Source organism: Bos taurus, chromosome 2, assembly GCF_002263795.3.
Source record: "Bos taurus isolate L1 Dominette 01449 registration number 42190680 breed Hereford chromosome 2, ARS-UCD2.0, whole genome shotgun sequence".
NCBI classification, from domain to species: Eukaryota; Metazoa; Chordata; class Mammalia; order Artiodactyla; family Bovidae; genus Bos; species Bos taurus.
Genome location: NC_037329.1, coordinates 30,162,918 through 30,451,275, shown reverse-complemented (window position 1 = coordinate 30,451,275; position 288,358 = coordinate 30,162,918). Strand labels below are relative to the sequence as shown.

The window sequence follows — 288,358 nt, the reverse complement described above, 5'->3', positions numbered from 1 at the left end:
GAAAAATCCCATGGGCAGAGGAGCCTGGCAGGCTACAGTCCATAGGGGTCACAAAGAGTCGGACAAAACTGAGTGACTAACACTTTCACTTTCTTTCAGATGAAAAGAGGACAAAATACTTTGGCTAGAAGCCAAAACAAGAGAATTTGGGGCGTCAGGAAAGTATCTTGAACAGAAACAGAAAAGAGCAGGGCTTCATTCCAGGCAAGGGAAGGGGTTCTAGAATGGGGACAGACAAGAAGAGAGAGGAAAGCACCGTGTATATATGAGTAGGGGTTGTTTTTCTTGTTGAGTTGCTCAGTCCTGACTGACGCTTTGCAACTCCATGGACTGCCGCATGCCACGCTTCCCTGTCCTTCACTATCTCCCAGAGTTTGCTCAAACCCATATCCATTGAGTCGATGATGCCATCCAACCATGTCCTCCTCTATTGCCCCCTTCTCCTCCTGCCCTCAATCTTTCCCAGCATCAGGGTCTTTTCCAGTGAGTTAGCTCTTCACATTACGGAGAAGGCAATGGCACCCCACTCCAGTACTCTTGCCTGGAAAATCCCATGGACGCAGGAGCCTTGAAGGCTGCAGTCCATGGGGTCCCAAAGAGTTGGACACGACTGAGCGACCTCACTTTCACTTTTCACTTTCATGCATTGGAGAAGGAAATGGCAACCCACTCCAGTGTTCTTGCCTGGAGAATCCCAGGGACGGGGGAGCCTGGTGGGCTGCCATCTATGGGGTCGCACAGAGTCAGACACGACTGAAGTGACTTAGCAGCAGCAGCAGCAGCTCTTTACATCAGGTGGCCAAAGTACTGGAGCTTCAGCATCAGTCCTTCCAGTGAATATTCAGGGTTGATATCCTTTAGGATTGACTGGTTTGTTCTCCTTACAGTCCATGGGACTCTCAAAAGTCTTCTCCAGCACCACAGTTCAAAAGTATCAATTCTTCGGCGCTCAGCTTTCTTTATAGTCCAACTCTCGCATCTATACATGACTACTGGAAAACTGTAGCTTTCTCTATAGAGACCTTTGTTGGCAGAGTGGTATTTCTGCTTTTTAATACACTGTCTAGGTTTGTTATAGCTTTTCTTCCAAGGAGCAAGCATCTTTAAATTTCATGGCTTCAGTAACCATCCACAGTGATTTTGGAGCCCAAGAAAATAAAATTTCTCACTGTTTACATTGTTTCCCCATCTATTTGCCATTAAGTGATGGGATTGGATGCTGTGATCTTCTTTTTTTGAATGTTGAGTTTTAAGCCAGTTTTTTCACAGTTTTTAAGTTTTCACTCTCTTTCACTTTCATCAAGAGGCTCTTTAGTTCTTCTTTGCTTTCTGCCATTAGAGTGGTATTATCTGCATATCTGAGGTTATTGATACTTCTCCCGGCAGTCTTGAATCCAGCTTCTGCTTCATTCAGCCTGGCATTTCACATGATATACTCTGCATAGAATTTAAATAAGCAGGGTGACAATATACAGCCTTGATGCACTCCTTCCCCAGTTTTGAACCAGTCTGTTGTTCCATGTCTGGTTCTAACTGTTGCTTCTTGACCTGCATACAGGTTTCTCAGGAGGCAAGTAAGATGGTCTGGTATTTCGATCTCTTTAAGGGTTTTCCAGTTTGTTGTGATCCACACAACGGCATAGTCAATGAAGCATAAGTAGATGTTTTGGAACTCCCTTGCTTTTTCTATAATCCAACGGATGTTGGCAATTTGACCTTCGGTTCCTCTGTCTTTTCTAAATCCAGCTTATACATCAGGAATTTCTTTGTTCACGTACTGCTGAAGCCTTGCTTGAAGGATTTTGAACATAACTTTCCTAGCATGTGAATGAGTGTAAGTGTATGGTAGTTTAAACATTCTTTGGCATTGTTCTTTTTGGGGATTGGAATGAAAGCTGATCTTTTCTAGTTCTGTGGCTACTGCTGAGTTTCGTAAATGTGCTGATCTATTGAATGCAACACTTTAACAGCATCATCTTTTAGGATTTGAAATAGCTCAGCTGGAATTCCATCACCTCCACTAGCTTTGTTTGTAGTAATGTATCCTAAGGACCACTTGACTTCACACTCCAGGATATCTGGCTCTAGGTGACTGATCACATCATCATGGTTATCTTAATGACCTTAATTTGGTCATTAAGGTGTTTTTGCAGAGAAGGCGATGGCACCCCACTCCAGTACTCTCGCCTGGAAAATCCCATGGATGGAGGAGCCTGGTAGGCTGCAGTCCACGGGGTCTCGAAGAGTCGGACATAACTGAGCGACTTCACTTTCCCTTTTCACTTTCATGCATTGGAGAAGGAAATGGTAACCCACTCCAGTGTTCTTGCCTGGAGAATCCCAGGGATGGGGGAGCCTGGTGGGCTGCCGTCTATGGGGTCACACAGAGTCGGACACAACTGAAGCGACTTAGCAGCAGCAGCAAGGCGTTTTTGTACAGTTCTTCTGTGTATTCTTGCAACTTCTTCTTAACCTCTTTTTCTTCTGTTAGGTCCTTTCTGTTTCTGTCCTTTACTGAGCCCATCTTTGCATGAAATGTTCCCTTTGTATCTCTAATTTTCTTGAAGAGATCTTTAGTCTTTCCCATTCTATTGCTTTCCTCTATTTCTTCATTCACTTAAGAAGGCTTTATCTTTCCTTGCTTTCAGATGGGTGTATCTTTGCTTTTCTCCTTGGCCTTTGCTTCTCCTCTTTTCTCAGCTATTTGTAAGGCCTTTTGAAACAACCATTTTGCTTTTTGCATTTCTTTTTCTTGGGGATGGTTTTGATCACTGCCTCCTGTTCAGTGTTATGATCTTCCATCCATAGTTCTTCAGGCACTCTATCAGATCTAATCTCTTGAATCTATTTGTCACTTCCATTGTATAATCATAAGGGATTTGATTTAGGTCATACCTGAATGGTCTAGTGGTTTTTCCTACTTTCTTCAATTTAAGTCTGAATTTTGCAATAAGCAGTTCATGGTCTGAGCCATAGTCAGCTCCCAGTTTTGTTTTTGCTAACTATATAGAGCTTCCCCATCTTTGGCGGCAAAGAATATAATCAATGCGATTTCAGTATTGACCATCTGGTGATGTCCACGTGTAGAGTTATGTCTTGTGCTGTTGGAAGAGGGTATTTGCTATGATCAGTGTATTCTCTTGGCAAAACTCTGTTATCCTTTGCCCTGATTCATTTTGTACTCCAAGGCCAAATTTGCTTGTTACTCCAGATATCTCTTGACTTCCTACCTTTGTATTCCCAGTACCCTATGATGAAAAGGACATCTTTTTTTGGTATTAGTTCTAGAAGGTCCTGTAGGTCTTCAGAGAACTGTTCAATTTCATCTTCTTCAGCATTAGTGGTTGATGTATAGACTTGGATTACTGTGATGCTGCATGGTTTGCTTGGAAACAAACTGAGATCATTCTCTCATTTTTGAGACTGCACCAAGTACTGCATTTGGGACTGTTTTATTGACTATGAGGGCTATTCCAATTTTTCTAATGGATTCTTGCCCACAGTAGTATAATGGTCATCTGAATTAAATTCACCCATTCTGGTCCATGTTAGTGCATTGATTCCTAAGATGTTCATGTTAACTCTTACCAATTCCTGTTTGACCAATTCCACTTTACCTTGATTAGTGGACCTGACATCCCAGTTTCCCATGCAGTATCATTCTTTACAGCATTGGTCTTTACTTTCGCCACCAGATACAACCACAGCTGGCTATTGTTTCCACTTTGGCTCAGCCTCTTCATTCCTTGTGTTGCTATTTCTCTGCTCTTCTCCAGAAGCATATTGGACCCCTACCGACCTAAAGGGCTCATCTTTCAGTGTCATATCATTTTGCCTTTTCACACTGTTCATGGGGTTCTCAAGGCAAGAATGCTGAAGTGGTTTGCCATTCCCTTTTCCAGTGGACTATGAGGAGGGGGAGTGAGGGAAAGGAGGCAAGGGGAGGTGGTTATAGCTATGCAGGTGGGACCTTGAGCAACCTTGCAATATTCTTGCCCAGGTGTATGCTCACAAGATATAGTTCTACTCATGGGAGCAGAGACATCCTGGGAAAACTTAGCTTTTATCCAAATGTGCATCTCCTGTCCCTGAGGGCTCAGTTAGCTGTACTTGTTTTCTGCTTCTCCTGAAGTTTTCACTCCATCAGCTAACATCTTGTTTGGGTTCTCCTTGAGAAAAGGATTCCTATCCATTTCATTACATTTTGCTGTGTCTCTAACTTCTTCTCACCTCACAATGCCCCAGGACATATACAAGCTCAAGAGAAAGAAGGTGGTGGGGCAGGGGTGAGGGAGTCCTGGACTTAATGGGGTAGTGTAACAAGCAATCCTTCAGGCCTAAATGGAGCCAGCCTGGTTGATTCCCCTTCCAGCATCTCCCTCTTTCCCATGAGCTGGGATAGTAGTTAATGACTTCCTTTTATCTGATAATAGTATAATGTGTAAGTGTAAGAGCCACCTTGCACAGAGGAAGGAATATAAAGGTCAGAAGTCTTGGTATACATCAACATATTTGTAATTGTGTACTAATCAATTTGGAGAAGTAGGGGTCTTTATGGTGGCTTTCTCCCTGACTTGGAAATGTACTGGCCTGGGCAGTTATCATGTTACTGAGACTCTCAGCAGTACCTTCTCCACTAATTTCCTGGTTAAACTGAAATAGTACAGCCCGGTACAGTGTAAGTCTGGTAGAAAGAAAACAGGTGGAAGAATTATGATTTTGAACAAGTAATTCATCACATTGAAAATTATTTTATGTGTTATTTTCTCTACTTTTTAAAACTAAAATTTGTGCTATTTTGTATAGTTGGTCATCTATGCTAGTGCCTGGGTGCCTTTTTTTTTTTTTGAATATTGGCTTAAGTCCTGTGGAGGGAGAGGTGCAAAAGGATCAGATGACGTGCTTGTTGAGGAGCCCGTGGGGTTGTCTGCTCAGCAGTGTTCTGATCCATTGGGCACGGAGGGTGACCTGTTGCACTGGGTGGCCTCCCTGCTCACCGGAGTGGGGTGGGGGCTGGGTTAAGGGACTTATACTTGAGTCTCTGCATGTGGCTAAATCTGTAACATGGACAGGAGCAGTGAAACGTCTGTGAGAGCTGACTGTCTGTGTAGTGAGGGTTCAATTTGCCCGGTGCAGAATCGGTCTTCAGTGAGTATTGAAGGATGTGGATACAGACACGGCCAAAGCAGCAGAGGTTGACAGTCCTGCCCGGATTTCAGTCCTGGTTCCAGGTGCTTCCTGCTTCTTAGCTTCAGTGTTGACCTTAGTAAGCCTCATGATCCTTGGAAGTTTACCCTTAACTCAGGACATCTTATGTTGGTTTCTATTTCTAGCAAACTGTGATCACTGTGAATAATGAAGAGCTTAGAATTAACTTTGAGGCAAATGTGAAAAAAGTCTATAGAATTTATTCTCTTTATATATGTGTGTGTATTTACAAGTGTGTGTGCATGTCTGCGTAGTGTCATGTGTGCATGTACAGGTATATCTGCATATGATTCAGATAAATTCTTTAGTGTCCCTGAACTCTGTGCCTTATGTCTAGAATAAAGGAGTAAGACTAAGTGATTTGAATTGTTCACAAGTTATGTTTTCTAAGAATGATGTCAATAATTTGTTAATAAATCACCAGGAGATATTCTGTTGCCAGATAAGAGAGCCCAAGAATAGGCACTTTGATAGATCTTCTGGAAGTTTTTCTTTGGTGGTCACATGTTGTTTCAACTTTGCCCATGAAAGGCAATCTCCAGTCTGAGGAATATGGTGACTGAAGGTGCTGGAAACACCTGTTTGGTTAGAATAGCAAAATTTAACTGTAAAGTAGCAGCAAGACTTTTTACCCTATAAAACTGGCCCTGGGGCAAACTATGAGGAGTGCCATATTAGTATGGACAGAATATTGGCGGGAATGCTGCACCAAATTGGAATGCCCGCAGGGTGGATAACCAGGCAGCTGCTGCTAAGTCACTTCAGGCGTGTCTGACTCTGTGCGACCCCACAGACGGCAGCCCACCAGGCTCCCCCGTCCCTGGGATTCTCCAGGCAAGAACACTGGAGTGGGTTGCCAGTAGGCATCCCCAATTTGCCTGCCTTCTTCTTGACTGGACCTTATTATCCATCGCACATCAAACAGACTTCTGGGTGTGGCCCAGGTGTTCAGTAATGATTGAATGCTGTGTTTGATAAGCTAAGCTCATAACACCTGCTATCAGTGTTTAACCCCCCTTATCAATGCCAGGTACTTTACATATGTTTTCTTATTTCATTCTGTCAACAATTGTCTTTTCATTCCCCTTTTAAGTGTTAGGAAATTGGACTTAAGCAATGAAAGAAACTTTCCCCAAATCACACTGATAAGTGGCAAAACATGCAAAGTCAGGTTGTCTGACCTCAAAGCCTCAAATGCTCTACTGCCTTCCTTTTCTCAGCCATAATTGGAGGCAAGTGAGAATGGGACATTTGCTTTATACCTGATTTAACTCTCAGTTATAAAGACTTCACAAAACAATATGGATCTGAATCATAATGTTCTGCTGAATAGCATCAGTAGCCTAGAAAATAAGGTTATGCATGTCCTCAGTTGCTAAGTCATGTCCAACTCTTTGCAAACCCATGGACTGTAGCCCACCTGGCTCCTCTGGCCATGGAATTTCCCAGGCAAGAATACTGCAGTGGGTTGCCATTTCCTTCTTCACGGGATCGTCCCAATCCAGGGATCGAACCCTCATTTCCTGCATTGGCAGGAGGATTCTTTACCACTGAGCCACCTGGGAAGTCCACAAAATATTAGGGAATCACAAATGGTTCAAAAATTGTATGTCAGTGTTGTTACAATGTGGAAATGCATGGATTTCTAGCTGTTATTTTTGCTGTGTATTTTCAGAGTGTCTGAAAAGTCAGCATATCTTATATAGCACTCGTCTCAACGTGGCTCAGCTGTTCACGTTGGCTTTCCTGGCATGTGTCATTGTTCTCCCTTCTATATGCCCTAAGGTAGGACACTTCTGCCACCCACTGAAGTTTACTTCTAAAAAGCTAATAGCTTAGGGAATAGCAGAGGGGTTAGTTATTTTTTCAAGTTAGTGTGGAGAAAAGGGAATAGAGGAGGCTCTTCCCAGATGTCTGATTTCTAGTCAACATGCTGCTTGAGTCCCTGGTTGAACACACTTCAGCCATCCTGTGCCTAAAGGCGGAAAACACTCCCGCCTCACGTCGCTATGGTAACTGATGCTCAGCAGGCAGTTGCAGTTTCATTTAACATAACTGGCTTTTAGAACTTGAGGGGTAAGTATGCTTTCATGTAAGAGAAAGGGGACGACGAGCGATTTAATTAATGTGCTTCAATTTAACATAGGGATACAGGTCACTTTCTCTGTTTGACTGTAGCATGTATAGCTCTGTTTTATATGTGTCAGATCTAAAACATCAAAAGGTGGAATATCTCTCTCATCATGTGTGAAGTGCACAAAGTGAGCCGAAAAGGAGACAGGGGTTGTGTTGGAGCCTTTGCAAAAGGTTTTTCACTTTATAAAAACCATCTCGGCTTGAGAGTGTATAGGAGAATTGCTTCCTCTTCTCACATCCACAAAGGAGGCCTGAGAGATGGGTTGCTAGGCAACCCCACATGGAAGACTGGGGCGCTTTGAAATTAACATAGCTGACCTCCCCATCATCTCTGCAGCTCTGCTATTCGAAACTATTTTGTGAGGCTGTAGGACTCAAGAAAATAGATATAAAATGTAAATACAAAAATAAAGAATAGGGGAAATAAATCTGACTTTTTGAAGAAATGACCACAATTCACTCAATGAAAAAAAGAAAAAAGGCAGCAGTTTGAAAAAGCAGGTTGAGGGGGAAATGGTGTTAGTTGCTATAAACCAGAAACTAGTATTTTGTTTAACAGTCTCAGAAGAAAATTTTCCTGTTTTTAGAGATGTCTATAGCTGTCATGTAAACCATCACAGCAAAGGGTCTGAAAATACCTAAGGGCAAACAAAAAATAAATCTATTTATAGTCATATATATCTACTACATATTTTATTGAGAAACAAAAACACTTCACCTCTCAATCCTCAGCACATGATGTTTTGCTTAAGCTCCAGTCTCATACTCTTTTTCCTGCCAAGGCTTCATTAATATGACACTGGTTGGTGTGGGAAGGTACAGTATTTATTTTGCAAGTAGATGAATATTTGGAAGGAATCTGCAAAGCTGGTCTATGGAGCAGAACACACTCTCCTGTCATCAATAAATTATTCAGTTTGATTTTTAAAATACTTCATACCACTGGGAAATGCTTATGGTAACATTTTAAAATATGTTGTCAAATTCTGAATTCTTTTCAGTATATTTGTTTTTTGTGAGTCTTAGGGTGAAGCAATTCTGAAATTATTTCCTCGATTGAAGAAATGAACAAATATGATGAAGTTGTTGGGACTCAGGGTCTCACTGTGGAAGAAAGGACATGCAAATGAAAATTTGGGGAACACAGAAAGAATCCTATGGTGATAAATTGGATTTGGAAGAGTTGGTATAATTTTGTGACTTCTAAAATGTTTCAGTATGTGTGTGTTACACCTGTATATGCATGTATATATGTATGCACATATATACGTGCATATGTGCATACATATGCACATATATGTGCACGTGTGCATACATATGCACATATATGTATGCACATGTATACATGCATATGTTTTCTATTTGCTGAAAGGGTTTAGAAGCACTTCATCCAAAGTGGCAGTGAACACACTTTGCACTAAGATCTTGATTTCTAATACATTGCCCCACTCAAGGGAACCAGGGCTGCTTAGAGAAATGGCTGATTGCAGGCTGGGACAGGGTAATTAGAAGTTGAAGCTGGGATAGTTTATTGTTAGAAAGTAGGAAAGTTCTTTAAAAAAAAAAAAAAGACAAATGATGTGGCTTCTGCTGGCCAAATCTGAAACCATTTGAGCACCAAAATAATTAAAGGCATTAATGAATTATGAACCATTGAAAAAATGGGAACTCATGAACACATATGATAGTAAATACTAGATGAATTAAATAAGTAAAACATAATAAGGAACGGGCTCTTGCTTATAGTAAATTCTAAGGGCTGACTGGAATATTTAGAGAAGGTAGTGATATTAGAATGTCTTTATTTGTAATCATCGTGGTGAATATCAGATCAAGCAGGAATCATACTAATCTAGCGGAAATTTTTGAAGGAGCAGAATATTTGTATGATCTGAAAATGTCTCCTCAAAAATTGGTTATTAGTTGCAAGGGAAAAAACAACTATATAGTAGAAAAATGTGACTTGTGGAATCAAAATTAATGTCCCCAGTGAGGGCAGATGGACATGTATGTTTCCAGATGTGACACCTTGAGGACATCACTTCACTTATACAATATTATGGCCAGAAATGCTCAATTCAGATTCAATCTCAGGGAAATATCAGACACACCCAAAACACAGGAACACTCATACTTAAAAGGGGGGCGGTCAGAGAACTGTATTTTCAAAACTGGCTGTTTTATAAAAGGCAGAAAGTGGCTGTGGAAATGCTCTAGATTAAACAAGACTAAAGACATGACATGTAATACCCAATCCCAGAATGTAACTTGAGGGAAAAGATGCTGTAAGGGATTATTACTGGATCAGCTGGCAGTAAAGAGTGGCAGATTAAAAGTTTTGTATTTATCTCGAACTAACTGATGTTCATAACTGTACTGTGATTATATTGGAGAATATTCCTATTCTCAGGAAATATGCAGTGATGTACCTAGGAGTACAGAGGCATGTATGATGTAGGCAACTTACTCTCAAAATGTTCAGAAAAAAAAATCAATGCATAGACATGTATATGTGCGTGTGCAAACATATGTATAAAATTTGTATACACACAGATGACACAAATGATGAAGCAAATGAGGTAAAATATTAACAATATTTTAGTATCTGGATAAATGGCATGTGGGTGCTCTTTGTACTTTTCTTATTCATGGAACTTCTTTAAGTTTGAAATGATTTCCAAATGAAAAGTCTTAAAAAAAATCAAATTTTCTTTCTTTGGAAAAAATCTGATTTTTACTGGAACTAAAATAATGAATATTTACATTTTAAGAAATCTATGGCAACAGCAGTAACAAGGCAAAAAGATATTACACGTCTTAAGTGACAGTAGAGTCCCTTGTTTAGCACAGAGAAGTGACATCAGGACCTAGACACATCTCATTGGTCCCATTTCTTCCCCTAGCATCTATGTGGTCAGTGTTCCATCACTTTAACTTTGCTCTTGGGTACTCTCAATATTCTGGACTTTTCCCAATCCCTGTATCCCCCTCCAACTATCCTTTACAGCATGTGACTTAAGTTAATGTGAAAAATTTGCCAACAGTTTTTCAAGGAAGTATATGTCAGGGAGTTTTCATTCATTGACTAGAGTAACTTCAAGTATTTAAACTGCTTAAAAAGAACATTTATGTAACTGCTTAGCATTTTAGCACATTTTTTTTCCTCCAGTGTTATGCTTAATGTATTTTTCAAAAAGGTTTAATCTCTCTCTGTGAAACAGGACCTATTACCCATTATGAGTGAGGATACTACTGCGTACTTCACAGCCCTGTTCTTAGTGTTTCAAGTGTCTCTGTTTTTTGGAGCGGGGTGGGAAGCTTCTTACATCATTTACCAATTAAAAATAAAACTAGCCTGGCTTTGGAGCAAACAAATAGTAATTACTTTCTCAAAATATACTTGTTTCTTTAAAAACAGGGTTTCTTTTACATTGCCAAAAGAATTTTGTTTGAAGATAAAAATAACATACACACTATTTGAAAACAGCCTGGTTTAAAGATTGCCATAGACTCTAAGGTTATACCACTCGGAAGGAAGACATTTAGAACCTGCTCATTACTCAGCTTTCCTCATTTATGGCATCAAATTGCTTTTATGGGCAGCATGCCAGATTCATTTATGTGCACTGCAAGGCAGATTGTAGAGTCAAGCATTTCTCTGGAAAACATCTGGTTCTTAAGAGTATTAAAAGGTGGGTAACACTTTTTTTGCTCATAACTATGATTTACGATGTTACAGTAACCCCCCCTTTAATCTGGCAGGCAAACTCCCAGCAACCACAAACAGGAACCTGGAAGTAAGTGAAAAATACTTCAGAGCCCAAGGGAAACAGAGGCCCCCAAATTCCATGCATAGGAAGGAATGGTTCTGCCTCTAGGTCGAAGTCCATTTTAATTATTATAAAACTGATGGAGCCAATTAGCATAAGGGCTCCTGGACCACCTTTATATATAATAACTCTTTCTACAGTGATTTTGTTCCTTTACTCTGTTTACAAAAATCACACATCCCTCTAAACTCTAATTCTTCTAAACTACCCCCTGGACCCCTTTTCCTACTCAGGCTTCCTCCTCTTTTCTTATACTTTCAGTATCTACTTTCTCCCATAAATATTCCAAGATACTCTAGTATAATAGATCCTGTCTTAAAAAACAGAAAATAAAAATCTTTCATAAACTTCTGTAGCCATCACTCTATTGCTCCCTTACCCTCAGCCCTACAGCCGAACATTTTGCTCTCCTGTCTCTAGTTTCTCCCCTTCCACTCATACTTTGTTCAAATTAGGAAGGGGTCCTCTTCCTGCAAGGGGTGCGGTTGGAGGTGTGTGACCCAGAGTGTTAGCTTCTGCTCTGCTCCCAGGTCAGTTGGGTCACCCTACCCAGGTCTTATACCACACAACCATTGTGGCCATGTGATTTCGCTTATTTCCTCTGGCTTCATACTAACTACGTTTGGTAGGATCATCATTAAAACTGTTACTAGAATCACGGGAAGTGCAGAAAGTGGGTTTTCCTGTCTTTTTTTTTTTTTTTTTACTATTTCGTTTTGGCTGTGCTGGGTCTTCGTTGCTGCCTGTTTTCTCTAGTTGTGGCGAGTGGGGACTACTCTGTAGTTGCGGTGTGCAGGCTTCTCATTGCAGTGGGTTCTCTTGTTGCAGAGTGTGGGTTCTAGGCACACAGACTTCAGTAATTGCGGCACGTGGTCTCAGTTGCAGTTCCTGGGCTCTAGAGCACAGACTCAATAGCCGTAGGGCACAGGCTTTGTTGCTCCAAGGCATGTGGAATCTTCCTGGATCAGGAATCGAACCTGTGTTTCCTGCATTGGCAGGCAGATTCTTTACCACTGAGCCACCAGGGAAGCCCTCTCATTTATTTTACCCTGTGGTTGCAAGAGTAGCTCTTCACTCATTTCTATGGGGTACTCTCATCTCCCTTAGTAACTCCTGGGCTCTCCTGTTATCAGTGCTGCTATCAGCACTCTCCTATTTCCATTTTCTGGCAGAGTATTTCTCTAACTGCTACTTCTTGAATCTTCTTTGACAACTGAAATAAACCAGATTAGGTTTTGTTCAAACCATTAGTAGTAAAGTGTGGGTGTTAAGAGTTGAAACAATGTCAGTGTCAGCTTTTGTTTAGTTTTTTTCTATTCATCTTTGAGAAAGCGATCCTTTTTTTAAAAGGAAAAAACATCCTTTTTTGGGGGGGGATGGGGGGTGGGGGCAGGGTATGTGTTCATTGCAGTTAACTTCAAAAATGGCACATTTCTCAACACTATTCCATCACACAGACATAACTACCATTAAAAACTGCATTAGTTGCAGTAGTTGTGTGTTGTCTATGTGTATATATATCTATGTGTACATCTGTTTGAGCTTCCCTGGTAGCTCAGCTGGTAAAGAATCTGCCTGCAAGGCAGGAGACCCTGGTTTGATTCCTGGGTCGGGAAGATCCCCTGGAGAAGGGAACGGCCACCCACTCCGGTATTCTGCAGAGTACTGGAGAATTCCAGTCCATGGAGTTGCAAAGACTTGGACATGACTGAGTGACCTTCACTTCACTATACATCTACTTATTACTATTATGCAAATTAATTTTATATGAAGTTATGTTTCCTGAATTTTCACTTATTATTTGTAAGACACCCAGCAGTTAAAAATCTTTGAAAAAAATTTAAAAACATGAATAGTAAAAAAAAAAAATCTTTGAAAACGGCTTTTGATGACCACATTATCAGGTAAACTAGTATATTCAACCACTTCGATTATGGTGAATGTTTTGACAATAATCATAAAACCTAAACTTTTTGCTTTCATCAGTTTTTAAACCAAAAAACCTTGAGAAAATTTCTGTCTCTTATGATGTATTTCTCTAAGTGAGATTTCCTGGTCAAAGGATGAAGCCTTAATTCATGGTACCAAATTGCCCTTCAGAAAGGGCGCATGACACTTCTACCAACAGAGGATCGATGTGCTGTTCTCCTTGCACTGTTGCCAATCTTTCACTAAAAACAAACAAACAAAAATAGCATTTTCTACTTTATCAGCACTAGCACAGGTTACATGATCCTGTTAAAAGGCTCTTCACTTATCACCAGACCCAAACTAGGAGGTTTCCTCGAAGTTTTAACTGGTCTTTTGGTTTCCATAGTGATTCTATTATCTACCCTGGTGCAAAGTTTAACCTAGCTTCCTCAGCTGTCCATGGATAAAACCCTTCTTTCCAGAATTGCTCTAGGTTCTTGACTTCTGGAAAAGAAAGCTATTTCCTTTTGGGATCCAGTTCTTCATACTAGCTGACCTGAGGTCAAAGGACATTGAACTTAAAACCGCTTCCTTATCCTTATCCTGAGGGTGGTGGCATTCAAATCCCAGATTCACAGAAAATTCTTTCATTCGTGTTGTGTCCCTCCTTCTCCATCTTACGTGTGGACCCTAAACTCGCATTGAACATGCTATGGGAACTGATTCCTTCAAGTAGCAATTCAGTTCGAGTTCCAGCTTTCCTGGATGTGTGATGTCGGGCATGTGCACAAGAAAAACATCAGAGATTAGCAAGTACTAAATAGAGGGTTTAAATACGGTGACAGAGTACAGACTGACATGATGGCTACCTTATAGAGTGTCAGTGGACACGGACAGGGCCTCTGAGCAGGTGATTAATAAACTGATAACTGAGTGAGAGAGTAAGCCTAGAGAGGGAGGCTTGGAGACAGTGAGTTGGGGATTAGGGAGAGGAGAGCAGGGAGAGAATTCCAGTAGAGGAGGGAAGGGTAAGTCTGTTCAAAAATTAGATGAAGAGAGATTTATGCATGTAGAGTGCAACACAATTTCCAGTTGGGGTTGGAAGAGTGAGAGACAAAGAGGCAAGAAGGGAAGGGAGACCATGCATAAGAATCCTGACTCCTGTGTGCCTGTGCTTCTGAGGGGCCTGACTGGCCCTGTCAGTCTCTCCGCTGTCCTTGCTGTCTCTTTCCTCCTGTGAAGGTTCTTCTCAGTTGTAACTACTACTTGACCCTGTTTAGTTTACAATAATAGAGCTGCTATTTATTAAGAGCCTAAGTGAGTAAGATTCATTATAGGTTTTATGTAAGTTCTCTCATTTAATTCTTAACAACAACCCGAGGAAGGTTATTATCCTGATATGCTTTTTTTATGGATGAGAAAACCGAGGCTCAGAGAGCCTATGTGACTGGAGAAAGGTAGTAAGTAGCAGAGTCAAACTTTAAACCTAGGACGGTCTGGCTTCAGGTCCACATTCCTCGCCACTGCACTACACTGCTCCTCACTCAGGCTTCTCTTTAGTAGTGTCCACAGCTGTAAGAACGTTCATTCCATTCAGGTCTTGTTCCTCATTACCTTGCCATCTCTGTGATAGAACACTCAGTTTCATCTGCTAGCCAGATGCAGATAAGAGAATGTTTCTTACAGACACAGTCTGTCTTAGTTATGGAAAGCATCTCAATTTAGGAAAGGCTGGTGTGAAATCCAGGTTCTGACAATTTTTCTGTGAGCTTGGGCAAATTTTAGATTGAGCTTCATCTCATTATCTGAAAAATATTATTTCTCTAGAGAGTTTATTGAGAAATAAAAGACATACTTTAAAGAAAGTTCCTAGGATAGTATCTAACAAATGGCAGAATAAGTGGCTGCTTAAGAAACAAACACAAACTCCTCATTTTATAGATAGGAAAACAGATTTGGAAACGTCTTGCTGGGAGAAGAGATGTTCTACTTTCTCCATCCAATTTCCATGTTTCTAGCATTCTACAATGCAGGCTCATTGGAACCGCTACGGGTATTCTGTTGTATTATGTCCTTAACAATGTCCATTCAGTTTGAAAGTTTTTCCCCCTAAATTACAGAGAAAGATAATGTGTCACAGGGCCAGATTTGTAAAAGAGAGATAATATCTATATCATAGGACTGTGAGGACAAAATGTAACAAGACACGGAAGTGTTTTAACAGATATGAAATATTTCATAAATGCTCTAATTATGAAACATTTCCATGAAACAGCATAACTAAAAATGATTAGAAATCTTATAACACGTAATTGGAATTAAAAGGACTCTGGAAATTGGAGAAGTGATTTGAAATAAGAATGTAACTCAAAAGAAATAAACATGAAGTACTTTAGGAAAAGGAAGTGACTTTTAAAAACTATTTATTGAAAATGCAGTTAAAATGGAAGACTGTGTTTATTTTATTTTTAAAACCAAGATGTAGATGTAGATGAAAAAAGATGTAGATACACTAAGAATGATGCTAAGAATTGAGTTTATGAAGATCAGGTTTATGGTGTGCTGCTGTGCTCAGCGGAGAAGGCAATGGCACCCCACTCCAGTACTCTTGCCTGGAAAATCCCGTGGACAGAGGAGTCTGGTGGGCTGCAGTCCATGGGGTCGCGACTGAGCGACTTCACTTTCACTTTTCACTTTCATGCATTGGAGAAGGAAATGGCAACCCACTCCAGTGTTCTTGCCTGGAGAACCCCAGGGACAGCAGAGCCTGGTGGGCTGCCGTCTATGGGGTCGCAGAGTCAGACACGACTGAAGCAACTTAGCAGCAGCAGCAGTAGCAGCAGCAGCAGCTGTGCTCAGATGCTCAGTTGTGTGACCCTATTGGACTGTAGCCCACCAGGCTCCTCTGTCCATGGGCTTCTCTAGGCTAGAATACTGGAGTGGGTTGCCATTCCCTTGTCCAGGGTATCTTCCCGACCCAGAGATCGAACCCGCATCTCTTGAGTCTCCTGCACTGGCAGGCAGGTTCTTTACCACTAGTGCCATCTGGGAAGGCTAAGTTCAATTCAGTGTAAAGAGTAAGTAACTCTCTCAGGTTGGGGGCAGGAATGCTAGGGATAGCGGGGTATGTGGTTGCTTTTTACATGGTGTGCTTTGTGAGTCCCTGCTGACCGAAAATATTCTCTATCAGGTGTCACAGTGTCTAAAGTTACACCAAAAGACCTTGTCTTTGGGCTAAGGTTAAATATTGTTATAAAGGTCTACCTATTTAATTTCAGGTACTGGTTATTTCTTAAAAGAATCTCATTGACATTAAAAGCAGGAAGAATCAATTCAACAAAGAAGGGAAACTCACAAACGCTCTTTATACTTTTCCAAAATATTCTTCTAAGAAAGTCAGTTTCTGTAATACTATGTGTTAACATGGGTAGTTTACCCTGAATTTGCAAAACTCACCATGTGTTTTGAGTTCATAAATTTCATAAAATGTTTATTAAAAATGTTTTCTTTTTTATAAATATTTACATGGAAACTTACTCAAACCTTTGAAATAACAGAATTTCACAAAAATGTTTAACAGAGACCAATAGTATTTTAAACATATTTCCTGAAACAATATCCCTTATAAAAGATACAGGGTACTTACCTATCTAGATTTTAACAAAATATTCTTTATAGAAATGGGTTATAATCTTTATCACAGAAACACCAAATCTGCACCTAATCAAGAGAGTCAATTAAATAAACCAGCTCATTCACTTTCTCCATCAGAAGACATCCATTTAACACAGTGTTTCTCTTTATATGCAACAGCAGCCTCTGCTGGAGAAAGTATGCTTTCTAATACAAAGTATTAGCTTAACCTATTTTGTACTGGAAGAACTCAGATTCTTTCCATTTCTTGCTTTGAAAAGTTAAAATAATTTTCAAGGTCTTAAAGATGTGCGAGCTTTATCAAGTATATCCTTTCTGATTTTGGGGTAAGTTGGATGTGCTTCAAGAACCTGCCAAAACAAACAAAATAAAACAAAAACTTAACTTATAATTCATTATCAAGAACTGGGGAGCCACAAAACTTACTAGCAATGGCATTACAGTTGAGATTACATTATAATAATATTGCAAATACAACAACACTTTTTAAAGGTGATATCTGAGATATGACATGGTGACATTTCTATTAACAGTAATTAGATGAAAATGGTAAAAATGTACCACTACATGTGGAAAATAAAACAAATATAATTATTTCCTTATTAGATCAGTTATATAAAACAATTATGATCAATGATTTAAGATACTTTTTAAAATTTAGCTATTTATGCATGATATTTAACAAATCCTTAGAGATATTTTTACCCAGGAGTACACATTTGTGTACTGGAATGATTTTGAAACATACAAATTTCCAGGTCTACTGAGTTGAAGAGTAGGGTGGTAGTCATAAAGAAAGAAAAATCAAAACTCCACAAATTAATATATAACCTTAACCTTAATGTGAAATGTTGCCTTACATAGAGACTCAGTAATCAACAGCAATCACTGGAGCCAAGTATTCACTATAATGATGCTGACACAGTTATCTGGGATAAGGTACACTACATAATTCTCTGCTAAGGTGCTTTTCTTGGAGCTCCCAACGATATTTAGTACAATGCCTTGTATGAATATCAATGGGACAATGTATTTATAAAGAAATTGCAAATTCTAAAACTGCAACTCAAAAGTGTGTCATTTAGCAAGGGATCATTTAGTCCGAAACCAGTCGCTCAATCATGTTTGCTGCTTTGCAACCCCATAGACTATAGCCTGCTAGGTTCCTCTGTCCATAGAGTTGTCCAAGCAATAAAATTGGAGTCGGTAATCATTCCCTTCTCCAGCGGTCTTCCCAACTCAGGGATGGAACTCTGTTCTCCTGCATTGCAGGCATAGTCTTTACTGTCTGAGCCATCAGGGAAGTCGAGAAACCAATTACAGAAGTGTAACTGAATGGCTTCTAAATGACAAAAATACCTCTTTAATGTATAAATCTGAATCCTCTAATAACCAGACTTGGACACAAACATAAGAACTTCTATTCAAAACAATGACCTGGAGAATCTATAAAAATCTTCAGATATTTTCTGACTTAAGGATTAAGTTTGTTTAACATGCTTCTTGTCTAGCCTCCTCCTTTAAATTGGCAAACCTTATTTGAGGCCTAATTAAAAACACGTTTTTGATTTAAGTAAACTTTATTTTCTAAACTTTGAAAACCGGTAATTTCTTCCAGATGTATCCGACGAGGCATTGAACCAAAACAGTACATCCTCTATCTCTATTCATGTACAACTTGATATTAAACAAAAGTAGGAAATAGCACATCTGAAAAATTTTAAGAAATATAAATTTAAGTGTTACCTGGTGACATATGTCAATTGCATCCACATATCTTTTTGCTTTTAAGTAATTAAATGCCAGTTTGTATCCTGTAAAGACAAAACCCCCAGCAATGATATAGTATTATTTATTTATAGAGCACACTGTTAGTATTACCTTTCTTGGCTTCCTCCTTTGTTTATGCTAATATTAGAGAACTCTTAGTGCAGGGTGATGACTACTGTACCATGATAGAAACGATAAGATAACAGAAGGTGGACTGATACAAAGGAGAACAGGTACCAAAGAAAATGGAGTTGGAACAAGGGGCCACAGCTGGGCTAGAAGATGGCCGGCCATCCCACAAATATGGTTTTGCAACTTACAGAAAAGTCCCATTTGTTTCAGATTACAGTAAAAACTGATCACAGAGCAGTAAGTGATAACACGGCTATTCCTTTACACAGTACTGATGTACTTAACACATCAGGCAAACTGGTTTCTGAGGTTTACATTCTGTTAGGAAAGAGCGTATGTTATTTAAGTAATTACGGAAGTACATGGATGATTTCAAAACTGAGATAAATGCTATGAAATAATGGCACAGGCCAACAGCACTATAATAAGAGATCTGGGGTGGGTGTCAGGCAATGTGTGAAACCTGAAGGAAGAGGCATAATGTAGGCCAAGGGGGTGGTAAGAAAGAATTCCGTTCGGCAAAGAGAACTGCACATGCAGAGGCCAGTGGTAGAGGGAGACACAGCAGCCAAATGGGCCTGGAGTGCAGGGGGAGCAGATGGCAGCGCAGCAGCAGGGTGACTCAGAAAGCAGAGGGTTAGTCATTAGACGGCCACGTCAGCCACATGTGATAGTGAAATGGCACACTGCAAGGAGTATTTATTTAAAATCTTTATTTATTTTTGGCTGTACTGGGTCTTACTGTGCACGCGCTTTCTCCAGTAACTGCAGTGGGTGGGCTTTCTCTAGGTGTGATAAGCAGGGGCTGCTCTTTAGTTGTGGTGTGTGGGCTTCTCACTGCGGTGGTTTCTCTTGCTGTGGAGTAAGGTTCTAGGTGCGCGGGCTCAGAAGTTGTGGCGCACGGGCTTAGCTGCCCCACAGCATGTGGAATGTTCCCAGACCAGGGGTTGAACCTGTGTCCTCTGCATTGGCAGGCAGATTCTTAAACAGTTGGACCACCAGGGAAGTCCAAATACTGACATTTTGGAAGAAAGTTTTAATACATTCTTAAATAACTGTTGTTCTATAATAAGAATGCCAATTTCATCTTAGTTTCTTTAGTAGTAAGCAAATAAGGAGATGAAAAAGTAGATTCAATAAATAAGATATAACAGAATGTAAATAATATGTAACTAATAATATATTTTGCTTTACCACTTAAAAATATGAAAAGGACATTTGAATGCTGCTCTTGGACTTTAATCAAAGGACCCCTGAAGAAAATTTTTAGAATTTCAAAACAATGTTTTAGAAGAATTATTGGCTTAATGCAATCATGGTAGCAAGAAGGAAGGAACAGAAATTATCTAAAATTCATAGTATTCAATTCACACACACACACACACACACAATGAGAAATGTCCAAGATGAAAACAGTATCAGAGAGGTAAACTTGATATCATTAGAAAGGAATTATAAAACAGAATAATAAATAGTTTGTGACATTTAAAAAGGAAAACAACTTAAAGATGTCATGCCAAATATGGAAACTAGAGCCAAAAAAACCTGGACATAACTTTCGGTTTCCGGCTTCCTGACTAGCTTTGAGCCCTTAGGCAAGTCACCGGTAGCTGTCAATTTCAAGTTTCTGCATCCAAAAATGGGGAAGATAACCCTGCTAACTCTTAATGTAAATTTAAAGATCAAATTAAATACTTGTGAAATGCTTTAAAAAATTTCAGAGTACCACACAAATACTAATGTTTTGTTTTTTTAACTGTGTAAACACTAAATTAGAAGCACAAAGTTGTCATATTGAAACAAACTTGATCATTTCCTTCAAAAAAAACTTTAGAGAGGAAATGAAGAGCTACACGTGGCAAAGAACATGTGTACCAGTTTCATTACACCTGTCAGGCTTCTAAGAATTCAACTCTTTGTGTAATCAGGAAAAAAAAAAAAAAATGGGGGGAGAGAGCCTGAGCTCGTGAAAGCAAGAAAACAAAAACACAGTGTAAACAGCCTAGTGACTGTCACATAACCTGGGAACGACTGTGAAGAGAGAAACACGACTGTGTTCTCCTCGCAGTGGATCTCGGCTCCTTGGTGTCTTTTACAGTGACAGTGCTCAGGCTTGAATTCTATGCAAAGAACACAACTATGATTTTTAGGATTTCCTGACAAATGAAAAAAAATGCATCACGAACTTGGCCAGAAAGGCTGGGAGTATTGGATGCAATGATAATCTTAAAAAAGAAACTGTAAGAATTAATTGAGAGCCTCAGAGAAATGTCTTTACAGAGAAATGATTTTAAAGAGAGGTCAGAGGAGCTGATAAAATCACCTATAAAGTTCAAAGAGAACACAATGAAAGAACGAGTGACCTGGACTCTATTTGCTGGTCTTTGAAGGAACAGAATATTTAAATAACTAGACTTCTAATTGCATTCCTTCTGGGGAATAAAGCATCGGAATTACATATATTTTAAAGATTTTAAGGAATTTTCATATTACAAGCTGACTTTATTTGTAACATGAACAAAACCTGAGAAGGAAAAATACTGTCTACAAATTAGTTTCTGTGCTCTGAACAAGTCTGGTAAAGTAACAGACCCGAGAAAAAGTAGGGGAAGTCCTGAACTGACAGCAGTAAGTTTAAAGATGACCCATCTGACTGTAGATTAAATCTGAGTCATTACCGTGACACAGATGCTAAAAAGACAGATGTCATCTTGAGTTGAATTATCAACTACTCAATGCCTCATTAAAAAAAAGCTTCATTATACATACAATTCGTTCGTAAATCACACTTAACAATTTTTTCATTTCTAGTAAAACAGATCAGGAGGGACATAGCCAAATATGGCCTTTTCCAAACTTATTTGGCCATGAAATCTAATCTCTTCACAGTCAACTCTCTCTTTTTTTTTCCAACTCTCTTTTTTAAAGAAGTAACTATCAGTATCTCACCCAGTATTCCAAAGCAAGTTTGGGAAATGCTATTTGAGAGTTTCCAGGAGACAGCAAGGAGGGCGAAAGACTTGAAAGCAAGTCTTAGAAGAATGAAAAAGCGCCTGAGAACAGTCTGGAGAGAAACTGAGGAGAGACATGACAGAGTTTGCAATTGAGGGCCCTTATGTATAAGCGGGGAAGAGCTCTGCGGGTTGCTCCAGAGGACAGACAGGGCAGTGTCAATGAAGCTGATCTCAGCTCCACACAAAGAGAAGCCTGGGGGTGAGCTCCCTCACAACGTGGCTGTCAGTGGTCACTAAGTATATTCCAGGTGCCGCCCATCTGTTAGGGACCTTGGCGACTAGCCTTCCTCAAACCAAGTCTACCACTGGGACAGGATGATGTTTCCAGATGCTCAGGGGAAAAAAAAAGTTCTGTCGTCAACTTATCGTGGGAAACACGTTCTCTACGTGATATCCACCACAATGCATATTAGGGCTTAGAATCTTTGAGAAATTCTGCAGTAAAGCAACCAGCAGAACTTGATTTAATGCAATGTTTTTCTCACTTCTTTCACAATGAACACTTTCTCCCACAGTATTACATTTTTCAATTACAGGGTGAAGGGAGACAAAGGGGCAGAATTAGATTAGATGTCCTCTAAAGCCACTGAGGTCGAGTTTGAATCTCAGCAAACTATACCTAATAAGTTAGTAGCTAATAATCTATTAGGAATGTAAAATTTATTTCTCAGGAATGACAAAGGATGTTGGCTGTTAATGTATATCTTGTCCTTAACAAGAAAATCAAATTTATTTAAATGAAGGTTTACACATAAAATCCACGTTTCCGGTGAAAACCTAGTGTTCAAATGTTAAACTCACCTACTGCTGGGTTTGTCTGGTTGCCATGTTTCCATGCTATCTCATAGTTTAAGGCAGCATCCATGTATGCTTGCTCTTTTTCCATAATGTAGCCCATATATTCATAAGCTTTGCAGCATGACTAAAAATAAATACAAGACGTATCAATAGATTAAGCTTGACATCACTAAGATTTTATGGAGTGCTTATGACTATAGAGGTCAATCATATTAACTTATTTAAATGGCCCATAAAACAATGGTTTTCAATCTTGGCTATGCAATCACATCATTTATGGGACTTAAAAAGATTCTGATGCCAAGCCCCTATCCCAAACCTACAGAATCAGGATTTTTGGGTGAGAGGCAAGGACATGTTTTATACATATACTTAACACTTTTTATTACAAATAATTTTAACAGATATAGAAATAACAGTATCGTGGACCCCATGAATCTGTTTCTTTAACAATTAACGCCTAATACTGTCTCACTTCTATCCCATATTTGTCCCTCTGTATTGTCAGATAAAAAGTCCTCAGATACTATAACATTGCATTCAGAAATATTTTAGTATACTCTTTAAAATAAGGACTTTCTTTAATCATAATCACAAATTATCATGCCTAAAATATAACAACTCTTTGACATTACCAAATATATAGTCACTATTCAAATTTCAAATAGCCTTAACATAATTTTTTTGTTTGCTTGTCAGGATGAGGAACTAAATAAGGCCCACACACTGTGATTTGAAATGTCCCTAAGCTTCCTTTTGATCTAGAGGTTTCCTCTCTCTCTCTTTCCTTGCAATTAAATGTAGGAAAAATATGAATGTTTATCCTAGAGTTTCTCACAGCCCAGATTTAGCTGAGTGCATCCTTGTGGTAGTTATATAATACATTCCTATGTCATTGATATTTCCTGGAAATTGTATTAGATCTAGAGGTTTGGATCTGATTTTGATTTGAGGGAAAGAGATGAAGCTACTTACTTCATAGATCGCTGCTCTGCCAAGCCACACTGCTCCTCAGGAAAAAGCAAAAATGCACAATGCTGTGTACATGTTTTTAGGTACATGTATAATTGCTATTTTTTCCCAGAATGTTAATTTAAAAAAATTTGAAAAACAGAAAAGTAGGTGTATTAAAACTCATATGTTGTTTGTTATTTTTATATGTTATTTTTCTATTTAGTGGAATTTTACTTTCCTTTAATTCAAGAAGATACACCACTAATATTTTCATGAAAACTATTAACCATTAAAAAATATAAACATGTGATCAGGGTACATACACATTTACCCTTTTGCTTAAGGCTTCAATACAGCTCAGCACAGCACTGTAAGATCCTGTTTCACATTTTGATACTTTTTTTTTTAATTAAAAAAAATTGAATTAAATATCATTCATCTTGATTACTGTGATGTACAGAGTGTTTATGTCCCCCTAAATTTATATGCTGAAATCCTAACATCCAATGTGATGGTATTAGGAAGTGAGGCTTTGAGAAGGGTCATTTGGGTGGAGCCCTCCTGAATGGAATTAGTGCCCTTATAAAAGGGAGCCCAGAGAGCTCTCCTACTCTCTTTTCTGCCCTGTGAGGACACAATGAGAACTCAGCAGTCTGCAACAGGCAAGTGGGCCATCACCAGAACCCAATCATACTGGCACCCTGGTTGTAGACTCCAGCATCTATTAACAAAACTGTGAGAAGAAACTTGTGTTGTTTATAAGCCACCCAGTCTCTGATACTTTGTTAGAGCAGGATCACTTAAGATAATTACATTAAGTGTCCCTTTAAAGTTTGGACCCAGAGTTGAGTGTTTCACTTGTCTCACCCCCAGTCTGACTGTCAGATAGTGTGTTCTTCATTCAGGAGGCACATAATGTCTTGTGATGTTATACCCATTCATTAATTCATAATGGTTGGAAAATAGTGACATTCTATCATTCTTTCCTCATTTCTTCATTATCTGGACAACATCTATAATGAGAAACATCTCCTTTTCCATCATTTCATTTCCCAGCAGTATTATTCACACAGAAAAGGCAGGAGAGATACTTAATTCTTTCCCTTTACTTGCCAGCTTTAGAAATAACATTTTATTAGCATATTTCAATGGTGACCAATTAGGTTTTTTTCCTTTTCTTTTTTATATCTTTGTAAACTCATGGATTTAAACATATTTGGTGTGTTATTCAATGCAGTCATTATTGATGCCTGAAGTGTGTCAACTTTGGCTTGTGGGAGTGTCCTCAAGTTGGCTCTTGAGTCCCTGACATGACTCCAATAATCTCTGATAGTTTCCTTGCCATCTGGTATGACAGGATGGTCTAGTTGCATCTTGTACATTTCCTGCCCCAGATCTGGATGATCTCCATTTTTAAATTACATAATTCAAAGTTTCTAAGCTCCAGTTCCTGAATCTCATGCTTCCCATATGAACATGCCTAAATAACCATCATGTTTAACCTCTAAACCAGCCATCATGTTCAACCATGCAATGTACTGCTGTCTGAGTTCTGGCAAATTGAAATTCTATCTATCAAAATCTTAATTCCCATGAAATCTTACTTACAGAGGTCAGTTATTTGGCACTTTAGATTTTTTAAAGTCTATTAATAAGTATCGTGTTTTCTTAAGGCCAATGTAAATTAAATCACCTGTACAAACCATAAGTTGATAAATGTTTTAAATCTTTCAGTTTTCAAGTCCCTAAAAAAGTAACTTAATAATATTAGGTGATCATGACTTCTCTTTAAAAAACAAATGATCCATTTTGAATTCTAATTGGCTCAAAGAGAATAAAACATAGATTTACTGTGATTAAGATTTTGAAGTAACTGATAAGAATCCATAAAGATAAATACCCTTAAGTTTCTAAGTTGAGCACAATTATTTCTCAGTAAATAGGAACATTCTTAACTTTAAAAAGGTCATAAAAAGACATCCTTTTGGGGGCTATTAAACACCAAAATGCACTGTTAGTAAAGAGCCTTAAATTCTAAGGACGTGAAGATTTTCAATTTTATACCTCATGATAAGGACATTTTATTAAATCAAATTAAATGCTGAAAAGACTCCCCCCCATAAAATATATTATGCAGAGTGTATTCTAATAATGTGAAAACAACATGCAGCTGCAGTAAATTCATCAGGAGTATTTAATAGGAGGGACAGGCGTCTGCAATTAATGTTCTTCTGCAATTTTCATTAGTTCTGGGATGAGATGGATAATCACAGGCAAATGCTTGACATTCCAAAACACTTTTGATAAGTAGGGCAAACCACAGCTGAAACTTGAAACTGCATACATCTTTATTTTATTTTCAAGGGCAAATAGCTTTTTTTATTATTAATGTTTATATCCTGATTGTGGTAGAAATAAACATTTAATTTCCAAAAACAGAGAAATCCCTAGAAATGGACCAATACACTCTGAAGCCTATTATAGAATGTTTATACAACCAAGGCTAACAATCATTCTTTCCTCCTCAGTCTCCCACCCCATGGGCTTCCCTGGTAGCTCAACTGGTAAAAAATTTGCCTGCAATGCAGGAGACTGGTTCGATTTCTGGGTCGGGAAGATCCCCTGGAGAAGGGACAGGCTACCCACTCGAGTATTCTTGGGCTTCCCTGGTGGCTCAGACAGTAAAGAATCTGCCTACAATGCAGGAGACCTGGGTTCGATCCCTGGGTTGGGAAGATCCCCTGGAGAAGGGCATGGTAACCCACTCCAGTATTCTTGTGTGGAGATCCCCATGGACAGAGGAGCCTGGCAGGCTATAGTCCATAGGGTCACAAAGAGTTGAACACAGCTGGCGTGCTATGATTCATGGGGTCGCAGCAAAGAGTCGGACACGACTGAGCGACTGGACTGAAGTGAACTGAAGCACAGTACAGCACCTACCCTGTTATGCCGCAGGCACCGTTTTATCAGTTCCTCAGCCATGTCGTATTTTGCTGACTGAATATAAATATCAGCAAGCAGCAGCCAACTCCTCTCAAAATCCTCAGCATCAATAGGATTCCAGTTCATTTTTGCAATCCGCTTCAGCTGATTTCGGGCCCGGGGAGTTTGTTTCAAGATCATATGAGCTGTTGCCATTCCCAAAAGTGCTGGAACATGATCCTTCTGTAAGAAAAAAGACATTTAGACCCCCGGATACACAAACATAAAATGTCTCATGTTTCAAAGGGAAACACATGGAAAGTAGCAAGTGCCACATAATATACGGACTGGCCTGTGGATTCTGTCTCTGGCTTCACTTAAATCCTGTGATATGGTCAGTATTTAGCACATCAACTAACCTCAAGCTGCCAGGAAGAACCATCTGGTCAAGGGAATTCAGCAAGAAGGCAAGTGCCATAACCACACAATTCCAGGCAATAAGGACAACTTGATCTTTAATGGGATTGACTGTTTTGGTTTTGAAATAGAAAAAAAATAAAATTCTATCTGAATGTAGTCCTAATTGCACATGTATCATTCTGGTTCCTTAGTTATTTCACCTGTAAATCAGATAACCAACAGAATGACATACCTGCAAATGATATTCCTTATCTAGACTGACTTCTGTTCCTCCTTTCCCTATCCCTTTTCATTTTATTCAAAAGCCTTTTCTTCCAATAAAGTGTGACCAGTGAAATGTTATTAAGGCATGCAATGAATTAATCACTTGGAAATTATATGAAATAAACTCATGCCTTAAAAGATGCCTTTAGATTTGGACTCTGCAGATCCTTAATAGTGACTATAAGAGAGATGTTATCTTTTTAAAGACAGAGTTCAAAGTTAGAAAATGTCACTCTGTGAAATCAACAAGCTAATAAAAACTGGTATAAAATGGAGAGGGGCTTCCCTAGTGGCTCAGTTGGTAAAGAATCTGCCTGCAGTGCAGAAGACCCGGGTTCAGTCCCTGGGTTGGGAAGATCACCTGGAGAAGGAAATGGCAATCCACTCCAGTGCTCTTGCCTGGAGAATTCCAGCACTTGCCATCTATTCAGAAAATTAACATACCAAAGCAATAATGAGTATGTATCTGATAAAGCTAAAGTGCTTCTTAAATTTCAGCAGAGGGATTATGATGATTTTTTTTGTATGTGTGTGCACAAATTCGCCAGTTCTTTTTTTTTCCCTTTAACTTTAAAAAAAATTCATTATTATTATTTTTTAACACCACAAACATTTTGTATTGGGTATAGCCGACTAACAATGTTGTGATAGTTTTAGGTGAACAGTGAAGGGACTTAGCCATACATATACATATATCCATAGCTCAGCTGCTAAAGAATCCACCTGTAACGCAGGAGACACTGGTTTAATTCCTGGGTCAGGAAGATCTCCTGGAGAAGGGATAGGCTACCCACTCCAGTATTCTTGGGCTTTCCTGGTGGCTCTGATGGTAAAGAATCTGCCTCCAATGTGGGAGACCTGGGTTTGATCCCTGGGTTGGGAACATCCCCTGGAGGAAGGCATGGCAACCTACTCCAATTTTCTGGCCTGGAAAATCCCCGTGGACAGAGAAGCCTGGCAGGCTTCAGTCCATGGGGTTGCAAAGAGTCAGACACGACTGAGCAATTAAGTACATTCTTCCCCAAACCCCTTTCCCATCCAGGCTGGCACATAACATTGAGCAGAGTTTCATGAGCTATACAATAGGCTTTTGTTGGTTATCCATTTTAAATATAGCAGAGTGTACATGACCTTCCCAAAGTCCTTAACTATCATTTCCCCCTCCTGCAACCATGAGTTCATTTCTAATCTGTGAGTCTCTGTTTGGTAAGATCATGTATCATTACTTTTTAGATTCCAGATATAATGGACGTCATATGATTCTTCTTTTCTGTCTGATTCACTGTACTCAGTACAACACTCTCTAGGTCCATCCATGTTGTTGTAAATGGCCTTATTTCATTCAACTGCTGAGTAATATTCCATTGCATATATGTACCACATCTTCTTTATCCGTTCTTCTCTCAATGGATATTTAGGTTGTTTCCATGTCCTGGCTATTGTAAACAGTGCTGCAAAAAACACTGGGGTGCATGTATCTTTTTGGGCCATGTTTTTCTCTAGATATATGCTCAGGAATAGGATTGCAGGGTCATATAGTAGCTGTTTTTAGTTTTTTAAGGAACCTCCATAATGTTCTCCATAGTGGGTGTACCAATTTACATTCCCACCAACAGTGCAGGAGGGTTCCCTTCTCTCCACACGCTCTCCAGCATTTGCGAATTTTTTGATGACAGCCATTCTGACCAGTGTGAGGTGATATCTCACTGTAGTTTTGATTTGCATTTCTCTAATAACTAACAATGTTGAACATCTTTTCATGTGCCTATTGGCCAACTGTATATACTCTTTAGAGAAATGTCTATTCAAGTCTTTGGCCCATTCTTTGTGTTGTTTGCTTTGATGCTATTAAGTGTCATAAGCTGTTTATAAATTTGAGACTAATCCCTCATCAGTCACATCATTTGCAAATATTTTCTCCCAATCTGTGGGCTGTCTTCATTTTCTTTATTGTTTCCTTTGTTACGCAAAAGCTTTCAAGTAGGTCCCACTTATTTTTTCTTTTACTTCTATTATTCTGGGGGATGGACTGAAAAAGATATTGCTGTGATTTATGTCAGAGAGTATTCTGCCTATGTTTTCCTCTAATAGATTTAAAATGTCCAGTCCAACATTTAGGTCTTTAATCCATTTTGACTTATTTTTGTGTATGGAGTTAAGGAATAATCTAAGTTCATTTTTTTTTTTACATGTGGCTGTCCAGTTTTCCTAGCACCGTTTGTGGAAAAGACTATCTTTCAGACTTTGTGTAGTTTTGCCTCCTTTGTTACAGATTAATTAACTACAGGTGCACAGGCTTATTTCTGTTTTTTGGTATGCTGTTCCATTGATCTATACTTCTATTTTTGTGCCAGTACCATACTGTTTTGATGACTGTAGCTTTGTATTATAGTCTGAAGTCAGGATGCCTGATTCCTCTAGCTTTATTCTTTCTCAAGATTGCTTTGAATATTTGGTGTCTTTGTGTCTGCATACAAATTTTGCGACTTTTTTGTTCTATTTCTGTGAAAAATAGCATTGGTAATTTGATAGGGTTTGCACTGACTCTGTTGATTCCCTTGGGTAGCATAGTCATTTTGACAATATTGCTAGTGGAGGTGATAGAATTCCAGTTAAGCTATTCCAAATCCTGAAAGATGATGCTGTGAAAGTGCTGCACTCAATATGCCAGCACATTTGGAAAACTCAGCAGTGGCCACAGGACTGGAGAAGGTCAGTTTTCATTCCAATCCCAAAGAAAGGCAATGCCAAAGAATGCTCAAACTACCACACAATTGCACTCATCTCACACACTAGTAAAGTAATGCTCAAAATTCTCCAAGCCAGGCTTCAGCAATATGTGAACCGTGAACTTCCTGATATTCAAGCTGGTTTTAGAAAAGGCAGAGGAACCAGAGATCAAATTGCCAACATCCGCTGGATCATGGAAAAAGCAAAAAAGTCCCAGAAAAACATCTATTTCTGCTTATTGACTATTCCAAAGCCTTTGACTGTGTGGATCAAAATAAACTGTGGAAAATTCTGAAAGAGATGGGAATACCAGACAACCTGATCTGCCTCTTGAGAAATCTGTATGCAGGTCAAGGAGCAACAGTTAGAACTGGACATGGAACAACAGACTGGTTCCAAATAGGAAAAGGAGTACGTCAAGGCTGTATATTGTCACCCTGCTTATTTAACTTATATGCAGAGTACATCATGAGAAACACCAGGCTGGATGAAGCACAGCTGGAATCAAGATTGCCAGGAGAAATATCAATAACCTCAGATATGCAGATGACACCACCCTTATGGCAGAAAGTGAAGAAGAACTAAAAGGCCTCTTGATGAAAGTGAAAGTGGAGAGTGAAAAAGTTGGCTTATAGCTCAACATTCAGAAAATGAAGATCATGGCATCCGGTCCCATCACTTCATGGGAAATAGATGGGGAAACAGTGTCAGACTTTATGTTTCTGGGCTCCAAAATCACTGCAGATGGTGACTGCAGCCATGCAATTAAAAGACGCTTACTCCTTGGAAGGAAAGTTATGACCAACCTAAATAGCATATTCAAAACCAGAGACATTACTTTGTCAACAAAGGTTCGTCTAGTCAAGGCTATGGTTTTTCCTGTGGTCATGTATGGATGTGAGAGTCGGACTGTGAAGAAGGCTGAGCACTGAAGAATTGAAGCTTTTGAACTGTGGTGTTGGAGAAGACTCCTGAGAGTCCCTTGGACTGCAAGGAGATCCAACCAGTCCATTCTGAAGGAGATCAGCCCTGGGATTTCTTTGGAAGGAATGATGCTAAAGCTGAAACTCCAGTACTTTGGCCACCTGATGTGAAGAGCTGACTCATTGGGAAAGACTCTGATGCTGGGAGGGATTGGGTGCAAGAGGAGAAGGGGACGACAGAGGATGAGATGGCTGGATGGCATCACTGACTTGATGGACGTGAGTCTCAGTGAACTCCGGGAATCGGTGATGGACAGGAAGGCCTGGCGTGCTGCGATTCATGGGGTCGCAAAGAGTCGGACAAGACTGACCAACTGATCTGATTCTTCTAATCCATGAACATGGTATATCTTTCCATCTGTTTATGTCTTTTTTGATTTATTTCATCAGCATCTTCTAGTTTTTAGAGTACAGGTCTTTTGTCTCCTTCATCATCAGTTCAGTTGCTTAGTCATATCCAACTCTGTGACCCCATGAACCGCAGCACGGCAGGACACCCTGTCTATCACCAACTGCTGGAGTCTACCCAAACCCATGTCCATTGAGTTGGTGATGCCATCCAACCATCTCATCCTTTGTCTCCTTAGGTAGGCTTATTTCTAGATATTTTATTCTTTTTGATCTAATGGTAAATAGAATTGCTTCTTGAATTTCTCTTTCTGCTCTTTCATTGTTAGTGTATAGAAATGCAACAGATTTCTGTGTATTAATTTTGTAACCTGCAACTTTACCAAATTCATTGATGAGTTCTAGTTGTTTTCTAGTAGCATCTTTAGGGTCTTCTATGTATAGTATCATGTCATCTGCAAATAGTGACAGTTTAACTTCTTCTTTTCCAATCTGGATTACCTTTACTTCTTTTTCTTCTCTGATTGCTGTGGTTAGAACTTCCAAAACTATGTTGAATAAAAATGGTGATGCAGCTCAATACCAGAAAAATGAATCAACCCAAATCAAAAAGTGGGCCGAAGAACTAAACAGACATTTCTCCAAACAAGACATACAGATGGCTAATAAACACATGAAAAGATGCTCAACATTACTCATAATTAGAGAAATGCAAATCAAAACCACAATGAGGCATCATCTCATGCCAGTCAGAATGACTGCCATCAAAAAGTCTACAAACAATAAATAATGGAGAGGGTGTGGAGAAAAGGGAACCCTCTTACACTGTTGGTGGGAATGCAAGCTGGTATGGACTTCCCTGATAGCTCAGTTGGTAAAGAATCTGCCTGCAATGCAAGAGACTTCAGTTCGATTACTGGGTCAGGAAGATCCACTGGAGAAGGGATAGGCTACCCACTCCAGTATTCTTGGGCTTCCCTTGTGGCTCAGCTGGTAAAGAATCTGCCTGCAGTGTGGGAGACTTGGGTTTGCTCCCTGGGTTGGGAAGATCCCCTGAAGAAGGGAAAGGTTACCCCTCCATTATTCTGGCCTGGAAAATTCCATGCACTGTCCATGGGGTCACAGAGTTGGACATGACTGAGCGACTTTCACTTTCACTTCACTTTTCACAGCCACTATGGAGAACAGTGTAGAGATTCCTTAAAAAAACTGGAAATAGACCTGCCATACGACCCAGCAATCCCACTGCTGGGCATACACATGAGGAAACCAGAATTGAAAGAGACACACGTACCCCAATATTCACTGCAGCACTGTTGACAATAGCTAAGACATGGAAGCAACCTAGATGTCCATTGGCAGATGAATGGATAAGCAAGTTGTGGTACATATACACAATGGAGTATTACTCAGCTATAAAAAGAGTGCATTTGAGTCAGTTACAGTGAGGTGGATGAAACTGGACCCATTATACAGAGTGAAGTAGGTCAGAAAGAGAAACATCAATACAGTATATTAACACATACATATGGAATTTAGAAAGATGGTAATGATGATTCTATATGCAAGACAGCAAAAGAGAGATGTAAAGAACAGACTTTTGGACTATGTGGGAGAAGGCGAGGGTGGGATGATTTGAGAGAACAGCACTAAGACATATATATTACTGTACGTAAAATAGATGACCAGTGCAAGTTAGATGCATGAAGGAGGGTACTCAAAGTCAGTGCTCTGGGACAACCCAGAGGGATGGGGTGGGGAGGAGGGTGGGGTGGGGAGGAGGGTGGGATGGGGGGGGTTCAGGATCGGGGGGACACATGTGCACCCATGGCTGATTCATGTTGATGTATGGCAAAAAAACATCACAATATTGTAAATTAATTATCCTCCAATTAAAATAAGCTAATTAATTTTTTAAAAAGTGGTGAGAGGGGACATCCATGTCTTGTCCTGATCTTGGAATGCTTTCAGCTTTTCATCACTGAGTATGATGCTGGCTGTAGGTTTGTCATATATGGCCTTCTTAATGTTGATGTATGTACCCTCTATGCCCACTTTATGGAGAGTATTTTTTATCATAAATGGGTGCTGAACTTTGTCAAAAGCCTTTTCTGCATCTATTGAGATGATCATATGGTTTTTATTCTTCAATTTGATGATGTAGTGTACCACACTGATTGATTTGCAGATGTTGAAAAATCCTTGCATCCCTGGGATGAATCCTACTTATCATGGTGTATGATCTTTTAATGTATTGTTGGATATGGACTGCTAGTATTTTGTTGAGAATTTCTACATTTATGTCCATCAGTGATACTGGCTTGTAATTTTCTTTTATTGTGGTATCTTTGGTTTTGCTAACAGGGTGATGGTGGCTTCATAAAATGAGTTGGGAACTTTTCCTCTGAGACTTTTTGGAACAGTTCAGAAGCATAGGTGTCAACTCTTCTCTAAATTCACCTGTGAAGCTGTCAGGTCCTGGATTTTTGTTTGTTGGGAGGTTTTTAAGCACAGTGTCAATTTCAGGGCTGGTGATTGGTCTGTTCACATTTTCTATTTCTTCCTGGTTCAGTCTAGGGAGACTACCTTTCTAAGAATTTGTCCATTTCTTCCCGGTTATCCATTTTGTTGGCATACAGTTATTCACAGTAGTCTCTTATGATTCTTGGTATTTCTGTGGAGTCAACTGTAACTTCTCCTTTTTCATTTCTAATTTTACTGATTTGAGTCCTCTTCCTGTTTTTCTTGGTGAGTCTGGCTAAAGGTATATCAATCTTGTTTATCTTTCCAAAGAACCAGCTTTTAGTTTAATTGAATTTTGCAATTGTTGTTTTTCTATTTCATTTATTTCTGCTCTCATCTTTATGATTTCCCTCCTTTTATTAACTTTAGGTTTTGTGTTTCTTCTTTCTCTAGTTGTTTTAGGCGAAAGGTTAGGTTGTTTACTTGAGATTTTTCTTATTTGAGGTTAAGACTGTATTGGTATCAACTTCCCTCTTACAACTGCTTTGCTGCATCCCTTAAGTTTTGGACCACTGTCCTTTCATTTTCACTTGTCTCCAGTTTTTTTTTTTCCATTTCCTCTGATTTCTCCAGTGATCCATGGTTGTTTAGTAGCATATTGTTTATCCACCACCTCTTTGTGTTTCTTAAGAGTTTTTTTTTTTAATTGTAGTTTATTTCTAATCTCATAGCATTGTGATCAGAAAAGATGTTTGATATGATTTTGATTTTCTTAAATTTACCAAGGCTCGCGTTATAGCCCAATATGTGCTCAATCCTGGAGAATGTTCTGCATACACTTGAGAAAAATGTGTAGTCTGCTGCTTTTGGATAGAATGCTCTATAAATATCAGTTAAGTCCAACTTGTGAAAAGTATCATTTTAAGGCCTGTGTTTCCTTACCGATATTCTGTTTGGATGATCTGTCCATTGGTAAAAGTGGGGTATTGAAGTCCCCCACTATTATTGTGTTACTGTCAATTTCTCCCTGTATGTGTTAGTATTCGGCTTACATATTGAGGTGCTCCTATGCTGGGTGTCAATTGAGAAATTGGCTGATAACCTTATGGGTTTTTCCTTGGATTTGTCTTTTTTCGCTTGTTGCTTTTAATAATTTATCTTTGTCTTTAATTTTTGTCAGTTTGATTATCATGTGCCTTGGTGTGTTTGTTCCTTCTTGGGTATATTCTATCTTGGACTCCCTATTCTTCCTGGACATGGTTGACTCCAAAATACTGGAGTTTCAGTTTCAGCATCAGTCCTTCCAATGAATATTCAGGGTTGATTTCCTTGAGGATTGACTGGTTTGATCTCCATGCTCTTCAAGGAACTCTCAAAGACTCTTCATAAGTCGCACAGTTTGAAAGCATCAATTCTTTGGTGCTCAGCCTTCTTTATGGTCTAATTCTCACGTCTGTACATGACCACTGGAAAAACCATAGCTTTGATTACATAGACCTTTGTCAGCAAAGTGATGTCTCTGCTTTTTAATACACTGTTTAGGTTTGTCATAGCTTTTCTTCCAGAGCAAGCATCTTAATTTCATGACTGCAGTCACAGTTTACAGCGATCTTGGAGACACTGATGTATAGAACAGTCTTATGGACTCTATGGGAGAGGGAGAGGGTGGGAAGATTTGGGAGAATGGCATTGAAACATGTAAAATATCATGTATGAAACGAGATGCCAGTCCAGGTTCGATGCACGATACTGGATGCTTGGGGCTAGAGCACTGGGACGACCCAGAAGGATGGTATGGGGAGGGAGGAGGGAGGAGGGTTCAGGATGGGGAACACATGTATACCTGTGGCGGATTCATTTTGATATTTGGCAAAACTAATACAATTATGTAAAGTTTAAAAATAAAATAAAACAAAAAAAAAGAATTTCTCATCATAAAAAAAAAAAAAAAAAACCTCTGTCACCGTTTCCATTGTTTCCCCTTCTATTTGCCATAAAGTGATGGGACCAGATGTCATGATGTTAGTTTTTTGCATGTTGAGTTTTAAGCTAGGTTTTTTTTTAAGCCACTGTCCTCTTTCACCTTCATCAAGAGGCTCTTTAGTTCCTCTTCACTTTCTGCCATGAGGGTGGTGTCATCTGCATATCTGAGATTGTTTCTCCAGGCAATCTTGATTCTAGCTTGTGCTTCATCCACCCCAGTATTTCACATGATGTACTCTACATATAAGTTAAATAAACAGGGTGACAATATATAGCCTTGGTGTACTCCTTTCCCAATTTTGAACCAGTCCATTGTTCCATGTCTGATTCTATGTGCTGCTTTTGTCTTGCATACAGGATTCTCAGGAGGCAGATAAAGTAGTGTGGTATTCCTAGCTCTTTAAGAATGTTCCACAGTCTGTTGTGATCCACACAGTCAAAGGTTTTAACATAGTCAAATGAAGCAGAAGTAGATGTTTTTCTGGAATTCTCTTTTTCTATGATCCAGCAGATGCTGGCAATTTGATCTCTGGTTCCTCTGCCTTTTCTAAATCCAGCTTGTATATCTGGAAGTTCTCAGTTCATGTACTGTTGAAGCCTAGCTTGAAGGTTTTTGAGCATTACCTTGCTAGCATGTGAAATGAGTGCAACTGTGGTAGTTTGAATATTCTTTGGGATTGAAATGAAAACAGACCTTTTCCAGTACCACGGCCACTGCTGAGTTTTCCAAATAGCTGGTACATTGATGCAGCACTTTAACAGCATTGTCTTTCAGGATTTTAAACAGCTCTGCTGGAATTCCTTCACCTTCACTAATTTTGTTCACAGTAATGCTTCCTAAGGCCCACTTAGCTTCACACTCTAGGAATGTCTGGCTCTAGGTGAGTAACCACACAATTGTGGTTATCTTAATGACCTTAATTTGGTCATTAAGACCTTTTTCTGTACAGTTCTTCTGTGTATTCCTGCCAGCTCTTCTTAATGTCTTCTGCTTCTGTTAGGTCCTTACGGTTTCTGTTCTTTATTGTGCCCATCTTTGCATGAAATGTTCCCTTGGTATGACTAATCTTTTTGAAGAGGTCTCTAGTCTTTCCCATTCTATTGTTTTCCTCTATTTCTCTGCATTGTTCACTTAAGAACACTCTTTTATCTCTCCCTGCTATTCTTTGGAACTCTGCATTCAGATGGGTGCATATTTTCCTGTCTCCTTTGCCTTTCGCTCCTCTTCTTTTCTCAGCTATTTATAAGGCCTCCTCAGGCAACCATTTTGCCTTGTTGCATTTCTTTTTCTTGGGAATGGTTTTGGTTACCACCTCCTGTACAATGTTATGAACCTCCATAGTTCTTCAGACACTCTCTGTTAAAGTTCCAATGTGTAATTTGTTCTAATTAAGGAGTGACAGAAAGGGTTTTATTTGAATGCCAAATATAACCAATTTGGTAAGGATTTTGAAGACATGTGGGATGTTATTAATTATTGAACTGTACCCTTATCCCAGGTGGGCTAGGTAGGAAAGTATAATAAATAAAGGCTTAATATGTATTTGTCTGTCAAATCCTAGGACAGCTAACAAAGAGAGGGGTCCTGAAAAAATGCCCAGATCTATTCACATACTAAAAATATCCAACACTATACATTTAAAGTGAGCTCCCTGATTTAAAATTTACATACCTTGAGTTTAATTAGAATTAATCAATTCCTCACAGCTTGATCACTCCTGAGTGAACTGAAGAATGGTTTTTAATACTGCACACCTGCATTCCAACCCCTGCACTGGACCCATGATACTTTTTCTGGTGGAGACATCCTAAGATGTTCTCTCTCAGGATATCTGTACCACCTTCTCTCTCTCTGTCCCTCGAAAGTGCAACAACTTTATAGCACAAAAGGCGCTATAGCTCTGTTATAAATGATGTACCTTTATAGTTCAAGATGAGGGAAAGAAAGGAAGTGGACCGTTTCAGCTTGGGTTTAATGCATCTTCCACTCTTTCCTCTCATGTCTTCCTGTCACATCTGTTTTTCAATCAATCTGAATGCCACACAGGGCTGCGGATATACCCTATGCTTCACGGCCTCCCTGCCTTTGTTCACGTTTTCCCCTTAACTTAGAATATACTTCTTCCATCTCTGCCTGTGAAAATGCAGTTTATCCTGGTTTTTCTTATAACTTCCTCCACAGAAAAGGTCTCTCAGCTCTCCTTATACTGTCCCCTACAGCACTTTTATTTGCAACTTTAGAACAGAATGTAACAGATTTTGCTTTACATTACAGTCAGTATGCTTGTCTCTTCTTTGGTAGGTTATGAGAAACTTGAAGACAGGAACTATATGTGGCTTCTCTTTGTGAGTCTATGCTTAGCACCCACTGGATACTCAATGAATATTCATTATATTTAATATATAGAGCCTATGAGTTAAAAGGGAAAAATGCCAAGATAAAATTCACTTATGAAACTTCAATTCATACATCAGTCTTTGGACAGTGTGCTCAGCAAGCAGATCTGAGGACAGAATATTACTAATCACACATTTAGAATGACAAAACATGGGGCAGTCTCACCAAAACAAAAAAACTGGCACAGTCTTTCTAGGAAACAGCTGTGATGTCACTTAGTGCTTTCAGGGTTCTCTCTTAAGCCTCACAGTTCAAAACCACCTTACACGGCAGAACGTTACTTCACAACATTCAGTAGCTATGACACCTTACTTGAAATGGTGCTTCATCATGTTCTTACAGATTGTCTTAGATATAGGACAGTCCTATTTCTGGATCAGCTGCTGTCATCCATCTGCTCCCGCACAGTCAATTCTACTGAGCACAACCCCTGAGAACACTCTGAATGCCAGCAGAAGCTCGGCATGAGGGTGGAACTGTGTAGCTGCTGCCTTGCTGTTTTGTTCCCAGGAGGGCTGAGGGTGGTGGTCAAGTGCCACCAAGGATACCTGCACCCAAGTACCAACAGGAGCTGTAAGTGTTCCAAAGCCCTCCAGGGTCCTGAGAGGCAGGGGAAGGGGTCAGCAAAGGGTTTTGGTTTATTGTTGTCACTGTGATCTTTGAATCAGAAGAAAATACAGCAAAATTCTGTATATCCTCTGAGAGGACCCAAATTACTAGTCTTTCATGGTGGAAGAACATAACTAGTGTATACTTAGAACTAGCTATGACCAACTGTTGATGGAGCTGTTGTTTAGTCACTAAGTCATGTACGACTCTTTGTGACCCCATGGACTATAGCCCACTAGGCTCCTCTGTCCATGAGATTTCCCAGGCAAGAATACGGGAGTGGGTTGCCATTTCCTTCTCCAGGGCGTCTTCCTGAACCAGGGATCGAACCCATGTCTTCTGCATTCCAGGGAACTCCATTGATGGAATGGGTACTTAGGACTCTTTCCTTAATAACAAGTAACTGGACAGTAGAGCACTGTATGAGAGAAGGGAAAATAGATGGCCCAGAGGGTAACAAGGGTGGTGGATTTGAATGGGGTGAAAAGAGAGCCTTTGATCTAACAATAAAATTCATTATTGTTAAATATTATTATTACTGCTTCAGGGGGTGATAACAGTCTTGCTAAAGAATAGTAGTATTATTTGCATGACTGAATTACAAGTTGTCCGTACTGATCTCATTTAGTCCTTAGAGCTGGAAAAATTTCAGGTTCACATAAGTGAAAAGGAGATATCAAGGCACTCAGGTATTTATTTTCACTTAGTAGGTTAACCTAGGCTATACCTATAACATAGATGATAAAACCATTCCCTTGGGAATTAATTTTGGCCCTCCTGCAGAATTTGCCTTCTCTAGAACTCACCATTGTAATAGAAATAAATATAACAACACATTTGAATACAGAATTCCAAAGAATAGCAAGGAGAGATAAGAAAGCCTTTCTTCAGTGATCAATGCAAAGAAATAGTGGAAAACAATAAAATGGGAAAGACTAGAGATCTCTTCAAGAAAATTAGAGATTCCAAGGGAACTTTTCATACAAAGATGAGCACAATAAAGGACAGAAATGGTATGGACCTAACAGAAAAGAAGATATTAAGAAGAGATGGCAAGAATACACAGAAGAACTATACAAAAAAGATCTTCATGACCCAGATACTCACGATGGTGTGATCACTCACCTAGAGCCAGACATCCTCAATGTGAAGTCAAGTGGGCCTCAGAAAGCATCACTACGAACAGAGTGGAGGTGATGGAATTCCAGTAGAGCTATTTCAAATCCTAAAAGATGATGCTGTGAAAGTGCTGCACTCAATATGCCAGCAAATTTGGAAAACTCAGCAGTGGCCACAGGACTGGAGAAGGTCAGTTTTCATTCCAATCCCAAAGAAAGGCAATGCCAAAGAATGCTCAAACTACCACACAATTGCACGCATCTCACACACTAGTAAAGTAATGCTCAAAATTCTCCAAGCCAGGCTTCAACAGTATGTGAACCATGAATTTCCAGATGTTCAAGCTGAACTTAGAAAAGGCAGAGGAACCAGAGATCAAATTGCCAACACTGGCTGGATCATCAAAAAAGCAAGAGAGTTCCAGAAAAACATCTGCTTTATTACTATGCCAAAGCTTTTGAGTATGTGGATCACAACAAACTATGGAGAATTCTAAAAGAGATGGGAATACCAGACCACCTGACATGCCTTCTGAGAAATCTGTATGCAGGTCAAGAAGCAACAATTAGAACTGGACATGGAATAATAGACTGGTTCCATTCAGGAAAGGAGTACATCAAGGCTGTATATTGTTCACCCTGCTTATTTAACGTATATGCAGAGTACATCATGAGAAATGCTGGACTGGATGAAGCACAAGCTGGAATCAAGATTGCCAGGAGAAATATCAATAACCTCAGATATGCAGATGACACCACCCTTATGGCAGAAAGTGAAGAGCAACTAAAGAGCCTCTTGATGAAAGTGAAAGAGTGAAAAAGTTGGTTTAAAACTCAACAGTAAGAAAACTAAGATCATGGCATCCAGTCCCATCACTTCATGGCAAATAGACGGAGAAACAGTGGCTGACTTTACTTTTGGGGGCTCCAAAATCACTTCAGATGGTGACTGCAGCCATGAAATTAAAAGATTCTTGCTCCTTGGAAGAAAAGTTATGACCAACCTAGACAGCATATTACAAAGCAAAGACATTACTTTGCCAACAAAGGTCTGTCTAGTTAAAGCTATGGCTTTTCCAGTAGTCATGTATGGATGTGAGAGTTGGACTAGAAAGAAAGCTGAGCACCAAAGAATTGATGCTTTTGAACTGTGGTGTTGGAGAAGACTCTTGAGAATCCCTTGGACAGCAAGGAGATCCAACCAGTCCATCCTAAAGGAAATCAGTCCTGAATATTCACTGGAAGAACTGATGTTAAAGCTGAAACTCCAATACCTTGGCCACCTGATGTGAAGAACTGACTCATTTGAAAAGACCTGGATGCTGGGAAAGACTGAGGGTGGGAGGAAAAGGGGATGACAGAGGATGAGATGGTTGGATGGCATCACTAACTCAATGGACATGAGTTTGAGTGAACTCTGGGAGTTGGTGATGGACAGGGAGGCTTGGCGTGCTGCAGTCCATGGGGTCACAAAGAGTTGGACACGACTGAGTGACTGAACTGAACTGATAACAACACATAAGCATGTAACAATGCCTCCTCTGAAAACAAAGGTGCCTGATGGAAAATCATACCAAACTGTATACCTAATTTTTAATAATTGTAAATAATGAAGTCAACCTTCAGAAAATAAACAACTAATAAAAACATGTATTTTTACACTACCAAGGAAAGGTATTGGTGGAGTACACGGTAAAGAATCTGCCTGCAATGTGGAAGACCTGGGTTTGATCCCTGGGTTGGGAAGGTTCCCCCGGAGGAGGGCATGGCAACCCACTGCAGTATTCTTGACTGGAGAATCCCCACGGACAGAGGAGCCTGGCAGGCTACAGTTCATGGGGTTGCAAAGAGCTGGACACAACTATGCGACTGAACACAGCAAGGAAAGGTAACATGTGAAGTTGAAAAAGGAAATCTACTAACCTCAGATGCTGCTATTTCGGTGAAGGTATTCAGTGCCTGCTCCACATTAGATTTCTGTTTGGTGGCCATCAGGCAATAGTTTTCCATTATGCGAAGCTGTACTTGACCCTGAACAGTCTGAGGTTTTAGTTCTTTAAGGAGCTTTTCTGCTGTTCTCACTGCTAACTGCACAGACTCTTGCTTCTCAGTTGAATTACTGTATACAATTAAAAATAAATCTGTTAATATCTACTACTCATGAAACAAAATTCATTGAGATTAGAATGAGCTCGAGGGTACACTGGTTTCTACTTTTCTCACCAATTTAAAACTAATCCTATTGAAGAACGTCACTTATTCTTTTCTAATATAAATTAAAGCACAGTTAGTTTAAAAAAAACAAAACTAACATAGCTTCAATCAAACATCATTAGACATTTATTCACTTTAAATTGAAAACAAAAACTGGATACTATCTACCTGTGGTAAGTGTATTCATTTCACTAATACAAAACTGAATTCAGGATAAGTAGAATCATGCAATTATCAAATAGCATATTTGCTCAGAAAATGAAAAAAAAAAGACTATAAAATACTGTAAATCAACTGTACTTCAATTTTAAAAAATTAATCTTTAAAAAGGAGGGAGCAGAAAGTTACTATGTTAAAGTTCTTACTATGTGCCAAGTACTGTATTACTTCATTCAATCAATGTTGAATCCATTTTATATATGAGAAAACCAAGGCTCCAATAGAGAAAGTATTAATTTTCCAAAGGTCACATATCTATATTAAACCTAGGATTTGAATCTAAGTTTGCAGACATATAAAGTGTACTTAATTTTCCTCTCCCTGTTGCCTATTAGACTTTTAAGAAAAGAAATTCTGTATTTGTCAAAAGGTTGTACATTTTAAGTGCAATAACAATTTGTGCAATAGCAATTTTCTTATATACTGACCCACACCTGAATATAATGTATTAGTAAATCAATTAACAAAAGGAAATTAAATTCTCAAAGCCTAATAATCACTGGGCTTCCCTGGTGGCTCAGAGGTTAAAGCGTCTGCCTGCAATGCGGGAGACCAGGGTTCGATCCCTGGGTCAGGAAGATCTGGAGAAGGAAGTGGCAACCCACTCCAGTATTCTTGCCTGGAGAATCCCATGGAGGGAGGAGTCTGGTACGCTACAGTCCACAAGGTTGCAAAGAGTCAGACACGACTGAGCTACTTCACTTTCACTTTCACTAATCACTGAAGCCACTGATCTTCTCAGGCTTTTCTTTTACCTTCTCTAAAAGATTTTACACTGTTGGTAACCTTCTCCCAAGCTCCTCTTCTTTGTTTTTTGTTAAGATTACAGTTTTCCTTCTCTCCCCACCAAAGTCATTGTCCTTTCCTTACCTCTCTTCCTCCTCCAATCTCCTTGAATGTTAGCACACCCCAAATTTAGGTCTTAGACTTCCGTTACTGCATTCTACTTGAAAACAGGTCATTCATGGGGTCCCGACTACCCACTCAGCACTGGTCCCCCAAATCTGTAACTCCAGCTGTGACTTCCCTTTTGAGTTCTATATTCTGAGTTTGGTGTTTTCAACCCATGGCTGAAGATTTCCATGTGGACAGCCTTTAGTTGCATAACAACAGCAGGATACTTTAACCTTTCTAAAACAAACAAAAAATAAAAATGCCTCTCCCTTACTGTAAATCCTTCAGTGGGCCTCTATAATCCAAGCCTTCAAAGTTGTCACTGACACATCTCAGCAACTGGGTCCTGTTTTCTCCCACTCCTCTATGCAGCTTCCCCTGACTGCTATGATTTCTATGAATTCCTCCAACACTTAACATCAATTTAACCCATTTCTGTTTTGTTGGAGAGTGAATGGTTTCAGATACTGTCTTGCCTACCAGGTCAATCGCATGTTCCTGGAGGCAGAAACCATCTCTTCTATTCCCTTTACATCCTTACGCTGCCCTCCTGCCTTCCACAAACACACACTGACAGAAACACAGCTCCTGGCCAGGGCTGCACCACAAGGCTCGCAGCAGGTGGCTGAGGCCAGGTAGGACTCAACCTAAAGCTTGCCTCCACTGTATTCTAACTCCATCACACTAGACAGGTTAACTCTGAGCTTTTTCACAATGCTGTAATAGGGAATAAATATTAATAAGACAGTGTGTTAATAAAGTATAGAGCACAGGGTTTGGCAGATAGCTATCATGTTAGGAAGTTACTGTTATGTGGGCAATTTTTTCCTAAGTAATCAAACTCTACAATTCATCCCATTTTTTACAGAGTAATTGGGGGGCTGTCTTTAATAACATCTATTCTGATTTAGGAAACCTATAAGCATTTCATACTTGTTTCAGAGAAGAGTTATTCCAGCTGATTTATTCACTAAACTTTCATTAGTGCTCTCCTGGAATTTAGTTCTCCTTATAAAACACCCTTGCTTATTTGCCCCTAACAAGTGTTTTTTGTTTTTTTTTTAAAGTGTATCTTGTCAACTACTACTCACCCCAGATCTGCATCCAGATTTTCAAATACTTCGCCTCCAACAGTTTCATTATCTGGATTCAAACAGATTTCTATCATATTATAAAGGGCATTTTGGCCCCAGTCACTGTCTTTCCGAGCTTTATTAAAATGTCGAAGGGCATCATTTGGTTCTCCAGTATACCTTGTTACATGTTAAAAAAAAAAAAAAAGCATTACTTATTTCAATCACTACAAACTTTAAATCATTTATAATTTATTTAGTAAATAAAACTATCACTTTAAAATGCAGAAATTTTGTAATTGAATGAGAAAAACATTATATAGAGTTTATTTGCTAACAAATTTACCAAAGATATAATCCTTTACAGTACTGAAATCCTGGCTCCAGTTTTGCTCTGGAGTTACGTTTCTCAGCCATTAAGAAAAATCGTGGAACATCTTCAAGTTTTCCACATCTTCTTAAGAAATCAATTAAACGAGATAACGTCATATAATTATCTAGAAACAAAGAACATTTTGGTTATGGAAAACATTTTACAGCTTTTGTTTTGATGGTTGAAATCTTACTTTATTAAAGTATAGTTTGCTTCAAATGAAGTGCAATTTAAATATAAATAAAAGAAGTACCTTAGGGGTTATAAGTCCCTAAAGAGACTGTATGGACAGTGGATGATTTCTCAAACAATAAAGCTGGGGTTGGTCTGGTCACAGTGAGAGAATGTTCATTATAGGCAAATCTATAAAATGCATATTCGTTGTGACTTACTTTTCAGTCATTATTCCTGGGACCATAAACCTTCTAGAAAGAAACAGCCTCTGCACAATCTAAACTCTTAGAAGTACAATTCAGGAGGATCAATTTGATTGCACAGGACAAGTCTGTCTCTGAGATCTGCTTTCTGACTTCTGCTTCTGAGGTGGTACTAGTGGTAAAGAACCTGCCTGCCAATGCAGGAGAAGTAAGAGATGTGGGTTCGATCCTTGGGTCAGGAAGGTACCCTGTCGAAGGGCATGGCAACCTACTTCAGTATTCTTGCTTGGAGAATCCCATGGACAGTGGAGCCTGGTAGGTTATAGTCCATAGGGTTGCAAAGAGTCGGAAATGAACGAAGCGACTTAACAGGCAGGCAGCTAGGAAGCAGGTATCTTGCTGCTGCTGCTAAGTCGCTTCAGTTGTGTCCGACTCTGTGCGACCCCATAGACGGCAGCCCACCAGGCTCCCCCGTCCCTGAGATTCTCCAGGCAAGAACACCGGAGTGGGTTGCCATTTCCTTCTCCAATGCATGAAAGTGAGAAGTGAAAGTGAAGTCGCTCAGTCGTGTCCGACTCTTAGTGACCCCATGGACTGCAGCCCACCAGGCTCCTCCATCCATGGGATTTTCCAGGCAAGAGTACTGGAGAACATCTTAATGATAACGTTTAGGGTGGGCAATTAGGAATTTTACTCCAGACGTGCCTTAATGTGTATACGTACCTGAAACACTAGATACCCACTTGCCATATTATAACCTTAACATATTAATCCTAGTATTTTAATCCTATTTTATCTTCTTCTAAGGAAAAAGAGTTAGGTATTTAGTCTTGGGTATAATTTTCTGGCAGGCTCTGCCAGAAATTAAATCTATTCAGTCCTTTCTAATCACTAAAATACTAAATTTTGAGAATCATTTTAATACCTGTTTTTTAAGATTATAAAAACAATGCATGGACACTTCAGAAAATTTGGAAAACTATAGAAAAGTATAAAGGAGAAAAATAATCCCTCATATTCCCACCAACTAGAGATTACCACATTTTGGTACATTTCCTATCTTTATGAGTGGAAATCAATTTATAAATATTTAAATGCAAACAAATATGTTGCTTACATATATAAAAGTTAGAGTCATGTTTGGGATTCTGATTCTGACTCAACATTGTATAGTAAACATTTCCTGTCATAAAATGATCTTCAAAAACATTTTAGTCACTGTACTCTTGTCTATCACACTGATGGCTCACACTTTATTTCTGTATAGTTATATTTTTTAGATATTGGATCTTATAAGTATCTGTTAGCACAGGACGCATGGTAGGGATTTATAAAATTCCTTATTTATATAAGCTTTTCTGATCACTTTGCTGGGGCTTCCCTGATAGCTCAGTTGGTAAAGAATCTACCTGCAATGCAAAAGACCTGTTTTGATTCCTGGGTTGGGGAGATCCGCTGAAGAAGGGATAGGCTACCCACTCCAGTATTCTTGGGCTTCCCTTGTGGTCCAGCTGGTAAAGAATCTGCCCACAATGTGGGAGACTTGGGTTCGATCCCTGGGTTGGGAAGATACCCTGGAGAAGGGAAAGGCTACTCACTCCAGTATTCTAGCCTAGAGAATTCCATGGACTATACCAATGGAGTCACTGAATTCCTAGAATTAAAGTGCACACATACAAATAAAAACTTAAAAGCAATTTATCCTGATTCTATTTTGTAAGGAAAGAGAACATGCCATATAATCCAGCTCTTCTGCTTCTGGGTATATACCCCCAAGAACTGAAAGCAGGGACCTAATGAAATATTTGTACACCAGTGTTCACAGCAGCCAAAAGGTGGAAACCACCCAAATATCCATCAGTGGATGCATGGATAAACAAAACATGGTATATATATGTAAAGGCATATTATTTCAACTTAAAAAGGAAGGAAATTCTGATGTGCCACATACAACGTAGATAACCCTTGAAAACGTTGAAGTAAGTGAAATAAGCCAACAAAAAAAGAACAAGTACTGTATGATTCCATTTATAAAAGGTATCTAGAGGAATCAAATTCATAGAGGCAAAAAGTAGATGGTGATTGTCAGGGCCTGCAGGAAATGGGGAGTTAGGGTATAGAATTTCAGTTTGAAATGAAGAAAAAGTTCTCAAGATGGATCATGGTGATGGTTACACAAAAATGTCAATGTACTTAATGCCACTGAACCACACGCTGAAGAATGGCTAACATGGCAAATTTTATGTTATGTATGTTTTAACAAATACAAAAAAAATCATGAAAAAACAGGAACCTCTGTGGGCTTTGCATCTACTCTTTTACATGATGTCAAAACAATCCAGGTTACAATATAACCATTTGTCTTTTTAAAAGTTTTATTGACATGTAGTTGACTTACAATGGTATGTGAATTTCTGCTGTACAGAAAGTGATTCAGTTATACAAATATACACTTTTATTAATATTCTTTTCCATTATGGTTAATCACAGGATACTGAATATACAATTTTGTGCTATACAGTAGACCCTTGTTGTTTATCCATTCCATTAGCTTACATGTGTTAACCCCAACCTCCCACTACATCCTTCCCTGGACTCTCTTCCCCATGGCAACCACAGCTACGTCCATGAGTCTGTTTTGTAGATAGGTTCATTTGTCATATTTTAGATTTCACATGTAAGTGATATCATATGCTATCTGTCTTTCTCTTTCTGACTTACTTCACCTATTATGATAATCCCTAATCCATGTTGCTGCGAATGGCATGATTTCATTCTGTTTTTCATGGCTGAGTAATATTGCATTGTATATATGTACTACTACTTCTTTATCCATTCCTCTGTTGATGGATATTTAGGTTGTTTCCACGTCTTGGCTATTGTGAATAGTGCTGCTGTGAACATAACGGTGCGTGTTTCTTTTTTAGATCAGAGTTTTGTCTGGATGTATACACAGGAGCGGGACTGCTGAATCAAACAGTATTTCTATTTTTAGTTTTCTCAGGAACTTCCATTATTGTTTTCCATAGTGGCTGTACCTACTTACATTCCCACCAACAACAGTGTAGGAGGGTCGCTTTTTCTCCATATCTTCTCTGGCATTTGCTACTTGTAGAGTTTTTATTTATTTATTTTTTTGTAGAGTTTTTAATAGCTATTCTGACTGGTGTATGGTGGCATTTCATTGCAGTTTAATTTGCAATTCCCTAATTAGCTATGTTGAGTATCTTTTCATGTGCCTATATATTTCTTTGGAGAAATGTCAAATTAGGTCTTCTGCCCATTTTAAAGTGGTTTTTTTTTTTTTAGCTGTTGAGTTGTATGAGCTGTTTGTATAGTTTGGAAACTAAGCCCTTGTCGGCTGCATCATTTGTAAATATTTTCTCCCATTCTTTGAATCTTTACATTTTGTTTATGGTTTCCTTTGCTGTGCAGAAGCTTTCCTCTTTAAAGAACTAGCTATTGGTTTTATTGATATTTTCTATTGGTTTAAATCTCTATTACCTATTTGATCTTTATTATTTCCTTCCTTCTGCTGACTTTAGGTTTTATTAGTTCTTTTTCTAATTGTTTTAAGTGGCAAATTAGATTATTCAAGATTTTTCTTGTTACTTTGAGCAAAGTCTGCATTGCTATAAACTTCCCTCTAAGAACTGCTTTTGCTGCATCCCATAGATTTTTGTATGGCTGTGTTTTCATTGTCATTTGCCTCAAGGTATTTTGTAATTTCCTCTTTGTTTTACTGTTTATTCATTAGTTTTTTTAGTGGTATGTTCTTTAGTTTCCATGGAATAATTTTTTCTCATTTCTTTTTCTGTCACTGATGTCTAGTTTCACGCCACTGTGGTCAGAAAAGATGCTTAGGATTATTTCTATACTTTTAAAATTCACTGAGGCCCATTTGTGCCCTAGTATGTGGTCAATCCTAGAGAATGTTCCAGGGGCATGTAAAGAATGTGTACTCTGGTGTTTTTTTGGGGGGATGGGGGATTTAATGACCTGAAAATATCAATTAAGTCTTAACTGTATTATTGTATCACTTGGGATCTCTGTTGCCTTATTCATTTCCTGTCTAGAAGATCTGTCCATTGATTTAAATGAGGTGTAAAAGTCTCCTATTGTTGTATTCTTGTCGATTTCTCCTTTTATGTCTGTTAGTATTGTTTTAGACATTTGGGTGCTCCTATATTAAGTGTATATATGTTGCTGCTGCTGCTGTTCAGTCGCTAAGTGGTGTGTGACTCTCTGCTACCCCACGGACTGCAGAATGCCAGGCTCTTCTGTCCTCCATGATCTCCCAGTTTGCTCACTCATGTCCATTGAGTTGGTGATGCTATTTAACCATCTCATCCTCTGCCAACCCCTTCTCCTTTGCCTTCAATCTTTCCCAGCATCAGGGTCTTTTCCAATGAGTGAGCTCTTCACATCAAGTGGCCAAAGGATTGGAGCTTCAGGATCCGTCCTTCCAATGAATATTCAGAGTTGACTTCCTTTAAGATTGACTGGTTTGATCTCCTTGCTGTCCAAGGGACTCTCAAAGAGTCCTTTCCAGCACCACAGTTCAAAAGGATCAATTCTTTGGTGCTCAGCCTTCTTTATGGTCCACCCCTCACATTCGTACATGACTACCTGCAAAACGATAGCTTTGACTATACGGCCCTTTGTCGGCAAAGTGATGTCTCTTCCTTTTAATACACTGTCTGGGTTTGTCATGGCTTTTCTTCCAAGGAGGAAGTGTCTTTTAATTTCATGGCTGTAGTCCCGGTCTTCAGTGATTTTGGAGTCCAAGAAAAGAGAATCTGTCACTGCTTCCACCTTTTCTGCTTCTATTTGTCATAAAGTGATGGGACTGGATGCCATGGTCTTATTTTTTTGAATGCCGAGTTTTAAGCCATGTTTTTTTCACTCTCCTCTTTCACCTTCATCAAGAAGCTCTTTAGTTCCTCTTCACTTTCTGCCATTAGGGTAGCACCACGTGCATATCTGAGGTTGTTGATATTCTCCCCGCATTCCTGACTCCAGCTTGTGATTCATCTAGCCCACCATTTCACGTATGTACTGTGCATAGAAGTTAAATAAGCAGAGTGACAATGTACAGCCTTGAAATACTCCTTTCCACCAATTTTGAACCAGTTTGTTGTTCCATGTCCAGTTCTGTTGCTTCTTGACCCACAAAGAGGTTTCTCAGGAGGCAGGTAAGGTGCTCTGGTATTCCCCTCTCTTTAAGAATTTTCCACAGTTTGTTGTGATTCACACAGTCAAAGGCTTTAGCATAGTCAATGAGTCAGATGTTTTTCTGGAAATCTTGCTTTCTCCATGATCCTATGAATGTTGGCAATTTGATCTCTGGTTCCTCTGCCTTTTCTAAATCCAGCTTGTACATCCGGAAGTTCTCGGTTCACATACTGCTAAAGCCTAGCTTGAAGGATTTTGAGCAAAATCTTGCTAGCATGTGAAATGAGTGCAATTGCACGATAGTTTGAACATTCTTTGGCATTACCTTTCTTTGGGAATGGAATGAAAACTGACATTTTCTAGTCCTATGACCACTGCTGAATTTTCCAAATTTGCTGATCCATTGAGTGTAGCACTTTAACAGCTTCATCTTTGGGGATTTGAAATAGCTTAGCTGGAATTCCATCACCTCCACTAGCTTTGGTCATAGTAATGCTTCCTAAGGCCCACTTGGCTTCACACTCTAGGATGTCTGGCTCTAGGTGAGAGTGACCACATCATTATGGTTATTTGCTTCATTAAGACCTTCCTTGTATAGTTCTGTGTATTCTTGCCATCTCTTCTTAATTGCTTCTATTTCTGTCAGGTCCTTACTGCTTCTGTCCTTTTTCATTCTCATGCGTGAAATATTCCCTTGATATTTCCAATTTTCTTGAAGAGATCTCTAGTCTTTCCCATTCTATTGTTTTCCACTATTTCTTTGCAATGTTTACTTAAGAAAGCCTTCTTATCTCTCCCTGCTATTCTCTGAACTCTGAATTCAGTTGGATGTATCTTTCTCTTTCTTCCTTGCCTTTTGCTTCTCTTCTTTCCTCAGCGATTTGTAAAGCCTCCTCAGACAACCATTTTGCCTTGTTGCACTTCTTTTTCTTTGGGATGGTTTTGGTCACTGCCTCCTCCTCAGTGTTATGAACCTCTGTCCATAGTTCTTCAGGTATTCTGTCTACCAGATCTACTCCCTTGAATCTATTTGTAACTTTCACTGTGTAATCATAAAGAATTTGATTTAGGTCATACCTGCATGGTCTAATGGTGTTCCCTACTGTCTTCAATTTGAACCTTATTTGAACCAAATTTCACAATAAGGAGCTGATGATCTGAGCCACAGTCAACTCCAGGTCTTATTTTTGCTGACTGTATAGAACTTCTCCATCTTTGGCTACAAAGAATATAATCAATCTGATTTCAGTATTGACCATGTGGTGATGTCCACGTGTAGAGGCATATATTGGTTTGCTGGAAAATGGCATTTGCTATGACCAGTGTGTTCTCTTGACAAAACTGTTAGCCTTTGCCCTGCTCCATTTTGTATTCCAAGCCCAAACTTGCCAGTTGTCCAGTTATCTCTTGACTTTCTACTTTTGCATTCCAATCCATTATGCATATATGTAGACAAGTGTAAAATCTTGTATTGATTCTTTTGTCATTATATAGTGTCCTCCCCTAACTTTCTTTATGGCATAGGAACTCTGCTCAATATTCCCTAATAACCTAAATGGGAAAATAATTTGAAAAAAGAGTAAATACACGTACAACTGAATCAGTGAATTTCTCCTTTTAAAGTCTGTTTTGTCTGATACGAGCAAAACTACCCCCAATTTCTTCTCATTTCCAGGAAATACGTTTTCTATCCCTTCACTTTCAATCTTTGTGTGTCCTTTGACCTAAGTGGGTCTCTTGCAGGCAGCATATTTGTAGACTCTTGGGGTTTTTTTCTTCTTCCTTAATCCAATTTGCTACTCTGTCTCTTTTGATTGGAGCATTTAGTCCATTGACATTTAAGGTAATTATTGATGGATAACTAACTACTGCCATTTTAACTACTTTCCCATTGATTTTATATTTCTGCTTTATCCCTTTTTCTGTTTGTTTTCTTTTGTGGCTTGATGATTTTCTCTTGTATTATACTTATGTTCTCTTCTTCCTGGTTTCTGTGAATCTACTGTTATGTTTTTGATTTGTGGTTATCCTGTTTTTCAAGTATGTTAATCACATCCTATATCTACTTGCCTTAGACTGGTAGTCATATAGGCTCAAACACATTTGAAGATATGAAAAAAAAAAGATCTACTTTTTCTTACTCTCCTCATACATATTTTATAATTTTGATGTCCTCTTTTACATCTTTTACTGTTCATTGCGGTTATCATTAGTTTCACTGAAAAAAAAATTTTTTTTAAGCCGTGTCCTGGCTTATTAGGATGATTTGCTTTCTAATTGTGATTTTCTCTTTCCTATATATTCTTCTTTCTTATTCAGAGAAGAATTTTTGATATTTCCTCTAGGATTTAGTAATGCTGTTTCTTTTAGTTTCTGCTGTCTAAGAAATTCTTTTTTATAGATGAAAATAAAGCTATTCTTTTTTAAAAAATGTTTATTTTATACTGGAGTATAGTTAGGTATACAGTGAAGTGACTGAGTTATACATATGCATGTATTCATTCTTTTTCAAATTCTTCTCCTGGTTAGGCTATTAGAGAATATTGAGCAGAGTTCCCTGTACTACACTGTCGGTCCTTCTCAGTTATCTATTTTAAGTATAGCAGTATATGTATATATCAATCCTAAACTCCCAACTTATCCCTTCTCCTTGACCTTTCCCCTTTGGTAACCATAAGTTTGATTTCTGTGAGTCCGTTCCTTTTGTAAATAAGTTCATTTGTATTTTTTAGATTCAGCACATAAGTGACATATGATATTTGTCTTTGACTTACTTCACTTAGTATGATAGTCTCCAGGCCCATCCATGTTCCCACAAATGGCAGTACTTTTTCAAGTATTATTTCATTCTTTTTAATGGCTGTGTCATATTGCATTGTACATATGTACTACATATTCTTTATCCATTCATCTATCAATGAAGATTTAGGTTGTTTCCATGTTTTCCCTGTTGTAGACAGTGTTACAATGAACATTGGGTGACTTTGTCTGGATATATGCCCAGGAGTGGGATTATTGGCTCACATATGTGGTAGCTCTATTTTTAGCTTTTAAGAACCCTCCATACTGTTCTCCATGGTGGCTGTACCAAGGCACAGTGCCATCAGCAGGGCAGTAGGGTTTCCTTTCTTCCCCATTCTCCCCAGTGTTTACTGTTTGTAGACTTTTTGATGATGCCCATTCTGAGTGGTGTGAGGTGATATCTTACTGCAATTTTGGTTTGCATTTCTCTAATAATTAGCAGTACTGAGCATCTTTTCATGAGTCTCTTGGTCATCTGTGTGTCTTCTTTGTAGAAATGTCAACCTAGGTCTTCTGCCTATTTTTTGATTGGGTGATTTATTTTTTTGATAGTGCGCTACATGAGGTGTTAATAGATTTTGGAGATTAATCTCATCAGTCTCATCATTTGCAAATATTTTCTCCCATTCTGTGGGTTATCTTTTTGTTATGGTTTCCTTAGCTGTGCAAAAAGCTTTAGAGTTTATGTAGAGTTTACCCATTTTTATTTGTTTTTATTTCCATGACTCTAGGAGATGGATCCAAAAAGATACTGCTGCAATTTCTGTCAAAAATTTATGTTTTTCTCTAAGACTTTTATAGTATCAGGTAGTCTTACATTTAGGTCTTTAATACATTTTAAGTTTATTTTTCAGCCAGTCTATACATTCTGGTTGGAGCATTTAATATATTCACGTTTAAGGTAATTATCAATATGTATATTCTTGGTGCCATTTTGTTAACTGCTTTGAATTTGTTTTTGTAGGTGTTTTTCCTTCCCTCCCCTTTTCTCTTGTGATCTGATGACTAACTTCAGTGTTTGGATTTCTTTTTCTGTATCTATTAGAGATTTTCAATTTGCAGTTACCATGAGGCTCTGATATAACAGTCTGTATATAAACAAGATTGCTTTTAAGTTGCTGATTTTTTCATTTCAAGTGCATTTTCAATATCCTGCATTTGTACTCTCCTCACAACTACTGGTTTTGATATCATATTAGTGTGTGAATGATTTCCTACCTCTGTGCTTCTTGTAGGATCTGGGTGTCTGTTTCTTTCTTTAGGTTTTGCTAAGTTTTTAGCCATAATTTCTTTACATGTGGTGTTGAGCTCTTTCTCTCTTTCATCCCCTTCTGGAACCCCTATTATGCATAGATGGGCATGGTAAATTATCCAAAGGTCTCGTATATTGCTTTCATTTTTTTTTCATTGACCTTCTGTCCTGATTGGGTGTTTTTCATTATTCTATCTTCCAGGTTACATATTCATTCTTCTGCATTATTTATTCTGTTATTCATTGTCATTAGTTCAGTTTTTGTCTTGGTAAATGAGTTTTCTAATTTTCCTTGGTTCTTTTTCTTTCTTTTTATATTTTTCTAGTTCCTTTCTACAGTACTCTGCATTTCTGTTGACAGCCTTTCTTAATTCCTTCAGTATTTTCATTATCTTCTTTTTGAGATAGGTATCTATTAACTGAAGAGGTCTGTTTCATTACCTGTTCTTTCAGGGGAGTTCTTTTAGTCTTTTAACTGGGAGTGGTTTCTCTGCTTCATTTTACTTCTATTTCTCTTACTCTGAGTTTAGGAGAAATAGTTATGTACTGTGGTCTTGGAGGCCTATTTGTATGTGGGAGCATCCCTATGTAGCTCATGTGGGATGAACATTTTTGGTGTGAGGGCTGTTTATTGTATGGATGTTTGTTGCCTCTTTCCTTAGTGTGGGCTAGTCATTATCCCCTTGAAGAGGGTATCCAGATGCAGTTGCTGGTGCCCAGTCATGGGGTTCTCAGCAGTGGTGGCAGCTCATACATGCCCCTAGAACATGCAATGGGAAGAGAGGCAGCTTGTGACTGCACAGGGAGTCCAGAAGGACAGAATCATTGGTTGGAGACCTGTCCTGAAGCAGACGAGGGCAGTGGTGGTAGCTCACAGCCACCTCTGAAGCCCTAGGGGCAGTGGTGGCTTACAACTGCTCCTAGAGCTCATGCAGGCTGCATCTTGACATCTGAGAGCTCACAAAGGAGAAAAGGCTGTAATGGCGAGTTCCATCCCTTCCCTTGCACACCACCCACAGAGTGATGCCCAGCCTCTGAAGCAGACCAGGCTGCTTCTGCCTACATCCTCAGGTGCAGACTCTAGCATCTTGAGGTTTCTGCATAGCCCACCCCACTTTACTCCCTGGATCTGATCTCTGAAGCCTGAGCTTCTCTACCAAGCCCCCACCCACATTGGTGGACATGTGTTTCAGGGGGTGAGTGCAGAGTGGTGGCACTGACTGTGCAGGTCTCTCTCCATTCTAGCAGAGGCAAAAACAGTTGCTGCATTCTCCAAGGCTCCAAAGCTCCCCCTCTTTTCCAGCTGATCTCCCCGTGAGGGGACTTTCCAGGGTGCAAGAACCTTTCCTCTTTCACAGCTCCCTCCCAGGAAGGCAGGTTCCAATTCCTTTCTTACTTTTTTGCTTTTCTTTTTTCTTTTGTTCTACCAGGTTATGTGGAGATTTTCTTGTCCTTTCAGAGGTCTGAGGTCTTCTGCCAGCATTCAGTAGATATTCTATGACAGTCATTCCACATGTAGATATATTTTTGATGTATGTGTGGAGGAGGTAAACCTCATGTCCTAATACTCTGCCATCTTGACCACACCCTCCACCCACATTTGCCTTTCTTAACCCATAATGTTTGGTTTCAAAATTTTATTGCCTCTGCCTTTGGTATCATCAAAAAGAGGATATGATATGAATACAATTTCATAAAGAAGATTCGGATATTTGTATTGTCCTTAGACTATGAAACTCAGCTTCCCTGGTGACTTAGATGGTAAAGCATCTGCCTGCAATGCAGGAGACCCGGGTTTGATTGCTGGGTCAGGAAAATCCCCTGGAGAAGGAAATGGCAACCCACTCCAGGACTCTTGCTTGGAAAATACTATGGATGGAGGAGCCTGGTAGGCTACAGTCCATGGAGTCACAAAGAGTTGGACACGACTGAGCAATTTCACTTTCTATCTTTCTTTGACTGCAAATTCAAGCAAATTACTCAAATTCTCTGAGTCTGGGATCACTCACTTTCTTAAAATAGGATTATAATATTGACCTTGAGAGTGCCATGGAAATCAAGTAAAATAAAAGCATTAAAGAGCTTAAAACTACAAACATCAATAGTAATATATATATAATGCCAAATATTGTAATAAAAACTAGGACTACCCTATAAAAAAACCATAGAATCTAAAAGCTATATTGGATTAAACAAGAAGTAAATTTAGGTTGAAATTTCTGGCCCCCAATTTTTTGTATGACTTTGCTAATGTGTGTGATGTATGATATTGCTGATATAATCTAAAGTCAACCTTAGGAGGCCAGTTTCTTGAATAATTATCACCTTAAAATATTATTGAAGTGCATTTATTATTAGTTGAAGTTATAATTACCACTGATAGGTTAGATTGCATTAACTTGTCTTTTGGTTAACCATAAAATTTGACAGGACAAATTTGTACACTTAAGAAATCTGTCAAAAGATGGAATGTATTATATTCTGAAAAGTTAGTTCAAGTAATGATGAATAGTGAGGACTTACTAAAAAAAAAAAAAACACACACACAGTGTGATGTAATGAGGAATGAAGTGCTATGGAATTTCATTGCGTTTCTTAATATTGCCTGGGGGAGGAAGAAAAGGTTTCACATTGGACAGACCTTCCAGCAGCCTGAAGGGCAGGAGGGGGGATCTTGTTATTCAAAGGGCAGACAGCTTGTGCAAAGACAGGACTGATAATGGAATGGAGAGTGCTGTATACTGAATTAGATGAAGTGGGATATGAAATACAGATGGAAAGGTAACCCTGGCATATATTATTATCAAAATAATGATTTTAGACTTTTAGACTTTTTTAAAGCAGAAGAATAGTTTTAGAATGAATATGATAGTCCTGTAATAGCCTGGAAGAGCAAGAGCCTAGAGACTGGAAGATTAGCTGGGAAACTGCATTAGCCCATGTGAGAGGTACGTGTGAAGTCACTTCAGTCGTGTCCAACTCTTTGAGACTCCATGGACTGTAGCCCACCAGGCACCTCTGTCCATGGAATTTCTCAGGCAAGAATACTGGACTGGGTTGCCATTTATACTCCAGGGGATCTTCTCAACCCAGAGATTGAACTTGTCTCCTGCTTGGCAAGTGGATTCTTTACCACTAGCGCCAGGTTAATAAAGTCCTTAATTAGAGCAGGGGGCTAGGAGAAGACAGGATGTGATAGTTCACCGTTGAGCAGAAAGAACTAATGGGACTTGCTAACCAATTAGTGTGAGGGAGGGGGAAAGCTCAGGATGATCTGGAAGTTTTGAGAGAGAAAAGGTTTGTAATCTGTTAAGAGTGCAATAATTAGATCTGTAAGGAGAATTTTCTACTAGCTAGGTTAAATCAAATTAGTACATTTCTGAAGTAAGCTCAAACACAACATTAAAGTATAAGATATTCTGCTGAGAATAACACAGGAAGTATTGTGCAGGTTTGAGAATAATTCTGAAAAAGCTGACTAGTAGATAAGTTTATAAAGTCCTACTAGGAATAAAGCATAGAATGCAAGATTAAAAGCATAAAATATCACATGGACAATAAAAGTTTACTTAAAATTTTGTATTTTTAAACAACTTGGTATTTCGCAGTCATTCACTGATCCATTTAACCAGTAAACGTTTACTTTGCATCATCTATGTACCTAGAAATATATCCGATGCTGGTGGCTGTATATTGTTTAGTAATTCTGGAGTAACAGGTCCTTAGACTGAATTTATAATAATCCACTTTTTGTTTTTAAGTAGGCAGTCCAGAGCACCACTATTATCTATTTGAAAAAAGTTCTGGTGCCAAGTAACCTGGGAGATAGGAAATTCCTGTGACAGAGGAGGGCTCCTTCAGATCTTACATAGTGGCAATGTTGCCACCAAAGACTTACAAAAATATTCACAAGGGAAGAGATCTGTTTTTTTTTTTTTTTAAAATCAGGTTGGATAACTGGCTCAGGGAAATGTTGTAATATGGGAAAAGTTCGGGACAGAATGAAAGTATGCGTTATTACCTTAAACAGTAGTTCAGAGAAGGAAAGACAAAACAGAGTCTAGAAGCCAAGACAAAAGCCATGGCAGGAAAAAAAAAAAACAACTTAGGCCTGAAGAGAGTAAGGTTTGGGCAAATGACGTGAAAGGGTGGCCCATATGGTGGACTTAAGAGTGGGCAGAAGAGGTACGAAGTTAGAGTGATTAGGAGCACTCTTTGAAATACCATTTGAATAGAAGCTGGAGCAGACAGTGGGAGAAACGACATGGCCTGAGGAAGTCCAAAAGTGGGAGAAAACTTTCAAAGATGATAAAAATTAAAAGAAATTAAAATGCTGACATCACCATAAAAACAAGATTTTTCCCTTTCAATCTTGGCCCTAACAAGGATTATTTTATTTGTAAGCAGAAAGTGTTGTTCTATAAATCCAAACTTTTAGTAACTAAAAGCATTAGTAAGTACAACATGCAGAGTATCTGTGCCTGAGGCACAGCCACTTCTATAGCCATGAGCTCTAACCCTCCATGGCATCATCCTGAGACAAGGGGTTGGAAGAACTGAATGACAGCTCAAGGAGTTCTCTGAGTTCACACATTCTTTTAGCAAGTTCTTTTACACATAAGGAACGTACATTCTCTGATCCCACCTTCCGTTTCCCCTCCCCCTCTTCTTTCATTTATTCATTCATTTCATTTCATTCAAAGTTTATACTCAGCCAGATACTGTTCTAAATCTTCATAGCAATGAAGGCACAGTTCCTGGCCACTTGATGCTTGTAAATAACAGATCACAGTTTTGGTTTTGTTCTACAAATGCAAAACAAAACAAAAAACCAAGAACAGGGTAAGAGGATGGAGAATGATGAGGGGTCAGTGGTGTAGGATGGCTGGGGAAGGGTAGGCTCAGGAAGAGGCAGCACGGGAGCAAAGTCCTGAGTGGGAGGAAGCAGAGCATATTCTGTGAAGAGGGAACAGCAAGTGACAAGTCTCAAGGTCATAACCTGCTGGGGCTGTTGCTTACCACGTATCCTATCCTTTTCTTCACTACCAGAGTTCTGATTTTAATCTTGTGACACTGTGTTCAGCTACAAGATGACATTTCCCACTCTTTTGCAGTCACAGAGATGCTTCTAGAAATGTTTTTTCTTTTTTTAAAAAAGATGATTCACTGGGAGGTAAGTCCTTTGGCTCACCTCCACATTCCCCATCCAGAAACATCAATGCCCGGAGGTGTGGTGGTCATCTTGGATGAAAAAGTTAGAATGAAAGTTTGCCTAATGATAGCAGAAGAAAAAGGACTCAGACTTCCTCATGATACTAGGGAATGTCTGAATCACTGCTGGAACAATCTACTTTTAAATTTTTTTTATTGATACATAAGAGTAAAATAAAAGCCATAATTATTTAGGTCACTAGGAGTCTAGTGGGGGGATGGGGGTCCCTCTGCTACTTTGAGCTGAAAGCATTTCTAAACTGTTTGGAGCCAAGGAGTAGAAACAGAAATGAATTACAAGAATCCTGCAGTCTATGTGAGAGATGCTGAGCCAGGGTGGCAGTAGCAGAGGTGGTAACGTGATGGGATTCTAGATTATTCTGAAAGTAGAGTTAACAGGGACTCGCTCACACACTGGACGTGGTGTATGAGGAAAAGAAGAGACAAAGCTAACTAGAAGGCTGGGGACCAGAGCAAATGCATAATGGATAATACCCTTTACTGAAAGAAAAAGAGAAGGAGCAGGTCTGGAGGGAAGGAAAAGACCTGGTGTTCTACTTTGGACAGGTTAAGCTGAAGAGCCTCCCAGGCACCCAAGTGGGACTGCAAACAGGCAGTGGTGTAGATGAGTCAAGACTGCACACTGGACATGAAGGACACTGGGTCTGGATGAAGTCATAAGAGTGTGGTGAAGGTATTAAAGATGGGGGAAAAGTTTGAGATCAGATGTCTAAAACATTCTGAAAATTAAAAGTCATAAAGAGAAGATAGATCTAACAAAGGAGAGTGAAATAGAATGATCAGCTTGGAGAAGAAAAACCAGGTAAGCCCAGCATCCCAGAAGTGAAGAAAGTCTTTGATGAAGGAGCGGGGATAAGCTGTGCTAAATACACTGTCAGACCTGGGGAAGCAGAGAACGAGAACTAGACCTGGATCTGGAAACATGGAGGTCACTGGCCGCCCAGCTGACACGGCCTCCCTGGAGTGCAGGAGACAGTGAAGAGCGCACGGACAGAAACACCTGAGAGGAAACCGGAGAAATGGAGCAGGAAGTGGACAGGTAGAGTAAATGGAGAGGTGGGAGCTGGTTGTTATGTATTTACTGATGCCTTCAAGGTGGGGAGATGTCACAGCCTATTTACGTGCCAACTGCAAAGAAAATGATGGTGCAGGAGACACGGATGCCAGAAGGCAAACCCTTCGGAAGCAAGGGGAGCGCCCAGTGCCCACAGGGAGCCGTGCTGCAGGTGGGGTGGCAGGCCTGAAGGGGGAAAGGGCTGGGGGCAGGCTGACTTGAGGACAGGAAGCAGGAGACTTTCTCTTCCAGGTATTCATGTCCTCTCAGTGAGCCAGGAGGGAAGGTTCCTAGCTGAGGATGAGGAAAGGGGAAAGGTTATCGGAGGTTTGAAGCGAGAGGAAGAAGAGTAAAACAGAGATGCAGTGAGTGAATTCATCAGAGATGCAGTAGGGTTGCCTGGTAGCATCTGAGGGCACATCTGGGGTTGGTGGTCTTAAAATGAGACCAGTGACTTTAATGACCAGTCATTTTCCTTATAATCATCTGAGCTGCTCAACGGCAGGTGTGGAATAAACAGTGTTGGATTTGACCATGGTTGCGGTTTTTCCAAGAAGTGTAACAGCCAAAAAGAGAAAGGGCGTTAACTGCATTTGAAGATAAAATCAGCAGATATTTACCTGGTTTTCGTTCTAAAAGCTGTTGTAAATGAAACACGGCTTGTTCGTAGTCTTGTTTTCTGAACATGAGATCTGCCATCATCTATAAAGGTAAAAGTTGGTTATAAAAATACAGCCATGTGATTTTACAAAGCATGTTATTCCTATCAAGGTTGACTGCTATGAAGACACATAGGAGAAACACGAGGGCAAAGTTTTATAAAACGGAGCCATTTAAATTCAAGTACACCTTAAGCAGATTAGCACTGAGATCCGTCAAGGATGTGAAACAGATCTCTCTGTTCACAAAAACTATTTTTAGCAGAAAATATGTTTTAAGCAGTTATTTTTAAAACAGAAATTTGAAGGAAACTGCACTCTATGTGTTATCATAGAGAAGAAACCTCACTGGACTTTGTAAAAATAACAAGAAAATCTTTTAAAAACCCAAAATAATATTTCAAAGGAATATAAAATTAGCAAGACTTAGTGAGATTTTCTTATTATGTGTTTTAAAAGGGAGAGTTCTTGTATTTTTCAGTTATAGTGATTCATTTGTCAAATTATTAAATGAACCTCACAAACTGTCATCTATGAAGCTGTTTGAAAAGCTAACAAAAACCTCAACCCTCATAAAATTGAGAAAGACAAAACTATTTAAAATACAGTGTCTTAAAATGTTATACAAAGAATTTTCTCTGTAATTCAGAAAGTCTGACTGAAACTGTTAAAAACTCCAGCATGTTTAAGTAACTTGACCACAGGAACCATTCCTGACCAGGCATCCTTTTAGTCATACAGAAAAACTAAAAATGTGCTAATAATCTTAAAAATATTAATTTTCCCAAAAGCCAACAAGAGCCGGGCCTCACATCTACTATTAGTTTTATCAGGTAAAATTTGAAACTGCCACATGGAATAAATACAAGACACGACGGCCCTGCTGGCACTGAAGTGTCCCGGACTAACCATGGTGGCGGCCTCATTGTCCTGGTCGCTCTGGAGAAGCAGCGCGCAGTGCCGCAGGCAGGCGTCAGGGTCATCTTGTAGCAGGTATAATCGGGCCAGCTCCAGCATTATCTGTAGAGAAGGGCGAGGTTAATCAGAAACAGTCTAGAGCAGAAAGTCAGGAAAGTGTCTAGGGCGCAGACGTCACCTGACCAAAGTTAGTACAATAAAAATGCCAACCACGACAGGCAGGTAAAGCTATAGGTTTGCTCATCTCTAGTTTCTCTTATACAGGAAAAATTATGGAAAAACGGGCTGTAACTCACTTGAAAAGTAGAGACAAAGCATTGTGAAAAGAACAGGCCCAAAATAAGCAGCTAAGATTCTAGTCCAAGCATCTCCACGATGGGGCCACGGCCCTTTACCTCTCTAAACCTGTTTTCCTCATTCGTAAAATATCAATAAAAGGCTTACAGCAGACACGCTCCAGATTTACAACTATGATTTCAGTCACTTTAGTCATCACTGAACGAGGCACCTGTTTGGTTGTGACTTAATAAACACTTATTTTTGCCTTATGTCTGAAAGAGCTATGTTAATTCAAAATGTTCAATCTTAAACGTCAAATTCTAGAACATGGTTGTCTTGTGTTTTACATCACTTAAATATTTAGCCATTTACTAGACTGAGAATAGAAAATCCTAGAGATCAGCACTAACAGACGGTTCCTGTGGGGAACTGACTGCCATTTCCCGCTCCCTTCTGGCGGGTAAGTCAAGAGAGAGGCGTGAAGGAAGACACACGTTCGTGAAACTACACGAAACATGTGAAAGAATGAAATTAGAACATTCTCTAACACCACACACAAAAATAAACTCAGTATGGATCAAAGACCTGAATGCAAGACTGGACACTATAAAACGCTCTGAGGAAAACACAGAACACTCTTTGACATAAACTGCAGTAGTATCTTTTTGGATCCACCTCCTGGTCATGAAAAAAAAAAATTAACAAATGGGACCTAATGAAACTGAAAAGTTCTGCACAGCAAAGGAAACCATAATAACCCATAGAATGAGAGAAAATATTTACAAGCAATGTGATGAGGAAATTAATCTCCCAAATTAACAGCTCACGCAGCTCAATATTAAAAAAGCAAAAAAAAAAAACCCAACCGAAAGATGGGCAGAAAATCTAAACAGACATTTCTCCCAAGAAGACATACAGATGGCCAAAAAGCAGGTGAAAAGCTGCTCAGTGTCACTACTCATCAGAGAAATGCAAATCAAAATTACAGTGAGGTGTTACCCCACACTGGGTCAAGAATGACCATCATCAAAAAGTCTACATCAGGTCTCCTGCACTGCAGGCAGATTCTTTACCAGCTGAGCCACACACTGAGGTTTGACAAAAAACAAAATTCTGTGAAAAAAATTATCCTTCCCCCCCAAAAAAAGTCTACATCAAATGCTATAGAGGGTGTAGAGAAAGGGAACCCTCCTACACTCTTGGTGGGAATGTAAATTGGTACTGCCACTATGGAGAACAGTATGGAGGTTTCTTAAAAAAAAAAAAAAAAATAGAACTATCATATGATCCAGCAATCCCATTCCTGGGCATATATCTGGAGAACACATAACTAGAAAAGACACATTCATCCCTATGTTCATAGCAGCACTATGCACCACAGCCAAGACATGGAAGCAAGCTAAATGTCCATCAACAGAGGAATAAAGAAGATGTGGCACATATTAAAACGGAACATTACTCACAAAAAAGCTGAAATACTGCCCCTCGCAGCAACATAGATGGACCTAGAGACTATCATACTAAGTGGACTCAGAATAACTAAAATCATGATATCATTCATATGTGGAATCTAATTTTTAAAAAATGATACAAGTGAACTTATTTACAAAATAGAAACAGATTTATAGATATCAAAAACAAAAAAAACTTATGGTTACCAAAGGGGAAATGTAGTGGGGGGATAAATCAGGACCTTGGGATTAGCATATGCACACTACTGTATACAAGACAGGGTTTCCCTGGTAGCTCAGCTGATAAAGTATCCACCTGCAATGTGGGAGACCTGGGTTCGATCCCTGGGTTGGGAAGATCCCCTGGAGAAGGGAAAGGTTACCCACTCCAGTATTCTGGCCTGGAGAATTCCATGGACTGTATCGTCCATGGGGTTGCAAAGAGTCGGACATGACTGAGCGACTTTCACGAACGAGCACTGTATAGAACAGGAACTCTACTCGACAGTCTGTGATAACCTATGTGAGAAAAGAATCTGAAAAAGAATGAATCTATGTATAACTGAATCACTTCACTGTATACTTGAAACTTACATTATAAATCAATGATACAGCCAATAAAATTAAAATTTTCAAAAAATGCCATGTATATATTTTCTACACTAATATTATCTTTGCATTTATTCTAACATTGTGCCAATTGAGGTTGAGATTCAATCTAGCCATTTTTGTATATCCAGCACTAAACAGCGACTGATACACAATAGGTATTCAGTTAACTGAATTGAATCCTCTAGATTCAGGTATTTGAGATTGAGAAATCGTTTTACAGTAATTATTAAAACATAGATGAACATAAAAGCTTACAGATTTACTTTTTATCACTTGTTCCATAATAATTTTTAGACTCGAACATTATTAATTCAAGCCAGCATGTATTTTAAAGTATTTATAAAACCAATATTAATATTTTAACTTGTATTTTTAGTACATTTCTTTTCAAATCTTTATAAATAAGCTGTTAAGAAATTTACATTTGGGGAAATGAGATGACATCTGGATTACAAGGTGCTGAAAATTTTATAAAGGTACTGACCTTATTATCTGTCTCACAATGAACAAGAGCTTCTCTATAAAACTTAATTGCTTTTTCATAGTTTCGCTGAGCAACAGAATGTTTTGCAATCTCTGCACAAATTTCAGCTGCTAAATGTTTCTGTGCAGGAACTGCATCTGGCTGTTCGATCTGAACACGTTTTAGCACCCGAGCTTGTAATTCTCGAGCCTAGTAAAATGTAAGGATAAAAAGCAATTAAAAAAAGAAGTAGAAAAGAAATGAAACAATTCTCAATCATTCACATGTAGCATAATTTTACAGATTTATTTAAACATGATTGGTCTTCAATCTAACAAAGCCTGATCCAAAGATAATGTCTTAATTGAGGTCTTCAAAAGGTACTTGTTTGCAAATGAGCCATGCAATTATCTTTGAAACTATAAAAGTATAATACTATAAAAGCAGAGAGTCTTTTCTCTGAAGAGGAAATGCAACCATGGAACAAATATTTAGAAAAGATGTCTAGATACTATCATTAAAAATTGTAAATGTTTATTACATTAATAAAATAGTACCTAAAAGTTATTGAATCAAATATTGACTGGTTTCAGGGAGTAAGTACATCCACATACTGTCAGTGGCATATAGATCAGTCTAGTCTTTCTGAAGGGAGCACCCCTGTAAAACATGCTAAGCCTCTAAAATCACTGAGGCTATTGAACTTAGCTGTTCCATTCTTGGGAAGGTATTAAGGACATCACTTAGAAGGAAAAAAATTTTTAAATGATGAGTCTGAAATCTAGAGATTTTAAATCCATTAATAAAAATCTACCATCAAAGAAGCTTCAAGGTCTCAAAGATGCTAATACTGAATTGTTCCAAACATTAAGAAATAGCATGTCTTGGAGAACAGTCTTTCTCTTGAATGTATGTGCACATATATTGAACAAAATATTGGGAAATATCTTTAAATTCCAGCAATATCTTTTTAAAAAAATCACAAAGTGTCATTTATTTCAGGAACATAAGGATGGTTTAACATCTGAAAATCAATCAATTTAATATACCACAGGAAAAAAAATTGGAAAAAAGTCACAGGACCATCTTGACAGATGCAGAAAGTACATTAGATAAAATTTAAGTCATGTACTAAAAATACTGTTAACAAACTAGAAATTAAGAAATCATCAAAACACATCAGCCACTTATATTTAGGAATACATCTAAGGAAACATGTACAAAACCTCTACATTGAAAAACCACAAAATATTAAGGGAAACTAAAGAAGATATAAATAAATGCAAGAAGTAAACAGAAGAAGAAAAGTGAGTTTAACTCCTGCCTATGACACTAATTGAGTGAGTTCTTACAAGTTATTAAACCAAGCTTCTTCAGTTGTAAAACAGGATTAAAAATATCAACCTTAAAAATATCAACCTTCCCTAATTGTTATATAATAATTAGCAATGATATTTTTAGACAGTACAATCCACTGGCATTCAAATGTTATTTCTATTTGACTTATCTTCCAGAACAGCTGGACCTAAAGACTGTCTTTTTTTTTTGTATGTGGTATATTTCCTTCTGAGACCGCCACCCACCCTCATTCCTTCACAAACGAAGGTATTTTCCTTACCTGTTGCAATGAAGTGACTGCATCATCAGGTCTGTCCACTTTACTGTAAACTTTTGCTAGAAGAACTTGAAAACGTCCATCCTCCATGAGGGCCGACAGTTCATTTACTATGAAAGAAAACATACTGGGAAAATTATGACTCATTTAAAATGTTTACATTTTCCTACAAGTTCTTAAACTTGATTCTGAAAAATAGTGAATTAAGTTTAATAATGTTCAGTAAGTTAAATGAAGAATGGCCAAATTTGGCAGAGGGGGAAGGATTTATGATTAAAAAGTGGCCTAAAGAAAGGTTAAAGAACTGTAGAATAACTGGAGACTCTTCTTAGACATAGAACAATACAACAACACAGTAAGAATTTCAATTTTCATTAAGTGTGTAAGCATTTCCGTTTATCGAAGTTATTCAGAGACAAGATAGGGTATTTGGTACATGCAATTAAGATAACTGCTATTTTTTAATAGTAGAACTTAACAAAGTGTGTATACACACACACACACACACAAGCACACACACATACATAATAAACACTGACTTTGATGTCAACCTGTCTGGCTTTATCGAGGCTTTATCACTTGCTAGTTAACAAGATACAAATTGAACAGGGTATCTATCCTTTCTGTCCCTCCCTTTCATCTGTAAAGTACGGGAAATAACAGTGCCTATCTCATAGAATTATTGTAAAATTTCAGGTTCATAAATTATTAAATAATAGATGCAAAGCAATTAAAGCCTTGTACATGGCAAGTGCTCAAGAGTACTAAAAGAACTCTAGATAATTAACACAAAGTTGTTTCTTCCACCATTTATCAAGTGCGTCATACTATGTTTGAAGTGGTTTACGTACATTGTTTCTTTAAACTTTCAACCTGAGAGGCATGTTTTGTTATTGCTATTTTACAGGTGAGAAAAGGTGGTACAAGGAACCACAAGGAGGCTGTGACAATGGTGAGGGCAGGTTGGAAGCAGAGGTCAGAGGGGTGGCAGCATGCACCTGTGGAGGCCACGTAAGCCCCTGTAAGACTCCAGTTAACTCTGAGACAAATGGGAGACGAGGCGGACTGGAGCAGGCGGGACCGGGCTTCCACTGTTTGGAAGGCCCAATGCTGCTGCTGGGTTAGGAGTGACTGTGTCAGGGCGTGGGGCTGAGGGTGCAAACACGGAGACCAGGTGGAGGCTACTGCTGTAATCCACATAAGCAAGGACAGGCTGACAGTGGGAGAAATAAGGAGACGCGAGAGAATTCTGAATATATCTGCAAGAACCAAGAGGGTTTCCAATGGACAAGGAGAAGGGTGAAGGCCAGGATTTTGGCTATCTGAAACTGCAAAGAAAAGATGAAGTTACTGAGATGAAGGCCGCACACGGAACAGATGTGGGGAGGCAGATAAGGAATTCAGTTTCAGACATGTTAAATTTAAGATGTTTATCAGAACCCTGGTGCTACTCTTTATCAGCTAGGTGAACCTATAAACATCAAGAAAACTGAGTAACAGATTGTTAATTTAAAAATGGAGATAATTTTATCTGCCTCAAAAACTAATGTAAGCACTAAGGCATCTAAGTACACCACTGGATGTGCTAAGCAAGTAATTATTAAATGAAAGTATTTATACTGAATAAATGTAATATGCTTATGCCCATGGAAGTAGAACATACTCCTTTAATCTCTAAAACCTTTTTAAAAATGCACATCCACATTTAAGGCCATCTGTAGTGTTTCAAGCAAGTTTGACAAGACTCATGCAAGTATTTCTATGGAATTAAAAAATGCATTCAACTTAGTAGGCTTTAAGCATCAACTTCAAATATACAATGGACCATTACTTAGCCATTACAAATAATGAGATAGTGTTATCTGCAGCCACATGGATGGACCTGGAGATTCACATTACATGAAGTCGGTCAGAAAAAGACAAATACCATATGATTATCACTTATATGTGGAAACTAAAAAAAGATACAAATGAATTTATTTATAAAACAGATTTATAGACTTCAAAAACAAACTTATGGTTACCAAAGGGGAAAGTTGTAGCGAGGGATAAATTAAGAGTTTGAGATTAACAAATACACATCACCATAATCAACAAGGACCTACTATATAGCACAGGGAACTCTACTCAGTCATCTGTAATAATCTATATAGGAGAAGAATCTGAAAAAGAATGGCTATATTGTATGTGTGTATATATTATATACATGTATAACTGAATCACTTTGCTGTACACCTAAAATTAATACAACATTGTAAATCAAGTGTACTCTAATAGAAATAAAAATTAAGTTAAAAAAACTTCCTTTATGTCACTTTGGAAAGTAAAGTGTTTCTCTATAACACGAATATCTTATTTTAGTAGATTGACATTCTGACAAATTAAATCAACCTCACACATATTAAGGAGGTAATACATACTAATATAATATCAAAATAAAAAGGATCAGATATATCAGGTATATTAAAATTAGATTTTCATACCAGGTTCATGAGCTAGAGCATGCTGAAGAACTTTTTCTGCTTTATCATACCACTTCAATTTTAATAAGAGCTCAGCCAGGTCATAGCAGAGATAATTTTGTTGTCCACTTTTCAGAGCAGCCTCATAGTAAGTGATTGCCTAAACAGAATCCATTTCAGTTAGGAAGAGAAAAGGCAGTGAGAGTGGCATTCAAGCACAGACCCTACACACACTATGACTTAAAGCAATTGGAAGTAACCTAAAAGCAGCTTATACACGGACTTGCACTATTGGTTAAGTATGCCATTTTTCTTACAGGATCAAACTTCACAGAAGGCAACTAGAATTTCTTCTAGCAAATAACAAAAGTACTCAAAATTTTTATTCCAAAAGTTAGTGAAATTTACTGACTGAAAATTCTTTGCTAGGTGTTATATATATGTTCAACAGTTACAAGGAGTAGGGCAAGAATATAACTAGAGGAAAATCCATTATCCTGACTAGAAAACAAAAAACAGAAAAAAAAAAAAATCCTCAAAGCACATGGCTCAAAACTGGTTCAACAGAAAGGATATCTATTATGCTTTGTCACATAATGAAAGAGATGTTAACAGTAAACATATCTTAATTTACTTGATGGCAAAATTGGGTGTAAGGTGAAGCCTGATGTAAACTTTAGGGTCCCAACATCCTTTGCAAAATGAAGCAGAGAAGAATCTGAGACACTGAGAAAGTCCTTAACACAAATTCCAGTTTGTAAAAACAAATTTGGGGTTTCCAACCATTAAGATACAAATAGTGCTTGCTGAAGATTTCTCAACGAGCAGGGTTCGCAAATTTGATCCAACAGATATATCTAAAAATGTGAAGTATTTACCTTTGAGTAGTTATGAGTTTTCACAAGAGCTTTCCCAATTTTGCTTGCCAATGTTCCATCCTTTGGGTTGTGATTTAGTGCTTGCTCATACGCTACTATGGCTTCCTCAGGCTAATGTTGGCAGATACAAAAAATAAGCAATAAAATAACAGCTTAGTTGGCTCCCATTAAATGGCAACACTTCTATAACTAAGCTCTACATCTGGAAAACTTAACAAGACTAATAAAGCACATATTAATTCCAGAAACATTAACAATTTCAGGGAAATGACAGTCACCAGTGGCACCCCACTCCAGTACTCTTGCCTGGAAAATCCCATGGATGGAGGAGCCTGGTAGGTAGCAGTCCATGGGGTCGCTAGGAGTCAGACACGACTGAGCAACTTCACTTTCACTTTTCCCTTTCATGCGCTGGAGAAGGAAATGGCAAACCACTCCAGTGTTCTTGCCTGGAAAATCCCAGGGATGGGGGAGCCTGGTGGGCTGCTGTCTATGGGGTCGCACAGAGTCGGACACGACTGAAGCGACTTAGCAGCAGCAGCAGCAGCAGTACAGGTATAACTTAGTAGGACAATCCCAACCATATTAAGTAGGCCCAGGTCCTCATAAGTAGTCATATGAGAACTGAGAGATAGCTTCTTGACTTTTCATCTGGCAGTCATTAGAAAAGACAGAATCAGAGGTCAGAGGATTGCTTCCCTTTGAAGAAAACTCCGTCTCAGCCAGTAGCTCTTTTCACCCTTTTAAAGATGACTCCCACTTTACTTCTGGTATCATCTCTATTTCAAACGTCTGTGCTGAATAACTGGATCTTCGTTTGAAAAAAATAACTACAACTTTTTAAATGTCATGGTTGTCTCCTTTTTATTGTGATGACATGATCTTCAACTATTAAGTAAACATTGGTAAAATGAGAGGGGGAACTGGATAAAGGTGATTAAAAGGTACAAGCTTCCAGTTAAAAGTATTACAGATGTAATGTACAACATAATAATTAACAGTGAGGTACATTATATGTACCCGTATATGAAAACTGTGAAAGAGTAGATTTTGACAGGTCTCATCACAGAACAAATATTTTTTTCTATTTTTAAAATTTTGTACCTATATAAGATGATGGATAGTCACTGAACTTACTGTGATGATCACTGCATGATGTATGTAAGTTAAATCACCATGTTGTATCTTAAACTCACAATGCTGCATGTCAATTATATCTCATTAAAAATGGAGGAAAAAAAAACAAATTCCTTTCTGTAGAATGTTATACTAATCACAAAGAAGAATTTTGGGGTTTTTGTTTTTAAATCTAGGTACAGTAGTATCATAAACTTTACCTCCTGAATATTCATGTATGCATCACCAAGGAGAAGAAAAGACCGAGGACTGGGCATCCTTTCAGCCATTTCTCTGGAAATCAGATGAAGTCTACTTAGCATACTGAATACAAATTTCTTCTTCTAAACCAATAAAAGAAAAGCTCACTTATTTCAATAAACTAATAGCCTTTGAGTACTCTTTATATCCCACAGTGTAATACATACTATTAAAACCCTACCAATACTCACAACCAGATTGTTTACTCTAGGGCAACAATTTTTTTCATTAAATTTTCCATTTCCTGAAAAGCAGGTAGAAGTATACTGACAAGACAGTAAATATGTAAGCTCTCATTATCCAGAAATATGTTTTGTTCTCCTTAATTCTAAAATGATGTGGGAATGAAGTTCCAAAATATGACAAATACTTATTGTCATCCTATGTGTTTTGAGCTCTGATATTCATGGTGTAAGTCATATACAGGGATAAAAATACAAAATCTTCTACTTCAGTATTTGCTGCTTCTTTTTATCTACAAAATGTAAACTGCTAAAGGTGAAAATACCAAAGTTGCTCAAGTAATATGGTGCTAAGTCGTTAGTGAACATCTCCTTTAATTGGTCCAGAAACTAATGAGAAAAGAGAACTAAGACTTTACAGATAATGCTAAGAGTTTACTATATAGCTAATGTGTCAGATCTGCTTAAAAAAAATAAAAAACTATGCTTTTAACTACTCTACTATAGTGGATCCAAATACATGTACTCAATTTTAAAACACTGTCATATCATTAGAGATGATAGTGCTGATCTTTTAGAAACATCATAGAAAACATAATTTAGGAAGCTCCCGCCCATTCAACTATACAGGAGGTACTCTTCAGTTTCTTTGCATCACTCAGTAACCACAAAGAATGTGAACAGATTTCTGGGCTTTGATATTTACAAAATATAGATGAATCAACATGACTCAATTCATCAACATTCTTAAGGATAAAAACATTAATTTTCTTTCACATGGATTATGTGCTTGTATATTTATCTTTTTGGGGAGAAGTGTAAGAGCAACCTGTGTGTGCATGTGCACACTCACGTCTGTGTGTTGTGTATCCCACTAAATCCTAAGGGCATCAGCATATGATACTTTAAACCCCTGCCATTTCTGTAATCCATACTTTAGTGCAATGTATACTAAGCCATAATTTTCTTCTGCTATGAGACAGTGCTAAACATGACTATTTAGTCCCTGAATTGTTACATTACATAATGCTTTTAAGCTATTAGAATACATATAATTGTTGTTCTTTTCCTTCCCACCCAGGAAGATTCAAGGTCCAAAAATAATACCTGAGGAGGGAGACTGAGCTGAGAAGCTGGAGGGAGTCACAGGTTGAAATAAATCCTAATTACTATGATTTAGGTTTTAGGGAGAGTGTAACCTGGTTAGAGTGATTGTGGCTGGTCGCAGTAGAAGAAGCAAGAACACATTAAGGAAGGGATCTATTAAAGTATACGAAAAGCAGTTAAAAGGAAGAAAGAAGTTTGGGGATTAATTTTAGGAGATAAATGTGTCAAAATATAATGGGCTGAAAGACCCATTTACCTGTAACAAGTGATATATAACATTTTCTCTTTTCTGTGCTTCAGATATATATCTGCCATTTTTTCCTTGGCCTCTATGAAATATGGCTGCTCGGCTGTAACATTCCGAAGCATGCTTAAAGCCCTCTCCACATCTCCCTGGGCCAGAGCTAGGTCTGCGTTAGCGATAGTGACACGCAACTCTTCAGACGTCCCAGAAAATTCATGGATGGCATCTTGTAAAACTTTGGCTGCCTCGTGCTGTAAGGGTGACATCAAAATAACATTCAAAACTATAACATATCACACTGCAAATGAGGGTCTTCTTTAATACAGAATGAACAATAAGTGCTAGCAGAGTTTTGATATTTGTGATATATTGATCGATTTTTGAAAAGCACAAAAATTTAAAACTCAGAGACCAAATTAAGATGACGTATTTGTTAGCTGAAAAGTGTTCTCATAACTATGACAACAGCAGTTGCTACATAAGAGTTGCTGCTACTATAATTTAATTAACATTTACCTTGCATCCAGCATTGTATTAACCCATTACTTCTTATGACAATCCTCCAAGGTAGTTACTATAATTACCTCCCACCTTGCAATAAGGAAAATAAGACTCAGACAGCTAAGGAGTTAACAAATGGGGAAGCAGCCTGACTCCAAAGCCTAAATTCTTCGTCATGTTCATTACTGCGTCTTCAGTGGGATCCAGTCCACAGTCGCCCTCTGGACCAGATGGTTCTTCACTACACAGCCGGTTATTCCCTACACTAGGACATCATTTTTGTTATATCCCAGGTGAAAATATTTCCTAATTTCCACACCAGTACCTCAATGAACCTAAAATATAATTTAATTCATCTCAACTTAGCTGATTTAAGAAATGTTAAACCAAGAAAAAAAAATTGTGCATTGTAGAATCAATCTATAATGGAATTGGTTCTCCTTATTAAGTGCATTTTATGTTAATTTGTTAGTGAAGTAGAAATTCTTTGAAGTTTGGCAAGTACCTAGACATAGCCTTAATTTCCACTAAAATATGAAATATGAAGTAACTGATTAGCAACCGCTGTAACTTAAAAAACAGATTATAAATGATAAGTTCCTCATTTTCTACAAGATTCTAATTCTTTTCTTAGAATTGCATTCATGTTTGCTTCCATCTGGTGCCAAGTGATGAGAAACATTTTCTAAACTTAACCAATTGCTCAAGGGAATAATTTTTGCATTTTCATTTCCTATGACTATATATACTTGGATAACAAAGTTCAGATCTGAGCAATTGAATTAAGTTTGACCTACCTGTTCTCCATTTAAACGGTGAACCTCTACCAACTCAAGAAAGACTGATAAACGATGGCTTGCATCAACTTCAGTTTTTCTGTATTTTGACTTTGAGGAAGATCCAATTCTCCTCATTCCTGGTAAACTCATTGCCATGTGCAGAGTTTTAATTGCTTCTGCTATTTCTCCCATTTTCTTTTGTGACTGTGCTTTTATCAGATGATATAAAGGATATTCTCTCACCTGAAAAAATAATATTCAGAAATCCTTCCTTGGAGTGCTTACAATATCAACACATAGTTTACAATCCATAAATGTTACGATAATAGGAATGCTGAGGACAGTTCACCCTGTGAATGCATGAGGTCCTTTACCATCCTCTTACTCATGTTCTGATCATTTACTGAAACATCAGAATTCAGGTAACCTGCCACTACCTAGCATTCCCCTGGTGCTGCTACCATGACAGGAGAGAAACTGCACACAGAGTTTAGAAGGCCAGCAAGTATATTCGAAGAAATTATTTTAGTTTTCAGAAAATGAAATTTCTTTATTTGAGACTTCTTGTACTGAAATATAAGTTATCAGATTTCTACAGTTTCTTTTTATTTTCTAATTTAAAGATTAAACATTTCAGGGCATGTTAACCAAACATGGGTTTTTACCCTTTGATACTACTCTGAAATGTGTACTATTGAAGCTTCTGTCTTTAGTTTGGCTACCAAAAGCATATACAGAAAAAATAAGAGAATGACAGACGATGAGGAAGGAGTCAAGAAAAGAAGATGGTACAGAATGAGGTGATGTGGCAGCCATCTAACCTCTAGGATGGCTATAGTCCTCCTAAGGCTGGGTTTGAGCCAGAGCTAGGCATCAAGTTTACCTGTTGTCCTTGTGTAAACAATCACGTTTATGCTCTGATCTCAGAGATCTTGATTTATTGGGTGGGGTGCTGGCACTGGGGTCATGATGTCTCACTAGTCTTAAGAACTACCATCCTAAGAACCATGTGTTACTTTCTGCAAACCTTGCCTGCAACTTGAATTCTCCAGTTAACTAAAGGGTTCTCACATCAAAGAGTCAAAGAACTGCCAGACAAACAGAAAGTCTGAGGAGCTCCTAACGTGACTTCAGGAAGCCCCTGAACCTAGGATTTTACGTAATGCTCAGGGATATGGGATATTTACACTGAACGTCTTGGATAGAAATCTAGCGTGTTTATGTCCTCAAACCACATACCAACTTTCAAAATGACTAGGCATTCTGTGATGATGTATCCAAAGTTATTAAAAATCAAGGTCCAAGAAAGAGACAAACAATAAAAATCCTAAAACATAAAAATATTTGGCACAATGCTCTATGTTAAAAAGCATAGACATCTCTTTGCTGACAAAGGTCCATGTAGTCAAAGCTATGGTTTTTCCAGGAGTTATGTATGGATGTGAGAGTTGGACCATAAAGAAGGCCGTGTGCCAAAGTATTGATGCTTTCAAACTGTGGTGTTGGAGAAGACTCTCAAGAGCCCTTTGGACTGCAAGGAAATCAAACCAGTCAATCCTAAAGGATATCAATCCTGAATATTGGAAGGACTGATGCTGAAGCTCTAAAGTTTGGCCATCTGATAAGAACAACCGACTCATTAGAAAAGACCCTGATGCTGGGAAAGATTGAAGGCAGCAGGAGAAGGGGACGACAGAGGATGAGATGGGTGGATGGCATCATCGACTCAATGGTCATGAGTTTGAGCAAGCTCTGGGAGATGGTGAGGGACAGGGAAGACTGGCGTGCTGCAGTTCATGGGGTTGCAAAGAGTAGGACAGGACTAAATGACTGAACAACAACAATGCTCTATAGTTTACAACTATCTTTATATGTATTCACAGTACATTTAATGTTCATTAAAACTGTAGAGTATTATAAGTTTTATGGAAAAGAAAACTGAGGTTCAGAGAGCAAGAGGTAGGAAGATCAGACGCTAATTCCAGGTCTTTTGTTGCCAAGTCCATATAGTTTTATTAAACTAAACCACAGGTGCCTCCATTTTTTTCTCCTACTGCTAACGAGTTCAAAACATTTTCCACTAAAAAAATGCATTTATTAGCAAAATGTTACAGGCTAAAATACAAAATAGTTGAACATGTAAACATTTGCTAAAGGTTTAAGGACAGCGATATGACTTATCCATTTGAGTCTGGAACACTTACCTTAAAATCATAGCTCAGGCATAGTTCAAGAGACTGAGAACACAATTTGAATTTTTCCTGAGACAAATAAACCTGAGCCATCAGGAGATGGGCATCGGCATAGGAAGGGCTGTGCTCCAGGCAATGCTGCAGGTTATTATAAGCTGCTTCAATATCACCTGGTGAGGAAACAAAGTTAAAAAAAAAAATGATTAGGAGGAAATCTGAGCGAAGAGGGAGAAAGCAGTGTATGCAGTGTATGGACAGTTCCGGTGTTTGACCTGGAGGTCCTCAGCTTAAACTCCCCCTGCACCACCACTACTAAGTCGCTCAGTCGTGTCCGACTCTGCGACCTCGTGGACTGCAGCCCACCAGGCTCCTCTGTCCATGGGACTCTCCAGGCAAGAATACTTGATTGGGTTGCCATGCCCTTCTCCAGAGGATCTTTCCGACCAAGGGATCGAACACCCATCTCTTATGTCTCCTACACTGGCAGGCAGGTTCTTTAACACTAGCGCCACCATCCGCTTCTTTCTAGTTTGCATGAAAGAATATATCCAAAGCCAGGCCATCCCCTTGGTGATAAGGAGCAAATCAGAGTATGTGAAAAAGTCAGAATCCATCACCACTGTTACTGACCGTCCTATAAATGTACTTTTACTTTCCTTGTCTAATGTTTTTAAATTTATAACTTCTTTAAAATATGTAAAACATAGAAATTTAAATAACTAGAATGTTATAGTGCCACAATAACAAGAAAGATTTAGTTGTGCAATCATTCTTGGCCAGAAATTTTACTACTGCACAAAAGACAACACAAAAAAGCATAGGAATATAGTCTAGAAATTTAGAAATGTGAGTTACAGACTTTAAATGCCTTTTAATACTAACTGAAATATTCAAATATTCTGGAAACACATCTATTGTATATCTAGAAGTCTTTTTTTTTTTTTAATTGTAGCTGATTTACAGCTGATTTACTCTGTTAGTTTCAGGTATAAGTAGTGACTCAGTATTTTTGCAGATTATATTCCATTATAGGAGTCTTACATCTGGGAGTCTTAAAACAGAAGGAAATGATCAAAATGAAAGTGATCAAAATATTGGATTCTACCCTGGGCTGACAGCTAAGGGAGGAAGAGGCTCTTCAGAGAAACACCAGCACAGACTCTAGGTGCTAGAAGTTTCGTGACATAACTCACACTGATTCACATTTAGCCATCTCATAAACTGGTCTTAAGCAGGTACAGCTAGACCAGAGCCCTGCGTAACTCTCCTAAATTATTATCTGTTCAATAACTCTCTGTGACCTTACCTGACACCTCAACAAACAAAATAAGGCTTACAGTCAGGCCTTCGGTCCCAAAGGCTCAACCTTCTTATAACAGAATCCATTTAAACAGAAAATATTCTTCTTAACAACAGGGGCTTAATGAAAAAAATTTGGCTGAGTTAGTACAATAACTTATTAAATGAAGCATCAAAATCTGTCAATTAACCATCAAGCATAATAAATATTAGAGTTTTCATTCTGATGCAATCCAACACTCAGAACTCTACAGGCAAAAAAAGAAAGGATTATTTTAATAATAATAATAATAATTATAATAATAAATAATAAAGCATAATAAATTTGCAAGCAAATTACCACCCCCACATTCTTGTAGGAAAGAGAAGAATCATGGAGATAAGCTGAAAAAAAGTGATTATTACTGGGACTTCCCTGGTGATCCAGTGGTTAAGAATCTGTCTTGCAAGGTAGGGGACACAGGTTTGATTCTTGGTCAGGGAACTACGATCCTGCACGACATGGAGCAACTAAGCCCACACGCCACAATGAAAGATTCCGCATGATTCCGTGAAGATCGCGCATACTGCAACCAAGACCTGACGCAGCCAAATAATAAATATATTTCAAAAAATAGAAAGATTATTTCCCAAAAGAAGGGTTTGCAAACAAGAGCCTGAAAAAAAAAATGAGAACTATGTGAATAACTGAGATCTTTTTTGTTTTTTCTAAAGGTAAAGAGAAGGAATATGGCCAGTTAGCTTTAGAAGCCACTAATTACTTAAAAATGGAGAAACAGGTCATTGTTGTTGGGAAAAAAGGCCATACAAACAAATATCACATCAATATCACATTCTTATCTGAGATCAGCTCAAATTCTCTTGAGGAAAAAATGAAAGAAATTTCATTTCTGTCCTGCAGTTCTGCCTTTGTCAGGGTCTTCTGTAATAAAGAATTTGGCTGGCCTTGGTTCCCAGGAGACCATCTCTAAATCTTGGAATATCCAGAGCAATAAGAGTATCTTTGTTATTCATGGTAGGCCCTGATAACTTATGCTAATATGACTAAGGGCTGGCCAGGCCAGAGATCCCAACCATGTGGTTAGAGGGGTAGGGACTCTGAGTCACCCATACCAGCCTGACCTGGGGAAAGGGGAGCTGTCTATGTAATAAAACTCTTGGGTACTGAACCCTGGGTGAGCTTCCCTGCTGCTAATGTTCTAGTTCAGTTCAGTTTAGTTGCTCAGTCATGTCCGACTCTTTGTGACCCCATGGATCGCAGCACGCCAGGCCTCCCTGTCCATCACCAACTCCCGGAGTTCACTCAGACTCACATCCATTGAGTCAGTGATGCCATCCAGCCATCTCATCCTCTGTCGTCACCTTCTCCTCCCGCCCCCAATCCCTCCCAGCATCAGAGTCTTTTCCAATGAGTCAACTCTTCGTGTGAGGTGGCCAAAGTACTGGAGTTTCAGCTTTAGCATCATTCCTTCCAAAGAAATCCCAGGGCTGATCTCCTTCAGAATGGACTGGTTGGATATCCTTGCAGTCCAAGGGATTTTTGTCATGTTGATATGTCAGAAAGTTGATGTGTCCTGACTCCACTAAGAAACGACAATGCAAGCTTCACACGTGGGACCCTCCCAGACCTCAACCTCTGCATCTCTTCCTTTTGCTAGTTCAGATGGATATTTTTTGCTATAAAACTCTAATCCTAGCTATAGTGCTTTCCTGACTTCTGTGAGTCTTTCAAGTAAACTACTGAACCTGATGGGAGTCGTCAGAACCCTTAAATTTGTAGCCAGCAAGTCAGACATGCAAATGGCTCTGAACCCTGAGCCTGTGGCTGCTGTCTACAGCTGGGGCATCTGATGGAGACTGTGCCCTTAACCCGTAAGTCTGCTCCAACTCCAGGTAGTTTGCACCAGAAGTCACTGCAGTTGGCAGCTTAGCAAGATACTACTGTTTAGACATGTGCCAGCACTACTTCACAGTATTTCAGGCTGCTCTTTTTAACAGTGGGGTTAATGTACAAGACTTTCATTCCTAGCAAGAGTTAGTTGCTCAGTCGTATCCGACTCTTTGCCATCCCATTGACTGTCTCCTCTGTCCATGGGATTCTCCAGGCAAGAATACTGGAGTGGGTTGCCATTTCCTATTCCAGGGGATCTTCCTGAAACAGGGATTGAACCTGGGTCTCCTGCATTGCTGACAGATTCTTTACCATCTGAGCCACAAGGGAAACCATTCCTAGTTAAAGTGAAAGTTGCTCAGTCGTATCCCACTTTTTGCAACCCATGGACTGTATAGTCCATGGGATTCTCCAGGCCAGAATACTAGAATAGGTAGCCTTTCCCTTCTCCAGGGGATCTTCCCATCTCAGGGATCAAACCCAGGTCTCCTGCATTGCAGGCAGATTCTTTACCAGCTGAGCCACAAGGGAAGCACTTCATTCCTAGAGACTTTGGCAATGAAATATTACTATTAATATACTGAGACTGATTTATATAAAAATTCAAAATAAATGTGTTTAATAAATTAATAACAGAACTCAAAGTCCCATTTGAATATCTAGTAGGTGACACCCATTCTAACTGAAAATAAAGTAGAAATATCATGTGGCTCAACAGAACTCACTTAGGAGAAGGTATCAGAGACTCACTTCTTACAACTAGAGTATTTTAGAGGTGAAATAAACTCTTCTGATAATTTGGTTCTTTTTTAAAAATAGTTAAAACCAAGACCCAAAAAATTAGTAAAGACAATCTCTTAACTCTTTCTGTTATAATATAGGAAGTAACGTTCATGAGAATGAATACATTTAAGGTGGTTTCTGCCCTACAGGACTTTACAAACTTAATTTACTCTGCATAGCATGTAGCCAGCAAAGATATATATACATACATACATATATATATATATATATATATATGGCCCATGGGATGGTCTACTTACATATATATTGCCAAACATGTGTATGTCCTAAAACACTAAAGTAACAACTGAGGTTATTTTTTTAAAGCTATGAATTACCAATCACAGAAACTAGATAGGAATTAATATATTTCCTAAGTATCTGAAACCTGATAAACATCAGATTTGATTATGCCAATGAATCAATAATGATGGATTATGATCTGTTCAAAGGAGAGATTAAAGACTATAATTTTTTACTGCCTGGCTTTAGTACTATCTAATGGACTTTTTTTTAAAGTGGTAGAACTATATTTTTCCAGAAGTTCATTTGAATCACAGAAGTTTATGGTAATCTTTTTTAAAGAACTAAATAGTTAAGAGTTGTACAATTTTATTCTGTTAAAAGTTAATGAACTGTGCATATATAAAATGTGTATTTTGTGCGACTATTCTTCATATATGAGGAGTGCTTAGTTTGTTAATACTTGTTCTTATCAACATCAGAATATAAAGGTTATTTTAAGCTTTTAATGTACACCTTACCTGACAAATACTTCACTTTTGCTATTAGAAAGACAGCCTGCAGAAGACCAGGAACGGTTCTGACTATAGTCTCCAGGATTGAGGTACAACGTCTGAGAAGTGGAGAAAGAGGCTGCCCAGGACTTGCAGGCTAAACAAAACAAATCAGCAAGTCATTTTTATAAGTTTTTAACAGTATTAGGCTAAAAATAAACACATTATTAATTGTAATGTGAAGAGCAAAACCTACATGCTTTTCTAAAACTTCTCTTATTCTATTTATTGTCCAATATCTCACTATGATTAGATTAATACTAGTTTATTTCCCTGGGATCTATGAACAGACTATATAAATGATGGCTTTTGCTCATCAAAATAATTGTGAAATTACTATACAGCTACTAATTTGATAACATATGAAAGGAGCATTTATGTTCAAAAGCTTTATCAAGGAAACACACCTGTTCAAAGGAATAATGAGAGGCAGAGTTTCTTGCTGGAACTGAGAGTCAAGGGAATGTGAGTTCTAATTCTAAACCTGTCTTGGGATTTTATTCAATTCAATAACCTGCACCACCCTCGAGAATACCGCAAAGTCAGTTTTTAGAGAATTCAGATTTTGTCATCGTAGTAAAAACCCAATGGCAGAACACAGGCATGCACACTACACCGATGTCTCATATCCCCCACTTTTCTGTCTGACGTGTTTAGGCCCTCAATTTCTCTTTTTACTAATAATGAATTTAATAACTAAAGTAGTACTAGACCACTTGTTTATTCTTTTAATGGCTATCTACTCAATCTTTATCCAGCAGTTATCCACTCACAACTTAGAAATGTGATATTAGATTTTAGATATTCCACGTTTACTCTCCTGCTTTACCTTACTAATGCTCCTTCCTTTATCTGAAGGACGATCCTCCCATCCCCGTAACCTTACGCTCCACACTCACAGATTTGTAACTGAAGCACAGCCTCTTACTGACAACTGACCCTACAAGGAGCCACTGTTACTAACAAGAAAAATGTGGTATCTTCAATGTTGAGGCACCAAAAAATCTGTGCTCAAAAGAATTTTCAGAACACAACTATTGGTGCCTAGAATACTTCAACTTCTTGAAATTTCTAAAGCACTTATCTAGGTAATAAATTTTTTTTTAGCATTCTTTGTCTTATTAGTCCTACAGTAGTTTCATATTTAGTTTTGCGTCTTTTATAGGGCTAAGGGTCCTTATGTGTCTTAAAGATGAGACTTTTAAAACTTTACACGGTAATGGATATAGTGTATATTCTTAAAATATATTTACTTTTTCAGTGCAATTGAAAATAATGAAAGCACAGGTAACAGGGTGAGGTTCTGATGTCATCTGCCCCTTGCTAAAAATTACTAATTGAAAACAACCATCATTTTTCCTCTAATTTCAGAACGAATCATAGTAAAAAATCCAGGGCTTATAAAGACAATCTCTAAGATATCTGCTTGATTTTTTTTAAAAAAAAGTATGTACATGTATATGTAAAAGGGCCAAAGTAACAGAAACAGAGCTGGAGAGACAAGTCTGCCTTTCTGATATTTCCCCAGGAAAACAGCATTGTAATGCTAATTAGATTCTATCATGCTGATGAAGGTTACATTATGGAAGAACAGAATGACTGTGCACTCGGAGAAGGCAATGGCACCCTACTCCAGTACTCTTGCCTGGAAAATCCCATGGACAGAGGAGCCTGGTGGGCCCAGTCCATGGGGTCGCTAAGAGTCGGACACGACTGAGCGACTTCCCTTTCACTTTTCACTTTCACGTATTGGAGAAATGGGGTTGCACAGAGTCGGACACGACTGAAGCGACTTAGCAGCAGCAGCAGCAGTGCACTAGGGACCCAACTACAATTTAACAGATTATTTTTTGCTCCTTTTATAGTTTACCCTCAGTCCAGCTGCCAGAAGAAGCCTTTTAAAATGCTGAACTGGATCATGTGGGAAACGCTCTGGTGGCTCCCCACTGTTCTCAGAACTGAAGTCAGAGAAATCACCACCAATTCAGTTTCCTATGCTGAGACCTACGGTGGCCACTCCCTGCCTCCTCGCTCGGTCCCAGCCGCCCTCCTCTCCTTTGTCCCTTTGGGCCACTGCACAATGGCTCCTTTTGCCTGAAACACTCTATACTATATTCCCACGTGACCTTGAAGTTTTTTTCCAAATTTTACCATCATAATGAGGCCTACCTAGACCACCTTATCTAAAATTACTACCCCCTTTCACCCTGTTTTGTTATTTTCTCCTGTAATCTCCTAATATACTGCATAATAGATTGATTGTATTAAGTTTCCTCCTGCTAGTATTCATGTATTAAGAAGGCAAGGAATATTGTTTGCTTTTACACAACTATTTCCCCAACTCTGAACAGTCCACTGGGAACCCAACAAGCATTTGTTGGATGAATTCTAAATACTGCATGGGTACTGAAAAATGCTTTCCAACTCACGAGCAACTGAAAGCAGATCATGACTGGAGAAACTGAGATCAATCCCAAGTGCAATTCCAGAGTGGTTAGTTGAAAAAAATTGGTCATGAAAGTCTGGAAAAGGATATGATGACCAATAAAAGGCAGTATGAGCTCCCTAAGGAAAGGTCATTATTCTCATTTCCTTGTTAACACAGTTACTGAAGCTGTAACTTCAGGGAAAAATCAGGGAGAATACTAAAAACTATGCTTTCAGGAATGAAGTATTTGATAGTGCATGCCATGATATCTCTATGTTGAATTGTGAGTTGAGTATAACAAAGTTAAGTCATCTGCTTATTGCTTGTAATAAAAGAGCGCTAATGGATATATGTCAACTTGGAATGAACTCTGTGGTAATACAAGAGGGTTCCATTCTCAGTTCTACTTGGAGCCACATAGGCAGATGATGTTTGACAACAAGTTCAGTTCAGTTCAGTCTCTCAGTCGTGTCTGACTCCTTGCAATCCCATGAATCGTGGCACGCCAGGCCTCCCTGTCCATCACCAACTCCCGGAGTTCACTCAGACTCACATCCATCGAGTCAGTGATGCCATCCAGCCATCTCATCCTCTGTCGTCCCCTTCTCCTCCTGCCCCCAATCCCTCCCAGCATCAGAGTCTTTTCCAATGAGTCAACTCTTCACATGAGGTGGCCAAAGTACTGGAGTTTCAGCTTTAGCATCATTCCTTCCAAAGAAATCCCAGGGCTGATCTCCTTCAGAATGGACTGGTTGGATCTCCTTGCAGTCCAAGGGACTCTCAAGAGTCTTCTCCAACACCACAGTTCAAAAGCATCAATTCTTTGGCGCTCAGCTTTCTTCACAGTCCAACTCTCACATCCATACATGACCACAGGAAAAACATAGCCTTGACTAGACGGACCTTTGTTGGCAAAGTAATGTCTCTGCTTTTGAATATGCTATCTAGGTTGGTCATAACTTTCCTTCCAAGGAGTAAGCGTCTTTTAATTTCATGGCTGCAGTCACCATCTGCAGTGATTTTGGAGCCCAGAAACATAAAGTCTGACACTGTTTTCACTGTTTCCCCATCTATTTCCCATGACGTGATGGGACCGGATGCCATGATCTTCGTTTTCTGAATGTTGAGCTTTAAGCCAGCTTTTTAACTCTCCTCTTTCACTTTCATCAAGAGGCTCTTTAGTTGCTCTTCACTTTCTGCCATAAGGGTGGTGTCATCTGAATATCTGAGGTTATTGATATTTCTCCTGGAAATCTTGATTCCAGCTTGTGCTTCTTCCAGCCCAGCGTTTCTCATGATGTACTCTGCATAGAAGTTAAATAAGCAGGGTGACAATATACAGCCTTGATGTACTCCTTTTCTTATTTGGAACCAGTCTATTGTTCCATGTCCAGTTCTAACTGTTGTTTCCTGACCTGCATATAGGTTTCTCAAGAGGCAACAAAGATCCATATAAAACAGATGACAGTTAGGACCCCAAAAGATACAATAATCTGAAATTATGGGATAAGTATGAAGAGATAAAATTTCATAGGGACAAATGTAGCAAACTGAAATGGACTGGAATGGGTGAATTTAACTCAGATGACCATTGTATCTACTACTGAGGGCAGGAATCCCTCAGAAGAAATGGAGTAGCCATCATGGTCAACAAGAGAGTCCAAAATACAGAACTTGGATGCAATCTCAAAAACGACAGAATGATCTCTGTTCGTTTCCAAGGCAAACCATTCAATATCACAGTAATCCAAGTCTATGCCCCAACCAGTAACACTGAAGAAGCTGAAGTTGAACGGTTCTATGAAGACCTACAAGACCTTTTAGAACTAACACCCAAAAAAAGATGTCCTTTTCATTATAGGGGACTGGAATGCAAAAGTAGGAAATCAAGAAACACCTGGAGTAACAGGCAAATTTGGCCTTGGAATACGGAATGAAGCAGGGCAAAGACTAATAGAGTTTTGCCAAGAAAATGCACTGGTCATAACAAACACCCTCTTCCAACAACACAAGAGAAGACTCTATACATGGACATGACCAGATGGTCAACACCGAAATCAGATTGATTATATTCTTTGCAGCCAAAGATGGAGAAGCTCTATACAGTCAGCAAAAACAAGACCAGGAGCTGACTGTGGCTCAGACCATGAACTCCTTATTGCCAAATTCAGACTGAAATTGAAGAAAGTAGGGAAAACCACTAGACCATTCAGGTATGACCTAAATCAAATCCCTTATGATTATACAGTGGAAGTGAGAAATACATTTAAGGGCCTAGATCTGATAGAGTGCCTGATGAACTATGGATGGAGGTTCGTGACATTGTACAGGAGACAGGGATCAAGAACATCCCCATGGAAAAGAAATGCAAAAAAAGCAAAATGGCTATCTGGGGAGGCCTTACAAATAGCTGCGAAAAGAAGAGAAGCAAAAAGCTAAGGAAAAAAGGAAAGATATAAACATCTGAATGCAGAGTTCCAAAGAATAGCAAGAAGAGATAAGAAAGCCTACTTCAGCGATCAATGCAAAGAAATAGAGAAAAACAACAGAATGGGAAAGACTAGAGATCTCTTCAAGAAAATCAGAGATACCAAAGGAACATTTCATGCAAAGATGGGCTCGATAAAGGACAGAAATCGTATGGACCTAACAGAAGCAGAAGATATTAAGAAGAGATGGCAAGAATATACAGAAGAACTGTACAAAAAAGATCTTCATGATCCAGATAATCACGATGGTGTGATCACTGACCTAGAGCCAGACATCCTCAATGTGAAGTCAAGTGGGCCTTAGAAAGCATCACTATGAACAAAGCTAGTGGAGGTGATAGAATTCCAGTTAAGCTATTCCAAATCCTGAAAAATGATGCTGTGAAAGTGCTGCACTCAATATGCCAGCAAAGTTGGAAAACTCAGCAGTGGCCACAGGACTGGAAAAGGTCAGTTTTCATTCCAATCCCAAAGAAAGGCAATGACAAAGAATGCTCAAACTACCGCACAATTGCACTCATCTCACACACTAGTAAAGTAATGCTCAAAATTCTCCAAGCCAGGCTTCAGCAATATGTGAACCATGAACTTCCTGATGTTCAAGGTGGTTTTAGAAAAGGCAGAGGAACCAGAGATCAAATGGCCAACATCTGCTGGATCATGGAAAAAGCAAGAGAGTTCCAGAAAAACATCCATTTCTGCTTTATTGACTATGCCAAAGCCTTTGACTGTGTGGATCACAATAAACTATGGAACATTCTGAAAGAGATGGGAATACCAGACCACCTGACCTGCCTCTTGAGAAATTTGTATGCAGGTCAGGAAGCAACAGTTAGAACTGGACATGGAACAACAGACTGGTTCCAAAAAGAAAAAGGAGTACCTCAAGGCTGTATATTGTCACCCTGTTTATTTAACTTATATGCAGAGTACATCATGAGAAACGCTGGACTGGAAGAAACACTAGCTGGAATCAAGATTGCCGGGAGAAATATCAATAACCTCAGATATGCATATGACACCACCCTTATGGCAGAAAGTGAAGAGGAACTAAAAAGCCTCTTTATGAAAGTGAAAGTGGAGAGTGAAAAAGTTGACTTAAAGCTCAACATTCAGAAAACGAAGATCATGGCATCCAGTCCCATCACGTCATGGGAAATAGATGGGGAAACAGTGGAAACAGTGTCAGACTTTATTTTTTGGGGCTCCAAAATCACTGCAGATGGTGACTGCAGCCATGAAATTAAAAGATGATTACTCCTTGGAAGGAAAGTTATGACCAACCTAGATAGCATATTCAAAAGCAGAGACATTACTTTGCCAACAAAGGTCCGTCTAGTCAAGGCTATGTTTTTCCTGTGGTCATGTATGGATGTGAGAGTTGGACTGTGAAGAAGGCTGAGCGCCGAAGAATTGATGCTTTTGAACTGTGGTGTTGGAGAAGACTCTTGGGAGTCCCTTGGACTGCAAGGAGATCCAACCAGTCCATTCTGAAGGAGATCAGCCCTGGGATTTCTTTGGAAGGAATGATGCTAAAGCTGAAACTCCAGTACTTTGGCCACCTCATGTGAAGAGTTGACTCATTGGAAAAGACTCTGATGCTGGGAGGGATTGGGGGCAGGAGGAGAAGGGGACGACAGAGGATGAGATGGCTGGATGGCATCACTGACTCAATGGATGTGAGTCTGAGTGAACTCCGGGAGTTGGTATTGGACAGGGAGGCCTGGCGTGCTGCGATTCATGGGGTCGCAAAGAGTCGTACACAACTGAGTGACTGATCTGATCTGACACTTATGTCCAAAGTTACAGTGATTAACAGGTCTAAGGACTCTGGTTAACTGTTAAATCTACAGGGGTCGATAATGTAATGTGATTCACAAAAAAGAAACTGATGGATATCCAGAATTAGGAAGCAAAGAATCTGATCTAAATTTTTCAGGCCAAATCCATATTTGGAACAGTGAGCTTAATCAGGCACTGATAAAATGAAGAATATCCTCAGGCTCACAACCAGGGATCTCAAACTATGTCATAAAAAAAGAAATGGTTGGAAACCTGGAATTGTTCAAAACAGGAAAATTAATTTCCAACATCTGCAGGTCTGTTCTATGAATGAGGAATACACTAAGTAACTGGACTTGCTCCATGTCACTGCAGAGAACAAAAGGAGGACCAGTAAATAGCTGAGTTTTTTTAACACAAAGCAAAATCTGACTTAACACAGGAAATACAGTCTAATAATCATAGTTACAAATAAGAACTTTATCTTTGAGTGAATCCAAAGATGGGATGGACACTTAATGAGGATATTATGGAGTAGAATAAGGTGGGTGCCTAAATTAAATGACTTTTAATAGTTTAAATTCAAGATTTTAAGATTTTATGAATTACAAATGAACATTTGTAAACCAAAACATTAGTTGATAGTTATTATTACTGTAAATATTTTCATTAAAAACTATTTCAACTAATATAGATAGAAATACTTTCATTTTATAGTCTAATCTGTAGAACATAATTAGTACCTTTTATAAAACATCATGTAAATGCATCTTTGAAAATAAGTCCCAGAAATACACACCTGCATTGGACAGAAATTCAGATATTCTGTAATAATTTCTAGCAAGAAATCAGGATTTAACTTCTCAAAATACTGTATGCCAAGAGGTAAGTCCTCCAACTGTGAAAAATGAGTGTCCAGGACATCATTTAACAAATTAATAACCTCTTCTTGTCGTTTATTTTTCCTCATAGCGAGAACTGCATGTAAATAGGTTAATTCCTGGAAAATAAGTAGTTTTCATAAATTACTCCATACAGTTATAAAGCCATTTATTTCTACTTAGATTTCAAATGTATACAAAGAGATATTTATAGGCATTATTTGTTCAAACTTAAATATTAGTTTACTTGGATTTTTAACATCATGTGGAAAATTAATAAATGTAACTACATATTAAAATTAGTACATTACTCCTCTAATCCCATTGTTAAATTTTTAAACATTTAAAATTTCATATTTTATAAGTAGTTACAATCTTCCCTGATAAAATAAAATACTATACCGCCGATTTTCCAAAAGACTGCTGAACTTCACTAAGGAATTCTAGATGCTGATCTGCATCCTGTAGTTGCCCTTCTATTAATTGACACTGGATAAATCCTAAAAAGGAAACAGACGAAAATGGGAAAAATCCACATCATTTCAGGCAAGTACATCTCAAGTTAACACAAACGATATTAAACAAGGTTTTTTTTTTTTTCGGCCATAATACAAAGTTTTAGATTAAAAAAAGAAAAAGAGTAAAAGGAAATGGGTAGCTTTGTACCCACATAAAATCAGTTACTAAGGAATTCTTAATTTATGGGAATTATCTCATAAAAATCTATTACCTGCAGATAGTTTCTAAGAAACAAAAATTCTATTTTTAATGGTACATGATTTTTTTCTGCTGTAGATAGTAGAGAACTGTTTAATTTTAGAAAACTACAAGATATGTCTTTTCTTCTTTAAAGGCAGGTGTTAAAACCAATCGTTGTTTGCCTCTGTATGAGGAACGCTCATAGATGCAGCTGCCATACCAACGAGAGCAGGGACACTGGTCTCGTCTAGTGTCATGGCGGTCTTGTACCACTTCAAGGCCTCTTTCACTTTCCCGTGTAAAATCATTTGGTATCCAAGCTCTGTAGCAAATTCTGACAGCTGAGGATTTAAATTAAAAGCTCTTTCTAGTAATGTTTGGGTTTTCTGAAGAATGAGTTGACTACGTCCACACTAAAAAGAAAAAAAAATTAAGTTAAACTAAAACAAGTCTACGAAGATGGAAGAATTTGTTTTTTCTAAATGTACATATGAATAATTTGCATTTCACAGATGAAAAATATAGGGAAAAAATTAGAAGAATAATAAATCTACTGTATTTACTATCTAGATAGTGCATCAACAGTTTATATCCTATCAGAACTTAAACATCCTAATGAGTAGTGCTTTTAAAAAACAGCTCTCTTGAAAAATGTATTACTTCTATGCTACTCCACAAGCATATTTTTTATAACTCGCTTTTTAAACTGTCTCATGACTGTCTTATAATTAGAGAAGAAAATCATTATTTAAGGTTTTATATATATTTACATATGTGTGTGTGTAGATATAGCATAATATAGAGAGATGTATACATTTTATTGAACTTTTATTGCATTGAAAACTAGGATAAGAATCTGATTTACCCCTAAAGACAAGTGTGCCACTAGTGAGAACCACGCCTTATAATCTTCTTGAAAAAACGCCTTCAAAAATATTTCAGGAAATGGCAATGTTGTCAGAATAAAGTATATACTTTTTGAACATCATTACTTTGAAGAGTTGTTACTTACTAAATTGTTTGATTTGCTGTAAACTAGTAACAATTATATGTCTGCAGTAGGTAAATAAAAAAATGTTAATACTCCCCACTAACTCAAATTTCTGTAATGGGGAGCAGTTCCCCTAAATTTCACATGATCTGACAACCTTTGTTTTTAATTAAGAGAATTCAGTTTATTCATGTCATTTAACAATAATAAACTTAATTATTTTCTTTCAACTTTATTTTAATAATTATTTTACTCAGTCTGCCCTTTTCCTTATTTTTTTCTAGCATAGTTTCAATCCTCTCGTTTCTTGTATTGGTTTTAAGATTCTGCTATATTTATCTATTCCATTTCCAATTACCTCTTTATGGGTGTTTGTCATAAAAATAATTTCTTTACTATTACAAAAAGTAAGACAGAAACCATTTCCTCAACCCTAATATTCCATTACTTATTTTAAAATATTTAAAAAACAGTTTTAAAAACATAAAGGAAAGAACAACCTTAGTCATAAATCCTATGCTCTGGTTAAAATAAATCACTTTCCATTTCCTTCGTCTGGAAGGCACTTCCCTATTCTTAAAGGATTCACAAGTGCCACTTCCTCCATGAACCCTCCATGATGGCCTTTTATAGCTGGAAACTGTATCTCCTCTGAACTACCTCCCTTAAGAATGTATCACATATTCATAGGCACATCTATGAATTTTCAAGTATTTTCACTCTAGGCCATATGCTTTTTGGTGCTTCAACATTTGTGACTAATTTTATATTGCCAGCTACGAATAACAGAGCTTTGCTGTACTCTTACAGTTCTGCTGAAGGCTATTGTGATCGTATAAAAAAGTTGAGCATTCTGTGGTTCCACGGCATCCAACGCATTTCCTAAGTTTTCCAGCTGGGTGGCAGCCTAAAACAAAAGTATTCAGTATAATTTTAAAATACATTAAGAATAAAAATAGCATAATACATGACATGTACATTAGTAAATCAGTATTTATATGTTAAAAAAATCTTTGCTTTTATCAATTCCCCTTCTTCCAATGAAATCATATGGTACAAAAAGGTAAAGGATCCTTCCATAAAAAGTGCAATGATTATAAGTAAAAATTGCATTATAAAATGTGCTTCTTTAATAGTTGTTACTGAATAGAAACCTTTGGGTGATATCCAAATATTCAAAGACACCTATAATATCCAGTTAACTATACGTGCCAAGCTCCCTCTCCAATAATTTATGACACATATGAGATATGAATGATAACTTATTTACAAACATTAATATTATATGAGGTCAGTCCTTGGATTACCTACATAGCCTGGATTATATTTAAAATATTTTTGAGACCAAAAAAATCAGATTATTGAAAAATAATTTCAATGCCTGGAAAATTTACTCCAGATATGCTCCTACTAAGATTCTTCTAGTATTTACTGAAGTACTTACTAAGTACTATCACATTAACCCATTTAACCCTAGGTAAGAGTCTAAATCTATTATCTGTTATAATATTATTGATTTCAGAGTGGATTTTGGCATCCCATAAACCAAAATATATAGTCAATGTGTTCATTACCAGAGAAACGTGTGCCTTATAAGGTTCAATGGGATTTCATCCTAACCCATTTAACTTACGCAAACTCAATAAAATTGTAAAAGTACTATGAATTATATTTTGTATGTTCTCTTCTATAACCAGTACCACTTGTTACATTAATCATATATCATATGACACATGATTTTTACATAAAAACAGCATCTGCTGTAATTAATAATTTTTAAAGCTTTCAAGGGTAATTTTAACTATATGATACTTTTGCTTTACTAGGTGATTTAAGATACCCACCTTTGTTAAGGTATATTTCTAGGACTCAACTAAAAATTGCCATGATATACACTCTAAAAGCACTTCAAGGCTCTTTAGTATGTGCATGTGTGTGTAACTAAACATATATTTAATACAGGAAAGTTATATAGTACAATACAACTTACCTTCTCTATATCCCCCTCCCTACACAAATAGTAAAGGGCCAGCATTCTCAGTGCTTCCAAATTCTGATTATCTTGCAGCATCAACCTGCAAAAAAAATTTCAGTTAATGTTGAAATAAATTATGTATTATTATTTGACAACTTGCAAGGTTGGTTTGCTGGTCTGATTACTCCACGGTTTAAGTAAGTAATTTTCATTAGCAAAATGACATCTCCTTTATAAAAATTATCAATCTCATTATTTAAAACCAAAAGAATCTCTGGATCTTTATCTTAATGTGTTTATGAAAGCAAAATGGTTGTCTGAAGAGGCCTTATAAATAGCTGAGGAAAGAAAAGTAAAAGGCAAAAGAGAAAAAGGAAAGATATACCCATTTGAATGCAGAGTTCCAAAGAATAGCAAGGAGAGATAAGAAATAAGTGAACAATGCAAAGAAATAGAGGATAACAATAGAATGGGAAAGACTAGAGACCTCGTCAAGAAAATTAGAGATACCAAAGGAACATTTCATGCAAAGATGGGCACAATAAAGGACAGAAACAGTATGGACCTAACAGAAGCAAAAGATATTAGAAGAGGTGGCAAGAATACACAGTAGAGCTATGCAAAAAAACATCTTAATGACACAGATAACCACAATGGTGTGATCACTCACCTAGAGCCAGACATCTTGGAGTGTGAAGTCAAGTGGGCCTTAGGAAGCATTGCTATGAACAAAGCTAGTGGAGGTAATGGAATTCCAGACGAGCTATTTCAAATCCTAAAAAATTATGCTGTGAAAGTGCTGTACTCAACATGCCAGCAAATCTGGAAAACTCAGCAGTGCCCACAGCACTGGAAAAGGTCACTCCAATCCAATTCCAAGTTTTCATTCCAGTCCCAAAGAAGGGCAATGCCAAAGAATGTCCAAACTACCACACAATTTCACATGCTAGCAAGGTAATGCTCAAAATTATACAAGCTAGGCTTCAACAATATGTGAACCAAGAACTTCCAGATTTTCAAGCTGGATTTAGAAAAGGCAGAGGTACCAGAGATCAAATTGCTAACATCCGTTGGATCATAGAAAAAGCAAGAGAATTCCAAAAGAACATCTACTTCTGCTTCACTGACTATGCTAAAGCCTTTAACTGTGTAGATCACAACAAACTGTGGAAAACTCTTCAAATAGATGGGAATACCAGATCACCTTACATGCTCCTGAGAATCCTGTATGCAGGTCAAGAAGCAACAGTTAGAACCAGACATGGAACAACAAACTGGTTCTAAATTAGGAAAGGAATATGTCAAGGCTGTATATTGTCACCCTGCTTATTTAACTTATATGCAGAGTACATCATGCAAAATGCCAGACTGGATGAAGCACAAGCTGGAATCAATATTGCCAGGAGAAATATCAATAACCTCAGATATGCAGATGATACCACCCTTACAGCAGAAAGCAAAGAACTCAAGAGCTCTTGATGAAGGTGAAAGAGAAGAGTGAAAAGCTGGCTTAAAACTCAACATTCACATAACTAAGATCATGGCATCTCGTCCCATCACTTCATGGCAAAGAGATGGGGAAACAATGGAAACAGTGAGACTTTCTTTTCTTGGGCTCCAAAATCACTGCAGATGGTGACTGCAGCCATGAAATTAAAAGACGCTTACTCCTTGGAAGAAAAGCTATGACAAACCTAGATAACATATTAAAAAGGAGAGACATTACTTTGCTGACAAAAGTCCATATAGTCAAAGCTATGGTTTTTCCAGTAGTCATATATGAATGTGAGAGTTGGACCATAAAGAAGGCTGAGCATTGAAGAACTGATGGAACTGAACAAACGGGGTAACACATTAGGTTTCTTATCATGCATGGCATGCTATGTTATTAGCTGCAGCTTTTCACTCTCCCTGATACATGCTTTCTGCCATGTAACTGAGCAGTTCCTCCTACAAATCCTGGCTTGTACTTCACTGCCCCCAACTACAACTTGGAGCTGTTTCTTGGCCAATAGGATCAGGACAGGAATGGCAGTGCGCCATCCCTGTTTCAGAGGCATTGCATATTTCTGCTTGTCCTCTGCATCTCTGCCATCACAAGGAGAAGGGCTTCCTCTAAAAAGCTGGTGCTATTTGGCTGGAGCCCAGAGAAGACCCTTAGTGCTGACCTGAGTCCAAACTGCAGTGAGGTTTCATGCCCTCTCAGCTGGACATGAAACTTGAAGTGGAGCCCCAGCCACATCTGGACTGGGTCAGTGACCCTAGATGATCCACACCAAAGTAAGAAATGAGCACATATTATCACATGCCCTGAGAAGTGTGGTTGTTTGCTGCATATAAGTAGCTGCCTAAAGATACTACTAATTTGGGATTAAAGAAATTCTCCCCAATAATCTATAGGTTTCATGCAATTCAACCCAACATCTTATAAGGTTTTTGCATTTTTTTTTAAACAAGCTATTCTGATAGTCAATTGCAAAAGGCCAAGAAAATCATCAGAAAAGAAACATGATGGAGAACTTCTTAAAAGATGTCAAAGTCCATTAGAAGTATAGGAACGGATAGATTTCATTAATAAGAAAAAAAGTGAATATACAGTGAATATACAGGGGGAAAAAACAGCTTTTAGCATTAAAAAAAAATGCTCAATTGCAACACAAACAAGGAAGTAAAAATAAAAGTAAGGTACCATTCTTATCCTACCAGATTGTTTTTTTAAAAAACAAAACAAAAAACCTCACATTGACAATAGCCAAAATTCCTGAGGATAGGGGAGGGGACATTCAATAGACTAATGATGAGAGTATAAATTAGTATAGTTTCTCACAACTCGGTAGTATTTATCCAATGTCAAATGTGTACATTTGAGGCAGGGATTGCACTCTCTCCTCAAAATCACTCTCGCCTTATCTGCTTGGGCTCTGGGCTACCCAATCTCCCAGCCATCTCTGCAGGTAGCCGTGGCCAGTGTGACAGCAAGCAGTATGTGCCATGTCTGGGCCTGGATTTTTAAGAAAAGCAGAATGACTCTTCCACACTCTTTCCTCTCTTACCAGGTGGACACCAACATCATGAGGTTTTAGGTAAAGGCAGAGTTGCAAGACAGAGAGAACTTAGGTTCCTTAAAGACAAGGTGGAGAAAGGCTGACTGATCAAGTCTTACACCCACTCAAAACAGTTACAGATGACAAAAATAAACATATATTTGTATCTACTTTTCACTGGAGCTTAGCTTACCCTAAAAAATAAAATTCCCTTTAAATCAGTAATTTGTCATTTGGGAAACCATCCTCCAGAAATACTTCTCCATGTGTATAAAGACGTGTGTGTGTGTGGCTGAGTGGGTGGGTGTGTTCACTACAATAATTAGAATAGCAAAAAATTCAAAATAGCCTAAATGCCTATCAATGGGGAAAGACAAAATAAACTATATTTATGTTCACCTTAAGACACCATTCATGGCTAATGAAATATTTAAGTTCAAGAAAAATCAAGTTTAAAAACCATATAACAAGTCTGTTTATCATTTTTTAAATGCCCCAAGATACATATATATATATTGCACATTATTATATAGATACTTCCAACACCCAGCCCACAAACAGTGCCTAGGAAAAAAATCTGAAAAGTATAAACATCAGAAACTTATTTATGTACAAACTGTGGCCTCCAAATACCACTTCTCAGTAAAAGGAGTTAGATTGCCTTGTACAATGGCCGATACCTATAATGGGTCAGTAAATATATAAAATAACCCTGGTTTATCTTGCCATATGCAACAGTACGGACACTACGAAAGACTTTTGGATCATGTCATAAGGACTTGAAGAAGCTACTAATGACCAAAGACAAGTCAACCTGAGCAACTATAATAACCAAAATGGTTAGAAACACTCAAAGTTTAATCCATATCACATAAACAAACAAACCCAAATCCTTAATCACCACTGGAGAATGCTAGGTATGCAAGGGGCCTTTTTTACTTGTTTCTGAAACCTGGGAATAAGGTCAAAGACTCAAGCATTTATCCAATTTTTCCTATATGAACTGTAACATTAGATAACGAACCAGCAGAAGTTTTTCTTTACAGGAGTATTCTAACTAAGAAACGCAGAAGGAAAGATATAATCTTGCTGCTACTTCTACTGCTAAGTCACTTCAGTTGTGTCCGACTCTGTGCGACCCCATAGACGGGAGCCCACCAGGTTCCCCCATCCCTGGGATTCTCCAGGCAAGAACACTGGAGTGGGTTGCCATTTCCTTCTGCAATGCATGAAAGGGAAGTTGCTCAGTCGTGTCCGACCCTCAGCAACCCCATGGACTGCAGCCTTCTAGGCTCCTCCATCCATGGGATTTTCCAGGCAAGAGTACTGGAGTGGGGTGCCATTGCCTTCAATAATATAATCCTAAACCAAATACCCAAGTATTAAGCATGAATTGCTACTAGTATCACACAAAAAAGAGGCATGCAGAGATTATGTCTGTTCGATGGAAGAACACATCAATACTTATTCATTAACTGTCAGACAAAAACAAGTATTGAATGTGAATCTAACCAAGCCTCTGGATCCGTCAACAATTTATTGGAAAAACTGAGTATAAGCAACAAGTTATATGCTAATATGGCACACAACCAATACAATTCCTATCATGGAATACCTGCTGGATAAAAATCCTGGTTTCATTAACTTAACAGTAAGAAGAAAAAGAAGAGACTGTGGGAGAGAAAGAAGGAAAAGCAGAGAGGGAAGAAGAGAGAGGGAACCATCCAAGGCCCTCAGACTTCAGAAGAAAAACTAAACTCTTTACAATGATGAACAAGGCCCTTCCCAGCCTGGCACACCTTCCCCCTCCCACCCTCTGTTCTGAGGTTACCGCCTAGTCACCTTGCTCCTTCCCACCCTTAACCATATGACACGGACTCTTGCCTCAAGGACTTTGCACCTGCGTTCCCCTCTGTCTGCAACCTTCTCTGGAATGTCTGCATGCTTGCTCCCTCTGTCAATGGCATCTTCTCAGAGGCCTTCACTGATCAGCTGATAAAATAGAAGCCCTTCCCCCAACTCCCTATTTCACTTTCCAGCTTTACTTTTTCTCCACTGAGCTTATAACTTTGTTAGCACCCTACAGAATTTCTTATTTGTTTACTTATTACATGGTTTCTCATTTGAATATAAGCTTCATGAGGTCAGCAATTATTGTCCTTCTGAACCTTAAGAGTGTCTTAGAATAGCTACTCAGGTGTTAATATATATTTATGTAAATCAATAAATTCAGTCCTTAAAAAACAATGGAATGTCAAGATTTTCTTCAATTCTACATTATTTGTAAAAAATCAAGTTGAAAATATCTTACAAGAAAAAAATACACATAGATTTTCTTTTTTCTTGAAATTAAAACCAGACCCAAAGATATTTGTGAAATCTTGTTTTACTTAACCTCTGTGCTGTCTCAACCGTCTGGTCCCAGTCCTGCAAAGCTAGCTGTAGTTTCATTTTCTTTACAAAAGCAGGAAGGAAACTTGGAAAATTCATGATTATCTCGTTCACAGTCTCCAGAGCACCTGAATAATTCTGGCGCATCTCAAGGCATTGTGCCTAATGGGAGAAAAAAGTAAAGAGTGATATCAAAACTGTGATCATATACACTTAGGTTGTCACAGCAGGTGAGGTAGAATTCTATTACTTAAAATTTTCTATATTTTTGCTTTCTGACCTTTCTGTAAGGAATAGTTTTCACTTTTATAATCAGAAAAGTAAGTTCTATTCAAACGAAATTTTGAAACATCACACAGAATCAAAATATTTTATACAATAAGTGATTTTGTTTTAAAATTCACTTGAAATAACAGAAATATAATTATAGGATAAAAATTTTAAAGAACATATCAAAAAGAATGTTTTTATAACAGAAAAAATTACCTTTTAGAATAAAATATTTCCAGGATATCTGTAAGTAGCATCTAAAACTAAGAAATTTTTATCTTTTTAAAAAAATTACTTTCCGCCTCAAGAAAATTTTAGAGATAAACAATATAAATTGCAAAACTATCTCAATATTTTCACTTCTAAGAATTATCTTAAAGACATAACTGGATATTTATGGCAGAATTATTTACAGTAGAAAAAGTTAAAGTAACCCAAAATGCCAAAGCCTTTGACTGTGTGGATCACAATAAACTGGAAAATTCTGAAAGAGATGGGAACACCAGACCACCTGACCTGCCTCTTGAGAAACATATATGCAGGTCAGGAAGCAACAGTTAGAACTGGACATGGAACAACAGACTGGTTCCAAATACAAAAAGGAGTACGTCATGGCTGTATATTGTCACCCTGCTTATTTAACTTATATGCAGAGTACGTCATGAGAAACGCTGGGCTGGATGAAGCACAAGCTGGAATCAAGATTGCCAGGAGAAATATCAATAACCTCAGATATGCAGATGACACCACCCTTATGGCAGAAAGTGAAGAGGAACTCAAAAGCCTCTTGATGAAAGTGAAAGAGGAGAGTGAAAAAGTTGGCTTAAAGCTCAACATTCAGAAAACCAAGATCATGGCATCCAGTCCCATCACTTCATGGCAAATAGATGGAGAAACAGTGGCTGACTTTACTTTTGGGGGCTCCAAAATCACTTCAGATGGTGACTGCAGCCATGAAATTAAAAGATTCTTGCTCCTTGGAAGAAAAGTTACGACCAACCTAGACAGCATATTACAAAGCAAAGACATTTTGTCAACTTTCCAATTATGTATTTATTTTTCAGTTCATTCAGGCAGAGGCTTCCATTAGTTGAAGTCCAACCAGGAATGATATGAACCAATTATATAGCAAATTTAGTTTCATTTAATATGATATGTTTTCTGAATGTTGAGCTTTAAGGAAACGAAGATCATGGTATCTGGTCCCATCACTTCATGGGAAATAGATGGGGAAACAGTGGAAACAGTATAAGACTTTATTTTTCTGGGCTCCAAAATCACTGCAGATGGTGACTGCAGCCATGAAATTAAAAGATGCTTACTCCTTGGAAGGAAAGTTATGACCAATCTAGACAGCATATTCAAAAGCAGAGACATTACTTTGTCAACAAAGGTCTGTCTAGTCAAGGCTATGGTTTTTCAAATGGTCATGTATAGATGCGAAAGTTGGACTATAAAGAAAGCTGAGCACCGAAGAATTGATGCTTTTGAACGGTGGTATTGGAGAAGACTCTTGAGAGTCCACTGGACTTCAAGGAGATCCAACCAGTCCACCCTAAAGGAGATCAGTCCTGGGTGTTCACTGGAAGGACTGATGTTGAAGCTGAAACTCCAATACTTTGGCCACCTGATGCAAAGAGCTGACTCACTTGAAAAGACCCTGATGCTGGGAAAGATTGAGGACAGGAGGAGAAGGGGACGACAGAGGATAAGATGGTTGGATGGGATCACCGACTCAATGGACATGGGTTTGGGTGGACTCCAGGAGTTGGTGATGGACAGGGAGGCCTGACGTGCTGCAGTTCATGGGGTCACAAAGAGTCGGACACGACTGAGCGACTGAACTGAACTGAACCCAAAACGGCCACGTAGCATTAAATGACAGCATATTCATTTAATAAGATTTCAGGTGCCATTAAAGGTCATTATGTTAATTTGTAGATCTATACTTATGAAACAGAGATGTAATTTACAATATAATAAATATACCTGGTTATCTCCAATGCTGATATTTATTTTTAATTCAGATATTACTGTATGCTAAAATTTTTCTACAATGTACATGTAATTACTTTCATGGTCAGAAAATATAAATCTACAAATTAGTATGTGCTTTAAGAACAGATGATGGGGCCTAACACGTTTTTTAAAACGTGTTACTGAATCCCCTTCAGGAGTAAATTTAGTCCTAGAATATCTCAGTTCAAAATGAGCATCTGCCTCAACAGATGCACAGTGTAACTGCAATACATTCCTGAAATCAGTTTGAGATTATATTCCCACAGAATTAAAGGAAAAGTGTGAGAACCATCCAGTGATGCCACTGACTGCGTCAAAATAAATTATTTAAACTTCTCAACGGCATACAGTAATAGCAAAAAGGAATAAAGATAATTTTAAAAAATATATAGACACCCTTGGAATCTGTCTGAATAGCTGGTAACTTAAAATAACAAAATCATGCCAACAGAGCACATCTAGTACTTCCTTAGACCATTGCCTCCCACGTGAATGCAACATATCATATTCAGATCAGATCAGATCAGATCAGTCGCTCAGTCGTGTCCGACTCTTTGCGACCCCATGAATCACAGCACGCCAGGCCTCCCTGTCCATCACCATCTCCTAGAGTTCACTCAGACTCACGTCCATCGAGTCAGTGATGCCATCCAGCCATCTCACCCTCTGTCGTCCCCTTCTCCTCCTGCCCCCAATCCCTCCCAGCATCAGAGTCTTTTCCAATGAGTCAACTCTTTGCATGAGGTGGCCAAAGTACTGGAGTTTCAGCTTTAGCATCATTCCTTCCAAAGAAATCCCAGGGCTGATCTCCTTCAGAATGGACTGGTTGGATCTCCTTGCAGTCCAAGGGACTCTCAGGAGTCTTCTCCAACACCACAGTTCAAAAGCATCAATTCTTCGGCGCTCAGCCTTCTTCACAGTCCAACTCTCACATCCATACATGACCACAAGAAAAACCATAGCCTTGACTAGACGAACCTTTGTTGGCAAAGTAATGTCTCTGCTTTTGAATATGCTATCTAGGTTGGTCATAACTTTCCTTCCAAGGAGTAAGCGTCTTTTAATTTCATGGCTGCAGTCACCATCTGCAGTGATTTTGGAGCCCAGAAAAATAAAGTCTTATACTGTTTCCACTGTTTCCCCATCTATTTCCCATGAAGTGATGGGACCAGATGCCATGATCTTCGTTTCCTTAAAGCTCAACATTCAGAAAACATATCATATTAAATGAAACTAAATTTGCTATATAATTGGTTCATATCATTCCTGGTTGGACTTCAACTAATGGAAGCCTCTGCCTGAATGAACTGAAAAATACATACAAAATTGGAATGGGTTATATCAGAAAAAGAATTTAAACCAGTCTAAAAAGTATTAGAGGAAAAGGGAAAATCCTCCTAAGCTGCTTATATTAACACTTGAAATAGCCCTACCAGAGAAGATTATCTACTAGCTTTGCTTTAAGGACTACAGAGGATGAGAAATGAGACAGAAAAACTTAAAAAAAAAAAAAACTTGCTATATGTCCATAAGCTCTAGCAGTGCCATTAGGCAAAACCTGAGTCCAATCAGCACGAATTCTAGTTGTCCTGATGACAAGCATCTGAAGAAGCTCACTAGCCCTGGAAATTGACAAGAGCAGTAGCCAAGACACTAATAATCCTCTTTTTCTTTTTTATCCCCTCCCCCAAATCGCTAATTTAATAGACTGTTTTCCTAATATAAATTTAGTTTCTTTTTGCTGAAATTAAAAAAAAAATTTAAGGCATTCAAAGTCATCAGTGGGATTGAAGAAAGAGTCCAAATTAAACATTTCCACCCACCAATGATTTCTAATGACTTTGCCACTTGGTTATCCCTCCCAACGTATGGCTAAGTGAGTTCATGTTATTTCTCTTTTCATCAGCTGCCAGTCTACCTGGTTCAAAGCAAGAGCCAAGGGCTTTACAGAAGGAGCCAGCCTCTCATCCCCATCCCATCCATACCCACCTGCCCTGACACTCACCTTCCTTCCCTCAATCCTTCACTTCTCTGCCCTTCACTCATTGTGCTTTAGTCTCCAGACTAAAGGCATATGCCTTAAGGTATATGAACTCTCTACCCATCTATTTGTAATGCTCTCCCTAGGGGCCCACATGGCTTTAAACCTCACCTCCTATACATCTTTGCTCAAATGTCACTTTCTCTGACTACAACATTTAAAACTGCTTTCATACCCCAGTTGTACTTCTCGCTCTGTATTCTTCCACTGTACTTATCACCTTCTAATATACTACATAACTCGCTTCGTTTACTGTCTCTCTCCACTGGTAGAACGTAAGCTTCATGAAAGAAAGACGTTTTATTTTGCTCAGGGTATCCCTAGTATCTAGAGTGATGCCTCACACATATTAAGACGCATCATAGATGTTTGGTGAGTAAATAATGTAGGAACCATCACAACCAACAACAGCAACAGCAAAAACAAATAAAATTGATCCAGGATTTAAGAATTTGGCAGGGAGTACTTTTCCTTAGTTTACTGTTCATCATCCTATACAAATGCAGTTGAGAGTTGAAAGCAACATTTAAAACCATCATTTTGAGCTACTTAGTTTTGTTGGGTTTCAGATATACTACAAATAAATTTAAAACATCATTTTATTAATCTAACTCCAACTCACCTTACCCAGTAGAGCAAAAATATCATTCCCATCTTGCAATCCCTCTTCAAAGTATCTTAATGCTTTTTTAGTATAAGGTTCTTTTCTTCTTGTAATATCAAGCCATGCTCTCAAAACCTGTCCCTGTAAAACAAATAATTCTTTTATTTTTTCTTGGAAATGAAAGAAACAAACATGGATGAATTAAACGCTACATCATTCTTATTTGTAATCAGTCACAAAAATCACTCTATTGAATAATCTTATAAAAAATAAGACTACAATAAAATCACTTTCAAGCCCTTGCCAGCCTAGAGTCTTGAGAACTATTATGAGTTTCAGTCTTTAAGATTACTACTATAGCCAGTATTAATATGAATAAGTTTGTAAAACCATTAATGCTAAATAACCAATATTCTTACGTGGGGCTTTTTAAATAAACTATTATTAATAATTGTTAAACATGTAATTCAGTACATAAATAAGAATTTGTTACTTTTTTGGGGGAAGCAGACCAAATGAAATAAGATGAGGAAGAAGTTCCTTGTTTCACATTTATTAAATATTAAGGTAATTTGGCAACTATCTCATTCTCTTTGACTAGTTCAGTGAGATTCAAATATAAGGATAAAATGCCCTCAGAAATTTAAAAATGAAGCAGTCATGAACATTTACCTTCAGAAATGTTAGTAAGCCAATGGGCTGTAAGGTTTATAGGATTAGAAATAAAACGGATACTCATATATTATTTTTCTTTTTAATGCCAAATAAAAAATTATGAAATCTGCTCCTTTGTAAAAAAAAAAATTCTAGGTGAATTACTAAATCTTCTAAATCTTTAACTAAGATCATATTTACTTCCCTGTATTACACCTGAAAAGACAGGTAAGAATTCTTAAACAATGCTACTTCTACTCACTAGATAACTGTCCTTATTTGAATTGTTTCAAACTTGTGCATGATTCCCAACTTTTATTTCTAGTCCAACACCTCTTCTAATTTTTTCTCTTCTTTCCAAAAGTTCATCTACTGTCTCCATCTCACTGTTCTGCCAGGGCCTGAAATATAGCACGTCTAAGGGTAAACACATCATCTCTCTCCAAGATTACTTTCTCATCCCAATGTATTTTCTATCCACATTAACTGGTCTCTGAATTGTCCAGGCTTAAAACTTCAGAGAGACATCCTTGATATCCGACACCTCAGTATCTTTCCTACACTATTTATAATAAGTTGTTAATTCCTGCAGGTATTTGATAATTCTCAAGTTCCTATCCACTGTATAATTTTAGTGTAGATCCTTAAAACCTTTGGCAGAAAGTACTACCTTTGCAAAGGGGCCTGCATTCTGGTTTCTTCCCAGGCCAGTTCATCCTGTAAACCTTTGCTAAATTCACATTCTGAATTTTCACTTTAAAGTAACACTGACACGATTAAAAATCTTCAATGACCCTTAATGCATATCTAATTAGATACAAATGTCTGTACCTACCCATCAAGATCCTTCAATTTGTCCCAATCTACTTTTCCAACCTTTTCTTCCATTCTCTTCTGTTTACCCTAAACTCTGGTCAGATGTGAGGTTCTCACTGTACCCAGAACCTACATGTCTCCTTGTTTTCCTTATTTCCGTATTATCTCCCATTTGGGTATATCTAATTCCCTTTTCCATAATCTTTGCTGGTGGAAACTGTATCCCTCTTTCAAATTTTAGCTCAAATACTACCTCCTTCAAGAAATTCTTCTTCATTCTCCTAATGTTTATGTAATGGGTGAATAGTGCCAGGCACAAAGTAAATGAGCAATAAATGCTAACTAATATTTCCCTGCACATTTTAATCACACTTCTCATTCCATTTGCCAATTTTCTCATAATATTAACTGGGTATGTGCTCTACAACACTGCTAGGTGATTCGTTCATGAAAGTCAAGTTTATGCATTCCTTATCTTTCTATTAACAGTGCACATAATAGGTGTCCTGTGCCTAGAGCAGTTCAATACGGACAGTGGGAAGGAAGGAAAGAGAAAGGACAGGAAGGAAGGGAGGGAAGGAAGCAGGAAGCATCTCGTCAAGAGCTAATAGACTGCATTAAAAAAAGCAACCTAAGAAAACCAGAATTTTATAAAATATTAAAATAAAGCTGTTACTTATAAAGTGAGCACAGAGTGGGCAATAACAAAGACCACCACTGAATATATAAACATTAAGCTTTCTTTAATGATACTATTTCAAAATAAGAAAATCAGCTACCTCTTTACTCCCATTTGATATCTTGATCATTCGGTCAATATATTCTCTCGCTTTATCATGCCGGCCAATGTGCCACAAAAACAAGCCTGCTTGGTACAAAACTTTTGGTCCAGCTCCTTTACGCTGCTCTTTCACTCTGGCATCTGACTCGAGAATAGCTTCTCTATCTGGGAGAGGGAAAAAACTCATTAAGTGAAAATTAAATTCTAGGTCACGAGTTTACGATAGATCAGATGATTAACAGAGAATATAGTTCTTCTCTTTATAGCAACCCTAGTAGAAATAAATGCAAGAAATATGCAAGCCCCAAAATCACTGTAGGCGGTGACTGCAGCCATGAAATTAAAAGATGCTTGCTCCTTGGGAGAAAAATTATGACCAACCTAGACAGCATATTAAAAAGCAGAGACATTACTTTGCCAACAAAGGTCCGTCTAGTCAAAGCTATGGTTTATCCAGTAGTCATGTATGGATGTGAGAGGTGGACTATAAAGAAAGCTGAGTGCCAAAGAATTAATGCTTTTGAACTGTGGTGTTGGAAAAGATTCTTGAGAATCCCTTGGACAGCAAGGAGATTCAACCAGTCAATGCTAAAGGAAATCAGTCCTGAATATTCATTGGAAAGACTGATGCTGAAGCTGAAACTCTAATACTTTGACCACTGGATGTGAAGAACTCATAGGAAAAGACCCTGATGCTGGGAAAGACTGAAGGCGGGAGGAGAAGGGGACGACAGAGGATGAGATGGTTGGATGGCATCACCGACACAATGGACATGAGTTTGAGTAAACTCCAGGAGTTGGTGATGAACAGGGAGGCCTGGCATGCTGCAGTCCATGGGGTCGCAAAGAGTCGGACACTATTGAGCAACTGAACTGAACTAAGTAATTTAAAATTTCCTAGTAGCTACAAAGAAGTAAAAAGAAAGAAGTAAAACTGACTTTAATGATATATTTTATTTAACCCAATATATCCAAATGATCATTTCATATGGATTTGAAAATTAAGAAGATAATTTCCTTTTTTTCCCTTCTTTCTAAATTCTGATATGCACTTTACACAAAGCACATCTCAATTAAGATGCTACATTTTCTTCAGAAAATCTTAATATATGCTTAGATTTCATAAAATTTATTTTGGAAAAAACACAATCATATATTCATCCTAAACATATTTCTAACAACTGAATCAACTACCAGTAAAAGTAAATTAATTAAATTTAAAATTCATATCCTCAAGTAAGACACATTTCAAATGCTCTACGGCCATGTGTAGCTAACAACTACTGTGACCACACTGCCATTCTATACTTTACGTCATTCTCAAGACATAAAAAAAAAAGTTAGTAATGACTCTAATATAGGACAATTATTAAGGGAAAACCCAGAACTAGTAGTCAAATTACCCTAATTCTTAATCCAATTCTAAAACATATGTCAGGCTGCTGTCATTGGCCAATGAAAAGTGGTATAATTACTGCTACTTATATAGTTTAATGGGCTCCCCAGGTGGTGCTAATGGTAAGGAATCTGCCTGCCAATGCAGGAGAAACAAGACACGTGGGTTCAATCCCTGGGGCGGGAAGATGCCCTGGAGAAGAGAATGGCTACCCACTCCAGTACTCTTGCTTGGAGAATCTCATGGACAGAGGAGCCTGAAGGGCCACAGTCCATGGGGTCACAAAGGAGTCCAACATGACTGAGTGACTTCTAGAACTCTAATCACTTCTATTCAATCTGTTACGTATGTGCTTAGGACACAAATGTCAATTAGATCCAAATCCTGGGTCAAATCAGAATGTGGATCAGTCAGGTAATAGGAAAAAGAAATGTGAAAGTTGAGGGTTGAGATTCTAACAGACTACCTTTTGGGAAATGGCTACCAAGGAAAGGTACATGACTCTTCCTCTTAACTCTAGTGATACAAACTTAAGTGAAGGATTACCAAGGTACAACTTTTTGAATTTAGGAAACAAAATCGCATTCCGGAGGCCAGACTGCTTGGCAAGATATCCTTTCTGCCCAACACGCCCATGGAACACCTTCAGAAATTTTCATCAAATAGTCATGATACAGAAACAGAACTTATCAGGGAGGAAGCAGGCATTGCACCTTCCTGCCTATATTTCCATCAAGCAGAGAATCGGTTAGCTCACAAAGCTGGCTCTTGCTGGATATCAGCTCCAGTTCTTAATGCATCACAGCCTTTTCATAACCAGGGCTTTCATCAATATTCAGGAAGAATGTACAAGAACAATCTAGGCCCTTTCTCAGGGAGACTGACAGGCTTCTGGGCCTCTCCTGAGTTCAAGCCCACTCAGCATCATCTATGCAAAGTCGAGTGAGGACTCAGGTGTCTGTAAACAATACTTCTGCCTCCATCTTTTTAGTGTCCTGGAAATCACATTTTCCAACAGAACCAGTACTCTTGGGAATAACCAATTAAATGACAACTTGCTTCCAGGAAGCATATTTTGTTACTTTTTTTTTTAGGCTTACTGACTACATTAGCTTTCCTATGTAAACTCTCTGCTCCAGCTATACACACTCCTGCTGGAGCACAGAGAAAGGGAATCCAGAGAGGAGCCTAATCCTGAACCATTTTGACATATTTGCCCACCAAGTTCTCCTGTCTGACAAATATGCTTTATACTCAAACCCTAGCTATCCTTTAAAGACAAGATCAATCTCCATTTCCACAAAGCCCTCCCAGCCTACTGCTATGGATAAACAGTACACGCCATTTTCAATTAATTATGGATTCATCTGTTTTATTTTGTATCATTTTACTTAATAATAACATTAGTATTTAATCTTTGTAGGTTTAACATTTTCTTTCCCAACTAAATTATAAACTGATATTGCAGATCACTTCTTACAATTCTTGTGGCTCCTCTTCAGCAGTCCCCAATGTTTTCAATACCAGGGACCCGTTCCAGGAAGACAGTGTTACCACAAACTTGGAGGGGGCTGGTCTGGGAATGATTCAAGTGCATTACATCTATTGTGCATTTTATTCCTCATCTAATACCGCCACTGATCTGACAGGAGGTACTGGTCTACCACCCTAAGGTTGGGAACCCCTTGCTTTATCTGTCCCTTGCAGAAAGTATCTAGTTGTTAGATCTGTTTACAAGCTAAACATATTAAATAACATTTTATTGATTTGTACACGAATATGTGTGGGAAGGATGTAAGTGATACTCTGATTAAGAAAAAACTGTTTTCTATTATTTTAAACAATTCTATGACATTTGGTAAGTGTCCAATTACTTGAAACAAGATCTTTTTATGATGCTATTAGCTGTTACTAGATATGTATGGATGAATACAATATTATTTCTTTGTTATTACCTAAAATTTTAATACTGTTCTGCCTCAGCCATTACGATACACTAAATATTAAGACAGTTAACCTAATTTTAATTGCTGGTTTATGTATAAAGTTCCTTATATAATCTAATCATATATCCCAACCTACTACTGGATAAAAATTTACTGAATATCTTAAAAAGAGCTAGCCCCCTTGGGGGGTATAAGAGCTTTTAAGAAGCTTAAGATATAGTAGAAGAGAGGAAGTGCATTTAACTATATATGCACACAAGTTAAAGTTGGCTGCTACAGAGTAATTTAGGTATACGCCTGTTTTGAGCTGTCCTTTTTTGGTTTAACCATTGATAACACATAGTCACCTTTGTATTAATTCAAACAATTCCTACAGGCTAATGAAACTTCTTCCATAGTATATAAGAAATATGAAAGCTAGAGAAGACTCACATTTCTTGTGCTTAATAAACTTAAGGTCTTGTTAGGACGATAAAACAAATATGATATTAATAGTATCCACAGATAATATATAATACAGACTGAAGGTTAAGGTAATTGACAAAAATCAAAATGAACTGCGTAGAAAAACTGTCTAAGCATTATACTTAAATACTATACCTGGATTAGGGCTCATTTTATGAGCGTATATCAGTGCAATTAGAGAACAAAGTGATACATCTTGTTTATTTTTAATAGCCTCAAATTCTCGAAGAGCTTCTTGAATTTTACCTGAAAATCAAAACCACAAAGTGAAAAATTATTCTTGGTGCAAAACAAGAATTTAAAACTTGTGGGAGTGCTTAATAATTAGCATGTACCTTCCATTAACGTAGCATAGGCATGATAAAACCTGAAGACTGGGTCACTGCCGTAGCTCTTCATTCCCTCACTGGCAACAAGTAACACATGGTGGAAATATCTCTCCTGACAGTAGTAATTAATCAAAGCCTAAAAGGAAATAAAGATAAAGTTAAGAGAGATTCCAATGTTCTGAAATACTCTAACAAGCAGGCATTAATCTAAGATCTTGAATAATCTAAAACTTACCATATTTTTCTTCTAAGTTCCTTAAAATATTGTTAAAGCCTAGCACTTAGTACTAAGGAACGTAGAACACAATGAACATAAGACTACTAAAATAACAATATTTTCTAATAATTTCAATCTTTTTCTCCTAAATGCTTTCTTAACAATATTGAAGTCAGAGTGCTTTCAATTACCAAAAAACTTTAAAAAAAGACCAGAGGCTTCTATCGCCAGACTATAGGTTTCTTAAAACAAACAACACTTTGTTTCTACTTTGCTTTTGTAGCATCACAAAGTAATGACCTATTAAACCCAGCAATTTATTGTCAAAGATTATGTTTTTTGAGTTCCACGATAAATAAATAATTGTCAGTAAAACAAAGAATCTATTTTTTAAAGGAAATCACTCTCTTCAGGCTTTTTTTCTAAATTACATTATTCATATACAAGGCAGAAAAGTACTATCAGCTATGCTAAGTCGCTTCAGTCGTGTCTGACTCTTTGAGACTCCATAGACTGCAGCCCCCCAGGCTCCTCTGTCCATGGGATTCTCCAGGCAAGAGTACTGGAGTGGGTAACCATTCTCTTCTCCAGGGGATTTTCCCAACACAGTGATCAAACCTGTGACTCTAATGTCTCCTGCATTGATAGGCAGGGTCTTTCCCACTGGTGCCACCTGGGAAGCCCACCATCAGCTATGCTTTATACTGTTTTTCTTAGGATCTTATCTAAGGCTTAGTTGCTAACCTAATCAAAGAAGGAAACCATATTCCATACTCCGCATTACTAAGAAACACCTGATTCACCTCCACGAACCAATTCAGGCCATTCCATACCTATCTAGTATGACTCTTCAGCTGCTCATCTGTGAGAAACACAAATGAAGCACTCAGTGACAGGGTTAAAATGAGTGTCTATACAGCTCCCTTTTTTTTTTTTCCCCCAATCTACTGTTTGTGGAGGGTCTGAGAGCTTTTCTAGAAGAGTCAGGCAAACGTCCTCTGTAACCTTCACTATGCTTCCCTCCTCTGGTTGCAGATCTCTGGTCCCGTCTCAGCCACAGTCTCTTCACAGCATGATTCAGATGCCATTTCCAAGACCCCCACAGCACATCTCAGAAGAGTGCAGGTTTCCTCCAGAGCTGCTTCCCTAAGGTTGCAAGTGACTCCTTGGTTTGCCACAACTAAGGACACTTTTGGGGCTTCCCTGGGGGCTCAGATGGAGACTCAGGTTGGATCCTTGGGTTGGAAAGATCCCCCGGAAGAGGGCATGGCAACCCACTCTAGGATTCTTGCCTGGAGAATTCCACGGACACAGGAGCCTGGCGGGCTACAGTGCACGGGATAGCAAAGAATTGGACCCTTTTAATATCATCTTACTTGATTTTCTGTTCAGCATTTAGTATCGCTAAGCACCTATATAACTCTACTGAAAGGCAGGGGCAGGGTAACCTACAAAGGACATGGATTTTAAAGTAAAAAGACCTGGTTTCAAATTTCTGGTCTATCCGACAGCACCTCAGTTTGCTCACTGATAAAATGCTGGTAGTCATTTACAGGTCATTGTGAGGATTCATTGATTATCGTACTCAATTCCTCCTATTCAGGGGGAAAAAAAAAGTTCCTCCAAACTCCATATGTTGATGATATTAAAAAAACAAAACAAAACAAAACAGAAAAACGTGTCAAGACCTCTCATCGCAGCTCCAGATTTCTATTTTCAGTTTCTCCACCACCCAAGCCAGACACCTAGTCAGAAATTCTCTCTTCCTGTTTGCATAGTCCCCCTAAGTCTAACCAGTCAGTAGGCTCTTCTGTTGATCTAGTCTACTTCCCACTCCCTACACCAATTTCTACTATCTTCGTTCAGGTTAGGTTGTCCAGTCCAAAAACATTTACTGAGTGCCGGACACTGGACAAAGTACAGTGACTATAAAGATGAATAAGACACTGTTCTTGTCCCAGAAAAGCCCCAGAAATGCTTAAAATTGTCAACAGAGACTAGAATCTAAAGACTATTTGACTACACATCTATAGTCAATTAATCTTCAACAAAGGAGGTTAAGAATATGTTGGAGTTACAGATACAATGGAGAAAAGACCGTCTCTTTCAGCAAGTAGTGCTGGGAAAGCTGAACAGTGGCACATAAATCAATGAAGTTAAAACACAACCTCACACCACATATACAAAAAAACCTCAATGACTTAAAAACTAAAAAATAAACACGACACCATAAAACTCCTAGAAGAGAACCTAGGCAAAACATTCTCTGACATAAATAGTACCAATTGTTTTCTTAGGTCAGTTTCCCAAGACAATATAAATAAAAGAAAAAACAAACAAATGGGACCAAATCAAACTTAAAAGTTTTGGCATAGCAAAGGAAATCATAAACAAAACGAAAAGGCAACCTATGGACTGGGAGAAAATATTTGCAAAATATTTGCTTAATGTCCAAAATATACAAACAGCTCATACAATTCAGAAAAAACAACAACAAAAAAACCCAAACAACCCAATGGAAAAACGGGCATAAGACCTAAACAGATATTTCTCCAAAGACATACAGATGGCCAACAGACACATTAAAAGATGCTCAACATCGTTAATTATTACAGAAATGCAAATCAAAACTACAATGAAGTATCACCTCACACAGGCCATCATTAAAAAAATCTACAAATAACAATTGCTGCAGAGAGTGTGGAGAAAAGGGAACCCTCCTACACTGTTGGTGGGACTGTAAGTTGGTGCAGTCACTATGGAAAACAATATGGAGGCTACTCAAAAAATTAAAAATAGAGTTGCCATATGATCCTGCAATCTCACTCCTGGGCATATATCTGGAGGAAACTGTAATTCAAAAAGGTACATATACCCCAATGTTCACAGCAGTACTATTTACAATAGCCAGGACATGGAAGTAACCTAAATGTCCATCGACAGAAGACTGGATAAAGAAGATGTAGTATATATATATATATATACACACACACATAATGGAATATTAATAATAAAAATGCCATTTTGCGGCAACATAAAACCTAGAGATTATCATACTAAGTGAAGTCAGAAAGACTAATAACATATGATATCACTTAAATGTGGAATTAACATATAACACAAATGAACTTATTTATGACACAGAAACAGATTCACAGACAGAAAGAAGAGACTGGTGGTAGCCAGGGAGGAAGGGAGATATTGGGAATTTGGAGTTAGCAGAAACTGTTATACAGAGAATGGATTAACAACAAGGTCCCTACTATACACTGCTACTGCTAAGTCACTTCAGTCGTGTCCGACTCTGTGCGACCCCATAGACGTCAGTCCACCAGGCTCCCCCGTCCCTGGGATTCTCCAGGCAAGAACACTGGAGTGGGTTGCCATTTCCTTCTCCAATGCATGAAAGTGAAAAGTGAAAGTGAAGTCGCTCACTCGTGTCCGACTCTTAGCGGCCCCATGGACCTCAGCCTACCAGACGCCTCCATCCATGGGATTTTCCAGGCAAGAGTACTGGAGTGGGGTGCCATTGCCTTCTCCCTACTATAGCACAGGGAGCTACATTCAATATCCTGTGATAAACCACAATGGAAAAGAATATGAAAAAGAATTAACTCATTTAACTATAAAGAATTAACTCAGTTAATTATAACTGAGTCACTTTGCTGTACACTAGAAATACAACATTGTTAATCAACCATACTTCAATAAAACAAAGTTTTTAAAAGACTGAAATGTAGTGTAGCAAATGCAAGAAAAGAGCTTATAAACTGCTTTGGGAATGCAGGAGAGTGAGGTTGGAGTATGGGAGGATAGGAGAGTAAAATTCTTGGGGAGGACTTAGAAACTGACTCTATTCACAAACTCCTACTTCCTACATACATACTCTTACCTATCCCTCTTCATGATTCATAAGGAAGTCGGCCAAAAGAAGACCTCAAACAACACAGAAGGCAGAATTAAGCCATGATTCACCGGGATCGGGTGAGGATGGAGAGGACTAAAACCATCCTTGTATGCGGGAGCGGGGACTGGCCCACTGTGGCGTATGGGCCATGTCTGGCCTGCTGCCTGCTTTCAAACAGCCAGCAAGTCAACATGTTCAAATGGTTGAGGGAAAAAAAGAGAAGAAAAATATAACACATGAAACTTACACAAAATTCAACTTTCAGTGTCCGTAAGTAAAGTTTTATTGGAACAAAGCCACGCTCATTTGCTTAAGTATTGTCTGTCTATGGCTGTTTTCATGCTATGACGGCAGACTAGATACCACAGAGACCCTATGGTCGATAATGCCTGAATATGTACCACCTGGCCCATTATAGAGAAAGTTGGCCATTTCTAGATGCTTAAGTAGAACAGGGATAATTGGAAGAGGTGGTTGGAGAAAAAGCTGGAGTCAAGGACCTCCTATTGAGTTGATTTAGACTAGAACATGCTAAAAACAACACTTTTTAGCATGAGAAGTGTTTTTATTGAAAAGTTCATTTAGGTGGCAATATGAAGAACAAATTTAAGGGGACGGGGAAAGCTCCACAGGAAAATAGTTTCAGACAAAAAAGCAAAAGACACTATCACTTGGCTAAGTGTTCTCCATCCACTCATCACCAGCAAACAATACACACTGCTTTCACCTGTATAGGGACTAACTCCTCCCCCCATCAAATGTAGAAAGATTTGGGAGGGTTTTTCTTAGCTTTATTATTGCGGGGCTTATTATCCTCAGGGCTTAGAACAATGTTAGACACATGGGACACATTTAATAAACATTTGTTGAATTAATTTAATTAAGGTTTTCGCCAGCAATAGACTATAAAATCGGTGAAGGCGGGGACTGTTCTATTCATTACTATCCCCAGTTCCAGTGGACAGACAGTGAGCCCTCCTTCAACATGTGTTGAACAAGGGAATCAGTGAACAAATGGAGATCATGATCCTAAAAAGTAACTTATTTTATTTCCAAGCCTCATATCTTTGTTTTCGTATCATCATTTCGTAAGTGGATCGTCATTAAATATTTGCCGAAGAGATGCATCAGTGATAAACAGAGAAGTTGTTGTTCAGTCGCTTAGTCGTGTCCGACCATCATCCTAAAATACTCCATTTTCAAGCCTATGTCTTTAATTGATTTCATAAAATCTTTTTGCTCCTTTTACCGTCGCAGGGGGATTGCTGACACTAGTTTGCTGGAGTCCTAAAAAATCGCATCTCGGAGTCGCACTCAGTGTCATAAAATGACTAAAAACCTTATGAGCAAACAGGGTACAAAAGTAAAAGTAAAGACGACCAACAGGATGGGCCAACACACTAACGGCAATTCGGAACCCAGCGCGTGGGGAAGGCTGCCCGACATGAAGCTTCCTAAGCAGGGTCGGCGGAGGAAAGCAGGTGATGTAAATCACAGGCCGGCGCTCCAATTGGGGACACCCAGCCAGACTGGGCAGCGGGCACCGCAAGTAACAACGGCCTCGCCCGGTCGGCCCGCGCGCTTCCCCACGCCCCGCGGCCCCTCGCCATCCACCCACTGCAACACGCAGCACGTCTTGCCCGCTCACCTTCAGCCCCTGCGAGTCCATGGCTTCCCAAAGGCCAGGCCGCAGGCCTCCCTGATTGTGCGCCTACCGAAGCCTACCAGCAGAGCCAGGGGCTCAAGCCCTGCCGCCCAGGCCCAAACTCGCTCGGGACGCGGCAGGAGGGGCGGGGCGGATCCGAGCCGCCATTGGCTGCCAGTGTGAGGGGGCGGGCCCTCGCGGCTGGGATTGCAGGTCAGGCGCCGGCGGGGACCTGGAGGGAGGGCTGCGCATGGGGAAGGGGGCCGTACCCACCGGATGCCCCGGGAGGTGGAGAGGTCAAACGCAGAAACGACCCTAGGAGGGCGGTGGGAGGGCGGTCCCCAGGATAAGGAATTAAAGAATGAAGGAAATGGAAGAGAACGGAGGGATAAGGGCAAGTCTGTTTCCCATCACTGACTACAAAGAAAGATACCATTTTCTGCATGTTTGAGTAGAGGCAGGTTCCCGCAGTGCGGCTGTTTAGAAGGCCTCAGCAGCTCAGGAAAAAGCCTTTAACTTTCACGTGTAGTAGTTGCATTATGGCCACAAGGTGGCGCAGAAAAATCACACTTGGGCCCATCTTTGCAAGCATTGCTGGAAATCTCGCGTTTCCTGTTAGAATGCACTTTAAATTAGTCCTTAAAAAAAAAAAAAAAAGCTCTTTTTTACTCCCTGATAACTAGAGAAACTAATAAAGTAACCTGCTGCTGCTAAGTCGCTTCAGTCGTGTCCGACTCTCTGCGACCCCATAGACGGCAGCCCACCAGGCTCCCTCATCCCTGGGATTCTCCAGGCAAGAACACTGGAGTGGGTTGCCATTTCCTTTTTTAGTTAAAAATAATATTGCCGATTTTAAACTGAAAATAGATTTAATCCCTACGCAAATAGTTATGTTTGTACCAGTTAGGCAACTGTCAGTTGCTGATAGATCTCTTAAGTTATTTAGTGAATTAAATTGAAATATAATGAAATAAGAGATTTCGTATTTCTGCTTAAAGATATTTTCAAAGTAAGATTTGAGGTTTAGGTAATCTTTGTAGAATCTTTTACACGGATTCCAAATTTCAATTCTAATTAATTTAGTTGATATAATTCAGAGTTGCCTTAATCAGATCTTAAGTTTGTTAAGCAGTCAAAAAACATTAACCTTTTTATATGCCAGGAGTTTAGGTAACGTCAATTTTGTGGGAAAGAATGACTAAGATAACAGGCTCCAATGCTAGACAGTATTTCTCACTGGTTTTCCTTAAGAGTGCATTCTCTTCAAAGAGGCACATATTATTTCATAAAGACTAGTTCTTATTTGTTTGTTTCCATCATTTATAGTCAAGCTAAATGTTTGTGCTGATGGACAGCTGGTATTACCTGCTGGTCTGATTTTCAGAGTCTGCGGATTAATCCATAGTTGGTATGCAGCAGAGAATACCAGAAACCAAGGTCCTCATCAAATAATGCTGAAGCTGAAGCTCCAATACTTTGGCCACCTGATGCGAAGAACTGAGTCATTAGAAAAGACCCTGGTGCTTGGAAAGATTGAAGGCAGGAGGAGAAGGAGAAGATGGAGGGAGAGATGGTTGGATGGCATCACGGACTCAATGGACATGAGTCTGAGCAAGCTCCGGGAGATGGTCAGGGACGTGGAAGCCTGGCGTGCTGCAGTCTGTGGGGTAACAGAGTCAGACGTGACTGAGCGACTGAACAACAAGGTCCTGGTCAGCATATATAATCTTAAACTGTACGCTTTTAGTTTCAAGTAAAGAGTCCATCTGGAAGAAAATTTCTGAAGATTACAGTTAAAGGAGCAGATGATCAAGGTATCTTTCTGAGATCTTTAATGTCTAAACTTGGACTGTCAGACCATTGGAAGGCTGCACACTTAGACCACTTTAATTTATAAAATTCCCTTCATTCAATTCTGTTCTAAGGTTAAAGTATTTAGCACAAATCACCATATCTGGCGCTCCATGAGTGTTTTTTGGATTAAAACTACTTTGGAAATTTGCTTTGATACGCCTGGTAACTTGGTCCTTGCATAAGGTCACATGATCTTTTGTTCACATGGGCTTCCCTGGTAGCTTAGATGGTAAGGAATCTGCCTGCAAAATGGGAGACCTGGGTTCATTCCCTGAGTCGGGAAGATTCCCTGGAAAAGGGAATGGCCACCCACTCCAGTATTCTTGCCTGGAGGATCCCATGGACAGAGGAACCTGGTGGGCTACAGTCCATGGGGTCACAGAGAGTGGGACATGACTGAGTGACTAACACTTTATTCCAGGCAGATGGGACAACCATTCCTTCTGAGAATACTTTCCCTTACTTTGCTCTGAGCCCTTTCTCCATATGAAAAAAGCCTACTCTTTTTTTAGAATTCATCTCAACTTTTACTCTCTGCTGCTGCTAAGTTGCTTCAGTCGTGTCCAACTCTGTGTGATCCCATAGACGGCAGCCCACCAGGCTCCCCCGTCCCTGGGATTCTCCAGGCAAGAACACTGGAGTGGGTTGCCATTTCCTTCTCCGATGCATAAAAGTGAAAAGTGAAAGTGAAGTCGCTCAGTTGTGTCCGACTCCTAGCGACCCCATGGACTGCAGCCCACCAGGTTACTCCGTCCATGGGATTTTCCAGGCAAGAGTACTGAAGTGGGGTGCCATTGCCTTCTCCGTCTTACTCTCTGTGAAGCCTTTAATGATTGCCATAACTGACTGAATGTGTGAGACTGCATGGTACAGTAGCAAGAACATGGTCTCCTAGACCTGAGATGAAACCCCCTGGTGTGCTGTTATTTTTCATGACTTGGGAAGGTTAATTTCCTGAGCTTAATTTTCCATATTTACTAAAGAAAATAAATACCTAATAATAGACAAAAAGTTCCTGACACATAATAGACATTCTATAACCATTCATAAAACACATAGTGTTCTGTAAGACTTAACACACTTTTATATATATTTTTGTATTATAGTTATGGTGCATTTTTTGTTCATGTAATCTTTTCTACTGAATGGGGAGTACCTTAAAGCCACACAGTATAGTGAAGTGGGGATCAGCCTGGTCGCTGGAGTAGGCCATGTGTGCGTGCTAAGTCGCTTCAGACGTGTGTGACTCTTTGCAACCCTATGGACTATAGCCCGCCAGACTCCTCTGTCCTTGGGATTCTCTGGACAAGAATCTTCTTTGGTACTGGAGTGGGTTGCCATGCCCTCTCCAGCGGATCTTCCCAACCCAGGGATCGAACCTGCGCCCCCTACACTGTAGGTGGATTCTTTACTACTGAGCCACCAGGGAACCCCTGCAATCAAATTTTGGTACCACCATTCCCTAGCTGTTTACTTGGACAAATTATTTAACTTTCCTGTGCTTGTGCTGTAAAGTGAGACTAATACCTCAGAATGCTGTTAAGGTTAAATGAGTTAATATTTAATGAACACAGCAGTGTTAGGTATATAGTAGTCACTGAATAACGTTAACTTCTAATTAATTATACTCTCAACTTCTCCAAACACAGAGCACAGTATTGATTCCATAAGCATTTAGCACATCTTATAGGACTGTTAAAGCCCTTCAGTTGTGCCTCTGTTTGGCTTTCTTCTCCCCAATTCCTACATCAATACACTTGTATCTATATTATTTTATGATATATTTGAGAAATTAAAGGAAAACGCTTAAGAAAAATAGGTGGTTCTGGTGAAGACAAAAGTAAAGGTAAGTATGCAAAAAATAAAAAAGATAAACATATAACATTATTAAACTTGGGAGCTGGAAAGAACTTTAGAATCAATTATCCAATCTCTGTATTGTACAGATGAAGCCCCCAAATATGAAATAATCTACTCAAAGGCCCCCAGTTTTCTACTCCCAACCTAGCCTTCAAAGCAGTTATGAATAATAAAAAGATAATGTGTTTGTTCTTTCTTAAGGCTATTTTACTATAAAGTTGAGCAAGAAAAATAGAGGGCAAATATGTACTATCCAAATAAACTGGCACATAGTTAGTCTCAGAGGTGACACTATGGAAAAGTTAGAAGTTAACTGAAGTCAGAACTGCTGAATCTGAGTTAAGGCTCTATTCCTTAAAGTTAATAACTTTGCAATTTTGGGCAAAGTTGTTTCCTTTTCTCTGCTTTGGTTTATACCTTTGCAATGGATAATTGGGAATGGGACTGTAATATTTGTTTTGTTAGTATGTAGACTAAATGAGATTATGTGAAAATGTTTCAAAAATTGAAAAGCACCTTGTGAAAGTTCATAGCACACTTATAAGAAAACTTCATAGCACAGTTACAGGAAGGTTCCTTACCTCACTATGGGGCAAGCCATCTTAGCTCTCTGAGATTAGGATCTGGTCATATGCTCTCTAGTCCTCTTTTCTTCTCCAAATAGCATAGTACACACAGTACCATTCTTTTGCATTGTGTATGAAGCATGGCAATGCAAAAAAAAAGTCTGCCGATGCAAAAAACAACTCGTAACTCATCCCTTTAAATTTGTCATAACTCATCCCTTTAAAATTTTCCAATTTTATTCATTTAAGTAAATTAGGGAGATGATGTTAATGATCAGGCACTTACCTTTCATATTTCCTTTGCAAAGGTTCATCTAGTCAAGGCTATGGTTTTTCCTGTGGTCATGTATGGATGTGAGAGTTGGACTGTGAAGAAGGCTGCGTGCCCAAGAATTGATGTTTTTGAACTGTGGTGTTGGAGAAGACTCATGAGAGTCCCTTGGACTGCAAGGAGATCCAACCAGTCCATTCTGAAGGAGATCAGCCCTGGGATTTTTTTTGGAAGGAATGATGCTAAAGCTGAAGCTCCAGTACTTTGGCCACCTCATGCAAAGAGTTGACTCGTTGGAAAAGATCTGATGCTGGGAGGGATTGGGGGCAGGAGGAGAAAGGGACAACAGAGGCTGAGATGGCTGGATGGCATCACTGACTCGATGGACGTGAGTCTGAGTGAACTCCGGGAGTTGGTGTTGGACAGGGAGGCCTGGCGTGCTGCGATTCATGGGGTCGCAAAGAGTCGGACAGGATTGAGCGACTGATCTGATCTGATCTGATCTGATTATGGAGAAAGTTGAGGAAGTGATCTGAGTTTTAACAATGTGTTGCTTAATCATTCGTTCATTCATTCACCAAATGTTAAATGAATACTAGTGACAGAGAATAATAAAGTCTAGTAAAGGTAGACAGACATTGAATAAATATTCACAAAAGGAAATGGAAAAATTATAAGCAGTGACAGCTTTAATAGCTATTTTAGTAAGTGCAATAAACAGACTAAACTGTGCAGTTACAGGGATTAATATATCAAGAATCAAGTGAAACATCACTTGTAGTCCAAGGAATCCTTCCACTCAACTCCTTCAATTAACTTCTTTTAGTAGTTAATTAACTACTAAAGAAGTAGTTAACTTCTTTTAGTAGTTAATGGTAACTTTGTTTTTCTTTTAAAATACCTGAGAAGCTCAGATAACTGATGGATAAGAAATTTGTTTCTGGCTCACCTGATGTAACAAATGTTTCTACGCAAATACCATGACAGAGATTTACCAGGGGTTATTTTTTTTTTCTTGATTTCTTGACTATATGTTGACATTTCATCTATGCAAAAGTAGGAGAGAGAAAACAGAAAAACACATTTCAGAAGAGTTTGGTATTTTGAAATAGAAACAATGAATTATTTAAATGTTTAAAACTGTGATATACTGAATATCTTGACAAGATGCCATCTGTCTTCTACTCCTTTAAAGAATCTTTTTCTGATTGATAGAATAAGAACAAAGAATAGCAATCATTCTCTCTCTGCCTGGTGTGACATTAGGTCGACAGTATATTGCTTAGATTTTACTCCCATAGGTCCAAGCTCACTTCTGAAAAGTCTTCCTCAACATCAAATTCACACTGCACATCTTCCTAGACACTCTGTTATTTCTGAATGTGAGATAACCAGACCTCTGTTCTAATTTTTATCTTAAGATTGAGAAGAATCAGCCTTAGCTTTCTAAGAATCTGATTCTGGAGGACTTTGTTTATGGCAGTGTTTCCAAGCAGTTCCAGTGCTCCTGGGAGGCAAAATATGCTAAAGGTCGAGTGCTGAGTTTGCAAAAATAAAGGAGTGAATAGCAACTTTGTGCCTGCCCAGTTGACTCGGTTATGCAGGATGGTATGCTCTAGCATGATCTTCTTTGGGTACATCAAACCCAATTCTCACTCATCCTCCTCTCTCAGCTTTCCCTTTGGTCGCTCCCCTCCCTGAATAAATTTCAGCATCTCTGTGTTAACAGCCACAGGATTGCCGCTGCTTCCTAGCCCGTGATTCCGATGTGCTTGCCTTAAATAACCTCTCCCTCTGCCAGCCTGACTTCTTTATCTGTGACAAATGAGGCCAGAAGTTCATTGGAGCCTCACAGTGACTAAGAGAAAGTGCCTCCATCCCAAAGACACTGCCTCCACCTCCCTGGGGAGGAGAACCCTTCCATTCAGAGGTAAGCCTGGAGGCAGAGTTTTTGCTTTCCCTAACAGCTAATATATGTTTTTTTCTCACCTCAAAGTATCCAGATTTTCTCTCTCCTTACATCCATCTCCTGGTTTCTCAGGCTCTGGGCCCTCCTTATTAGCCCTATTGCTTGTCTGAATCAGTTGAATTAAAACAAGGGACTTCCCTGGTGGTCCAGTGGCTAAGACTCCTCACTCCCAATGCAGGGGATGCAGGTTCAATCCCTCGTTGGGAGCTAAGATTCCCACATGTCACAACCAAGAGTTAACATGCTGTAAATAAAGATCCTGAGTGCTGCAACTAAAACTCGGTGTATAGCCAAATCAATAAATAATAAATTCTGAAAAAGAATAAAATGGCTGGAGCTCCTCCCTCAAAATCCCTGCTCATAAATCCATGTATAACTGGGTGTTAATTTATGGCAGGATTTTTTTTCCACAAATTTTTGAGAATTTTCAAACATACAGAGAAGTTGAACATCACAATAAACACCCCTCTAACTCACCACCACAGAACTTTCCTGAGATGCTATATCCTACTGCTTTTTTAATTTTTCCGTCCTCCTTGATTCGTGTGGATGGTTGGACTATTAGTATTTTTGTAGCAGGATGGAAGTAAAAGCCCTTAGAAAGGTGGCTGCTAGCTACATGAAGCTGTTTACATTTTCATGATGGTTAACTAAGATTACAAGTTAGATTCATCAATTGCACTGGCCACATTTCAAATGCTCAGTAGCCACGTGTGGCTAGTGGTTGCTGGATTGGGACAGCACAGAGGTCATTTGCATCATTTCAGGAAATTCTATTTTATGGCACTTTAAAAGCTCTTGGGTCTTCTGTAGAGGAATAAGTTTATTTAAGAAATGAGTCTGGGTTTCTTGGTGGGTAGGAGGAGCCAGAGAATTGTATTTAAGGCAAGAGAGGGAGGCAATACATGCTAATGTAAAGTGCTGAGTTTGCGAAAACTTAGCGCTTGAGTTTGTCCTTGAAACCAGGACAGGGCCCAAAAGCAATAGGGTCCCGTGATTCCTAGGGCCCCACCCCCTCTTCTGTGACAGTGTACCCAGAAGGAGGCAAAACTTCAGAAAAACGGTTGCATGGTGTGCCCAGCAGAGTTGAGTCTAAATACTGACCTTCAGGGATCCACTGCGGCCAATAAGTTTGCCCTTAGAAGCTATGATGGGCTTCCCACTTACTAAACACCCTATAAGCCTCAGGGATTCCGACTGAGTCCTGGGAGAGAAGATTGTAATATTGAATGAGATTAAATTTCCTGGCAATCCAATGGGACTGATGCTCAGCTTTGAATTTTACTAGATTTAAAAGAAGAGGTAGAAATTTCTTGTTCCATGCCCATATAAAATTTAGTGAAGGACTTCCCTGGTAGCTCAGACAATAAAGAATCCAACACATGTATGCCTGTGGCGGATTCATTTTGATATATGGCAGAACCAATACAATATTGTAAAGTTTAAAAATAAAATAAAATTTAAAAAAAATTAGTGAAAACAGTGAAAAAATATACATATATATATACATAGTTTTTAAATTGCATTCTTTGTATATCATTCATAGAATATATAAGAATTAAATACCATCAGATGGGCTAATAGTATTTGGCATACCTCCCCATTTTCATTCTCTGGCAGTCATTGTTTTTGAATAATAATAGTATGTCATGCAGCTCCCACCTTCTGAAATATGACACTGTCATACAGGCTGATTGTTAGGTTCCCTGCAAAAAAAAAAAGAAAGTATTATTGGCTTTGTGGAAAGTATTATTGGTTGGTCCTAAATTTCAAGATATTGTGAAGGATGCTTTCAGTGCAGTTTGCAATATCTATTAAGGTGGTAGGTTATTCATACAGGCACTGTTCCATACCATGTAGGATGGGCATGGTTCCTCCCCTTACAGATGTTATGGTTGTAGAATTATTTGTCCTGGAAGATATGTTGAGAGATGAAAAATTCAAGAGTATCCTGTGATCCTTTCAAAGAGAAGCTCCTACACAGTACCTGTTGAAATTCATTTACTGAATCCCTTGTCCCAGCACAGAGTTGTTTTCCCCAGAGGATAAAAGGGAATTTTTCCTAATTTTTTACAAAGGCCTATATGAGCTAATTGTCTCCCTGATGTTAGAACTCCTTTTCTTTTAGTAAATCTAAATCACATAGGTTGAAATGTAAGCTGCCTTGTTATTATTCAGCCCAGATTGCTGGTAAGTCTTTAGATACATAACACGACCATACTTAATCAAACTCGGTAACTCAGAGATGCTACTTGGTGATGTGTCCATTCTGACTTTTGAGTATTTTATTAATTAAGTACTACAGTCAACTAATGATGAGTTCCTAAAGGCCTGAACCTTACCCAATTACCAATCACTTAGACAGGATTTCTCAGACTTGCTACTTATAAGACCCTCCTGGGAAGCTTGTTATAACTTTCTTCTACCTCTTTCTAACAGCACAATTCAATAGAAATTTTTAGGCCCTTTCCTGATGATTCTGATTTAATGTGAGATGAGACTTAGAACTAAATTTTTAACTATTGTCCTGGTGGGCTTTTAGATGAAAATTTTTTTTTAATGTCCTAAGATTATTGAAAGGTAAGAGAGGTTATCTAATAGGCCCAAAGACTTGGAGCCCACCACACTGAAGTTACCTTTGGTGTTTTCTGTGACTGCAAGAAATACTGCTGAATAAGACATGTCTTCACCATCCTTGATGAACGAGGAACATTAATAATGCAGATAAGAGTCAGGCCAAATGATATTGAAGAAAAAACATGGTCCAGAAGCCCTAATTCCTTTTAGAGATTAAATTTTAAATGGTAAACTCAGTAGTTCCATCATAGCACAGAACGAGGTGAATATTATGTAGTCCTTGAGCTCTAGAGAGTCAAAAGTCTATTTTTTACTCTTATACCTTGCAAACATTTCTGGATATACAAATATGTATAACTACACTCATATCTATATGTATTTCTTTATAAGTAACAAAAACAGTATATGTTCTCTTATGGATGTAATTTATGTCTGTTTAAATATATATTATATAAATCCAATATTACTATAAAATACCAAGGCCAATTTTCATTTGTAACTTTTGTGATGTTTTATTCTTTTATATATCTTGCATATAATGATATCCCTGTGAAAAAACATATAAGAGGGAAAGATCCCAGAGTGGTAAACAATGCTTTCAAAAATAGAACTACTAAGAACAGTGCTAAAAATTAGCTAATCTGCCCATTTACTAAATATCTAGAGAGCACTTTCTCTGTAAAAAGTTACTATAGAGGATACAATGGTATTTAAGGCCAAGCTCTGCCAATTGTACACTTTCTGGTGTATGTATTCTTATGGCAGAAGTGGAGGAGAAGGATGATGAGAGGAAGAAAACATAAACCAAGGTGCCATGGCAGTTTAAGTCCATACAAATGGAACATGGAGGTGATCCTATGTCCTGCTTTGCCCAGGAGAGTCCTCACTGATGCTTGTTGCTTTAGCATAATTATTAATTGTCTCTCCCTTTGCTCTCAAAACTGTCCAGGTGTAAACATATACATCAAAATTCCATAGAAGTTCACAGGAGAGAAAATTCTCTTCCAGTAATAAGGCACAAGGAAAATGTCACTGAATCCTGAAGGATGGGTTTGATTTCAGAGGTAGAAAGACAGATGAGGAAGCAGTCAAGGGTTATGTTCCATTATTGCTTACCTGCATTCTTCCAGCAACTTCTCAAATGATGACCCTGCTTTTTGGCAATCTACAGAATACACATTTTGACCACTATTCTGTAATATTTCTGCTATCTGAACTGCCCCACCCTTCTCATTCTTCAAATCCAGGTCAGAGTTTACAGTTATAACTGTCCCTGAATCCTCCTTCCAACCCTCTCTAATCCAAGGCTGTCGAGTCACTCACCCATTCCTCTATGTATTCTGTAATTTGTACTTACTTTTGCTGAGCCTGAAGGAAGACCCCAAACAGTGACAGACTGAGAAAGCAGGTTGACTCCTGGCTAGTTTTCCTGGTGGTTGAGAGGAATAGAACATGGTCAAATCAGTTTTGGATGTATGAAGTTGACGATGAAGACATATATGCAAGTATAAAAGTCCAACAGAAAGTTAGAATTGTAACTCAAAAAAAGAGGCTGATGCTGCAGAAGAAATCTGATAGGAGAGGGGAACAATTAAAAAGTGAAGGCTAAGATCCTAAAGAAAGAAGAGACCTAGAAAAGCTTAGTTTTTATGGAAGGCAAGGGAAGATGCAATTCAATGAAGGACGTGGTGATGACCATCTTCATCAAATTCTAAAAATCTATAAAAAATATGATAAAGACTGAATAAAGATAATTGAATTTGAGTAACTGTAGACTGGTTGGAGGTAGAACCAGATTTGAGAACACTGAAGAGAATGAGAAGGTGCTTTGTAAGAAAAAGATTCAACATTGGTTTGATATTTGAATCTGTTGTGGTTTAGTTGCTAAGTCATGTCTGACGCTTGCAACCCCATGGACTGTAGCCCACCAGTCTCCTTGTCCATAAGATTTTCCAGGCAAGAATACTGAAATGGGCTGCCATGTTAGAGTCTCAATATATTTCAAACAACTTGAAGAAGAAAGATAAAACTTGTATCTTAATGTTCTCTAACACACACCACACTGTGGCAAGTTAAACATGGGGTAGTGAATTCATGAAAGCTCAGGAAGTAAATTGAATTTCCTGTAACAGTATATTTTTAATGAAGAATTTATACTTAAAATATAATTTCCTATAAATTTATTTTAAGAACTTTCTGGTCTCCATACCATGATAAAGACTACATTCCTGGAAGACAAACAAAATACTGCAGTTAACAATTGAATGGTTCTGTGACCATCTTGCTCTTCTAATAAACATTAAATAAAGAGATAATTCATGATAACCAGAAATAGAGTATATACAGTTCTGTTGCACATGGATAATGTTCTTTCTTCCTATCTTCACCTTTTGTATTTTCCAGTCTTTTCTTCATAGTGTTATTGAGAAGGATAATGACCAGCATAGTATATGAATACTCCATGTGCTTATGTCAATAAGAATATTCACAGCCACATTTTCTCATCAATATCATTGGGACCTATATTTCATTTAATTTTAACCAAGAGTGAAAGTGTTGAGTATAGAACCCTGAATTTAAAAGATATTTTTTAAAAAGGAATGAGATATGAACAATGAGAAAAAAATGCATCAGGGTTGAGAAAAGTTATTTTTCAAGATTAGAAAGACAGTTTTAAAAGTGCAAAGTTGGACAGAAAGAAGCAATCAAAAGGAGAGAATAAAGACACAAGAGAGGGTAATAACTCAACACTGAGTACTCAGTTGACATTGCAGATTATCTATTACTGATGTCAAGAATTTCTTGGTGATGCAGTTTCCCCAACAATACTCGATTGTCAAGAATATTTTTCTCCTCTAGTGCCTTTGCTGCCACACTGACTGAATCAGTGTTAATTGACAATTTAGGAGAATATTCCTATGTTCCAGGAAGGACAGTACTAGAAGTGCTATTGTACATGATTAAAGCAATAATATTTTAATTATGAACATTTCAATACATTCATAGTTGACTAAGAAGCATTCATCTTATTATATAATAGTATGAAATTTAGTCCATGTATGGTAGAATAAATAACTATAGGACAAATTTGCAGACTTTAATATAGTTTGTATAGTTCTAGCATCCAAACTTTTTGTTATACACTTGTGAACATACAAGCTTATGAGGTTGAGTACTGATTGTCTATCCCACTGGTTCCTAGACTCTTGATTTGCTGCATCAGTAAAATACAAATGGGAGGACCAATACAGGGTTGCCAATTTGTAATTTAGCTAAATAAAATATTAAAACAACCCACTATCATTTATTCTCATCATTTCAAAAAGAGCATTTTAACATGAAATGTTTTTAGTCTTTGGAAATAAAACATTAAAAAGGCACATTTTTACAGTAAAGTTCTTTAATTTGAATATGTTTAGCTTTATAAATAGGAGAAGACGATGGCACCCCACTCCAGTACTCTTGCCTGGAAAATCCCATGGATGGAGGGGCCTGGTGGGCTGCAGTCCATGGGGTCGCTAGGAGTCGGACACGACTGAGCAACTTCACTCTCATGCATTGGAGAAGGAAATGGCAACCCACTCCAGTGTTCTTGCCTGGAGAATCCCAGGGATGGGGGAGCCTGGTGGGCTGCCGTCTATGGGGTCGCACAGAGTCGGACACGACTGAAGCGACTTAGCAGCAGCAGCAGCAGCTTTATAAATATTTATCACATCATTCATAATTTCCATGGTTAACTGTGGCATGTGAAATACTTATCATGTGGGTGCTGGCCTGTAGAGCTGAGTTTGGGATTATTGGTTGGTACTTAAAATATCTGGACCCCAGGGGCTCATATAGCCAATAAGATACCTTCTATTACAATACAGGCAGAATCACCAGAGTTTAGATCACAAGTTTCCAATTTAATAGATCTAGCTTCAAATACTGGAGTCTTAACCACAGATCTCTCCTAAAAATATTCTTATTTTTAGTAACATAAGAGTTACCACAAAGGATAAGGAATGTAATCATTTGTCTCTTCAAAAACACAACTTCTGGAAAATAAGAATAGTAATTAAAATGCAGTTTTCTTTGAAGTAACTAGAAATAGTTTATATAATTTTAAGAGTAGAATCATAAATTCCAGAACACAGAAAAACAGGTGATAAAGTGAATACACACACACACACACACACACACACACACACATTGCAGTAACACAAGAGCAACAAAAAAATCTTAACTTCCTTGAAGACACACACATATATCTAAATCACACACATATACACATATAATTCATTGCCTTTTCTGTGTTAGTCTCTCAGTCGTGTCCGACTCTTTGTGACCCCATGGACTGTAGCTCACCAGGCTCTTCTGTCTGTGGAATTTTCCAGGAAAGAATACTGGAGTGGGTTGCCATTTCCTTCTCCAGGGGATCAACTTGAACTCGGGTCTCCCGCATTACAGGTAGAAATTTTTACCATCTGAGTCACCAGGGAAGTCCTTTAGTTGTCCTTCAATCCCACTCAAAAGTGAGTTGCAGACATCATCCCTGGTGCTGCTGCTGCTGCTAAGTCGCTTCAGTCGTGTCAGACTCTGTGCGACCCCATAGACGGCAGCCCACAAGGCTCCCCCATCCCTGGGATTCTCCAGGCAAGAACACATCCCACTCATCCCTAAATACTTTAATGTGCATTTTCTGAGAGTAAGGATATTACCCATAATTATGTAATAGCCTCATTTAGACTTTATAAAATTAAGGAAATTAAAATACTTTTATAATACTAGTACTTAATCAAGAGTCCATATTCAAATTTAGTCAGTATTCCCAGTAACATCCATAATTATTACTATTTTTCCAGTCCACTATTCAATCCAGAATCACATGTTGTATTTAGTTTTCATAACTCTTCAACCTCAACTTGTTCCTTACCCTGTCTTTGCTTTTCATGACATTTCTGAAGAGTTCAGTCATTTCATAGAATGTCCTCAATTTGATTTTCCTTATGATTAAATTCTGGTTATGCCATTTTGACTGGATACCAAGAAGTGATGTCTTCTTCAGAACTGTCCCATAATTGATGAAGATAGTGTCTGCTAGGTGTCTCCACTGTAAGCTTTATTTTAAAAAATTTTAATGCAGAAGAAATACTTTGAGACAATGTAAATGTCCTATTCCTTGTCAAACTTTCACCCATGAGTTTTAGTATTCATTGATTCTTCTTGCATGAATGTCTTTATGATGGTTGCCAAGTGGTAATTTTCTAGCTTCATTATTTCTTCTACATTTGTTAGTTAATATTCAACTGTGAGGAAGAGCTTTTCACTTTTTCCATTTATGTTAGTACATACTTGTGAATTCTTATTTTATCCAACGGATTATAATCTGTTACTATCTTTCACTATGTAAAAATAATACCAAAATGACTATGGTGATTTATATGATTATGTTTCACCAATTTGCTTTATATTTGAAAAGGTACCAGTGAGTACTGGTATGAATGTGGAATATTAAAAAAATCTGTAGGGATTATCCTATAATCCTTATTTTTGTTGGTTAGAAAGGGGAAATTCTTTTCAGAATTAGTTGCCCTGGTGTTTTAGAGCAATGATGTCATGAAGAGACAAGGTCAGGAAGCTGAAGGATAGGAAGAAGCACTGTGTGTGATCTCTCCTCTTCTCATCAAGATCACGTCCTCTTTCAGACTTCATAACTGACATTGTGCAAATCTGAAACAATGAGGCTTCTCTTTTCCCATAAATTTAGATGTTCCTTCAGCTGTCACTTTTATTGTTTGGGCCACTCCAGTAACTGCTCCATGATCTCTGTGAAATCTGTGCTCGACTGTAGTTTCCCCAGTTCCTCTTTCTCCATCTGCTAATGCTGGTTAGATTAAGCCTCCAAGCTGACCCAGGGCAAATCTTTGCCTGTCGCCCACTTTCACAGGCTATTTTAATCACTGTTTCATCCAGGTGAGAGACAGATGGCACACTGAAATGAGGCAAGAGAGACGTTTTTCATGAAGGGCCATTTACAAAGATGTCAGCAAGATAAAGGGGCCACAGGTCTAAGGGAGCAAGGCAGAGAGTGATGACCAGCCCCTAACAAAGTAGCTCTCATTGTAGGAGGGGCTGTCTGACTGGAAGTATGACCTTTGATGAAGGCAGCACTGCCAACCCAGAGCAACCTGGCAAAGATGACACTAGGTATAAACACCCAGCTTCACTGTTCTCCTGCTTTCCTGATGGTGTTTTCCTGCTGGGGTTTCCCATTGGCCAAACCGATTGCCATCTGGAGGGTAAGAGAGCCTGTTGATTCAATTTACAAATTCACCCTCACACAGAGCATGATGGAGGAGCAGGAAGAGTGGTTCTGGAGGAGCAAACAAAACACCCCATTCACACACAGCAACTTCTAATATTTTAATAGGTTTTGGGGGATTCTGTTTGTACCTTAAGTGGTCACCCAACCTTGCTTCTTGTTCTGCTAGAGCCTCCGGTTTATAATCTGCTGCTTGTAGTCCCTGGTAGGCCACTCCCTCCAGTCTCATTCTTACCCCAAGTTTTCTTGCTCTCAGCCCAGGGGTGGGTGGGTGGGTGTGGTGTGTGTGTGTGGTGTGTGTGTGTGTGTGTGGGTGTGGGGTGTGTGTGTGTGTGTGTGTGTGTGTGTAACTCCCCTTCTCCCTCAATCTGTAGAATAAAACTTATCTTGTTACACAACATGGTTAACCAAAAGTAACCGGGCAAACAATAAAATAAAAAATGTAATCTTTATTAGTTTGCACATTTTTAATGTTGGTTAGCATCATTTAGGGTAATAGTAGCATTTTCCAGCATGCAGTTCATGAATACAGTTTAAGTATTCTAAGTAGTTTTAAGAAAAAGAGGTGCCTATAGTTTGCTTCTGTAAGAAACAAAATATCCTGATGTAATTAACTACATAAGTTCACTACTCTCTGTTCTTGTGGGGAAAAAAAAACTGTGAAACCCACATTATATTTAGAGCAATCTAGAGCAGCATGACTTCAAATAAATGGAAACATAAACAGAAGTTAGAAAAAAAAGACGCAAATGAAAAATAAACACTACCTTCAATCAGTTAGTATAGGCACTACCAAAAGCGTAAATAAAAATTTATACCTTTTTTCCATTTGCAAAGCATAATTTGGATGTCAGTTGTGAATCTATGTTTGCCCCTTAAAATTATGAAATAATCTAAAAGTAGCAAATGTAATAAAAAAGCAGAAATCTACAACTACCCTATCTTGTGTTCATTTCTTATTTAGCAAATTCCTTCCATGAAAAAGTACTATGGACAGAAAGTAAGAAAGTGATTGTGATATCAATCTTTAAGATAATTTCCTCTTCATATTTATGTACATAATGCTGAAAAATAAAATAAAATGATTTTTACAGTATTTATATTTGCTTATAAAATTCTAAACACATTTTAACAGGTTAAGCAGTGTTTTTTTTTTTTTTAAACATGTCTGTACAGTTGGGCTATACACCATATGTTATCCACTTAGAATTTAAAAATAACCAAAAAGCTGTTAAAGTGCTGCAAACTATTGCTTAATGACTTAAATAAATGAGATCTGTTGAACAATTTCTTTGACTTTACCAGTGACATATGGTTTCTCATAAATGAGATTCTGAGCGGTGGGAGAAACCAGATACAGCAGCATGGTAATAGAAACATGCATTCATAGCATCCAAACTATTTATAATGGTACAGAATACATTATATTACCTGTGTAAAGCTTGCACTCTACATTTCTTGTGGTACATATTTGATGCAATAAATACTGTGCTTAGGTCATTATTTGTTTGCTCAAACGTGCACCACAGGGTAAAATGACTATTTACATAATAAATAGCATTTCATTAACATATACATTGTCAACCTTACTGAGCTGAAGATGGCTAAACAAAGTGCAGGATTAAGCAGAAATTTATAAAGGGTTCTTTTGGTTAATTCCGTCTTTAAGGGAGAAGCAATACTCATTATTCAGTATTTTTTAAATACAATAAACAGAAATGTAACACTTAAGATTCCTGACATTTGAGTGAAGTTTGCACCTGCTAAGATTTAATGGGCTATCCCCCTAAAATGACATACTTGGTCTAGGGATTGGATTTGACAAAACAAGATCAGCAAAGCACCTCCAGTTATCACCTAATCACCCCTCCCAGAAACATAGATGGAATTTAAGAGCTCATTGTGTTCCTTGTGACTTTTTTCATGCATGATCTCTAAGTGTAGCATGCCCTCATGCAAACCATGTCTTTGTGCAGATGGGAGGGCCATGTGATTGCCATAACCCCCAGTGGCATACCTGTTTAAGAGGTCCTTTAATCTATTTCCCAACAGAAACCCCATTTACAAAAATAGTCACATATAATAAACAACATATGGACTAAAAAAAAGATGAATCCACTAACAGATTTTGTAAAAACGTGACAAATGTGGCAGTCGAAATGCAAAGAGTGGATACAATTACTACACTACAGTGTTTTCGTGTTAAACAACCCCCGAATTATAGGTTTGCACCCCTTTGAACTGGTCCCTACAGTCTACGTAGCCATTTTGTCTCTTGTCTTCAGCAGTGTCAGCTGGTAGTGAGAACAGTAACCTCCCGTCAAGGTCATCTCCCTTTTACACAGTCACAGTTTTCCAACAAGGGGTCACTGTCTGATTGTAGGCACTGACCTTAAGTAAATTTGTGTAAAAACAGTCAGTTTGGCATTGACCTCCTAAAGGAGTCCTGTTGACAAAAATACATCACCTCCACAGGCTGTAAACAATTTGTCACCCAGTGATTTTTATGTATTTGTGTTTATTTCCCTTTGGCTTTTTCATCTTTGCCTTCTTGCTCGTGCTTTTCCACAATTGGTTTTGTTACCCGATCATAGGAGGGTGGACAAGCTGCTGTGGACATGGTCAGATCAGTTTTTTCTGTAATTGAGTTTTCATTTATTCTGTCAATTATCATGTCTTCTTTTACAAGAAGATTAGCCCCACCCTTGATTTTGTTTTTGTTGTACGTAAATGATGCCTGTTTTACAGTTCGCTTTAAAAGGTGGCGCCTGTATGCACGCTGAATAATAACAGCAGACACTTCCTCTTGTTTTCTCTTTAAAGTCGTAGTTATTGGCTGATAGGAGACTTTCGATGGGTTGGAGGCCATGAATCTCTCTTCCATCTGTATTCGAAGGGCATCCATCTCTCCACTCTCCCCCAGAACCCGCTTCGTAAAAGCAAATAAAATGTCAAGACAGTGGATTCGATCACCACTTACCATGGGCAAATCCATGGCAATGAGCTGGAGTTTGTTCGGTTGTGGCAAATTGAGCGGTGGTTCAAGAGCAGCTGCAAACTGAGATAGCTTTTCAAATTCCATGAACTGGGTGGCGTCGGGATCAAACTTCTCCCAAACCTCATAGAACATCTCAAAGTCATCCTCACTCAGGGGCTCTGCGCTTTCTTCAGTAGCAACACTGAAGTTCTCCAGGATGACAGCTATATACATGTTCACCACGACTAGAAATGATATGATGATGTAACTGACAAAGAAGAAAATCCCAACAGATGGGTTCCCACAGTCTCCTTTAACTGAGCTGCCAGGGTTAACTTTATTAGGGTCACAATCGGGTGGTTTACTGTTGAGAATAGGTGCTAGCAATCCATCCCAGCCAGCAGAGGTGGTAATCTGGAACAGGCAGATCATGCTGTTGCCAAAGGTCTCAAAGTTAAACATGTCATCAATTCCAACCTCCCTCTTAACATAGGCGAAGTTGGACATTCCAAAGATGGCATAGATGAACATGACCAGGAAGAGCAGGAGGCCGATGTTAAACAACGCAGGAAGGGACATCATCAAAGCAAAGAGCAGCGTGCGGATCCCCTTAGCCCCTTTGATCAGACGCAGGATTCGGCCAATCCTGGCAAGACGGATCACTCGGAACAAGGTAGGGGACACAAAATATTTCTCTATCAGCTCAGCCAGAAACATACCTATGGACAAAAAAGATGAGGGTACTGACTAGTGAAGAAGTTATCCATTAAATTAATACTCAAATTTTGTTAAGGCTCACAGGTAAATTTCAGAGTACTAAAATTCAGTTGAAAAGTGTAGTGAAAGTGTTAGTCACTCAGTCATGTCTGGCTCTTTGCGACCCCATGGACTGTAACATGCCAGGCTTCTCTGTCTATGGGATTCTCCAGGCAAGAATACTGGAGTGGGTTGCCATTTCCTCCTCCACAGGGTCTTCCCAACCCAGGGATCAAACCCACATTTCCTGCATCTGCTGTATTGGCAGGAGGACTCTTTACTACTGCACTACCTGGCAAACTCCAAGGTGACTAAGATAGTATTCAATTCAATAAGGATTTTATAGTATATTTTATCCTTGAGGGGTATTGATAGACTAGTTTTGCTTACAGAAAATCCAAAGACTGAATCTAAAAAAACAAGTTAAAAATTCAAGTTTGTCTGAAGAGCAGTAGCTGACAGTATATGTAAATGTTTATAAAAATACAGTGAACACGATGATTTTTTTCTGAAACACTAAATCATATAACCTGTATTCAGTCCTTCCCCATATAAACCTATCTGTAGTTTTGAATGCATTCATCTCTCCATGAACATGATGCTTTCCTAAGTTTCCACTATAATATTCATATATAGATGTATATATTTATTATGCTCTGGTGCATTTCTAAAAGGATTTAAGCTGATGCCTTTTCTGGTTTCCTACATCTGTGTCTTAGCCCTCTTACTTAGAGCGTCTTTATCCATTTACCTTCGAAATAGTGAAATAATGAATGAGCTGAAGAGGAGCTCAAGAAACCAAGTATCTTTGAATTACACTATCTCATTTTGTAAAGAGTAAATAAGCATGTTTGTGTCTGTATGAGAGAGGGAAAGAGAGACAGAGAAAGAAAGAGAGGTGAATACAACTAGGTACCCTATCCACAACTAGTTAATACCACAGAATACTATGGGAATCAAAGGGTACATACAACATATAAGTTGGATAAAAGATCAACTTCTTCAGAGGGGGAATGGCATAAAAATCTGCCCAACAGAGGTGCCCCATATTGGATGGTAAAATATTTATTCAATCATATCATCTGCTTTAGGGAAAAAATGGATACTTTAGGCCCACAGACAGACCTCTTCACTTCACTGGGGCTGGAGTTGTATCTTCAGTTAGATGGGTTATTGCTCATGTGACCTGTTGACATTCCAGGCTTTGAAGTGTATGACTGATGAAATGATGTTCCATGCCAAATCACTTCTTTTGTGCATCATTATTATACATTGCAAGGTAATCTAGAAAATCTCTGATACTCTGCATTAAAGAACCTACCATTTTCACTGACATTTTGTTCTTTGCTTTACTCTCTTTCACTCTGTATTCTTCCTTATTAGTACCAGCTTCCACTCTTATCTGTATGCCAATGACTCTATGTCTCTGATGTACTGTCTCTCCTGAGTATCAGACTAAATTTCTATCCCTTTTTTCAACAGAGTCATTTACATATTGTATAGACTATTCAACTTCAACATGTCAAAGACATTTCGATCTTAATAGCACATTTAGTTAATAGAACATTTCTAGTTCAAATGACTGAGACTTACTATATTGACAAATAATACACCTAGTCTAAAATGGATAGAACAGGATACAATACTCAGTGTATAGCAGGAGCTTAATTTTGTAAGAAAGACAAACACATCTGAATGAAAAACATCAGAATTTTCACAGTGGTTTTCTCTGAGTGATCAGATGACTTCTAAATTAAATGTGATTGCTCTTTTATTGAGCTAAAAGGCTTGAAATACTTCTTACCTACTATGGAGAGAATGACCACCACAAAATCAAAGATATTCCAGCCTATAGTAAAATAGTAATGGCGGAGGGAGATGAGCTTCAGCACACACTCCCCAGTGAACAGCACAATGAACACCAAGTTGATGCGGGACAAAATGCTAGTCACACAGTCGCTCTGGTCGTCGGTTTCCACCATCATGGTGACCATGTTGAGACAGATAAGAATCATGATGCTGATGTCAAAAACTTGTCTGGTGACGAAGTCAAAGACCATTCCTTGGAATTTGTTCTGTAGAGAAACAGAAAAGCTTTTAGGGACAGAGGAGTTTCCCTCTACACATGAACTTCTATATAAGTAGTTTCTGTACTGACTGTCTAGGATTGTACCGAAGAACCACTGGCTCTGAATTTCGTGAAAGATGGTGTGTATCACATTTAAGTTTTTAAATTTAGTTATCCAAATTACTATTTACCAAAATATATTCCACAGAATAACAATCCCTTGTCAAAAAGGGACTTCTGATAAGAAACACTGCATACTATTACACACTACTCTGAGAGGCCACACACAGCTATAACATTATGCCTTTAAAGTCCCTGTGTGGCAATATTGATGTTCTTCCACCAAGCAGTCTTTGCTGATATTGTCACACACAGAATGCTGAGCCTACACAGGGATAATCAAACCGGAAGACATTCCTTATGCTTTGATGTCAAAAACCCATGGCGCTTTTCACTGATCTGTGATTTTGCCACTGTCATTCATTGCAGGCCATTGTCTGACCCACTGGGCTTCCCTTGTGGCTCAGCTGGTAAAGAATCCACCTGCAATGTGGGATACCTGGGTTCGATCCTGGGTTGGGAAGATCCCCTGAAGAAGGGAAAGGCTACCCACTCCAGGCTTCTTGCTTAGAGAATTCCATGGACTGTATAGTCCACAGGGTTGCAAAGAATCAGACATGATGGAGGGACTTTCAATTTCACTTCACTTTCACTGTCTGACCCACTTTCCTAGGCCACTGAGGAACTTTGAGGATATCTTCTGTCTTACATTTTTCCTACACGTAATTGACTCATTTCTACTTTCAGTGTTAAGCCTTCACAGAGGACAGCATATGTTTTTTATCATTCTCAAGAAAGCAAGTGTGGGCTAGCACAATATGAATATGAATGTTCATTAACATTTTATTCCCCAGTACACCCCAGGGGTTGCTTTAACCTCACATGTCATCATCATAAAAATCAACACAATGTGGGATAAGGCTCTCTATTTCATAGCAGTTGTTTCATTGGTTGTCATGGAAACATGACACCTGTTTCTTATCATCATGAATTGTACTTATTGGCTCTGACTTCTGTAGACATTAGTAATTTCTAACTTTATAGCCATATATATGAATATTAGATACTAGAAGTCTTTTCATCTCCAAAATACTTGGTACCTCTAATGAAAAATAAAATGGAAGTAAGGTATTATTTCACTTAACAGTTCATCAACTTGCTTATCAGGAAACTGTTAAACTTGTTTATCAGGAACCCTATCAAAGATTTACTTCTATATATGCATGACTCAGCAACTACTCTTGAGTTACATGATCAAATTTCTTGTGCACATAACACTGCCTATGTGTCTTTTGGCTTTTCATTTCGATTCTAGTTGTATAATTCTAATTGACTTGACAATAAAGGTACATTTTCTGTTTCCTCTTTTTCCTTTTGGCCTCTTTCTGTAAAAAATTATTTTACCATTACCATAAAATGTATGAATTAATGATGCTCTAAAATTGGGAGAAATCTTTGCTGCTAGAAATGTTAGCTGCTATCTCTTCTGTGAGAAAAACTAGGCAAATTTTTGTTTTTGTACATTTTCCCCCATATCATTTGGTATTTCTTACTCCTGGTCGAGGTATAGGCTTTTGTGGCTTTTTTGATCCTAATTTTTTCATTGCATTATAGTATTTCTTCTGTTCTTCTGTCATAAAGATGTCTTGACCTCCAAAGTATAGAAAAGAAAAATAAAAACTGGTTAAAACTGTGTACCTTCCTTCTTTCAATGTTAAACTTAGAAAAGGGACCATTAAAAAAGGAAACACAAAATTCAACCAATTAGCATTATTTGCCTAGGATTTGAAATTGAAAAATTAAAACTAGTTTTAGATACTATAATCTTCTTTATTTCAATCATCCAAAATTGACTTTATGATTTTTATTATTATTTTATGGAGGAAAACAATCCCACAAACTGAGAGGTTAAGTATTTTACCCAAGACTGTAAACTCAGGAAGTAGTACTATTTGGTTCACTGAGTCACTAAATACTTGGTTCCTTACACTAGACACACTGTCTTTCAGAATTTTCAGACAATGATTTTCTTATTCATATGTAGCAAAGAGTTAAAGTAGGTATATTGCGTGATGGTTTCGAGTTACTCATAAAGAGCCACTGTCACTCTGCCAAGAATTGGAACAAAAGGCTAGAAAGGAAACTGGAGAAATTGGTAGAAGAGTTAGGGGAAAAGTCAAAGTCATAAGTTTGGCAGGTATGTGACAGGCCAGTAGTTACAGACAACTGGAATTCAAGCTAATAAGTGAAATGAAATAGCTTGATAATGATGACAGAGTAATATTAGTAATAACAAAGGAGGGCATGTTCTATAATGAAAGAGCCTCATACAATGGAAGCAATTATATAATAGGAAAACAGACTGAACAAATGAGATGAAGGATCAGTACATGAAGGAAGAAATATAAATGGCAAAAAAAAGCCCTTGAAAACATATTCAAACCTACTAATAATAAAAGACATGAAAATGAAAATTAAATACAATTTTCATATATCAAATACCAAGTATCAAAAAACAGAGAGAATGCTTGATGCTAGTGTATCAGTGGTGACCTGAGCACAGCCATATTGGTACTATGAGTAGGAAAGCAAAACACTTTACTCTGGAAATTTATCTTAAAGAAATCGTTAAAGGCTCCAGTTTTTTTGGCACAAAGAGTTTTGACCAGGCACTATTTAATCCTTAAAGGTTAAAAATAACCTATATCATCAGTCTACTTGGAAATGGTTAAGTAAATTATGATAATGTATATATGAAGGATTAAAAAGGGAAATATATATGTTAAGTCAAAAATAATTTATAATTATAGATAAAATAATTTCAGTAAGAAGAATGTGTGTACAAAAAGTTTATACAGCAAAACATAAAATGTGAATAATGGTTATTCCTGAGTAAAGATATTTCTTTACTTTCTATTTTATGATAATGTACATATATAATTAGATAATAAGTGGGCTTTATAAATGATACTAATTAATAAAGAACTTTCAATTCAAAGCTAGAACTGATAGCTTATAATTAATATCAGGGAGAATGAAGTGGGAATATATAAATGGAGCCAATAAAGAATTTTAAAGTGTGAAAAGAAGCACCAGAAGAAGCTTACATCTCATGTATAATTTGTTGCATTCTAAAGGTTTTTGTTGGACAATATATTTTAAGGGGAGATGTCATAGGGATAAACAATAAGCTGAGTCTGGGAAAGAGGTATATGTCTGGGTTCTCTTCCAGTTCTTTTTTAGTTATTTTTTTTTTCAAAAGAGAAAATGTGGTCCCTGAAGTTTGTTTGTTTTTATTTAAAGAGGAGATTTTGTGAGCCTATGCACAGAAATAAGGAACACAGTCATTCTTGGCAAAGACATGGGCAGTGAATGGCAGAGAGGAAGCATGCAAAAAATAGATTGTAATATATAATCCCATTTGGTTTCTGAGTTAAAGTACTCATTTGGTATTGAAAGCCCTCCAAATGATTTATTATCTTGGTGGGAGAGAAAATATTAGAAATACTTATCTTCTTTTTTTGCTGGTTGAAATTATCTATGATGACACCAATAAACAGGTTCAAGGTGAAGAAGGACCCAAAGATGATGAAAATAACAAAGTAAAGATACATGTATAGACTTTCCTCATACTTAGGCTGGAGTTCCACCTACCAAAGGAGAATACTTTTTAGACATTATAATACATTTGATGCTGGAAGTAATTGTTGCTTTTTCATGAGAATAGATAATAAAATTTTTAGTAATACTTAAGCAGTACTTTTATTTCTTATAAATCAGCTACTTCTAAAAATAGTCTCTGAAATTAGCCTTTAGGATAATTTTTTAAGTAAAAAAGGAGGTGTTATGTAAAAAAATACCATAAAATGATTTAGAAATTATTTTTTTTCTAACTACAAATACAACCAATATGTTGCCATTTGAACAGTAGTATACTAAATTTGGCAATTTTTAACATACTACATTTTTATAATTTAAAAATTACTAGTGAAAACATTTTACATCAGTAAATATGTATAGATTATGTTTAGAAATAATCATTCCTGATGTGTGAATTTATTTAGCAAACAATTTAGTTATTTATTTATTTAGATGTTTGACATCTAAATAAATAGGCAGTTTGACACTGCCTATAACAGTGTAACAGTCACTGAATTTTTCAGATTAAGTAGACATTAACTGGCACTAGTGGTAAGGAACCTGCCTGCCAATGCTGGAGACATTAAAGACTTGGGTTCTATCCCTGGGTTGGGAATATCCCCTGGAGAAGGGCATGGCAACCCACTCCAGTATTCTTGCCTGGAAAATCCCATGGACAGAGGAGACTGGTGGGCTACAGTCCATAGGATTGCGAAGAGTCAGATCCAACTGAAGGGGACTTAGCATCCAACTGGACATGCCATCTGCTAAATCCTCAACCAGTAATTTAATCTCTAGAGTGTACTCATGAGAAATAAGCATTTGAGCTTTTACTTAGCATGTAACAAAGACATAAATGAGTCACTATAAGACAATGCCCTAATATATTCATGTCCTCCTAAAGATATTAGAGTTAAAAACCAACCAAACACACAAAACAAAATAACAAAGTAAAATAACTCTGGAGGATATCAGGAAGGTACTCAACACAAAACTAGAATCATTTATGGAAAATGTATATCAGGAAAGATAAAAGGGAGCTTCTTAGGTCAGTTTAAAGATTATGGGGGCAAAGGTCATCCATCATGTTTATAGGCTAAACAGATGGGACCTAAGAATGGAAAGATAAAGAGAAAATACTAAATTGTACAAAATTTGAAGAGCAGATTTGGAATGAGCATGGATTTTAATTCTTCTTGAAGTCTAAAAAAGGCTGTAGTAGGAAAAATCAAAAAAGTAGGTCTTAGGTGATAGAAACTTAAAGGAAACTGTTGATCATAGAAATGATAACAGTCTGTAAAGGCTCCAGTAAATTTATGGATCATATAAAGGGCGCTTCCCAGATGGCTCAGTGGTAAAGAATCTGCCTACAACACAGGAGACACAGATTCATTTCCTGGGTCAGGAAGATCCCCTGGAGAAGAGAAGGGCAACCACTCCAATATTCTTGCCTGGAGAATCCCATGGACAGAGGAGCCTGGTGGGCTACAGTCCATAGGGTCACAAAGAGTCAGACACGACTGAAGTGACTGAGCACAGTGTATCATCACATAAAGGAATGGATTTTAAAGTGACTGTTACAGAAATCTTACACTGCCTAGACAACATCCTTTACTTGTCCAATATGGAGGGTAAACTATGGATAGCAATCATATATTTCTTCACATTTGTTTTATCATGCCAAAATTATTAATGAGTATGTAATTGATAGATTGAAAGGAAACAAAATAGAAAAATAGTCAATAGAAGGATATTTGTTAGTTGTTAAATATATGACTGTGTTACTTTCGTTGCACTTCTGTTTTGATATATCTTAGTAAGATTTCTGATAAATACTGCTATATGCGTGCATACTACTGCTATACTTGAGTCTTGAATCATACTTTTTCTTTTTAAAAAATCATTGTAAAATCATTCCATTTAGCTGCTATGCTCTGTTAAATTATTTTTAATGTCTAATCAAAATTGTGAAAAGACTTAGAATGTAAAGAATACTTACATTTCTGGAATCAACTGCTGCATACATTATATCCATCCATCCCTTAAATGTGGCCTATTAAAAAGGACATGCATGTTTTATTTTGGGGTAAAAGTAATTCAGATCCAATATTTAATAAATATCCTTACTGATACATTTCTTTAAAAGGAACATTTTAAAAATATATCTCAAAACAAATTTTACATGGATTTTGGACCAACAATATCTCAGTAAGTCTCTTCATTTCTACACCATATAATGAATAGAATGGTCCTTTGATATATCCTCCTGCTTGACAACCAACTGACAAATACTTTTCAGTTCTTTAGTTAATGGAATCATGCAGTTTAAAGTGCTATCAAGATTTGGTGGAATACTTTTAGAAAGTCTTACAAATGCCAACACATTTAGTAATGTTCATAGCAGCAAAACAACTACATCTTAGACCTGATGATCATCCACTAACACCTATCTACAGGGTGATCCAAGTGACTGAAAGCTTACAATTTCTCTTGATTGTAATACTCTAAAGATCATACAGGTATCCAAAAGTCAGTTGCAGCTAACATTTTAAGAATTTTGAAGCGTAACATCAGAAATAATCCTATCTTCCACTTTCTTTTCTGCAACTTTTGATGAGAGTGAGTTAATTTGGGTAAGAAAAGTGAAAATAGTACAGTAGACACTTGGTATTCCAAGTGTAATAATTTATAGTAACTTGATACTTGTTCTAGAATATGAGTTTTGAACACTATGGACCTGAGAGGATTATTCCTTAGTCAGAAAGTCTACCAAAAAGCTTTTAGCATCTGTATCTTAACACATCTTTGTTTTTGTAACACTAACACTTATGAAGTGGTAGATGTCATGGGAAGAAAGTCAAGTATGGGTGCTTGCGATGGCAATGAAGAAAAAGTAAAGACTCTTAGCTAGAAAATAGAACTTATTTGTCTATCAAAGAGGGAAATTTTGAATGTGTCAATGGCTGAGGTCAATGACAGAACAAGTTCATTATATACTAGGTACAAAAGCAGTAAAAGGTGATTCAAGGAACCATTTCAATGAATTGCTAACCAACAGAGAGATGATTCTGTATATATAGCCAAGTGTAAATCAGTACTCTGGTAGCAGAATTTATTTACTGGCTTTGTGCAGCATCTTTACCCTAGCATTTTAAGGGATTGCTTGAAATTTTCAATTTTTCTTTCTCAATTTTATGGAGGAAGTGATATATATTAGTGATATTTACAAGTGTGGTTATCAGTTAAGGGTTAGGGTAAGTGCCCAAGGAAATACCATCATGTGTCTACTATAATATTCGAAGAAATCATACTTGTCCAAATATTAAAAATCTCTATTTTAATTCCATGAACATTTAGAATAAATCAGAAACATCTACAAGAGAAGTAAGAATTTCTAACAAGAAGGTAGAGAGAACTTGCAAAAGAGCCATAGTACTCTGAAAGAGATGCAGGAGGATTTTGATCAGCACAAGCTTGTTTGCTTGCTTAATCTCCTGGTTGAACAGTTGGAAACACAACCCTGGTGAAATAAAATAGATTTCTGCCCTAAGGACTATAGAACTACAGGAACAAATTTATGCAGGTTTTTTTTTTTTTAAATATGAGTTTTCACTGGCCAAAATAGAACAGTATTTTTACAATGTTTTTCAAATACTCTGGACTCTTTTTATCCACTGCTTTGTGATGCAGCTGCAGTCAGAAGCTGCATCAAATGAAAATGTTCAAGAGGCTACCATCTTTTATATTTTTATACATTGTGAATGGTTTTTCAGTCTTAGAGACCCAGTAGTGAAAACATTAATATTTAGAGGAAAAAAAGACTTCTATAATTGTACTAAAGGCCATTTGCGATGGGATAACAGCTGCTTGTGTTTCATTTCTGTTTCTGAGTGCTATCTGGTATTATTCCATTTCACTATGAGGAGCTAATCCTAAAGCCTAAATATCATTCCCCAATCTTCAATCCAAATGATATAACTCAGTAGCAATTAATTCTCACCAATTTGTTACAATCCAGTCAGGTGTGTTTAGGGTGTGTGTTTGAGGGGAGGGGGTGATCCATCAGTGAACCAAGCTTTCCAATTGCAATAGGAAAAATATTAGCAAATTTGTTGATTTAGTCATCAATTTGTTCATATGAGAAACTGTGTCTGCACTGTTTAAATATACTGACACTTCCACCCATCTGGGCTCATAAACGTACTAATAAATCAAAATTAGAAAAAAGGATATATAAATTTTCTTCTTAGTACTACACAACAGCTGTATGTCATCACTTTGTTATTATTCTAGACAATAAACACATTTCAGAGAAAAGAGTGTTCACTTACAACTTGAAGCAAAGAGAGATACCCAAATCCTACATTATCAAAGTTTACTTTCACATTTTTCCATCGGGCAGTCTCATTTCTTTCTATTAGTATTAGGCAATCTGAATGATTATTCACTTCGCTGATGTCAAACATGTCACCAGTTGTGGTGTTAACACAGTGGTAGAATTTGCCAGCAAACAAATTTACGCCCATGATGCTGAAAATTAGCCAGAATATAAGACAAACCAGAAGTACATTCATGATGGATGGAATTGCTCCTAAAAGGGCATTCACAACCACCTAATACACAAATGGAAAAAAAGAAAAGTCAGAATTCTTGTTGGTTAAAAGAAAAAACATTATCCCCCTAGTAATATTTAGTGATTCTATTTTTTTAAAATATCAAGACTATTCTAAGATATTTAAAAGCAAAATAAAGTCTTAAAATGAAATATATTCTTTCATAAGCATACATTTAGAGAAATGAATATAGATAATATAACAAAGATTAAAAGTTTTTTAAAAGAGAGGAGAAAGTACTAAAAGTTTAAAGGGAAAACAAAAGCAGAGGAATTTGCTGCCAGATGAAGCCATAAAATTTGTTTATTAGAAAAAGAGAAGTAAGAAATCCTACCAGAGAAGATTAACTCATTAAACAAAGCAATATATTAAAGAATGAAACTAAAATATTGGGGCAAGAGTTGATTTGATTGACTGATATATTTTAATAAACTAAAAAAATTCAGGTGTATAAATATAAAAATATTATTAAATACCTAAATAATTTTGTCCTTAATTATTCATGCATCACTATGACTAATAATAATTTTGGCATAAGAAGCAAGACAATTTAGCATCATGTATTTCATTAGATCATCACATAGCTTATTTCAAGCTCCAGTCATATCAGTTGTTTCATTTACTGAGTTTAATTTGATAAACTTATTTTAAATGAAACATAGTAGAAATCAGTTTCTTAGGAAAATAAGAAAAGGAGAGATGCCATATTTGGGGTGATAGTGCCCAAATCTGATGTGATTACATCAAGTTCTGTGCTAAATAATTATCTACTTTTTTTTTTTTTAATGGAAGCATTTTTGCCCTTTTTATCTTTATTCCTGGACCATACGTTAAAAATCTGTTTTATTTAGCAACACTGTAGGGATGACTGTCTTTGCTTCCTTCTCTATAGTTCCCTTTGGAGATACACATGAATAGCTAAGAGAGAAAGACAGGCCCTAATATGCTCCTAAGTAGCAGATGATGCCTCAGACTTGAACATTCACAGCTAAATTGAATTCTACCTGTGTACTTCTATCATTCTTGTCAACTTGATCTAAAAGAAACAACAGGCATCAAAATATCTTCTACCTGCCATTTGATACCAATGTGTTTTCAGAAAAATTTTTTGACTGTCTGAAAACAAGAATAGATGAGGCAATTCCTTATGCTTCTGAGCTGTGTTTAAAGTCTATCAAGAACTCTAGGCCTTCTGGAATTACAATACAGTGTGATAAGTGGGCCAAAGGAAATAAAAACCATTAATGACAAAGAAGGGAATGAGAATGAAACAATGAAGTCAGCTGAGTTATCTAGGCAGATCCAGATGATGTGAGCTATGCAAGCCTACCAAGCTGACACATGGCCCCTCACCTTATCTCATGGGGCCATCTGTATTAATACAATTGAATGAATAAGTCTTTATTTTATACTTCACTTTAAATGTGTGGATACACTTAGATTTCTTTGGATTCAAGATTTGAAAGCTGAAATCAAGTTTTTATTCCTCTCCTTTTCCAAATACTTTGCCTACCATCCAGATTAAAAAGCTGCTCCTACTGTGTATACACAAAGCACACATTAAAACAAGCTTTTATTTTAAAACCTATAACACCCAGCATAGGCCATGAGCAGAGCACTGATTACCTATACCTATTTCTTGAATTCTTTTCATATGCATCTGCAGGTCTCACATTGTTCTTCAAAACCTTTCTCACTTCTCCATCTTCATGATCGCCATCTAGTTCTGACATCTGTTACTATCAATTTGTACTACTGTCTTCCAGTTGTCTCTTTCTTTTAATTCATGTAAGATGAATTAATTTTCTTCAATTCTCATTTAACGTTATTTAATGACTTTCCACTGATTATCACGTATTTGCCTTACCTTGATGTTCAAATCACTCCTCAATCTACATGTCTAGTTTTAACTTCACTAGCTACCTAGCCTTCATGCCAATCCAACTAATGTAGTCACCATATGCTAATAACACTACCAGAGAATTGAGACACCATTTCCTCTGAAATTCCTTGTCCAATTCCTCCCCTTCTGAAACACTTTTCTTCTCACTAGCTGTATTTCAAGCAGTACTTTTGGCATGCAGCCTCACTTCCGCTCAGTTTAGCCTCCAAGATAGAGATGTTTCCTCTTTTGAATTCAAAAATCAGAATTCTAGTACTGGACAGGACTATAGAGATACTTTACTACTGCATTCTCATTTGGCAAATGAGAAAAATGAGCTAAGCCAGCTTTGGTTCAGAATGTAGACTATGAGTGGCATCCAGTGCTTCTTCCACCCCACTGCACTGATTGTCCCTAGAGTCGCTCCTACTTATCTGCTACCCAGACTGCTCTGCACTAGAGTTAATTGCATTCCCGTAATTTTGACAGATGGTAGGCTTTTTCTTTACTTCAGATAAAAAAATATATTTGTGAATTCTCCAAGGCTTTGAGTACTTTGAATATAGGACTATAAAAATGGTGATTGAATGAATGAAGTAAAGGTTAGCTTAGTATTTATTGATCAAAACAAATTTTAAATGTTATTTCTAGATATAGGAATGAGAATAAAGAACTGTACACAAAAGATGTGGGGTTAGCTAATAAGTCTGAGGGGTCTCCTTTGAAACTGGGGATTAGATTTGCATTCAAATTAACTCTATGTAATACAGGACACAAGCAAGTGCTCTGCAGTAGCATGTTTCAAGATACATTTACAATGTTTGCATACATTTGGTACAGAGAAATGGTTTATTTTTATAAGATAAAAGGACTTACTCTACAGAGATCCATCTATTCTTAAAATTTCATTAAATTAGACAATGAAGGATGTGAGAAAGGACTCACATCCCAAGAGCCCCAAGCCCTCTCTTGGTTCAGCACAGAGAGAGGTGTGTTAACTCCTTTCTGGTTCCAGGGAACTGCAGTAATTCGTTTCCAGGTGGTGAAGGCACTAGGCAGAACTGGACTAATCAACTGGAAAGAATAGATTGAGGTTTCAGGCTGCATCAAAGAGGTGTAGAAGAAAGGAACTATCTTAACGAATTAACACCAGAGGTGCTTCTCCTCACAACCATTTTGCACAGCATCATCCTATAGAATTTCTGTATTTTAGCACAACTCACTGTTATAGAAACTGTCTCTGGTTCGTTATCTCCTTTTTAAGTAAATCAACACAAAGCGAGAAATTGACAGTTAAAAATGCAAATTAATGTTGGGAATTTTGATACATGCAGAAATGTCCTCTTGCCTAAATAAATTGTCTTTGAACTTCAAATCAATACTACTCGTGGATTCTACTGCTTCTTTAATCAAAATACTGAAAAGACTGTGAATAAAAATCAAAAGTAGGCAAAGTAGAAGTCACCCCTTTTAAAGTATGAAGAAAAGTATAAAATCTTTTAAAAACCTAATGTCTTCATTTGTGTTGTGGGATTTACTTAAGGTAATTATTATTGAGAGATAAGATATATCAATTATCCAAACAAAAATTCTAACTTTTTCTCTCCCTCAGAAATAACTATCATCCTTGCACATTATCCCAAACTTTAAGAATCAACAAAATGTGGGGCTTCCCAGGTAGCTCACTGGTTAAGAACCTGCCTGCTAATGCAGGAGAAACAGGAGATGTGGGTTTGATCCCTGGGTGGGGAAGATTCCCTGGAAGAGGAAATACACCAGTATTCTTGCCTGGGAAATCCCATGGGCAGAGGAGACTAGTGAGCTACAGTCCACGGGCTCGCAAACAGCCAGACACCACTGAGCACAGCACAGCGGTAGCAGATGCATTTTTATCTAGGCGTTCACTGTGCTGTCTTCTCAGACACTAAGAGGTTAGCTGGGAGTGATGTATTCTATGAAGTCAGTCTATGCATTAAATACTACCTTAATACACATGATATTTTATTTCTAGGTGGGTGTTCTTGTCTGTATAATTCAAATAAGTAGATCGTTTCAAATTTACGTTTCCTATTTAAAACACAAATCACATTTGCTCAGTCAACTCTAGTTTAATATGTTTTTGTTTTTTTGCATTTGGAAAATAATCCCTATAAACTTACACTTAATAAAACATGAGAATGATCATACAATCAATTCCAGTCTTTGAAACCTGGGATTTTTACACTCCAGCATCTGCTCACACAGATCAACAAGGCAAGAAGCCACTGTTGGTAACTTGATATTAATTTTCAGGACTCAGACCAATGTAGAAAATAGCAAGGTCCTTTTAAATGACCCAAAGAGCATCATTCAACTTGACAAGTTAAAAATTTTATTCAACCATTCTGAACCAGGGTCCCCCCCATCACCAATCAGATAAATAATCTCCCCATAAATGGAACTCGATATACACACATCTAATCAGATTCAGTGAAACTTAATAAGGATATCAACAGCTGGGCTTCAAATCCACAGAGGGTAAATTCACAAAAGGTATTTTTCTCAAAAGAAAAGTTAAGGCAATTGAAAATAGGGGATTAGAATGTAAATATTGTATTTTTTTACTGTGGTACAATGGTACCCCTCCCAACCCCTCCCTCATCCCACTACACAAAGTCACAGTGAAAGGATGAAAGGAAGCAAAAGGGGTAATACAGTACCCATAATAAAGGGCTGAGGGGCGGAACCAGCGCTCCACCCCATCCAAGTTGGAGCAAGATTATCCTATACAAAATAGAAATATATAGTTTGTTATTAGTTAGAAATCTGATATGACAGAACAATTGGTGTTACTTTTTGTATATGATGCTCTCTGTCTGTTTCCCTATCAATCAAGACTTGAGTTCTTTTGAAAAAAAAGAAGATATTTAAGATTTCCTAGATAAGGAAATTGAAAATACAAAATGTATTTTACTCAAGTTATTCATGACATCAATTCACTCAGTTCAATTTTACAAGTTGAAAAATTTGGACTGGAAATTTGAAATACAATAAATGTTTCAAAGCTGTCAGCCAGAAATGTGCATAGAACATGCAAAACATAAAGGGCAAAGTGATGATAATTTATTTCTCACTTTCTAACTTCTTATCAAGCACTATACAACATGCTTTACTTGGTAATATTGCATTAAAGCACATGCTTTGAAAAAGCGAGAAAACAACGAAAATAAAATGAGTCTGATTTACGCTTTGACATAGCCATTGTGATTTTATGCTACTAGGGAAAAGAATAAAATGAGAGTTTCTGAATATATTCAAATCTCACTTCTAAATTATAATCGTCATTATTATTTCCATCCTTACCAGCATATATGTTTATATTTTTAACAAAGTCAAAAATTCCAAACACCAGAAACAAACACACACAAATAGAATCAATAATCAGGTTACTTTGTCTTTACAATGCCAAATACATGTTGAAACCATCAGCCATTTTAGGGTTGTATACATGCTGTCGTTATGAGGCAAGAACTATATATTCATAAATGTGATAATTTAAATGATGAGTTCATCTCCTATCAGTATCTATAATGAGTTTGTGTTTTTCAAACTTCAAGTTTCAAAAACTGGCCTCCCCTACAGCATAAAAAACATTATTGATCAAAATTATAGAGAAGGTCCTTTCTATAAAAATTAAAGGCCCACAGGGCCAGTATTGTTTCGGAAGTAAGGTGTTAAATATGAAAATGTCTGGCCTTTGGATTCATGGATTTAATCAATTTATAAAAGGTCAAACCTGAAATAATTATAAGAGCCTCAAATCTTTAGAACTGTCCAGATTTCAGAAAACTTTTCAAATGTGCATGCATGCTAAGTGGCTTCAGTCATACTCAAATCTCTGCGACCCTATGGACTTGTATACAGCCCATCAGGCTCATCTGTCCGTGGGGATTCTCCAGGCAAGAATAGTGGATGGGTCACCACTCCCTTCTCCAGGGGGTCTTCCCAACCCAGGGATCGAACCCAGGTCTTAAGTCTCCTGCATTGGCAGTTGAGTTCTTTACCAGGAGCACCACCTGAGAAGCCCCTTTTCAAATGTGCTGCTGCTGCTGCTGCTAAGTTGCTTCAGTCGTGTCCGACTCTGTGCGACCCCATAGACAGCAGCCCACCAGGATCCCTCGTCCCTGGGAGTCTCAAATGTGACTTCCAATCAAATGTTTTTAAAAAACAAAAAAATCCTTTCAAGTAGAATATATATAAATGATATTTTTCTCTATTTTAAGTGGAAAATAAACTTTATTTTCACATATCCTGAAGAGAATTTCAGTAACATTTTAGTAAAAATGTGAGGATCTCATAAGACTGGTGGCTCAGATGGCAAAGAGTCTACCTGCAATGCGGACCTGGGTTCTATCCCTGGGTTCAGAAGATCCCCTGGAGAAGGGAATGGCAACCCACTCCTGTATTCTTGCCTGAAGAATCCCATGGGCAGAGGAGTCTCGTAGGCTGCAGTCCATAAGGTCACACAGATTTGGACATGACTAAAGCAACTTAGCACTTATATATAATCTTAAAGTTGATATTACTGTTTATATAAATTAAGATTAATACAGTTACAGGTTGAGGTTATATTAATATAACTTTTTGAAAACTTTGAAATTCAGTTAACTTTTAATATCTACCCTTGAACATTTAAATAAGGCTAACTTTGGCATTGTACAGACAAAATTTTGACAACTTAAATTTTTTTCTTTTATATTTAGGCATGATTCATATTATTTTCAGTAAAACTCATTAAACACAGTTTAGACCCTCACAAATGAGAACCACATGATGTAGGATTTATTTTAGTTGATTATTATCATCATCACGACACATAGTACTTTAATATTGCATCTGCTTTTTTGTGTACAGGTTTGCAAGGAAACTCCCAAAATGGATTAAGAAATAAAGTCATTTTGATAAATGAGCACAGCAGATAAATGATATTATATCATTTCAAAGGAGGCCTAAGTTCTCTTGCATATCACCTAGAAGTAAATATGCAACAGATAAAAAGATAAAGTAGCAATTTTGCAAGGATTTGCCATTCCTTTTGCATGCATGAGTTTTCCTTTTTTAAAATTTAGTTTAATTTTGGCTATATACAATACTTCATGTTCTTTCATGGTTCTTACCCTCATCCCTTCAAATCGTGATAAGGCTCTTAGAGGTCTCAGAGCTCTTAGTGTCCTGAGAGATTTGATGGCACCAAGTTCTGAGTAACCCAAGGCATTTGCTGTTAAACTGACCAATGAAACCTGAAAGCATACAAAAATAAATGAATAAAGATAGAATTATTGCCATTCAATATGTAGTATTATATAACACAATTATAATTTATTACAATTTTATTTTATTGAAGTATGGTGGCTCAGATGGCAAAGAATCTACCTGTAATGAAGGAGACCTGGGTTCTAGCTCTGGGTTGGGAAGATCCCCTGGAGACTGGAATAGCTACCCACTCCAGTATTGCCTGGAGAATTCCGTGGACAGAGGAGCCTGGCAGGCTACAGTCCATGATTACAAAGAGTCAGAAAAGAGTGAGTGACTAACACTTCCACACATAGTTGAATTGAAATGTTGTAACAATTAACAGTTTTTATTTATAATTATTCAGAAGATAAATGCTTACATGTTTTTAGTAAACCACTTAAAATTTTAAGGAAATATTTTTAGTTTGATACAAAGAAAGTAGCTTTCATGATGTTATTTAAAGCTAGTTAAATAAAAAACAATAAATGTCATGTGATTTATTAATCCCTCAAGTAGTTAGAAAACCTAAATAAAAACTGATTTTCAAAAGGAAGAAAGCCAGGTACAAGAAAATGTCATTGATCATCCTTCCTTTATTAAGTTGCTGCTGAATTTAGAGATTTGCCAATGGCTAGTAATAAAATGTAAAAACTGCGATGGTATCAGAAGAGGCAAGCAATCGCTCAGTCGTGTCTGACTCTTTACAATCCCATGGATTGTAGTCTACCAGGCTTCTCTGTCCATGGGATTTTCCAGGCAAGAGTACTGGAGTGGGTTGCCATTTCCTTCTCCAGGGGATCTTCCTGACCCAGGGATTGAACCCAGGTCTTCTGCATTACAGGTAGATGCTTACCCTCTGAGCCACCAGGGAAGCCCAGTAATAAAATGTAAAAACTTAGATTGTATCAGAAAAGGCAAGCAATCTCTATCCTGTGTTGGTTGGTATTTTCAATTAATGATAATTGATACCCTCAGAAATTAATGCACTAAGTCACATTGCTTTGAGGTTGATTTTTTGACATTGATTTTTTTGGTGTCTTGCTAATATTTTGTGTTTTCACTTGCCTAAAGTTTATTTCTATATAAATAATGTAACTTAAAAGTAATTTAATCATGAAATTTACTCAAATTTTTAATACTAATTTAGAGCCTCCTGTCATGGTACTTGACCCCAAATGGCTAGTCAATATTTATTAAATAAACTAAATTTCAGTTGCCTGAAATATGCAATAACTAAGAAATAAAATTTTAGGTGTCTAATTCTTTAAACAAAGACCAAAACTCTGTATCCAAATAGAATTTCTTTGGTTTGAGAATAGAATACTAGATCGTTTCAAATAAACTAAACACTATTTTTGCAAAATTATCCATATTTTAGTGTATTAAGTTGGCGCTTTTTACTTTACTTGAGATGTGGTATAATTCCTTTTGTCTTTTTTTTAGAGTGATACACTGATCCTTAATAAATAATTAAAATAGAACCTTGAAAAATGAAAGTATTATTGTTGCAAAACTACAAAATTCTCTATAGAATTATTTTCCTAAACTATTTTGGAAATGGCTATTAAAAACCAACTTACAATAACAAAATCATTATTCTTCCACTAAAAAGTTCAGACATGTAATAAGTATAATAAAGAAAAATAAAGCTTAGAAATTTTCAAAAAGTTTAAATTACATTTAGATTTAAAGCCTAATTTGAAAGTTTTTGAAGAGTTCAAATATGAAATAACTTCTAGTGTTTGAAATATCAATAGCAGAAACTTTTTTCTCTTTGTGAAATGCTGAAGCAATTATTCATTTGAGGTTTCTTTTTTTAATTGAAGTATAGTTGATTTCAGTATTCTATTAGTTTCAAGTTTACAACATAGTAGCTCAAAATCTTTATAGATTATATTCCATTTAAAGTTATTATAAGTATAGGCTACATTCCCTGTGCCATACAATATATCCTTGTGAGTGACTTACTTTATACATAGTGGTTTGTACTCTTTATCCTCTACCCCATCTCAGCCCTCCCCCATTCTCTCTCCTCTCTGGTAACCACTAATTTGTTCTCTACAGCTGTGACATCTGTTTCTATTTTGTTATATTCACTAGTTTGCTTTATTGTGTAGATTTCACATTTAAGTGATAACATACAGCACTTGTCTAACTTATTTCACTAAGCATAACAAATTCCAGGTCTATTCACATTGTTACATATAGCAAAAATCTCATTCTTTTTTATGGCTGAGTACTATTCTATTTGGGAGAAGGCAATGGCACCCCACTCCAGTACTCTTGCCTGGCAAATCCCATGGACGGAGGAGCCTGGTGGGCTGCAGTCCATGGGGTCGCTAGGAGTCAGACACGACTGAACGACTTCACTTTGACTTTTCACTTTCATGCATTGGAGAAGGAAATGGCAACCCACTCCAGTGTTCTTGCCTGGAGAATCCCAGGGATGGGGGAGCCTGGTGGGCTCCCGTCTATGGGGTCGCACAGAGTCGGACACGACTGAAGCGACTTAGCAGTAGCAGTATTCTATTTAGCCGTATTATAAACCTTCTTTATCAATTCATCTCTTGATGGATACTTAAGCTGCCTCCACATCTTGGTGATTGCAAATAATACTGCTATGAACATTGGGGTGCATGTACCTTTTTAAATTAATGTTTTCATTTTCTCCAGATCTATACCCAGGAGTGGAATTTCTGGGTCATATGGTAGTTCTGTTTTTAGTTTTTTGCAGAACCTCCATTCTGTTTGCTACAGTGACTGCACCAATTTACATTCCCACCAACAGTGTAAAGTTGTTCCCTTTTCTCCATATTTTTTATTTGTGGCCCTTTTGATGATAGCCTGACAGGTGTGAGGTCATATCTCATTGTGGTTTGGATCTTCATTTCCCTGATGATTAGTGATACCGAGCATCTTTTCATGTTCCTATTGCCCATATGGATTTCCTCTTCGGAAAAATGTCTATTCACTTCTTCTGCCCATTTTCTAATTGGGATGTTTGCTTTTTGATGTTGAGTTGTATGAGCTATTTATGTATGTAGAATATGAGCGACTTATCACTCTTTTGAGGTTTTTTTCCCTAATTTACTCATTTCATAGTAACATTAAGCTTTTCAAATAGCTCTGGATTTGCCTCTGTTCAACAGAATTAAAGAGATATTGCATGGCTCTTAGTTCTACAAATACTTTCCATAAGAAAATTGAGTAGTTCTGCTGGATTATCATTTTAGGAGAATAAAATGCCTATGAAGTCTGTGGTATTTTGAAAATACATTTTTAAAGCTGAAAATATGCCAAACATAAAGCATGATGTTTGCCTTTAACAAATCTCAAAGACAGCTACTTGCTTTGGGCTGATGAAGTATTAATTGTTGAATACACCAACTCTGTGAAGGGCTGTTGGTATATTATGGGCTTGCCGTAAATCTAGTTATATTCTAGAGTAAGTCCCATCACTGCATGAAGTCGAGTTTTTGCACTATTCCCCATACATCTTACTTTCTATAATTTAGTTACAAGCTATATAATCTACTCTTTAAAAATATCCTTTATGAAAATCAAAAAGAATTTTTTAAAAATTGACGGTAGCTTCCACCATCATCACTGGCTTGTTTGTGTACTGAGTGCCTCTAACTCTTATGTACTAATATGATCACTTTATAGTGTCAGGAGCCAAGTAACTTAGTGGCACACAAAATCAATGGTGGGGCTGGGATTCAAACTCAACTCTGTTTGAATCATAATATTAATAAAAGTAACTTAAACATCATATCCTATTTCACCATTCTCTCTACAAATTTCTGATGTTTTTCCCCCAGCTTTTTATCTTAGATAACCACCATAAATCCCATCCTCCCAATGCTAAATCAGTACTAAATTAGCTTATTTATTATAAAAACTACACTATTATTCAGTGAATTAGTTTAGTGTCTATTAAGTAGCATATCCTGTCAACATAACAGAGTGATCAAAGATTCAGTGTTTTGGAATTAGTTTATAAATAAGACAAATTACCTTGAATGAAAGACAAAAACATGGGGGATACTTACATCAACAATTAAGAAGTCTAGCCAACACCAGGCATTGGTGAAATATGTTTGATAGCCATATGCCACCCATTTTAGAAGCATTTCCAGAATGAAAATGTAAGTGAAAACCTTGTCAGCATATTCCAACATTGTTTTGATTGTCTTTCGCTGGTCAATATATATATCCTCAAATGCCTATAAAGAAAAGTTACGCATTTTAGTTTTCTGAAACTTTTATGCTACAGCTATTATAGGCTATTTTCCCTGATTACATAGTTTTTCCTGATTTTCATATACATAAAATGACATTTCATTGGAATAGGAGGGTAGAGGAAAAGTAGCTATTGATGTTTTTTTTTTCTTTCTTTCAAAGATCTTTTAATGAATAAGGAGAAAAGTTATGCTCTCTATTGATCTAACTAAAAGGAAGAAATAAAAGCCTAAGTCTAAGGAATTAAAGTGACTTGTTCAGGAAATAGTTCTTGATGTCACGTCTTGATGCTGGTATCCCAACTTGAAGTTATTTATTCTCTTTGTTTCATATCTTTTGCCTCCTCCTGTTAGCCTCTTTATTTTTTCCACAGAAAGGAGGTTGAAGAAATAAAAAGGCTTATATTTTTCATAAAACAGAAATTATAATTGATCAATACATCACCTAATTTTACTATACAGTTGAGTTCATTTGTCCCCTTCATTTTGTTGACAGTTTATGTTTATCAGCAAAGATATGGTGTAACAAAGATGGTAGGATGAAATTCCTTCTCATTTAGACTATAATATGTGTTCTTCTTCTAATATGAACCTCAATGATACTTTATATCTAAGTCTATATTCATTTAAATGGTGAAAAAATCTATTTCCTATCTAAAGTAGCATGTAGATAAAATTTATTTCATCAGAGAAATATGCAGAAAAATATAGGCCTGTGCTAGAATTATACATTTTTAAGTTAAATAAACCTAAGTTATTGTGTTTCAGTTAAGTACTGTATCATCTTTCCATCTCTGTCTGTCTGTTTACATCTATTTTATGGCTTAAGTAGTCTATTTGTGTTAGCATTTTCTTAAAGTGCTGTCTATGTGCTATACTTTACATTTTTGTACATGATTTTTATATAAATAGAAATTGATTCTGATGAAATGAACACCTTTATATAGAGAGAAACCAATGCTTAAATGATTACTTAGGCACACTGCCCAGTATTTATTGTTACCAATATTCACTGGTTTTGGAGTAACAAGAGAACACTGGATGCATTTCAAAAGGGAGAGAGAAGTGGTCCCTAAGGACTTATCAACTGTCCATAAGGAGTTAATAATAATATAACTCATAAACAAAATTCATCAGACCATAGAAATTATATTAATATATATACCAACCACAGGACTTTCTTTAACTACTCTGTATTATCATGCTTACTTTGTTGTTAAAACATGAGTAATTAAATACTCATGTCCTTTGGTTATCATGAATAAATTAGAGGGACAAATTTTCCGGGTTACTTAATAATAAATGAAAATTAATAACTAGTTAATTAGAAATGTGTGTGTACATAATAAAATAAACGCAGAGCTGCATAGTTATACATTGTCTATAGTCTGGAAGATATGAAGTGGTGTTACTAAAAGTGCCTGGAGATAGGTAGAAAGATATGAGTGGATGGGTGGGTGGATGGATGGACATAGTGATGTACGCATGTTTAAGGAAGAAGTCATAAATAGAGATAACAGTTCTGGGGTTATCAAACAGAGATTAACAGCTGATTCCATGGAAATGGAAATAGCTCCATTGGATAGTAAAAGAATGAAACAGAAAGGATTAATAAGTCATCAGTATTAGGTGATTCTAAAACTTAGGATTATGGCACTTTTGCTTAATATTCACTCACCAGTGCACCACTACTAAGGAGAATCATGAAAACAATGAAGGTCTCAAACCAGTTATGTTCAACTATTCGGAAACACGTTCTTCTCAGATTCCACCACTGTTTTCCTCTCCCTTCTTCCACACTGATTTGACAACATTTGAATCTTTGCACACAGCCTGCAAATATAATGTTCAAACAGGAGCAGATAAATAACTTCTCCTGCTTCAGTGATACCCTTTGGCATGTTCTGGATTCATTTTCTCATGACTCTTGCCATCTCCATCTTGCTGGGCTAACTGTAAGTCTAGGGTAGTAGGAACACGTGCATTAGCAATGTGAAATTGTGAAAACTATTCAGCCCCTTATTTCCATGGGAAATACTAATCATGGAGAAAACAAAGCAGTAAATATGGATTTATTGTCCATACTGCACCAGACTCAACTGGGTACTGTGCAGGGATCAGGAATAGGGCAGTGCTTATTTCCTGTTCCCCCCAAGTATTGGAAACTGCTGTTTTTATGGAAAAAAAAATATGCTTGCAATTCATTTGATAATAATATAAAAATTATTTTTAAAGCAAATGTTGTGTATGAGAATTTTGACTAATGTTTAAGATGCTGACTTCCTGCAAAATCACCATTTTATCTGAAAAATTATAAATTAGTCATTCATTCTGACTACATTAAATGATCTTTTCTCCATGTTCATGGTGCCTTACACATGGTAGGTATAACCAAAATATAATGAGAGATTTTACATATGTTAGCTTATTAGAAGTAATTAAAATAGATTGACTACAATGTACTACTCTATTCTGAGTTGTCCATTTTGGATGATCAACAGCTTTAAAAAAAGAAAATAAAAAACAACTGCACTCTATAAATGTAAGGTTAACACGAAGGTCATTTTTTTACCTTCAGTGAAACAGGCTTCAGGTTCAAGGGTTTCCTCGGGTTCCACCACAGGCTGTTCCTCGGCAGGTGCTCCAATGTCTACAGTGCTACCTTCAGATGAACTACTGCTTTCATTAAGCTTCTGACCGTGAGATGGACATAAAAAGTAAGTCACTTTAATTTGGTCACTAAGAAATAGTCTAGCAAGAATACTATGAACTGATTTTAGATTCCCCTTGAAACAAAGAGATTTTTAAGATTAGAGCAAAAGAGTGATTGAATAAGAGGAGGAAATAAGAAAATAATCTATGGAAATAAGAGTATATAAGGTATATTAAGATTCTTATATATAAGATATATAAGATTATATACGGTATATATATTAAGGTATAAGAAAATAATCATTCACCATAATCTGCAGAGTGTGAAATCAGACTGCTATATTTTGAAGTTACAAATGGCTGGCATTGAAACATGTAAGGTGTCATGTGGGAAACGAGTTGCCAGTCCAGGTTCGATGCACGATACTGGATACTTGGGGCTGGTGCACTGGGACGACCCAGAGGGATGGTGTGGGGAGGGAGGAGGGAGGAGGGTTCAGGATGGGGAACACATGTATACCTGTGGCGGATTCATTTTGATATTTGGCAAAACTAATACAATTATGTAAAGTTTAAAAATAAAATAAAATTAGAAAAAAAAATCTTTACATTAAAAAAAAAAAATATGTACTAAGCAAACTGTCTTATGAATTAGAAAAGAGCCAAAAGGAAGGTTGAGGGAGGAGGAGTTCGTATAATTGCTATCATTTTAGAGATGATAAAATTAAGGCTTAGACAGGTTAAATAACTTGTCTAATTTCATATAACCAGTAAATGAGACAACCAAGATTTGAATTATTCCTGAGCCCAATGTCCATGCCCTGCCTTCTGTGCACTACACTGTTGCTGAAATAAGAGAAACAGTATATTCACATGCTTATAATTCTATCCATTTAAAAGTGAAAATAATCCATAGGAAAAATCCCAAGGTGAGTCTGACAGTTGAAGAGAATCTACAATTCAATCTTGAAGTGACACAAAAACAAAAACATCTATCCATAATGTAAACCAATAATGGAATTTTACAATGATATAAGTCAGTCAGTATCTTCATGGAAATAATTTCATCAGATGCAAAAAAACTAACCTTTGGGTAGTTGTAGACATGAGTTCCCGTTTAATCTTTGTTTATAGTAATTCTTCCAAATGAATTATACACTTGTTAGAAAGCAAATGGCATAATAGTAACTTAAGTACAAGCAATAATAAAATATTTTGGTATAATATTACTTTAACTCAGAGAAATTTTTTACAAAGTACTACTTGAAAAGTCTTTAAAATTTTAGGCAAATCCTGTTCTTGCTTATCATAGTTCTTCACACATAGTGCCAAATATCAGACTCCATAACAAACTTTGTATCCATTAGTAAATATCATTATTGGTCACCCAGACTTCAGTTTTTTAATTAGCAACTGTGAATACTAAGATGAAAAGATGTGAACCTAATAATATAAAAGAAATTTGTTTATGTCTCTTGATTGCCGCACTAAATATCCTCCTCTGCTGTGTCCTGCCTGTGTTGTTCAGTCACTCAGTCATGTCTGACTCTCTGTGACCCCATGGACTGCAGCATGCCAGGCTTCCCTGTCCATCACCAACTCCGGAGCTTGCTCAAACCATAGAGCTGGTGATGCCATCCAACCATCTCATCCTCTGTCGTCCCCTTCTCCTCCTGCCCTCAACCTTTCCCAGCATCAGGGTCTTTTCCAATGAGTCAGTTCTTAGCATCAGGTGACCAAAGTATAGGAGCTTCAGCTTCAGCATCAGTCTTTCCAATGAATATTCAGGGTTGATTTCCTTTAGGATTGACTGGTTTGATCTCCTTGCAGTTCAAGGGACTCTCAAAAAAGCATCAATTCTTCAGAGCTCAGACTTCTTTATGGTCCATCTCTCACATTCATACATGACTACTAGAAAAACCATAGCTTTGACTATATAGACCTTTGTTGGCAAAGTGATGTCTCTGCTTTTTAATATTCTGTGTCTTGCCTAGATGATGATAAAATAAATCGATACTTTTTTTCTTAGTGTATAGTTACTCCAGGTCTTACTGGGTCATACTTTCTTCAGATGAGAGCTATTGCCAGTATATTCATCTTTATTCTCAAGATGGGCAAAATAAAGGACAGAATGGTATGGACATAATAGAGGCAGAAGATATTAAGAAGAGGTGGCAAGAAGACACAGAAGAAATGTACGAAAAAAGGTCTTAATGATCCAGATAATCACAATCGTATGATCATTCCCTCGAGCCAGACGTCCTGGAGTGTGAAGTTAAGTGGGCCTGAGGAAGCATCATGATGAATAAAGCTAGTGGAGGTGATGGAATTCCAGCTGAGCTATTTTAAAAATCTAAAAGATGATGCTATGAAAGTGCTGCAGTTAATATGCCAGCAAATTTGGAAAACTTAGTAGTGGCCACAGAACTAGAAAAGGTCAGTTTTCATTCCAATCCCAAAGAAGGGCAATGCTAAAGAGTGTTCAAACTACCATACAATTGTGCTCATCTCACACGCTCGCAAAGTAATGCTCAAAATTCTTCAAGCTAGGATTTAACAATACACGAACCAAAAACTTTCAGATGTACGAGCTGAATTTAGGAAAGGCAGAGGAACCAGAGATCAAATTGCCAACATTTGTTAGATCATAGAAAAGCAAGGGAATTCCAGAAAAACATCTGCTTCACTGACTATGCTAAAGCATTTAACTATGTGAATCACAACAAACTGTGGAAAATTCTTCAAGAGATAGGAATACCAGACCACCTTACCTTCCTCCTGAGAAACCTGTATGCAGGTCAAGAAGCAACACTGAGAACAGGACATGGAACAATTGACTGGTTCCAAATTGGAAAAGGAGTATATCAAGGCTGAATATTGTCACCCTGCTTATTTAACTTCTATGCAGAATACATCATGCAAAATGCTGGGCTGAATGAAGCACAAGCTGGAATCAAGCTTGCTAGAAGTATCAATAATCTCAGATATGCAGATTACACCACCCTTACGGCAAAAAGCAAAGAGGAACTAAAGAGCCTTTTGATGAAGGTAAAAGAGAAGAGTGAAAAAGTTGGCTTAAAATTCAGCATTCAGAAAACTAAGATAATGACATCTGGTCCCCCATCAATTCATGGCGAATAGATGGGGAAACAATGGAAACTGTGACAGACTTTTGCTGGGAGCCGGCAAGAGACATTCCGCTCGTGACAAAGGTCATGAGGAAGGAGGCTCGGCATACGCAAAGGCGGGATCGAACCTCGGGAGTCTCCCCGGATATTCTCGAGCATCTTCCCCCAAAAAACCAGAGTCTGGCTACTTTATTGCTTTGTGCTCTCACCTCTGACTTTACTGGGGGCTGTCCCCCACCACCATCTTGCTCTGTCTGTCAAAGAGTTAACTTACAGCTCCAATTAATAAAGTTCTTGGGCAATTAGGAGTGTTTAAATCCAAACCCCTCAGATGGCTCTCTAACTCGCCTGACAAGTTTACCCGGACTCCTACAGCTATGCATACGATTGTTTACAGTCTCCCAGCCTCGAGAGGCACGGGAAGCTTAAGATATTCAAATAGCTTAGAGCCTCTCAGAGAGTTAGAAACTGTCAGAATAAAACTAGTAAAAGATTTCATTGATGAGCCAATGCTTGCTGCCAAGTTTTCACATCCCCTGAATTGTATCCTTGAATATGTATTAATTAATAGTTGGTATGTAGAAAAAATAAGTAGTGGCCTTGGTGTTAGTAACTTTAGACCCTTAAGGTAATAAATTCTTTCCTTTGTTGTAAACCCATTACACATCCGCCCTATAGGAATGCAATTTTATCTTCGGAAGATGGCGCCAAACCTTAAAATAATTACTCTTAGAGAAAATAAGTTTTTGTTGATAAGTCCTTGTCAAGAGTCATAAAATGTTAATAGGCCTTCTGGCCAGAAGATGATGTAAATCACCTAAACCATTTGTATATGATAAATTTGCAGGAAAGAAACCCTGGTTTTTGATAAGGATCAAAAACTGCTGACTTTGCATCTCCTATTATCCTCTATGTGTAACTTAGGGTATAAAAGCCCCTGTTGAAAATAAAGCTACGGGCCTTGCTCACCAACGCTTGGTCTCCCCATGTCATTCTTTGCTTTAACTTCTGGCTAAAGTCTCCATCTGGAGCGCGGAGGTCCTCTGCGACCATTTATTTGCCTGGGCTTCTAAGACCCACTTGAGAAGGTGTCTAAGGTGGGGCACCTTCCGCTATTCGAGAGGGCCCCTGTGGCCTCCGTGGTCAGAGCTAACCTGGTGTCACGGGTTATATTGATTTTCCGCATAAACCAAGCTACTCAGCCTCTTTTCCACTGAATTTTCCTACTGAGCTATCCTCATTCTATTACTCTTTATATCTCTAATTACCATTTGAATAGGTCGCCGACTCCGTCTCCCCTTCGAATACCCTGGATCAGCCAGGGCTGGACCTCGGCAGACTTTATTTTCTTGGGCTCCAAGAAAAATCACTGCAGACAGTGACTGCAGCCATGAAATTAAAAGACACTTGCTCCTTGGAAGAAAATCTATTGCAAATCTAGGAAGTATATTAAAAAGCAGAGACATCACTTTGCAGACAAATGTCTGTCTAGTAAAAGCTATGGTTTTTCCAGTAGTCATGTACAAAGGTGAGAATTGAACCATAAAGAAGGCTGAGCACTGAAGGATTGATGCTTTTGAACTGTGCTGTTGGAGAAGACTCTTGAGAGTCCTTTGGACAGCAAGGAGATCAAACTAGTTAATCCTAAAAAAAATTAACCCTGAATATTCATTTGAAGGACTGATGCTGAAGCTTCAATACTCTGACCACCTGATGCAAAGTGCTGATTGATTGGAAAAAGACTCTGCTGCTGGGAATTATTGAGGGCAGGAGAAGAAGCGGGCCACAGAGGATGAGTTGGTTGGATGGCATCACTGACTCAATGGACATGAGTTTGAGCAAACTGGGAGTTAGTGAAGAACAGGGAAGCCTGGCGTGCTGCAGTTCCATGGGATTGCAAAGAGCTGGACACAACTGAGTGACTCAACAACAACATTCTTAAGAATATTCTTAAAAACTAGCTACTCTTGTTTTAAAATCAAAGTTTATATTACCAGTTATTACACTTCAAGGTATATTTCCCCTTTAATGCATACAGTTTGCAATCACTCTGGGAGAAATTGTAAAAGGATATAAAAGATGATTAAAATGTCCATTATTAGTATTACAATGGAAGATGTGCTCTTAGAAAGTCCCCAGGTTTACACAAGTGATCCTTTAGATGTTTATAAATTAATTTCCAAACACAATTTAAGCAACGTAAGTATATCCCATGGTTTGTTCGGACCATGGTAGGAAAGCAAAAGTGTGTCTAGTGTCACTGAAACTCAACCTATCTCAATTAATGGCATGACTTCTTTTTCCTCTCTTAAATGTACTTTGTAAACGAAGTTCCTGATTCTGTTTGAAATATCTTTCAGCACCTATACTCAAAATCATCTTGCTTACTCTTATTTATTTCAAATAATGACAGTGAAGTCAAATTTAATTATACCTTTGAAATACTCTGCTCTCAGTTTCATCTTCCTGATTCCTAGGAATGCTCTATTCAGCCTTGTCACTTCTTTTCTGGACAGCTATAAATAATACAGTCACCATTTATTCTAGCCTTACCACAAAGGCCTGAATTATGCTAGTTGCCCAATAAATATTTGGTGAATGAATGAGTGCCTGTGCTTCAGATGTTACTACCAAATGAAGTTTCTGTCTCCAGATTGGCTTTCCAACCAAATTTCCCAGATCTGTCTTTCACAGAAGCCGTACTTTAGTCACAGTGACCTTCTTTAATGTTCTCTGGCTTTTAGTAATATAGTGGTTTTTGCGCATCATTTTGGACGAATAATAATTACTCTATCCTCACCACTTTATCTGCACAACTCTTTGGACACAGACTGCTTTTTATTTAGCCTACCTCCATGCTAATTGACTTACCAAACTAACAATGCTTGGCATTTTCACTGTAAAACACAATGACTGATACCAGTAATTGCTATTTTCTCAGGAGGTCGGCTATACTGTACTACATCTCTGCTTCCACCTGGTGAGTTGTATGCTTATCAAAAATAAGCTGTTTGTTTTCAAATCAATCTGTACTATTGTAAATTAATATATTATAATTATGGAATTTACTCTTGCATAATTTGACAAAGTGAGTTTGAAAACAAAGTTGCTGTATTCATAGAAACTAAATTGAAATCACTGCATAAAATTAATAAAGGCAAATCCCTCAAACATATACAAACACATAAAGAAATGCTTGTTGAAGTTGCTATATAACACAGAGAACCCAACCTGGTGCTCTATGATGACCTAGAGTGGTGGGATGGGGGTAAGGAGGGAGATTCAAGAAGGAGGGATATACATATAATTATGGCTGATTCACATTGTTGTATGGCAGAAACCAACAACATTGTAAAGCAATTTTCTTCCAATTAAAAAACAAATCAAAACATAGCTTGTTGTAAAATTAGGTGTGGGTAGGTTATTTTTAAAAAGGGCATGCTGTTGTTATTCAGTTGCCCAGTCACGTCTGACTCTTCATGACCCCATGGACTGCAGCGCGTCAGGCCTCCCTGTCTCTCACCATCTCCTGGAGTTTGCCCAAGTTCATGTTCATTGGTGATGCCATCCAGCCGTCTCATCCTCTGATGCCCTCTTCACCTTCTGCCCTCAACCCTTCCCTGCATCAGGGACTTTTCCAATGACTCATCTGTTCGCATCAGATGACAAAAATACTGGAGTTTCAGCTTCAGCATCAGTCTTTCCAGTGAATATTTAGGGTTGATTTCCCTTAAGATTGACTGGTTTGACCTCCTTGCTGTCCACGGGACTTTGAGGAGTCTTCTCCAGCACCACAGTGTGAAAGCATCAATTCTTTGGCATTCTGCCTTCTTTACAGTCCAGCTCTCACAACCGTACATGACCACTGGGCAGACCTAACGATGTGGATCTTTGTCAGCAGAGTAATGTCTCTGCTTTTCAACACAATGTCTAGTTTTGTCATCACTTTCCTGCCAAGAAGCAATAATCTTCTGATTTCATGGCTGTAGTCACCATCTGCAGTGATTTTGGAGCCCAAGAAAGAGGAAATCAGTTACTACTTCCACCTTTTCCCCTTTTATTTCCCATGAAGTAATGGGAGTGGATCCCATGATCTTGGGTTTTCTAATATTTAGTCTTAAGCCAGTTTTTCACTCTCCTCCTTCACACTCCTCATGAGTCTCTTTAGTTCCTCTTCACCTTATGCCATTAGAGTGGTATCATCCGCATATTTAACGTTGTTGATGTTTCTCCTGTCTATCTTGATTCCAGCTTGTAACTCATGCAGCCTGGCATTTCTCTGATGTGCCCAACATATACGTTAAACAAAAGGAAACAGCAGGCTGCCCTGTCGTACGCCTTTCTCGGTTGTAAACCAATGAATTGTTCTATACAAGGTTCTAACTGTTACTTCTTGGCCCAAATACAGGTTTCTCAGAAGACAAGTAAGATGTTCTGGTATTCCCATCTCTCTAAGAGCTTTCCACAGTTTGTCATGATCCACACAGTCAAAGGCTTCAGCATAGCTGATGAAAGAGAGAGAGGTTTTTTCTGAAATTCTTTGCTTTCTCTATAATGCAGCAAATGCTGGCAGTTTGATCTCTAGTTCCTCTTCCTTTTTAAAATCCAGCTTGGACATCTGGAAGTTCTTGGTTCCCATAATGCTGACACCTAACATGCAAGATTTTAAGTATGTCCTTACTAGCATGGGTGATGAGTGATGAAGATTGACTTTTTCCAGTCCTGTAGCCACTGCTGGGTCTTCCAGATTTGCTGACATAATGAATGAAAAACCTTGATGACATCATCCTCTAGGGATCTGAATAGCTCTGCTAGAATTTCATCGCATCCACTAGTTTGATTAACAACAACAGTGCTTCTGAAGGTCCACTCGACTTCGCACTCTAGATAGAATGTCTGGCTTCGGATGACTAACCACACCATTGTAATATATGGGGTATAAATTTCTGGAACGATGCTAAATTCAGGTTGCTTTATAAAGTTCTTTATAATCTTTGTCTTCTAAAAAAACCTAAACTAGAATCATAGATGATGAATTACAGATGTAGTCCATGATAGGCAATGATGTAGAACTTGAAACAATGAACCCAGGCTAGAACAAGAGGCCCAAAGAGATATTTTAAGGTAAGTATGTATCATTTTTCAAAATTAAGCAGTTTAATATTTGGGATCCATAAGGACTTTGTATGCATTTCAGGAATGGGACATGATTACAAATTAGATTTTTTAATTTAGTATTCATACATGGTTTAAATAGGTCCCTAAAACAACATTTTGCAAAAGAAGCCTGGTAAGCCACACCCTGGCTGACCCCTTTGATAGACCCTGATTCTCACACTAGTGAGGGAATCTTGCCCCAGCTTTAAATCATACTGACATCAGATAAAGTGACATGTGAATGTTAGAAAAAACCAACCACAGGCAAGTGGACTCAGACCAGCTAATCTACTCTAGATAAACTATGCTACCACAAGAAAAATTTTAGTGTTTTTTTCTTTAAGTTTGTACATAATGGAAATAAATAGAATTAGTGTGAAAAAGAAAAGAAAGACAAACAAAACTGATACAGAAGAGACTGAGCTGAGAAGCATGCCTAGACAATACAGAGGAGGCAGCAAGGGTTTTGATGGATGAGATAAAAAAAGAATATTAGTAGGTAAATTTGAAATTAAAAAATAAATAATAAATGTATTAAACAAAAACAGATTAAATAACATTAATAAACTGAACCCAAGCTTGTTGAGTCATTGGCATCATCTTAGGATCCTGCTGATAATACTAAAGTTTGTATGTTTTATTGATTTTTTTCCCTAAGAACCACCTACTACACTAATATCATGTTACATTAATTTCTTTTTATTCATATACCCTTTGCTTTGTTGTTCTATTTCTAATTTCTCAAATTAAGTTCCATGTCATGTTCTTTCATCCTTTCTTGGTCATCTTTGTTAACAGTGAGATATTCAGAGGGTGTTCGGTCCAATTTCATAGATTTTTGAAAGAAAAAATTCTTATTTTCTAAATAGTTATTTACATATTTTATTTTCTACTTAAACCAACATTTATTTGGGAGGAAACTCTTAAATTCTCAAATGGTTATATTTTTTCTGTTATTTTATTATTAATTTCTAGTTTAACTGCATTGTGATTAGATAATAACCCTATATGACATCTTCTATCTTGAATTTATTGGTATAATAACCCTACAATGTCTGCTTATTTGAATTTATTGAGGCTTACTTTGAAGCCCAGTACATTATTAATTTATATAAATACACCATGGGCCATTGAAAATAAGAATTCTCTGTACATATACTTTTTGTAGATAACAAACATAACATTTTACTATTTATATTATTCAAATGATTGACATCCTTATTTTTCTTTGATTCACCACAGACCAAAAGAATAGTATTAAAACTCTTACAACCATTATACTTTTTCAGTGTATTTTTATATTTACCATTGTTGAAATCAAAGATAATATGGTTCTGAATCCTTTATTTGGTTGGAGTAAAAACACTATTACTCAAAAAGGGAAGGAAAAGATTTTTAGACCTGAGTTATTAATTCAGATAAACATGAGATACGAATTCAGATAAACTACTAAATAAGTTGGATAACAACAAAAATAAAATTTTCAAATAAATACTTGTATTGATTTAAAAACCAATAAAACAATTAATTTTTCCTTTTTTGTTCTTACACTGAAGTTCACTTTTATTTTGAAATTCATCATTCACATAATAAAGCAGTTGGTTCTCATGGTCTTCGAGATTAATAGTCTATTTTAAGCATTGAGTTTTATGTTTATGAAGCCATTAATTGACCTTTAATTTACTCATTTCCAATTGGGCTAGTTCATTTAAAAATATTTTTTCACATGTAACTCTCAATGGCTCAATTCTATACTGACTTATTGTCCACGTATGTTTGGCAGGATGACAGTAAGTGAACAGAGAGAATGAAAGAACTACATTGCATCTGAAGCATCCACTTTGCCTTGTACACAAGGGCATTCAATAACCACTTAATGACTACAATCCTGATGGGAAGAGCATTTTTCCTCCTCAGTGGATTTATGCAACATTTCTTGCTTTTTAAAAAATATTTTGTACTATAGCAAACGATTTTGACCTTGAGGGTGAAGCGAAACAAAGCAAAGCAAATAATACTCTCCACAATATTTCTTTGAGTAAGTGATCACATTTTTTTTTTTTGGTTATTGTTCTCTGACTCATCTTAGGATGTTTATGTTGTTATTTTAGACTTGGTTTGTTACAGGGAGCTTATTTGTAGGGTGTAATAGAATTTCAATTTATAATATGATAAAATATTTTAAAAATAAATCTGGAATTTAAGGGTCAAAAGGATACAGAATATGTGTATAATACATATATTTTTTATATTGAAAAAATATTTTAAAAGCTGGCATATACGATTTTAAAGGTGAGAATTTTACTGTTATTAAATGTATTCATATTAACATATATATTTAAGATATATAGCTTAAATCAAACTTAGTTGAGATGCTCAACATCAAAAATATCAGTATTAATATTTTATTGTGTACATTGTACATTAGTAAATATTTCTAGTGTACACTAACAATATTAAAAATTAAAGTGACTTCTATTAAAAACTTTCAGCAAAGCAACAGTATCAAAGGAACAGATTCTGTACTGAGATTTAGAATTTCCATAGGGAAGCTACAGAAAAATCAAATACTAACTCTAATTTCCTTATCATCCCTAAACTCAGATGATTTCTTCAAGATTTATGTTGTAATGACAGTCTTCAGTTGATTGTTCATAATCAATACATATAAAATTTTCTTATTAATTGTGAAATCTTCTGTTAGTCAAACATTTGCCTTATGCAGGGGTTAAGGTGAAGAAACATCATTCTAATATACTTTGAATTGGGCTTCCTAGGTGGTGCTAGTGGTGAAGAATCTGCCTTCCAAAGCAGGAGAAGCAAGAGACAGGTTTAATCCCTGGGTGGGAAGATCCCCAGGAGGAGGAAAATGGCAACCCACTCCAGTATTCTTGCCTGAAAAATTTCATGGACAAGAGGAGCCTGGAAGGCTACCTTCCATGGGCTCGTAAGGAGTTGGGCATGACTCAACGACTGAACAAACAACACATACTCTGAATTCTGCTTTAAAGTATGTCAAACTAATAAGATGGAGGCAATCCCTGCTGTAGAGACCATGAGGTAAAGAGATGGTCTACACAAAAAAGCTGGAGTCATATATACCTATCTTCCAGTAGATTCTTAATATCTTCAGATATATTGTCTGCTATTTTTCTATTGGGGAAAATTATGTTATCATGGTGTTCATAAATTTGGATATTTGCAGAAGTCTTGGTATATATCCATTTGATTCAAGATTAACCAAAGACTTCCTATTCTTATTTTTTTATTTAACATGCATTTACTGGATACTGATTGTATGCTAGAGACTAGGATAAATGTGGGGCATATTATGTTAAATGAAATGAGCTTAATCCTTGTTCTTAGACACATCTGAAAACTGATTATTGTCCACATAAGGCATTCCCTGTAGACCTTTATGTGGTAGCACAAATTTAAATTGCTGATATTCAGCAGTATGTAACAGATTGAAAATGATCGTGTGTTCTTCAACTTATATCATGCATAATAAAGATAAAAGTATTAAATGAGGAAATATCAGCAAAACAGTAAGGAAATATTTATCACTGGGAGGACAAGTGGGATCTACTTGTTCATTGGAATCAATGAACTCATTTATTCATTCACTACTCATTTATTCATTCATTTAATAAACATTATGTATACGCTGCGGACTTAAGGTGAGTAAGACATGGTTGGTATTTTCCCTATTCTCAAAGGCTTCATAAACTGACAATGCAACCACAGAAGTGCTTCCTAATTATTTGGAAGATTCTTGCAGGTGGGATTAAATGCAGAAAGGTATATTCCTAAAGCACAACTTTGAGTACCCATAATTTGGGAGAATAAGAGCTCTGTAATTAGCAGATCTCTACAGATTAGTGTGGTATGCAGAAGCAGATCAATCTAAATTATAGGCCAGCAAAGGAGGAAGAGGACCCTCCAGGACTGATGGAGATTCAGATTCTCCTGGCTATATCATTAACTGGTGCCAGGTGACAAGGGCTTGGTATTCAATACCAACTCTATAGTGAACACTTATTAGTTTGTCAGTAAACAGTATTATTCAATTCAAAGAGATACCAGAGATAGTATACTTTTAGACATTGTTAAGGAAATTTAAGGTAATGGTTCAAAATATAAACTGTAGCTCACTTCCTGGATTCTAGGCCAGGATCAATCTTTACTACTTGTATGACCTTGGCAAGTTACTTAAACTCTTTGTGTTCAATTTTCTTAATTGTAAGATTAGAATAATAGTATCTATCTCATGGTGTGGAGAATGAATGAGATAATGCTATGTGTAAAGCCCTATAAACAGTGCTTTGTCTATGGTGAGCAAACAACAAATGACATGTTATTAACATGATCTGAATTACAAAGACTCAAATGACAGTTTTACTTCATTCTGGCATGCACTCATTGCTAAAATAAGGGTACTTTCCCCTAACTATGCCACTAATATGTTGTTTTTATTCCAAAGATATGTAAGTTTAATAATTCAATTGACTTTAAAAGTATTTATTTAAGCAGAGTTAGGGTAGTAATTGCACCATCACTACCTTTTGTTTTTGAGTCCTTTTAACTTCTGAACGGCTTTTAGATTCTCATAAGATTCCTATAAGCACTACAGGACAGATATGCTCATATTATAACTAGAAAATTGGATAATATACAATCAGTGACTGCCCATAATAGAGTTAAGACCAGCACACTCTAACTTTAGTATCCATACAAATCAACCTAAACTCAAAAAGTTATTGAGCCCTTATTATGTATACAACATTGTACTAGGTGCTTCGGAGGATTAAAATTATATAAAACACAATCCATTGCCAAAGGAATTACTTTCTAATTGGGGAGATATGATTTTATTTGTCTTTTGCATTGTCTCAGCGATTTTGCCCAGATTTCAGAAATCTGTCAAGGCACAATCCATGAAAAAGAGAACTGATAAACTAGACTTCATTAAAATGAAAAATATCTGCTCTGTGAAAGGCGTCATCAAGAGAGTGAGAAGAGAAGCCATAGATTAGGAGAAAAACCTTTGCAAAAATGAAGCTGGTAAAGGACTGTTATTCACAATGCACAAAAAATTCTCAAAAGTCAACAATAAGAAAACAACTTGATTAAAAAAAAAAAAACAAACAGGTCAAAGCTCTCAACAGATACCTCATCAAAGAACACAAACAGATGACAAAGCAGCATATGAAAAGATCCTCCACATCGTATGTATTCATAAAATGTAAAGTAAAAAACAATGTTCAATGCAGGACTATTCACAGTATTTAGGACATAGAAGCAACTGAGATGTCTATCAACATATGAATGGATAAAGAAGCTGTGGTCAGTCAGCTCAGTTCAGTTGCTCAGTCAAGTCCGACTCTTTGAGACCCCTATGAACTGCAGCACTTCAGGCATCCTTGTCTATCACCAGTTCCCAGAGTTTACTCAAAGTCATGTCCATTGAGTCAGTGATACCATCCAACCATCTCATCCTCTGTCGTCCCCTTCTCCTCCCACCTTCAATCTTTCCCAGCATCAGGGTCTTTTCCAGTGAGTCAGTTCTTCACATCAGGTGGCCAAAGTATTGGAGTTTCAGCTTCAGCATCAGTCCTTCCAATGAGTATTCAGGACTGATTTCCTTTAGGATGGGCTGGTTGACTCTCCTTGCTGTTCAAGGGACTCTCAAGAGTCTTCTCCAACACCACAGTTCAAAAGCATTAATTCTTCGGCACTCAGCTTTCTTTGTAGTCTAACTTTCTCATCTATACATGACTACTGGAAAAACCATAGCTTTGACTAGATGGACTTTGTTGGCAAAGTAATGGTACATATATACAATGGAAGCTGTGGTACATATATATACTGGAATAATAGTCATAAAAAGAAATGCATTTGATTCAGTTCTAATGAGGTGGATGAACCTACAGCCTACAGAGTGAAGTAAGTCAGAAAGAGAAAAAACAGATATTGTGTATTTATATGGTATCTAGAAATCTGGTACTGGTGAACCTATTGCAGGGGAGCAATGGAGATGCAGACATAAGAGAACAGACTTGTGGACACGGGGAGGGGGGAAGGAGAGGGTGAGATGAATGGGGAAAGCAGCATGGAAATATACACACTGAAAGTGAAAGTGAAGTCGCTCAGTCGTGTCCGACTCTTTGAGGCCCCATGGACTGTAGCCTACCAGGCTCCTCTGTCCATGGGATTTTCCAGGCAACAGTACTGGAGTGGATTGCCATTTCCTTCTCCAGGGGATCTTCCCAACCCAGGGATCGAACCCGGGTCTCCCGCATTGTAGACAGACGCTTTATCGTCTGAGCCAACATGTAAAATAGATGGTGAGTGGGAATTTGCTATATGACTCGGGAGTTCAAACCAAGGCTCTGACAACCTAGAGGAGTGGGATCGGGAAGGGAGGTTTAAAGGCAGGAGACATATGTATACCTATGGCTGATTCATGTTGTTATATAGCAGAAATCTGCACAATATTGTAATTATCCTTCAAGAAAAATAAATAAAGAAAACCAATATGGTACCACTACACATCTATTGAGCATCACTGACTCAATGGACATGAGTTTGAGCAAACTCTGGGAGATGGTGAAGGACAGGGAAGTCTGGCGTGCTGCAGTCCATGGGGTCACAAAGAGTTGGATGCAACTGAGCAACTGAACAACAGCACATCTACTAGAATGGCCAAAATCCTGAACACTGACAACAGCAAATGCTGTGGGGTAACAGGAGCTCTCCTTCATTGCTAGTGGCTATGAATAACCGTACAGCCATTTTGAAACCAGGTTGTAAATTCTTACAAAATAAAACTTACACTTAGCATACCACCAGCAATTGCCACTCTTGGTATTTAACCAAATGAGTTGAAATCTTATGTCCACACAAAAGCCTGTACACGACTCTGTTTATAATAGCTTTATTCATAATGGCTAAAATTCGGAAAAACCAAGATGTCCTTCAGTAAGTGAACAGATAAATAAACCTCCAGACAACAAAATAGAACTTAGCACTAAAAGATGTGAACTATCAAGCCATGAAAAGACATGGAAGAGTCTTAAAAGCAGATTACTAAGTAAAGGAAGCCAGTCTGAAGAGTCTACATATTATATGACTCCAAGTATATGACATTCTGAAAAGGGCAGAAACAGTTACAGATCAGTGCCAGAGGTTAGTACAGAGGGATGAATAGAGTACAGAGGATTTTTAGACCCATAGAAACTGCTCTGTGTGATTCAATAACAGACAATAAATGCCTTCAGACATTTGTGCAAAAGAGGAGAGTGAAAAAGCTGGCTTAAAACTCAACATTCAAAAAACAAAGATCATGGCATCTGGTCCCATCACTTCATGGCAAATAGATGGGGAAACAATGGAAACAGTGACAGACTTTATTTTCTTGAGTTCCAAAATTAATGCAGATGGTGACTGCAGCCATGAAATTAAAAGACGCTTGCTGCTTGGAAGAAAAGCTATGACCAACCTAGACAGCATATTAAAAAGCAGACATTACTTTGCCAACAAAGGTCCATCTAGTCAAAGCTATGGTTTTTCCTGTGGTCATGTATGGATGTGAGAGTTGGACTATAAAGAAGGCTGAGCATTGAAGAACTGATGCTTTTGAACTGTGGTGTGGGGAAAGACTCTTGAGAGTCCCTTGGACTGCAAGGAGATCCAACCAGTCCATCCTAAAGGAAATCAGTCCTGAATATTCATTGGAAGGACTGATGCTGAAGCTGAAACTCCAATACTTTGGCCACCGGATGTGAAGAACTGACTTGAAAAGATCCTGATGCCAGGAAAGATTGAGGGCAGGAGGAGAAGGGGATGACTGAGAATAAGATGGCTGGATGGCATATCACTGACTCCATGGGCATGAGTTTCAGCAATTTCTGAGAGTTGGTGATGGACAGGGAAGCCTGGCCTGCTGCAGTCCATGGGGTTGCAAAGAATTGGACATGACTGAATGACTGAACTGACTATAAAATGGATAATACCAAGAATGAATCCAAATGTAAGCTATACACTTTGGGTAATAATGACACATCAGTGTAGCTTCAACAAATAAAACAAATTGGAGTATGTGGAAATTTTGCTGTCTTCCTCTCAATTTTTCTGTGAGGCTGTTTTAAAAATAAATTGTGTAAATGAATTTTTAAAAAATTTGGACTATGTAACCTAAGCCATCTTACCATTTTTGAGACTTCCGCACAATAAATGGGAAGTGAAGGTGTTTTGTTTCTTTGGAATTATCTTTTAAATCCATTAATATTTAGATTAATATTTCTAAGTCAGTTGCTATGGACTGAATTGTGTTCCCTCAAAATTAGTATTTTGAAGCCATAACTCCCAGTGTGACTCTATTTGGAGACAGGGCTTGTGAAGTAGTGATAAAGGTTAAGTGAGGTCTTGATCCAACCTCTAATCCAACAGAGATGGTGCTCTTATAAGAAGAGAGACCAGAGCTCACACCCACATGCTGAGGACGGACCGTGTGAGGACACAGTGAGAAGGCAGCTATCTGCAACTCAGAGAGAGAGCTCTCCCCAGACCCTGACCCTCCTAGCACCTTGACCTTGACCTTTCCACTCTCTAGAAATGTGAGAAAATACATTTTGATTGTTTCAGCCACCCAGTGTGTGGAGCATTGCTATGGCAGTCTGGAAGATTAACATGAAGTTCAGAAGAAAGTGTTAGTTACTCAGTCATGTCCAGCTCTTTGCAACCCCAAGGACTGTAGCCCACCAGGCTCCTCTGACCATGGAATTCTCCAGGAAAGAATACAGGAGTGGGCAGCCATTCCTTTCTCCAGGGAATATTCCTAACCAAGGGATTGAATCTGCGTCTCCTGCATTGCCGGCAGATTCTTTACCATTTGAGTCACCTTAATGGAATGACATAGACTATTTCTTGTTAAATTCTCTTCCATGTATGTGAATTAGTGCAATGCAGTGTAAGATATACAGAGCTCATAATGACTGTAAGTTCAATTCTCAGCTATATCTCCTCATTATAATATGGGCTTAAATTTCCTAAGCTAATTTTCTTATCTGACAGGTTAGAATGACAACAAATCTTTCTGAGGTTATTACAAGGATTAAATCCAATGATGCTTGTTCATTCCCTGGATCATTCATTCATTCATCCTCTAACAAACACCCATTACTTAGGATGAGAAAACTTATACTATTAGGATGAGAAAACATACACATATATTATTCTTTAACTTATTAATCATCTCACTGAGCTTAAATCTTTGGTTCTTCAATGAAATAATATTTTATATTATGGCAAAAATATCCTACATGGAATGTATAATCATAAATACAGGCAATATAATATATGTATATACATATACATTTATACCCAACCACATCCTTATAATCTTACCTCTTTGCTTTCTTCCAGATCTGATTCACTACTGAAGTCCTCTGTGTTTAAATTTTCAAAGTCAGATTCTCCTACAGCAATTGGTACAGTCACAGTAAGACTGGGATTGTTTATGAAGGACATGTAATCACTTTCATCAATAATGTACTTTTCAACACTGCTGCCGGTTCCTATTCCACTTGTGGTTCCATTTACGTCTTTAAGATAGTCAAGGTCTTTCCCAATCTCTGTTGTATGATTGGACATACAATTGTCTTTCCTGTTGTTTAGATCATCAAGTGGTTTAATTTCATCTAAAATCTTTTGTTTTCTAACAAAGGACTGCTGAATAAATTCATATATTTTTCTCTTCACATAAGCTATTCCTTTGTGCATCCTATCCACAGCAATTTGGAGATTGTTCATTTCATTATCATCATCAGTGGCCGCAAGGTTGTCTGCACTAAATGAGCTCAGAAGCAAGGCCAAAAAGAGGTTCAGGACCTTAAAAATAACACAAACATCATTATAATTTCACCCCAATGTGAAGAAGACCAGATTGAGATCACTTATTTCTTGTTGAGGAAACTATAAGTTCTAACAATGAGGCAAAAGAAACACCACAGCATAGTGACTAGAAGTTCAGAGATCTAAATGTTGTGCTCGGGCTTAACAGCTATGCCACAATTCATCTAAAGGGAAAGATATGATTTCCATTGGTCTCTAGTTCCTCTACTTATAAAATGAAGACACTGAGCTGACCTAAGGTTTTACTAAACTTAAAAATATGTGATTATAAGAAATAAATTTATGTGGGTTCTATATAAGAGTTCTAAACTTAAAATTCCTTAGTTTTTAAAACTATGCATTTAATTGCATATTATAGTTTCTTTTTTGATGAAAAGATATTAAATTGGATATTAATTGAAAGAAAATCATTATGATCCAGAATGAGAATTATGGGCTTAACATAGGCATCAACATATATGTTCTTGATCTACTATTTTTCTCATACCCCACTGTTGACTAATTAGGACAACTATTTATAAACAATCACTAATATTTCCATGAGACTGGCATATTAATGTATGTATCCTTTGGAGTGTGTGATATATTTTTATATGGTAACAGTAAGGTACCAACCTAAAAGAGAGGACGGATTAGTTACTCCATGTGGGTTAGGAATCCTTAGCCAACCTCGGTTTTGATGTAAGGATTGACTAACCCAGGTTGGTTCATGCATCTGCCTTATGACATAGAGTGACTGAATACTATCTACAATGAATGAGCAAAGAAAAGTTGAAATAGCTAGGAACAATGGGAAGTGCCACTTTTTAGTCCTGTACTGGCAAGTAAGTTTGGGTTTTCTCTAAATTTATTTTTTTTCAGACTTTTCCCTTCCTTGGATCTGAATTTTTAAAATGTTCCCAATATATCCTTCTAAACCTGTCTTTAATATTATACTCCATAGGAGCTCACATAGTAAGTGTGATGAAATGACTGGCAAAACAGTTGAGATTAAACATTGTAGGGTCACTGGTTGTGTTGTCAAAGATTATAAGTGTATCCAAGGTAAGAGACTTTTGAAATTAATAATGATAATTTTGTTTTAGACAAAATGGTCATCATTTCATTGTGCTCTTAATCCATTTCTGAAACTCATATCTTAAATGGGTACATACCACCAGGTTTCCAATGACCATGACCATCATGAAGACAGTAAGGCACATGGCTTGACCGGCGACCTCCATGCAGTCCCACATGGTCTCTATCCACTCTCCACACAGCACCCGGAACACAATCAGGAAGGAGTGGAAGAAGTCATTCATGTGCCAGCGTGGGAGCTTACATTCACTGTTGATCTTGCAGACACAATCTTTGTAACTTTTACCAAAGAGCTGCATGCCAACCACAGCAAAAATGAAGACGATGATGGCTAACACCAAGGTTAGGTTTCCCAGAGCCCCCACTGAATTGCCGATGATCTTTATTAGCATATTTAATGTTGGCCAAGATTTTGCCAACTTGAAAACTCGAAGCTGGAAAATAAAAAAAAATATGTTATTATGATCAAGCCTTGAAAGCATTACATGTGAGGTTTACCAAGAAATGAATAAAATTGAATCTCTAACAACCTTTGCTCTACAGATGTTATAATGGTGATGGATGTTAACTGAGCTTATTGTGGTGATCATTTTGCACTACATACAAATATTTCATCATATGTTGTAAACCTGAAATACAGTGTTATTATATCAATAATAACTTATAAGAAAGATATTGAAGTATAAACAAAAGACATTTTTTAAGAGAGTTAGTGGATGTCCTGGGCCACTGCTGATTGCAAAACTTATAATCTTGATTGGGGAAATAGGTAAGAGCCACCTTGCATTCTTACACTTTCCAGACTTTTAAATCCGTCTACCTTTGGACCATAACCAATTAGAAATGACCTGTGCCATTGCACTGTCATAGCACCACCCTCTTAAGCAAAAGATGTGAAGAGCGGGCTGTCTGGATGTCTTTGTGTCAGTGCTTGGCTTTACTCCAAGACATATTTCTAATCTATCAGGAACAGAGAGTTGTGAGCAAATGTTTCACTTCACCAAACAAGAAGCAAAGGTCTTCCTGTATGGAGCTTCTTATCTTAAAAAAAAAAAGAAAAGAACAACAACAAAAAAACTCTCTTACAACATCTGTCCTATCCTTGACCATGGCCAGTCTCATGGCTAATTTTTGAACCCCTCCCTCCCACCCAGGAAGAATCTGATCCTTCCATGTTTTATGTAGATAATTTTCCTTGAGAGTGAATTTTTAATTATTACTTGGGGACATACTGTCCCTCATTTGTTTTGTAAAGGTGGATGTAAGGCATACATGGACTGACACTAATATTAATTTGATCTCAATGATTTCTGCTCAGAGATACTCATTTGTCAATAGCAGGCAAAGTAACAGCACACAGAGCCCTGCTATAAGTAAAGAGTTTATTATTCACAATCTTCCTCTGTTGCACTGACATAGCTAGATGCACCTGCATTTAAGAACTTGGGATACTTCCCGTGACTTCATAATTCTTTCCCTATTTGCATGCACATATATGTGAATCAGTGGACTAAGTAAATACTTCTTCTGATTTCTCTCCTCTGATTTTGGGAAGGAGAATATTTTCCAGAGATACAATCAGAAATGGTTTCCACATGCACATCCTTATCTGATTGTTATTCACCTAATATAAAAGGGTGTTTATATTTTCAAAGTACTACTAAAATACATTTTCATTAAAATATTTTCTTAGATGCAAAAATATTAACTGCAGTCACCTCTAGAAACAATAATTAGTTGGAATGGTAATCGAGTAACATGTTCAACTTTATATGACCAGGATTTTTGCAATAAAGCTTTTTCCTAAATATGTGGGAATATTTTTTTCCACTTAGGGACTGTTTTTAACAATGCAAATGTTACACAAAAAACTTAAAATGTTAATGGTGTGTGGTAAAATCTATGATACAAGAGCCCTGATTGGTGGAAAGGTTTTTGTCTTTGTACTGTTTTGTTTTTTACCAAACGGAATGAACGGAGAACTGATAATCCTTCCACGTTGGCCAGGCCAAGTTCTACCAGGCTAAGCGTTACAATAAAACCATCAAAGATATTCCAGCCTTCTTGGAAATAATAGTAAGGATCCATGGCAATAATTTTCAGAAACATTTCTGCTGTAAAGATCCCAGTGAAAACCTAAGATCAAAACAAAGTTACTCTAATTCCATCAGATAATGACAAAGTAGCATGCCATAATATTTGCTCCTAGAACAAAATATTTACACTAGTAATTATTCTATTACTTGCGTACATTGCCACAATAATTTATAGTTGTTAAAAAGCTCTCATATATGTTATTTAATTTTATCCTCAAACGAAACACTGTTAAACACATAATGTGAGTATCATAACTCTTACTTTACTAATTAGGAAACATGTCTTCACATGGGTTCAGTGGCTTGCCCAACATCAACTAGAAAGTTAGAAAAACTAGGATTTGAGAGCAAATCTATTTTTAACCAGTGTTCTTTCCATTACATCAACTGCGTTTTCCTCCAGACTTCATACAGCACAGGTACTGACAAGACTTTTCCCATAAACAGTTTTATCTATAAGCTTATTCCCATTTCCCTCTACTCAGACAGTTATTTTGCATGCGTGCCTATATTATAATATGTGCATTATTATCATTATTTATTTGCACATGAAAAAATTACTTCAACAGTAAATACTAGAACTTTAAAAATAGGAACACTATAATTCAGGATGCTTTACATATTTTTCTTTCTAACATCAAGAACTTTAAACCTCAAAACAAATATTATGAAAAATGAATACATTATTTTAGAAACCTTTATTTCAGCAAATGAAAGCTAATATTCCTAAACTGAGACAACAAACACTTTAACAATTTTTTTTTAAACCTTCACCAAAAATGGTCTTGTTAATCGTATAAGGCACAAAATGTACTGGATGTTTTTTATTATTTTATAGCTTTGATCTAGACTAGATGGATTAAATAATACAGGCCCTACCTAGATCTTGGAAGTAGAAAAGCTGGAGTCATTTGTGAATTGTTAAATAAGTTGTGGCTTATAGTGAAGATGAATGACTAAGCAAGATAAAAAGATCTGTAATTTTATTTTAGCTTTCTATATGTAGGGAAACTATGATAATATCATTTCAAAAAGTGTGTTCTTAAACTATGAACTGCTTCTGTGCCTTGTATTACTTATAAATATCAGTATTGACTTTTTCAAGTAGTAATGTAGGCCTGTTTTTATATTGCTGTCTTTCTCAGTTTCAGCTTGGATCTTGAGGGCTGTTAACGGCTATTTTTGGCAAAGAGTAGGGTATAGCCAGCTAGATATAATTCCCATCTTTTGAAAGCAAGGAAGTAGAAAGGGTGGTGGTAAGACTGCTATAAGACATTAAATGCAAACAGTTTCTCAAACAGAAAATTTGAAGACTGAACACATTTACCTTCCAATATGCTTACCAAGTTTCCTACTGTAAGCACATTATTGAAATGGTCTGTCATGGGATAGTGCTCCATGGCCATGAAGAGAGTGTTTAAGACAATGCAGATGGTGATGGCCAGGTCAACAAAAGGGTCCATCACAACCAGGTTGACAACATGTTTCACTTTTAACCAGTATGGCGAACAGTCCCAGATTAAGAATATGTTGGAAAATTTATACCAACAGGGTGGGCATTTCTGCCTGGATTCTTCAAGTTCTAGATTAAAAAAAAATAAAAACCGTCAAAAGAGATTTTTAAACATATATATTCCTCTCAGATCCAATAGATTTCACTAACCATTCTCATTTGCTATAATCAACCTATTTTTGTACTTCATTATTTAAAAAACGTGATTTAAAAAATAGAATTTACTCTTTAGATTCCTCCCCAAAATTTCTTCAGACATAAACATAGAACAGCGGTATCAAAGAATGATTGTCTTCTCTTATGCATTGATATTGTGGTTCCATAATTGGCTCTAAGTTACGTGGATTGTCTTTTTAATAGAGATACTGTGTGTAATCCTATGTTAACGTCTGGCTATGCTGTCATCTTCAGGCTATAAGAGAGCCAAGAATCAGCTGTTTGTTTTTATTTTGTGAGAATAACCCATTCTTCCCCTCCAGTCTTGAGAGTGTTTAGGATGGTATCAGAAGTCCTAAACTAAATGGAACAGAAGATATGGTCACTATGACTAATAGGATTAGAAACCCTTTACAGAAATACTTTATTGTGCATTTTTAAGGAGCTGCCACACATAGGATTCTCTCATTTTTGAGACTGCACCCAAGTACTGCATTTCAGAATCTTTTATTGACTATGAGGGCTACTCCATTTCTTCCAAGGGATTCTTCCCCACAGTAGTACATATAATGGTCATCTGAATTAATTTCACCCATTCTGGTCCATTTTAGTTAACTGATTCCTAAAATGTTGATGTTCATTCTTGCCATCTCCTGTTTGACCACTTCCAATTTACCCTGATCCTTGGACCTAACATTCCAGGTTCCTATGAAATATTGTTGTTTACAGCATTAGACTTTATTTCATCACCAGACACATCCACAACTGGGTGCTGTTTCTGCTTTGGTTCAATCTCTTCATTTCTTCTGGAGCCATTTATTTGCTCTTCTCCAGTAGCATATTGGATGCCTACCAACCTGGGGAGTTCATCTATCAGTGTCACATCTTTTGCCTTTTCATATTGTTCATGGGGTTCTCAAGGCAAGAATGCTGAAGTGGTTTGCCATTCTCTTCTCCAGTGGACCACGTCTGTCCAAACTCTCCACCATGACCTGTCCATCTTGGGTGGCCCTACACGGCTTGGGTCATAGTTTCACTTAGTTAGACAAGGCTGTGACCCATGCGATCAGTTTGGTTAGTTTTCTGTGATTGTGGTTTTCATTCTGTCTGTCCTCTGCTCGATGAGAATAAGAGGCTTGTGGAAGCTTCCTAATGGGAGGGACTGGTTGTGGGGAAACTGGGTCTTGCTCTGTTTTGCTCTTGTTCTGTGGGCAAGGCCATGCTCAGCAAATCTTTAATCCAATGTTCTGTTGATGGGTGGGACTGTGTTCCCTCCCTGTAGTTTGGTCTGAGGCAGAATGATCTCAGTAGCTTCCAAGGCAAATCATTCAATATCACAGTAATCCAGGTCTATGCCCCAACCACTGATGCCAAAGAAGCTGAAGTTGAATGGTTTTATGAAGACTTACAAGACCTTCTAGAACTAACAACAAAAAAAGATGTCCTTTTCAGTATAGGGGACTGGAGAGCAAAATTAGGAAGTCAAGAGATACCTGGAGTAACAGGCAAATTTGGCCTTGGAGTACAAAATGAAGCAGGACAAAGGCTAACAGAGTTTTTCCAAGAGGACACTAGTCATAGCAAACACCCTCTTTCAACAACACAAGAGATGACTCCACACATGGACATCACCAGATGGTTAACACCAAAATCAGATTGTTTATATTCTTTGCAGCTGAAGATAGACAGCTCTATACTGTCAGCAAAAACAAGACCAGGAGCTGACTGTGGCTCAGATCATGAACTTCTTATTGCCAAATTCAGACTTAAATGGAAGAAAGTAGAGAAAACCCCTAGGCCCTTCAGTTATGACCTGAATAAAATCCCTTATGATTATACACTGAAAGTGACAAATAGATTCAAGGGATTAGGTCTGTAGACAGAGGGCCTGAAGAACTATGGACAGAGGCTCATAATGCTATATAAAAGGCATTGGCCAAAACCATCCCCAAGAAAAAGAAATGTAAACAGACAAAATGGTGGTCTGAGGAGGCTTTACAAATAGCTGAGAAAACAAGAGAAGATAAAGGCAAAGGAGAAAAGGAAAGATATACCTATTGAATGCAGAGTTTCAAAGAATAGCAAGAAGAGATAAGAAAGCCTTCATCAGTGAACAATGCAAAGAAATAGAGGCAAACAAACAATGGGAAAGACTAGAGATCTGTTCAAGAAAATTAGAGCTATCAAGGGAACATTTCATGCAAAGATGGGCAGAATAAAGGACAGAAACGGTATGGACCTAACAGAAACAGAAGGTATTAAGAAGAGGTGGCAAGAATACACAGAAGAACTATACAAAAAAGATCTTAATGACACAGAAAACCATAATGGTGTGATCACTCACCTAGCGTCAGACATCTTGGAGTGTGAAGTCAAGTTGGCCTTAGGAAGCATGACTACTAATAAAGCTAGTAGAGGTGATGGAATTCCAGCTGAGTTATTTCAAATCCGAAAAGATGATGCTATGAAAGTGCTGCACTCAATATGCCAGCAAATTTGGAAAACTCAGTAGTAGCTACCAGACTGGAAAAGGTCAGTTTTCATTCCAATCCCAAATAAGGGCAATGCCAAAGAATGTCCAAATTACCATACAATTGCACTCATTTCACACGCTAGCAAAGGCATGGAAACATGTAAAATATCATGTATGAAATGAGATGCCAGTCCAGGTTCGATGCACGATACTGGATGCTTGGGGCTGGTGCACTGGGACGACCCAGAGGGATGGTGTGGGGAGGGAGGAGGGAGGAGGGTTCAGGATGGGGAACACATGTATACCTGTGGCGGATTCATTTTGATATTTGGCAAAACTAATACAATTATGTAAAGTTTAAAAATAAAATAAAATTAATTTAAAAAAAAATTAAAAATAAAAACCAAGGGAGCACACCATCTATCTCACCCTTTTCATCTCTGCGATCTCCACTAGCCTTCCTGTGGCCTTCACAAATGAAGATCCTACAAAAATTCAGGTCATTCGTGTCTGTTTCTCTGACACAGGAATTTTTCACATGTGCACTGTCCTGGAGGTAAGGGGCTCATCTTCAGATTCTGCAGGTCCTGATTCCAACCTCCAAACCCATGAGATGTGGGCTAAGCACCCCCTTAGATTCATGCCATGAAGATGAAGCATCTCAGAGACTATGCATACTGCTGGAGTTGCCCTAGCCAGGCTGTGGTTGGCCATGGAGAATGCATGGCCTCCAAGACCAAGGACTACCACTGTTCAACTGGGTAAACTTGGGACTTAGCCTCTCTGAATATCAGTTCCTTAGATAAAGGGTTATTTTTTTAATTATCAGATAAGGTATATAAAAGAGTTTCATGAGTAAAATATGCCAGAGCTTTCCCCTCAAAAGAGCGCAATATTATATGATTTCATTTATATGAAACTCTAAAAACTACAAACTAATCTACAGTAAGCAAAGATCAGTGTTTGCCTAGGGATGGATGGCACTGGGAGATATTTTGTGGTGATGGTTATGTTTACTATCTTGATTGCAATGATGGTGTCTTATGTCAAAACTTATCAAATTGTAGTCTTTAAATATGTGCAGTTTACCGAATGTCATTTATCTCTTAATAAAGCTATTTAGAAGAAAATAAATAAGCCTAAAATATTAAAAAAAAATGAAAATTCTCTGTCAAGAGAATTCTCTGTCAAGAGAATTGAGAACTTGAACCAAGAACTTCTAGATGTTCAAGCTAGACTTAGAAAAGGCAGAGGAATCAGAGATCAAATTGCGAACATCCAGTGGATCATAGAAAAAGCAAGAGAATTCCAGAAAAAACATCTACTTTCATTTCATTGACTACACTAAAGCCTTTGACAGTGTGGATCACAACAAGCTGTGGAAAATTCTTTAAGAGATGGGAATACCAGACCACCTTACCTGCTTCCTAAGAAATCTGTATGCAGGTCAAGAAGCAACAGTTAGAACTGGACATGGAACAATGGACTGGTTCAAAATTGGGAAAGGAGTACGTCAAGGCTGTATATTGTCACTCTGCTTATTTAACTTATATGCAGAACACGTCATGCAAAATACTGGGCTGGAAGAAGTGCAAGCTGGAATTTAGATTGCTGGAAGAAATATCAATAACCTCAGATATGCAGATAACACCACCTTAACAGCAGAAAGCAAAGAGGAACTGAAGAGTCTCTTAATAAAGGTGTAAGAGGAGAGTGAAAAAGTTGGCTTAAAACTCAAAATTAAAAAAATTAAGATCACGCTATCTGGTCCCATCACTTCATGGCAAACAGATAGGGAAACAATGGAAACAGTAACAGACTATTTTCTTGGACTCCAAAATCACTGCAGATGATGACTGCAGCCATGAAATTAAAAGATGCCTGTTCCTTGGAAGAAAAGATATAACTAACCTAGACAGCGTATTAAAAAGCAGAGACATTACTGTGCTGACAAAGGTCCATATAGTCAAAGCTATGGTCTTTCCAGTAGTCATGTATGGATGTGAGAGTTGGACCATAAAGAAGGCTGAGCATCAAAGAATTGGTGCTTTTCAACTCTTCAACTGTGGTGTTGGAGAAGACTCTTGAGAGTCCCTTGGACTGCAAGGAGATCAAACCAGTCAATTCTAAAGAAAATCAATCCTGAATATTCATTGGAGAGACTGATGCTGAAGCTGAAAGTCCAATACTTTGGCTACCTGATGCAAAGAACAGAATTATTAGAAAAGACCCTGATGCTGGGAAAGATAGAAAGCAGGAGGAGAAAGGAACAACAGAGCACAAGATGGTTGGATGGCATCACCAAGTCAACGGACATGAGTTTGAGCAAGCTCTGCAAAATGGTGAAGGACAGGGAAGCCTGGTGTAGTGCAGTACATGGGGTGGCAAAGAGTCGGTCATTACTGAGAGACTCCCCAACAAAACATACAGGATACATTCTTTAGAGTTGCAAAAACCATGGAGTTTAAGTAACTTTTAAAAAAGTTTCTAGAATACAGAAATACATAACAAATAACTCTTAAATAAGACCTATGATGTTTTCTTTGGAATACACTACTTCCAACTTACTGACATGTGTTTCAAATAAGACAATATAAATTCAGTGAAAACAACTGAAATGGAAATGGAATTTGTTACAAACCTTCTACTGTATTTGTTAAAATGCTGGCTATGCTCATTGCTCTTTGCCTTTGAGATGGATCTTCTAGAAAGTCCATGGAAACATGAAAAGAACTTGACCTTCTCTTTCTCATTTCAGTTTCAGTGGTTGTTCCCTGTAAAAAAAATGTTAATGTATTCAATGCTTAACGTGGGCAATATGATAAGCAAACAACCATTGTGACACAGTGAAATTCATGAAATACATGCATCATGCACATTCATATTTAATTAGTGATGGCAGATATTGCTGACTTATTGTAGCATTAACCTGGACTGTCCAAACTGTTAGCCATTTATTCATACACCAGAACTAAGGGTTTTCTTTTTACCCTCTGATTTTATAGTTTTAGGTGACAATGTAATTTTGATATCCTTGATAAACCCTGTGAGTGACATATTTAACAATTTGCTTATGTCAGAACTAACAGCAGAAAGCAATAACTTGAAAAGTCACCTAAATGATCACAGCATTTTATTTTGAGAAGGTAGCCCTTTATTTTTAAAGGAATACAAATAATTAGAACACACGTAGCTGCCATCTCATTTTCTGGACACAAGACATAGATGGTCATCGACAACACAAGCTGTATATTAAAAAAAACAACAATACATGCTGCATGGACAACAGTTTCATCCAGGGTACCAAAGCAATAAGTCATCTAGTTCTGACTTGATCATGCCTCATTCATGCTGATATATATCCAGGTCTAATAAGAGGCAGCACGTGTTTAGAAATTCCTTATCCGGGTATATATTCACAAACACATACCTTTGTACACAGAGAATTCTTTTAACTGTCTGTATTAATAATTTTGTGTGTCTCTTCATTTAGATTAGTTTTGAGAAGACCTATATCAGCATTGTTTTTTAGTAAGACAAGTATGAGTACTAGAAATTTGAAGATAATAATAAAGCTATCTATTTAGGCACAGTGTTCTTGAAATCTTCTACACTAAAGCAAGGTATATCGAAGAATCTGTTGGAAAGATTTATTATACACCCTTTACACTTAAATATAGGAATCGTTCATTTATTCTTATACCAGGTCTTTAGTGGATGGCCTGCTATCTAAAGGTAGTTCAGCATGGGTATATAGCAAATCCTCCAACTGGAGGCAGTCATTTATTACTGTGTATAATTTATCCTTAGCACATTTAATAAATAAATGCATTCAGGTGTTATGCAAGAGAGTGTTGAGGCCTTAAGTTTTAGTTGGTTAGTCTTTTAAAGGTATTACAAGATGCAGGTGCATTCACAGCTTGACCAACCAGGAATCATTCTCAAGGGGTTCCATTCTGTAGAAACACTGGCTGGTACAGCAATCATGGGCCTTCCATGCCTGAACTATTTAAAACTTCCTTACATTGTCATCAGTAGCTGGCTTATCTATTATCACCTCTGGCAGAAGCTGTCCAACAGGCGATGTAGGAACCGAAGGTCCACCAACCAAGGAAACCACACCATTGCAATCCACAGTGCTGTGCATCTTCCCATTGGCTGGAAACACGGCCAGCATTCGGGACGACCTACTGGTCTGACTTAAGTTACTGTTGCGTCGCTCTCCATGCCGTCGGGGCACAAATAAGGAGTCTCTGCGGCTCTCGTTATCCTCGAAGGTGCTGTGCTCATCATCAGCAAAGTCGTTCTCTGATCCCACATCCTTTGCTCGCCCTCTGAAGCTGAAAAGGCTTGTTCTGCTATTTCGCCTTGGAGAAAATAAGGAGCCACGGATGCTCAACAAAGACTATAAGTTTGAAACCGAAAAGAAATTAAACTCATATTAGTATGGTCATTTGGAATGTGCTTTTATTTTGTAAGATTAAGTTGAAGGGGATTTCAGCATTCTTAACAGAATGTGACTCATTCCTTGATTAACATTCTCATTTTATGTGCATTCAGATTAAATTAAATTAGTTTATAAGAGAAGGTTTCTAGCCCTTGAGATTAATAACTGGAGAGATAGACCGCAACTTAAAGGTATTGAAAAACAAAACCCTGAACTACATTTTTCAAGTTCAAAAGCAAACATCTTTAGCACCTAACAGTGGACGCTGTAAACACTCAATAACAGCATGACCCTAACAAGGGCATATCTGTTTCCGCTGCTCTTTCCCTTCAAGAAATTCCAACACTTTGCACAAATTGTTTAAATCCATCCTCCTAATATCACTTGAATTATTTCCATCGCATCTAGTAGGCACAGTGTTGTTGGAGCTTGAAGCTAAGACCTCTGAAATTCAGAGTGATGTGCTTTTTCATAAAGCATACCACAGTGAATATTTTCAGAAGCATGCATTATGGCTTATAAAGAAGTCTGGGTTGAAAAAAAAAACCCACACACACAACATGAAATAATGAAAAAGAAAAAAGGACATTACTGATTAGTTATCCACATTTTTTCGTGTTAAAAAGGCTGTGGACCAGAAAGATATTAGTTAGAACAAGTGCCAGGAGACAAGTTCAGGTGAGAATTCAGGTCTCCTGACTTTTGATGCTGTGCTACCTTAATACACCAAGCTGTAGAGCTTTCTCTCGTGATTCAGATGTAAAGAATCCTCCTTCAATGCAGGATACCTGGGTTTGATCCTTGAGTCAGGAAAATCCCCAGGAGAAGGGAATGTCAACCCACTCCAGTATTCTTACCTGGAGAGTTCCAAGGACAGAGGGGCCTGGTGGGCCACAGTACATGGGGTTGTGAGGATATGACTGAGTGACTAATACACACATACACACCAAGCTTCAGGTTTATATATATGCAAACTAAAATTCTTTCAAACTGTACAGAAAGGATAGGTTTAAATATATATATACATAAAATTTAAAAAGCAGTCAATTCAGTTGATAAAAATTCCTAAGTTGTAGTCACTTCTCCTCCCAGCCACCAGCCTCCCCTTCCCCGTCCCCCTGCCAGCTTCATGTTCTAATTTCCATCCAGGCATCATTTAACTCTGCAGTGCCATACCTGGTGTGGGGAGGAGTACCTCTTTTCGTATGTCAACCGATTCCCTTCTATGGAGAAGCGAAACCCTTTCCTCCTGATGCTGTCTTCAGATTCAGATTTCTGGAATTCATCATCATCTTTCTCTTCTCCACCAGATTGCTCTTTCTGTTTTCTTTTCTTTCTCCGATTTCTTCTTTCCTTTGCACTCTTGGAACTCAACTTGGAGGCTTCAGACGAGCTGTCTGAGAGCCTGCCTGCTGCACTAGGTTCTCTGGAATGCTCTGAGGCAGTTACAGCTGCTGCCTGCTACATTGAGGAGACATGGTTTCAGCACAGAAGTGGAGAAGAACTTACTTTTAAAAATATAGCTCAAGTATTTGCAAAGTATTTTAAAAAAAATTCAGCTGACTCCAGTTAATCTTACACTGAAGAAACTGCAAATATGAGGGATTTTTTTTCCTGTCCATCTAATATAGGCTTTTAGAAATAAATTGATTTTCTCTGTGCTAACATTTTTTACAGACCACATACTCAAAAGGATCAGACACCAACAAGAACATATATTCATATTTCTTTGGGGATTTGATTTACTCTAAAAAATGGCATCTGGTCCCATCACTTCATGGGAAATAGATGGGGAAACAGTGTCAGACTTTATTTTTGGGGGCTCCAAAATCACTGCAGATGGTGACTACAGCCATGAAATTAAAAGACGCTTACTCCTTGGAAGGGAAGTTATGACCAACCTAGATAGCATGTTCAAAAGCAGAGACATTACTTTGCCAACAAAGGTCCGTCTAGTCAAGGCTATGGTTTTTCCAGTGGTCATGTATGGATGTGAGAGTTGGACTGTGAAGAAAGCTAAGCACCGAAAAATTGATGCTTTTGAACTGTGGTGTTGGAGAAGACTCTTGAGAGTCCCTTGGACTGCAAGGAGATCCAACCAGTCCATTCTGAAGGAGATCAGCCCTGGGATTTCTTTGGAAGGAATGATGCTAAAGCTGAAACTCCAGTACTTTGGCCACCTCATGAGAAGAGTTGACTCATTGGAAAAGACTCTGATGCTGGGAGGGATTGGGGGCAGGAGGAGAAGGGGACGACAGAGGATGAGATGGCTGGATGGCATCACTGACTCAATGGACGTGAGTCTCAGTGAACTCCAGGAGATGGTGATGGACAGGGAGGCCTGGCATGCTGAGATTCATGGGGTTGCAAAGAGTCGGACATGACTGAGCGACTGAACTGAACTGAAAAATTGGTAATTAGCACTGTCTTTTTTTCACTGGGGGAAAAAAGAAAAAAAAACAAAACTAGAGCATGGAAGAAAAGGTGATGAGTTACTTGGGGTCATATCCAAAGATAGGAGGCATGAGATAAAGAACTGAGGGCCTCTTTCTAGCTATTGAAACAGGATTGTCCAGTACCCTCAAAATATTATCAATCAAATTTATAGAAGGTGATATCCCATCTCACGTCTACAAAACTCTATCCAAAAGACTAGAGACCGGAGGGTCAATAGTTTCTGCTAAGCAAGACAAGACATTCAGTTCTCCAAAGATCATCCCCAGTTTTTCAAGTCAGCACTGGTTTTTGCTGGCTACATGGTCATGGGATGAAAACAGTGCTGTTTATCACAGCTTGTTGGAACTTTGTGATGATTTTCATTGTTCCAAGAGTGCCCTCAATATAGGCTTCCAAATAAATTAATATTCCCCAATCAACTTTCTTTTATAGTAAAGACAATGAGTTTTGATGCTAAACAGAAGTGAAGAAAGATGGAAGTGATAGGAAGAGCATTTTATCATACTATAAGATGAAGTAATTCTTAGGTTCCCTGATCTCCATAAAATTGGTGACTTTTATATGCCTACTGCTGTATCAGAGAGCATTACATTATTTGATCACTTCTTTATTTAGAAAGACAAGCAACCACACAAAAGACAACATATTTTTGGGTAAAGACTGTCTTCTAAGAACTACATGAACATCTTTTTACACAATAACCAATACATTTTTTTCTAAAAGAAGATGATTTCTTAGGGTTTTCTTCTAATGCCAGTATACTCATTCAGTAAAATTTCTCACCTGAGAAGACCTCAAAATCACATTTTTCCTTGAATTCTAAAATTTTTAAGATGATTAAATGTGCATGAATATTGCTATTTTATAATATTGTGGTCAATATTTTATAATAAATATATAAACAATATTTTATAATATTGTTTATAATATTGTGGTCAATATTATAAACATTTTAGAATAGTTAAACTAAAGGATTTACAGATGATCAAAATAATGTAGAAATACTGACTAACCCCCTATACTATCAGCTTCTCCTAAGTACAAATGATCATCTGGTTCTCACTTTCTTTCCAGTGTTGTTGTAACAACCAAAACAATAAAAAAAAGGTTCATACCACAAGACAGGACATACTTGATTTGGTGAATTTACCTGAGCTGCCTCCTGTTGCTTTTTAAGTTGTTCGAGCATCTGCTGAAATTCAGCCTCTTTCTGTTCCGCCTCTTCTAAGGTGGCCTGATTCTGTTCTTCATAGGCCATGGCCACCACAGCCAGGATCAAATTTATTAGATAGAAGGAGCCCAAGAAAATGACCAGCACAAAAAATATCATGTATGTTTTTCCAGCAGCACGTAATGTCTGAAAACAAGAATACCAGAATTATTTTTTTACAATATTTTTCTAACTGGTGGCTTCAATTGTCAACTTACTTTGTGTAGGACTCTGATATAAGTAATTATGATGGTCACATCCCCTACTTTGTTGACTATCTGTTTCTTTAACCTCATCCTCTTCCTTCTCCCCTAACTCATGCATTTAGCATTCTAATCTGTAGGAGGGAATTCCTGGATTTACCAGGAATAAAGCAGAGTCAAATAATATACCATGGGGATCTCCATTAAAGAGCTGAACCTTTGAGTAAAGTCAGGAAGAGACCAAACTTATCCTTCTACATCTGTTTATTCATCTTCATCACCTGCCACCTGAAGGATAATACCTGAGGGGGTAAACAGAATTGAGAGGAAGCTGTGCTTTTCCATTTAGGAGCATCTGTGTATGGGAAGAGTGGGGAATATTTTTAGAGATCAAGGGGAAATGACACAGAATTGTGTTCATAACACACTGCTATGCTTAATATGTGTTATAATCAATAAGACAAAGAAAGTCAAGTCTTCTGATTTCAAGGTCTGCTCTTTCCATTATATTATGGTGTGGTTTGGATTTCATAACTAAGTTGGTTTTCTTATATACTTCCAATTAAACACAATATGTGTTGCCTCAGGTTCTCACCAGCTGGTAAAGATTTTCCCAGAAGTCCTGAGTCATCAGTCGAAACAGTGACAAAAAAGCCCAACTGAAGGTATCAAAGCTTGTGTAGCCATAATTGGGATTTCTACCAGCTTTCACACACATGTATCCTTCTGGACATTGGCTGTAAATGCGGCAAAAGAAAGTATTATAAGAAGCTCTGCTGTGTTTTTATTTTGGTAGCACACTATACTTTAAATATTTGAGCTAGAAAGATTTGCTATTTCAAGGGATGAAAGTATGTAATAAATATGAAATAAGTATGAAAGGATGAAAGTATTAAATAAGTAACACATTTCCCAACTTTTGACTTAATATAATTTTACTAATCACCTGATGTCATCATTAAAATATTGTATAGCATGCCTAGTAATATTTTACAAAACTATTTTCTGTCCGTAATCAGCGTGTTAACATGTGTTTAGTTCATTTTCTTAGCATGGATGCTCCAGAGTTGACTCACAGCTCACGAATACTCATCTAAAGGAACTGGCATTAAAGCTAAAGTGTTCCTTCTTGTTTTACACAACATGAAAGCTTGCCTAACATTTAAATAATCCCTCACCTTATAAATAAAAAAATCTTAATTATCACAAATTACTATAAATAAAATTAGCTGGCTGTTATCTGTCAGTTTGTACAAAAAAAGAGAAAATATGTATGCACACATACAGATTATTGGCTTACCCCGCATCTGAGCTATTGCCACACAGTAGTGCATCTGAAAAACCCTCCAGAAAATAATGATATCCTGTTTGGGAAAAAAAAAGTCACACGATGAACATTTGCATGACACTGCAAAATAAGATTAAGATCTGACTCTACTTTTTAAGTTTGTAGTTTTAAATACATAATATAATTTATTCCAAGGCAGAACTATTACTCCCTCTAAATATTAGCTATTATATCAAGGGGACTGGATGCTTACGTAAGAGTAGAAGACATTTGTTCTTTGTGAAGGTAAAACAAGCGATAATCACAGGAACTAACATAACATTTTTAAAAGTAACAGTGTTTTTCTACCCTCCTCATGAAAAATAAAAATTTCATTCTCTACAAATAGATAAGAATGATAGAGATTTCTTTGCTTTCTCAAGACTGCCACATACTTCAAAAGAAAGGAATTTTAGCTTTTCTGAACAGTAGTCTATATTTTTTAACACTTTATAAATGACTAATAAATTATAATTTATATTCTACCAATTTATAAAATATGTCATAGGTAACATAAAAGATGCATAAACCATGTCAATTATTAAAATAAGTGAAATTTAAAAATAATCTTAAATACTAAAGCTAAAATAATTATTATAGGTGAATATTTTATTAACTCTAAGTTTTCTGTCTCTGGGCAAAGTCCTTAGATTCTTTCAATATCCTGTTGAAATGTCAACTCTTCACGAACTATTCCTTGATATCTCCTACTTTCTTCCAATGAAGATAGGCAGAATTAAGAACTCTCACTATGCTACCAGAAACACATATGCCCATTATTATTACATTCACTGTCTTGTGTTGTAATTATTTGTTTACAACTCCTTGAAAAATGAATCATCGGTTATTTCCATATTATTTGGGAATACATAGTATTTGGACATAGTAGCCTTTCAACAGGGCTTTCCTTGTGCCTCAGCTGGTAAAGAATCCAACTGCAACGCAGGAGACCTGGGTTCAATCCCTGGATTGGGAAGATCTCCTGGAGAAGGGAAAGGCTACCCACTCCAGTAATCTGGCCTGGAGAATTTGATGGACTGTATAGTCCTTGGGGTTGCAAAGAGTTGAACATGAATGAGCAACTTAACCTTCACTTCATTCCAGCCTTTCAATAAAGTTTACTGAATGAATAAGTAAAGGGATGACAAAAATTGAAACACATGAAATTAAAGAGTCATTTTGTAAAAAGAACAATTTAGGATTTTATAAGAAAAAATATTTTCTAGATGTTAAATTTTCTGAAAAATTTATTCTATGTAGTTTTGTAAGAGATACAAAGATGCATAATAAAAATATTTTAATTCCCCATGTCATCTCTGAACATAAGAAAACAAAGGTATAATTTCTTAACTTGTAATTAAAATTAAACAATGTAAAAGAAATATGACATTTTCTGGAAAAATTTTTGATACTAGGTATTTATAAGGGAAGTTTTGTCCATTAAACTCAGTGATCTAGAAGTTTAATCTGAATAAAATATAACTCAAGCATAATGTTTATCTTTGATTTTAATAAATTAGATTTTCTATCACTTTCAAAAACAAACCATTTTATCTATAGGTGCATTTAGTTTAAAATACTCTTTTTTCAACAAATGGAATATTATTAGAAAAAATGATAAGACAGATTTTTAGGGCTGAAATAGCCTCAGATATTCTTAACTTCCTTTATTTTCAATGTAAGAAGATGGAGTTCAATACATTTTCCTTAAAGTGAATAAATCATAAGTGACACCCTCATAACCAGTTTCTTGATTAAAAAGAAAAACAGATTTCAGGGATTTGGTGACATCAGTGAACTGATGGGCATCATATGAAATGAATAAGAGACATTTCATGTGTTCCTCTTACACGTATTTTTCTCATCATTTGTCTTAATGTAGCAATTTATAATTATTTGCAAATTACTTGTTGGCATGTCAATAATATCATGGAAGAGTTCATCTGTATCAATCAAGGTATATTCCAGATTTACAACTATAAGAGACCCATTATTTTTTTTTTTTAATTTTATTTTATTTTTAAACTTTACAATATTGCATTAGTTTTGGCAAATATCGAAATAGTTTTTTTATTATGCTATCTTTACTTTCAGTTCAATTCCGTTCAGTTGCTCAGCTGTGTCCAACTCTTTGTGACCCCATGCTGCAGCACGCCAGGCCTCACTGTCCAAAGCCAACTCCTGGAATTTACTCAAACTCATGTCCACTGAGTCAGTGATGCCATCCAATGATCTCATCCTCTGTCATCCCCTTCTCCTTCTGCCTTCAATCTTTCCTAGCATCAGGGTCTTTTCCAGTGAGTCAGTTCTTCTCATCAGGAGGCCAAAGTATTGGAGTTTCAGCTTCAGCATCAGTCCTTGAATGAATATTCAGGACTGATTTCCTCTAGGATGGACTGGTTGGATCTCTTTGTAGTCCAAGGGACTCTCAAGAGTCTTCTCCAACACTACAGTTCAAAAGCATCAATTTTTAGGTGCCCAACTTTCCTTATAGTCCAACTCTCACATCCATACATGACCACTGGAAAAACCAGTAGCTCTGACTAAAAAAAAATCTAGCTTTGACTAGACAGACCTTTGTTGGCAAAGTAATGTGTTGGTCATAGCTTTTCTTTCAAGGAGCAAGTGTCTTTTAATTTCATGGCTGCAGTCAACATCTGCAGTGATTCTGGAGCCCCCCAAAATAAAGTCAGACACTGTTTCCACTGTTTCCCCATCCATTTGCCATGAAGTGATGGGACCGGATGCCATGATCTTAGTTTTCTGAATGTTGAGTTTTAAACCAACTTTTTCATTCTCCTCTTTCACCTTCATAAGAGGCTCTTTAGTTCTTCTTCACTTTCAGTCATAAGGGTGATGTCATCTGTGTATCTGAAGTTATTGATATTCCAATGTTGATTTCAGCTTGTGTTTCATCTAGTCCAGTATTTCTCATAATATACTCTGCATATACAGCCTTGACATATTCCTTTCCCAATTGGGAACCAGTCTGTTGTTCCATTTCCAGTTCTGTTGCTTCCTGAGCTACATACAGATTTCTCAGGAGGCAGGTCAGGTGGTTGGGTATTAACATCTCTGGTTCCTCTGACTTTTCTAAATCCAGCTTGAACATCTGGAAGTTCATGGTTCATGTACTGTTGAAGCCTGGCTTGGAGAATTTTCAGCATTAATTTGCTAGCGTGTGAGATGAGTGCAATTGTGTGGTAGTTTGAGCATTCTTTGGCATTGCTTTTCTTTGGGAATGGAATGAAAACTGACCTGTTCCTGTCCTGTGGCCACTGCTGAGTTTTCCAAATTTGCTGGCATATTGAGTGCAACATTTTAACAGCATCATCTTTGAGGATTTGAAATAGCTCTACTGGAATTTTATCACCTCCACTAGGTTTGTTCCTAAGGCCCACTTGACTTAGGACTCCAGGATGTCTGGATGTCCTGGTTCTAGGTGAGTGATCATACCATCCTGATTATCTGGGTCATTAAGATCTTTTTTGTATAGTTCTTCTGTGCATTCATGCCACCTCTTCTTAATACCTTCTGCTTCTGTTAGGTCCAAACCATTTTTGTCTTTTATTGTGCCCATCTTTGCATGAAATGTTCCCTTGGTATCTCTAATTTCTTGAAGAGATCTCTAGTCTTTCCTATTTTATTGTTTTCCTCTATTTCTTTGTTGTGATCACTGAGGAAGGCTTTCTTATCTCTCCTTGCTATTCTTTGGAACTCTGCATTCAAATGGGTATATCTTTCCTTTATTCCTTTGCCTTTTGCTTCTCTTCTTTACATAGCTATTTTTAAGGCCTCCTCAGACAACCATTTTGCCTTTTTGCATTTCTTTTTCTTGGGGATGGTCTTGATCACTGTCTCCTGTACTATGTCATGAACCTCCATCCTATCAGACACTCTATCAGATCTAATCCCTTGAATCTATTTGTCACTTCCACTGTTAATCATAAGTGACTTGATTTAGGTCATACCTGAACGGTCTAGGGGTTTTCCCTACTTTTTTCAATTTAAGTCTGAATTTGGCAATAAGGAGTTCATGATCTGAGCTACAGTCAGCTCCTGGTCTAGAGCTCTCCATTTTTGGCTGCAAAAAATACAATCAATCTGATTTTGGTATTGACCATCTGGTGATGACCATATGTAGAGTCTTCCCTTGTGTTGTTGGAAGAGGGTGTTTGCTAAGACCAGTGCATTCTCTTGGCAAAACTCTATTAGCTTTTGCCCTGCTTCATTCTGTACTCCAAGGCCAAATTTGCCTGTTACTCCAGGTGTTTCTTGACTTGCTACTTTTGCATTCTAGTCCCCTATAATGAAAAAGACATCTTTTTTTGTTGTTGTTAGTTCTAGAAGGTCTTGTAGGTCTTCATAGAACCATTCAACTTCAGCTTCTTCAGCATTACATTCAGGGCATAGACTTGATTACCGTGATATTGAATGGTTTGCCTGAAACAGAGATCATTCTGTCATTTTTGAGATTGCATACAAGTACTGCATTTCGGACACTTTTGTTGACAATAATGGCTCCTCCATTTCTTCTAAGGGATTCTTGCCCACAGTACTAGATATAACTAAGATAGCATTTTTTTTTAAGAATTATCAAATCACCAGTAAGTTAACCTTTAAGACTAATTCTACTTGTTTCACATAATCATTACTAAGACTTTCTTTCTTCTTTGATTTTTTTCCCCTAAGTATTACTCATCTCCTTAAAATAATAAAGATACAGCTATATTTATGCACCTGTAGAGTCTTAGTTTTATATACTTAATATTTTTCTTTAAAAAGATGTTCTCTTTTCCCATGAATCATGGTCTTTTTCTCTGCTTTTAAAATGTTGCTACTGGCAGATACTAAAATTATACAACAAAAAAATTTTGCTTATTTTTATTGTCACTTTCAAAAGAGAAAGGATACTGGGCCATTTATTTTTTCATCCTTCTATACTAGAATATTTAAACATTCGCATATTTTGTCTAAACTCTTGAAATAAAGGTAAACTGATTCCAATATCTTTACAGATTTTTGACATCTTAAACTTCTCTCTCCTAAAGGTTTACTGATTCTCATTTCCTTCTTTTTGATGGAATACTACTTAAAATTCTCATTTTACAATTGTAAAAACTATTTATCTTTAGGTCTTCACTTGATTTCTATAAAATAACAATAAAAGTTACCTATTAAACTATAAGTACCCTGGAACCATGTGCCATCACCATTATTTTCCTGGAATCCTGTGCAGTTTCTGGTACATAAAATGCATTCTAAAATTGGTATTTAATAAGTTATATTTGCATAATACTTTTGAGTTAACAAAGGGCCTTCAAATATTTTATTTGATTGCCTCAAATGAGACAATGTATAGCTTCATACCTTGATGAGAAGAATGTACAGAACCCAGTATCCTATGAAAATTTCTTTCTTGCTGAATTTTTCAGTCTCTCATCAGATGATGTGACAGAAAGTGGCATTTAAGAGTTATAATTAGAATATTTATCACTCAAACAATTAAATTTATGTGCAAACCATTATAAGGCAATAAAGATACCACAGCCTGTTACACAATCATTTAAAAATTTTTCCATGCCTATATGGAAAGAAGATCAGCAATGAAAAAAATAAACCTACATAATAGCAATTCTTACTTGAATCTTGAATATACGACTTCCAGTCAAACTCATTTCGCGTTTCGTTTACAAATGTGCCATTGTAATTCTTGGTTATGTTCTTCTCTACAGTGTGCTCCTCCAGGGAAGCGTTGGTGGGAGGCCACTGCACACATTTATTCCGCAGGTTGCCCATAAAGAGCTGCAGCCCAATCAGGGCGAACACACTCAAACAGAACACAGTTAGGATCATGACATCTGAGAGCTTTTTCACAGACTGGATCAGGGCCCCCACGATGGTTTTCAGACCTGAAAGAAGGAAGGTTATTACTATGAAGACTTAGAATGTCTGAAGTAAGAAAAGCTTCACACAATTTTCTTGAAAACATAGATTCCATAAGTATGTTTGAAAATGACTGCAATCAGTGGTAAAGGGAAAGCAACACTTCATGGAAGGTTGAAGTGCTAATGAAAATAAACTTTGGAAACGTAACATCTGAACGATGAAATGAAAATCCATATCCCATTACATTTGGATAAAATAGCTGGAAGTTCATGGTCTTCACAAGGCCTATATGAAGAAAAATACCTTGTATTTCTCTGGTTTGCTAATGAAACTTGCCCTGTACTTTCATTAGGGACAGTGGTCAGTTTTATGACAAGTTACCAGAATAAAAATATTTTCAAATTCCTATTTATAAGTAGGAAAGATTTTGCTATAAAACTGGAGGCAGTTTGGAGTATAATTGCACTTTAAGATAATAAAGGCTTGGGGAGTTTTCTGGCAGTTTAGTGGTTAGGATTTGCTACTTTTCCTACCATGGTCCAAGTTCAAAGCCTCGTTGGGTAACTAAGATCCCCCAAGCCACACAGCATGGCTTAAAAGATAATAAATCCTCCAGCAGACCCATGCTACTCTTTACTATCTTATTTCCTTGTCTTTTTAAACAATATTAAGATTCACATTGTACAGACATTGTCATCAATGCCTAAAATTAACAAGAAATTACAGACCAGTACATTTGACAGGGAACAAATCTTTAGTACAACTGATGTGGAAGAAAAAACCCAGGACTTATTTAAGTGCAAATCACATAGACTGTATAATACAGTGTCTCATGCAAGAAAGTATTGAACTCCAAGACTGATGAAAAATATGAAAACATAAACATTTATGTTCAAATAATAAGAATTATTTTCTGGGTAACACTCATTTTTTTATTATTATGATTTAAATTATTATGATCCCCAATTTTATGTAACGCTGAGTGTTAAGAAAAGAGACTGTTGTTGAAAAATCATGACAGCTGAGCCTCAGTGTTTAACCCTCACCTGGAATGACTGAAATTGTTTTCAGCGCTCGGAGAACTCTGAATGTTCTCAATGCGGAGACATTGCCCAGGTCCACAAACTCTGTCACATATCTGAAATAGGGAGTTCACACACAAACACAATAACAGGATACAAAGAAAGAGCCATAGGTACAAGAAGCCTTATGCTTTGCACTGACCACTTCTTACCTGGAATTACAGAAATAGTTTTCAAAGCTCTCAAGACTCTGAAAGTGTGAACAGCTGAAAAATTGCCTAGGCTTACAAATTCTGTTACATACCTGTAGAATTAAATTAGAGTTATTCAAGAATTAAGTAGCATTTATATTATTTGCTTGGGTCTTTTATAAAGTCCTTCTTCGTGATTTTGAATGATAATTTTGTCAGTAACAATTTAGAAGTTAGGGTCCATCACTATGGTTTTCTTTACTTACATCATTTAAGGCCATGAAGTGGATGTAAATTTCTTAAGTACACAATCCTTTTGTCATTGCAGAAAGCAGTACAATCAATATGGATAATTTAGGAGAATTAAGTAAAAGGACAATAATTCTTGGCTATAGTTTTAGGCAGAAAGAGAAGAAGAACTAAAGAGCCTCTTGATTAAAGTCAAAGAGGAGAGTGAAAAAGTTGACTTAAAACTCAACATTCAAAAAATAAAGACCATGACATCCGGTCCCATCACTTCATGGCAGATAGATGGGGAAACTATGGAAACAGTGAGAGATTTTATTTTGGAGGGCTCCAAAATCACTGCAAATGGTGATTGTAGCCATGAAATTAAAAGATGCTTGCTCCTTGGAAGAAAAGCTAAGACCAACCTAGATAGCATATTAAAAAGCAGAGACATTACTTTGCCAACAAAGGTCCATCTAGTCAAAGCTATGGTTTTTCCAGTAGTCATGTATGGATGAGAGAGTTGGACCATAAAGAAAGCTGAGCGTCAAAGAATTGATGCTTTTGAACTGTGGTGTTGAAGAAGAGTCTTGAGAGTCCCTTGGACTGCAAGGAGATCCAACCAGTCAATCCTAAAGGAAATCCGTCTTGAACATTTATTGGACGGACTGATGCTGAAACTGAAAACTCCAATACTTTGGCCACTTGATGCAAAGAACTAACTCACTGGAAAAGACCCTGATGCTGGGAAAGACTGAAGGGCAGGAGCAGAAGGGGATGACAGAGGATGAGATGGTTGGATGGCATCACCAACTCAATGTATGTTGAGTCTGAGCAAGTTCCAGGAGTTGGTGATGGACAGGGAGGCCTGGCGTGCTGCAGTCCATGGGGTCACAAAGGGTCAGACATGACTAAGTGATTGAACTGAACTAATAGTCTTAGGCCTTCAGTTTTTAAAAAATATATGAAATCATCCAAGAGAAATTCAGGCAGACTGACTTACTGCTTATCCATATGTGATCAGGATTTTTTGGTGTAACTCTTAAGTGAAAGCTAGGAAAATTAAGAACAATATTTTATGGGGGCCCAATGATCACTCTTGCCATTCCTGTTATTTTAGCCTCAAGAAACAATAGCCCCTCAAAAATGCTTTCTTTTGAGCCATGGCCAGAGGGGACGGTGAAGAATCAGCTCATCTTGAATAGATATGGAATTTAGATGAGACAGGCAGCATTTGGAGCCTTGAGAATATCAGCTCCATTTCTCCTCTGCTCATCTTCCCACATCCTTATGCCTGTAAGAGGCCAAGTAAACCAGCTGCTGAAGAATGAGGGTGAACCACATTGGTCCATCTTCCTCTACATTCTAATTTCATCTAGTGCACAGCGGCCTTCTGTTATTTTTCTGGGTTTCTTCTTTCTTGGGGAAGTTTATCACTAGACAAAAAAAAAAAAAAGCAGACTGCAGAAGTTGTGTTGTGTGCATTACTGAATTTATCTGGTTGGGAAATAAGGATAAGAAGGTTTATATAAAGAAAATGATGAGGAAAATTAGAAGGGGAAAGAAGGAGAGGAAGAAAGGAAAGGATCAAGTGAGAAATAGGAAGAGTCAGAGAGTATGCTTGTTTGTAAGCCTTAATTGTGCATTTGTTGATGACATAACCATTTAATAGCAAATATATATTAAGAACCTTATGTTCTTCTATTAGTTTGTTATGTCAAAATGTTTTGATGTTTATTTTCTATTATTCTACCTAAGAAACTGGGGAGAGTGCATGACGTGGGTAAGGTCAATGGACATTTGCAGGGCCAGTAGAGGGTTTTTTGGTTGTAATTTTTAAAAACATTTTCACAGATATATTATAAATACACTTTTGCTTCCATATTAGTGTGTGTGTGTATAAGTGTGAATGTGTGTGTGTACTGTTGAAACAGCAGCATGTATAAAATTTGCTGACAATGTTTGTTATGTGTGAACATTATAATTTCAATTACTGCAAAGCCTTTATGCCAAAGTGAAATGCCTCTTTGACCTCTGTTGCACTAAATTAAAATCCAGAGCTTAAATGTATAAATCACACAGAAACATTCTACAGTTAAAGCAAGCTTATTCTTTAAAAGCATGAACACTTGTAGAAGCCAAAATATATCCTATTTTGAAGCTTCCAAGAAAAACACTTACGCAAATGTAATGACAGTGAAGTCGAGCCAGTTCCATGGGTCTCGAAGGAAAGTAAAATCTTCTAAACAGAAGCCCCTTGCAATAATTTTTATAAGTGATTCAAAAGTATATATTCCTGTGAAGGTGTACCTGGAGACAAGTATCCAAAAAGAATGAATAAACCAATCACTTTCTTTCATGACATATCAATTTCTTAACACTCTCTCATTATGTTAATAACAAACATTTAAAAAGGAATCATGCAGGTTAAAATTATTTTCATGGAAATAAAACATAGTCTGAAATTTAAATTAAACTCCTTAACGCACACAGAGTTGTTTTTAAATTGCCCTAAGGGTAGAGTGAGAAATACATACTGTATAAAGTGTATCTGAAATGTCTTAGTATTGACACAAATGAATAGAGCCTCCTGAGAATTATCCAGTACATTCACATGATGGAGTAGCTGATCAATAATATTGTGGAAGCATAAAATTATTTTCCTTAGAAAGTAAAATGCTTAATTTCAATCATGTTTTATGACTGAGGGAACATGGACAAATTAGTAAGTCTTAAGTTTTCCTCTTTTTTCAAGATAAGCTAAGTTAACTTAGTTGGGAAAAGAATTTTGTTCATGCCAAATGGATAATTCTAGGGTCATCAGAGGTGAAAATCTAATTTTGAATAAAATATTGAGACAGATTGGAAATCCAAAATTTAAATGACTTAGTCAGTTTAAATGAGAAGAAATTTATAGATTTCCAACTAGAAACTTAGATGTTTTCATCTTCATCTCAGAAGTTGGATAATGAAATCACAGAAACAAGGATGACTTGAGACCTGTGGGCCTCACACATTAGTATTAATACTTAAGCAATCCTTTGTATATAATTTTTTTTAAATTTCCCTCAGAATCTCTGGGCTTTCCTAGTGGCTCAGCTGGGAAACAATCCACCTGCAATGCAGAAGATCTGGGTTCGATCCCTGGGTTGGGAAGATCCCCTGGAGAAGGGAAAGTCTCCCCACTCCAGTATTCTGGCCTGGAGAATTTGATAGCCTGTATAGTCCATGGGGTTGAAAAGAGTTGGACACGATTGAGCGACTTTCACTTCTTCAGAAACTCTATCTTTTTATTGGTTCTAACCTGGAAGTGTCCAGGAAGGGAAAAGGCCCTTAGAATACCCCCATGGTTGTTGTTTTAAGGGTCAGAAGCCACAGAGCAATAGTGGTCACCACGCCAGCCATGAGAACAGCCCCAGCAGCACTTACCACATATCTGGCCTCGCTGTCCTCAAAGTATCCCAGAAGAGTCCATTAGAACAGTTAGCAATGCACTTGGTTTCTGAAAATGCTACTCTTTTATTTCAGTATGCGTGTGTGTGTGTGTGGGGGGGGGTGTTAGTTGCTCAGTTGTGTCCAACTCTTTGTGACCCCATAGACTATAACCCGCCAGGTTCCTCTGCCCATAGAATTCTCCAGGCAAGAATACAGGAGTGTATTGCCTTTTCCTTCTCCAGGGGATCGTTCCAATCCAGGGATTAAAATCTGGTCTCCTGCATTGCAGGCAGATTCTTTACTGTCTGAGTGACTAGGGAGGCTCAGTTAGCAGAGCCCTCAGTTTATTAAATATTCAAGTTTGAAAATCCCAAATTTCGGGATTTTTTTCCCAGCAGATATTTTGGTTGACCACATTTGAAACCAATATGGGCCTGGCACAGAGTGGCTGTGCCTGATGGAAGTGTAAACTTGGTGAGGCTTCATAGTATGTTTTTAGGGCATGTGGAAGACTCACTGAATTAATCTGGAAGTTAACTGGAACCAAGGTCTACCACATTGGTTCCTTTCTGTGATAACTTTCACCATATTTGCTCTGGCCACTGTATATCCTAAAGGAAGAGTGATGAGTATACAAGAATGATGGGCTTCTGGTCACCACCAAGTACACATGGAGAGATATTAAATCCTAAATACATATATATAGACATAGATATACATCTCTATGTCTATGCAACAATACACACACACACACACACACACTTATACATACTCACATAGGTGGCTTATAAGTTGAACTTACTCTACATTCTTTGTCCAGTCGGGAGGGTTACTCATTGTCATAAACACACAGTTTGTCAAAATAGTGCACATAATTAGCATGCTGAATAATGTAGGTTATTGTTAAGGAACACACAGAAGAAAACCCAAACCCATGTATTATATTATATAAAACTAACATTGAAAAGCTCAACCTGCAGTTTGGCCAGGAATCAGTGACAAACATACTGTGGGCAAATTATCTAATCTCTTTAAATTTCATTTTTCTCATCCTTAAATTTATATAATAACACTACTCTCACAGAGTAGTTGTATAGATTGAATGAGATAATGTACGAGAAAGCTTTATAAAAGTATAAAGTGTGGTTTTTGCTACTATTATTAAATCAATCTATTTATTCCCAGAAGACCTTATTGGGAAAACTGTGGGCATTCTGGAACTGCATAGATTTGAGCAGAGAGCACTGATGTGAACTAATTTAGTTGATTAAAATAGTGAATTGCTGAGGAAGGCACATCCTGGCAGAATTATAATTTCTTAAACACACGTGATACAATATGGATGAATATATTATAGTACGGTGTTAAATGTCAGGTCGCTTTATTTCAAGTGTTTGTAAACATATAGCAGCATTGGATAAGATTGAAAGTGAATATTTCAAAGTCATGCCTTAGCATGATAAAATTCAACATAAAGGTGATCTTAGCAACATGAAAATGACTCGGGTAAGTCACTCAACCTCTCTGTGCCACTGAACTTTCTAGTGTCTCCACTGAATTTTACGCAGTGGAGCTAATCAGATGTGGAACTCATCAATTTGAGGTACAGATTAAATGGGATAATATGTGTGAGTTATTGGAATAGGTCTGGTTAGTAGCTATGATCTAAATGTTAGTGAAACAAATGACTAGGACCTAACAGAATTATGGAGCTGAAAGGGACCTTGAAAAACAACTGTTTAATTCCCGTATTTTAGAAATTAGAGAAATAAAGCTAAAACTTTAGAGAAATTAGATAACTTGGCCAAGGAGTAAAACACAGATTTCTTGCATTCATATCTAACATTCAACAACAGTCAACAGCCAAAGCAAAAATTTTCCATAAGAGAAAAAGAAAGTTTTCATCAAATGACCACACGATGGCACTAGGAACACAAACTAGGATAAAGAAACCTCCATAAATGTCAAAGCTCGGGACATGTAAAAGTTATGTTTCAAATCTTTGAAATTCACTAATACCATACTTATACCATAAGGAATCTCTTATTATCAGTTTAAAAATAGAGTGGAATGTTAAGTTTTTTTCTACTTACAAGTAGATGATAGTTATACCAGTAATGGTATAGAAGATAGAGCAGATGATAATTATAGATGATAAGTAGATGATAATTATACCAGTAATTCTATATTTATTATTGCCAAAGCCATCAAATGAGACATAATCAGAAGTGAAGGCTTTTGGCCAAGGAGTAGGAACAGATAAATTTAGTTGCAGAGTCCTTTTTTTTTTTTTTTTAACACCAGTGAGAATCACAAAGCTAAATCCCTGAAGACCTTTTGGAAATACAATCCCTGCATCTTTCATTAACTTTCAGAGTCTTTACTAAGCAATCAGTTTTGCACGGCAGAGTCATAATTCAATGACTTCTATTTGAAATTCAGCCAGTGATCCAGTACTTCCTTCACGAATTTCACTAGGAAAGTTCAAAAACTAGCTACATATTGGCCAGAGCCCCCTGATCGTCTCCAGTGGAAATTATGCTTAAAGGTTAACTCTAAGGTACACTAAAATGCTTTATATTATAGACATGGTTATACTTGGCTCTGGATATAGGTTTGGTTTTCTTACTATTATATCAGGATTCCATGCAAATTCCAGAAAGTCACAAACTTTATACAATATTGTAAAAATAAGTCTGTTTTACACTAGATTTGTAGGATGAGTAATTTTAGAAAGAGATATATAATGTTAGAATTTGATATATAATAGACTGAAATATACATATAGTGTGTATATATAATAGTAAAGACTGTAAATTTCAGTAACATTAATGTAATAAATTTTAAGAAAATGCTTATATGACAAAAGGAAATACAAAATGAAAATGATAAAAACCACAGAATATGACATTTCCCAACTTAATCTTACATTTAGCTACAAAGCACTTATAGATTATGTACAAATAGCTAATATCGATCACTTGAAAAGGATATGAATGTACCAAAATCTTAATAGCTATTTTCCTAAGAGGATTGAAGGGAGTTAAAATGTACAGGGCAGAGGTGGCACTGAACCGGAAGATGGCCTTCCCTTTATTCAATACTATAAAAGTCTGTAAGATAGGAACACAACACAGAAGTATAAAGTATCAACCATTTAAACTCTATTACCCACCTTCTGTTATTTGTCAACATGAGTTATTCCAGTGTTGCAACTTTTTGATGTGTACCATAAGGACAAACTGTTCCAGGCTCTCTTAACTAGAAACAATATCCAGTGATATCACTTACCTTTGACTTGATACTGCAGTTTTATTGTTTATAAGATAGTTAGCCAAAATAATTTATTTTCTTTCTTAGTATTTTAAATATCTAAGTTAAATGAAAGTCTCAAAAGGGTTCACATTTCATTCTACAGATCCTTAAGACACTGCAGTTCTTTTACAGTGATTTCAGCTTTCTCATTTTGATTACCTTGAAAATTAATGATGTAGAATGCAAATCATTTAATAAAACTAATACTTTTTGAAATATTCTTTTACCATTTCTCCTGATAAAAAATCACTCTGTTTATAATAGGAAATAAAAACAGCCACCACTAAACCCACTCTTGGGTTAGATGGATGTAAACCAGTGATTGATTTCTGGAGGCCAAGTTCCCTGGAGAATATCTGCTGACTAGAGTACTAAATTCTGTATTTGGATTTCTGAGTTAGCTGACACATTGAATTCCAGTCCCAACTGATTGCCTATTTCATGTAGTGCTTTGTTAGCATAGAGGAAAAGATCAAAGACCCTGAAAAATCCAGGATGCATGGATGTGAATGGAATTGGCATTCCAAAATTTAGCCATATTTGAGCACAATTAACGGTATGTAGACAAAACAACAACAAACAAAGCAGCAATGTACAACCCTGTATCAAGGATTCTTACTCATTGTTTCTTAGGACCTTTATATATATTCAAATAGCCTGGGGGTGATGAAAGGAAGCCTATTTCTCTAGGAAAGCCTATTTCTTTATGAAGAACATATCTTGGGAAGGGAACTACAAATCTTTTAAATTTAAATTCACCCATTCTTTCAAAAATTCTACCCCCTTCTAAGATGCATAGATGGAAGCCAGCATTACTACATAGCAAGCATTAACCTTATGCTTACTTTCTAGTAAGAATCTTTGACAAGTGTTTATTCTGTACGTTTAGTCTTCAGGTATTCACAGATTTCTCAACTCTTTTTCCCTCTATTTTCAGGGTTTTCTAAATGCAAGCAATCATTCCAAAATATTTACTGAGATATTGTTTGAAACTAGCACTTCCTGGCTGGTATGGGTACAAGTGCCCTAAATGAGAGCTTTGAACCTGGTCCAACCAGTGCTGGTCTCCAACTTTTTCCTGATCTGCAACATGACACTGAGAGTAAGTATTCAGAAATGTGTCTGACAAACTAATTTTACATCTGTTGCATCTAAAAATAAAACAGAAGAGTGTATTTTGTGGGTCTGTTTTTTCAATTTTCTGAAGATTAATTTTATTGTATTTTATAGACTAGCCACCTCATCTTCACAATAGAGAGTTTGAGAAGCATTGCTCTACATGGAACTTTGACTCCATGTTTCCACTTTCATCTCTGATGGACTATGGGTCAAGAATACAAAGAAAACTGTATCATCATATCCATTTGTAAGAGGTAAGAGTTTCACACGTGCTTACTGGAGGAGCAATCACCTGTGTCTATAGTACTTTGTGCCTTTTTCTCTGATTCGTTCAGTGCCCCTGTCCCTAAATGACATTGTGATATCATCATACAACGTGCACAGACTTGTGCAATGCAAATGCTTTTGCCCTAGGGAGTACACACATGCAAGGACACAGCAAGGCCCTGAGTGAGCTAATTCGGGACCAAATATGGTCCACCTTGCAAACCTCTTGCCTATGCTTCCTCTCCCCAGAATTATGCTGAGTAAACCCTAGTAGAAATATTATGGGCTGGGAGTGGGAGAGCCAGTAAAAACATAATATAGGATATATTTTTTAAAAATAAAAATACCCTTGTTTCAAATAATATTACAAGCCTAATTTTGGAAAGGGCTTCCCTGGTGGCTCAGTGGTAAAGAATCTGCCTGCAATGCAAGAGATGTTGAATTGAATCCCTGGAGCAGGAAATGACAACCTACGCCAGTATTCTTGCCTAGGAAATCTCATGGACAGAGGAGCCTGGTGAGCTACAGTCCATGGGGTCACAACGAGTCGAACACAACTTAGTGACTAAACAACAACAAACAAATTTTGGAAAAGAAGTTACAGTCCATATGGGGCTAAATCATGAACTTGGAGAGGGGATGAAGATGATCCTGACTGTAGCTCAGTGGTAAGAATAACAATGCAGCTCATCCTGAGGAGATGCGACCACGCACAGAAAAGATCACCTGTGACTCCGGCTGTGTAGCCAGCCTCCAGCCCAAACCGTGAGCAGACCTAACAAAAGAAGAAGTAGAAAAGATAGAGGAAGGGGGTGACGAGGCCAAAGGCAAAGCTGCAGAGGCTAAATGAAGGGTGTAAGAACCTCTGCCCTAAAGACCATGAAGAAAAAGAAGCAAGACTCTGAAATTGAACCAGGAGGAGCCCAGAAAGGCACAGAAGAAGAGCCAGAACTCAGCAGGGTAAAGCTAACGAACGCCACAGCACCCCTGATGCTGAGAAACAATTCTCAAAAGTCCTTACACATAGAGAAAGTAATACTTTGACACAAAAGCTAAAGGCAAAAGGACATAATTCTCAATTGTTCAAGACAGACAGGGACTTCTACTGATTTTAGGATATTTTCACTTATTTACTTACAAAATTCAAAGAATGTATTTTTAACTTCAAAAGTTAAGAAATGTGTGCACACTGTGTAAGTGCTTACAATTAGAATGTATAATGAAATTAGTGAGGTTTTACTATAGAGCAATGCTTGTTCTTTAATTTTCGCCAGCAGTATAGAGAGATAAGATGTTCTTGATAGAGTTCCCAGGAAGCTGACGATGAGATCAGCATTAAGGGACCATTTCAGGGTTTCTTCTGTGAGGACTCTGTCGTTCCCAGGTTGAAACATATATATTTACATACAATCTACACAAATATTTCCTTAAAATGTTTATGGATTCATTTTAAACTGCTGACTTACAGAGAAACCTAATTTTAGAATCTTGAATCTGTAACCATTTTTATGTGAGTAAGTTCCATTTAGAACTTCAAATTTACTATTTGTAACTAATTTCATATCTATTTCCTCATCTATCTGTATTCATCCTCCTTATATTTACTTGCACATCCAAGAAGCCAGACATTTAGTTTGTAAGTATTAAGATTAACGAAAGGATGTGTGTGCATGTGCACCCTCAGTTGCTTGCTGCTGCTGCTGCTGCTAAGTCGCTTCAGCCGTGTCTGACTCTGTGCGACCCCATAGACGGCAGCCCATCAGGCTCCACCGTCCCTGGGATTCTTCAGGCAAGAACACTGCAGCGGGTTGCCATTTCCTTCTCCAATGCATGAAAGTGAAAAGTCAAAGTGAAGTCGCTTAGTCGTTCCTGACTCTTAGCGACCCCATGGACTGGAGCCTATCAGGCTCCTCCGTCCATGGGATTTTCCAGGCAAGAGTACTGGAGTGGGGTGCCATTGCCTTCTCCCTCAGTCACTAACTTGCCCCCAAAGACTCTCAAATACACATTGCCCCAAATAATGGTATTGATGGTACTGAAGGGAGAAGAGAGTAAGAAGGGAACACTGTTACCTACAAGTAGTCAAGTAACTCTAGAATTTTCCAACATAGAGATATCTGCTTTTCTCATTTCACAGGTAAGGGGTCAAAAAGAAAACAGCAGGGAAGGTAGACAAGATGTTTCTGTACTTTAAATTGTATAAACAAATATGTATGGAGACGGAAACGGCAACACACTCCAGTATTCTTACCTGGAGAATTCCATGGACAGAGAAGCCTGGGGGGCTATAGTCCATACAGTCCCTGGGGTTGCAAAGACTTGGACATGACTGAGTAACTAAAATTTTCACTTTCAGGCAAAATGTTTCTGTACTTTAAATTGTATCAACAAATATGCAACTTTAAGCAAAGCAAGATTTATAAGCTGTTCGACTGAGTGACATTTTTAACTCTGCCCCTAATTTTTTATTGTATAATACACCTAACATAAAATTTACCATTTTAACCATTCTAAGTGTACAAGTTTGATATTGACGTTTTTAATGAATGTACTGAATGTGGAAGTGAGAAATAGATTTAACGGACTAGATCTGATAGATAGAGTGCCTGATGAACTATGGACGGAGGTTCATGACATTGTACAGGAGACAGGGATCAAGACCATCCCCATGGAAAAGAAATGCAAAAAAGCAAAATGGATGTCTGGGGAGGCCTTACAAATAGCTATGAAAAGAAGAGACGTGAAAAGCAAAGGAGAAAAGGAAAGATATAAACATCTGAATGCAGAGTTCCAAAGAATGGCAAGAAGAGATAAGAAAACCTTCCTCAGCGATCAATGCAAAGAAATAGAGGAAAACAACAGAATGGGAAAGACTAGAGATCTCTTCAAGAAAATTAGAGATACCAAGGGAACATTTCATACAAAGATGGGCTCGATAAAGGACAGAAATGGTATGGACCTAACAGAAGCAGAAGATATTAAGAAGAGGTGGCAAGAATACACAGAAGAACTGTACAAAAAAGATCTTCATGACCCAGATAATCAGGATGGTGTGATCACTGACCTAGAGCCAGACATCCTGGAATGTGAAGTCAAGTGGGCTTTAGAAAGCATCACTATGAACAAAGCTAGTGGAGGTGATGGAATTCCAGTTGAGCTATTTCAAATCCTGAAAGATGATGCTGTGAAAGTGCTGCACTCAGTATGCCAGCAAATTTGGAAAACTCAGTAGTGGCCACAGAACTGGGAAAGGTCAGTTTTCATTCCAATCCCAAAGAAAGGCAATGACAAAGAATGCTCATACTACTGCACAATTGCACTCATCTCACACGCTAGTAAAGTAATGCTCAAAATTCTCAAAGCCAGGCTTTAGCAATAAGTGAACCATGAACTTCCAGATGTTCAAGCTGGTTTTAGAAAAGGCAGAGGAACCAGAGATCAAATGGTCAACATCCGCTGGATCATGGAAAAAGCAAGAGAGTTCCAGAAAAACATCTATTTCTGCTTTATTGACTATGCCAAAGCCTTTGACTGTGTGGATCACAATAAACTGTGGAAAATTCTTAAAGAGATGGGAATACCAGATTACCTGACCTGCCTCTTGAGAAACCTATATGCAGGTCAAGAACCAACAGTTAGAACTGGACAAGGAACAACAGACTGGTTCCAAATAGGAAAAGGAGTACGTCAAGGCTGTACACTGTCACCCTGCTTATTTAACTTCTATGCAGAGTACATCATGAGAAATGCTGGGCTGGAAGAAGCACAAGCTGGAATCAAGATTGCCGGGAGAAATATCAACCACCTCAGATACGCAGATGACACCACCCTTATGGCAGAAAGTGAAGAGGAACTCAAAAGCCTCTTGATGAAAGTGAAAGTGGAGAGTGAAAAAGTTGGCTTAAAGCTCAACATTCAGAAAACGAAGATCATGGCATCTGGTCCCATCACTTCATGGCAAATAGATGGGGAAACAGTGGAAAGAGTGTCAGACTTTATTTTGGGGGGCTCCAAAATCACTGCAGATGGTAATTGCAGCCATGAAATTAAAAGACGCTTACTCCTTGGAAGGAAAATTATGACCAACCTAGATAGCATATTGAAAAGCAGAGACATTACTTTGCCAACAAAGATCCATCTAGTGATCATGTATGGATCACTAGTGGTCCATTTTCCAGTGGTCATGTATGGATGTGAGAGCTGGACTGTGAAGAAAGCTGAGCGCTAAAGAATTGATGCTTTTGAGCCGTGGTGTTGGAGAAGACTCTTGAGAGTCCCTTGGACTGCAAGGAGATCCAACCAGTCCATTCTAAAGGAGATCAGTCCTGAGTGTTCATTGGAAGGACTGATGCTGAAGCTGAAACTCCAATACTTTCGCCACCTCATGCGACGAGTTGACTCATTGGAAAAGACTCTGATGCTGGGAGGGATTGGGGGCAGGAGGAGAAGGGGATGACAGAGGATGAGATGGCTGGATGGCATCACCGACTCAATGGACATGAGTTTGAATGAACTCCAGGAGTTGGTGATGGACAGGGAGGCTTGGCGTGCTGCGATTCATGGGGTCACAGAGTCGGACGCGACTGAGTGACTTAACTGAACTGATCTTAACATTCTTTAAATCTAGTTAGTTTAATAAAAATTTCATCAACATATCTACTCAGGAAAATTTTTATTGCATTAAGTCACTTCAATAGAAAAGAAAAATTTCAGAATTGAATGTGGAGTAGAAAAGGCTGATACAGTAGTATCCAGCTAAAAACAGACTTCTTTTTTTTTTTTTAAACAGCCCAAGGCTGTAGGAAATTCATGAAGTCATTTTAACCTGAGAATAATACTGTGCCTCAGAACAAATTTCAAGACAGCATTTTGACTGAATTGGAAATGAGATGTTATATATAAAATGCCACTTTAGAGACACATTTATAGGAATGTAACTCTTCATACACTAAGTATTGATCAGGCTTGTCACTTATCTCTTCTATGTATAGCTACTAAACTCAAGTAGCATTTACTAAGTCCCTATATGTTAAGCTGTTAATATGTATGAGTGTTTCCGACACTTGGAAAGCAGCCTAGACCTAATTCTCAGTCCAATTGTTAATTCAGTTTACTTCAATGCAGAAGATGTGTGTCAACCATTTAGCACAATATTCACAAAGTTCTGTGCTAAAGTTTGTAGGGAAACCAAAGACCCTCAAGAAACTTGGAATAAGTAGTAAGTTATTACCCTAAGAAGCCTCAAAACTAGTAAATGTTCAACAATCTCTACGGACAGAAGAAAATCTAGAAGTATTAGTGAAAGTTTACTTAGACCAGAGCTACCAAATAGAAATACTACGTGAACTACAAATCTGAGCCACATATGTGATTTTAAACATTCTAATACCCATATTTAAAAAAGGGGGGGAAAAAAGAGATGAAATTAATCTGAATAATATTTTCTTTAACCTAATATATCCTATATATTATCATTTGAGGATGAAATCAATATTAAAAATTATTGAGATAATTTACCTCCTCTTTTCATACCATTCTAAATCTTCAAAGACTGAACATGCCACATGTCAAATACATTTCAAGTACAACAGCCACGCATGAATGCTGTCCACTGAATTGGGCAGCACCAGCCTAGGTGTAAACCATTTATTGTACTGCCAGGTCATACTCTCTTCAGCAAGCTTTGTTAGGTAAAAATCCATTCCAGCTTTAAAGAAAACAACAACAAAAACCCAAGCAGGTTAACACTCCTGATAATCAAAGTTTAATAGTCTAGAAAGCAAAATGAGGAAAATACAATACACTAAACTTGGGGCTTCTCAGGTGGCACTAGAGGTAAAGAACCGGCCTCCCAGTGCAGGAGACGTAAGGGACACGAGTTCGATCCCTGGGTCAGGAAGATGCCTTGGAGAAGGACATGGCAACTCACTCCAGTATTCTGCTTGGGATATCCCATGGACAGAGGAGCCTAGTGGGCAATAGCCTGTGGAGGCACAAAGAATCAGAAACAACTGAAGTGACTTAGCACGCACTCATGCACTAAGCTCACAGAGGTGTTGTGATTCTAATTTAGTAGGTCAGATTGTGATGTCCAGTGTTCTGTACTTTTAATGAATAACTAGGGTGATCTGCAATAGGAGGACTATGAATCTGTTTTTGTTATCAATGCTTATGCTATGCACCTGCATTGAAATCTTTCCCCTTTATACATTGCATAGTCAATAAGACTTAAGTCAACTTAAGTTATACTAGTTTGGTAGGATTATTGTTTATGAATCTGTACTTGTTAACTATTTAGTAATCCTTCTTGTCTCTGAGACTTTAGAAGATGATTTATCTTTTCCCTTCAGGATGAACACTGAATTTAACAAACTATAGTTTCCCAGTTCCCTTAAAAACTATGTCCATTATCTTAATATTTCTTTCAATCTAGGTGTTTTCCTTCTTAAATAGTTTAAACCTAAGGCCCAGCTTTGTGTTTATCTAAACATTATTTAAAAATTGCCAAATAAAAAGATCGACGCCAACTCAATTTGCCTGCTCTTATAGTAAATGTACTGGAAAAAGCAAAAGAAATAACAGAGGAAGGTGAGCAGTGACCACGAATAATAGAAAAACAGAATATGCTATCGGTCGATTACGTTTATTCTTTAGCCTCAAAATTTAGAGAGGCAATTTTCAACATGTACTTATACTGTAATCCAAAAATGTGCTTGGAGGTCAACTGTTTGGAACTCTGACCATCTTTTCCCAAAGAAAGGATTTATATTTACACGTAGATTCAAAAGCCTATGTAATTCCTAATGAAATAGAATTCTATGTAATGACAGCGTGGAACTCTATCACTCTTTATAAGAAATCATCGCTCTAAAAGTGGTAACAGATTTCTAAATTGGGCAGCAACTCTCTCCCCACTTTGATATTACCCTGGCATTCAAATTAGGGAAACTCCCTGGCTCTATCTTCTTCGAGAAGTGGGGTCAACCTTTTTCGAGCTCTAAGCTGTTGGCTTGAGAAGAGGTTCCAGCAAGAAAGGGCAGAATGATACCACATGGCAGAAGAGATGCTTCAGAGCTTTGGGTATAAATAATTGCATAGAAAGGCAAGAGATTCCCATTAGTACATATCTCTGGGGACATCTTTCACTGTGGGCCAATTCCTTGGAATCTAATTATATTTTTTCCCTATGAGCTATCTAAATTATCTCACCTACTTCTTTGCCTTTTTTTTTTTTTTTTAAATAACCCGTGGATTCAGGCCAAGATTTCCCTCATTTCCTGGCTCACTGAGGGATGGAAAGCTTTCTCACAGGTTCTCTTCCTGATTCCAAAGTGAGTGAGCAATAATTTACAAAACATTTTCTCTCCCAATCTCATTCTACTTTTCTGCTTAGATGAGGGATAACCAGCCTAAAGAACAATCTGTGAACTGATGCCTGCCCATGGCCCACCAAGCTTTAATATCCAGCCCTCATTTAATTGTCTTGAAGCCAGAGATCACAAACCAACACCCCACAGTGGCTAGACAGTGCAAGAGACATGCTAATTTCTGGTATGCAAATCAGTGATGCCAGATCTGATAGTGTGTGAGAAACCTAAATATTCAGGTTTACACATGTTTGTGCAATCTTCTGATTTATAAATCTCAGACACTAATTCAAAATTTTAAACAGTATTGCATGAGACAAACAAAAATACATCTGCAGGCTCAAGGCCTCATAGTTTTTTTTTTTTTTTTTTAATTTTTGCTTTAAGTTAATGCAAAGGAGAAAAATATGTACCCAGAAAAGAATCTGTAAAATTGCTTGTCCCTAAGGTTTAGCTGGGTAGAATAGTTGCAGTGGGGCCAGTGCTAGAGATGACCCCATAATTGGTCCCCAACTGGATTCTCATCAGTTAGTTACAGATGCTTCTGCCTCTGCCTCAGACGGAGAGAAAAAATTATAACCACCAGTAAATTGATAAAATCTGGGGGTCAAATATTTCTCATCCCTGTATCTTTAGCCTATAACATGGTTATGGTACATAGTCCATGCTCAGTTAATTTTTCATTGACAGAAAAGGACTAATTGGCCCAGTTTTATTGCAGATGTTGCTGTGTGAAGACTTTGGGCAAATTATTCCATGTCAATTTCTTCATCTGAATGGAGAAGATTATAATACTACTAACCTCAGGGTGGTCTAAAGGATAGAAATGAAATAAAACATGTGAATCTCCTTAATGAATTCCAAGTGCCATATAAACACAAGGATTAAAGGATTAAAAATGTAAGTATCTCTGGTTCTCAAATATATACACATACAAACACTTGTGTATACAAACTCAAATATATACACAAACACTTGTTAAAACTTACATGTTTTAACATAAGTTAAAACAAAGCAGTGCCAATTTTCACATTGGAACTTTGCTGCTCAGTTTCTTTCCTCCCAAATTTCATATTCAAAAAACAATGCCATCCGTTTGCTCCCATCTAATCAGTTCAGTTCAGTCGCTCAGTTGTGTCCGACTCTTGAGACCCTATGAACTGCAGCACGCCAGGCTTCCCCGTCCATCACCAACTCCCGGAGTTCACCCAAACTCATGTGCATCGAGTTGGTGCTGCCATCCAGCCATCTCATCCTCTGTCGTCCCCTTCTCCTCCTGCCCCCAATCCCTCCCAGCATCGGAGTCTTTTCCAATGAGTCAACTCTTTGCATGAGGTGACCAAAGTACTGGAGTTTCAGCTTTAGCATCAGTCCTTCCAAAGAACACCCAGGACTGATCTCTTTTAGGATGGACTGGTTGGATCTCCTTGCAGTCCAAGGGACTCTCAAAAGTCTTCTCCAACACCACAGTTCAAAAGCATCAATTCTTTGGTGCTCAGCTTTCTTCACAGTCCAACTTTCACATCCATACATGACCACTGGAAAAACCATAGCCTTGACTAGACGGACTTTTGTTGGCAAAGTAATGTCTCTGCTTTTGAATATGCTATCTAGTTTCATCATAATTTTCCTTCCAAGGAGTAAACGTCTTTTAATTTCATGGCTGCAGTCACCATCTGCAGTGATTTTGGAGCCCCAGAAAAATAAAGTCTGGCACTGTTCCTATCTAATACTTAAGCATTATGTCTCCAAAATGGATTCTTATCTCATCCATTATTCTTTGTCTTCATTGTCAAAAATCTAGACCAGACCTCTATAAAGACCCCCAACTTGATCTTAAAAGCAAAAAGTGAACATCGTCACTTCTCTACCCAAAGTCTTCAGAGAACTATTTTTCCCTTAAACATCAAACTCTTGGAGCTTTGATCTAGCCCCAAGCCCATCTCCCCAACCACATCTTACTTTCCTTTTACTTATTACAGTCCCAATATATTACATGTCTTCTTACAGGCTGTTCCCTTCCCATGGAAGACTTCTCTCTTCTTTCTACACTTGAGATCCCAATTTAAATGGCATTTCTTTACAGAGGCACACAATTCATGTTACCTGAATCTGTCCTCTTTGGAAAAAAATGTGGAAAAAAAACTATTAAAATTTGATGGGAAATGTAATTTTCTAATTAATTTAGGAACTGATCTAGAGCCACTGAGTCTCAAAGATATTAGTTTTTACGAAGGCAGGCCCTGATTGAGTAGAAGTAGTGAAGCAACAAGTCAGGTTTGGGAAATACTGCCAGCCGAGGAGATGAGGAGGACAGCTTCACAGTGGCCTGTGTGGAGAGGCAGGAAAAGTAGCAACAGGCTTATTTAGATTCCATCGCTGGCTTCTCTTCATTAGTGTGACAACTGCAAATCCAGAGTAGCATAGCAATAAGCCATGGAAGCTGAAGGATCTGGTTTGAAATCTAGTCTCTGTTACTTAATAGCCCTATGATCTTAGGAAAATTACTTTACCTCAGTTTCATCATTTTAAAATAAAGATAAGAATTATCTTGGAAGGGCATGTTGGTTAAATAAGAACTGTAAATTTCCTAAAGCATAGACAGAGCTTGGCTTTTGTTTATCTAGCACACCTTTGTCACAGTCTCTATCTCTTCCTTTTACAGAAAACCGCTGCCTCACTGTCTAGCCACATGGTTTGGGTGGAGCTGATCCATCCCTTGGCAACACTGGTTAACATGTGACACTGATCTAGCCAATGAGATCATCACAAATCCTTGGCTACAGTGGCTGATTCAGAATAGGTTATGTGACCTAATAAAATGAATTCCAGGAGAAGTTTTGAAGAAAAAATGAGTTCTTTGGAGTTACTAGGCTGTAGAAGTTAGTTTTGTGCTAAAGTGAAGAAGTGAAGTGAAGTCGCTCAGTCGTGTCCGACTCTTTGCGACCCATGGACTGTAGCCTACCAGGCTCCTCCCTCCATGGGATTCTCCAGGCAAGAGTACTGGAGTGGGTTGCCATTTCCTTCTCCAGGGGATGTTCCCAACCCAGGGATTGAACCCAGGTCTCCCACATTCCAGGCAGACGCTTTAACCTCTGAGCCACCAGGGAAGTCCCAGTTTTGTGCTATCAATTTTTTGTCCATCAGTTTTGTGCCACTGATGGCTATTTCTACCATCTTGTGGGAAGAACCAACCTGTGAATGCAGCTGGCATAGGTGGAAGCAGAGTGAGAAATGCAAAAGGACTGTGTCCTGATGACACTGCGTTAGGGACTGGATCCTTTAATATTAAGACCAGATTTACCCCATACACACATTTAGTTGTTTGATTCTTTGTTTTAAAAAACTATTTTCCATTGAGTTTACGTCACTTTCATTTTAAGTTTTACTAATATGGCAGGTACTTGATAAATGCTAACTGTTATTTAACTACTGCTCTCATCAACTTGGGATTGCTTCTGAGCCAGAGACAGGAAGGTGACAAAGAAGAAAGGGACATAAGGAAGAAACAAACGGTGGGTAGGAGAAATATCTAAAAGTGAACTATAGTGCTCTAAAACTAAGGGAGGGAGAGCCTGGGTGACTGGTAATTTTAGAGGCGCTAACTGGTCAAGCAAACACCCTCTTCCAACAACACAAGAGAACACTCTACACATGGACAAAACCAGATGGTCGACACTGAAATCAGATTGATTATATTCTTTGCAGCCAAAGATGGAGAAGCTCTATATAGTCAGCAAAAATAAGACCAGGAGCTGACTGTGGCTCAGATCATGAACTCCTTATTACCAAATTCAGACTTAAATTGAAGAAAGCAGGGAAAACCACTAGACCATTCAAGTATGACCTAAATCAAATCCCTTATGATTATACAGTGGAAGTGAAAAATAGATTTAAGGGACTAGATCTGATAGACAGAGTGCCTGATGAACTATGGACGGAGGTTCGTGACATTGTACAGGAGACAGGGAGCAAGACCATCCCCATGGAAAAGAAATTCAAAAAAGCAAAATGGCTGTCTCAAGAGGCCTTACAAATAGCTGTGAAAAGAAGAGAAGCAAAAAGCAAAGGAGAAAAGGAAAGATATAAACATCTGAATGCAGAGTTCCAAAGAATAGCAAGAAGAGATAAGAAAGCCTTCCTCAGTGATCAATGCAAAGAAATAGAGGAAAACAACAGAATGGGAAAGACTAGAGATCTCTTCAAGAAAATTAGAGATACCAAGGGAACATTTCATGCAAAGATGGGCTCGATAAAGGACAGAAATGGTATGGACCTAACAGAAGCAGAAGATATTAAGAAGAGGTGGCAAGAATACACAGAAGAAATGTACAAAAAAGATCTTCACGACCAAGATAATCAGGATGGTGTGATCACTGACCTAGAGCCAGACATCCTGGAATGTGAAGTCAAGTGGGCCTTAGAAAGCATCACTACGAACAAAGCTAGTGGAGGTGATGGCATTCCATTTGAGCTATTTCAAATCCTGAAAGATGATGCTGTGAAAGTGCTGCATTCAGTATGCCAGCAAATTTGGAAAACTCAGCAGTGGCCACAGGACTGGGAAAGGTCAGTTTTCATTCCAATCCCAAAGAAAGGCAATGACAAAGAATGCTCAAGCTACTGCACAATTGCACTCATCTCACACACTAGGAAAGTAATGGTCACAATTCTCCAAGCCAGGCTTTAGCAATACGTGAACCATGAACTTCCTGATGTTCAAACTGGTTTTAGAAAAGGCAGAGGAAGCAGAGATCAAATTGCCAACATCTGCTGGATCATGGAAAAAGCAAGAGAGTTCCAGAAAAACATCTATTTCTGCTTTATTGACTATGCCAAAGTCTTTGACTGTGTGGATCACCATAAACTGTGGAAAATTCTTCAAGAGATGGGAATACCAGATTACCTGACCTGCCTCTTAAGAAACCTGTATGCAGGTCAGGAAGCAACAGTTAGAACTGGACAAGGAACAACAGACTGTTCCAAATACGAAAAGGAGTACATCAAGGCTGTATATTGTCACCCTGCTTATTTAACTTCTATGCAGAGTACATCATGAGAAACGCTGGGCTGGAAGAAACACAAGCTGGAATCAAGATTGCTGGGAGAAATATCAATAACCTCAGATATGCAGATGATACTACCCTATGGCAGAAAGTGAAGAGGAACTAAAGAGCCTTGATGAAAGTTGAAAGTGGAGATTGAAAAAGTTGGCTTAAAGCTCAACATTCAGAAAACGAAGATCACGGCATCTGGTCCCATCACTTCATGGGAAATAGATGGGGAAACAGTGGAAACAGTGTCAGAGTTTATTTTTGGGGGCTCCAAAATCACTGCAGATGGTGACTGCAGCCATGAAATTAAAAGACGCTTACTCCTTGGAAGAAAAGTTATGACCAACCTAGATAGCATATTGAAAAGCAGAGATATTACTTTGCCAACAATGGTCCATCTAGTCAAGGCTATGGTTTTTCCAGTGGTCATGTATGGATGTGAGAGTTGGACTGTGAAGAAGGCTGAGTGCCGAAGAATTGACGCTTTTGAACTGTGGTGTTCTTGACTCTTGAGAGTCCCTTGGACTGCAAGGAGAGCCAACCAGTCCATTCTGAAGGAGATCAGCCCTGGGATTTCTTTGGAGGGAATGATGCTAAAGCTGAAACTCCAGTACTTTGGCCACCTCATGCGAAGAGTTGACTCATTGGAAAAGACTCTGATGCTGGAAGGGATTGGGGGCAGGAGGAGAAGGGGACGACAGAGGATGAGATGGCTGGATGGCATCACTGACTCAATGGATGTGAGTCTGAGTAAACTCTGGGAGTTGGTGATGGACAGGGAGGCCTGGCATGCTGCGATTCATGGGGTCGCAGAGTAGGACACAACTGAGTGACTGAACTGAATGAACTGACTGAATGATATACAAAGAAAATTCATGAAGATGAGAATTCATGGAATCATGAGCTTTTACCATCTATTGTTCTGATTTTCTTTTAAATTACTTTTGCAAGAAAAACTACCTAATCTCTATTTGTTTAAAACCAAAACAAAGAACTCTCCCTACCCCACATAACAATTAAAAACTCCTGTAGTGATGACAAACCAGGCATGAATTTAAAATCACAAGTTCCTGTCCGATTTTTCATGCAGCCCCAATAAAGAGGAGCCATGCATCTCTTTCAGAAGAGCTGATAAAAGGGGAGAATAAATTGTCTTTTAATGGTTGGTGAGACAGTCAAGTAAAGAGTACATTTTAAATGGATACATTTGTACATTCCATAATTAACAAACATCCATTTTCACCGCACAGCTAAAATACCTCATTCTATTTCCAGTACACTGTCACAGTCAAAAGGATACTAATGAGTCATCTGTAATTTTAAGAAGAACATGAGAAGGAAGAAGTTTTCTATAATAAAGAGTGGGTGAAGAATTTGAATGTATAGCCAAATGGTGCAATATCAACCAAAGCTATGAAAGGAAACTGTGAAAAAAAAAAAATTCCCACGAAGAAATAAAGGTGTGTTCACAAGCTAAAATGTGCCTTGCCACACAGTAAATAAACAAAACAAAAAAGGAACCCAGCCTGGAATCATGTTCTGAAGATCATGGAACCAAAGTTAACACAGTGTGGAAAATTCTGTGGGTCTTTTCTGATAGCACTGTTAATTTATTCCTTAGTTCTTACCTTGGACTTCTGAAGGCTTAAAACATCTGCAGGTCTGGAATGCTTCATGTGCCATGAATGTTCACGAGACAGTTGATACTATTTTTCCAGTTACTGCTACAATATCACTGACCATGGATTAAACTATTTTAACAGTCTCAGCAGAAATTTTGAACATTATGTAATTAGTATCTTTTAAACTGGGGCAAAAGAGATAAATATATGTGGGCATATGCCATCCGAAAATATACCATCAGCAGTGACATTTCCATAAGCGCACTGACATTGTCTTTGTAGAAGATCACAGACAGCTTCGCTGCGGTTTGTGTTCTTTCTATTCCTTACAGGTAAATTCCTTATATTCGTGCACCACTGCACTTTAAGCTAAAACAGCAAAGATTCTCCAGCCATTCTGACAAGGGGCTTGCTTTGTTTATTCTATACATTTTTTAGAAGGAGACTATAGAAATGTGGTATATAGACACAAATGACACATTAAGTACTGTACTTGAGTTAAGCCTTAGGGGAATGACTAGCCTGATTAATATTTGTATGTTACAACCCACAAAGGCTATAAAACCCACATCCTCAATATTGGTGAGAATGGGTAAATCTCATCCTAGGAAGCTTTTCCCCAGTGACACTTCCATCATTAGACACTTCATCTACGCCAGGAGTACTGTGTATATGCATTGTGTTGTTTAATGACGATCACCCTGCCATCCTTAGACACCCAAGCCACTAAAATGAAATTGGTCAAATATCAAAATATTCATTATTTTAAAAAGGTTATTATTTTTCTAAGCATTCTACCATCAATCAGAGGAAACACATTCAGAATTTAAGACTATTCCTCCATACTGAAACAATCCAATTGTGAAAGAAAATTTAAAACTAGAAAAGAGTGTACACATAACTATAGAAAGTTTTAAAACATGAAGATGAAAAAAAAAAGGAAATTTCAAACACACAGCTCAAGCATGCCATGTTAGTTTTTAAGGATTTCAGTCCTGCAAAAAGTTTCATTTGTATTTCTGTTGAATGACTTAAATTTGGAGACTTTCTTGATGTCAGCTCAAAGTGAAAGCAATGGACGTGCCTCAACTTGGGGAAAGCTCCTTTCTAATAACAATATTTCTCTTATCAGATTGTGCTACTTGCGCACAGATTTGTTCCGAAATGTCAGAATGTTTTTCCTTCCTCACACAATGTGCATTTGAAGATAAGGATATGGTAAAGGCAAGTTTGAATGTGAAGCTAACAAAGTTTATAAGGGTTACTTCAGCACAAGAATCTGGCAGATTAGTCATTTGTTCAGAGTCTGTCTTTCATCCTCAGTTTCAAGACCTTTCTTTTAACTATTCGGAAGGGTTTACATTACTTTGTTTTCCATCTGTCTTTATATCCTTTGTTATATCTAATTCATTATAAACCAATTGTGGACTGCTTTTGGGGACATTTGCTCAATATGACAACTTTATTAATCTAAAAACTTTTCAATTTAAAGGAAAAGATTGATTGGATGATTTGGTTTCTATTTAAAGAAGAGCCGCCCTTGTCAACAGGCATTAGTTTGGTCTTTCTCAATGTATGCATTTATTGTTTTACAGATAAGGACATGGCAGAGGATCCGGGATCCTGGCTTTGGATCCTGTTTGATGAAGTGGTAGGCTCTGGGTGACTTTAATAACTTTCAGATGGTTATTTCTACTGGAAAGCTGGGGACAGGATGTCTAGGGGTAGCAAAATGCCTGCTTAGGATGGAGCCCACCTAACCCACGATAATAGCAGCTCTAAATAGCTTGGAAATGTCCAATGGCTATAAATAAAGTCATATACTTTAGTTGCAATGAATTTCTGGCTAGAACATATCAGAGTCATAACTTCAATAATAGAGTAATTTTAAGTAAGGTAAAATGTTTGAATAACTGGTTTATCACATTTTTACTTTAAAAAAATACAAATAACCCCTTCGTAGACTGCTTAATATGGGTTTTAGCTTTTCAGATATCATATTAATTTCCAAAGTAGTGACTGAATGATAAAATGTAATTTTTCTCTTAGTTTAAATGGCAGTTATGAAACAGATAATGGTTTACCTACTAAGATTTAATACTACAATGTTAAAAAACAAATTTAAATAAAAGATAATAAATCTATTGAAAATGATTAATCTCTTCCATTACTGTAAAATGACAAATCAGTTTTAAAAAAGAAAATTGTTATACTTAAACCAGGTATAGCCTGACAACTTTAAAAAAAAATCTGAACCTAAGAGGTTTCTACCTCTGAAAACTGTGGTAGTCAATGAGAAGTGATTTACAAAACTGCCTTGAATTAACATACCATAATTCCAAATTTCTGCACTTCATAAAAACTAACATGATAATTGTGCCAGCAACCAAAAACATCCCTAAAAGTTTTGGGGGCATTTTTAAGGACCATATTTAACTAAAACATTTCATTTGCTTAATTACAATCTTTGTGCTGTACCTTCCACCAAGAGTTAACAAATATGTTGTGTTAGGTGAAAAATATAATAATTAACAAATTAACAAGCCATAAATTTAATCTAAAATCAATATAATAATTTTTTTTATTTAATATTTTTCTTCTTGACTTGGTGAAATCATGGTCATAATGAAAGGATAAGTACTTAATACTTCACTTCGAGCATGAATACTCAAATTTATGTATTTTTAGATTACTAGATTTTGGTTAATCCTTACCCATATTAATATATTCTCACCAAAAGATTAAATAATTGTTTAAACTATAGTTTGTATAGGAATGTTTTTTCCCAAATGAAAAAATTTTCAGGAACTTAATTGATGTATTATATATAACATAATATTTATATATAATATAAAATTGAAAATCCTTTTGGTATCAAATTTTGTTCTATGAGAAATTAATACCAACATTTTTGAGATCTTTATAACTTGTGACAATTTCAGGATTTTCAGGTACAGAAAACTCATAAATAGTAAACACAATCCCTGGGGAGAAGTTTTTAATTTGTCAAAATAGCTGCCTATGACTTACATTTGTTTTTAGATATCTTTTGTGTACATTTGGGACAGCTCCATCTGTTATGATCTAATCAATTTATTTGTCGTATATATGCATAAAGCATTCACAAATGTGTTCTATTTCCCAAAGAGAAGGATACTTAGAGTTTGTGCTAACTTAGCATATGTTGGTGCTCTAACAGTCTAAGGTATACTATAAGGCAAAAAGCAGCAAAATATGCCTGATAAAACACACTCACTTTCTTATTGATATAGTAGGGATCCAGGTCCTCCAGGGGCTCTGACACCATCTCTGGAGGGACGTCTCCATAAATAAAAGGAAGGTTCTTTCCAGCTTCCAAGTCACTATTTGGCTTTGGGCCATGTTCATCATCGTCTTTCTTGTCTGGTTTGGGATTCTTAGCCTTTTCTTCTGCAATGCGTCTTTCAATAGCCGCAAGGGATTCTCTGGTGAAGAAGTTGAAGCTGTCAGGTCCTGGTGGCACAAGCACTGTTTGCTCCATCTTGTCATCCTGCACATTTTAATCACCATTTACTCTGCATATGAAGTCCTAAAGAGAAAGAATACAGATATTTTAAGGAGCTTTAAAGATCTTAATATCTGCAACCTCCTGTTATGCAATACAAACTAGAGGACTGAAAAGTTCATTTCCAATTAAATTCAAATGGAATAATTAAATATAAATTCTTTTTTTTTTTTGTAGCTAGAACATTTAACTTGAGATCTTTAGCATGACCCTTTAAGCAAACTTTTAAACGTGCAAGACAGTATTGTCAACTATAGGCACAAAGTCATTTAGATCTCTAGAACTTATTCATCTTATGCAACTGAAATTTAATGTCAATGAACAGCAACTCTCTATTTTCCCCTCCCCCAGCTTCTTGCAACCACCATTCCACTTTCTGTTTCTATGAGTTTGGCTTAACAAACACGTTTTCTATCTCAGCTTTTTTGTTATAAATGTCCCATGTTTATTAATCCAATCCTTATGCTTTGCTGAGGCAGGAACCGTGCCATAACTTAAGGAAGTTATTCAAGTATAGCCTTAATTAAAGTACATTGGCTAAGTACCACCCTGTCCCAAATGAGCTATTCACTCTGTGAGCCACCCAGAAGATGAGGATGTAGCCCCAGAGAGACCATGGTTAACTCATCAACAGGATGAAGTGGAAAGGGAGCTGTCTCTGAGAGGATATAAAACGCAACTGTCTAATCTGCACAAGTGGCTCCTGATCAAGCCAGTCAGAACAGTTTGCTGCAGCCAGATTTAATGACCAAATAGCCATGGCTGTCCTGATTGAGGCTTCATCTATTCTGAGACAAAGACAATGGAACTGTGACCTGTCATGGCATCCGTCATGCTAGGGTCAGCCTACTTAAATACATATAGAAAGAGACAGTTTAAGGTTAGACAGACAACAATTAGATGACTAAGAATGGCAGAAAGGCTAGGCTGGAAAGGAATTACTAGATTGGGCAGTGGGCGGGAGAAGATAACTATAGGTACAGGAGACAGCAGAATTCTCTTATTTCAGAGGAAGAAGTAATCAGAAAGAAGACAGTTCTATAAGCTCAAACACTGAGATATTTTCCTTCACTAAAGGAATAATGATATTCTTGCTGATGCTATAATCCTACAGTGCAAAACATAAGGACCTGAGGCAAAACTCTTGACTCATACAGCTGCCAGACCTGATCAGATGCTGGAGGCCAAATCCCAAAGGTATTGTTTTAAGGCATATTTAATATCAGCTCAAATTTCACAGATAATACTGAGCCAAAACTTCTCAGAGCCTAGGCTATCATTTGACCACAAGTTTTATTTGGACACGGCATTAACTCATTGGTTCATGGTTTAGTTGCTAAGTCGTGTCCAACTCTTGCAACCCCATGGACTCTTGTCTGCCAGGCTTTTCTGTCCATAGGCTTCTTTAAGCAAGATTGGAGTGGTTGCCATTTCCTTCTTCAGGGGATCTTCCCGACCCAGGAATTGAACCCAGGTCTCCTGCCTTCCAGGGAGATTCTTTACCAACTGAGCTAGGAGGGAAGGTCATTAACTCATTAAGGTCAGCAAACTACAATATAGTCAATTGCAGCTTTGGTGTATATGAACTGCAATATTAAAATTGCTGCCATATATCTTTTGAGAGGTCTTACGGGAACTTCAAATTTTACTGAGGGAGATTCCCACTGCTGTGAAGTTTTTGATGGGTGACCGGAAACAAGGGGGTGTGCTGTGCTTATCACTCAGTCGAGTCCAACTCTTTGAGACCCCATGGACTGCAGCCTGCCAGGCTCCTCTGTCCACGGGGATTCTCCAGGCAAGAATATTGGAGTGAGTTGCCATGCCTTCTCCAGGGTATCTTCCCAACCCAGGGATTGAACCCAGGTCCCCTGTACTGCAGGCAGATTCTTTACTGGATATACAAGTCTAAATTTGTACTCTCTGTCCTTGAAGTGAACTAGTGAAATTTTCAGAGGCCTTTTCAATCTACCTGCAATTCAGCTTAGGGCCTGGAAGAAAAGAAAATTTAAATCAAGTAAATTTAAATCAATAGAAAAAGCATGTTTGGCCTTAAAATTCTACTGTTCCCATAAGGAATCAGGAAAATACTGGCAGTAATTTATTTTGAAATAAATGTTTAGGGATAACAAGTATGGTGCATTTTCTAAGGTAACTATTATAACATCAATGTATGGATGGTTTTATTTCTGACTAGTTTTTTTGATAGAAAACATGCATAAATGACATAAATTCAAAACATTAAAGGAAACTGGAAAATTCCCCTTCCTTCTTGCTCGCAAAAAATCAATTTCTGACCTAAGACCTAACCACTGTTATCTGTCTATGTAATAGATATGCGCCAACTCACACATTTTCTGCACCCTGCACTTTTCACTGAAAATATCTATTAGAGTTCATTTCTTATCAGTTTTTACAGATTCAACTCTTTATCAGCTGCATAGTTTTCCTTTTTTTGTACATACTATAATTTATTCAATCAATTCCCGGGTGATAGGTATTCAGCTGTTTTTAATCTTTTGTTTTGACAAATAAAGATAGAATTAATATATGTTATACACATACTTTCACATATATGTGAATAGTATAGTATCAATTTCTACAGTTGTACTTAGCTATGCAGAATGTGAATCTTTAATTTTGGTATTATTACAAAATAACTCTTTCTGAAGGTTGAACCAACTGGTTCTTCTGACAACAATGGAACATGGTGCCTGCTCATGTACATTCTCACCACATAATGTGTTATCATATTTTCAGTATGTTCAATCGGATTGGGGCAAAACAGGGGCCATATCACTGTTTTAATTTGCATTTGTCTTAAAATGAGAAAAGCTGAACTTATGTGAACTTACATGAGCATATGTTCAAGAGCTATATTTTCTTTTTCTGTGACTATTTAAATAACAGTACATGTTTTCATTTTCTTTTCCTTTTTAAACTATAGCACCCTTTTAGATACAATATGAACCATTTAATTTGGGAATGTGGGGGTTTTTAAAAATATATAGTGTATGTATTTTGAGTTTATGGTGTTTTGTGCTACAGATTACAAAATTTAATTAAAACATTTTGCATGTTATGTGATGATTCACTCTAATTCTTCTCTGGTTTCTAGATTTTGTGTCATGCTCTGGAAAGCATCCATGTCCCTGAGAGTGTGGAGGGATACATTATATTTTCTTCCTTCATTTTTATCATTTATGGTTTAGATTTATACATTTAAATCTTTGATCTATTTGGAATGTGATTTCTAATAGTTATTTACTTATTGGCTGTGTTGGGTTTCCATAGCTGCACAGAGGGTTTCTCTAGTTACGGGGAGCAGGGCCTAGTCTCTAGTTGCAGTGCACAGGCTTCTCATTGCTGAGGCTTCTCCTGTTCTGGAGCACGGGCTCCAGGGCATGCGGGCTTCAGTAGTTGCTGCATGTGGGCTCAATAGTTGTGGCTCACAGGCTTCAGAGAGCAGACGCAGTAGTTGTGGTGTGTGAGCTTAGTTACTCTGAAGCAGATGGGATATTCCTGGACCAGGGATGAACTGCTGACCCTTGCATTGCAAGATGGATTCTTAACCACTGGATCACCAGGGAAGCCCTAGAATTTGCTTACTATATGGAGTGAGGTAGACATCCATTTGTCCAGTTGTTCTAACATTTTATACACACACACACACACAGATCCCCAAGGTCAACAAAACACTTTACAAATCCTAAACATACTTTCATAAAGCTTAGGAAAAACTCAACACTATACATACCAATCCAATTATATGTGAGATACAATTACACTAATAAGGATGAAGGAAGTAAAATACAGTTATTTGCATACTATATAATTGTATGCCTAGAAAAAATAGAAACATCTGAAAGATTCCTAAAAGTGGTAAAAGAATTGAGGTGTCTATTTCAAAGGTGATATGAAAAACTCAATATATTTCCTTTATAGGAACAACAAGTTTTAAAATACAATGGAAGAAACTAGAACCTTTCCCACTCAGATTACAAACAAAGCAAGGACATCTCCTCTCATCACTTTTTAAGATCATACGGGAAGTCCTAGCTAATGTAATAAGGCAAGGAAAGGAAATAAAAAGTTTACAGATTGAGAAGGAAGAAATGAGTGTGTCTGTTGACATCATAATTGTTTATATAAAAAAATCCAAAAGAATTAACAGAAGAACTCCTGGAACTAATAAGCAATTACAGTGAGGTTGCAAATTACAAAGTTAATATAGAAAAGTCAGCTGCTTTCCTACATTCCAGCAAAGAACAAGTGGAATTGGAAGTTAAAAACATAAAACCACTCACATTAGCACTCCCCTCAAAGAAATACTTAAATACAAAGTTAACAGATTATGTTCAAGGTCTGTATGAGTAAAATTATAAAACTGACCAAAGAAATCAAGTGAGTGAGTGTTAGTTGCTCAGTCATGTCCTACTCTTTGCAATCCCGTGGACTGTAGTCCACCAGGCAGCTCTGTCCATGGAATTCTCCAGGCAAGAATACTAGAGTGGGTTGCCATTCCTTTTTCCAGGGGATCTTCCTGACTCAGGGGTCAAACCCAGGTCTCCTGCATTATAGGCAGATTCTTTACTGTCTGAGTCACCAGGAAAGTACTAATTAAATAAATGGAGGTATTCCCGGTTCATGGATAGGAAGTTTCAATATTATCAAGATGCTAATTTGTCCCAAATTGAAGATATACAGTTGGCAAATAAGCATATGAAACAATGCACCACATAATATATTATCAGATCAGTCGCTCAGTCGTGTCCGACTCTTTGCGACCCCATGAATCGCAGCACGCCAGGCCTCCCTGTCCATCACCAACACCCGGAGTTCACTCAGCCTCAAGTCCATTGAGTCAGTGATGCCATCCAGCCATCTCATCTTCTGTCGTCCCCTTCTCCTCTTGACCCCAATCCCTCCCAGCATCAGAGTCTTTTCCAATGAGTCAACTCTTCACATGAGGTGGCCAAAGTACTGGAGTTTCAGCTTTAGCATCATTCCTTCCAAAGAAATCCCAGGGCTGATCTCCTTCAGAATGGACTGGTTGGATCTCCTTGCAGTCCAAGGGACTCTCAAGAGTCTTCTCCAACACCACAGTTCAAAAGCATCAATTCTTCAGTGCTCAGCCTTCTTCACAGTCCAACTCTCACATCCATACATGACCACAGGAAAAACCATAGCCTTGACTAGATGAACCTTTGTTGGCATATAGGAACTCACAAAACCTGTGGTTGTAGTTTTGGCCTACACCTTCTCTTTACATGAGAGCTGGCATTTAAATATGCCTTTCAGTTGACAGAGGAGTGCTTACTCCTTTCATAAGAGACAAAACAATTTAATTTTCTTGGTGGAAAAAGACTTTGAAGAGAGAGAAATACTTTCAAGATGAATAGAGATATGCACTTAAATGAAAATGAACTATAAAAAGTGAGAGGGATAACTAAGTAACCACAGCTGGGTATAAAATAATAACAGGACGTGTATGACAAGAGCATTTCTGAAAGATTTTTTTTTCCTAAGTTGGAAATAAGTAGTGCAGTGGGCAATAGAAAAATGGAAGAACATTCTTTAGGAAGACAAGCAAAACAAAAGTAGAAGCCAATTAGATTTTTAAAAATCCTATAAAGAAACAAAAAATCCAAAAGGAAATAAATTGGAAGCCAGAGGCTGTGAAGCAAAAAAAGGTTGTAAAAAAGCAAAGTAGAATTTGTGAGTGGAAAGAAATAGTAAAGTAATAGAAATAGCATAACCAATATTAATGTGGGAAAAAGAAGAATAAGGGGAAAATATATTAAAATGTACAAGTATAAATAAAAGAAATTATGCATTCTGATAACACCAAATGGACATTAAAAGGGGGAGCTAAATCTACAACATCAGAATTACATTTTAGTAAGATATTACACATTTCTGTGGGCCTTTGTAAGATCAGAAAGTTTGTGATTCTGTATCACCCATAATATGTCCCTAATTAATCACATATATTATAATAAGTGTTTTATTATTTGATGAGGTTTTGCTTCCTGACATTTCATATGGCTTGTTCCCTTAGAAAATAACACATGCATTACATATTGGACTTCAGTAAGCATTTATCACAGTCAAAACATTTTTCTGAGGAGTTTGGACCAGTGAACAGTATGGTTTTGATTATCCTCATAGAACAGCACTCAATATGTCAGCAAATTTTGAAAATTCAGCAGTGGCCTCAGGACTGGAAAAGGTCTGTTTTCATTCCAATTCCAAAGAAAGGCAATGCCAAAGAATGCTCAAACTACCACACAATTGCATGCATCTCACACACTAGTAAAGTAATGCTCAAAATTCTTCAAACCAGGCTTGAACAGTACATGAACCATGAACTTCCAGATGCTTAGTTTTCTGAATGTTGACTTTTACGCCAACTTTTTCACTTTCGTCTTTCACTTTCATCAAAAGGCTCTTTAGTTGCTCTTTTCTTTCTGCCATAAGGGTGGTGTTATCTGCATATCTGAGGTTATTGATATTTCTCCCAGCAATTTGATTCTAGATTGTGTGTCATCCAGCCCAGCTGTTGCTTCTTGACCTGCATACAGAAAACTAAGATCATGGCATCTGGCCCCATCACTTCATGGCAAATAGATGGGGAGAGAATGGAAACGATGACAGACTTTATTTTTTCGGGCTCCAAAGTCATATGGTGACTGCAGCCAAGTTCAAAGATGCTTGCTCCTTGGAAGAAAAGTTATGACCAACCTAGACAGCATATTAAAAAGCAGAGACATTACTTTGCCAACAAAGGTCTATCTAGTCAAAGCTATGGTTTTTTCAGTAGTCATGTATGGATGTGAGAGTTGGACTATAAAGAAGGCTGAGCACTGAAAAACTGATGCTTTTGAACTGTGATGTTGGAGAAGATGTTGGAGAAGACTCTTTAAAGTCCCTTGGAATGCAAGGAGATCCAACCAGTGCATCCTAAAGAAAATCAGCCCTGAATATTCATTGGAAGGACTGATGCTGAAGCTGAAACCCCAATACTTTGGCCATCTGATGTGAAGAACTGACTCAGTGGAAGAGACCCTGATGCTGGGAAAGCCTGAATGTGGGAGGAGAAAGGAATGACAGAGGATGAGATCGTTGGATGGCATCACCAACTCAGTGGATATGAGCTTGAGTAAACTCCAGGATGTGGTGATGGACAGGGAGGCCTGGCATGGTGCAGTCCATGGGGTCACAAAGGGTCAGATATGACTGAGTGACTCAACTGAACTGATAGTACACATAGAGGAACTTCAATTAAAAAAAAAACAAAAACTTAACCCATGATGCTGCACAGTTCAGATGCCTTTAGACATCTGCATTTTTGCATCCAAACAGAATTATCCACAATAGTTCAAATGAAGCATTTCGTTTTCAGAGTGGCGTTTCACATAAGTCTTAAACATGAAGGCAGTCTTATAAAGGCCAAAGAATGTTCAAACTATCACACAGCTGTGGTCATTTCATATACTATCAAGGTAATGCTCAAAATCCTTCAAGATAGGCTTCAACAGTATGTAAACTGAAAACTTCCAGATGTACAACCTGGATTTAGAAAGAGCAGAGGAGCTAGAGATCAAGTTGCCAACATCCCTTGGATCACACAAAAAGCAAGAGAATTCCAGAAAAACATATACTTCTTCTTCATTGACTACACTAAAGCCTTTGACTGTGTAGATCACAACAAATTGTGGAAAATTCTTAGAGAGATGGGAATACCAGACCACCTTACCTGCCTCCTGAGAAACCTGTATGCAGGTCAGGAAGCAATAGTTAGAAACTGACATGGAAAAACAGACTGGTTCAAAATTGGGAAAGGAATAATTCAAGGTAATATATTGTCATCTTGCTTATTTAACTTCTATATAGAATACATCATGTGAAATGCTGAGCTGGATGAAGCACAAGCTGGAATCAAGACTGCTGGGAGGTTATATGTCAGTAACCTCAGATATGCAGATGACACCACTCTAACAGCAGAAATGGAAGAGGAACTAAAGAGCCTCTTGATGAAGGTGAAAGAGGAGAGTGAAAAAGCTGGTTTAAAACTCAGCATTCAAAAAACTAAGATCATGGCATATGGTCCCATCACTTCATGACAAATAGATGGGGAAACAATGGAAACAGTGACAGACTTTATTTTCTTGGACTTCAAAAATCACTGCAGATGGTGACTGAAGCCATGAAATTAAAAGACGCCTGCTTCTTGAAAGGAAAGCTATGACAAACCTAGACAGTGTATTAAAAAGCAGAGATATTATTTTGATGCCAAAAGTCTGTATACTCAAAGCTATGGTTTTTCCAGTAGTCGTGTACAGATATGAGAGTTGGACTTATAGTCCAACTCAGAAGGTGGAGCACCAAAGAACTGCTGGTTTTGAACTGTGGTGTTGGAGAAGACTCTTGAGATCTCCTTGGACAGCAAGGAGATCAAACCAGTCAATCCTGAAGGAAATCAACCCTGAGTATGCATTGGAAGGACAGATGCTGAGGCTGAAGCTCCAATACTTTGGCCACCTGATGTGAAGGGCCAACTCATTGGAAAAGACTCTGATGCTGGGAAAGTTGAGGGCAGGAGGAGAAAAGGACAACAGAGGACAAGATGGTTGGATGACATCACCAACTCAATGGAAATAAGTTTGAGCAAACTCCAGCAAACAGCAAAGGACAGGGAAACCTGGTGTGATGCAATTCATGGGGTTGCAAAGAGTCAGACACGACTGAGTGACTGAACAACAGAGGCTTGGTCTAGATTTTTGACAATGAAGACAAAGAAAAATGGATGGGATCAGAATCTATTTTGGAGATGTAATGCTTAAATATTAGATGGAGCAAATGTATGACATTGTCTTTTGAATATGAAATTTGGGAGGAAAAATCTGAGCAGAAAAGCTCCAATGTGAAAATTGGTATTGCTTTCAAATACACATTTGTATGTATATGTATTTGAGAACCAGAGATACATTTTAATCCTTTAATCCTTGTGTTTCTATGAAGCAACTGAACAATAACAACAACTAGTTGAAGAAATTGGGCCTTTTATAAGTTAATACTATGCAGCTTCTTTTGGGGGATACTTCTGTCCCTGACTACACAGCTATACCCTCCAAACAAACTTAAATGAAATTATAAGATGATATTTTGTTATATATGTGTTGTGCTTAGTTGCTCAGTCACGTCTGCCTCTTTGCGACCCTGTGGACTATAGCCCACCAGACCCTTAGTCCATGGGAATTCTCCAGGCAAGAATATTGGAGTGGATTGCCATGCCTACCCCCAGGGGATCTTCCCAACCCTGGGATCAAACCCAGGTCTCCAGCATTGCAGGCAGATTCTTTACCATCTGAGTCACCTGGAAAGCCCATTCATATGTTATTCCTCTGCTAATTTGCCTCTTTCATTCAGAATCTGAGTGAGAAAAAATGTGTCATTTAATGCTGCCCTTAAAAGACTCCCAACATCGACAACTTTGCATCCTAATGCTATTGTTGATTTAGGTGAGGAATAACATAATTTAGGCAACTTTTCATGGAATTATTTTGGTTCTTAAATTCCATGTTACTTTTAAAGTCTAAGTGTAATTTCCTTCTCCACTCCCTCCATTCCCTCACTCCAACGTAGTAAGACCATTTTATCACGCTTTCTAACAAACTTCTACTACTGCCATTATGATCTGTTAGAACAATAATTATTATTTTATGCCTTATCTGACTCTGGAAGAGAATTTACAGGGAAAAACTGGCCAACTAATAAGTAAGTTAAACATACAGTCTGATGTTTTCTCAGGTTGTCACTTTAAGTTTTTCCTTACAGACAACTGTTCAATTCAGTTCAAGTGAGTTGGCAGTCATGTCCAACTCTTTGTCACCCCATGGGCTGCAGCACGCCAGGTCTCCCTGTCCATCACCAACTCCCGGAATTTACTCAAACTCATGTCCATTGAGTCAGTGATGCCATCCAACCATCTCATCCTCTGTCGTCCCCTTCTCCTTCTGCCTTCAATCTTTTCCAGCATCAGGGTCTTTTCCAATGAGTCAGTTCTTCGCATCGGGTGGCCAAAGTATTGGAGTTTCAGCTTCAGCATCAGTCCTTCCAATGAATATTCAGGACTGATTTTCTTTAGGATGGACTGGTTGGATCTCCTTGCCGTCCAAGGGACTCTCAAGAGTCTTCTCCAATACCACAGTTCAAAAGCATCAATTCGTCGGTGCTCAGCTTTCGTTATAGTCCAACTCTCACATCCATACATGACTACTGGAAAAACCAGAGCTTTGACTAGATGGACCTTTGTTGGCAAAGATATGTCTCTGCTTTTTATATGCTGGCTATGTTGGTCATAACTTTTCTTCCAAGGAGCAAGCATCTTTTAATTTCATGACTGCAGTTACCATCTGCATGGTTTTGGAGACCAAAAAATTAAAGTCTGTCACTGTTTCCCCATTTATTTGCCATGAAGTGATGGGACCAGATGCCATGATCTTAATTTTCTGCAGACAAATGTATAGATAATCCTTAACATAATCATATTTTAATATTGATGTGAAGAGATCCTTAGAATTTATAAGACAGGCTTTTCAGTCAAAGAATTAGTTTGCTTTAATCTCGGAACTTCTGAAAGGTTAAGTAGGTTACTTTAAGAGAATCAGATAAAGATACTGCTACTGCTAAGTCACTTTAGTCGTGTCTGACTCTGTGCGACCCCATGGACTAAATCATAAAATCAAGAAGTAGCAAATGTTGAAAGAAAAGTTAAAAACCATCTAATCCACCCCTTTCATTTAATAGAAAACAAACAAAATCAAAACAAAATTGATACTTTGTTTAGAATTTGTGTGCTTATTACTTCCAAAATAAATACCTGATTTGTCCAGGTCACAAGTTTATTAATGAACTGGATTCAGAATATTTCCTGACTCCCAAACCAGTGCCTGCCCATATTTAATAGTTATGAAATGATTTTCAAGTACTTACATGATTTTAAACTTAAGTAAAATGTATGCAAATATAACACAAGTAGCTACGGTAACCTAGCATTCATTCAATGAATTATATTTCTTGCAAAAACCCAAAACAAACCAAGTAAATGAAGTATTTTGGCAGAAGTTGAAACTATCTTTAAAAAAATCTGAAAAACACTAGACACCAAAAAGAATGATAATACTTAAATTTAGAAACTATGTTATACATATTTGAAACCTGACCATCATCTTTCCACAATTTATATTTTATTTCTATAACTTTTTATGTTTTATTAAACCTACTTCTATTTACTACTGAGAAGATCACTCTGTATAATTCATTAGCTCCACTCAAAGGTTTTCTAATCAAAGCTATAATTGTATGACACTGATGTATCTTGACCATTTTATATAATTTAACATGGAAAATCCTTATATCTGCAATTCTGTCTTTAAAATGATTTGATTTTCAAACTGAGGAGAAAGCAGTCTCCTGCCAAAATGACTGCCAGCCCCTTGCAGCATCCCACTACTACTCTGGGGACGTAATCCATCTGGGCACAGTAGTTCGTGAGGAAGTGTTTCGGTTGATTTTGTGGTGTTTCTGCCACCTACTTTACAACAGAATGTTACTGCCAATAATAATAAAAATAACTAGGCAAATGTTATTCTCACGGTTGTAATCTCACATCATTATTTCTTAAACACTCAAGAAAGAAGCTGCTTTTACATAGAATTTCACAAGCCTAAGAAATATTGTTTTATGAATTTCTTTTCTAGAAATAACTGGCTTTGATATGCTTTTAATAACTGTATTTCATGTGGTTTTTAACAAGACTCTTTTTTAGTATTACAACTGGGATTGACTAAATAACATATTTCATCCCTGTGTTTAAAACATTTGCATCCTTTCAAAACTTTATTAACCTTCAAAAAAATTTGAATCTTTCAAAACTAATTTTTATGCTATATGCAAATTACATTTAAAACAAGGTCACATATCTAATATACATCTCCATGTACATTTGTTCACTTCAGGAGTATTTTTCAGGGCATCCTAATAATAGACTACAAGCTACAAAATTCAGTAAATCCCCTAGTGCCTTTGCTGATCCAATATCAATAAACTACTTTGTTGAAATTGACATCATTATTACTGTGTTAAATAAATGGTCTATATTTACTTCAGATGCTAATGCAAAATTAAAACAGAGTAGAATCAAATATACTACGCTGAACTAAAATAAAACACCGTTTTCTAGGTATTTTTGGAATAAAAAAATGTATAACCAATTTTTTATTAATAAAACTGTGCAATTGTTGGGCTTTTGCCTTGCTGTATGATTATTTAATTAAATGTTTAGAAAAACAAAATATGAGCCCTCACATCACATTAGTTGAAGTCGACTTTGAATGTTATCCCAGTTTGGCCATAGGTTTGAGGCAGTATTTGAAAAATTAAAAATATATACAGACTTATTATCAGCTCTTATAAAGTGCTTGACCATACATGTACTCCTGTAGACCACAGGCTTATACTGTCACGCCTCAGAGAACTCATCTACTTAAATGTAGCTCTAATAGACATCATCCTGCCTGCCTTTAATCGTATCTTTCTTTGCCCAGTGGAAAATTTTATTTGGCAAAATAATTAATTGGGTCCAGTCTTATGAACAATTGCTATTTCCAGGTTATGCCTTTATACCATTAATTTGTTTCCTGAACTCCAGAAACTGCTACCTAATATAAGATATACTTTGCATTTAGTGTATCCCTGAACAAAATACTTTAATAGTACAAATTGCTGAAATGCTTGTGTCCTAGACTCTGGCTGAGAATCTTAGCCTTTAGAAAACTCATTATGTGATGGCATAATTTAGTGAAATATAATTTTGTATGTTATATATATTCCTTTCTCTGTTTATACATCTTCCTTTCTCTGTCATTTCAAACAAATTGAATTGTGAGTCTTTATTACCTCAGGAATATTAGTAGAGCAGTACATAGGAGCTGCTTGAAGTCCATGCTCCTGGTAAAATCTTAAATGCATTGCAAATAATAGGTTTGGGTCACAGAGTAGGGGAGACAAGGTCACAGATATTAGGGAGGATAGAAAGAGAAGAAGATTCATATGTTAGGTAGGTAGAATAGGGAAAAGAAGTCCAAAATGGCGGTGGCTAAAAGACAAGGAAGGGAAAAGCCCGCGAAAATAGAACAAAAAAGGTCTGAGGACCAGAGTGAGGACCTCAGGTAAAACAAACACTCCTGGCTGGCCCAATTTACATAGGACAGGCCCAGGGAGAGATAAACATATAAACAGAAGAGCCAAAGCAAGCTCGCTGGCTCTCTCTCTCTCCCAAGCGCTGGGGCACTCTTCTCCTGGCGTCTTTGGATCGACGTGCCCTCACACCTCGAAGATGGATTTTCCTGCTATCTTCTAAATAAAATAGAGCTGTAACACTGAGCTGTGACACTGATTTGTCTAAGAGCTATAACACGGTCCATTCGAGACCTGAGAGCTATAACACGGTCTATCCAAGACCCAAGAGCTGTGACACACCGAGGGGGTTTTAATGTCCGTCACTCCAAATCTTTGTTGTGATGAGACAAAGAGCCGAGGAACATACACTCGCGTGACATCTATGGTGCCGTGACTCGGATTTAACCTGGCTGAAACAACCTCTGCGTGGAAGAGGCCAAGCACAGCAGGAGCCCAACTCAGTGAAGCTCCCGTGCTAGAAGCGGAAGGCGAAGAAACCCAGAGCAGGGGAAGGCCCATCGTGCTGGAAACCAGGACAGCGAAAAACGCACTCAGCAGAAAGCTCAAGCCACCCAGTCTCAGATTCCAGAAGACCTCCGGTTAAGGTAAGATGTCGTCGCTCCTATGGCTGGAGGGACCTTTACAATCTCTCGTTTCTTGTTTCCTCAAACCTCCCGTGAATAGGCGGGTGGCAGGGGCCACAACTGAGGGACTCTGGAGAGGCTACTCCTCAGCATGTCCCAAAGGCGCTATCTGCTGAGCCCCAGTAGCTGTTACACAAGCCGGTGGGGGTTCTTCTATCCTTTCTCTTCTCTGTGCCAAGGATCAGACCAATGAAATTGAGCACCGGTCAGATATTTAGCAAATTTTCCGGCGGGCTATGAAGGGGATTCCTTGGCATGTTTTCCCCATTGCTTTTTCCTCCTGTCCTTCAGCTCTCTTTCCGGGTCGGGACTTGAGCCCAAGCAAAACCCAGGAGGCCCGGCTTCAGGACCTAATAAAGCTCAGGCTCTGAGGTCTCATTGCAAATATTCATTGAGAGTCAAAGCGATAGATAAGAGGTAGATTTGTTAAGATTCACAGAGAAGCGCCCACTCTACAGGGTACTGGCCATGGAATACGGCCTGGCTAGGTTTTGCTAGCGGGGTGAATTCATATGCTAACGAGTGAGAGGATCATCCCAGCCACTGGGGAACCACCCACTCCTCCATCTCTTGACAGTGCCTTGGAGCTGTCCTGCCACCTCTGGGTGTGTCTGTTGGCTTATAGATTGGGGATTAAGGTTTACTTAAATTTGACTTCTCATCTTGGACCCAACTGATTTTAATTGGTTTACATTATACCCTTGTGCTATGTCATTCTTTCAAAGGTTGTGCTCTGCCCCCTTCCCTCCTGTTTCATGCTCTTTTCCTGAGCCCCATCCAGACCCACAAGACTGCCTCTACAATCTTCTGGAGAGACAATCAGAAAATAGCTGGGCTTGGGAGGGAAATATTCTATAATATCCAACCCCCTAATCCTACCCAGTACTGGTCACACTGGAGACCTTGGGGACGCCCAAACTCCTGTCCAGGGGTCCCAGGAGGTCATCACACCTTGACCTGCCTAGGGATCTGGTCCTCGAAAGGTTGTCACACCTCAACCTGCTCGGGGATCTGCCAGTCCCAGGGGTCACAGGAGGTCATCACGCCTCGACCTGCCCAGGGACCCAATTCTCGGGAGGCCGTCATGCCTCGACCTGCCCGGGGATTCGATCTCTAGGAGGCTGTCACGCCTCAGCCTGCCTGGGGATCTGCACCCTGACCCGGGGACGCCTGGCTCTCAGGTTGCAACAGTTCTGGGTAGGATAAGCTTCAAAAAGACTCACACCTAAGAAAGCCTACCTATGGAAATGAAAGCCTATTACTTGTGGGACTATGCCCAGGTCTCAGCAATAACTCAGGAGCCCAATGAGAACCCCATTACCTTTCTGGAGAAGCTAAAAGAGGCACGCCAAAAGTTTACCAATCTGGACTTAGACTCTTACGAGGGACAGGTGATTTTAAAGGACAAATTCCTGTCCCAATGTGCATCAGATATTAGATTTAAATTACAACAGCTACAACAGAGGACCCTGCTGCCTTTTTAGATGAGATGGTCCAGACAACCACCAATACCTTTTATAACAGAGAACAGAAGGAAGCCAAGGCCCAAGAGAAGGAGAGAAAGAAAGAGACAAGGCGTGCCCAGATGCCGGCCGCCCTCCAGAGAAGCCCTATGGCAAACCCCGAGTCCTTGAAGGACAAGGCACGAGACAAATGCCTAATCTGTAGACAGGCAGGGCATTGGGCCAAAGAGTGTCCAAACCGTGACAAGTCTCCTAGAACAGCTTGCCACAAATGCCATCAACTGGGACACTGGGCAGCACTATGCCCTCAAGACCCAAGAGCCTCAAGGTCAAGTGCCAAGCCTACCCTCACGATGGTTCAAGAGGACTGAAGCGGCCCGCTCTAGCCAGCCTGCCTGTCATGGATAACCATCATGGGACTGGAGCCAAGGATGCAACTGGATGTGGCAGGTAGGTCCGAGAATTTCTTGGTTGACACAGGGGCTACCTACTCTGTCTTGATCTCCTACTCCGGAGCCTTCTCCTCCCAAACCTGTACCATTTTGGGTGCTACAGGAAAAGCAACTACTAAAAGATTCACCCGAGCACTTCTTTGTTGCTGGGATGGACAAATATTTTCCCACCAGTTTCTGGTGGTCCCTGAGTGTCCTACTCCCTTATTGGGAAGAGATATACTCACTAAACTGGGGACCACCCTTGTGATGGGAAGTTTTTCAGCCCTAAGAGCTCTACAGCTCCTGGTTACTACTGAAGAACCCATTACACCTTCAACAGAGAGGGACCAAAAACTATGGGAAGACAAAATTAACCCCCAGGTGTGGGACCAGAGGATTCCTAGACGAGCCCACCAAGCTGAACCGGTCATCATTGTCCTCCGAGATCCCACTCGGTTTCCTAACCGGAAACAATATCCTCTCAAAAGAGAGGCTCGGGAGGGACTACAGCCTTTAATAAATAAATTCCTTGCTTTTGGGCTATTGGTCCCCACCAATTCACCATGTAACACCCCAATCCTCTCAGTAAAGAAAAAAGACGGAACCTGGTGAATGGTTCAAGATCTCCGGATCATAAATGAAGCTGTAGTCCCCCTCCATCTCACAGTACCCAATCCCTATGTAATCTTGGGAGAAATCCCACCCAGTGCCAAGTGGTTTACAGTCTTGGATCTCAAAGATGCATTTTTTTGCATACCACTGGCTAAAGAATCCCAATATCTTTTTGCCTTTGAATGGAGGCCCCAGGAGAAAAACACCAACAGATGACTTGGACAGTATTACCTCAGGCGTTCAGAGATAGCCGCCACCTGTTTGGACAGGCCCTTAGCCGAGATCTCCTAGATCTGGACCTGGGACCTAATGGGAAAATATTACAATACATAGATGACCTACTAATCTGCTCTCCAGATGAGAAAAGTGCCCAACAACATGCAATTCAGGTTATAAACTTCTTGGCAGAAAGGGGATATAAAGTCTCCCGTGCTAAGGACAGACAGTCGAGACAAAGGTCACTTACCTGGGAGTTCAGATTACACACGGATCCAGGAGGCTGTCCTCTGATTGGGTACAAAGAATCCTCCAGTTTCCCTCCCCCACGACTCAAAAACAATTGCAAGCTTTCCTGGGGCTAACTGGATATTATAGAATCTGGATACCCAACTATGGTCTAATTGCCCAGCCCTTATATGAAAGCTTAAAGGGACGAGATGATTCAATCCTACTGATGTAGGGAACTCCTCAAAAGAAGGCAGAGGCTACACCAAAACAGGCCTTAACTCAGGCATCTGCCTTAAGGTTGCCAGACCCAGAAAAACCATTCAACTTTATGTCCATAAAAGAGAGAGAATAGCCTTGGGAGTGTTAACTCAAAGGTTGGGATCTGAGCCCCAGCCTGTAGCTTACTTATCCAAGAGGCTCGATTCAACTACCCGAGGTTGGCCCCCTCACCTTCAAAATCTTGTAGCTATTGCAATCATGATAGAAGATGCTTTAAAACTCTCCTTTGGGGGCAAACTATTTTTACCAGCCACCAAGTAAAACAACGCCTAAATGGGAGAGGCCATTTATGGATGTCTGATCAAAAAATCCTCAGATATCAAGTAATACTGATAGAAAATCCAGGCCTCTCTATATCCCCTTGTGAGGTTCTTAACCCAGCCACCCTCCTCCCTACCCCAAGGGCTCTCTCCACTTTCACTCTTTTCTAGAAACCTTGGACCACTGGACAAAACCCCGAGAGGGATTGTCAGAAGATCCTCTGACCAATCCTGAGGAAATCTGGTACACTGATGGAAGCAGCTTTGTCTTGGATGGAAAAAGAAGAGCTGGGTATGCAGTAGTCTCTAATTTTGAGACCATAGAGGCTAAGCCTCTGCCACCAGGTACTTCAGCCCAACTAGCTGAGCTCATAGCCCTGACTCGAGCTTTAGAGCTGGGAAAAGGAAAAAGAATAGCCATTTACACTGACTCCAAGTATGCCTTTCTGGTGCTACATGCACATGCGGCTGTTTGGAAAGAAAGGGGCCACTTGACCACCCAAGGGTCCCCAGTCAAATATGGTGATCAGATTCTTCGACTCTTGGAGGCAGTCCATCTGCCCACTGAGGTTTCAGTCTCCCACTGTAAAGGACACCAAAAAGGAAGCACGGAAGTGGCACGAGGAAACCCAGCAGCTGATCAGGCAGCTAGGAGAGAAGCATTACAGAACCATGACCTAATAGAGATTGCCACCTTAGTTCTACAGACTAATTTTCCAGAAACTCCTTCATATACTGAAGGTGAGACTTTTAAAGCTGAGAGTGAGGGCTTTCAAGAAGATTATATGGTTCCAAAAAGAGGGATTCCTTTTTCTGCCTGGGAACCTCCAATGGAAGCTGGTTAACTCCTTACATGCCACTACTCATTTAGGAGAAAAGGCCCTCCAAAGATTACTAGAAAGGTCCTTCAGAGGAACAGGGTTCCAAACAACTATAAGACAGGTGGTCTCCTCTTGTCCCACTTGCCAATTAAACAACCCCCAAAGAGCTCAAAGACCCCAGCTGGCCCAGCCCGTCCAATGACATGGGGCCTACTCAGGATAGGACTGGCAGATGGACTTCACCCAGATGCCAGTTTCTCAAGGGTATAAATACCTATTAGTCATGATAGATACATTCACAGGATGGATTGAAGGCTTTCCCACCCAGACTGAGAAGGCTGAAGAGGTGGTAAAAAAAAAAAAAATGCTCCATGAAATCATTCCAAGATTTGGTCTGCCCAGGTCATTACAAAGTGACAACGGGACATCATTTACTTCTAAGGTCTCCCAAGGGGTCTCAAAAGCATTGGGCATTACTTATTATCTCCATTGTGCCTGGAGGCCTCAATCTTCAGGAAAAGTAGAAAGAGCCGATCAATTCTTAAAATCGGCAATAAAAAAGATAACCCAGGAGACCTCTCTGGGATGGAAGGAGGCTTTACCAATAGCTCTCCTCCACACCCGCATTGCCCCTAAGGAACAGGTTGGTCTTAGTCCTTATGAGATGCTATATGGGAGACCTTTTGTTTATGTCAATGACCTCTTCCTAGATCCAGAGGTTCAGACCCTCCAGTGTTATACCATAGCCATTGGGCAATTCCAACAGGATATACGCTTGTGGGGTATGAACCAGGACCCAAAAGATTCTAAAGAGTCACCACTATATGCTCCAGGGACTCAAGTCCTAATTAAAATCTGGAAAGATGGGTCGCCAAAGGCTCAACTCCAGCCCACATGGAAGGGCCCCTACCCTGTAATACTTTCTACCCCCACAGCAGTCAAGGTACCAGGACATGACTCCTGGATTCACTACTCACGAGTCAAGCCATGGAAGAAAACAGAAGAGGACACTCAATACACCTGTGAGCCCCTGGGAGATCTCAGATACCTATTCAGGGGTACCAATGAGTGCCATTCTAATGAACACCCCCAAAATCTGGTTTCTGGGGATAAAATTTCTCAGGATAACTCTAAAGAGCCAACACAGCTTGACAGAGACTGTACTCCAAAACAGACAGGAGATAGATCTTCTGATCCCTGAACAAAGAGGGACTTGAGCCATCCTGGCAATGTGAATTTAAAATTGACTAATGTCCCTACTAGTCCTTGTTATGCTATATTGATGATGCTTATGATTATTCCATGTACTGTCAATTGTCTAACCTGTTCTGTCTCTGCCCAAGTCAACCAGTTACAACATGCAGTGCCAGTTCAACAAAGATATAAAACTACAGCTGACCACGGAAAATATCACACACCCTTAGATGGACACCGCTATAAGGACTCTGAGGCTTGAGACTAGCAAGAGGGGGAGGCCCAATACCCCTCACCATCCCAGTTCAGCAGGAAGTAGCCAGAAAGACATTGACGCCCCTATTCCCAAAGAATTGGGACTCCCGTCTCTTGAGGGGGCAATGTTAGGTAGGTAGAATAGGGAAAAGGAGTCCAAAATGGCGGTGGCTAAAAGACAAGGAAGGGAAAAGCCGTGAAAATAGAAAAAAAAGGTCCGAGGACCAGAGTGAGGACCTCAGGTAAAACGAACAACCCTCCTGGTTGGCCCAATTTACATAGGACAGGCCCAGGGAGAGATAAACATAAATAGAAGAGCCAAAGCAAGATCTCTCTCTCTCTCTCCCGCGTGCTGGGGCGCTCTTCTCGTGTCTTTGGATCAACGTGCCCTCATGCCTCGAAGATGAATTTTCCTGCTATCTTCTAAATCAAATAGAGCTGTTACACTAAGCTGTGACACTGATTTGTCTAAGAGCTATAACACGGTCCATTCGAGACCTAAGAACTATAACACAGTCTATCCAAGACCCAAGAGCTGTGACACGCCGAGGGGGCTTTAATGTCCGTCACTCCAAATCTTTGTTGTGACGAGACAAAGAGCCGAGGAACATACACTCGTGTGACACATAGTTGTTGGCTGTGTCTGTGGTTACAGATTTTGACAGACTGTGAGGCACAGGGCACCAAGAGCCTACTGCGGATGCTCCAGGCCTGCTTACCTGGGAAGGAGGGAAGCACACTTCTATCCAGGCTAACCACAGCAGGCTGTGAATGCAGAGAATTTGTTAGAGCCCAGAAGTGCAGAGACCGGTCCTGTTCTTCTGCTCACCCTTCCCTTTCTTATCGCTTGTCTTTTCTATCACAACTCTCCTTGAATCCCTTTCCCTTCCTTTCCCTCAGTCCCTATTTTGCTTCCATTGCTCATCTTCCCCACACTCTCCACACACCCCCTTCCTTTGCAGAAATTTCAGGAGTCCATTCAAAATTTTTTTGAAACTACTGCCAAAGATAACTTAATATAAAACTCCACAAAGATATAGATGAAATAAATGACACTGTTCTTACTGTTCTCTCTCAGGCAAGACAAGTCATTTGTGGCCAGGTCCCTGAAGGAGGGGTGGGCGTTCTGTAGCCCTAAGTAGCAGCCAGGGGTCATGATGCTAGAGTTGGCATCTGTCCTTTGATGGCTATGGGACAACCAGGGGAGAAAAACAATCAGGCTTTCTTGGTACAATTCCCATTGAAGGAAAGTAGAAGCCAGCACTAGCATTTAACACAAGATGTCAGGGAGGAAATGCTTACATTCCCTCTTTGCAAATTATCTACCTTGACCATCACTTCAGTGAAAGGATGCAATATTTTCAATTAGGATGTAAACAATTTCAGGACTCACAACACACATGATTAGATGCTGTTAATGAGAGAAACAGAGTCCGTCTTTTTGGTCACATCTTTACTGAATGTCTAGGTATTCTTAAGAATTCATAATTGTTTATTTTTTGGGGGGGAAGACTTTCACCCTTCACTCTTGTGAGTGCTGCCTGACAGTTCAGAGTACAAAATAGTTCTCCAGAAGTCCCAGAGCAGCTGCAAGCCAGAAGGATGTGGAAATGGTGTCACACAGGAAGTAGCCTGGAGGGTGAATTCTGCTCAGGGGGCTCCTCTTTAGCAAGAACGCAATTTGAAATTACTCTTCGGGCCCAAATAAGTTTGTATGTGTGACACCATCTCTTCGCAAATCAAAACTGCCGAAGGCAGAGTTGCTATATGGAGAAACACAGCACACAACTGAGGGGCAGCTGAGCAGAGACAGGACAGAACTACAGGGGAGAGAAGAGGAGAGAAAAGTGTCGCATACTAATGAACAGCCCTGGGGGAGAGGGATCTAATGGCGGAGACTCACTTTTCGAAACAACCAGAAGATGAAGGGAAACTCCCTGAGACATGAGGAATTAAGACCAGAAGTATCAGAGCTACTGAAACTCAGTTGAAAAATATTCTGTATATACAAAATCTTAAAATTGAACACTTATAGGCAAAGTAATAGTATTATGTACAATTATTATTTGTTCATAGAAAAATCCTATCAATACAGGGTAAGCTGAGAAAAGTTACAGAAAATAGATCTTGAAAAATAGAGACGATTTCCTGATTCAAAATTCACTATGTTAAATTTTCTTTATTTCTCATCTATGATATACAATTACAATTCACTTATATACAATTATACTTATGTTAACTGTTTCATCTGTCAGTCTGTGATGTGAATTCAATCATCCTCACTGCGTTTCTTCTGTGGTATACTGGTCTGTGTTAAAGTGACCCTCTAGCTATTGCTATAGTTTTTTCTAGATTGAATGCCCACCAGCTGATGATTAGCACAGATTTGTATAGAGTGGACATGACCAGATGTCCAGAACATCTGTCATAGCAGAGCCTTAGCTGGAACTATTTCTGTCTCTCTGTGCAGCATATGATATGCGCAATCAATTTTGTTCATTCTTCAAATATTTATTGAATGTATACCATGTACAAGGCACTGAGCAGGGCTGTTAAGGATATTAAATTAGCAAGTGGCAAAGAACAATATTGGGAATACTGGAAGGTAAGCAAATTCCTTTTATAAGCTACCTTATGAAATAAACTTTAGGGCATGTGGACCTTGACTTGAAAATTAGACATTTGCTTTTTTATCTTAATGGATTCAATATTTTTAGTCCCAGAGAGGAGAAAAAAGGATGTTGAACACTGAAGCATTGCAAACTGAACATCTCTCCCAACCTCACAAGTCAAGAGAATGTCTCTGTGTGTGGCAGGTGAATGTGTGAGCTGCAAAGCTATTCTGAATCAGTACTGCTAAACCATGCTTTAATAATTGGGCAACCACTGTACCATCTGTATTCATAGTCTCACACAAAACTATCAGGCCAGAGTGATTTTTCTGTAATCTGGATGCCCATTTTTAAAATAAATTCATTTAAGACATTCTTAGTATATCATATTGAATGTTAATAAGCCTGTAAGACAAGAAAAAGTTCACTGCATGTCCTTTCTTTCAATCAGTTTTGTGGCACCAGTGTCTTTCATCCAGGTGTCAGTGAAGAGCTAGTTAAAATAAAAATTCCTAAAGAAAAATGCATGCTTTTTGGATCCATTTCTCTTCTTCCATATCAATATATTTTTGAACATTTAAGTGCTGAGCAAAATTTCCCTTTTTGTTATCCTCCATAGCAGGTGGCAGCTGAAGTTGTTCAATTACACACTTTGTTAAATAAAACCTTATAAATAATGTAGACTGTTATTACATTTAACTAAAGCTTACACTCAAATGATTTTTCCTTCTGCATCAATTTCCAAACATTTTTCACCTACTGCTTCACCTCCAGCCCCAGTAAAGTCCCAAAGCCCCTGGGCTTGGCAGGGTCTGATTTTTTTTTTTTTTTAAGTTACAGAGCTGATCTAGAAGAGTGCTTGACTTGTTGAGAAAACTACTGTTTTCTGGGTAGAGTGTTGAAAGGAGGAAACATAATGATGTTCAACGACCAGCTCATCACTGGGACAGGACAGGCAGACAGATAGGGAAAGCCAGGGCCAGCTTACACCTTGGAGGATACCAGTAGTCACAATGGTGATTTAAAGAAATGGAATAGGGCTACCAGAAACAATACATGACATCCAATTAAACCTAAACCTCAGATAAGCAACAGACTCTCTTTTATAGTATAAACATATACCATACAATATTTGGGGCATACTCTATACTAAAAAATTATTTATTGCTTATCTGAAACTCAAATCTAATTGGGTATCCCATATTTTTATTTGTTAAATCTAGTCATCCTAAATCCAAAGAAAGGCTTCTTTGCTAAAAATTCTTTTCACATCGCCTAACATCCAATTAATTAACATTTTTTGATCAGTTAAGAAGCACTCTCTTTTAAAATATAAATATTTCTGGGAATTATATGAGTTGTTCATGTGTCAGTGTGAATTAATTTAAAGAGACTACTTAATTCCCAATGTCTGGCTCATTTCTCTGAATCAAAGTGGGTCAGTCAGTCAGACTGAAGGGCCTGGGAGTGTTTTTTTTTTTTTTTTTGGCGGGAAGAGGTTGATTATGGTTGGGTAGAAACTATTAATTTCTATGGGAGGATATCTGCAGATGAATCAGTTTTAGTGGGGATTTTCTGACAATTTTCAAAGGCCAGGGAGAGACTAGACAAAGGATGGAATGGGGCTAAGAGTATAAGGTAGTAGCACCAGAGAAAGCCCACTTGTTCTCGATTTTTTTCTTAAAAACAGTACTTACTTCATGAGGGAATCAGTAGTGGGCTTGTTTTTTTATTTAAGTGGATAATGGTAAATATTAAAATCAGTGGCAAGTAGATTTTCACAAATGGTGAAGAGACAGCAATTAAAATCACAAGACAGGTCAAGTTAACTAATATCATTGTGGTTTCAATGTGTGTAAACAATGATGGTTATATTAATAACATTGGCTTCCATTTTAAACAAAAATCTCAACTAGAAGGGTCTGAAAGCCCAGCTCTTGGCATGGATGGCATTTGCTCCTTCACACCCTGTTTTGTCAGATCACTAAGAATGAAACCAGTAAACCTGAACAGCCATAATAACAGGAAGGAAAATGCTCTTACACATTTGCATGAGTCATAAACCTATAAACTTTTGAAAGAGATAAAGCAATTATAGATTCCCTTCAGCCTTAGATGTGATACAATATATTCCTAGCAAAAATGAAAGGATATGAATTTGGCAGCATTCAGCTCTTCTTAAACAGAGTCTACACCATACAGTTTCCCCAGTCACCAAAGTCCACACCGTATATTGTCTACCACTCACTGGGCATAAGATAGATGTTTTCTTACAAAATGTAGCTAATATTGTTACATGTTTACCATTGTTATAAACTCCTTTCACGTTCTATGACACCCAGAAAAGTAAGATGGACTGAACAGCTTTTCAAATTTTTTGATGAATTGAGCAACTGTTCATTAAAATTCATATTTTAAAGTGAAATCCCCCAAATAGATTCTAAATTCCAAAATCTAATATTTTATGTTAGTATTGCTATTCATTTCTTGTAACCAAACAATCCAAGTTTAAAATTTCATTTTCCTAAGACTTGTGTATCAAAATAAATGTAACTGGCCAAAATTAAATCAGACTACAATTACATTAATTCCAATTACTAGCATGTTATTGTACCCACAATCTGCATGAAACAGATGTCAGAACATAATAATCTACTTTGCAATGGGTTTATATTTTTCGCCTCCTTTTGAACAATAACATTTATGGGAAACACAGCTAAACAGCTGTCTGACTGATGGGGAGAGCTATGCAATGCACAGCTTTGCAGCAATGCACGAATGCAGTACAGAGACACTGCAGAGAGGCTGGAAATAAAATCACTTCTTTCGGGAGCAGCACTGCTGGCTCTCCGCTGAGATGAAACAGAAATTTTCTTTTCTTTTTTTAAAATTCACATAACTAATCTAACATTAATTCCCTTAAACACTGACTACATGGAAAGAAAAAAATTTTGACACTTTTTAGAAACTAGCAACATAGCAGTTTTAAATATTTTTTTGTCTCTCTGGTAACTGAAGAGCCCTTACAAGACTTCTTAGATGCTACTGATTTGAATGAAGGAAAAAATGGATAAATGTACTGTATGCTTTATTTAGCTTGAGTTTCATTTTGAGGTTAGAAACAGGGTTATAGAGCATCAGGGACTTGACAGCCCTGATAGAGGACATGAACAGAGCTGTAGGGATGGGGTTGACAGGCCTCTTACATGTGCAAGCATTACTCAGCATTCTGGGCATCTTTTTAACCTGCCAAATTTTGCTGGCTATATAGACAAGTCAAGACTTCTCAGCTACTGCTCAATTATTTCCCCCTCACCAAAGAGGAAGGCAGAAAAGACAACTTCAGAATTAAGGAAAAAGGCAAACTGCAAATATCCAACAAGAACTAAATCAACTAAATCTCCTTTATCCTCTGTTTTCCCCCAACTCTCTTAGAAATATAAGCAAGATCATCCTATTCAACATTTGGGAGAACCAACACATGAGCCTCACTGTGTTCAGTAAATGTTTTCTTGAATGAATGAATACATGAATGAATTCAGAATCAGAGGCTGACCCAGGCCATCTGCTCAGTCCCAGGTCATTAGAAGGGCAAAGCCACTGTCCTCTCACATCTCACTCTAACATATATGTCATCACCAAACTAAGGGAACTCAAACATAGATAATAAAAATTTTCAGAGCTTCATTCATATAAAAATTCTCCTTTCTTCAAAATTTAAAAATGGAACATTAAAGCTTAATTAAGTGAATTCTTTTTTAATTTGTGGGGAACTAAAATAATAGGGCATATTGTTTATTTAATAGATACTGAACCTTGAGGATATAAATGATTTTTTCATAAAAATCACCTGGGGGAGATTTGGAAAACACAAGTCCAAAGCCACCCAAGTATTTTTGTTTCAGAGATCTGAAGTTGGGCCTGGAATCTGTTTTTAAACCACCTGCTCAGGTGATTAAGGCAGGGGGGTTATATTTAATCAATGGGCACGTGTTGATAAACACTGGTATAGACAAATGAACTAGGTAAGGCATACTTTATAAATATCAAAATCAAGTATTTGATACCTAAGGAATTAAATTAATTCATGCAAGTATCAGTTTACTGATTAGAGAGGAATCCATGATTCAATAATTTAAATAGTGGAACAGTCACTTCTGACCTGGAGGTTTATTCTGTCAACCATGAAAGCTTTGTAGTGAGATCACTGAACTCAAAGAGGATATCTTGGTTCAAATTTTGGCTCTAACCCTTACTAAACTATGACATTAAAAATAGTTTCTTGACTTCCCTCAGTTCAGTTTCATCATTTGTAAAATGTAATTAATTCTTATAATAACACTTGGGGGCTTACTCAGCCCCATGTGTAACCAGGGCTAAAAGATAACCTAAGTGACCATGTTTGCACCACCTGACTTTCCCATCCCTTCCGGTGGCCACAGCCTGGTAGGTGAAATGAGGACACAGATCACAGTGGAACCAATCCACAAGCTTATCTGAGCCAATAGGGTTCTCTTTCTGGAGAAGGATTAGATTGGAGTGAGACTGAGTGAGTCAGAACATTATAAGCACCTGAACGCAGTGACCCGGGGTTGAGTCTGGGAAGCGCTCTCTGGCCCTGAGCAAGCAGAGGACAGCAGCCAAAACATAAGACAGAGCAGCAGAGATAAGAAGCAAGCATGCAAAGAGTGAGCCAGAAGGAGCTGTTGTGATGTGGCTCCTGACTTCTCAGTTCAGTTTAGTCTCTTTATGCCTTAGCTGTGTTTTGGTCTGTGGGATTTCCAATAAATAACCCATTTGACCTGTACTACCTTGAATGTGTTTTTATGCCTTGGGAACAAGCATTCTCTGAAACCTCCCTTCCCCCCGTTAAAAATGTAAGGGCACTTTGTACATAACAGATTCTTAAAATTTTAACTGTCTGCCTTGTAAAGGAGAAAAAGAAAGTTCAATAAAGTTAGGTACCACAGATAATGGAGTGACTAGCTCCAGTCAGATAGTTTGTGGAAGTTTGAAATTGAAATCTGGGTCTACTGTTTTATAGCTCAATGCTCTTGTTATAAAACCAGAAACTCAGGCAGCAGGGCTGATATTTGGTTAGAAACATTTATTGTCACAATATGTTTTCTCACTGAGAAACTGAGTCATCCTAACTTTTCTTAAAAGTAGACTCAAGGAATCCCTCCAGGCCAAATCTTCCTCAAAAAATGGTCTAACATAATTTCAAGCACTTGAACAAGTGGTTACTTGGGATATCAGAACTCTGTGTTATAAAGAATAGAGAAAACTTGTGACTAGGGAAAAAAAAAGGCAGCATTGTTACTATACCCTCCACATTTTAAGAGAAAGATAAGAATGGCACATGGAGAATGATTGATTTTAAGGAGACTGTATCCTGATGGATCTGTTAGAAGGGGTTACCTGCAAATGGAGTCTCTATGCCACTTAATGAATCGAGTGTTGAAAGTATCCTTTTAAATGACCAATTTAGACCTTGCAGAACATCTGCCAGAATAAGTTTTTGTGTAGGAGATACTAAGTTGTGCCCAGAATATTCAATTGAGCCAAATTTATTTTCCACATATAGTCAGTTTTATATGTTATTATATAATTTTTTGGCAGAAGTAAGAAACATTCAGAATGTTTTGCTCCTCAAAATTCAAAAAATCCTAGTATAAAAATATCTAGTGTTTTAGATATTACAAAGTAGGGCCAAATGCAGAAAGTAAGTTGCATATGATAAAAATACCAGCAATTTCTAATTAGTTGGCATAGACATACAGTTGACCCGTAACTGCAGCCTTGAGATTAGAAGATCGCCTCTTGGCAGGTAAGCTATGACAAACCTAGAGAGTGTGTTAAAAACCAAAGACATCACTTTGCTGACAAAGGTCCATACAATCAAGGTTAAGGTGTTTTCAGTAGTCATGTATGGATGTGAGAGCAGGACCATAAAGAAGGCAGAGTGCTGAAGAATTGATGCTTTTGAACTGTTGTGCTGGAGAAGACTCTTGGTGTCCCTTGGACTGCAAGGAGATCAAACCAATCAATCTTAAAGGAAATCAACCTCGAATACTCATTGGAAGAACTGATGCAGAAGCTGAAGGTCCAATGCTTTGGTTACCTTATGCGAACAGCCAACTCATTCGAAAAGACCCTGACGCTCTGAAAGATTGAAGGCAGGAGGAGAAGAGGGCAACAGAGAATAAAATGGTTGGATGGCATCACAAATTCAATGGACATGAAGTTGGGCAATCTCTGGGGGATGGTGAGGGACAGGGAAGCCTGGAAGGCTGCAGTCCATGGAGTTGCAGAGTTGGACATGACTCAGTGACTGAATAACAAAAGACATACAGTTGCAGGCATTTGGTAGAATGGAATTAAACAACAACAAAAGATCACTAAATATCAAGCAATCAATTAATCAACCGAAGAAACTATTAAACTACAACCATGCTCAGTTACATGCTAGATGCCAGGGATAGCAGAGATTTCCAGTGTGTCCCCTTCATTAACTTTCTTGTGTAGACAATGGGGTCCATTTATGTAACCCATGACCCTCCATGCTATCCCTTTAGCTAGTTAATGTTAGAAGCACAAAGTTCAGTTCAGAACCAAGTAGAAGTCATATCTTTTCTGGGTTTTGGAACATCAAATTCACCACTCCGTTTAGCTTGTTTGGTCTTTATTATTTGGATTTATACTGTATTTGATTTTTTAAGTCAGATCAAATCACTTTTGGAAGAAGAAAAGAAAAACATGAAGTTCTCTTGCTACCGTTTATGCCCATTGCCAGTAATTTATATTTTTACAAAGATTAAAAAAGATACAATTACATACTCTCCTTGCAACAAACCTACATACATTTGAAAACAGTTATTTGAAAACCTCTCCCTTCAGTGCTCTCTTTTCCAATCTGAAAAATTTTCAATCTTTTAAGGCCCTATAATTGATACTATGTAATTATTTGCATTGTTCACCTGGTCCTTTCCAATTTCTTCCCAAATTCACTGAGCTCAGAGATTCTAAAGGAATAATAGTAATTAAAAATAGCATAAAGATAATTCCTGGGTTAGGAAGATCCCCTGGAGAAGGAAATGGCAACCCACTCCAGTATTCTTGCCCGGAAAATCCCATAGACAGAAGGGCCTGATGGGCTACAGTCCATGGGGTCTCAAAAAGTAGGACAAGACTTAGCAACTAAATGGCAACAACAATAAAAGATGATTCCTAACTTTTGCATAATTTTCTTTACAAATTGTTTCAGTAATAGGGTATCTGTATTCATTTAGCCTGTATCTGCACAAATCAATTCAACATTTATAAAAAGGGTTGAAACAATAAAATCAATCTTTACATATAAAAACATCCTATGATCCTGTTCCTATTATTAATCAGAAACACTTACTGACTTCTTGTTAAACATAAGGGTCTTGATTCCACCAACTTGTGACTAGTTTTCCTAACATCTTATGATATTTATGCTTAATAGTTTGTTCTTGATTCAAAATCTAACCTTGGTTGAACTTTAGAGTCTGTCAGCTTCTAAAAGTTTCAAGTTTATGCTGTGTTCTATTCTTGAATCCCTCAGAGCTTTTAATATGATTTATTATACACCATTTATACTCTAATTCCCAATTTCAACATTGAGGTCAGTGAAAAGTTATTAAATAGTAATAATCTCTGGGTTGATTTCAATGGTGTAATTAATAAATTTCTCCGTGAAATCATGAAATCATTGTTAACCATCCTGAATCACTTGAACACTTAACAATTAATTTTAAATTAAACTAAATTAATAAACCAATAATTTCAAGAAATCAGGCTCAGGGTTATTCTAGAGATTCTAAAATCTGTAATGCCCACTCTGGCTTTTGATTCATGCTGAATACATGCCATGTACACATTCATATCATAATCTCTTTCAATTATGTAATTATATACATGATAAAACTTAACAAAATATAAATTCTTTCATAGATGCCTTTTTTGAAAAAGTGTATTGTTACTCTCAACAGACACTGAAAGTTCACCTTCTTTCATTTGGTGGTCCCCTTCATAATTCTTACATGAAAGTTGGGAATTAATAATAAAAGATCATAAAAAAAGATCAAGTACGGATATATGAAAGCATCCCCAAACCACAAATAAATGATATTTATTATATTTGTCTTTACACGACTTTTTATTTTGTCACAAAGGAAATTAAATTGGTCTGACACAATCTCTACTCACAGGCTTTAATTGTTTTTATCTGTGTTATTCTAGATGACTCTCAATTTCAATATATATGGTTTTTATGTGTTATTTTCTCATCTTTTAGGCTATCTCAAGATATTCAGTTAAGATAAAGGTCCTAAAATTCTTTAATCATTTTTCTCAAACATCTCAAATGTGCCCTTTCATGGAATTTGCAAAATACTGTGTGCATTCACCATTTCTGCTGGAAATCTAAAAATATTATACACTTTTTCTCTTTTTATTTACGAGTTTATAAATATATGGCAATTATACTTGGTTTTAATTTTTAAGTTCTTTCTTCCCCTTTTTACCTAGATATGTGTGTGTGTGTGTGCGTGTGCACACGTGTGCACACATGCACGCATGGCGCATGCACTTGGTTGCTCAGTCATGTTGGACTGTTTGAGACCCTTTGGACTGTAGCCCGCTGGACTTGTCTGTCCATGGGATTTTTCAAACAAGAATACTGGATTGGGTTGCCATTTCCTTCTCCAGGGATCTTCCCAACCCAGGGATCAAACCCACATTTCCTGGGTCTCTGGTCTCCTGCATTGCAGGAAGATTCTTTATCCGTTGAGCCATACAGGAAAGTCCTTCTTACCTTGATGAGAATGTCTAATTCTGTATATCTCCATCTCTATTTCATCTTCTAGTCCCTATTAATTTGATCTTTCCAAATGTCAGGTTTAAAAGATCTGCTTTAAATAGGAATCTATTTTGAAAAATTTATATTTGAGGTTATCTAGACTTCAATTTCGGAGAAGGCAATGGCAACCCACTCCAGTACTCTTGCCTGGAAAATCCCATGGACGGAGGAGCCTGGTGGGCTGCAGTCCATGGGGTCGTGAAGAGTCAGACATGACTGAGCGACTTCACTTTCACTTTTCACTTTCATGCATTGGAGAAGGAAATGGCAACCCACTCCAGTGTTCTTGCCTGGAGAATCCCAGGGAAGGGGAGCCTGGTGCGCGGCCGTCTATGGGGTCGAACAGAGTCGGACACGACTGAAGTGACTTAGCAGCAGCAGCAGCAGCAGCAGCAGACTTCAATTTGAAGCAAAAGATATGAAAAGATATTTGGAATATTCAAAAGCCTATATATTCAACTCGATTTTAGGTTAAGTTCTAGATGTTTGGAGAAATGGAAAACTTATATCCAGATACATGGAGTACACATATTTCTTGAGAATTGTTATATATGCATTTGATAAGAAAATAATCTAAACAATGCAGATTACACATAAATATTTCTAAAAATAACTCCATGTTATGCTGCTTATTTTCTTCTCAAATGAATATTTAAGGATTTTTAAGAAACATATATATGTATATGTGTGGGTGTACACTGAGATTAATATTAGAGAATTGCGTCTTTTGAGTTAGTAATATGAATGTGAGATTTGTAAATCTTTTACTAATTAAAGTTACTTGAAATAAAAACCTTATTTTATCTTTCTCTAGTTACAAGAGCCAACAACTAAATTGGCTAAATTGGCCAAAAACTAAATATTAAAATTATTTGCCAAACAAACATCTTTTCTACTTCTATATTTTAGAATACTGACATTTCAAAAGATTTATATTGGCACATTACATAAAATAGTAACAAAATTGTATTATATTAATATTCAAGATGAGAATGACTACATGCCTAAATAGCAATCTGGCTGGCCAATCTTTAATTTGACATATATGTTCAAAACGAAGAAAATATTGACTAAAATTTAGAACAATGATATAAATAAGAAATATTTGAGTTTTAAGAAGTACAACAAATGGTAAAATAATCTTACTGTATTTAACTAAATCAATGTTTTTGAAAAAAAAAAAAACCTCATTTTAAGACTTAAGAGTTGTATTATACCTTTGTATAACTTTGCTAATTTAAAGACAAAATTTGACAATAGTTTAAGTCTCTCTCTTTCTATTTCTTTGGCCAAAATAATCAATTCCTACAAAATCTATTATATGGGTAACTCAATATGAAACCAAGTACTTGAACTGGGAATAGGATCAATGACACTTGATTCAATAAATGAATGCCTAATTTTTATTTGTGAATGGGATGCTAGACCACAGTCAATATTTACTAGTTAAAAAGTCACCTTCCATGATGCCATGTGAGGAAATATGTCACACATCTCTAATTCTTTTCTAGGGATATGTATGCTCAGTTGCTAAGTCATGTTCAAGTTTTTGCAACCCCAAAGGCTGAAACCTGCCAGGCTCTTCTGTCCATGGGATTCTCCAGGCAAGAATACTAGAGTGGGTTGCCATTTCCTCCTCCAGGGGATCTTTCCAACCCAGGGATCGAAGCTGGGTCTCCTGCATTGCAGGCAGATTCTTTACTGTCTGAGCCACCTGGGAAGCCCCTAGAGATAGTTTTAAAAATGCAATATCCCAAAATAACTGGTATAATCCTCTATATAATATTTTACTTGTTCTTTTCTAATATGTCAGCTCCAATTCTTTAAAAATTATATCAGAGTAATAACTATATAATATCATTAATTTACATTAATTACATATGATTTAATTATATATTATATATATAATTTGTATAATTATATTACCAGGATTATAATCCTTTGAGAAATATACAAATACAAGAAATATAGAAAATTTTTCTCTAATTTCTTTGTAGAAATTAGGATTCTTTACCACTGAGCCAGCAGAAAAGCCCAGGATAGTGATGTGAAATTAACCCTTTATCACTCTAAACTGAGGAACTGGAAAAATCAATAATATTAACTGAGCAAAAGATTTTATAGCAATAGGTACCAATTGGGGATCCAATCAGGTGAAAGAAACCACATGTAAATTTAAACAGGAAGACTTTAATATGAAGGATTATTAAGTTATAATGGCTGAGTAAATAAAAAGATGTAAGAAAAGTCTAAAGCAAATTCTAGGGCTGAGGGAGAGCATAGAAAGGAAGACAGAGAAGTGCTGCCCTTCTTAAGGGGGTGTTTCAGAGCTCATTGGACAAGGGGTAGCTGAAGCCCTTTTTCTGTACAAGCAGCATAGTTTGTGGGGGTGTTCAGGCCAGTGCTGGGTGATAGTTGTCAGGCAAGCAGGAACAACACTTCAGAACCCAGTGACCCAAGTTTGGTATTAAAGATGGGCCCTCAGGAGGAGTGGGGCACTACTCTGTGAGTCAAGGAGCAAGAGGTCTCTGTGTTAGGAGGGCTGGGGCAAAGTGGTCACTGTGCCCTTATCTGAGTTCTGAAGTCACCATGGGCTGCCCCAACTAGGCTGTGGCAGAATATCACTACATGTCACCATACACACACATCCCCAATAGGCAGTGCACCAGGAGCAAGTGAAAACAAAATACAGCAGGGAGCGCAGCTCCTTCCGTCAGCAATGTTCCTTTTAGTACCCTCTACTGACAAAGCTTCCCTGACAAAAGCCTTCAAGTGGCTCAGATAGTAAAGAACATGCCTGCAATGTGGGAGACCCGGGTTTGACCCCTGGGTTAGGAAGACGCCCTGGAGAAGGATAATGGCTACCCTCTTCCAGGATTCTCTGTCCTGAAGAATCCCATGGACAGAGGAGCCTAGCAGACTATAGTACATGGGGTTCCAAAGAGTCAGATACAGTCTTTTCACTGACAAAGAACTAATGCCTCTAACTAAAAAGCCCTATAGCTGTCTAGGTTCCAAATGGTGAACTTAGAGCTAAGAGAAAACAAATTGATAACTGGCATGTCATGTACAATGATTATTATTCATAATTATTTTTTTCACAGGTGATACTTCTTGATAGCTACATATATCTCATTTATATTCATCAATCAGATACTTGATGCTTATTTTTTGTGATCACCTTAACCACTTTTATAGGCCAATGGAGAGCTAAATTTGCTGTCACATAGACTGTTAATCTTTTATCCACTGGTGCTTTTCCAAAATAAATAGCAAGTCATCTTTAAATTCCCATAAGCATTTACCTGCAATTCTCACATTTCTTGCCAACTTTTACCTCTTATTATATTTACTTGTGAATGTCTTATTTTCTATCTTAATACATAAACACCTTGAGAATAGCATCCATCTTTGCATTTTTCACTATAACATGCAAAGTGAATACTTGTGAAAGGCACACAATAGTTTCTGCATTAATAAATAAAATATTATACTTGGAATAACAATGCCATCTCCCAAGAGTGAGAGATACAACACAATAGTTAAAAATTCAAAACCTACAGCAAAACTAAAAACCTAAAACACAGAAAATTTTTTTTCAGAACATTTTATAGTATAAGGTCTTATAAAGTGACCATATAGTTTCCTTAATATTTAGACATCTGATATTTATAAAGTAGCAAAGGCTTTTATTTTGATTCATTCTTGAATAAGAAGAGAACATTACTTTGATAAAATTTTTATCAATTTAGCTTTTGATTAGCTTTTGATTTTGAATACGACACTGGCCAGTTGATTTTTGAAAAAGACACAAGGCAATTTGATGGGGAAATAATTTTTTTGAATATTTGGTGCTGGAAAAACTAGACTTCCACATGCAAAAGGAAAAAATTGGGACCATGTATAACACCATACAAAAATTAATTCAAGATGAATTATAGATATAAATGTTAGAGTTAAAACAATAAAACTGTTTGAGAAATACAAGTAATTCATCATGACCTTAGGTGAGGTAATGATTTCTTAGGTATAACACCAAAAGCACAAGTAATCAAAGAAAAAAATTGGTAAATTGTACTGCATAAAAAATGATTTGTAGTTCAAAAGGCACCATCAAGAAAATAAATACAAGCCAAAGAATAGGAGAAATCATTTGCAAATTACATAGCAGATAAGGAATTATATGCAGAATATTTTTAAAAACCAATAATAAAAAGACAAAAGTCTTAATAAAAAGACAAGTCAATAATAAAAAGGCAAAAACCCAGTGTAAAAATAAGCACAGAATTTGGACAAACATTTGCTCAAAGTAGATACACAAATCAATAAGCAAATCAAATGATGTTCAGCAATCATTATCCATGAGGGAAAGGCAAATCAAAATCACAATGAGATACCACATCACATCTACTAGAATGGGCATAATAAGAAAGATAAAAACAAGTGGTGTTGAGGATGTAGAAAAACTGGAGCCCTCGTATATTGCTGGCAGGAATATAAAATGGTACAGACATTTTGGAGAACATCTTGGTAGTGTCTCACAATGTTAAACATTGGTATATTTTATGACCTAGTAATTTTACCCCAAAGCAAGAAAGGGAAACGGAAACATACACGCATACAAAAACCTGTACGGGAATATTCAGAGCAGTCTTATCACAATAGCCAAGAAGTAGAAACTTCCCAAATGTCCATTAACTGGTGAATGAATAAACAAATATGGTATATGCATACAATGAAATATTACTGAGCAATTAAAAATAATAGTACTGATACATGCTGCAATATGGGTGAACCTCAGAGATATAATGTTAAGTGAAAGAAGCAAGACACAGAAAATAACATAATGCATTATTCAAATTCATATGAAATGTCTAGAAAATGCAAATGTATGGAGGCAGAAACTAAATGGTGTTTGCCTAGGACTGACAATGCAAGTGGGGAGTGAGCACAAATGCGCATTAGGTTTCTTTTTGGCCCAATGCAAGTGTTCTAAAATTAAGTTGTAGTAATGGTTGCACAACTCTACAAATATACTAAAAATACTGAATTATAAAAGAAACTCATGCCACAATGATAATCATGTAAACAGTGATAATTATTGACTTCCTTTCTTTTCTATTTATGAATCAGAATGCCTTGATCATTTCTTTATGCTTTACTCCTCTAAAGGAATTCAAGAAGAATTTTATAGAAATAATAACTGTAATATTTGAATTATTATTATATTTCTTTACATAATTTCTTTTTTGCCTAAAGTCAAAAGTGATTATTCCTCATGGAATGTCTATTAATTTGGAATGGCACCCCACTCCAGTACTCTTGCCTGGAGAATCCAAGGGACGGGGGAGCCTGGTGGGCTGCCGTCCATGAGGTCGCACAGAGTTGGATATGACTGAATCGACTTAGCAGCAGCAGCAGCATGTTGGGCATTACAATAGAGAAAAATCTCTGTTCCAAATTTAAACTGAAATTTTGAATCCCATTATGACCAGTTAAGGCACAGTACTGTATTTGCATTGAAATAGTATACATAAATAAGAATATTGATTTTATTAAGATCAGTAATGCTGAGGTTTAGAGATGGTATGCAATATATTCAGAATCTCAAAGAAGCAATGAATTCTGTTTTTAAAATATTTTTTTATATAGCCAGCTTATATTTCTTAGAATTCAAGTACTTAAAAGACGGTATCTTGAAATCTAGTGTTATACATAGTAGGCTCTCAACCCATATTTGTAAAGTGAGTGAATAATAAGTGGATGAATGACTGAGAAAATTATTTCTTGCTGACCAACTTCCCGACTGCTCTACTCCAAGGCCCAGTAACTATGAATGCTAAAACATTTAGTATTTACAATGTCTAGACAGTGTTATTGGTCAATGTTTCCTGCATTTGTCTATCAGATTGAGCAATCAGTATATATGTTCATCATAAATATGATATGGACTCAATTTACTATAATTTTAAATAATTCTAGATAGTAATATATAACATTACATTTTATATGCCAAGCATTTCACTCTTTTTGTTAATTTTTTGATTTTGGTTAAGGAGTTTTTGGCTTCAAGATGGCTTGAACTTTGGCCACCTGATGTGAAGAGCTGATTCATTTAAAAAGATCCTGATGCTGGGAAAGATTGAATGCGGGAGGAGAAGGGGATGACAGAGGATGAGATGGTTGGATGACATCACTGACTCAATGGACATGAGTTTGAGTAAACTCTGGGGGTTAGCGATGGATGGGGAAGCCTGGCATGCTGCTGTCCTTGGGGTCACAAAGAGTCGCACATGACTGAGCGACTGAAATGAACTGATGGCTTGAACTAAGAAAGTCTGTAGAAGAGGCAGTTTCAGGGTTGGCTCTTTCAATAATTTCACTTAAGAAGCCAAGCTCTGTTCGAGCCTTTATTCTACCACCTTCAGCGATGGTTGAGTAAGGTGGTCTGCAGCAGTGAAAGGTGTTACATCCAGGGAGGCAACACCAGAGGAAAAATACCATCTTTTCTTGTGGCTTTTTCTTAGGAGAGAAGTGAGTTTTTCTAGAAGCCCCATGGTAGACATTTTATATTTCATTAGTTAGTATGGGATAACGAGTCTATTGCTAAATCAATCATTGATGATGGGAATGAGTTCACCCCTAGGCTAATTAGCCCACTCCTAGAACTGGGTGGAAAATTGAGACAGACCAGTTTCTCATGACCCTTCAATGTCCTGAGGAGGGTGGTACCTCCACAGAATCAGAGTTATGCTAGGAAGAAAGAAGGTGACTGCTTGTCTGCTGTTTAGTTGCTAAGTCGTGTCTGACTCTTTATGACCTCATTATTGTAGCCCGCCAGGCTTCTTTGTCCGTGGGATTTCCCAGACAAGAATACTGGAGTGGGTTCCCATTTTCTTTTCCAGGGGTCTTCCCAACCCAGAAATTGAACTCAAGACTCCTGTTTTGGTAGGCGGGTTCTTGACCACTGAACTGCCAGAGAAGCCGTGTGTCTATTACCACTACCAAATTCAGGAGAAGAAAGAAAATTTTCTCAGGTCATTTTCACTGACCTTGAAAACAACAACCTCTTTCAAAGCTCTGATGTATAGATTATGCTCTGAGAATTAGATGTATACACTGAGATTTATTACTATCGGGTATAAATTACTAGACTTTATTGACATTCTAAGAATCAGTGAACTAAAATGGACTGGAATGGGTCAATTTAACTCAGATGACCATTATATCTACTACTGTGGGCAGGAATCCCTTAGAAGAAATGCAGTAGCCATCATGGTCAACAAGAGAGTCCAAAATGCAGTATTTGGATGCAATCTCAAAAATGACAGAATGATCTTTGTTCATTTCCAAGGCAAACCATTCAATCTCACAGCAATCCAAGTCTATGCCCCAACCATTAACACTGAAGAAGCTGAAGTTGAATGGTTCTATGAAGACCTACAAGACCTTTTAGAACTAACACCCCAAAATGATGTCCTTTTCATTATAGGGGACTGGAATGCAGAAGTGGGAAGTCAAGAAACACCTGGAGTAACAGGCAAATTTGGCCTTGGAATACAGAATGAAGCAGGGCAAAGGCTAATAGAGTTTTGCCAAGAGAACACACTGGTCATAGCAAACACCCTCTTCCAACAACACAAGAGAAGACTCTACACATGGACGTCACCATATGGTCAACACCGAAATCAGATTGATTATATTCTTTGCAGCCAAAGATGGAGAAACTCTATGCAGTCAGCAAAAACAAGACTGGGAGCTGACTGTGGCTCAGATCATGAACTCCTTATTGCCAAATTCAGACTTAAATTGAAGAAAGTAAGGAAAACCACTAGACCATTCAGGTATGACCTAAATCAAATCCCTTATGATTATACAGTAGAAATGAGAAATAGATTTAGGGACTAGATCTGATAGAGTTCCTGATGAACTATGGACAGAGGTTCGTGATATTGTACAGAAGACAGGGATCAAGACCATCCCCATGGAAAAGAAATGCAAAAAAGCAAAATGGCTGTCTGGGGAGGCCTTACAAATAGCTGTGAAAAGAAGAGAAGCAAAAAGCAAAGGAGAAAAGGAAAGATACAAGCATCTGAATGCAGAGTTCCAAAGAATGGCAAGCAGAGATAAGAAAGCCTTCCTCAGTGATCAATGCAAAGAAACAGAGGAAAACAACAGAATGGGAAAGACTAGAGATCTCTTCAAGAAAATTAGGGATACCAAGGGAACATTTCATGCAAAGATGGGCTCAATAAAGGACAGAAATGGTATGGACCTAAAGAAGCAGAAGATATTAAGAAGAGGTGGCAAGAATACACAGAAGAACTGTACAAAAAAGATCTTCATGACCAAGATAATCATGATGGTGTAATCACTCACCTAGAGCCAGACATCCTGGAATGTGAAGTCAAGTGGGCCTTAGAGGACATCACTACGAACAAAGCTAGTGGAGGTGATGGAATTCCATTGGAGCTATTTCAAATCCTAAAAGATGATGCTGTGAAAGTGCTGCACTCAATATGCCAGCAAATTTGGAAAACTTAGCAGTGGTCACAGAATTAGGAAAGGTCAGTTTTCATTCCAATCCCAAAGAAAGGCAATGTCAAAGAATGCTCAAACTACCACACAACTGCATTCATCTCACATGCTAGTAAAGTAATGCTAAAATTCTCCAAGCCAGGCTTCAGCAGTATGTGAACAGTGAACTTCCAGAAGTTCAGGCTGGTTTTAGAAAAGCCAGAGGAACCAGAGATCAAATTGCCGACATCCACTGGATTATGGAAAAAGCAAGAGAGTTCCAGAAAAACATCTATTTCTGCTTTATTGACTATGCCAAAGCCTTTGACTGTGCGGATCACAATAAACTGTGGAAAATTCTGAAAGAGATGGGAATACCAGACCACCTGACCTGCCTCTTGAGAAACCTATATGCAGGTCAGGAAGCAACAGCTAGAACCGGACATGGAACAACAGACTGGTTCCAAATAGGAAAAGGAGTCCGTCAAGGCTGTATATTGTCACCCTGCTTATTTAACTTATATGCAGAATACATAATGAGAAACGCTGGGCTGGAAGAAGCACAAGGTGGAATCAAGATTGCCGGGAGAAATATCAATAACCTCAGATATGCAGATGACACTACCCTTATGGCAGAAAGTGAAGAGGAACTAAAAAGCCTCTTGATGAAAGTGAAAGAGGAGAGTGAATAAGTTGGCTTAAAGCTCAACATTCAGAAAACGAAGATCATGGCATCTGGTCCCATCACTTCATGGGAAATAGATGGGGAAACAGTGGAAAGAGTGTCAGACTATTTTTGGGGGCTCCAAAATCACTGCAAATGGTGACTGCAGCCATGAAATTAAAAGACACTTACTCCTTGGAAGGAATGTTATGACCAACCTAGATAGCATATTGAAAAGCAGAGACATTACTTTGCCAACAAAGGATTGTCTAGTCAAGGCTATGGTTTTTCCAGTGGTCATGTATGGATGTGAGAGTTGGACTGTGAAGAAGGCTGAGTGCCGAAGAATTGATACTTTTGAACTGTGGTGTTGGAGAAGACTCCTGAGAGTCCCTTGGACTGCAAGGAGATCCAACTAGTCCATTCTAAAGGAGATCATCCCTGGGTGTTTTTTGGAAGACTGATGCTAAAGCTGAAACACCAATACTTTGGCCACCTGATGGGAAGAGTTGATTCATTGGAAAAGACTGTGATGCTGGGAGGGATTGGGGGCAGGAGGAGAAGGGGACGCCAGAGGAGGAGATGGCTGGATGGCATCACTGACTCAATGGACGTGAGTTTGAGTGAACTCCAGGAGTTGGTGATGGACAGGGAGGCCCGGCGTGCTGCAATTCATGGGGTTGCAAAGAGTCGGACACGACTGAGCAACTGAACTGACGACAAAATGAAAACTTAAATTGTTTTTAACACTGTAATGTTACCCTAGTTTTGGGATCTGATGTGATTCTTTCACATCATGGAGGATATGAATGATCCTTTCTTGTTAGGCAGGAAGTCAGCCATGAGCAACAAGAGTGGCCGCCTAATCCCACTAAGCTATTTACCAACCCTGCCCCACATAGCTCCCAACGGTACTCCAAAATAGTCAGGGGATCAGAAAAACCCTCCACTGGCTGACTGTAGGGACCTTCCCCTCTCTGGCACATGTGCACACCTCTCACTATCATGTACTTAGGTAAACTTTGGCAGCCATTGGGCTCATTAACTGTTCATAAATATTCCATGAGTAGACACATCTAATTATAATAAACTGAAATATGTGCAGGATGTGTACAGTAGAGCCTCTTATTATATAACCTCAGTCAATGGACCGCATGGATTATGCAAATAAGCTTGCCTTAAAAACTCTACACCTCAGCCCTCCAGGGTCATTGCTTCCCTTGACCTGGCCCACCTCTCTTTTGAGATGTTCCCTCTTCCTTTATCTTCAATAAATTTTCTTGCAACAGGTAAGACCTCAGATTTTTCTTTGCAATCTTACCAAGAACCAAGGCTAACAGGAGGAGGGGTCTCAACCAGACTCTCTACTAACAATATCAAACCTATAACTACATATAGTTGAAGGGCTTCCCACATGGTGCTAGTGGTAAAGAATCTGCCTGCCAGTGAAAGAGAAATAAGAGATATAGTACATTGGCAGGAAGATAATAATCATAAAAGCATAAACCTCCAAAGGGAGCTGCAGGAATACTGAAATATATTCAGGTACCTCCAAATAAAATAGTATTAAATTGGTGGATTTGAAAGTGGATTGATTAGATTAAGGTACTATGTAGGCTTCCTCAATGGCTCAGTGGTAAAGAATCTGCCTGCAATGTTAGAGACACAGGAGTTGAAGGTTGGATCCCTGACTCAGAAAGCTCCCCTGGAGGAGGAAAAGGCAAACCACTCCAGTACTCTTGCCTGGAAAATCCCATGGACAGAGGAGCCTGGTGGGCTGCAGTCCATGGGGTCGCTAGAGTCGGACACAACTGAGCGACCTCATTTTCACTTTTCACTGTCATGCACTGGAGAAGGAAATGGCAACCCAGTCCAGTGTTCTTGCCTGGAGAATCCCAGGGACGGGGAAGCCTGGTGGGCTGCCGTCTCTGGGGTCGCACAGAGTCAGACACGACTGAAATGACTTAGCAGCAGCAGCAGCAGCAGCAGCAGCAGCAGCAGCAGCAGCAGCAGGCTTCCTCAGTGGCTCAGTGGTAAAGAATCTGCCTGCAATGTTGGAGACACAGGAGTTGAAGGTTGGATCCCTGACTCGGGAAGCTCCCCTGGAGAAGGAAAAGGCAACCCACTCCAGTATTCTTGCCTGGAAAATCCCATGGACAGACTATAGCCTTGGGCTATAGTCCATGGGATCACAAAGAGTCGGACACAACTGAAGCAACTTAGCATGCACACATAATTGAAGGATAAATGAGAACTGTAAAATGATTACCATTTCCTTACTTCCCTTTCAAGTCTCATATCATTCAATACACTTGTTAAAGACATATTTTAATGGGAACTTTAAATCTCTTTAAAACTGTACCTGAATATCTAAGAAGAGTGTTATATGCTACTGGAAAGTGGTTAAAAAAAAAAAAAAAAAGCAAACAGTGCAATAGTTTTGTGTAGTTGTTCCATGTTAATATTTGTGTTATTTTGTCTCTATTTCTGAAAGTAAGGGAAAATGTGAGAAAATGAACACAAAAGGATATATTCTGAACAAATTGTGAGAGGAGGAGTGAATAAGAATAGTAAACCAACCTATTTCCAGCTCTACCCTCAGCGGGGACCCGGAACAACTGAAGGTGAAAGCTAAGGAGCCTACTGCATGAATCCACGCACTGAAATTGTTTGCGCCACATGTAAGTGCTGGTTGACTGAACTTTCATTCTGTGTGCACTACACAGGCAATGTGGGAATTCTGTTTTTTTGGCTCTACTTTATACAACAAATGATCTGATGATTATTAACAGTACTCTAAAATGCTTGATATTTTTAATGTGCTAGTTAAGTTTACCTCAAAAGTAATTATCCAATTAGAAAGAAACAACATTTCCATAAGTGTTGGAATAATTAAATAAAAGTAAAACTCTGTGATGGAATACTATGGAGCCATTAAAATGATCTTTTTAAAAAATTTCTGACAGCATGAAAAAAATGTTTAAGATATAACACCTGATAGATAAAAAATTGCAAACACCATAGGAATCCTAAGAAACAACAAAAATTTCCCCCAAAACAACAAAAATAAAAATTATTTAGAGGAAAATATTACAGTGTCAAAAGCAATATATTATTATTCTTGTGGGCAAAAAAAAATCACACAGAAGATTATAAATTATGAATATTATACTCTTTATACTTTTAAAATATTCTAAGTTTTGTATTGGAGAAGGCAATGGCACCCACTCCAGTACTCTTGCCTGGAAAATCCCATCGACGGAGGAGCCTGGTAGGCTGTAGTCCATGGGGTTGCTGAGAGTCGGACACGACTGAGCGACTTCCCTTTCACTTTTCACTTTCATGCATTGGAGAAGGAAATGGCAACCCACTCCAGTGTTCTTGCCTGGAGAATCCCAGGGACGTGGGAGCCTGGTGGGCTGCCGTCTATAGGGTCTCACAGAGTCGGACACGACTGAAGCGACTTAGCAGCAGCAGCAGTTTTCTATAATAACTTTACTAATTTTTATAACTAAAAGAGGATAATCCTTGGATAATTTTTTTTAAATTTGACTCAAGCAAAAAACAAAATACAACTTCAACAGATTAAATGGAAAGTAATGAAATTTCTCTGAATTAAATCAAGTCATTTTTAACTACAGTTAACAATAAGAAAAAAAAATTCAGAGTTACTTTGAAAAACAACATTTAATCATAGCATGTATGGACTCTGTGATAGGAGTTTGGAATTTGCACAAAAATATTAAGATTATTATGTGCTTAAGTATAGTTTTACCAATAAATATATTTATGAAAACATTATTTAAAGTATAGAATTGTCAGGTAATAAAGGTTTCCCTGAAATGTTTCTGTTTTGTCTCATTTTCCAGGCACCTGTGTCCATGGGATTTCCTGGCAAGAATACTGTAGTGGGTTGCCATTTCCTACTCCAGGGGATCTTCTTGACCCAGGAATTGAACCTGCTTCCCCTGTGTCTCCTGCATTGCAGGCAGGTTCTTTATGGCTGAGGTAGGGTGTGTGTGTGTGTGTGTGTGTGTGTGCTCAGTTTCTCAGTTGTGTCCACCCTTTGTGACCCCATGGACTATAGTCTACCAGGCTTCTCTTCTCCATGGAATTCTTTAGGCAAGAATACTGGAGTGGGTTGCCATTTTCCTCCTCCAGGGGATCTTCCCCACCCAGGAGTTGAACCTGTGTCTCTTGTGTCTCCTGCATTGGGAGGCAGATTGGGATCTTTTACCACTAACACCAGCTGGGAAACCCCTACTGAGTAGTTAGGTGCCCCCATATGAACTAGGTAGTGGTGATCCTGTTACATCAGAGGATAGGCCTAAATGTGCTGCAGAGAAGGTACAGCACATGAAAAGGAAGCCAAGAAATAAGCACAATGAAGTGCAGTTGGTGCTAGGATGGAAGTCTGTTCCAGGCACAGCCATAGCACAGAAAGGAAATGAGTCATTCTTGAGGGAAGAAGAGATCGTGGCTTTTCAGGCAGAGAACGCAGCAGCAGCAAAGGCCAGGAGACAAAAACAGTTCAGATATGCACAGAAATGCAGTATATCTGGGGGGCACATGGTAGAGTAGATAGACCACAGAGAAGAGACAAACCTCAACAGCTCACAGGAGCCAGTCATCCTGAATAAACTGAGCTTTTATCCCTGGATGTCACTAATACTTTTAAACAGTGGAGACTTGATGTGCCTGTTAGAAAGGTTACTAGTGTGGAGGGGAGGGAGGTTTAAGGAGGAAAGATGTGTATATGAAAAAAAGACCAATAGAAAAATTTTACATTGTTTTAGTTGAGAGATGTTGAAAATCCAAAAAGAGTATCAGAATATTTTTCTTTTATAATCTCTGGTTTGCTTTGCAACACTTCTTCCATTTATTAGAACTTACTGAGTTAAACTGATGATATGTGCAGCTCATATCACAGTAATGGAAAACACACTAGTATAATGTGATAAATACTTTCCTTACTCAGCATAACTTCCGGGACTCAGTTACCTGCATTATAGTAGTTTCAACTAAAACATGTCCATAGTGTAAAAGACATAAATGTATTTACCATAGAAAAAGAATGATCAAATTCATCCTTGTCATATAAACTTTTGATCTCAGGACGTCCTTATTGCTAATATTATTGAGGACCTCCAAAAGCTTTTGTTTATATACTTCAGTCACTTCGTTGTGTCCAACTCTTTGTGACCCCACAAACCTCAGCATGCCAGGCATCCCCATCCATCATTAACTCTCAGAGTCTACCCAAACCCATGTCCAATGAGTCAGTGATGCCATCCAACCATCTCATCCTCTGTCGTCCCCTTCTCTTCTCATCCTCAATCTTTCCCAGCATCAGGGTCTTTTCAAATGAGTCAGTTCTTCCCATCAGGTGGCCAAAGTAAGAGTTTCACCTTCAACATCAGTCCCTCCAATGAACACCCAGGACTGATCTCCTATAGAATGGACTGGTTGGATCTCCTTGCAGTCCAAGGGACTCTCAAGAGTCTTCTCCAACACCACACTTCAAAAGCATCAATTCTTAGGCGCTCAGCTTTCTTCACAGTCCAACTCTCACATCCATACATGACCACTTGGAAAACCATAGCCTTGACTAGACGGACCTTTGTTGGCAACGTAATGTCTGTGCTTTTTAATATGCTGTCTAGGTTGGTCATAACTTTATACTAACATTTTACTTTATTGGAAATTAAAAGACAAATCATTAAAAAGTTAATTTATAAATATCAGTAAGAAACAATAATATGTTAAAATAATAATTTAGGTGAAAAATAATCATAGCTCTAAAAGAAAATCTACTGAGTTTTTTCAATTTACTTTTAAAAGTTATTTTAATTATTTTATTGTCTTATTTTATAAATTTTCAAATCTCTTTAATTTTGGCTTAATGCCTAGATTCTTAAATCTGCTGCTGCATTCAATCTATTATACTTTACATTTTGGATGATGAAAATCTGGCCTCACATGTATATGGAGTTTAAATTCTTCAACAGCCTTTTCAATATACATTCAATATATTGAATATATATTAAAAGCAGAGACACTACTTTGCCAACAAAGGTCCATCTAGTCAAAGCTATGGTCTTCCAGTAGTCATGTGTGGATGTGAGAGCAGGACCATAGAGAAGGCTGAGCACCGAAGAATTTATAATTTTGAATTGTGCTGCTAAAGAAGACTCTTGAGAATCCCTTGTATAGCAAGATCAAATTAGTCAATCCTAAAGCAAATCAACTCTGAATATTCATTGGAAGGACTGATGTTAAAGCTCAAGCTCCAATACTTTGGCCACTTGATGTGAAGAACTGACTCCTTGGAAAAAACCCTGATGCTGGGAAAGATAGAAGGCAGGAGGAGAAGGGGATGACAGAGGATGAGATGGTTGGATGGATCACTGATTCAATGGACATGAGTTTGAGCAAGCTCTGGGAGATGGTACAGGAAGGGAAGCCTGGTGTGCTGCAGTCCATGGGGTAGCAAAGAGTTGGACATGACTGAGCAACTTAACATCAACAATATATATTTCAATACATATTCAATAATAGAGTCTTAGAAATAGTCTTTGAAAGTTTAGCAAAACTAGACAAATAGAATCTGAAAATGTATCAATGAACTTGTATTGTGCTACATTTAAATCTGTTGGTTTATCTTGCACTTTGAATGGATCTATTATCTGTGTCTGATTTTGTATCATTATCCACTGCTCATTTGTAAAATACTGCTTGACTGAGTTATACAGATCTTTGAAATGTGAATACCATGATTCATCACATCAGAAAATTCTTTGTTTTGAAGCTATTGAACTTATGGTGGAGATACAAGTTTTCCAAAATTCTAATTTTTCTCTCAAATGTTCAAATGTTGTCCTTGGTAACAAATATAGTAAATTATTTTTTCTTGAAATGACAGGCTCATTTCACTCAATTTCAAAAAGTCATCTGCCAGATAGCCAAGTCTAAATAACTACAATTTGTCAGTCATTCTTTCAAGTAAAAATGGTGTTCCATAGAAAATCAGCTAATTCAGCTTGCAACTCCAAGTAATTGCACAAGTGTTTTATTTATTATTTTTTTGAGTCAACCATCATCACACTTTTGTTTGTGGAAACTATTTTGTATGCATACTTCCCATTTCAGCACAAATAACATTAAAAAAAACAGGTGCACTTATTTATGTATCTAGGTGAAATAGAATTAATACTTTTTCCTGCTTCATCAAAGATATTTTTGCAGTAAATCTGGTTTTTAATTTTACTTATTTACTTACTTGTTTTTACTGGGGGTGAATGGTAGTGAAGACTACAGTGACCACAAGTACAGTTTGGTGCCACTGTTTTGATAATTGTTAAGGCTAACAGTTTTAATTGCTTTTGACCCTAAGTGCAATAATCAATACAGTGAAAAAGGCAAAAAATGTTCTTTTTATTATTCTGAAATACTTTTGCCCTGAGGGACTCCCTAAAAGGTTTCAAGAGAACTCAAGGAGGTCTGTGGGCTACATTTTGAAAATAACCAAAGTCATGTTAACAATTTGATAAGGCTTACATGGGGGCTTATTGTTAAAATGGCTCATTATGTTGACCTCGCAAACAAAGGATAAAGTCACAGTGACCCTTGAGACAGACCGAATTGCTCAAATGACATTCTGTTTTCCCGCTGGCACCTACCTTCTCAAGGCTACGAGACCACTGGATGCCAGACCTCTGGCTATGTGACCGCAGGACTCAGCTACAGGCTAAAAATTAACCATCCCTTCAGAGAATTTTTCATTGGCGGTGTATAAGAAAGACCTCATCAGAAAGAGGATGCTGGTTCTCCTTAAGGGCTAGTCACCTCGTTTCCCTCTAATAAATTTCCTTTTCTTTGCCTGACTGCCCAGCTTGTTCTCTTTTTCTCTGCACTCGCTCTACACAATATTTCCATTTTTTAGATTACATTCTACATGCATCAAAGGGGCTTCCCAGGTGGCACCAGTAATAAGAATCTCCCTTCTGATGCAGGAGATGTAAGAGATGTGGGTTTAGTCCCTGGGCTGGGACGATCCCCTGGAGGAGGGCATGGCAACCCACTCCAGTGTTCTTGCCTGGAGTATTCCATGGACAGAGGAGCCTAGTGGGCTATAGTCCACAGGGTCACAAAGAGTTGGACGTGACTAAAGTGACTTAGCATGCGTGTACACATCACAAGCTCTGAACAAACTGAGAATACAACTGTGGAAATATTTTCACATAACCCATGAGTGGAAGGAGAGTTAAAAATGAAATGCAAAATTCAAGGGTAAAACAAAATGCCCAGGAATGGGAAAAAAAAAAAAAGATTGCTCACTTCAGCAGCAAGTATACTAAAACTGGACTGATACAGAGAAGATTAACATCACCTCTTTGCAAGGAGGACACACAAATTCCTGAAGGGTTCCACATTTTTACACAAGAAAAGATGCTCAACAACACTAATTATTACAGAAAGGCAAACCAAAACTACAATGAGTTATCACCTTACACCAGTCAAAATGGCCCTCATAAAAAATCTACAAACAATAAATGACGGAAAGGGTGTTGAGAAAAGAGAACACTTTTGCACTGTTGGTGGGAATGTAAATTGGCATAGCCACTATGGAGAACAGTATGGAGGTTCTTTAAAAAACTAAAAAATGGAACTACCATACCACCCAGAAATCCCACTATTAGGGATATAACCAGAAAAAAACTAAAATTCAAAAAGACACATGAACCCCAATGTTCATTGCAGCACTATTTACAATAGCTAGGGCATGCAAACAACCTAAATGTCCCTCAACAGTGGAATGGATAAAGAAGTTATAATACATACATAAAATGGAATATTACTTAGCCATAGAATGGAACGAAATTGGGTCATTCGTAGAGACACAGATAAACCTAGAGACTATCATACAGAATGAAATAAGTCAGAAAAAAAAATTGTATAACACATATGTGAAATCTAGAAAGATGGTATCGATGATCTTACTTGAAAGACAGAAATAGAGACACAGACATAGAGAACAAATACATGGACATCAAGGAGGGAAACGGGAGTGGGATGAATTGAGAGATTGGGATCGACATACATACACTACTCTGTATAATATAGGTAACTAATAAGAAAACATTGTCACCCTGCTTATTTAACTTCTATGCAGAGTACATCATGAGAAACGCTGGGCTGGAAGAAGCACAAGCTGGAATCAAGATTCCCAGGAGAAATATCAATAACCTCAGATATGCAGATGACACCACCCTTACGGCAGAAAGTGAAGAGGAACTAAAAAGCCTCTTGATGAACTTAAAAGAGGAAAGTGAAAACGTTGGCTTAAAGCTCCACATTCAGAAAACTAAGATCATGGCATCTAGTCCCATCATTTCATGGGAAATAGATGGGGAAACAGTGTCAGACTTTATTTTTGGGGGCTCCAAAATCACTGCAGATGGTGACTGCAGCCATGAAATTAAAAGACGCTTATTCCTTGGAAGGAAAGTTATGGCCAACCTAGATAGCATATTCAAAAGCAGAGACATTACTTTGCCAACAAAGGTCCATCTAGTCAAGGCTATGGTTTTTCCTGTGGTCATGTATGGATGTGAGTGTTGGACTGTGAAGAAAGCTGAGCACTGAAGAATTGATGCTTTTGAACTGTGGTGTTGGAGAAGACTCTTGAGAGCCCCTTGGACTGCAAGGAGATCCAACCAGTCCATTCTGAAGGAGATTAGCCCTGGGATTTCTTTGGAGGGAATGATGCTAAAGCTGAAACTCCAGTACTTTGGCCATCTCATGCAAAGAGTTGACTCATTGGAAAAGACTCCGATGCTGGGAGGGATTGGGGGCAGGAGGAGAAGGGGACGACAGAGGATGAGATGGCTGGATGGCATCACTGACTCGATGGACGTGAGTCTGAGTAAACTCTGGGAGTTGGTGATGGACAGGGAGGCCTGGCATGCTGTGATTTATGGGGTCTCAAAGAGTCGGACATGACTGAGTGACTGAACTGAACTGAACTGAATAAGAAAACACTGTACTGCTCAGGGAACCCTATTCAATGTTCTGCGGTGACTTAAATGAATGGTGGTGGTTTAGTCACTCCTGGTGGCTCAGATGGTAAAGCGTCTGTCTGCAATGCAGGAGACCCAGGTTCGATCCCTGGGTTGGGAAGATCCCCTGGAGAAGGAAATAGCAGCCCACTCTAGTATTCTTGCCTGGAAAATCCCATGGATGGCGGAGCCTGGTAGGCTACTGTCCATGGTGTTGCAAAGAGTCAAACAAGACTGAGTGACTTCACTTCACTTCACTTCTTGTGACCCCATGGATTGTAGCCTGCCAGGCTCCTCTGTCCATGGTTTTTTCAGGAAGAATACTAGAGTGGGTTGCCATTTCCTTCTCCAGGGGATCTTCCTGACCCAGGGATCGAACCTGCATCTTCTGCATGACAGGCAGATTCTTCACTGCTGAGCTACCAGGGAAGACCTAAATGAGAAGAAAAAGAAATCCAAAAGAAATCCAAAAAAGTGGGAATATATGTATAGCTGATTCACTTTGCTGTACAGTAGAAAAACATACAACATTGTAAAGCAACTATATTCCAATAAAAATTAGTTAAAAACAAAAAGAAAAAAAAAGGTGAGAGCAAAGGAGAGTAAGTTTTGGCTCCAGAGAAAAGAGAACTGAGCTGAGATTCCATTTTTTGTCATCTTATAGAAAGAGTTATATAGAGATCACCTTCTTCTGTTCTTTTCTTACTGATTTCTATTTAACTTAACTATGTTCAAACTTCCTTTTTCAAATTTCTTCAAAGGAAACTCTTGTCTTCATTCATATAGGTTGCTTGTCTTCATTCATATAGGTTGCTGATATATAATCCTCTAAATGCCTCAAATCACCTGAAACCTGAAACTTCAAGACCCAAGCAGCACAGAAATTATGGTACTCTAGACCTGAAACCAGCCTGTTGCCTCTTTGGTTTTGTACCAACACACTGACAGACATAGCCCAAAATATCTGGCCTTTGTAAATGGCATATCACATTCCAGGGTAATATCAAAACTGCTGCCTGAGAGCATTTGTCAAGTCTCAAAGTAACTCTTTCCAGGATTTTCAAATCCACTGAATTTCTTAGAAATATTTTATGTGACAGAATTCTTAGTTTTTCCTCCTCTTTGAATATATACTTAGAAACATTGAACTCTAGTTTCTTTTTATTCAATATTAATCTTTAATTTTTAATTATTAATATTTGCTTTAAAACAATCTAGATACTGTTACCTAAGACTTGTCATTAACCATCTATTCCTCTTCACACATAATCCTCCCACACCTTCAGCATAAATAATTTCATATCTCCAAATGCAACAAATACTAATAATTACTTTCAGTGCTCCATCCTGCCACCTCTGGCTCAATAGTATAAATTGCTTGTTTAATCTTGCCATCATTGGATTTGGTAATGATGTTAAACTTGTAACTTGATTCTTCCCAATTTGATGAGTTTTATTCTAAATGGCTAAGAATTTATATATTAATACATATTAGTATTTAGAAATTTTTGTTGTTGTCATTCTCAATCTGAGGTCAGTTCTTACTAAAACAACCCAGTGCAAACAGGAGATGCTCCATGAATGTAAGACAACTTTCCCCAAAGTTTGCTGAATTCTACATGGAGAAATTAAATTACCAAATTACACAATTTTCAGAACAACACCCTTTTGAAATTCCAAAATTAACATTATGTTAGATCCTTTCCCAATGGTTATATACTTGTTACAAATTTTCCAAAAAGTTACAATATTATTATAGAGGAGTTTTGGGCTGATAAATTATTCAAATATTCAACTGTTTCCTTAATAACTTTGAGTTTACTATTTTTACTAGTGATATAATAAATACCTTTGTTCAAAAGGCTAATTCAGTTCCATTTGAAAAATAATGTATGCTTTTATGCTGACTTTTAAAGTAACACATGCTTAGAGAATTTGTACAAAAAAAAACACTTTGATAAGTAAAATAAATTATTAACACTAATAATTCTGCATATGTAGAATTGTAGGGGTTATTTTATCCTTTATTATTTAATACTTTCTTTTTTGTTTTACATAATTAGCATGTACTAATTTTGTTATTAGAAAAATAAGATTTAATGTTTTATTTTTAAAAAGAAAATTGAAGTTGCAATCCCATAAACTGGAGAAACTGTTACATTATTTCCAGAGTTTTTTTTTTCCCCTAAGCAAATATGCTTTTTTTTGTTTTCTGTCTTCCATTGAGATCATACTAGGTATATATGATATATACTTTTTCATGTAGCATTATATCCTGAACAATTTTCCATAGAAGTAAAAATGCTCCTTGAAATATTATGTTTAATGGCTCCACAAGATCTCATTATTTGCATGAACCATGATTTATTTACTCTTTCTTCTTACATTGTGTATGTAGACTGTTTTCAGTTTTGTTTGGTGGAATTACTCTTCTTAAAAGGGGAATAGATTGGAGGGACGATCAGTCAAGGGTCCAGTTCACCCTTAACAAAAGGGAAAGATTCAGAGTCCCAAAGTGACCATTCAGATTCTTACTTCCTGGAATTTTAATCATAAAGCTGACTGTATTTAAAAAAAAAAAAAAAAAGCCTGGAAACAGTTGACGTCAATCATCCCAGGAGACAATAGCTTGTTACAAAAAGCACCAAAAGTCTAAAATCTGGGCTGTCATAATTTTCCTTACTCTTGTCATTTCCAGTTTCTAGATTTTACCTACCCCTCCCGCTGTGAGCTCTAATAACTTCCCATGACGTTACTGATATACTTACATTAATGTCATTTCAAGTTGTGTCCCAACTGAGACTGAGGTTAGTTGAAACACTTTGAAATTATTTTAATAAGTGTCTCATGAATACCTCATGTTTTATATCCCTTTTTGTCACTTTTCTCATTGAAACAAGAGCCTTGGCTTAGTAAATTTATCAGAGATTATAAAAAGAGCATTACAGGCATATGAGCGGAATCAATGTCACCACCATTTTGCTTCTGTAGACTTTGTTATTCATCATGCCTCTTTAAATGCAAACCTAATTAATTGCCTTTATTTGACTATCAACAAAAACATAGATGGCTCCTTATTATTCAGCGGGAATAAAGCATGAATAATGAAAGACTACCATTAACAACAATTTGACAATAAAAAAATGACTGTCGGTTTCAATCATCTTTGTTCATTATTTTAGCAGTCGTAAGTGTAGCCAAAGACAACTACTATGGACTGAATTGTGACCCTTTCAAAATTCAGCTGGAAACAGGGTCTTTAAAGAAGGGATCAGATTAAAATGAGGCTATTAGGAGGCTTCTATTATAGTCTGACTTGTGTTTTATAAAGAGAAGTATGGACACAAAAAGAGACACTAAGGATGCACACAAATACACACGAGAAGGTTGCCAGCCTCAAGTCGAGCAGAGACATCAGAAGAAAACAAACCTGCAGAGACCTTGCTCTTGAACTTCTCGCCTCTAGAACTGTGAGAAATAAATGTATGTTGTTTCAGACATCACGTCTGTGGTATTTCATTACACAGTAGCCTCAGCCAACTCACACAACTGTCAACCTTATTTTAAAGACTCACTTCTATCTCAAGTTCAACGTTTTCCCCTCAGTGGTGTTTAGGAAGCAAACGATAACTAGTAACATATATTATACAGATAATGTTTGTCTGAATTTGGGAGAGCACGTGCAATATAGTAGAGATATTTTTTAGAAATAACTAGTAACTTTTCTCCAAAAATGTTAGCTCACTGCTGAACTGCACAACATTGCCTTACATTTCCAATTGAGTCACAAATGAGTATGTGTTAAATTATAATAAAATTTATAATTTTATAAATTATTATAAAAAATTTTATAATATAAAAACTTGACATAAACTTAGGCCAAAAAAGTGTGTAACAGTTAAGAAGATAGAGGCCAGTTTTCTCATACTTTAAAGTTGTATGAATTCTCCAGAAGGGAGAATCTTACTGCATTTTCCTGGAAGAAAAAAGTTGCCCCTAGTACCCAAGGTATCAAATCATTGCTAATTGTATGCTAAAAACATGGATGCACTTAAATATGGAATGACCAACAGCATTACAACAAAATTCAGTGGGGAAAAATAGTCTTTCAAAAAATGATACTGGGACAATTGGATGGCAACACAAAGAAGAATTAAGTTGGCCCCTACCTCATGTTATAGACAAGATCTGACTCAAAATGGATCCCTAAATACAAGAGATAAAACAATAAGACTCAGAGGAAAAAGAGACGTAAATTTTCATGACCTTGGATTAGGCAGTGGTTTCTTATGTATGACATAAAAAACACAAATGACAAAAGAAAATATTAAAGCCAAAGATTATAGACACATCACCAAAAATTAAAGCCACAGTTATACAGAGAGCTTCAAAGAAGGAAGAGACAACGGGTTTTATACGACTTACAGTGATAAACTAAAAAGCAAGGTTTATGCTAAGAAGGGGCTTCCCTGGTGGCTCAGACGGTAAAGCGTCTGCCTGCAGTGCGAGAGACCGGGGTTCGATCCCTGGGTTGGGAAGATGCCCTGGAGAAGGAAATGGCAATCCACTCCAGCACTCTCCATGGACGGAGGAGCCTGATAGGCTACAGTCCATGGGATTGCAAAGAGTCGGACACGACTGAGCGACTTCACTTTCACTTCATGCTAAGAAGAGAAACACACATTTTCTGGAAAGGAACTACAATGTTAGCAGGTAACTGAGAGAGTGGGAACAAATATAAAAAGGTAAACCATTAGAAAGTGAACTTTGACACTATACCAACAAACGCTTTTAATGTAGATAAACATGAGATCAGATCAGTCGCTCAGTCGTGTCCGACTCTTTGCGACCCCATAAATCACAGCATGCCAGGCCTCCCTGTCCATCACCAACTCCCGGAGTCACTCAGACTCACATCCATCGAGTCAGTGATGCCATCCAGCCATCTCAGCCTCTGTCGTCCCCTTCTCCTCCTGCCCCCAATCCCTCCCAGCATCACAGTCTTTTCCAATGAGTCAACTCTTCGCATGAGGTGGACTTTCAGCTTTAGCATCATTCCTTCCAAAGAAATCCCAGGGCTGATCTCCTTCAGAATGGACTGGTTGGATCTCCTTGCAGTCCAAGGGACTCTCAAGAGTCTTCTCCAACACCACACTTCAAAAGCATCAATTCTTCGGCGCTCAGTCTTCTTCACAGTCCAACTCTCACATCCATACATGACCACAGGAAAAACCAGATAAACATGAGAGTGGATACTTATGTTTTACTGTATTATTTTAAAATCACATTAGTATGAATTCATGTGCAGAAAAAGATTTGTTCAAACTCTCCGAATACCTACTGTGTCGTGACCCCTCTAGGGGACATACTGATTTGGTTTATGTCTGCTCCCAGGCCACATCTCCTCAATTTGGTCATTTCAGGGGGGACGTCCTGAAGTGCAAGCAAAACTGACTAGGTGACAAGGGGTGTTTTTTATTTTAACTGATAGTTTATAGCAATCTAACCGATAATCTCATTCAAGCAAGTTTTTTTTTTTTTCCATCAAAGAGTCTTTTAAATATTTTTGAGCCAATTTCACTGCATACTAGGAACTATAGGATTCTTCACAGAACTTTACACATTGTTAAAACTTTGTGTGTGTATAGAAATGATTCGATTTAGTCTTTTTTTTTTAACCTAGTAACTTGTTATCATTAAATATAGGACTTATATTGACTTGACATTGTTCCTTGACCTTCTTTCTTTCTTTTTTTTTTTTTTAATAAAGGCCAGGGACAATTAGAGCCCTAAGCATGCTCATTAAGACTCCACAGATCTGGCCCCATTTCCTTCCATTTCTTCTGCACTCCAATCCCTCACAAGACAGGTGCTATTCCTTATATCTGCCAGGTGTACTCTGCCCTTTGGGACTTCTCTTCCCAGATTGCTCTTCTCTCACCTCCTTCAGATGAAAATTATTTTCTTCACCTCTCAAACATTGTTTTTTGTCTCTACATGCTGCTTTTATCCTGTGGCTCACACCGCCTTTTTTTTTTTTCTTTCTTTCAAAGAACATGTATTTGCTATTATTTCATCACACACTGATTTGTCTACTAACTCCATCTTTAGACTGCAATCACCATGTGGGTAAGACTTTTATTTACCATATTCAGCACCTAGAATAGGGATTCTCCAATAGCACAGAAAGGCACATTTTAAAAAAATGAGTAAATGAAGTAGATACAGAGAATTACTCTAAACCAAAGTATTTTGAAAGTTTGGTATGTAAGAAAAGGGATAAATTATAGCTGCCATGTACAGATGCCAGCAACCAGAGTCTCTACTACGTGGGCTAAGCCCTCATTCTACCATCACATGGGTGATATCCTTATCCTTATTCTGCAGCCAGGAGCACAGATCCAGCAGCCAGATAGCCTGGTTTCAAGTTTGGGCTCTACCATCTGCAAATAAGCTCAGGGCAAGTTAACCTCCCTGTGCTTCCTTGGTCTCCTCATCCATAAACTGGTGATTAATAATAGCACCGACTTCACAGAATTCAATGAGAAAATATTTTGAGGTGCTGCTTAGAATAGTGGCTGGTAAATGCTGGGGCTTCCCAGGTGATACAGTGGTAAAGAATCTGCCTGATCCCTGGGTTAAGAAGATCCCCTGGAGTAGGAAGTGGCCACCCACTCTAGTATTCTTGCCTGGAAAATTCCAATGACAGAGGAGCCTGGTAGGCTACAGTCCATGGGGCCACAAAGAGTCAGACACAACTGAACACACTCAGCAACAAAAGAGTAAACGCTGCATATCTTTGTTAAATAAAATAATTACTAAATGAGAACCTGGACAAAAGAGAAAGTTGGGAAAGCACAGTTTGGGACAGTTTGGGGAGATTTGGCTCAGTTTTTTTTTTCCCCTGACTATAGCCGCTCTGAGAATCTCTTCCCCACTCCTACCCTAAGGCAGTACTGTCTAAACTGATCTGTGAAATGTGCTTCAGTGACTACTCAGAATTTCAAAGGGAAGTGATTACTTTACAGATCCTAGTCCCATTGACTGAGTCTTAGTCTGCAGCCTCCCCATAAACTCTCCTTCCTCTCCTCTCCCATCCGAGGGAGCTGGGACATCTAGCATGTGCTCTCGGTATTTACAGGGAGGCAGCGATGAATTCAGCCTCTCCAACTAACCAGGAGGAAACTAATACCTTGTGTGACACCCTAGGGTAATTTTTACAAGGATGCTCTTCTGTGTGAGAAGAATACAGAGAAGAAACACATAAATAATGTAATAATATGCAAAATATACATATCTCCTATATAATAAACCAATATTTCTTGTGTTCTCCCCCATGGACTATAGCCCACCAGGCTCCTCTGTCTGTCCATGTAATTCTCCAGGCAAGATTACTGGAGTAGATAACCATCCCCTTCTCCAGGGCATCTTCCCCATCCAGGGATTGAACTCTGTTCTCCTGCATTGCAGGCAGATCCTTTACAGTCTCAGTCACCAGGGAAGTCTTTCACTTTCGCTTCGTTATATACCAATATAAATTCATGAGGACTGCTTGGTTTCTACTGTCCTAGAGGTAACTCTAAATGAACCCCCAATTTTTCCCTTCCTTGTCTGCAACATCCAAAGAAGATGCTCTTCCGTTATTGCTCTCTGAATCTCTGGGTTCCCAGACAGTACCCTCTACACAAGGAACTGAAATAGGAGGGAAGGGGGCAGGGCACAAACTTTAAAAGAATGACATAGCCCAAGGAGATGACAGAAACTGATTAGAACCAAATAAATCCAAAATCCAAGACAGCAGACAAGTCAACTTCCACCAGACCTTGAGCCTCAGTATATGCTCATTGCAACACATCAGCAAGCTAAATGATACATCCACAGGCACCACGACAGTTCCATGGCCAACAAAAGGCCAAAAAGTGGGCAGTAGCCCAATTCCTGGAAATCTGCACCCTTGCCCCAAATAGTTGGAATAATCCTCCTACCCATTAGCCTATGAAATTACCCAAGAACTAAAAACTAACTAATCAATGTTTCCAGGCAGCTCTTGCCTTCTGAAATGGCCTACACTCTGTCTGTGGAGTGTGTTTCTCTCTAAATAAATCCACTTCTCACCTATCACTTTGTCTCTTACTGAATTCTCTCTGCAATGAAACTTCAAGAACCTGGGCTTCATTAAATCCTGAAACCTGTGTTCTCACTTAAAAGACCATGGGTTCAAGTTCCAGTCAGAGATTTGGTTGGGTTCAAGTCCCAGTTTGAGGTATGCAATTTCAGAACTAGCACAGTTCTTACTGGACTCCTTTGGATTCTAGAGTTTTAATATCCTGTGTTGGTGGCAATAGTTTTCTTCTGTGTCTCTGGTCTGTCTCTTTGCCCCTGGCACCTCTGATTGGTAAAGCTGAATCCTAGCTGAGATACCCAGTGCCTTCTGGGATATGGTATAACTAATTAGGCCTCCAATTGTGCCTTTCCCTTCCGTTCACAGATGGAGAAAACCTCTCGACCATGTCTTAAAGGGAAATAGTCCTAATAATTGAGTCTCCAGATGCCAAATAACTCAGCATGGGGGGCCATGTAAACAGAGACTATCAATATTGGCAGCAAAATCCAACATATTATTTTTATCAGTATGTAAAAATACTGATAAGTACTAGCTATGCTTAAAAAGGTATTTGAAAACAACAGGCCAACAATGTGCAGAGGGAAGAGAAAAAGCCATAAAACTGAGCTGCAGTAAATTTCATGAAAACGAATTCCTTTGCTCAGTTTATGTGATATAACCAGCTCTGTTACAAGGTTACCTCATCCTCTCCACAAAATTGTTTTCCCATAAATCTCAGTGGCCATCCATTCTGTCTACACATTCTGTTCCTAAAATAGACACCATCTAAAAATCTCTTCAAGAAGCTTTGTGGAGGAAGGCCTAAACTGCAACACTACCCCTGCAAGAGGGATGCGATGGCCTGAGGGCAGTTACAAAAGCCGCGACCGCAAAGGAGAGGCTTAAAGGAGTTTTCCACCAAAGTTATTGGGCTTCCCAAATGCAGAGATGAGGGGAAAAGTGTGAGACCCTGGTGTGCATGCAGGAGTTCCAAGTTGCATCTGGTGTGCCAGATATTGTAGCAAACAGGAAAGGTAAGCGACCCACTGCTCTGGAGGACAGAAATGAAAGCAGGGATAGCCAACCTCAGCATGGAATTTTCCTATTTCTGCTTGGCATCAGCCTCTTGGGATGATTGAAAGTGCTTAATGGGGAAATATGTTCTGTTACTACACTAGCACATCAGAAATACCACGTGAACCTGAAAATCCATAGAAAAAAGAAGCCACATTTTATAGGTGTGATAGCAATAGCGTTTGGCAATTTGCAAGTTTGCTACAGCGCCTTAGAAATATTGAGTCTCATGCACATATGGAGAGGATGTTACCCGGCTTTGGCTTTAATCCTTTCCTGGGACATGTGAAAAAGCAACTACCACCACTCTCTTTTGGACTCGTTTGCTAAAGAGGAGTGACAACTGTCACAGAGTCACTGAAGGGAACAAAAAGAAATCCGGGAAGTAAATGTGGCGGGGGTGGGGGGCTGTCTTTAAACAAATACCTCAAACAGGTAGGAGAGAGGGGATCCATGAGAACAAGGATCTTTGAAAAAGCCTCCAGTCCACCCAGAGACCTTTTCTTGTGCTGTCTGTAAAAGCAACACGGTTCACACTGAGGACTGAACAGGATCTGCAGTATCACTGCAGCTAGTGACCTCTGTGTAATTAAAAGTAGCTCAACCTTCCCCATTTGGCATTCCAGGAAGAAGGGCTTCTTTCCCACTACCCTCCAGCTCCTTTATTACCATGCTCAATCAAGAGTTACAAAGAATAAATCCTTGTCCTGCTCTGGCCCAAGGTAGGCGGCATTTCTCCTCAGAAGCCCAGCCTCTGCCGAGGAGGGTCAAATCCCTGCAGTGCTAGGTTCCAGCCGCGGTCCCCGCTGCTGGCTTTCTTCCTGTGGGGTTAACTTGAGATCTAATTTTTGCTCCATCCTTAGGAACACTATGACCTCTATTTACAGCTCCGCTTATCCAGTTCTAAAGCACCGGTGAAGGAGGAGGGGGCTTCAAAGGGAGACTTTGAATAGGATAGAGGGTAGCAAAGGCAAGAGCTGGCCAGGTGCCAAGCTATTTCAGGCCAAAGAATCTCCTTGTATCAAAATGCTGAACAGCAAGACAAACCTGATTTCAGTTCGTGGAAGGTGGAGAGAGGAGGGGGGAAGGGAAGGGGAGGAGAAGGGGAGGAGAAGAGAGGGAGGAGGGGGACCCGTCGGTCCGAATTCACATACAAAAATGGACTTCCTGCTCTGCCCACTGTATTTCCACGGTCTCCCCAAAAGAATAACTGGAATGAACATGCCTAAGATCGCGACGAAATAAGCAGATGGCTTACCTGATAAAAAGGAAAATTACCCATCTGCAACGAGGAACAGCATCTTCCAAAGACCAGATGATAACGTGCCTTCAGTTGCAATTGTTCTGATTCTTTCTTGCAAAGGTGACCAAGTATTTACGGGGACTGCAGTCTCACTGTGGCAGGACACACACACACAAACACACACACACGCACACATACACACATGCACCGGAGACCTCTGCAGTATCCTCTCGGCTTCATCCTCGCCTCACTCTATGGTACCTAATACAAATCAGCAAATAGCTTGTTTAAAAAAAAAAAAAGTCGAGGTAGCACCTTACATTACATCGCCATCTAGTGGTCAAACATTAAATATTTTTTTACCAGCCGGAATTCTGTGTTCTTTTTCAACCTCTTTTCTCTCAGCCTCATCTCTCTCTTCCCTTTGATCTCTCACGATTGCTTTGTCTGTTTCCTCTTCGTTTCTAATTTCTCTATCAAATAACTAATGACTCAAAGACGAAAAAGTTTAAAACTAAATATAGTTATTTTCAAGTCCAACAAATGACTTTTGTGTTGTTTTTGCATTTTATTTTTGTTCAAAAGAATTACTTTATTCTTACTATGAATCTTTTACATAACCTGTGAATAAAACTTTGTCTTTTTTATTCCCAGAAGAAAATTAGGAGGTCATTTATGACAGATCAATGGCTTTCCAATGGGGATCTACTTGAAATTTTTTCTCATTTTTAACATGGTGTTTTAATAGCAGGTTCTGTATTATAGTGGAGAGATCTGAGTGCGAAGTTGTGTTACTACAAGCTCAGTCCTCATGAGTGTGTGCCTTTGACAAGTCCCTGAACTCTCTGAGAACTTGCATTTCCCCACCTTTATTTGTTGTTAAACAAGATTATACTCCCATTCTGTCTATGGTTCTATTATCTTTTACTGCAATATATTTCCACGGTTTTTAGACATGACTAAAACTTAGTTATAACAACATTTTAGTAAGCAAATATATATTTTGACTCCAACTAAGTATTACCTATTGATAGAATTATGAAAGCCATGTGTATCAGGTTTTCCTAAGACAAGGGAGAATTCATGCTAAACTATTTATAACTCCAGGAAATGAGAGCACAGCTTTCTGTGTTATAAACTGTACTTTAAAAATGAACAGTCTTTAGCATTTGGTCATGCATATGCTCACAATTAACTATGTGTA

At 38.0% G+C, this 288,358-nt stretch overlaps 2 protein-coding genes, 1 long non-coding RNA gene and 1 other non-coding gene across 9 annotated transcripts; 2 read left to right on the top strand and 2 right to left on the bottom strand.

The window, feature by feature from the left end:
• Positions 1–16,547: 16,547 nt before the first annotated feature.
• Positions 16,548–114,620, bottom strand: TTC21B (tetratricopeptide repeat domain 21B). The gene is given in 29 exon segments (NM_001102108.1): positions 16,548–17,089; positions 18,486–18,553; positions 22,457–22,577; positions 26,348–26,572; positions 41,569–41,764; positions 44,064–44,225; positions 44,392–44,542; positions 60,931–61,012; positions 61,879–61,989; positions 64,714–64,902; positions 66,311–66,417; positions 68,791–68,929; positions 69,648–69,758; positions 70,985–71,057; positions 72,570–72,808; positions 73,856–74,080; positions 76,042–76,199; positions 80,767–80,896; positions 88,298–88,498; positions 88,782–88,879; positions 89,299–89,491; positions 90,878–90,976; positions 92,060–92,144; positions 97,484–97,641; positions 102,432–102,554; positions 104,663–104,829; positions 108,607–108,717; positions 108,807–108,936; positions 114,573–114,620. Coding segments are annotated over 29 exon segments (3,951 nt in total). The 5' UTR covers positions 114,594–114,620; the 3' UTR covers positions 16,548–17,011.
• A 108-nt stretch (positions 114,621–114,728) lies between these two features.
• On the top strand, positions 114,729–120,848 carry LOC132342960 (uncharacterized). The gene is made up of 2 exons (XR_009491554.1): positions 114,729–116,383; positions 119,158–120,848. It is a non-coding gene; the product is annotated as an uncharacterized lncRNA (long non-coding RNA).
• A 9,551-nt stretch (positions 120,849–130,399) lies between these two features.
• Positions 130,400–287,459, bottom strand: SCN1A (sodium voltage-gated channel alpha subunit 1). Of its 6 annotated transcripts, XM_059875048.1 has the most exons (27): positions 287,170–287,459; positions 226,057–226,368; positions 207,051–207,169; positions 204,859–204,948; positions 202,803–202,931; positions 200,227–200,318; positions 198,934–199,203; positions 193,265–193,328; positions 192,560–192,701; positions 191,702–191,908; positions 189,271–189,555; positions 187,672–188,052; positions 186,289–186,421; positions 180,849–181,087; positions 179,372–179,545; positions 177,487–177,843; positions 175,826–176,308; positions 158,053–158,173; positions 157,159–157,313; positions 155,292–155,465; positions 151,122–151,244; positions 143,802–144,083; positions 141,470–141,523; positions 139,344–139,481; positions 137,385–137,489; positions 135,508–135,778; positions 130,400–133,666 (listed from the first exon to the last, which is right to left on the bottom strand). In XM_059875048.1, the coding sequence occupies exons 2-27, from the start codon at positions 226,318–226,320 to the stop codon at positions 132,489–132,491; spliced, it is 6,030 nt and encodes a 2,009-aa protein (XP_059731031.1). In that variant the 5' UTR covers positions 226,321–226,368; positions 287,170–287,459; the 3' UTR covers positions 130,400–132,488. The 6 variants fall into 6 exon arrangements, with proteins under 6 accessions (XP_059731031.1, XP_059731024.1, XP_059731025.1 ...); NM_001193218.2 differs by lacking the exon at positions 287,170–287,459 and having other exon boundaries at positions 132,489–133,666; positions 187,705–188,052; positions 226,057–226,320; XM_059875041.1 differs by lacking the exons at positions 207,051–207,169; positions 226,057–226,368; positions 287,170–287,459 and having other exon boundaries at positions 204,859–206,831.
• Positions 275,005–275,111, top strand: LOC112443611 (U6 spliceosomal RNA). The gene has a single exon (XR_003032015.1). It is a non-coding gene; the product is annotated as a U6 spliceosomal RNA (small nuclear RNA).
• Positions 287,460–288,358: the final 899 nt, after the last annotated feature.

Excerpts from the sequence above, each read along its gene's own strand:
- SCN1A (XM_059875048.1), bottom strand. The coding sequence starts at position 226,320 with ATGGAGCAAACAGTGCTTGTGCCACCAGGACCTGACAGCTTCAACTTC. Across the intron at positions 200,319-202,802 it reads TTCACTGTCATTACATTTGC|ATATGTGACAGAGTTTGTGG; the intron begins GTAAGTGTTTTT and ends TCCCTATTTCAG. Across the intron at positions 199,204-200,226 it reads AACAATTTCAGTCATTCCAG|GTCTGAAAACCATCGTGGGG; the intron begins GTGAGGGTTAAA and ends TCCTTCTTTCAG.